This window comes from Capra hircus, chromosome 3, assembly GCF_001704415.2.
Source record: "Capra hircus breed San Clemente chromosome 3, ASM170441v1, whole genome shotgun sequence".
Taxonomy (NCBI): Eukaryota; Metazoa; Chordata; class Mammalia; order Artiodactyla; family Bovidae; genus Capra; species Capra hircus.
In genome coordinates, this window is record NC_030810.1 from 3,026,784 (window position 1) to 3,265,488 (window position 238,705).

General features: G+C 53.7%; 6 protein-coding genes, 1 long non-coding RNA gene and 1 pseudogene across 14 annotated transcripts; 4 read left to right on the forward strand and 4 right to left on the reverse strand.

Moving 5' to 3' along the window:
* Positions 452-61,540, reverse strand: TRAF3IP1 (TRAF3 interacting protein 1). 3 transcript variants are annotated; one of them, XM_018040186.1, is made up of 17 exons: positions 61,309-61,540; positions 57,434-57,502; positions 56,900-57,061; positions 55,135-55,278; positions 54,645-55,043; positions 52,300-52,371; positions 51,196-51,271; positions 46,141-46,236; positions 42,244-42,345; positions 39,738-39,758; positions 38,622-38,706; positions 38,133-38,216; positions 36,191-36,314; positions 35,944-35,980; positions 32,850-32,926; positions 3,137-3,360; positions 452-2,292 (listed from the first exon to the last, which is right to left on the reverse strand). In XM_018040186.1, the coding sequence occupies exons 1-17, from the start codon at positions 61,429-61,431 to the stop codon at positions 2,127-2,129; spliced, it is 2,061 nt and encodes a 686-aa protein (XP_017895675.1). In that variant the 5' UTR covers positions 61,432-61,540; the 3' UTR covers positions 452-2,126. The 3 variants fall into 3 exon arrangements, with proteins under 3 accessions (XP_017895675.1, XP_017895661.1, XP_017895665.1); XM_018040172.1 differs by lacking the exon at positions 46,141-46,236 and having other exon boundaries at positions 42,244-42,306; XM_018040176.1 differs by lacking the exons at positions 42,244-42,345; positions 46,141-46,236.
* Positions 106,120-146,381, forward strand: PER2 (period circadian clock 2). Of its 4 annotated transcripts, XM_018040197.1 has the most exons (23): positions 106,120-106,266; positions 115,250-115,497; positions 116,143-116,205; positions 117,143-117,297; positions 119,216-119,337; positions 120,329-120,530; positions 124,387-124,438; positions 125,757-125,899; positions 126,207-126,285; positions 128,467-128,573; positions 129,142-129,295; positions 129,487-129,595; positions 130,138-130,263; positions 130,864-130,948; positions 131,653-131,815; positions 131,902-132,026; positions 132,758-132,922; positions 133,882-134,139; positions 137,289-138,103; positions 139,392-139,578; positions 140,374-140,566; positions 141,674-141,824; positions 144,210-144,401. In XM_018040197.1, exons 2-23 carry the CDS (start codon positions 115,268-115,270, stop codon positions 144,399-144,401), a joined length of 3,876 nt encoding a protein of 1,291 aa, XP_017895686.1. In that variant the 5' UTR covers positions 106,120-106,266; positions 115,250-115,267. The 4 variants fall into 4 exon arrangements, 2 of the variants coding, with proteins under 2 accessions (XP_017895686.1, XP_017895696.1); XR_001917237.1 differs by lacking the exon at positions 144,210-144,401 and having other exon boundaries at positions 140,374-140,787; positions 141,674-141,762; XR_001917236.1 differs by lacking the exon at positions 144,210-144,401 and having other exon boundaries at positions 140,374-140,845; positions 141,674-141,745.
* On the forward strand, positions 150,679-153,567 carry HES6 (hes family bHLH transcription factor 6). Of its 2 annotated transcripts, none has more exons than XM_018040229.1 (4): positions 150,679-151,616; positions 151,704-151,790; positions 151,881-151,962; positions 152,184-153,567. In XM_018040229.1, exons 1-4 carry the CDS (start codon positions 151,536-151,538, stop codon positions 152,609-152,611), a joined length of 678 nt encoding a protein of 225 aa, XP_017895718.1. In that variant the 5' UTR covers positions 150,679-151,535; the 3' UTR covers positions 152,612-153,567. The 2 variants fall into 2 exon arrangements, with proteins under 2 accessions (XP_017895718.1, XP_017895729.1); XM_018040240.1 differs by having other exon boundaries at positions 151,336-151,616; positions 151,881-151,922; positions 152,184-152,312.
* LOC106501994 lies at positions 167,392-168,655 on the forward strand (annotated as a pseudogene).
* Positions 169,183-179,012, reverse strand: LOC106501995. The gene is made up of 3 exons (XR_001295555.2): positions 178,504-179,012; positions 176,983-177,327; positions 169,183-169,459 (listed from the first exon to the last, which is right to left on the reverse strand). It is a non-coding gene; the product is annotated as an uncharacterized LOC106501995 (long non-coding RNA).
* On the forward strand, positions 179,210-203,024 carry ILKAP (ILK associated serine/threonine phosphatase). Of its 2 annotated transcripts, XM_018040276.1 has the most exons (12): positions 179,210-179,355; positions 186,339-186,404; positions 186,851-186,907; positions 189,803-189,922; positions 191,181-191,307; positions 192,366-192,472; positions 192,810-192,903; positions 193,187-193,274; positions 194,651-194,772; positions 200,800-200,919; positions 202,383-202,464; positions 202,777-203,024. In XM_018040276.1, exons 1-12 carry the CDS (start codon positions 179,301-179,303, stop codon positions 202,915-202,917), a joined length of 1,179 nt encoding a protein of 392 aa, XP_017895765.1. In that variant the 5' UTR covers positions 179,210-179,300; the 3' UTR covers positions 202,918-203,024. The 2 variants fall into 2 exon arrangements, with proteins under 2 accessions (XP_017895765.1, XP_017895756.1); XM_018040267.1 differs by lacking the exon at positions 186,339-186,404.
* On the reverse strand, positions 204,340-214,190 carry ERFE (erythroferrone). Its single transcript, XM_018040288.1, is given in 9 exon segments — positions 204,340-206,028; positions 207,181-207,259; positions 208,247-208,337; positions 208,435-208,543; positions 208,622-208,762; positions 208,765-208,868; positions 210,368-210,470; positions 211,514-211,639; positions 214,020-214,190. Coding segments are annotated over 9 exon segments (1,023 nt in total). The 3' UTR covers positions 204,340-205,929.
* KLHL30 (kelch like family member 30) lies at positions 220,054-232,123 on the reverse strand. The gene is made up of 8 exons (XM_018040298.1): positions 232,030-232,123; positions 229,443-230,257; positions 227,980-228,115; positions 226,101-226,187; positions 225,455-225,610; positions 223,506-223,694; positions 222,399-222,544; positions 220,054-221,188 (listed from the first exon to the last, which is right to left on the reverse strand). Exons 2-8 carry the CDS (start codon positions 230,214-230,216, stop codon positions 220,937-220,939), a joined length of 1,740 nt encoding a protein of 579 aa, XP_017895787.1. The 5' UTR covers positions 230,217-230,257; positions 232,030-232,123; the 3' UTR covers positions 220,054-220,936.

Genomic DNA, 238,705 nt, shown 5'->3' on the forward strand with positions numbered 1-238,705 from the left:
TCTCCAAGTTATTTTTTCAACGGTTGATGTATTTCCTTTAAATATAAATGTGTCAGTCCAATCAGCTCAATTGTCTTTAATTAAAATGTCTAAAGTATGACTCCAGTACCTCCTGAAAACTTACATGCCAAAGCAGAGGAAAACATTTAATAATCCTATTTGCATATTTTATCAAAATCATAAATAACAAGATTTATTCATCTGTGTTGAATACAGTCATAACCACATGCAGTGACTTCCTAGGACTTCATGAATGATCATAAAATTCCTGAAAAGTGTTTACCTGCCTTATGTAAGACTCCAATTTAAACAGAAAAGGGGTATCATGAGTGAAAATATAAATTTCCCTGAACTGTCTTCACAGAAAAATAAACTGCATACATGCTGAAGTTTTAAAAATCCATACGCTTTTTTCCAGGCGTGAACTGAACTGCACAACCCCATACACTGATAGAAAAAAACAGGTGATTATTTTTAATGATTTATGTATAAGATAAAAATAAATTTTATGATACAATTTGAGAGACTATTCCATACAAAATTTGACTCACATACAATGTATGCGATTTTTTTGCAACACAAAAACTCTTAGTCTTACATACAAATTCATAAATGGCAGACTTCTTAACCTGATGCAAAACAGGGTCCCTTTGGGGTGGTGGCTGTCACTTGAGTCAGTGGAAAAGAGACTGTGGACATAGGAAGGCCTGGGTAACTGGCACACCTCCCCTCCTCCAATGACGTGTTAATATCTAGTGTCATTTCAGCAAACAGAATTTTATGGTTAACTACAGAAAGGAGAAAAAGACCAGTGTTTCACAATGGCACATCTTAATAATCCAATCTTGAACTTAGCTTCAAAAATCATAGAACGACCTTTGTAACAGATTTATTTTGGAAATTACACTAAAGAAAAACTTAACTGTGCCATCTGTGCTAATCTTTTAAAGAAACAAAACTTTCTCAGGAAATTCTAACATTTAAAATGACACTGCTTGGGTTACATCATAAATAACAGTATCTAGAATACAAGTGTCAGGACCCAGATTTTAAGACCCGTAAGCATGTCTCCAAACAGTGAAATCCTTTATACACAAATATAAGACTTTAGTATTTACAATATTATGTGTAGTGAAAAACCAAATATAAACCATGTTTAAAAAAAAAAACTTTCGCTTTAAAAAAACATTTCTAAAAAATGGTAACATCAAAAAATTCTGCAAATCTGTGCATCCTTTAAAGTTTTCCTTCCGCGGGTTTTTCCTAAGCCATCTGTCTCTGAGGTGCCCAGGTGCTTACACCTGGGCAAAGGGACAGGCCGGGGCCATTGGCCTGAAGAGCAAGCTTTGCTTCTAGAGAGGATGAGGGATCCCGCAGCTGCACTGATGTGCTCGTGGGGAAGCCCAGGGGCTCGATATTGAAAAAAGTGAGGATCCGGCCTATGATACTCTCAGGTCAGAAGAAGCCCGCAAAGGCCACAATCAAATCTCCTTTTTAAATATACGAACTTTTAAGGGCTGGAAAAATAAGCAAACCGTAATAGGGAGCAATAAGAAAATTGCGTTAAGGTACACGCAATGACAGAGAGGTTAAAAACTAGAGTTCATGGGTACCTTATAAAGACACGGGCTGAAATGAACCCTTTGCAAGTGGAAGTAAGCTAAAAATTTAAGTCTCTGCTTTTTGGGCCTCATTGCATTTATAAGGCTCCTGTCAAAACGTGCAGCCAGCCTCACTCGGGGCTTGAGCAGTCCTGTCAGCAGGCTCGGAGTCTGCCGTCTCGAACTCCCACATCCCGGGTGGTCCCAGCACCGCTCGCCCGCTGGACAGACCGGCCCAGGACCGAACAGCTGACGGGAGAGACCAGGCTTGCAGAGAAACATCTCACATCAGCGGCATCTGCAAGAGCCGTTTGTAACTAGCGAGTGTTCCAGCAGAGGAAGGCAGGGAAACACGGTCTCTCCTCTCGAATGTGCCTAAGGTGGTAAAGCTCTGAAAACCAGGAGGATGATGCTGTGAGCTGCTCACCGCCGCCTTTAGACTGAAACCTCACACCGGAAGCGAAATGCCAGCCTCCTCCTTACGCGCAGGCTGAGGGACCCGCTGGAGTCTGCAGCTTTGAGCTCTCACCTCCTGGAACTCAGGTTGATGCTGTACACCATCTTCTGGATCTTCTCCTCGTTCTTCAGGATGTTGGCCTTCACAGCACAGATCTTGTCCTGCTGGTCCCTGACCAGCTGCTCCAGCTCTGCCAGCTCTGCCTTCAGGGGCTCCACGGTGCCGTCCGTGATGCTGCCAGGACACAAGCCGGGGCCCGTGAGGACCTCCCTCCTTTCCCATCTGATGCTTTTCTTTTTGGCCACATCGTCGTCGTGCGGCACGTGGGGATCTTAGCTCCCCGACTGGGGACTGAACCCAGGGCCCCTGTGTTGGGAGTGCAGCGTCTTAACCACTGGGTCACCAGGGAAGTCCCTACACTGGCTTCTTGATTAAAACAGTGGAAGGCAACACAAGCAAATTACTCACTGTATCCAAAGGCAGGGAGGGAAGGATAAAAATACAGATGTGCTTTTTCCAAGAAAAAAATTTAAAAGACTTTCAAGTTACAGTCACAAAACTGTGGGGATTTCGATAAGACACATGATAAACATGGTATCCAAACTGCAAAGTTTCCTGCCTTTTGTATGTCTAAATCTCGGGATTCCACACTGAATGTAGATTTTTCCTAGCTGCTACAGAGAAATGCATGTTAGGTTGCGAATGAAGAAGCAATGTACTTTCCTTGGGGGGGGGAGGTAAGAAAGAGGATTGAGAGGGGAGGTCTCCCCCCTTCCAGTCCCCCACCCCCTTACCCACCCTCCCCCGCCCCCCTCCACCGACCTCCCCGCCAGCCTCTGCTCCTGCTGCAGGGCCTCCACTTGCTGCCTAGGACTGTTTGCCCCTGTCTACCCCCCCCCGAACCCCCGTCCGACCCCCCCCCACCCTCCCCCCACCTCTGCTCCTGCTGCAGGGCCTGGCGTGCTGCCCTGGGCTGTGTCTCCCCTTCCCTCCCGCCCCTTCCCCACCCCCCCACCTCTGCTCCTGCTGCTGTGCCTCCACTTGCTGCCCTGGGCTATGTCTCCCCCTCCCTCCCCACCTCTGTTCCTGCTGCAGGGCCTCGGCGTGCTGCTGGCTCTCAGCGCGCCACAGCTGCAGCTCATTCTGCATGGCGTCCACGTCCTCCTGGATGTAGTCCATGATCTTGCCCAGGGGAAGGGCGCTCCGGCACAGGGTCTGGATGGACACCCGGAGCTTCTCTATCTCCTTGGAGACGATGTCCTTCTCCTTCTTCCAGGCCGACTCGAAGACGAGCAGCTTCTCCTGCGAGGAGTGTGAAGGGAGAGGAGCACCCTCACTCCTGAGGGCGGAGGGGCGCGGGCGCAGGGTCGGCGCAGGCGTGGACCCGCTGGACTGCAGACAGGGCTTCACGCCCGTGACCCCAAGGCTCAATCAGCAGCGCCCCGCGAGGGCCTGTACAGTAAGATCTTATCTCCCAGGGGACCGGAGACCTATAGCTGTTCTCGTTACAAGAGCTCAGGCAGGGGCATAGAGGACAGTCCCCAAAGGAAAGGGTACCTGGGGTGCATGTCACTCCCTGAGGGCCCCACCTCCCCACTTCACAGGGCTGCAGCCCCGCCTGCCCGAGCGCCTGCCCGAGCGAAAGATAACCTGCCCAGCAGAGGAGGGGAGGGGAGGGGAGGACCACCACAGAGGGAGGAGCCAGAGTGTGTGGACGGAGGGCGTGGCCGGGGCACCATGGGGCAGCAGGGGAGGCTGGGGCCGTGGGGCCTGGGGCCTGGGGCCGTGGAGCAGGGTCAGTGGCAGAGGGGCTCACACGGCCGCTGCTGAAGGAGGAGAGGAGGGAGGCAACCGGAGACCTTCACTCGGTTTTGGCCAGGGGTTCTTGGGCTCTTTGACACAAGCAATACCTAGAATTCCCTTTGTATGAGACTTTACCACTGACATCTCTGAATCTCAAGAACCAACAGGCATCTTGGCTTGGAGACCTTTCCTGGGGAAATTAACACTTCAGGAACCCCCCTGCCCCGGTGCTCCCACTCCACACAGGCTGACTACATGCCCCTGCTTTTCCCACGGACAGCAGGAGTCAGATGCATTGAGTCATGACTGACCAGCTCCTTTTATTTCTAGACTAGTTCAACGAACCGACACATAATCGCTCCTGTCACTTCTAACCTGGTTTTAGACCGAGAGCCCAGAGGGCAGGAACCTGCGTCTGGTCCACGTCAGTGCTCCTTAAATACCTGCCACATGAACAGACGAAGTGAGTAAGAGACTCACGTGTCAAGATTTGAGCCCCACTGTGTTCTGGCCTCTAGCAAACGCGTGGGAAGCCTTAACACAATGCCTGGCACACTGGAGCATTTAACAAATAGGACTGCAAACAGAAGGCAGAGCTCACGGAACTAGTAAGTGAGCTCTGCAAGGTTGCGGGACACCAGATGAACATACAGAAATGAACTGTTCCCATTTGCTGGCAATGAACACACGGCTACCAAAGTTAAAAATACATCACCATCTATGCTGCTGCTGCTGCTAAGTCACTTCAGTCATGTTCGACTCTGTGCGACCCAATAGACGGCAGCCCACCAGGCTCCCCCGTCCCTGGGATTCTCCAGGCAAGAACACTGGAATGGGTTGCCATCTCCTTCTCCAATGCATGAAAGTGAAAAGTCAAAGTGAAGTCGCTCAGTCGTGTCTGACTCGTAGCGACCCCATGGACTGCAGCCCACCAGGCTCCTCCGTCCATGGGATTTTCCAGGCAAGAGTACTGGAGTGGGGTGCCATTGCCTTCTCCTCTCACCATCTATAACTGCTCAGAAAAGAGAAGTACTATTCGTAAATCTAACAAAATATGTATAGAACTTGTGTACTGAAAACTACACAACGTGGATAAAACAAATCACAGGAGGTCTAAAGAGAGAGCCACACCCTGTCCGTCAACGGCAAGATTCACACAGTGCAGATGTCAGCTCTCCCCAGATTGACATACAGGTTCAATACAATTCCTATCACAGTCCCAAACGGTTTGTAGATGTGGACCAGATTGTCCTAAGACTTAAACAGAAAGGCACGGGGCCTAGCGTGGCTGAAACATTTTGAAAAAGAAGAAAGACGCGGGAAGCATCAGGCTCCTGATCTCAGGACGTAACAGCAACAGCGCTCAGGACAGTGTGGCCAGGGCAGGGGGGGACACCCAGACCCAGGGGACAGAGCAGGGAGCCCAGGTCCTCCTCACAGACACACCCGCCTGACTTCTGACAAAGGTGCTCTGTCCAGAAGGCTTTCACCACGTGGCACCGCCGCTACTGGGCACGCAGGTAGGACGGGAGCCTGACCGGAGTCTCACACCTTACACAGCGCCTACGCTGGAACGGGCCACGGACCGAGATGCAAAACACAAAACTACACAACCTCTGGGGGAAAACCTAGAGGAAAGTCCTCGGGGTGTGGGGCCAGGTAAATGAACGGTTCTGACTTGACCCCAAAACATGATCAGCTGAAGGAAAAACTGGTGCATGGGCGCTGTCACCACGGAACACGGTCCATGGGCCACAAGCCTGACAGCGTGGGAGGCACACTAGACGGTGAGGGCGTGTGCTCAGCTCACAGGCCCAGCAAGGGGCAGGGCCCAGGGCGCACAGACTCCTGGACAGCAGCAGCAAGCAAGCAATCGAGCTGGAAAACGGACGAAAGAACAGACACTTCACCAAAGACGACACACAGATGCCGAAGCGCACGTGCAAAGACAGGCAAAGCCATTCCCTGCCAAGGAAACGCGGTTCGCAGCACGAGATGGGACCCACACCTATCAGAAACACAGAGACCACGGCAGACGCTGGGAAGGATACAGAGCCTGGACCCCTCATTCCCGGCTGGTGGGAATGCAAAACGCTATAGCTGCTCTGGAAACAGCTTCACCAGGTCTTTAAAACTAACCGTGCAACCGCCATACAAGCCAGCAACTGTTCTCCTGGGCACTGAGCCCGGAGCAGTGAAGTCGTGTGGACGCAAGAGCCTGTGTAGGGTGTTTATGGTAGAAGCTTTGCTCAGAGCAGCCAGACACTGGACACAGCCCAGATGCCCTTCAGGGAACCAAGAGATAAACCGTGCCACACCCACATCACGGAATACTACTTGGCAAGAAAAAGGGAATGAGCTGCTGATTCACACAACAACCTGGATGGACCCGCTGAGAGTTGTGCTGAGTGAAAAAAAGCCAGTCTCAAAATTTACACGCTGCACGATTCCATTTCCGTAACAGTCTCAACAGGATAACACTGTAAAATGGAGACCAGATCAGCAGTCGCCAGGGGTTTGGGACAGGGTGGGGTGGAAGGCAGAGGGTGGGTGTGGTTACAACAGGGCGACAAAGCGGGATCCTCGGGATGCTGGAGATGTCCCGTATCCTGACGGCATCGAGGTCTGCATCCCGGGTGCAACACTGCACTCAGCTTCGTCAGATGTCATCAGCAGGGAGGGCTGAGTAAGCGGTCCCCAGGGTCTCTGTTACCTCTTACAACTACATTTGAATCTACCGTTGTCTCAAAATGACCTCAATTTTTTTAAGAAAACGTAGTGGCTATAAAAGTGCTTTTGAATTAAAATGCTAAGTGACTAAAATTAATCAATACAATGATAAATTACTTCCCAGGAAAAAAATCTGCTGTCCTTATTATACTGACTACTTTATTATGAACTATACAAAAAAGATCTTCATGACCCAGATAACCACGATGGTGTCATCACTCACCTAGAGCCAGATACCCTGAAGTCCGAAGTCAAGTGGGCCTTAGGAACCATCACTATGAACAAAGTGAGTGGAGGTGATGGAATTTCAGCTGAGCTATTTCAAATCCTAAAAATGATGCTATGAAAGTGCTATACTCAATATGCCAGTAAATCTGGGAAACTCAGCAGTGGCCACAGGACTGGAAAAGGTCAGTTTTCATTCCAATCCCAAAGAAAGGCAATGTCAAAGAATGCTCAAACTACCACACAATTACACTCATCTCACATGCTAGTAAAGTAATGCTCAAAATTCTCCAAGCCAGGCTTCAGCAGTACATGAACCATGAACTTCCAGATGTTCAAGCTGGATTTAGAAAAGGCACAGAAAACAGAGATCAAACTGCCAACATCTGTTGAATTATCTAAAAAGCAAGAGAGTTCCAGAAAAACATCTACTTCAGCTTCATTGACTACACTAAAGCCTTTGACTGTGTGGATGACAACAAACTGCGGAAAATTCTTCAAGAGATGGGAATACCAGAGCACCTGACCTGCCTCTTGAGAAATCTGTATGCAGGTCAGGAAGCAACAGTTAGAACTGGACATGGAACAACAGATTGGTTCCAAATAGGAAAAGGTGTACATCAAGGCTCTATATTGTCACCCTGCTTATTTAATTTATATGCAGAATACATCACGTGAAGTGCCGGGCTAGATGAAGCACAAGCTGGAATCAAGGTTGCCAGGAGAAATATCAATAACCTCAGATATGCAGATGACACCACCCTTATGGCAGAAAGCAAAGAAGAACTAAAGAGCCTCTTGATGAAAGTGAAAGAGGAGAGTGAAGAAGTTGGCTTAAACTCAACATTCAAAACACCAAGATCATGGCTTCCAGTCCCATCACTTTATGGCAAATAGATGGGGAAACAATGGAAACAGTAGCTGAGTTTATTTTCTTGGTCTCCAAAATCACTGCAGATGGTGACTGCACCGATGAAATTAAAAGACGCTCGCTCCTTGGAAGAAAAGCTATGACCAACTTAGCATATTAAAAAGCAGAGACATTACTTTGCCAACAAAGGTCCATCTAATCAAGGCTATGGTTTTTCCAGTGGTCATGTATGGATGTTAGAGCTGGACCATAAAGAAGCCTGAGTGCCAAAGAACTGATGCCTTTGAACTGTGGTGTTGGAGAAGACTCTTGAGAATCCCTTGGACTGCAAGGAGATCCAACCAGTTCATCCTAAAGGAATTCAGTCCTGAATATTCATTGGAAGGACTGATGCTGAAACTGAAACTCCAATCGTTTGGCCACCTGATGTGAAGAGCTGACTCATCTGAAAAGACCCTGATGCTGGGAAAGACTGAAGGCAGGAGGAGAAGGGGACGACAGAGGATGAGATGGTTGGATGGCATCCCCGTCTCGATGGACATGAGTTTGAGCAAGCTCTGGGAGTTGGTGATGGACAGGGAGGCCTGGTGTGCTGCAGCCCGTGGGGTCGCAAAGAGTCAGGCATGACTAAGCAACTGAACTGAACTTTATTATAGGGATGATATTGACGACTGACTTAATTGAGACATTTAAAATTCTACTTAAAACCACTCCTGATGATACGAAGTAATTCCTATGTATCTGGCATCGTGCAGGACAGAGAACTCAGGACCGGGACAAACGCGCACAGTAGCTGCTAAGCTCAGCGAGCCCCGCCTGGGACAGCGCACCCGGGGCGGAGGTGGGGGGGAGGTGGGCTGCCAGCCTCCACCAGGATTCTGTGTTGGCACCAACTGCCACCGGGGACGCACATTGTGAAGGTCACAGTCGTACTGTTGAGAGGTTAAGGACTTTTAACACAAGATTGGGTAGGATTATGATAGCTGGGAGAGGCTTTTCCTATTGCTGCAAAATATCAAGATTCTGGCATTTTTCAAGCTCTCACGTAAGGCGGCGGCGGCAGGTAGAGCGGGTAAGTCAAGGCTGACTCTGTGCTTTTAAAAGCGCCCCCACTGACGACAGGCTCTGAGTTACACGCAGTTTGTTCTGCTGTATCAGCAACTTTCCAAACAAGCAACCATTATAGACCCCGGTTTTATAGACTTTTAATATGTACAGTAAAATCTGAGAATCCACCACTGTACTCACCACATAGGAATTAGTCATGTGAAATATGCTTAATTTTTGAAAATGGAAGAGAAAAAAAAACCAAGAGAAACTGTATCATTAGCCCAAATAGTGCCTAAAAGCCGCTGGAACGTGGGCGGAATCGGGGGCGGGAGGTGGGCCCGTGAGCGCAGGGGACCCAGCCGGCCTCCCTGCCTCCAAGCTTTACGGCCTCCGCAGCGCGGCCTGACCTCGCCCTGCCTCGGTCTCCTCACAATAAAATGGAAATGCTAATATTTACCCTGCAGGAAAGGATTCGATGGGATAACAAAGCAAGCAGCTCAGTGCCTCGCACACAGTAAACCCTGGGCTAACGGTCGCCGCTGTCATAAAAGTCTCTGGCGCGAAGGACGGGCGCCCGGCCTTGGGGGAGGCTGCAGGTGGTGCTCCTGCAGGCGACACTCGCCTGCTGTGTGGTCAGCGCCAACCCACGTGGCGTCACCTTCCTCCCTGACACGCCGCTTCCTGTCATCACTTTCTAAAACACACACAGCCCACCCCACGAGCCGCGCTCTGGAAGCTCTTCACGGAAAGGCTGAGGCTCTGGGCTCGGAGCTGAGCTGAGACCCGCGGGCGGCACCCCGGCCGTGGCGGGGGCGCTGCAGGTGACGCGGGGACACTCGCCCGCCCCCGGCGCCCTCCTGCCTGCTGCCGGGCGGCTCCCTCCTCGCATGGGCTGCAGACTGTTGACTCAGCTGGTGTCGGGCAGCGGGGACCTCTGGCAAAGCGTTTCCTCGTTTGGCTGGCCACTTCACACACACTTTGGAAGAAGTGACTTTCCAGGATCTTTCAGGGGAACAGGTGCCTCTGGGACTGAGTACTAATTGCATTCGCCACACACATACTTGTCCCCAGAACTGTGGGCATTTAATTGTGTTTATAGTCACTTTTTAAGTTTATAATTATTTATTATAGTAAGTCATACACGTAAAAAGCACTAACCTTAGAGGTTTGTTTCTTTACATTTCAACACAAGGCTTCAGGAGAAGGTACTGTCGTTAAAATAATGCTGCAAACCCTGACCTGCAGGTCTCGCCAGAATCTCTCAGGAGCGGGGTCAGGCACAGCACTGCCCTCTACTCGGTCGCTGATCTGAGGGGTCCTGGGCCCTCCTGGAAGAGCTCTGCCCCACGTTAAGCAAACCAAATAAACAATGGCCTGATGAATCTAGGAGGGGACAATAAATCAGAGCGTGCGGGCATCTACTTTAAATAGTATGCTCCCCCATGACCTCAGGAAGTGATTCATATACAGCCTGTCAGAAGCTCCTCTTCTTCCTAAACCGAGGAATGCTTGCACCCAACCAACCGAGGAAAGCAGAGACCCCCCAGGAGGACTATTCTGAGGGTCCTGTCCACCCGGAGACACGTTCGTCATCAGACTTCTCTGCAAAGCACATGTTCATGTCTGGTGTGGGTCAAACGGAACACATGGGAAAACGGTCTGGAACCAAACACTTCAACGTTTAACATACAGGAAACCACCAAAGACAGAACTGCACAGTTTGAGAGAACAACACGGTGCCACCTGCAGCCAGCGGCTGCGTCAGGAGAGCAAACCCTGCCAGGGCCCCCAGAGCCCGAGGTGCCGCTGCCGGCTCGAGTCCCGGGTCTGCGTGACCAGCTCTGCTGTTCGCATATCCGCCTGCCTGTTCCACGTGCGCAGGACGGATGGAAGGAATCTCTCTCACACACACACACACACACACACACACACACACACACACACACACACACACTCTCTCTCTCACGTTTCCACGTGTGTCGGCCTCTGTCCCTCAGCACGGCTGAGTGGCAACGTGACCGTATGAATACACGACGCACCCATCCACTGCTGTGCTGGTGGACACGCGGTGGTTCTTGGCCTGGGGCACGACAGACCACACGGCTCTGAGCCGTCTCACAGGTGTATCCCAGCACACACGCACACAGGACCCTCCAGCACACGGCGAGAAGCGGCACTGCTGGGTCAGCGGTCTTCAGCCGGGTGACGTCCCGGCACAGAGCTTTATGACGTGGTTGCACCAACGTACATCAAGTAGTTTTCACCAGCCAGGACTGTATTTCTGTGCTCTGATGCCAGAACTGGTACCCGTGGGCCCAGATGCCCTGTTTCTTTGGCATGGCGCCCTAGCAAGGTGCTGTGACTATTCTAACTCACCCACATGTGGCACTGAAAAGCTGAAATCTGTAATTAATCTGTCAAGGAATAAAGAGAATAACAGGAAAAACAGCAACAACAACACTGATTCCAACGGTGCTACCACAACCTGACCGCTACAGGTAATGACCGCTGAGCACCAGCAGCAGAGAGAAAGCCACTGCTCCAAGTCAGGGGCATGCTGTTAAAAAACCTTCCAGGTGATTAAAAATCTGCTCACAGGGACTTCCCTTGTGGCCTTGTGGTCCAGTGGTTAAGAATCCGCCTGCCAATGCAAGGGACAGGGGTTCAATCCCTGGTATAGAAGATCCCACACACTGCAGAGCGCCTAAGCCCACTCGCCACAGAACTGCGGAGCCCACACTCTGCAGCTGCTGAAGCCCACATAAACCTGTGGTCGGCAGCAAGAGAACTCACAGCAGTGAGCGGCCCCTGCACCAAACACGAAGAACAGCCCCCGCTCGCCCCATCTAGAGAAAGCCCGGGTGCGGCAACAAAGCCCCGGGCAGCCGAAAAAAAAAAAAAAATCCTGCTCATTGCGGCCACTACCGATAAATAAAACACAAGCATGAAGCCTTTGGAATGCACAGGCGGGAAGCTGTATAGCACGAGGCTAACTCCCAGACTGGATACAGGCAGACCTGGGGTGACATCCTCCCTTTGAGACCGTCTATGTAACCTCAGACACGCTAACTTTTGTGCCTGTTTCCAAACTTAGCAAATGGGGATGACACCTATCTCGCAAGTTCCCGTGAGGATTAAAGGAAGTGACGGATGAAACTCCTTAGGGACAGTAACTGCTGTACTGACGTCAGCTGTTGTTAGAATGATTGTATCGGCTACAGCTGAGAACAACTAATGGGTAAACTTCGACAGCAGAAGAAATGCATATATGGAACCACCCAGCACCTGGTGCAGAGAGAAATCAAAAGATCATTAAGCGTCAGCTACTTCCACAGACATTACTGTCCATGGAAAGGAACAAGGAATGCTCTCGGAAGGCTGTGTGAGTTCACTGCACCTGAAGCCCGAGGTTACTGCACAGAATAGAGAAGACGCAACTTCAGGCAGGTCTTTCTGACTGACCCCAAAATGGAAATAATTTACAGATCATCTTGTCACATGGAAAACAGATCAAAACGACACCAACAGAGCAGGCAACAGGGAAACGTGGAGCTCAGACTCCCAGCTAAAGAGATTCCTTCTCTACTTAAAGGAATGAAAATAAAGAATACATTACTGGCCTAAAACTGGTCCTTTCGAGCATTTTTATGAAAGGCTGCTGCTGCTGCTGCTGCTAAGTTGCTTCAGTCGTGTCCGACTCTGTGCGACCCCATAGACGGCAGCCCACCAGGCTCCCCCATCCCTGGGATTCTCCAGGCAAGAACACTGGAGTGGGTTGTCGTTTCCTTCTCCAGTGCATGAAAGTGAAAAGTGAAAGTGAAGTCGCTCAGTCGTGTCCGACTCTTAGCGACCCCATGGACCGTAGCCTACCAGGCTCCTCCGTCCATGGGACTTTCCAGGCAAGAGTACTGGCATGGGGTGCCATTGCCTTCTCCTTATGAAAGGCTATGACTGCATTTATTCTTTTAGATAAAGCTTTCTCATTTTGGCCGCCCTGCACAGCAAGTGGGACCTCAGTTCCCCAGTCAGGGATCGAGCTGGCGCCCCCTGCACTGGAAGACAGAATCCTGACCAGTGGGCCACCAGGGGAGCTCCTCACAGAGACTTCAGAACGCCCTTCGCCAAATTCCAAAACATCCACTGAACATTTACTGGGTCGGCATTACACTCTTAAGTTAATTTGAGAGAAGTGCCATCTCTATAATATTGAGTTTCCGTGCAGAACACAACGTCTCTCATGACTTCTTCCAAGCCTTTTATATTTCTTAGTAGAATTCTGTGGCTTCTCGATACAGTTACTATAAGCTCTTACTAAACGCACCCATGCTGCGGAAATTTACGTTTTTGCTTCCAGTTCTGGAGGAAGAGCTTGATCCACATTGTTTCCAGCTGGCTATTGCTGACACAGAGGAAAAATACTGACTTTTGTGTATTTATTTTGTCCCTGGCCACCTTACAAATTTTTTAAACATATTTAAAGTTTAAGGGGTTGACTGACTTGGTAGACTGCTATCATCTTCAAACGATGACGACCCCGTCTCCTTTCCAGAACTCAGCCACATTTCTCTTTGCAGCGGCTGGCCCTCCAGAGGGCCTCAGCCAGGTCTCACGTCACATCCTTGCTCCTGAATTCCATGGAGACACCCACAGCCCCGTCCCGCTGTGTAGGATGCTGACTGCTCCATGCAGGACCTCTCCCTCTTGCGGCCAGAAGTACTTTCCTACCCCAGCTCACTGCGAGCTTCCAGTAACAGTGGACACGAATTTTACAGCGCCATTTGTTCTCTCTCTTTCCTTTGTTGCTCTGGGTCTTTGTTGCTGCATGAGAGCGTTCTCTAGTTGCTCCCCGTGAGCGATCCCTACGGTGGTGACCATGAGCTTTGAGGGACGGCTAGGGAACTCGAGCAGAAAGCCATCCTGAGTCTGCAAAGGGAGAGACCACACCTTTGGCGCTGGCTCCACTCCTGGGAAGGCGGAGGGAGGCTGTGAGTACCCGGCGTGGAGCTGCAGCACACAGAGCCGGCAGCGAAGCGGAGGAGTTCTGCAAGGGGCGAGCAGGAAGCAGGAGAGAGTGCACCCAAAGGAGGTGAGCAAGCCTCGGGCCCCCCAGCAGTGCTGGTGGAGTATGCATCTCCCAACTCGGTTAGTAAAGGCGGGAGGGGCTGCTGCTACTTCTGATGGGAGGACAGCAACATAAGGCGCAAGGAACGCGAAAAATCAAGGAAATGCAGCACCACCAGTGTGCTTCCAGTGTGACTGACTCCACAGACACGGGGCTCCGCAAGACAGCCGACAGAGAACCCAAAACAGCTGTTTTAAGGAAGCTTGACGAGCTGCATAAAAAGACAATTCAACAAGTCAGGAAAACAACGCAGGGAAAAATAAGTTTCTCAAGGAGAAACAGAAACTCTGGAGCTGAATAACATAGTGACTGCAATGAAAAATGTGACCAGAGCGTCAACAAAAAAACAGCTCAAGTGGAAGAAGAATGTGAGAAGAGGAAGACAGGACCTTCAAAATTATCCAGTCCAGGCTGGAAAGAGTGAAGAAGCCTATGCAAGCAATGGAGGGAGAAAGGCAGAAAGCTTCCTTAAAGAGAGAGTGGCTGAGAACTTCCTAACTCTGGAAGACATGTGGGCATCCAAGCTCATGAAGCTCACAGGTCATCAGACAAACTTCACTTCAGGAGATCTTGGGCTTCCCAGGTGGCACTCGCGCTGAAGAACCTGCCTACAGGCTCTTTGCAGGAAACATGAGAGATGTGGGTTGGATCCCTGGGTCAGGAAGATCCCATGGAGGAAGGCATGGCAACCCACTCCAGTATTCTTGCCTGGAGAATCCCCATGGATAGAGGAGCCTGGCGGGCTACAGTTCATAGGGTCTCAAAGAGTCACACACAACTGAAGCAACTTATCACACAAGTAAGGAGATCTTCTCTAAGATGTATTATAACTGTCAAAAATCAAAAACAAGGGAGACTCTTAAAAGAGCTGGTAACTTCCTGCTATAAAGCAATCAGAAGATTTGTCAGGAGAAACTTTACAGGCCAGAAAAGAGTAGGGCAAAATATTCAGAGATGAAGGGGAAGAAAAGACCCATCAAGAATACTCTATCCAACAAAGCTATCCTTCAGAAATAAAGGAGAGGTGAGACTTTCCCAGACAAACAAAAGTTGAGGGAGTTCATCACTACCAGACCTGCTTTAGGAGAAACACTGAAAGGAGGGCTTCAGGCTGAAACAAAAAGCTACTAATTAGTAACAAGAAAACATACAACATAATGGTGAAGATATGTATACAGTGAAATTCAAAATACTCTAATGCTATAATATGATGGAGGTATTAATCACTTAACTCTAGCATGAAGGTTTTAGATAAAGTATTAAAAATAACTAAAGTCACAATAATTTTGCTAATAAAGAATATAAAAAGAGGTAGACCATAACATCAAAAACATATGAAGGGGGGGTGGTAAAAGCATAGAGTTTTTGTATACAATTGATGTTAAGTTGCTATCAGTGTAAAATAGACTGTTATATCTGCAAGATGTTTTAGGTAAGTTTCAAAATAATCACAGAGCAAAAACCTACAGTAGATACACAAAGGATAAAGAGAAGAGAACCAAGGCATACCACTATGGAAAGACATGCATTCACAGAGGCAGGCAAAAAAAGATAAGAAAAAGGAACACAGGAACTACAAAAAGTCAGAACAGCAACAGGGCGGCATTAGTAAGAACTTCGTTGTTGCTCAGTCGCTCAGTCGTGTCCGACTCTTTCAGACCCCACGGACCGCAGCACACCAGGCTTCCCTGTCCTTCACCATCTCCCTGAGCTTGCTCAAGCTCACGTCCATTGAATCCGTGATATCATCCAACCATCTCATCCTCTGTCGCCCCCTTCTCCTCCTGCCTTCAATCTTTCCCAGCAGCAGGGTCTTTTCCAATGAGTCAGCTCTTCGCATCAGGTGGCCAAAGTACTAGAGCTTCAGCATCAGTCCTTCCAAAGAATATCTAGGACTCATCTCCTTTAGGATTGACTGGTTGGATCTCCTTGCAGTCCAAGGCACTCTCAGGAGTCTTCTCCAGCACCACAGTTTGAAAGCACAATTCTTTGGCACTCAGCCTTCTTTATGGCCCAACTCTCACATCCGTACATGACTACTGGAAAAACCACAGTTTTGACTACACACATATTTGTTGGCCAAGTGATGTCTCTGCTTTTTAATATGCTTTCTAGGCTGGTCATAGCTTTTCTTCCAAGGAGCAAGCGTCTTTTAATTTAGTAACTGTGGTCTGCATCCACAGTGATTTTGGAGCCCAAGAAAATAAAGCCTGTCACTGTTTCCCTTGTTTCCCCTTCAATTTGTCATGAAGGGATGGGACCAGATGCCATGATCTTAGTTTTCTGAATTCTGAGTTTTAAGCCAGCTTTTTCACTCTCCTCTTAGCTTCATCAAGAGGCTCTTTAGTTCCTCTTCACTTTCTGCCATAAGGGTGGTGTCGTCTGCATGTCTGAGGTTATTGATATTTCTCCTGGCAATCTTGATTCCAGCTTGTGCTTCATTCAGCCCAGCATTTGGCATGATGTACACTGCATATAAGTTAAATAAGCAGGATGACGATATACACCCTTGATGAACTCCTTTCTCAATTTGGAACCAGTCCATTGTTCCATGTCTGGTTCTAACTATTGCCTTCTTGACCTGCATACAGGTTTCTCAGGAGGCAGGTAAGGTGGGCTGCTGGTATTCCCATCTCTTGAAGAATTTTCCACAGTTTGTTGTGATCCACACAAAGGCTTTGGCATAATCAATAGATTCTCTTGCTTTCTGTATGATCCAACAGATGTTGGTAATTTGATCCCTGGTTCCTGTGTCTTTTCTGAACCCAGCCTGTACATCTGCAAGTTCTCGGTTCATGTTCTGTTGAAGCCTGGCCTGAAGGGTTTTAAGCATTACCTGGCCAGTACGTAAAATGAGCACAATTGTGCAGTAGCTTGAACTTTCTTTGGCATTGCCCTTCTTTGGGAATGACTTCCCCCGTGGCTCAGATGGTAAACATCTGCCTACAATGAGGGAGATCTGGGTTCGACCCCTGGTTCAGGAAGATACTCTGGAGAAGGAAATGGCAACCCACTCCAGTACTCTTGCCTGGAAAATCCCATGGATGGAGGAGCCTGGTAGGCTACAGTCCATGGGGTCACAAAGAGTTGGACACGACTGAGCGACTTCACTTTCTTTCTTTCTTTTCTTTGGGACTGGAATGAAAACTGATATTTTCCAGTCCTGTGGCCACTGCTGAGTTTTCCAAATTTGCTGGCATATTGAGAGCTGTATTTTAACAGCATCATCTTTTAGGAGTTGAAATAGCACAATTATTCTACACGTAAATGGATTAAACTCCCCAATCTAAAAGACAAGAGAAAGACAAGCCCTGTATGGTAGAGGGTGAGGGGAGAGGGAACTGGAGGCACCAAATTCCAGCTATTAGACCAATAAATACTGGGAACGTGCTGCTCAGTGATGACTACAGTGAACAGTGTACATCATATATGACAGCTGTTATGAGAGTAGACCCTAGGAGTTCTCAACAACAAGGAAGAGATTTCCTTCTTTTTTTTCTATCTATATGAGATGATGGGTGTTAGCTAACCTGTTCTGGCAATTATTTCGCCATATATTTAAGTCAAGTCATTATGCTGTATACCTTAAAAGTACACAGTGCTATATGTCAATTATATCTCAGTAAAACTGGGGGGCGGGGAAAGGCAGAGAGTGGGTGGGAGAGATAAAGCAAGACTCAAGTATCTGCTGCCTACAGGAGATTCATTTCATCTGTAAAGACATACAGAGGCTCAAGGTGAAGGGACAGGAAAAGATATTCCACAAAAACAGAAACCAAAGGAGAGCAGGGCTATCCATACTTTTGGCAGACCCAATAGACTTTAGGCCAATAACTGCAACAAGTGACCAAAATGGCCAGTATATAATGACATACTGTATATAAGTGGTCAGTTCATCAAGGGATTACAGCAACCACATACATATGCTCCCAACACTGGAGCACCTAGATAGAGTAAGTGCCGGGAGCCAGCATGAGGAATCCCGCCCGTGGCAAAGGTCATGAGGAAGGAAGCCTGACGTTCGCAAAGGCGTGATCTGGCTTCAGGGGTTCCCCCTGGATTTTCCTGAGCATCTACCCCCAAAACCAGAGTCTGCCTGCTTTACTGTGCTGTGCTTTCCACTCTTCTGACATTAACAGGGGCTGTCCCCCACCACCTTTCTCTGGAAAAAGTTAACAGAGCTCCAATTAGTCTCCTGCTTATGAAAAGAATGTCTCCGCTTAAAACCCTCTGATAGCTTTCTAACTTACCTGACTGGTCTGTCTGGACTTTTACAACTTGTGATTGTTTACAGCCCCCAAGTGCGAGAGGCACGAAGCTTAAAACATCTTAAAGATACAGAGCCTTTTTCTTAAAGAATTATATTGGTAGAGGGTTTTCACTATTGAGTCAATGACTGCTGCCAGGCCTCCATATCCTTTTTTTTTTTTTTCATATTCTTTATCTTTTAGGCACCTGAAGGATATTAATCAATCTAATTGGGATATAGAAAAAGGAATATAGTAGTTTTTGATGTTAGCAACACTAGACTTTTGAGTTAATGAACTTTCTCTTTGTTATAAATCACTGTACTCTTCTTTGTTATAAATTGTTGTGTCCTTGCTATGTAAGAATGTAACTTTATTTAGTGCTTTCTGAGAGTGGCACCAGACTTTGGGAAGAACAACACTATTACCCTTATCAGAAAAGGGCTGTAAAATGTTAATTGGCCTTCTGGCCAGAAGATGATGTAAATCACCTAAGACTTGTGTATACAGCTGGGTATGCAGAGAGAGAGCCTGGTCTCAGTAAGAGTCAGGGCTGCTGACACTGCATAATTTTGTATTATCCGTTGACCTCTACATACAACCAAAAGTATAAAAAGCCTTTCCGGACAATAAAGGATGGGCCAGTCACTGGAAAGACTGGTTTCCCCCATGTCGAATCTCTTTCTCTCTCTCTTTCTCCTTCTCCCTCCCTCTCCTTTTCAGCCTGAATTCCCATCTGGAGTGGGGAGGCTCACCACGTCTACTTACTTGTCCTGGCTTCTAAGACCCACGCGAGAGGGAGCCCAAGGCGGGGCACCCTCCGCTATTCAAGTGGGCACCGGTGGCCTAACGTAGATGGTGCAAACCTCTTGTCTCGAGGTTTTATTAGTTTTCCGCGTAAACCAAGTTATTCAGCCTCTTTTCTCCACTCATTTTCCTACTATTCTTTCCTAATCTCTCTTATATTTCTAAATAAGTAAGTTTTTCCTCGCCAACTCCATCTCCCCTTCGAATTACCCTGGATCCACCGGGGCTGGACCCCAGCAAGTAAGAAATCACTAATAGGAGGGGGGAAGGCAAACTCCTGGGCTCCAAGCTGTGTATCTGTCCTAGAAGTTCCATGGAGACAGAATTCTGGAAAACTGCCAAGCATCCTACTGAGTCCTGCCATCGAGGCAAGAAAACCCGTGGCCCAAAATTTTATAAAGAGGACAGATGACTCCAGGAGTACCCTCAGAAAACCAGACCAGAGGTGCCAGGTGGAGAAAACTGGAATCGAGCACACAGAGGAATTTGAATCTAGAGAAGACATTCCCAGGAGGACCGTGCTTTCCATCCATGACATCTCCACGGCCACAGTGCCCACAGTTAAAGAGGCAACTGATAAATCCTCAAGGACAAAGTTACTAACATCCTTTTGCGCCATTTTCATTATATCTTATGTTCCCTTGGCCTCTTTAAATCCTGTATTTGCTATTTAGATTTCTCAGGAGCTCAGAGATTAAAAAAGGTATGTGCAGGCATTTCTTATTAAAAAAAATCCTGTTAGGATGCTGTCACCTTGGGCAAGCGGGGAGAACCCTGGGGTAAGCGTAGAAGGATGGAGGGGCTGGGCTCATGCAAGCCACGGCCCACAGGACACAGCCCTTTCCCCCCCTGCCCCCGCAACACAGCAAGCTGGGCAGACACACCCCCTGCATGTCAGCAGGAGGAAGGTGCCGTGCCTGGGACACACAGCGCAGGCGGGGGGTGCGCACTGTTGGTTAGGATGATGCTTTTAGGTCTGCCTCAAGCACATAGCTCCCCAGCTCCCCACCCAAATGAGCCAGGTCCAGGAGGATGGGGGAGAGGACGGGCTCCTTCCTCCCCAGGCATGAAGGCCCCGGGCCTTCTGAGAGTTTAACGTGGCCAGCCCTTGTGCGCAGGTACCAGGAGCACAGGTCAAGCAGCTCCCACCGCACGCCCCCAGGGATGAGTGGCCACCTGAAGCAGAAGCTCAAAGGTATCCTTGCGTTCCTGGCTGTGCCTCTGAATCAGCTGAGAATGTTTCAAACGCATCCACCCCGGCATCCTGCCCAAAGATGGACCCGTGGGTCCAATATCCAACAAACTCTCTCTGGATGGGTCTCATAGACTGCTCTGAGCAGATGTACCTTAAGTAAATTTCAAAGGATACAAGGTTCTAAAGTTCACTTGCTTTGTTTTACAGTTACCTCCCATGATATAGGCAGTAGCAGCGAATGAACCTAAGTTTTAAAATAAACTTTAAAAGTATTTTTCTCTCTCCCCAATCATAGCTGGCAACGCCTATTAGGATTATTAAATTATTTTGCGTTTCCTTTCCATCCCTCTCTTAACTAGCAGAATCTGCCATTTTAAATTCTTCTAAAATATTTATCATTTTTCTATTGAGCCTATTGCTCCAATCTTTCCTTACAAGTTTGGCTCCAGTTTCATTTTTATATATTTGGACTTCTAAATTCAGACCACAGCTCCAAAGATATCAGATAAAACAATCACAGCCAAATTAACCATTAACCCCTGAAAGGCCGTTACTGGGCGACGGGAACCCCAGTGGATTTCCTGGTTGGCGCGTGAGCTGGAGAAGAATTAAGACCTGTAACTGGAAGTAGCCAGAATGTCAGAGATCTCAGCAGTAAATGAACTTCGCAGAATTAACAATGAACATGAGGAGTGTGCCCAAGGACAGGAAGGGCAAAGGACATTCAAATACAGGAAGTGGGGTCCCACAAACCCTTGAGGCAGGAGCGTGGATGCAGACGCCACCGTGAGGCTGGGCTCAAGCTGGGCCTCACCCAAAGATGAGTCAACCCAAAGATACACCCGAGAATCCGACAAATTTCACCCTACAGTTCCTGCGTTCTTCACGGCGACTGACATCAGGACGAGAACAGTCGGGCCGGAGACTGGCGGGAGATGGCTGCATGGAGGACCAGCGTAGCCAGCAGACAGGCAACGCCCCTCTGAAGAGGGGACCTGTGGGCAGGGACCCAATTGGGGGTTTTCTGTTGACAGGTCCTGATATGGCCCACCAGGCCCGAGAGGCTTGGATCGCCTTCAGATACCCGCAGCCAAGGCCACCTGCACAAATCCGGGGAGGAGGAGGCCCGTACAGTATACTCCAGACAGCCGCCCCTCCCTGCCTCCCATGGACAAAACTTGAGCAAGCACAGAGGGACAGACCTCAGCTCTGGGACACCGCTGAGACCCCTGGAGCAGCTGTCCCAGAGTTCCTCCTGGGGCCTCCCGGGGTGGGGGTGGCGAACTGAGCCCCTGGTACGGGAGGAGCATAGACACTCCAGGTTAATTTCACCAGAACACAGATACAAACTTCCATTTGAAAATATCAGTAAAGTGAATATAGTTTTGCAGGGAACAAACAATTATCTATGAGCAAGCAAAGACATGACTGAACAACAAAGCAAAGATCATTTTAGGAATGTAAGAACTGCTCAACATCAGGAACTCTATTAATATGTGATCATCTCAACAGCTGCCAAAAGATATCTGATAACAGTTAGTATCCATTTCTGATGAGACACCTAGAGCAGTGGCCAGGATATGGCACCGGATGAATTAAGCGGCTGATGAATGAATGAACACTGACTTTTAAAACCAGATAACTTATCATCATAAAACAAGTTAACATTAAGGTTAAAAAGAGGCTAAGTAAAAACCCAGTAACTGTGGGAATCAAGGTCAAGGTCAAGAAGCTACAGTTAGAACCAGACATGGAACAACGGACTGATTCCAAATTGGGAAAGGAGTACGTCAAGGCTATATAGTGTCAGCCTGCTATTTAACTTAGATGCAGAGTACATCACGTGAAATGCCAGGCTGGGTGAAACACAAGCTGGAATCAAGATTGTGGGGAGAAATATCAATAACGTCAGATATGCAAATGACACCACTTTTATGGCAGAAAGCAAAGAGGAATTAAAGAGCCTCTTGATGAAGGTGAAAGAGGAGAGTGAAAAAGCTGGCTTAAAACTCAACATTCAAAAAACTAAGATCAAGGCATCCAGTTTCATCACTTCATGCCAAAGAGATGGGGAAACAATGGAAACAGGGACAGACTTTATTTTCTTGGGCTCCAAAATCACTGTGTACAGAGACTGCAGTCATGAAATTAAAAGATGTCTGCTCCTTGGATGTCAAACCTAGACAGTGTATTAAAAAGCAGAGGCATCACTTTGCCTACAAAGGTCCGTATAGACAAAGCTATGGTTTTCCCAGTAGTCATGTGTGAATGTGAGAGCTGGACAATAAAAAAAGGCTGAGCAGCGAAGAACTGATCCCTTCAAACTGTGGTGCTGGTGAAGACTCTTGAGAGTCCCTTGGAATGCAAGGAGATCAAACCAGTCAATCCTAAAAGAAATCAACCCTGAATATTCTTTGGAAGGAATACTTTGTCAACCTGATGTGAAGAGCCAACACATTGGAAAAGACCCTGATACTGGGAAAAATTGAAGGCAGGAGGAGAAGGGGACGACAGAGGATGAGATGGTTGGATGACATCACCGACTCGATGGACATGAGTCTAGCAAGCTCCGGGAGTTGGTGATGGACAGGGAGGCCTGGTGTGCTGCAGTCCATGGGGTCACAAAGAGTCAGACACGACTGAGCAACTGAACAACAACAAAAACAAGGGTAACAAGGGTCCAACTTAATTTAAAACAACAACAGAATAAACCCAAAGAACAGAAGGCAGGAAATAAAACTGGAGAGCTCAGTGAAAAGGAGAACAAAGAAGCAAGCTGGCGTTTTAAGAGACTGACAGACAAGCTTCTGGAAAAACAGAAAAGCACAAGCAAGTAGTATTATTAATTTTAAAAAGAGAACAAAACTAAACTGCAAATAAAGCAGACATTTAAACGGATTCTACCGAAAGCTTCTTTGAAATAAGCTTGCTAATTTAAAAGAAATTAATAACCAGAACTGACTGTGCCGAGAAGGCACCCACGCAGGGAGACGGTCTAATCCAGGAGTGACCGGGAGCTCATCTGCAGGGAAGCGGCCACCCTGGTGCTCCAGTGACGGTCACTGGAGCCCAAGGTGGGTGAAGCCACATAGCCCAGGGGTAACAGCAGCAGTGGGAGATGGGTTACATACAAGGGGGATTCATGTAACAGGTTCATCCATGAAGGACGATGAGAGCCACGTTCACATCGTTGGAGAGGGAAATTAAAATACAGAAGGGAAAAACTGGTGTGCACGCACGCACACACGCACGAGGAATCAGCCCTGCTGTGTGTGCACACATTAGCACTCACACACACTTCTCATCTGTAGCTCTGATCAACAAGAGGGCCTAAGAGAAGAAACACTTGAGAAGTAGTGAGCACCCCTAGGGAACAGACCATGGTTTCTAAACACCATCCTCCACTGAAAGGAACCAGGAGGAAACGGCTCACGCCAGGGCTGGGACAGCCCAGGAAAAGCCTAGGGCGTCCTGGTGGGCCAGAGAGCAGGGAAGGGCTCCAGGAACAACACGGGCAGAACAAAGGGGCACAGGAGCCTGTCTGAAGGAGCCCCAAATCAGAGGCAGTTTGAGTGTAAAAATAATGATAGAATAAAGTTGGAAACCGTGGTAAGCCCACAGTGACATAAAGAATCAAACTGAAAATTAGTGAAGAACGGGGTACCTACAGGGTTTGGAAGTACTTCCTCACATGCAGCATTAATTACAGAGAGTAACGGGACAGTGAAGAGACCCACAGGCGCAGCAGCCGTAACGGGACAGATGAGAACACGTGCCTCGCAACGGGACGCGGCGAGAAGAGCAGGCCTCCCTTCTGGGCGGTCCCCACCCAGGATGGCCACGATGCTGAGGAGGTGCCCGCGCTCACTTCCTGGGCGGGGTGGGGTGGTCCTGCCACAGGGATGGAGAACGGCCCTGTTCAGAGAAACTGTTCAGGAACGTATCTGGGGGGGATACCTGCAACCTGTTCTGAGTACAGAATTTCTTTGTCCCTTACATGTAACTTCTCTCCAAGTGCAAGAGTCCTGTGACACTCACTGTGGCCCCACACAGGCACGTGTTCGGGGCCTGGCACATTAGCAGAAGCCCACCAGCTCTGGGACCTGGTGATCACGGCCACCAGTTCCAGGACGGGCTTCCCAGAAGGCCTTCCTTCCCTGGAACCTGAGCCAGCTTCACTTCTCTGGGGGCTAAAGGTGAAGCCAAGACTCACCAGAGGATGAGTGCGGGGGTGGGGCAGGGGTCCTGAGTGGGAGGACCACGACACACGCTCCTTTCTCACATGACACTCCCCGTCGGTCTCTGAAGCATCTGAAAGCTCTCAAAAGCGCCCCTCACAACCTTAAACGGTTGACCTGCTTCTAAATCTGCTTTTCTTCACAAGTAGCTTTTGAAATTGTTTAAAAGCATTTGCTTTGCTTTGCTCAGCTGTTACTATTACAATATAATCATCCATCATTTTTCACTGCAAATGACCCTACTTGTAGCACAGTCAAGCTTTTTAAAGCTACCGAGAAACCCAACCAGTTCCCAAACTATTAATATGTGGAAATTACTCCTGAGTACCAAAACCTAACAAATAAACCTTTTATAACACGTATGGACTATACTTGAAAGAGTATTAAGGCACAGTGTCTTTCATTTGTAAGCAATTTATAAATAGCAACGTCTAAGATAAACACATTGCTGCTCTAACATCTTTTCTCTCTGTAAGGGATTTAAGAATATTCTCTGAAATTTATAGCTGATGTGGAGTGAAACCCTGACAAAACACAAGCCCTGCACTAAGTGGTCATCCGTCCTGGCCTCTGTAACGACAGGAAGACGGAAAGGCTTTATTGGTCATCAGAGAGTTCCAACTGGTGGGGGGGTCTTCGGCCAGAAGGAATGCGCTGGAGACTGATCACAGAACCTTGACAATGCTGCAATATGAAAACCCGTACGCGCACCGCTGCTATGAAGTGAGAAATCAGAGTATTTCAATGCCAAGCCTTTTCAGTTTTCCTTGACTGTAAGAGATCCCTGTGACCTGGACCCCGAGACAGAGACAGAGCCCTGCCCTTGGGCCATTCTCTATCTCAGTCCCTCCCAGACAGCCATTCCACCGGATTACATTAAACACTCAAAAGAACCTCACTCCTGCAGCCAGGTCTGGTTCCTCCAGCCAACAGTGCTTCCCCGGGAGCTGCTTTGTTTTCAAGTCAGAAGGAACGATAAAGAGATGGGACCAGAAAAACAAAAGTGTTTCTCACCTAAAACAGTAAGCACATGTTTTAGGGGGGACAAAAATAACTAAGAATAAGAATAGCTGCCAGGAAATACACCTCTTTGTTTCAAGGGAAGATGAGTAATTACAGGACCTCGGGATTCAAACGGCTCTAGAGGGAACGAGCAGCTCCGCTTCATGCACACAGCACGGGCCCTGCCCCTGCAGGGCGGGCGGCTTCTGGTGAACCCGGGACGGGTCCCCAGGCCGCACAAGCTCTGCCGCCTCCGAACCCTCCGCCCAGGACGGGAGGGAGAGCTGGCACCCGGGCCTGGGGCAGGAGACCTCGGCCGAGGACGCAGTCGCCCAGACCCCAAGTCCCTCAGCAGTGTGGACTCCCCGGGCATTTAGGGGTGGGTTCAGGGCCCCCGTGCACACCTCAAAGTCTTCGGACGTCTAGCACATCCCCTCATATACCTTAAATCACCTCTAGATTATTTATAATACCAAATTATACATACAGTATTTATAATATCAAATACAGGCTATTCCCATGGTCCAGGCTTATCCTGTATTATATTATTTACTCCTAAATCCCATTCAGAGGAATAAAGGACTTAAATTTTACTGACCCAGGTCATTTATTTTCTTCAAAAAGCATGTCATGGTTTTGGCAGGAAGAGACATCATATTTCAGATGACCTTAGAAAGAAGGAAAGTGAAGTTGCTCGTTTGTGCCCGACTCTTTGCAACCCCATGGACTGTAGCCCACCAGCCTCCTGCATCCATGGGATTCCCCAGGCAAGACTACTGGAGTGGGTTGCCATTCCCTCCTCCAGGGGATCTTCCCGACCCGGGGATGGAACCCAGGTCTCCCCGATTGCAGGCAGACGCTTTACCATCTGAGCCAACAGGGAAGCCCAAGAAGGCAGTGTAAATACGACATAAACAGCTGCCAGCGCTGCAAATTTAAGTTTCGCTTTTTGGAACTTTCTGGAATCACTTTTCCCTCCAGATATCTTCTGTCTGAGGCTGGTTGGATCCCTGGGCTCGGAACCCACGGGGGCTGAGGGCCCAATGTACATTGTCAGTGGTACTGGGCGGGGCTCTGAGCGCAGTGCCGAGATTACAGGACATGCTGGCGGGACCACGGCTCTCTGCCTCTGTCAGCCCTGGACCCGCAGAGACTCCCGCCCGCAAGGCTGCCCTGTGCTGTGCCGCAGGGCCCAGCGGGCCGGCCAACGGAGGAGGAAAACTCCAGGGGATGGTGCAGGACGGGGAAGCCTGGCGTGCTGCAGCTCACAGGCTCATAAAGAGTCAGACACGACTTAGCCACTGAACAGCAACAAATCATTTTTGTGGTCTATAATATAACCAGGGCATATATCTGTAAATATTCTGAAGCAATACTGCTGATGATTTTGTGGTGACAATTCAATTTTATATCCAGAACCCACAATCTCCAGCCTGCGTATTAGAAAACATAAAACTATCAGCTTATTTCTAAACAAATAAATACAAAAACCCTATAACTCTTCGTGATTAAAATTAATTTCAGTGGTTTCCCAGTTCAGCTATTAAAAGTCTCATCAGTCTAGACAGACTGCAGCACATGTCCCTTTTATTTCCATCACAGCCGTTTAAACGGGAACAATATTCCTAGTATAAGAACATCCAACAAGACTAGGACCATAAACTTTCAAACGAAAAACACGTTCATCAGGTGCAGAACTTCAGTTAAGCGAGGATGCAGAAGAGCATTTTTCTAACAGGGGTTATGGAATTTGTAATGAAATTGCACCATCTAGCCACCAAAATAAGAAATAACTATTTCAGATCTATTCAGATCACCAAAGTAAAAGAGAATATGACCCAAACCCCTGACTTTTGTATAAGAGTTTAGGTAATTACTGTTAGCTATATTCTGTTTATTAACGTTAAAATATAACATGTTTGTGATACGGTCATTTTATCCATCAAGAGCCATTTCGTGATACAAGAGGCTCTCAAATTCCCAGACAAGGGCGTCTTCAAGACAGGCACCCACGGTCTCTACTGACGTGCGGGTGTCGCCCGGGCCCTTCTGACTGCGCTCCTTCAGAAGGGCAGCAAAACGGAGTCCGGGGGTCCGATCCGGCACACACTCAGGTTCCAGTCTGCGGAGACGGACGGCTTCTAGCAGCCCCCGCTCAACACGCAGTTCATGCGACCAAGAAGAGGAGGAGAGCAAACCCATCAAAACTCTGAATAGATGGAGAGAAGGAAATCTACAAAGAGGAGACTCTGAGCCTATTTCACAGGAAAGAATTTACATGGAAAGAAAAAGCAGCTCAAGTGTACAGTCACAGAACAGACATAAAACGGAAAAAAAGATAAAATAGCACCCGAGAGAAGATTGTATAAAAGGAGGCTGAGACATCAGGAACGAGAAGTCTTTAAGCAGCGCTTTAAAGTGAGTGAGCCGTCTTTGACACCGCTGTTATTACTCCAAAGCATCTTCATTTATAAAGCCTGAGAAGCAAGCATTTTCAAAGCATAAGAAACACTGTAGTAAAACTGCTTTTCTGGTTGTTTTTTCAAAAACTTCATAAATCTAAAGGAAAAAAAATGCTTGGCATGAGCCAATATCTTCCTATTAACAAAGTTTATATTTCCTCTTGAAAAGAGAGCAAGTAAGTCCGGATGAGGAGAAAAATGCTCAAAGCAATCCGACTCACATATTTATTCCATAATGTATTCCTCAAGTCCATTAGCACAATAAGAAAGGGCTTTTCTTCCAACACAACTTCAAAGACAGGCTGGAGAGATGCCCAGATTACAAATATGTATTTCCTTAGCATTGGAAAAAAGTGCTCCCTCCAGAAAAGTACAAAGTACCAAAACTCAGGGCACACTACAAGCTGTGTGAGAGCAGAGAAAACACTTTTCAAATTTCTGAATGAGCTAGAGAAGATAAACAATTAATATTGTGATTAATGCATATAAATCAAGAGTGACCACAGGTAGATACGGCCTACAAATAGAGTCTTCCAGTCACCTCTCCATGAAATCCAGCGTACACTGAAGTGTGGACCGACCCCAGAGAGAAAAAGAAGACACACTCTGCAGCCACGAAAGCAACATTTATAATAATTGACCACAAACTAGGCCACAAAGAAAGTCTCCACTCCAAACAATCAACATCACAGAGACCACATTCTCTGAACATACGATCATACTAGATATTGGGGGGGGGGGGAATTAAAAAAACCTATGTTTAAAAGCTAAAAACCAAACTCCCAAACAGCTCATGTGCTAAAGAAGAAATAACAACAACTACTTCATTCTAAAATTCAAGGAATTTTTAGTTTTTAAAAATTTTAAATTTAAGGATAAAACACGCTTAAAGGGAGATGTATAGTCTTAAATATATTTGTTGAAAATGATGAAGACTAAAAACAAATGAGTTAAGTGTCTTTTACTCAAGAGGCTAGAAAAAGTAAACACCCGAAGAAATTAAGAGGAAGAATAGAGCAGAAATCAATGAAAGGAAAACAGAAGTCGGTACCTACAGAACCAAAAGCTGATGCTTTGCTACACGGTGTCTCTTTCATTAGTTTTTTCAAAGTCTTATCAAAGGGAAAAAAATACAGAATTTTTGGGAAGAAAGAGAACTGTAACTATAGACCTATTTTTTAAATCACAAAGTATCCTGAAGCATCTTTTTGCCATGACTTTGTAAAATGGGCATGAAATGAGCGATTTCCTAGAGAGACACTGTGGAAGGGTCGGCTGGTGGCTCCTGTGCCTGCTCGCCCTTCTTTTCTTTCTTTTTCTTTTTAGTGGGGTTTTTGGTTTACTTGTTGTTAATTGAGGTAGAGTTGTACTGATCTCTCTTCTTAACAGCAAAGCTTCCTGCCCTGTGAGCAGCCCACATGTGGTAGACGTGCCAGTTCCAAAACCCTCAGCCCTTAGCCAGGCAGGCGGCCTCCACCACTTAATCCAAGCGCCTTGCAAAACCGTCATTTTCTGCCCGTCCCAGGCAGTGAGAAAATCTGGCAAGTTTTGGTCTGTATGACAGAACCTCTGTATAACAGAACCTCTCATTGCTAGCTAAGCACATGGATGCGTGGAAGTAAGATGTCACTTCACAGACCCCTTAGCAACGAAGACCTGACCAATATAATGAAAGCTGAAGTGGTATGCGTTATTCCATTAAATAGTCTAATGGATTAGTTTGAGAGAACAGAAAAGCTAGCGACTCAGTGGCTCCGATACCAAGAAAACAGCGAGGAGAGAAGGAACTGGCAATGGAGTGACTGAACCAGCATCAGAGGGTTGCTGTGAGGACCACAGCAAGGAACGCAGAGTGCCCCTGGCACAGAGGAAGCAGCGGGAACGAGAATCCATGTTAATACCAAAGAAGCAAAAAGGTGCAACTGCACATCCCTCTGGTCAGCCAAGAAAAATTGCTAAGTATGACAATGTAACAAACGATGCTGGAACATCTGGTTACCATATGCAAAATAAATACGCTTCAGTCCATTCCTTGCATCCTATACAAAAATCAACTCAGAATATAAAGTCTAAACTATAAAATCTCCAGAAAATGTAAGAAGAAACCTCTGTGACCGAGGGTTTGGCAAGACTTCTTGCATACAACACCAACATTCGACTGCTTTAAACCTTTAAACTTCTGCTGTTTGAAAGACACTTTTAAGGGAAGGAAAAGACAAGCCCTGGACTAGAAGAAAACATTTATGCTCTGTATCTGATAAGAGTCTTATGTCCAGAATATATGAAGGATTCTCAGGACTCAACAGTAAGAATACAACCAGCCTAGGTTTCAAAGGGGCAAAAAAAAAAAAAATGTGGACACTTTACGAAAGAAGATATAAGAATAGAAAATAAGCAAAGAAAAGATATTTAATATTGTTAGCAACTAAGAAAATGCAAATCAAAACCACAAGACATTTTAAAAAACTGACCGTATCAAGTGTTGATGAGGACGTGGAGGAACTGGAACTCAACTGGCGGTCAGAAGGTAAGTGGTCCAACCACTCTGGAAAACAGCCTGGCAGTTTTTTTAAAAAGCTGAACATATGACCCAGCAGTCCCCTCCTAAGTGTTTACCCAGATGGACAAAAGTACTTGTCCACACAGACTTGTTCACAGCAGCTTTATCTGGAATCATCCCGAACTAGAAGCAACCCAAATGCTCCCCAGTTGATAAAAGGGTAAACACGCTGTGGTACATCCCTACGGCGTAAAAGAAGTGAACTGTGGACACACACTGCGACGTGGATATGCTGCGAGATAATTATGGCCAGTAAAGAGCATATACCAGATGAGTCCATTCAAGTACAATTCTGGAAATCAGACTAAATTACAGCCACAGAAGGAAGGTGAACGGTTGCTGGGGACGGCGGGGTGTAGGGAGGAAAGGGGTGACGGAGGCCACAGGCCACCTCTGAGGGCCGTGGGCACGTTCATTATCGGCTCTGGCTGCAGAGGTGTGTGAAAACAGGGACTCTCGTCCCGCGGAGAGAACAAGTCAGCACAGCCTCGACGGAGCCTGGTGAAACTGAAGCCCTGCCCGTGTTATGGCACCGCCTCGAGAGTGGGGGCGGGGGGCGCAAACCACAGGCCGAGGCCAGGTCCTGCTGTTGTGAGAAAGCTTTATCGGGACGCAGACACGCCTCCCTGTACCCGTGTCTACGCAACAGCTGCTTGTGGAGGCATCAGCAGAGTTGAGACGCTGCGGCAGACACCATGTGGCTCTCAAGCCTCAAGTATTTACTGTCTGGCCTTTTACAGAAAACATCTGCTGATCACTGCTGGAGACCGACACTGGCTCTTGTGTGCCAGGACACACGCAAAGGAGCCCACGGAAGCGCCCTGCACGACAGCGAAAGGCTGGAGAACCCAAAGTGCCCACCAGTGAAGGGACCGACTACTAACAAACACTGGAATACCATTCATCAATTAAAATGAATAAACTAGACGTACAGGCATGGAAACAGGCAGGGTCTCGGAAACTCCATGCTGTCTGAGGAAAGCTGCGAACAACAACAGGATGAGGCTACAAACCCACAGGAAGGAGGCATCACACAGAATCCATCTTGGTGGCTGCCCTAGTGAGAACAGGACTGAAGCAAGCCCAGAAAGGACTTCAACTTTTCCTACACATTTTCGTTTATTTTTATAAAATCTAATTAAGATATTTTAGAAGACCCACAAGTTAGATAAATTTAGATGTGACGTCTATAACACACCAAAGAAGAAAAATCAGAGAAACTTGCTGGGTTTTCCACCCGACTATAATACACATCACCCCCAACTTTAAAAACACTAACTATACTTTTCACAGCAGCGAATGTTCACCGAACAAGGGAATTTTTCCCCTTTTATCTTCTGAAGGCAAGAGATCTACCCATCTGAAATTTACTTTCAGAGGAAACTGAAACACAGGCCTAGTGTGCTTTGCATAAAAACAGAGTTATAAAATTTAAACCGACTGAAGCTTCAAAGGTTACCTACAGTAACAGCCTGAGGCACACACACTGGAGGTTTCCGACAGGTCTGCACAAACACTGCCAGGGACCGCGGAGAGCTCTCCAGGCTCCCGAGCAGGACGATGACACAGTGAAATTCCACAGCGACAGACCACAGAGGGCAGAGAGGGCTCTTTCCCTCTGAGAAGAGCGGGCGGCCGCGCTCTCCTCCTGCTGCTGGTTGCGAGGGGCTCCCTCTAACGGGGGGTTTCAGCCCTACGGGTCTCCTTGCAGCTGCTTCAGGCCATATCTTCGTGACAAACCAGGACATATTAAGCAGAATTATCTAAAATAAATAACGGTTAATCCAACTAGAAGGAAAGAGAAGCGGCCGCGTGAGTGTCTGCATATAAACTTACTGGATTATTGGCTCCTGACAAAGCTAAGAAACCCAGAAACTTATCTTAAAAACCAAGAAGTGAAGATTTATTCTTATTTTTTTAAGGCGCTAAGACAGAAAGCTCTTGGTGGCATCTGAGGTGCACCACCTGGCCTGCAGGTATTCACCCCGCGTCACGCGCCCCAGGGCAGGGGCTGGTGGGAGGGAGGTGGGGGTGCTAACAGAGCCAAGCCACACACCTGGAAGGGAGACAGCTGGGAGACCAGCCACAGACGGCACGCGCGCTCAAGTCAGATCTGAAAACTCCCCAGACTTCCACTCTGTCACCAGCTGGGGTCTCGCGGATGGACAGCCTGCCCGCCCCCACGGCGCAGGGAGAAGGGGCAGGCCGGGCAGGAAGGGGTCGGCACGGGCTCAGCGCAGGCTGAGGGAGGCCTCCACGCCACCCAGGACGGGACTAGACGTGGGTGCAGAGGAGCAACATCAGCCCCCAGAGCCCCGCGCCACCTATCCTGCCAACTGGGGGGCAGTGGGGGAAGGCTTGTAAGCACGTCCGGTGCCGTCGCTGATAATCACAGGATCTGAAGGCTGCACCTAGTCTCTGAAAGCAAACGTGTGAAACAGAGGTTAAATGCCAGCGCTTACAGAAGTCATTTCGTTACCTTCTCCCCAGGTCTGGCCGACGGCTGCAACTTCTCATAGTCTTTCTTAGTCTCCAGAATTTTTTTGACAAGTCCTCCTGTTGGAAATCAGTGGTTTAATGTTAAAGCAGTTCTCTGCCCTAAGGAGCCAGCTTACTCTAAGTGCAGGTGGGGTGAGGAGGAATGCTAAGATTCTTTCTCTTTCTATACTGAAACAGCTTCAAATACTCTTTACAAGATAAAAGAGCAAAGCAACTCTTTCAGCCTGTTGTAGACTAAGTACTAATATCTCTATGTGGCGGAAAGAGTCGTCAACTCCTTTTTTATTATTATTTTAAAACAGGATTACTCATGAGATAAACACCATATGAAAAATCATTTGAATATACCTTGTTTGGCACGTTTGACCTTGGAAACATGTGACTATTTTACATTAATAAAACTAAATTAAATCAAAAATTTTAAAGCCTAAAGATCGAAAGCAAAAGAAAACTATAAACGCAGCAGTATCATATCAGCATGCATAACCTAACAGAGAAGAGTTATTTTACCACTGAAAAACAGAGCCATTGGCTGTGTGTCCCTAAGTGGGCGGCTACTAAGACCCAGAAGGCACTCAGCTCTGCCAGGAGCGCCCTGACGTGCCCTCAGTAGACACATGGGTGGTAACCACTGTGCGTCCCTGAGGGGGCGGCTACTAAGGCCCAGAAGGCGCTCAGCTCTGCCAGGAGTGCGCTGACGTGCCCTCAGTGGGCACACGGGTGATAACCACTGTGCGTCCCTCAGGGGGTGGCTACTAAGGCCCAGAAGGCGCTCAGCTCTGCCAGGAGCGCCCTGATGTGCCCTCAGCGGGCACATGGGTGGTAACCACCGTGCGTCCCTGAGGGGGCGGCTACTAAGGCCCAGAAGGCGCTCAGCTCTGCCAGGAGCGCCCTGACGTGCCTTCAGTGGGCACACGGGTGATAACCACTGTGCGTCCCTCAGGGGGTGGCTACTAAGGCCCAGAAGGTGCTCAGCTCTGCCAGGAGCGCCCTGACGTGCCCTCAGCGGGCACACGGGTGGTAACCACCGTGCATCCCTAAGGGGGCGGCTACTAAGGCCCAGAAGGCACTCAGCTCTGCCAGGAGCGCCCTGACGTGCCCTCAGTGGGCACACGGGTGGTAACCACCGTGCGTCCCTGAGGGGGCGGCTACTAAGACCCAGAAGGCGCTCAGCTCTGCCAGGAGCGCCCTGACGTGCCCTCAGTGGGCACATGGGTGGCAACCACGGCTGCTGTGCTGCTCTTGGTCGCTCAGCCGTGTCCGGCTCTCAGCGGCCCCAGGGACTCTAGCCCGCCAGGCTCCTCTGTTCATGGGATCCTCCAGGCAAGGACACTGGAGGGGTTGCCGTGCCCTACTCCAGTTCACCACTGGTAGTGCTGTTTTAAGTTGCTGAGTGTGCGAAATGCAGGATAAAGAAACACGGCTCAAAGTGTTGGGAGCCAGAATTGCTGGCACGAGCAGAGATGTCCATGGACAAATCAAAGAACTTGGGGAAAACATAAATCATGAATCTAAAGTAAAAATACCAACATGAGCTCAGGATTGAACTTTCTTACGAAAAAGTTAGAAAACCCCTAGGTACGATGACCAACCCAGAAGCGACGTGCGACCAGGCTCCTTGGAGATACGGGGCGGGAAGAAGTGCACAAAGGAGCCTAAAACCTTTGTCCCACCAGAAACCAGGAAGCCACAGAGTCTACTGGGCAAACGTGGGCAGAAGGACATGGAGAAAACTCAGGTGGACTGAGACAGAACACATCAAGCGTGTTAAGGCCGTGACTTCAGAACGACATCAAAACCACCATCACCACCAGCACAGCCCTCAACAGTCACCCCTCAAGGTGCCAGGACACAAATGCCCTGTGAGGAACACCCATCAATAAAGGGGGAGCACGGAGCAGCAAACGCCTGGGGAGGGAAAGCCCGACAACGTGGAGTCGCCAACCAAAATGTGCTGGGGGGTGGGGACGAGAAGGCCACCCCCCACGACCCCCACGGAGTAACAGAGCGCGACCCACGTCCGGGCACAGAGACAGCAGGCGTGACCAGGAGCCAACACCACCACCACCGCCTGCTCTCGCCCAAACAAACCGAATCTGACCAGGTCCCTAGAACCAACTCACAGGAACAGAAGAGCATGAGAAAAACCGCACGACATCGGTGGGTAAGCAGCAGCACCCAACTGTGAGGAACCCTAGAGGACAAGCAACCAGCCTCTTCAACAAATAAATCACAAGTGGGATGGGGTGGGAGGGGGATTCTACAGAGAGAATTAAGAGTTAGATTAGTCAGCTGCAAACACAGGGGCCTTACCTGGACTCTGACTCAAAAGAACTAGGAAAGAAACACAAAACAACTGGGATAAAAAACAAGCATAGACGATATAAAAAGCAGGGGTGACTGCTTTTTATAGGCAATAATGGAAATATGGATATTATTCTTTAAAAAAAAAGAACATGTTTACAACAGAAATGATGCTCTCCAGGACCTGAAAAATGTGGGGCGTGAGGGGTCACCTTGGGTGGAGACGGAGGGAAGACAAGACGACCGCTCACCGCAAAAGCTGCATGATAGCCCAGCGTTCGCCAGACTACTCTCTCGGCCTTTACACATGTTTGAACTAAGAGAAGACATTGTGGGGACCTCCCTCGTGGTTCAGGGGCGAAGACACCACATTCCCAACACAGGGAGCAGGGGTTCAATCCCCGATGGGGGCACTAAGATCCCATATGCCTCACGCTGTGGCCGGAAAAACAAAAAGACACTTCCTGGAAAGAAAACAGTATTACAGAACTGTCGACCTGGAGGGGACCTCAGGAGTCCTCCAATCCCATGGTCTAACCGTGTGGGTAAGAAGGGACGTCATCTCCACAGCTGCCCACCGCTGACCTCCGGGTCCTGCCCCCATCCCCAATGGCTTCCATTGTCCCCAGGATGAACCACACACCGAGGAGGCATCCTCTCTACTGCTACTCAGACCCCTGGGCAAACCACGGCAGACCAAGCTCACTTCACCAGGCCCTTTCAGAGCACAGACGGCACACCCGGGGCACGCGCACCAGCCCACGACTCACCGTGCTTCTCGTCTTCCTCCAGGTCCGCCGCCTGGGCCTGAGCGGGAGAGGAAGCAGAGAAAACAGAGGCTCAGGCTTGCTGAGATCCCAAGCCCACACCCGCATGGATCTCATCAGGGTAGGGACCAGGTTAAAGAGGGCGGAAAACGAACTGGAACTTCCGAGGAGAGCTCTGTGCACACAGATCTCAGAGCAGGAGGACTCAGCCCGGCGTGTGACGACCCAACGTGCGCCACGCTTCACCCACCATTTCGAGCTCCGACATCTCGGGGAGCTGTGGGGTGGCCTCCACCACAAACTGGTCGTCTTCCTCGTTGTCAGAGTTCTGCGACTCGGTGATCACGTTGGACACGGTTTTACCACTCCCCGTCCTAAACGAAGAGAAACTGGGTTCCATTGGAAAGTTTCCCCTGGCCATGCACCCCCATCAACCCCAGGCGCCTGGAACTGCGTGCTCAGTCCTGCCCAAGTCTCCCCGCCCGCCGCCCCTTCACCCCGTGCCCTGGGGAGGCCAGGCCTCCCGGAGCACTCAAGCGGCTGCTGACCCCCTCCCAGGCCTCCACTCTCCAGGTGCAGGGGAGGGAATGGTTTCCCTGTGCTTACAGTAGCTTCTAGACTACGCTCCCTAAAATCTGCCAACTCCGAATTTCATGCTGTCTGAGCTGCTCTGACAACAGATGAACATTGTCTGCCATTTGACAGAGAATGAGATGGCTGGATGGCATCACCGATTCGATGGACATGAGTTTGAACAAGCTCCAGGAGTTGGTGACGGACAGGGAAGCCTAGCGTGCTGCAGTCCATGGGACAGAACTGAGTGACTGAATGGAACTGACTGGGCTTCTCCGAGAACCAGCGCCCTCGCCCTCGACCCCAGCCCTGATCGCCCTCACCGGCCAGCCCTGGGGCCCACGCTGCACCCCCAGTGCTGGAGAGGCCCCACCCAGTCGCTGGGCTCGGGGGCCCCCAAATGCTCCCACACCCCTCTCTCAGCCACAGGCCTATGGCAGAGCCTGGTCACCACCACAGACAGCAGACACTCAGCCCCAAATCCAAGCCCCTGCTCCGTGACCACCCCACCCCACCCCAGAGTCTTCCCATCTCTGGCTGGAGAAAAGTCCAGGTGATGCTGACTGGACCCTTCACCTCGTGCCCTGGGGGCGCCCGTGAGCACACCCTGCCTCTCCACGCTCTGCGGGCCTCTGGGATGGGCGGCCTGTCCTCTGCAGGAGGCTCAGCAGCACCCTGGCCCCGAGCCCAGCTCGACGCAGGGCGCCTTGTCTCCACGTCCTCCCCAGTCCCGATGCCACAAAATGTCCCCAGGGGCGGCCCCGAACGAGGACCTCGGCCCTGGTCCAGTCTGGGCACCAGGCCCTCCTCTCTTTCCTCTGAGCCCCAAGCCTCCACCCCCAGACTCACCGTCAGCTCAGGAGAAAGACAAAGAGCCAGGAGTTCACCGCCCAGGACCTCGCCCACCCACCAGCCCCCTCTCCGTGAGGCCAGTCCCCCAACACGCCTGCTGTTTCCCACCAGCCTGCCCCCAACCCACACCACCCGTGCCTCCCGTCTCCCCTCCCGACTGGACCATCCCCACCACTTTAAAAACAGGAACTCTCTAACTTCTCTCAGGCCTTCCCACCACCACCTGCTGCCTCATTCCTTCGCTCCCCTGGGCAACAAGGCTTAAAAGACACACCAGCGCTGCCTTGGCCCTGCCTCCCTCCCAGCTGAAGCCCGCTCCAACCAGCCCGCTCTCCTCCTCCTGTTCCTCACTCTGACACTTTGCAGCGTGTCCACACTGGATCCTCAGGGAGATCCGTAACATTCATGAAGCCCTGCGTGTGGCCTGTCTATACTGCTCACGACTTTCTGTCTTTTGTCTCTAATCTTTGTGCGATTAAGCCTTTACATTCTTTTATCCCATTTTCCCCGGACTGTCTTTATGTTCAGAAAATCCTCTTCTCTAGAGATGGAAGGCATACACTTTCCCCATAGTGGCAAAGATGTGATTGCAGAGCACGAACCCCTGGGTGGAGGGGGTCTGGCCTGTGCTTAGAGGTCGGGGCCTCCCCCAGGTGCTGCGCTCCCACCTCAGCCTGTGCGCCACCCCTGCCAGTCCCACCTGCGCTGTGGAAGCCCCACCCCCGCTCCCAGTGGCCAGACACCGATGTGGCTGCCCGGGGCCCCACCTGTCTGTGGTCAGCGCCTCCACACTCTCCTGCCGTCGAACCCGGGGAGGCGCGGGCCGTGCGCTCCCAGGCCGAGGTATCCTCCTGAAAAGAGACACAGGACACTTGTGCGTTTCCCAGTGGACAGAAGAACACCCAGGCTAGTGCTAACTTCCAGGCCACCTCCAACCTTCCAGTTAGGACACGGTCTGCAGAGTATTAGGGACGCCCCACTAAACTGACAAGTCCAAAAGCACCCACCTCTTAATCTCGTTAAGGTAAAAAGAGCGGTAAACATAACGACCAGGAATCAAACCCGTGACAAAATTTAGCCGAGAGGACAAATCTCCCTTAACCTCTGAAACACTCACAGGAGTCAGGTGCACCTCAGGTACGAGAAGATTAAGTGGGCTTTGCCTTCTCTGAACAAACACTTGCTCATGGCTGAGCTCAAGCAGCGCATGAGCTGGGGCAGTACGGAGAGGCGGGGGCGGGACCGGGCGCACAGACCTGACGGCCGCCGGGAGCTCGCCGGGCGGCTCGGGGCTCTCGGGCGCCTCGCTCTTCTCCTGGCCGGGAGCTCCGACGTCTCCTTCTGGACGGGCGGCCGGTCCACCAGCAAGTTCGAAAAGGAAAAAAGAACAAAACAAGTAAACATGTGAAGGGACAGCCATCAAAACAATGACAAATATGAATGACCATTTTCTCATCATTTGGATGAAATTAAAACAGACTCTTGGTATCTAAATTTGGGGGAGGTGTGGGGACATGGGCAGACTCAAAGAACAAACTGGGTCAACTTCTCAAGAAAACTGAATTCAACAGGTAGGTCTGTCAGGCCAGCAATTCAACTGAAAGGAAAATACAGCCCAAGGACAGAAGCGGACACACACGTGTAAACACGGGTGTGTCGAGGGGCTCAGCCGCCGCTCACCACAGGGACAGACACCAGCAAACTCGGGGAGCTGCGGTTTGGCCCCGTGTCACACGCTCGTGTGATACAGTCATCGTGTTAACACACTTATAATCAACAGCGTGCTGTCCTCGGTCGTGTCGGCTCCCTGTGACCCCATGGACGGTCGCCCGCCAGGCTCCTCTGTCCACGGGCTTCTCCAGGCAAGGACAGTGGAGTGGGTAACGTATCTAACAATTCCATAGCGTAGGTGGGGGTCTAAAAGGACACTCATCCAAGTTATGGGCACGGGATTACCAATGCTTTTTGTTTTCTTCATATTTAAAGTTTTTTTATTTTGGCTCTGTACCATATTATTTTTATAATCTGAATAAAGTTTTGTTCATTTTGATAAAGATTTAATCAATAAACAATAAACCCAAACTATTAAGACAATTAAATTTACTCTACTATTTAAACTGAAAGTGCTTTATATGTTAGAAAATAGTAAAACCATAATTTGATTATTGGAAATATAATTTATACTCAAGAAAAAAATTCCTGAAATGCATTCTTTTAAAACATAAAAAGTTAAATCTTAAATTGGTGGCTATGTTTCCTTAAGCTACTTTCACTAACACAATGTATAAAACATAAATCTGAGAGTGCATGTCAGTATCTGTACACATGGACACAATTTATACCAAACAGATTTATTTAAGGCCATTACTTACCTGCATCACTAGGACAGTCGCCTAAAAAAAAAAAAAAAATGCATCAAAGAATCAGTTTCTGTCAGGAAACTTCAGTATATTTAATGATCAGAAAGGGATTTGAGAAAAATATATTAGTAATAACTTTGGATGTCCATTAGGGGAAAAATGGTCATTTCCTCATGGTCTTTTTTCCGGCTTCCTAATGCCACTGTTTTATTTTTAGAGAGAGAGAGACAAACAAAACCATGAACCATAATACGTCATTACTTGAAAACAGGAGACAGGAATGAGGAGACAGCGCGTCGGTCACAGAGCTGAGTGGCAGGCACAGAGGCAGGAGGTAGCAGAGCCAGGCGCAGGCAGGCGGGCCGTGCCACGCGAGTGGGCCGCGAGGGTCTGCTCGTCGGCTCCCAGGCGGGAGGGCGTCTGCCCTCAGCAGCCCGCCTCGGCACTCGCCACCCCGGGCTTTGCCTCCAAGTGCCACGTGATAGGGACAAGCATGACGGCCGAGGCCACGACCAAGGAGGGAAGCGCCGAGGGCCGGACGGACCCAGGGCGGTCTGTGCTGGTCTCTTAAAGCGCACGAACACGTGCGCACAAGAGCCAAAGTCCCTGGATGCAGGACGAGAACAGACGCCCCCAGGGACGGCCTAGTGACCCGGAGGACACACGCTTAAACGTGGGGAGGGCCAGACTGCAAAAGCGGCCTGTGGACACCAAGGTCAGGGCCACAGACAGGCCGCCCCAAAGGGGCCGGCTCTGGGGGTGCAGGGGGCCAGCCTTGGGCCTGACACCTGCCTCCTAGAGGTCCGGCCGTGCAGAGGGCAGTCTGGAAGATGGGGCGGCCTGGGAGGACGCGCAGGGGTGCGAAGGGACCGGTACGAGAGCTGCCTTGCCCCCGAGGCCCCGACACCATGGCCCCAGGCCTTCTTCAGAGCCAGGAGGGGCCGTGGGCCACGAGGGGCTCCGAGGGCGGCCGAGTCCTGAGCTGACCCCAGGCGCTGCACACACTCGGCGGCCTGCCCCCAGCCCAGCACGGCACCCCACCTCACAGACGCCCCCGCCCTGGGCTCTGCCTGCACCACCCAGCCTCCACCCGCAACGCCCGGGCCGAGGCCCCCTCGGCCCTCCTCCCCCGTCCCTGGCCGGCGCCCCACCGCCAGGCTCCCAGCCCCTGTCAAGGCCACCAGCGGCCCCCCTGCCTTCGGGTGCATCCGCCCTCAGGTGTCCACACGCTTCCAGGCAACCCCACTGCTCCGTCCCTCCCCATCACCCCACAGCCCGGGCCAGTCTGGACTCTGGACTACGCGCTACACTTCCCACAGGATCTGAGCATCATGAAGCCACTCACCCCTCAAACAGCCTCAGCGTCCTATCTCCAAGCTCGCAATACAGCCACTGGCCCCAACTTCCGCCCCTGCCCTGCCCCCAGGGCCTCCCTGACCCCAGTGTGAAGTCTCCCCGCAGATCACCCCCACACCATCTGCTGCAGTGCCTGCAGCTTCAGCTCACCCAGGCGCTCTCTGCCCGAAGGCTGAGCGCACCGCATGCCTCCAACTGGCACTTTCTGCTGAACAGGCTGGCAAACACCAGCCCTCACCTGCCCACACCCCTGCAGCCTGGACACCTGTGCCGGGCCTGGCGCTGGGGCACGATATGGGAGCAGCGGGTAGGGCACCCCTCCATGCCCGGCAGGACCTCCAGGGCCTGAAGAAGCGCATGCTGGTCCAGAAAACGGGGGATGTGTGTGCACGTACGCTGGTTCACTGTGCCGTACAGCAGAAACTAACACACCACTGCAAAGCAACTGTACTCCAATCAGAAACCTTTTTTTAAAAAAAAGCAAATACTGAATGTATAACTTTACTAAATTATTTTTTTTTTAATGCTGATGAAAAACATTCACGCTTGAAAGCAGAACCCTGGTGAGGGGGGCTTGAGACAGAGAACAGTGAATAGTGGGGTTGCTCAGTCCTGTCCGACCCCGTGGGCTGCAGCCGACCGGGCCCCTCTGTCCACGGGATTGTCCAGGCAATAGTCCTGGAGTGGCTTGCCATTTCCTTCTCCAGGGGATCTTCCCAACCCAGGGATCGAATCCAGGTCTCCCGCATTGTAGACAGGCGCTTTCCCGTCTGAGCCACCAGGGAGAACGTCACAGAGAGGTCAAAGTGGAGACGGCCTCTGAGCTGCTGGGAAGGCCTCTTTGGACGGGAAACCTGGGGCTGCGGCCCGGCCTCCGGGAGCCCCAGTAGCAACTGAGGCTTGTCCCTGGGTCACCCCGACACTTCTGGGCTCAGGAGAACTCGGGACTCGGGAAGGTCTGCTGCCCTTGGGCTGGGACTAGGACGCTCTCCTCTAGTTTATTGAACAGGCAAGAGCGAGTCACCAGCCACGTTAGGTCCTGAGTGTGGACGACAAGGGGCTGGGCCTCGGCGGGGGTCAGAGGCCTGGGAGCCTGTGGCTGAGGCCATGACCCCGGGACACCCCGTGTGGGGGACATGCGGGTGGCCACCCTCCCTCTTACCTTTCTGCTTCGTGGCTGGCTCTGACTCAGCGCTGCCTCTCCACGGACTGGCCGCACTGTCATCTGAAACACTAGCTGAGTTAGTATTGGCTTCTTTCGCTCCTGACGTCAGATAGTTACGGCGGGTGATTAAGAGGGGGACGAGCAGCGGGGTCACGGGCGGCACCTGACGCCTCTGCCTCCCCACCGCCAGTTCCCCAGGGATGACCCAGGGCGGCTTTCTAGAGGATGCACCTGGACCGCTCCCCCCAAGCCTGGCTCTGGGGTCAGGAGTGGGGAAGGGGCGCCCGGGAAGTGGGCAGGCCCCACCCACTCAGTCGAGGCAGAGGCCGGGGGCCTCCCCCCCACCGTTTTCCAGGACGGCCTCACACCACCAGTCCCCCCTGGAGGCTGCAGCTTCAGGACGGCAGGAGCAAAGCACTCCTGCCTCCACACAGCCCTACACACGTCGGAAGCTCCAGCACACCTGCCTACTGTTTACTGACTGACAGATGTTGACCAAAATAGAAAAAAATATCAAGTACCCAAGAAATAAAATATTTCTATTGAAAACGAAAGCAGGGGGGCTGAGGGGACACACTGAACTGTGGCAAGAACCAGGGAGGAAACCTGATCCATTACCCAAGCACCGCCCCCCACATCTAAGAGGGATCCGGAGACAAGCATGAAGCCGGGAAGATGTCCCCTTTCCTGGAGCACAGTCTCATGATCACTCACAGGTGCTCAGAGAAGGAGCTCATGTCAGAATTACGCTGTCATTGTGAACCAAAGAACCTTTGTTCTTGTCGAATAAAGAGTGGCTTCATTTTATGTAGTAGAACTACATAGGATAGACAGCATACAGTTTTCTGAGGAAATTTTTTTTGATCTGTTAAGAATGATGTGGACCTAAACAGCCTGATTCAAGTAGTTAATTGTTTATGATATCTCACAGACAGACAGCAACCAAAGAACCAACATGAAGTACTATCAAGTTCTAAAACAAATCTAAAAATCAGGGTAAGTTGGGCAATAGATGGCCAATTTTAGAAGAAAAAACACCCCAATCACTTTAAGTTGTCACATGCTATTCAGAAGCGTCAAATACTTTCTATACTGCGGCAAACGCCACCAACACAGTAAGTGAATTACAGACGCGTTCTGTCCGTAGCTCGAGGAGACCAAGGACACTTTGCACAATTTCATCTCCTCAAAGTTCTTTCTCTATTTTTTGAGAGGCTGACGACGGTTGTTTTAACATTTCTACAAGTAGTCTTACAGTGAGGTTTATTAAACCCCAAATTCACAGAAATAGAAAGTACATAAAAAAACAGACTATACCTTCACTAATACTACTACAACCAATCCTTATTCAGAGAGCGGAGGTTAGCCAGCTTGGCAAACAACAGCTTTAGAAAAATTAAAATCACTATGAATTGGCACAGAGAAAAACCGCAGCGCATGAGCACCACCTGCTGATTGAAGTACTGGTAATTACCGAGTCCCGCAGGTGAGGACGAGGGCCAAACGCCGCTCCTGGAGGGGGCTCTCACCCCAGTGAGAGCACGTGCGCAAAGCTGGGGCGCCTGGTGGGCCCACCCCAGTTACTCCCCGGAAGCGCCTCAGCCAGCACTGGCCCGCAGCACAGCACAAGCCCGCGCTCTGCCAGGGCTCTGCGCAGCGTCTAGCCACACAGGGCTGCTGACCATGTCCCAGCGCAAACGCAAACATCCAGGCTTTACACCAGGGGAGCTGCCTGGCACAGGGACCAGCCCCAGCCTCACATCCTAGGGTGCAGAGACGCTGAGTGCATCCTGACGGGACGTAAAGCAAAGGGCACAGCGGCACGATGCAGGGTGAGGGCGAGCAGGCTCTTCAGCCCAAGTCTGATCAGGTCTTTATATCCAAGGGAAATATGGGAGGTGGGAGGGGGGCGGGGGCTCTAAGCTAAAGGACACCACGAGGAACAAGCAGACAGACATGCTGCACCCGACCAGCAACCACAGCACTCTGGAAAGCCAACGATCTGGGACAGAAGTCGGGGCGCGGGGATATCCAGGTTCAAAGCGGCTGAAGAGACAAAAAGAACAGGCTCGAGGGAGGGAGGGCCTGTGGGGAGGGGCCCCCAAGCCGAGGTGGCCAGGACCACACCCAGGCACAGAGAGCGCTTGGGACTCAGCGCGTGGCCACCAGGTGGCACCAGGCTCCCCCTCATCTCCACAAAGCCCTGGTCGGAGGCCCCAGTCAGGGCTCTGTGCTCCTTCGAGGCACAGCTCCCATTATTTTCACAGCTGCAGATAAAGGTCTACAAAGATCCACACAGTGCGAAACAACTCTCGGACCTGACTTTAAACCCATCACGCCCTCTCCGCACAGCGCTGGCTCACCCCAACTGGGGGCTCTGCCAGCTGCGTAAGTGACCAGCCCTGGAGCCGTCGTGCACAGCACGCCTGCGACTCGGCAGCCACTGCAGGGACCCTCCAGGCGGGCCTTCTCACACCCGGCATCCACGAGGAGACGCCGGCTCAGCGAGCACACCCCACAGCTCGCTCCAGGCCAGCAGGGACGCAGTCTGGCTCTGGAGGCGAGGTGCGTCCACGTGGGCCGCCCAGCTGCCCGTGCGCGGCAACCTCTCACTTCAGCTTCACCCCCAGCCCACTCCCCTTTCCCACAGCTCAGGGACCCCCTAGAGGCTGAGAAAAGCTCCCGCAGAAGTGAAACAAACCATCACAAGATGTGGCTGAATGGCACAACCCGTGTGGTCACTGAGAATGGAGTGTCCATCCGTAAGAAAGCGCTCTGCCCCGATGTAGGTCATTCGTCCCCCACACTGCTCAAGACCCAGATAAACCACACAGGGCTGACCTACTTGGAACAGGAAAACCACGGATCGTCACTGCTGAGCCGACAATGGAGCAGAAGGCCTGCACATACGTCTCTTAGAAACGCAAAAAATAAATGAGGAAAGGCAGAAGGCAAGCACAGAAAGGTGGGCCTGCTGCTGTTCTAGCTGCAATTACTGATGGTTTACAAACCAGCTAGATCCGAGGCAAGCTCAGCCCAGAAAAACGGTTACCTTTCCCTGAAGTCAAGATTTACACTATTTCCCCCTTAAATGTCACTCAAGAATGGCCACACTTCTGAAGAACTGAGCTAAACATCACAGAAGACGACACACAGCTATCATCTCGGATGATCCCACTGAAATTCCGAATCCGCACATCTAACCTCACTGTACCAGCAGGGCGAGGACGTGTGCACACGTCACACTGCCAGCCTCAAATGTAAAGGGTGCGCCATGGGGGCACTGCCCCCAGGAGCTCCGAGCACCTTAAAATATTTCCTGTGGCAAGGCCATGCTCTCGCTCAGTCGCATCCGACTCTGCAACCCCACGAGGCTCCTCTGTCCAAGGGGGTTTCCAGGCAACAAGACTGGAGCCTGCCACCATTTCTGCCTCCAGAGGATCTCCCCAACCCAGGGATGGAACCTGCATTGCAGGCAGATTCTTTACCGCTGAGCATGGGGGAAGCCCACTTATGGTGGAGCATTTTCTTAATAGAACACAGCAGAGTCGTCTGGAGAAATGAGATAACTCTCTATCTATCCACACCACTTCATAAAATCCTAGCAGCCAAGATAAAAGAAAGCACTTTCACTTAGATTCAGAAATGTCACACATAAAAAGGCAAGAAAAGGTTAACGTCAAGCTCAGTTACTCTTTTTCATTATAAAACTTAGCGGATTAAAGCAAACAGAATATCAAATCATTTTGGGTCTTCAATACATTGTGAAAAGAATCGGATGAACATTAAAGTGGTGGGAATAATAATAATAATAAAAAAGAAAACCAAACTGAGATGTAAATATTTCTTATCAAAGCAGTGAGGAATCTAAACTAAAGAATATATTTTTCTCACCTATTTCTGAACTTGTAGTTTCCTGATCTGGTTCATTATTTAATCCAGGCACTATGGGGTCTAAAATTTTAGCTGAAACAATATTCTCCTTTCTTCCTGACATGAATAGTTAACGACAGATTAAAATATTGCGAAGGCTTTGTATCCGGTTGCTTTGGTTTGTTGGGATTTACAGGGGTTTCTGCCAAGGTCGCCAACTGGCTGTCCCGCCTACTCAGCGGCCAGTTCTCCAGTCTCCACGGGACACTGGTAAGACACCCCCTTCCTGGCTTCAGGATGCCCCTCTCCAAGCTTGCCTCCACCGTGCTGGCCTGTGTCTCCTCCGCCAGAGCCGCCCCTCTTCTCCGACCCTCGAATCCTGGGCGCCCCGCTCCTCGAGATGGGTCACTGCATGAAGGACCTGCGCTACCTGGGAATTCCCGGCTTCTTTCACATCACGCGGCTTCTCCAGGTCTCTCCCTGAACCCCAGGCCACACGCCCGCCCGCGGTCCCAACACCTCTACCCGGCTGTCTTACGGGTGCCTTGAACGTAATGCCTCCAAAACAGAAATCCTGGCCCAGCCACCCTATCCACCAACCAGCTTCTCCCAAAGCTTTCCCCGTGGCCATAAACGACACCACCCAGGGTCAGGCTCTGGCCCCCAGGACTGACCCTCCCTCCAACTCCTCTCCTCGGGAATAGGTGCCACCCACTGCATCAGCATGCCCATCACCCGACCCCGATCTTCTCGGCAGGAACCTTTGAGCCCCGTGGTCACGGCCTGTCACTGGCACACAGCCTCAGCCCCTGGCGGCTCTCCGCCTCACTCCTGCCCCCTGCAGTTTTAATGGGGGCGCTTCTCAAGCCTGGGCTGGTCTCCATTCTGCTGGACACCCCCAGGGGCTGTGTTCACACTTAAACAGCACCCCCGGCAGACACAGCCCCCGACGAACCCAGCCTACCACTCAGGAGCCCGGTCTCCGGTCGCTTGACCTCTCTCTGCTCCAGCCTCTCCACCTGGCTCCCAGGCTCACAAACAGGCAAGGTTGTCTCAGCGATGGGCCTCTGGCCAGTCCTGGACACCCACAGCTCATGCGCTCAGTGATCCGAGCTGACTGTGCAGATACCCTGGGCCCGGACCCCCACCCCTCTAGGCGTCCTTTCCCTTCAAACGGCTCTTTGCTAAACTAATAGCAAAGTGTACACCCGGACCTCTCCTTATTATCTAATAGAGGGTATATCCCCTGACCTCAGCTTATTGTCTAATAGAGGGTATATCCCCTGACCTCTGCTTATTATCTAATAGAAGGTGTACAGCCTGACCTCTCCTTATTATCTGATAGAAGGGGTACACTCTGATCTCTCCTTATTATCTAACAGAAGGTGTACACCCTGACCTCTCCTTATTATACAATAGAGGGTATACACCCTGACCTCTGCTTGTTATCTGATAGAAGGTGTACACCCTGACCTCTCCTTATTATCTGATAGAGGGTGTGTACCCTGACCTCTCCTTATTATACAATAGAGGGTATATATGCTGACCTCTCCTTATTATCTAATAGAGGGTATATACCCTGACCTCTCCTTATCTCACAGAATGTATACACCCTGAACTCTCCTTATTATAAAATAGAGGATATATACCATGACCTTTCCTTATTATAAAATAGAGGGTATATACCCTCACCTCTCCTTATTATCTAATAGAGGGTATACACCCTGACCTCTCCTTATTATCTAATAGAAGCTGCATACCCTGACCTCTCATTATCTAACAGAAGGTATACACCCTGACCTCTTCTTATTATCTCACAGAATGTATATACCCTGACCTCTCCTTATTATAAAATAGAGGGTATATACCCTGACCTCTCCTTATTATCTGATAGAAGGTATACATCCTGACCTCTCCTTATAATCTAACAGAAGGTGTACACCCTGACCTCTCCTTATTATTTGATAGGTGTATACCCTGACCTCTCCTTATTATCTAATAGAAACTGTACACCCTGACCTCTTCTTATTATCTAATACAGGGTATATACCCTGACCTCTCCTTATTATCTCACAGAAAAGGTATACTCCCTGACCTCTCCTTCTTGCCTGTCTTCTCCCTCTAGAGCAAACTCTGCCTGAGGGCAGGGGCCCCACAGACATCTGCAGAACAATGGGAGCCTCCTGTGGACCACAGGCCAGGGCCTGATCTGTGGCAGGGAACCTTCGCTTGGGGGTGGGGCGCCCTGTGGCTCAGACCCTGGGTCGGCGGCCCCGCTGCCCTGCCCCACCCCGGCCGCCCGAGGGCAGTGCTGCAGCGCCAGGGCCCCCTCCCAGAGCCGAGCAGGCGCATCTCCAGGGCAGCAGCTCGGTGGCCAAGCAGAGGACCCGGCAGCTAAAGGTTTCGACTCGCCGGCGCGCGCTCTCCGCCTCCCCTGGGGCTCACTCAGTCTTACCGAACTGTTTCACGGCATGCTCCTTCTTAGCTTTACTGGAGGAAGAGTTACGCTCTTTTTCAGGGGAGAGACTATTTTCACTGGTTCTAGAGTCCCTTCTTCCTGACGTGAAATTGCACAATGAAAATATGTATTAATTGGTAATGCTGCATATTATTGAATGAATGAAATTAAAATGCATTCCCTAGCTGAAAGCGCTTCACTTTGCTACAATTCACTAGTTAAGAATAAGCAAAAAAAAAAAAGACTCTCATATTCTTAAGCAGAATGCTTTTTCGATCCTCTAGAGATTCTGGAATGGCTTTCAGATTCTCAGTATGTTCAACAAACGTGATACTCCCCCCACCCCCACCCTTCTAGTAAACTCAAGGCTTCTCTTCTCAGCAGGAACACAGAGCACCTGTGTCTCACACACCTCCTGGACGCCGGACACTTGCCCAAACGCTACCCATTACAAGAGGGGGCAGTGCCAGCTGTGCCAGTTGAGGACCTGGGGTTATTAGGTCCGCGCTCGGCAAGTGGGCAGGGAAGAAAAAAGAGTTCACCTATTTGTCAGTAGCTTAGTAGAGCTTAATGTCATAAAGCCAGCAAATCTCTGATAACCAAATCTCTTAAAGACCATATAAAAGGAACCTTATGGTACAAGCTCACCAGTCAACTCAGATGCAAACAACCTGAGTTATTAGACGAGAAAAGCAGATGACATGACCGTCAGCTTAGAAAATGAAAAGAACCAGCGCAACAGCTCTGTGTTGAGATTTGATCCAGGCTAGACTGAAGACACAGCCACGCAAATCAGTAACGCTTCTGTGTATATTCCAACAACGACCACCAAAAAATTAATGAGGCAAAGAAAGATACCATTAAACAACTGAGCGATCCCTGACTGGCGGACACACCCAAGAACCACACACACGTCTCCAGAGAGGGAACCCCCTGTCTAACTTGAAAGCTGCAGGATCCAGGCGTCCCAGGAACAAAGCCTAGGCTTCACCCAAGTGCAGGCACCTCCTGACAAGTCTGTTTCGTGGGAGGTGGGACTCTCTGACTCATGGAACTCAAGTGACTGGAAAACGTCTCTGCAATAATAAGCAAATAAAACGGCTTTGCTTTTTTTTTTTTTTAAAGAAAAATGCCAGGGAACTGACAATGAAACGGAAGAGAAAAACAGCAACAGAAACAGCAGACCCCAGACTCCAGACCCCAGTAGGCCAGCAAGGAGAGTGCAGAGTAGGCAAGAAGGCACTGCCAGCCAGGGCCGACCCTGGGGCACCCGGAGAGCAACCATGGGGACGCAGGTCTTCATCTCTCAAACCTCTGGGCAGACCACACAAACAGACTGGTGCTGCATAGAAATTCTACACCGAGGCAGTTAAGAAGCCAAACATAATCAGAATTAAAAACCTGGAAAGATACAAGAAACAGATACTTATTTAAAAATTGGCGACTACGCGGTTCATGGAATTCTCCAGGCCAGAATACTGGAGTGGGTAGCTTATCCCTTCTCCAGGGGATCCTCCCGACCCAGGAATCAAACCGGGCTCTCCAACACTGCAGGCGGATTCTTTACCAACTGAGCTATCAGGGAAGCCAAAAAACATTGGCAGATGTCCCTAATGTTAAAGGAGTTCACGCAAATTGAGAGCACTCAGACTCTGAGCGCTTTCTGTCTCTGAAAGTCAGCAAAGGCTCAAAACAAATCCTGGAAGAAAGTATAAGGGAGAGGACTGGGACAGTGCCCACCGCAGATGAAACCTCCAGATGTCCGTACCAGCGTCTGTGCCAGGAATCACACCTGGGAACCTGTCCCACAGAGATGGCCTGAGAGACAGAAGAAGTTTCTGGCACAAAAACGTTCACTAACTCATTTATCAACGTCAAAGATCGAAACGTGCCATCTACGCTTAATGTCCCAGTGAAGAATCTCAACCTCTACATCCTGGCTACATTTACTTTAAGGTTTACACAACTTAGGGAAAAGATGACTCTCAGGAACAGCTACTGCTCATTCAGTTACTCCATGCTTCCACTGAAACCTCCAGCACTGCTGGGCACCATCTGTCCCTCCCACCCCTGGACAGACTGACACTCTTTCCCTGGTCTGTCATAACAAGGCACCACCCTCGGGCAAACCCAGACCAGGCTCATCTGCTTCAGCTCCAGCTTTCAGCATGACCCCCAGGGACAATTTCTGCTCTTGTTTTAAACACTGGTTTAGACAGCCCGTAAAATAAACACCACCAGTCTAAGGGCAGGAGGCTCTCCATGTCCACCTTGTATCAGGAGGAAACTAGCCTGCCCATTCAGAAGCGTCAGAGACACGGAAGACTAACGAACACCTCCAGAAAAATAACACTGAATTACATCAGATCAGAACACAGATCTCCAGCAAAGAGGTGTTCTCTGTCCCTGGTGTCGTAGGCTCACACACGTGTGCAGGTGCACACATGTGCGTGTGGGTGTGAAAGCCACATGTCTGCATCATTTCTGCACAGTCTCTGTTCACCCCTTCGAAAGGCAAACCTGCTTTCTAGCCAAAGAAGCTTTTCCCTAGTGGATGCTGTGGTTAAGGCCAAGAGTCTAATACTTTCAGATACATTATGTGATAAACTGTGCAGTACCTTCCACTGAATTCTTAGATCGCCGCTTTGACGTCTTTGTTGTCACTGACCTGGATGCTCTGGTGGAAATTTCAGTCTTTAAAAAAAGAAAGAAAGAAAAAAAAAAATTAACTGATGCCCCACATAGCAACATCATGCATCATGAGCAGATTTATTATCCAAGTGTAAGGAAAGAGCCAATAGGAAACAGGACAACACCCAGATGCTCCAAGAGGGGAGCTGAAGGCAATCAGGGCAGCAGGGCCTGAGCGTGGGGTCAGGAGGAAGCTGAAACCTCCTTCACCCTCACACAGAATTCCACATTTTTGATACAGCCCTAAAAAGGTCAGCCACCTACTGACCATCCCTTGAGAATCACTGTCTTAGCTGAGTTTATGAGGACTCGAGCTCTGTCGATACAAGCTTGAGTACTTCAGTGCTTGTGAACAACTCTGAGAGTGCAAACCTACTCAATGTTGTCTAAACAGAGCAATAAACCACAGGAGACACCACAGGCCGACCCTCTGGCCTCTTGTGCAGTTCCCCGCCCAACCCCTCTCTCAAGCCGCCATGTGGAGCCCTAACCAGCCCCGCAGCGTCCACTCCACGCCTGTCCATTTTCCCTGTGGCTGCCCAGATACTTTTCAAGCTGCAGTTTGGATGATGAAGTAAGGGGGAGTCTAAACACCCCCAGGAGGGCACGGCCTGGACAGTACCCCATCCAGGGGGAGCACGGTGCAGGGTGCCCCCAGGCCAAGCGCAACAGGACGGGCCCCTCCAGCCAGCCCTCCGTCCCCATCTGCCTGGTGACTTAATCCCCCCACACTGACCCAAAGAGCCACCCCACCCGCTCCCACACCATGACCCGGCCCCTCTACACGCCACCTGTCACAACCGTCAAACAAAGGTACAAGGGGTCCCCGGAGTCTGCCCCAGAAACCCAGAGGATGCACACGCCCCATCTACTTCACAGGCAGGAAACCACCGACACCATTCCTCTTACAACTGAACAAACGTGGGCTCCCACGCCTGAGGCCCCGGGCACCGGGAAGGACCACGGCACAGCACGTCCTGTCTCAGCACAGCTATGGGTTTACATCTCTTAAAGTTATTTTCAAATTTTACCTCTGTTTCGGCTTTGGGGTCTTTAAAAGATCCATCGGATAACTTTTTAGACATCTCTCCTGAGCTTGATGACTGTAAAAAAAAAAAAATTCAAACTGTAGAATTACTCAAGTCTGTAACATCTAAAAAAGCATCGAGACACTTTCTCTAAGGCTGACGGACAGCAAGACAAACCACTCACACAGGAGCGCCAAGTAGTGCCCCAGCACCAGCAGCGTCGGGTCAGCCAGGACCCCCCCAGCGGCGGCCAGAAGGCCACAGGTGTCAGAGGCAGGGCCCGGGTGGGGGGGTTGGGGGGTTGGAGGGGTTGGGGGGGCTGGGCAGGGGGCGGGGTGGAAACAACAGGGAGCAGCGTCTCCCCCACGGTCCCTCCGCCAGGCCAAGCTTCCCACAAACGTTCCAGGGACACACAGGGGATCTGGAGCAGAAAGGAGCTCTGACACCCAGGGCAACTTTGCCCTGGTCCCAGGTTCCGAGAGGAAACCACTCTCACTTCCCGACGGAGCCAAGGCTTCAGACTATGCGATACGAATGCACTCTCAAGACAAACATGACATGCAAACTGTAAGAGGTGAAATCAACACCCTTGGAAGCCTCGCGCTTAAGTCAGCTCTCAGACACGTGTCAACATCGGGAGAAGGGACACAGCTGCTGAGACTTTCCTCCATGAAAAGCGATGGGTGCCTGCTCAATATTTCAACAATTCAGTGTCTTCACGGCTTCATTACGAAGTGGCAGACTGCATCTGAAGCAGTTCCTGTGTGGGCTGGGCTCCGTGCCCGGGTCCCCCGCCCACAGCACTCAGCTGCCCACAGACACGCAAGGAGGGAGCGCCCCGACGTGGCCACTCTGACCTCACACCCCCACCGCCACACAGGGACACACTCGGGGTTTCACAGGCTAAGAACATCTCACCAGCGTCTCTTCTACGTCAAGAGATCGGATCAGACCACCTGGCAGGACACGGGTGAGAGCCGTCTCCTCCTCCCAGAGCTGCCCTCACAGAAGCCTTGGAGCTCAGGCCTCTGGGGGGCTCCCAGGAGAAAGTGCAGCATGCCCCCCAAAACCATGCTCCACAGAGGAGCCCCAGACGGACACAGAGGAGCCGGGCCAGCAGGATCACCACGACAGGTCTGTGCACACCCACTCGGGCCAAGCATGACCAGCTGGGAGCAGGATCAGTCCCATCACGCCGTCTCAGAGGCTCACTCAGTGCAGCACAGCCCAGGTGTCCACCCATAGCAGCAGGCACACCACCAGGAACCCCGGGACACAGCACAGGGGGAACCCTGGGTCTGAAGGCCTGGACAACGGAGAAGGTGCCCAGGCAGGGCACAGCAAAATGCACGAGAATGTCTGAGCGCCACAAAAAGCCAGGTCAGAGGAAAAGACTTTCCTTAGACCCCATTTAAACAGAGGCAAAAATGGGTGGGGGGGCGCGGAGGGTGTCTCGGTTTTTATGACACATACCGCATGGTGGGCTACCTGACTCCTGGATGCTCCTGGGGGACCCCAAGGTTCCAGGCGGCACGCTAACATTACCAACAGAACCACCAAAAAGACCAGCTTCCAGGCCTGGCGCTGGGCAGGTCCCAGAGGCCCTGCTCACCTCCCGGAGCCACACCCCTGGGATGCCAAGCCACAAAACCAGATGGCCATCGCAACAGGACAGAAGGGGGCTCAGCCTGGCCCCTCGCCACCTGCCACCCCCTCGCGTGGACCTTGAACTGGTCCAGACCTCAGCTTCCTCCTTCCAAGTGGCTGGAGAATTTCCAGGGCCTTCCCAGGACACTTTAAGGTTACGCGACGTCCCCCAAGAACCAGAGTCTGCACCCCAACCCTGACAGGAGGCTTACCCTATCTACAGAGACTCCAAGATAACCTGAACATCTGGGGAAACAACAAAAGTAAACACTGCCTAAAACCAAACAAATTTTCCGGAAAATCCTAAATTTACCTGAGAACTTGAATTGAGCAGGAATTCAGTAAGCTGGGGTCTCACTGTATTGACCTGGCTAATGCCTCAGAGGCTTAGAAAGTGGCCCTCACCCTGAATGCAGGCGGCCAGGCCCACTGCCCGGGGGGAGCCCCCCACACAGAGGGCGCCCAAGGAACCGCTCACAAGGTGGCGGGGTCCGCCGCTCCCCAGGAAAACCCCCCGACACGCGTGCACGCGGCAGACAGCACCCTGGGGTTCTGCGAGGACTCCGGGCTGGCCGTGATTTTAGGGCGGGTGACATAAACGCGGTCTCCCCATCACAATGCAGCGAAACGCGGTCTGAATCTTAGCGAGGAGCCCGCGCCCTCTGCGGGCGGGCGGCGGAGCGGCCCCGGGGCGCGCGCACCTTCTTCTCCGGCCGGTCGCGCTCGCGGCTCCACTCGGGCTCGGGGTCCCTGCAGAGCTCCCCGTTGCGCAGCCGCCGCCGCTCCCGCTCCCGCTCCCGCTCCTTGCCGCGCTCCTTCTCCTTCCCGCCCTCGCTCCGGCGCTCCGCGTCCTTGTCGCGCTCCCGGGGGCCGCGGTCCCGGTCCCTCTCCCTGTCCGGCCGCGCCCGGTTCTTGGCGCGCTCGCGGTCCCCTTCGCGGTGCTTGTCTCGCTCCGGCTCTTTGTGTCTGTCCCGCTCATTCTCCTTGGCCTTGTCCTTGTCCCTTTCCTTCTCTCGGGGTTTGCCTTCTTCCTTTAAGTCCTCTCTCTGTTTCTGATCTCTGCCTGTGCTTCTCTCGTTTGGTTCAGAATTTCCTTTATCCTGGAAAATAAAAAGCCAAGTATCACTTACAAATTATCCACCTGAACCACAAAAGGCCCCGCTATTTTAGACACAGGGAACCTGCATTCACCTCTTTGTCTTTCTGGACCCTGGGCTCGTCTTCCTTCACGTTCTTATTATCCAGTTCCTGCGGTCTGGACGTCAGTGAGGGCCGTCCTTTCGTGTCCCCCTTCTCTCCGGCCAACACCCTCTTCACCGCGTCGTCACTGGAGAGCTGGTCCCAAAGGGAGGAGAGAAAACGCAAGGTTGCAATGAAATCAGTACACTTAATACACAAGCGTCAGCAAAGACTGTTCATTAAACAGACTCTTCGTCTCCTAAAGGAAATGAATTTTATCACAGACAACGTACAGCATCGCCTAGACCTGTCCCTTCCAGCATTTCCAGTCCTTAACACCAGAGTCCACTCAAGCTAAGTGAACCCCGCTTCCCTCCACCCAAGCTGCCAAGCGAGGCTGCCTAGGCTAGCTGCCCCGCACCTCTCACAGGGCCACAGAGGCCGGCCTAAGGAACGATCTCACTGGAGCCCCATCAGATGCTAAAACCCCCTGGGCAGCGTCCCTGACTGCCCCCGGAGTCCCGGACACCTTGGTCAGAAGTCCCCCTTGCCCACACTTCCTCTTTCCGCAAGCCTGTGCCGACTGCCCGTCGCACGCCGGGCACTAGACCAAGGGCCAAGGCCACGCTGCACACCAGCACGACGGCCAAACACAACCACCAAGTCGGTGCAGTGCGCCAGGGGAGCATGAGGGGGACCCCGGGAGGAGCAGCCGACCCCACGGGCTGCAGGGGAGGCAGCTCGGCCCTGAGAAACCCGCAGCGTGAGCGAGGCAGCGGGCAGGGCAGGAGACCTGGGGCAGGCACCAGGGGGCGCTGAGAGCCGAGGGGCGGGGCTTCGCGAGGCGCCCGGGGCGGGGGCAGAGGATTCAGCAGCAATCACTCGCCAGATCCGCTTCTGGAAAGGGGGCACCGAGCAGGATCTGGGGCAGCTGAGTCCCAAGCCTTGGACCCACCGGGCGGGGGTCTCCTGCGGCCCCAGGAGCCAGTCTCACCCCACTCCCCACTCCCTACCTGCCGTGTGGGCTGGAGCCCGCCTCTCCCACCTCAGCAGCTCGGAAGGCGAGCCCCCGGCCTCCAGCCCATCACTTCCATCAAGGGCTGTATGCCCCACGCTCCTGGCAAAGGTCCAGCTCTGCTCCGCTGGAGGGGAGAAGGACCCAAGGGAAGACCTCCTCCAACGGCCCCAGAGGGACGGCAGGCCAGAGAGGCCCAGATTCCAGCCAGTGGTGAGGACCCCAGGAAATCCGGCCCCCGCACAAGCGCATGGGGTGTGTCTTGGAAGGCAGCAGAGCTCCGCACACACTCCTCGGGGAGAGGGAGGAGGGGACGGGAAGCGGGAGGGGGACTGGAAAGGCCGGCAGAGAACAGGGACAGACGGAGAGAAATAGCTCCTCCGGCCACTCCGGCCACCCCGGCCACCCCGGCCACCCGAGCTGGAAACAGTCACGGGCTCTGAAAGGGGGCCCAAGAGGAGGAGCAGCACAGGGCTTCAGAGGCTGGGCGCGCGGCCTTCAGCCATGTGCCCCCGGCAGGGCCCCCAAGGCGCCCCTAATTCACACCGACAGCTCAGGAAACCTGCGCCCGGCACTCGCTCGTCTGTTCACTGCAGAGCTTTAAACCATGGCGGTTAACTCCCAGGCTCCAGGAGAGGGGGGATCGGACTGCGGGGACAGGGCTAAACCCCACTCCTCCAATGCTGCCCACTGCCCAGGGTGGCCCGCCTGGTTGCCCTCCCAGGTGTGCACAGCTCCCAGCTCTGGGGCGGGTGGCGCTACCTTGCTGAGACAGCACTTTCCAATTCTCTGCAGCAGCTCGTTGGTCCTCTCAGGCTCGTGCCCTGCCACGATCCTAGCTGGTTTTGCCGACAGTGGCTCTCCGGAGACAATGACTACCACGTCTATGGCCTTCTGCAGGAAGCTAATTTTTGCATCTTTATCCTGAAAGATATTCATTTGACACAGATATTAAAATATTTGAAAAAGAGCTTGCACTATCCTCAGGATGTTCAACAGGCTCAGTTTCCTGTTTGGACAAAAAGCTATTTTTAGGTGTGTGTCGGATTTAGAACCCCTGACTTAATAACCACTACCACCAAATAAAAGTTCGGTAAAGCTTTTCCTTTCGGGCGATGGGCTGGCACCCACCTCTGGAACACTAGCTGCGCTTCCGAAGGCTGACGTAGCGTGCCATGCAGCTGCTGGAGGAAGCTGAGGTGAGGAGGCCGCTGGGCACTCCCAGAGCCACCAGCCTCATGCTCCAGCCCCAAAGCACAGCTTCTGAAGTCCCCCGGGAGAGCACCTCCCACCTACCTTGACGTTGTCGGACTTCATCTCGATGTCCGTGTAGAGGCCCTTCATGAAGCCCGTCATCCTGATCACCTTCAAAAGAAAAGGCAAGGCCACAGTCGGCACCCCAGGACAGCCTGGGACTCAGCCATGCCCACCGCCCCACGCTGAGAGCACTGGGCTCTGTCCACACCCAGACGTCCTCCATCCGCTGACATGACATGCATTCCAGCGTCTGCCATGGGTGGGGGCCTCGTCCCAGGCAGAGTCCGGCTGATCCTCACGGAAGTCACTGTGGCTGCCAGGACAGGTAAGCACGACGGACCTGCAGGGTGCTAAGTGAGGGACAGGATCTCCCCTGATCCAAGTGCAGGAGGGCCCAGGGTGTCTGGGAACACTTCCTGGAACAAAGCCTATCCAAGCTGAGACCAGAGAAGATCTGGGGGAGCACGTGCCAGGCCAGAGAAACAGTCCCACAAGGTCCAGGGCTAAGCGGGTCCGTTCAAGGGGCAGATGGCCTTAGACAGGAGGGGCCTGAGGCCAGGGAGCCAGCACAGGCCTGACCCAGGTGGCCTTCAAAGCCATTAGGAAATACAGACTCAGCCTCAGGACGACAAGGAGGCCCCGAGAGGTCCACAAGCAGAAACAGGCATCTTTTGAGGGTCGCTCAGAGCAGTGGAGAGCAAGGATCTGGGGAAGAGAGGGGACTTGCCGGCCTGGGTTTCTCCGCACCACTCGGTCAATCTCAATTGCTTCCTGGGGCCCTGTGGGGGGCCAGGCGGGAGGGGGTGGTCTGTTGCCGCATCACTTTCTTTTTGGTCCCCTCACCACTCCCTCTCCCCAGCCAACCTGGACCTCCCAGCTACCGCTCAGTCAGGCTTGGTGGCGCTTTCTGCCCCTCCCCACCCCTGGACACACCAGGGCCCTGGGTCCTCTCAGACCATTGGTTCTCCTGTGGCAGGTCACTATAAAGTCAATGCAATGGGTAGCAGTAAGCCTATTTTTAAAAAATAAAACCGATCAGAAAATATCAGCCTGCACTCGTATGTGGTAAGGACGAATATGCCTACAAGTGTGTGTCCTGGCGGATATAGAGAGTACTTATTACCATAAGACATGCTTTAAAAAAAAGAAAAGAAAGTGCCACACTAACACCAAGCTCCTTCTTTAAGACCAAGCTACAACTAGCTAGCTGACAGCTTCCAAACCGCTCAACAGCTGTGCTGCTATTTCCCCTGATAAGACAGGCAGAACATTAAGAGCTGTTGTTCGGTCTTTAAGTTGTACCCGACTCTGCAACCCCACGACTGCAGCACGCCAGGCTTTCCTGTATGAAGCAGAATATTAAGAGCATCTAATATTCCTAGAACTTCTTCATTTTGCTCCTTTTGAGGTTTTTCTAGTGTGTTGACAGTGTGAGCAATCATTTCCAGCAACAAGAGGCATTAATTTCACAGGATTAATGCTTCAAGTTATGAAAGATACGGAGTTAGCTTAGCAGTAACTAAAACTCTAGAATATGGCGATCTGAACACAATACTCAGGGGTAGTAAAGAATTTTGCTCAGAGAATCGCCATGTATTATTTGAAAACACTTTCCATATGTCAGTTGTTCTAACATCTTTATCAAATAAGTGACAATTAACATACTTATCTTTATACAGGTAGAGAGATTACTTTTGACCTTCAGTTCAGTTCAGTCGCTCAGTCGTGTCCGACTCTTTGCGACCCCATGAATTGCAGCATGCCAGGCCTCCCTGTCCATCACCAACTCCTGGAGTTCACTCAAACTCACATCCATCGAGTCGGTGGTGCCATCCAGCCATCTCATCCTCTGTCGTCCCCTTCTCCTGCCCCCAATCCCTCCCAGCATCAGAGTCTTTTCCAGTGAGTCAACTCTTCGCATGAGGTGGCCAAAGTACTGGAGCTTCAGCTTTAGCATCATTCCTTCCAAAGAAATCCCAGGACTGATCTCCTCTAGAATGGACTGGTTGGATCTCCTTGCAGTCCAAGGGACTCTAAAGAGTCTTCTCCAACACCACAGTTCAAAAGCATCAATTCTTCAGCACTCAGCTTTCTTTACAGTCCAACTTTTGATCTTAGATTAGCAAAAAGGCAGACCAGTGCATCCCAATGGGGAACACGGAACTCCTTCCCCACAGTCTGGCTACCTGGTAATGGAGTCGATTCCTGCCTGAACTCCCCCCTCCAACCTTGCAGGAGGTGTGGACAGCAGCCACGATGATAAGCCACCATGATAAGCCCACACCAGGATCCACAGAAAGATGCAGGCCCCCCCCCACCAGCCTCTTTCCTGGCTTTCTGATTTCAGTGAGAAAACAGGACAAATACAGAAAATCAAAGTGTCTGGCTGGGGCAGCAACCAGTGCTGTCAGCCACTTACCTCCTGGCTAAGTGACTGGATCCCTCCTGGGTCAGAGGACACCACCCACCCATTTCACAGGAAGAGGTGATGCCACTCAAGGCCTGGCTCCCCCTAGAGGCTCCCTACACAGCCCTGTCCCACCAGGCTCTCCACACAGCCTCGTCCCTTCCCCAGACACTGTCCAGGGCGGTCTAGGTGCTGCACTAGCTTAGGAGGAGAACAAGGAGGCCAGTCAAGACAGCCCTGGGGATGTGGGTCAGTTTTGAGAGTTTTAAGCACAGCTTATAAGCACAGAGAGGTCCACATCATAAGCTAAGTCAAGAGAGCAAAGACAAGAAAGGCACAGTTTGTGGAAGAGTAAGATGCCGAACCTGTTGGAAGGATTGAAAAGTGAAGTTTAAGGACCAACATGGGCAAGAGTAGGAGGCCGGGACACCTGCAAATTGAACCTGATTCCTGAAGCCCAGAGAGCATGCCTGGGTTCCCAAGGGCAACACCACACTCGGGCGCACCATGGAAATGGGCGCTGACACTGGAGTCACGGAGCCGTGACTGACTCCATTCAGCAGTGAGTGTTTGCTGTGCACCTTCTGTGTACCGTGCCCGGGATGTGCCAACAAACAAGTCTCCGTCACTCAGGAACCCGCCAGCCAGCGGGCAAGAGGGTGAGACAACTAATATCAAGGCATGCTCTGCCATCGATCAGCAAATACAGCCCTGCTTTTTATAGTTATTATCCTTCCAGGTCCCCTAACAACCACCTTCAGTAAGTCCACCCAAAGGCATTGATTAAACATCTAACATGGGCAAGAGCAGACTCGAAAAGGCTCTGATGCTGGGAAAGACTGAAGGTGGGAGGAGAAGGGGACAACAGACGGTAAGATGGTTGGACAGCATCACCGACTCAATGGACATGAGTTTGAGCAAGCTCCGGGAGGTGGTGAAGGACAGGGAGGCCTGGCGTGCTGCATGGAGTCCATGGGGTTGGGAAGAGTCGGACAGGACTTAGCGACGGAACAACAATGGGGTGACCACAGCAGGAGCAGGTGGTGGGAAACTTGGGTGGGGCACTAACAACAAAATAATGTCCTTCTCCTGGGATTTGTAAACACTCTCCATCTGCCAGACGCTGCAAGGGAAAAAAAGTCTCAGAAACAAGAGTGGGGCAGGACGGAAAACATAAGAATGCTCCCCAAGAGCCGGGACACTCCCGGGAAAGGTGGCCCAGGGGTCATCTGTCCCGCCGAGGCCGGGCTCCTCGGGCAGGGGCAGCGCTCCGAGACGCGAGGTCCGATCCCGACGCCAGCTTTGGTCCGAACCCCCCAACCCCCGTCTTCCGACTCCCACCCCAACACCGACCGCCGATCTGCATCCCGGGCTCCGGCCCGCACCCCGACATCCCACATGGGCCCCGACTCCCGGACCTGCACCCTAGCCCGCACCCCGGGCCGCACCCGGGCCGCGCACGGGGACCCGGCCCAGACCGCAGTTCCGATCCCGGCCCGGCGCTCACCTCCGTGATGATGTCGTGCAGGTAGCGGAACGGGGGCTTGTTCAGCAGCTTCTCGGTCAGCGGCGGCCTCCGGATCACCTTGCCCAGAGCCTCCTGCGTCCGCTTCACCACCGCCGCGTTCATGGCCGCGCCCCGCCGGCCACAGAGCCTAAGCCCGGCTCCCGGGCCGCCGCCGGCCCCGCCGCCGTCTCGGCTGCCCGCTCCGGCCTCGATGCGCCGCTCGGGTTCCCATCCCACAGTGCACCGGAGTCCGCCCAGGCGCGTGCGCCGGGCCGCGGCCCTCGGTCGCCAGGGGTGGCGCGGCCTTAGCAACGGACGCGCCGCGGGGCCCCGCCCCCTGCCCGGCTGCGGGCGCACGCGACGACGCCGAAGTGGGTGGGGCTGCGTGCCCGCGGAGTGACAGCGCCCAGGCCCCGCCCCTCTCAGCCGCCGCTCGAGGAAGGTGCTTCTCCACTCGCCACTGAGAAGACCGCCGGAGGACTGGCCGGCGGCCACAGCGTTTCCAGGATTCCCGGTGCCTTTCTCTCAGGTTTAAGGCGAACTGGACTGAGTGCTCTCGAAATACGCATGCCCTTTCCTGCTTGCTACTTAATACGGCTTCCTGAGCGAGTATTAATGTCTCTGCTTGCCAACAAAGATCCGTCGACTCAAAGCTATGGTTTTTCCAGTATTCATGTATGGATGTGAGAGTTGGACTCTAAAGAAAGCTGAGCGCGGAAGAATCGATGCTTGTGAACTCTGGTGTTGGAGAAGACTCTTAAGAGTCCTATGAACTGCAAGGAGATCAAACCAGTCCATTCTGAAGGAAATCAGTCCTGAATATTCATTGGAAGGACTGATTCTGAAGCTGAAACTCCAATATTTTGGCCACCTGATATGAAGAACTGGCCCATTTGAAAAGATCCTGATGCTGGGAAAAATTGAAGGCAGGAGGAGAAGGGGATGACAGGGTGAGATGGTTGGATGGCATCACTGACTCAATGGACATGAGTTTGAGTAAGGTCTGGGAGTTGGTGATGGACAGGGAGGCTTGGCGTGCTGCAGTCCATGGGGTCGCAAAGAGTTGGACACAACTGAGCGACTGTAATGAACTGAGTGAGTAACTCCTTTTCTCTGAGTCTCTGTTTCTATAAAGCAGGAGAATCTGTGCCAGCCTACCTAACTCCCAGGGAGGTGAGGACCAAAGGATGTGCCAGGGCTCTGTAACCAGCACAAAGCCACGCCCTTGTTCTACTGGGTGTTTATGGTTGTGTCCCATCTGTCTTTCATCCACCACGCACAGGCTCACAGTAGATCCTTTCCACGCTTTGTGGTCTCTTTTTACTTCTTCTCATGGATGCCTTTGGGCTTCCCTGGTGGCTCAGATGGTAAAGAACGCCTGCAATGCGGGAGACCTGGGTTCGATCCCTGGGTTTGGAAGATCCCTCAAAGAGGACATGGCAACCCACTCCAGTATTCTGGCCTGGAGCATCCACGTGGACAGGGAAGCCTGGCAGGCTGCAGTCCATGAGGTCGCAAAGAGTCCCACACGACTGAGTGATTAAGCATGATGAATACCTTTATAGTTTTTATTTGCACTCATTTTTGCCATTTTCAAAGTGCTCCATGCTTTATGTGTTCTTTGCTTATGATGTGGAATTTTTAACTTAAATTTTATATCTGATTATTATTGACATTCAATAAAATTCACTCATTTTAATTGTAGAGCCTGATGCATTTTGGTAATTATATAATTATGCTACCACCACCACCACCACAATCAAGATATAGAACGTTTCCAGCACCCTAAAACTTGTGGAGTTTTTAACTTAAAATTTATATCTGATTATTATTGACATTCAATAAAATTCACCCATGTTAAGTGTAGAGCCTGATGCATTTTGGTAATTATATACATTATGCTACCACCACCACAATCAAGATACAGAACATTTCCAGCACCCTAAAACATTTTCTCCTGCTCATTTGCAGTTCATCCTCCCCCACGAGCCCTAGGCAACTGCAATTGTCATTATAACCATGCCCATCAAAAGATGAATGGATAAAGATGTGGTACGTATACCCAACGTAATATTCAGTTCAGTCACTCAGTCATGTCCGACTCTTTGCGAACCCGTGAATCGCAGCACACCAGGCCTCCCTGTCCATCACCAACTCCCGGAGTTCACTCAAACTCATGTCCATCAAGTCGGTGATGCCATCCAGCCATCTCATCCTCTGTCGTCCCCTTCTCCTCCTGCCCCCAATCCCTCCCAGCATCAGAGACTTTACTCAGCCATAAAAGGGAACATATTTGAATCCGTTCTAATGAGGTGGATGAACCTAGAACCTATTAAACAGAGTGAAGTAAGTCAGAAAGAGAAAGATAAATATTATATTCTGGAACTAACACCCAGAAAAGATGTTTTTCATTATAGGGGACTGGACTGCAAAGTAGGAAGTCAAGAAACACCTAGAGTAACAGGCAAATTTGGCCTTGGAATGCAGAATGAAGCAGGGCAAAGGCTAACAGAGTTTTGTGAAGACAACGCACTGGTCATAGCAAACACCCTCTTCCAACAACACAAGAGAAGACTCTACACATGGACATCACCAGATGGTCAACACCAAAATCAGATTGGTTATATTCTTTGCAGCCAAAGATGGAGAAGCTCTATACAGTCAGCAAAAATGAGACTAGGAGCTGACTGTGGCTCAGATCATGAACTCCTTATTGCCAAATTCAGAATTAAATTGAGGAAAGTAGGGAAAACCACTAGACCATTCAGGTATGACCTAAATCACATCCCTTACAATTATACAGTGGAAGTGAGAAATAAATTTAAGGGACTGGATCTAATAGAGTGCCTGATGAACTATGAAATGAGGTTCGTGACATTGTACTGGAGACAGGGATTAAGACCATCCCCATGGAAAAGAAATGCAAAAAGGCAAAATGGCTGTCTGGGGAGGCCTTACAAATAGCTGTGAAAACAAGAGACATGAAAGGCAAAGGAGAAAAGGAAAGATACACCCATGTGAATGCAGAGTTCCAAAGAATAGCAAGAAGAGATAAGAAAGCCTTCCTCAGTGATCAGTGCAAAGAAATAGAGGAAAACGATAGAATGGGAAAGACCAGAGATCTCTTCAAGAAAATTAGAGATACCAAGGCAATATTTCATGCAAAGATGGGCTCGATAAAGGACAGAAATTTTATGGACCTAACAGAAGCAGAAGATATTAAGAAGAGGTGGCAAGAATACACAGAAGAACTGTACAAAAAAGATCTTCACGACCCAGATAATCATGATAGTATGATCACTCACTTAGAGCTAGGCATCCTGGAATGCAAAGTCAAGTGGGCCTTAGGAAGGATCACTACAAACAAAGCTAGTGGAGGTGATGGAATTCCAGTTGAGCTATTTCAAATCCTAGAAGGTAAGGCTGTGAAAGTGCTGCACTCAATATGTCAGCAAATTTGGAAAACTGAGCAGTGGCCACAGGACTGGAAAAGGTCAGTTTTCATTCCAATCCCAAAGAAAGGCAATGCCAAAGAATGCTTAAACTACCGCACAATTGCACTCATCTCACATGCTAGTAAAGTAATGCTCAAAATTCCTCAAGCCAGGCTTCAACAGTACGTAAATCATTAACTTCCAGATGTTCAAGCTGGTTTAAGAAAAGGCAGAGGAACCAGAGATCAAATTGCCAACATCCACTGGATCATGGAAAAAGCAAGAGAGTTCCAGAAAAACATGTATTTCTGCTTTATTGACTATGCCAAAGCCTTTGACAGTATGGATCACCACAAAGTATGGAAAATTCTTCAAGAGATGAGAATACCAGACCACCTGACCCACCTCTTGAGAAATCTGTATGCAGGTCAGGAAGCAACAGTTAGAACTGGACATGGAACAGCAGACTGGTTCTAATAGGAAAAGGAGTACATCAAGACTGTATATTGTGACCCTGCTTATTTAACTTATATACAGAGTACATCATGAGAAACGCTGGGCTGGATGAAGCACAAGTTGGAATCAAGAATGCCGGGACAAATATCAATAACCTCAGATATGCAGATGATACCACCCTTATGGCAGAAAGTGAAGAAAAACTAAAGAGCCTCTGATGAAAGTGAAAAAGGAGAGTGAAAAAGTTGGTTTAAAGCTCAGCATTCAGAAAACAAAGATCATGGCATCTGCTCCCATTACTTCATGGCAAATAGATAGGGAAACAGTGGCAAACTTTATTTTGGGGGGCTCCAAAATCACTGTAGATGGTGACTGCAACCATGAAATTAAAAGACCCTTGCTCCTTGGAAGAAAAGCTATGACCACCCTAGACAGCATATTAAAAAGCAGAGACAATACTTTGCCAACAAAGGTCTGTCTAGTCAAGGCTATGATTTTTCCAGTAGTCATGTATGGATGTGAGAGTTGGACTATAAAGAAAGCTGAGCGCCAAAGAATTGATGGTTTTGAACTGTGGTGTTGGAGAAAACTCTTGAAGGTCCCTTGGACTGCAGCCAGTCCATCCTAAAGGAGATCAGTCCTGAATATTCATTGGAAGGACTGGTGTTGAATTGAAACTCCAATACTTTGGCCACCTGATGAGAAGAAGTGACTCATTTGAAAAGACCCTGATGCTGGAAAAGATTGAAGGCAGGAGAAGGGGACGACAGAGGATGAGATGGTTGGATGGCATCACCAACTCAATGGACATGAGTTTGAGTAAACTCGAAGAGTTGTTGATGGACAGGGTGGTCTGGCATGCAGTGTGTGTGGTCGCAAAGAGTCGGACATGACTGAACGACTGAACTCAGCTGAATGCATATATATGGAATCTAGAAAAATGGTACCCAAGAATTTATTTACAGGGCAGCAATGGAGGAAACAGACACAGAGAACAGACTTTCGGACATGGGGAGAGGGGAGGAGAGGGTGAGATGTATGGAAAGAATAACATGGAAACTTACATTACTGTATGTAAAGTAGATAGCCAACGGAAATTTGCTGTATGGCTCCGGAAACTCAAACAGCGGCTCTGCATCAACCTAGATGGGTGGGATGGGAAGGGAGATGGGGAGGTTCAAAAGAGAGGGGATATATGTATACCTATGGCTGATTCATGTTGAGGTTTGACAGCAAAAAAAAAAAAAAAGAAAATTCTGTAAAGCAATTATCCTTCAAGAAAAAATAATTTTTTAAAAATTATTTTAAAAATAATTAAAATTTAAATTTAAATAAATTTAATAAATAATTAAAATTTAAAATTATTTTTTAAAAGCCCATGCCTTTTCTAGTGTGCTGAGTCATCTCTGACTCTTTGACTACCTGGACTGTAGCCCTCCCACCACCCCACCACCCACCAGCTCTTCTGTCCATGGAATTTTCCGGGCAAGGATGCAGCAGGTTGCCATTTCCTGGTCCAGGTGATCTTCCCTAGTTATGGATGGAACCCTAGTCTCCTGCATATCCTGCATTGGCAGGCAGATTCTTTACCACTGTGCCACGTGGAAAGCCCTGCTTTTTCTAGAGTTTCATATCCATAGAATCATGCAGTACACAGTCTTTTGTGTTTAATTCTTTCTCTTATAGTGTTTTGAGATTCATTCGTATGTCATTCCTTTTGGCAGCTGAGTAGAATTCCATAGTACAATTTAGTTATCTGTTCACCAGTTGATGGACATTTGAGTTGCCTGCAGCTTTTTATTTTTGTGAGTAATACTACTAAGACCATTCACATACAAGTCTTCACATAAACATAGTTTTCATTTCTCTTGGATAAACACCTAGGAATAAGACTGCTGGCCTGTATGGGGTGGGAGTGTGCACGTGTGAAGAATATGCTTAACCTTATAAAATCCTACCATACTGTTTTTGAAGGGGCTGCACCAGTTTTCATTCCCGCCAGCAACAGATGGGCTTCCCAAGTAGCGCCAGTGGTCAAGAGTCTGCATGACAGGGCAGGAGACACCAGAGGTGTGGGTTTGATCCCTGGGTCAGGAAGGCTCCCGAGAGTAGGAAATGGCAGCCCACTCCAGTGTCCTGCCTAGAAGATTCCACGGTCAGAGGAGCCTGGCGGGCTCCAGTCCATGGGGTCGCAGGGAGTCTGACACGACTGAGTACGCATGAACACACACTCACCAGCACATGGGCTTTCAGCTGCCCCTCGCCCCTAGCAACACCTGTGCCAGTCTAATTCTAGTGATTCTAGACCGTATGTAATGGCATCTTATTATGGTTTTAATTTGCATTTATAAGAGTCGGACACAACTGAGCGACTGAACTGAACTGAGTGATTACTGATTCTGAGCACTTTTCATGGACTTATTGGACATTGATGTATATCTGGTGAAGAGAGCCCAGCAAATGTCATTTAGGCACTTATTAAATAACTGCTGTGTGCTGAGTGCTGTCTAGATGCTGGAGATTTTTCAAGTGGGCTGGCTGTTAGAGACTTTCCTGAGAGTCTGAGAGAAGCCTAAGAGTTCACAGCCCACGAGGGAAGGCAAGCAATAACCCTGCCCGTGTAGAACTGCTCCACAGTCCATGGGGAAGAAAATTCCCGGGGAACCACACTCTCATATTTCCTCCTGGGTGGCCCTCGGTTAACCCTGCTCCCCAACTTCCAGTTCCACCCCTTGGCCAGAACGCTTCCATCCTCTGAAACCTGCTTTATCAAATCTCCCTGTCTCCCAGGAAACCCCACTCTCTACCCATGGAGGCTGTTGTCTTCCCTTCCATTCCCTCTCTCCCAGCGGTACATTTCCTGGATTCTGGGTTCTTCCAGCCAAACTTTAATCTCAAAGCCTCGGCAGAGCAGTCCCCTGTGGCGTTCGGCACTTTTGGTACCTTGGGTGATGGTGTTCACTCTGAACTGGGCTTCGTCCAGGGCTCCCAGATTCCAGCTGTTCGGATTGTCCACACACTCGTCTTTCTCACAGACACATCCTCCTTCCCCAAAACAAACCTTCCTTCTTAAACAGTCCATCAAGCCCTGTATGTTATGCCCAGAGTCCGAGTCCCCAAAACTGAGAGAATAAGACGTCCACAGCAATGCAAAAGCATGAAGGGGTTTTATTTCTAGCTCGAGCTAGGGCTCCCACCACATCCAATGCGGTGGAGTGGAGCAAGGAGCCCCGAGCCCAGATTTACAGCAGCATTTATAGGTTTTAGAACAGAGAGTTGGCAAGGGCTGACTGGCTGCAGGAGTTTCCTAGTCTTTACTAATTGGCTAATCTTTATTGGCTGCAGGGGTTTCCTGGTATTTATTAATTGGCTATTGGCTGCAGGGGGGGATGTCTTTTATGTCCTGATAAACTCAAACCAGGTTACGGGGAGTATGCTGATTAGACAAGTCCTGGCATCCGCGGGGATGACCTCACTGGGCAATGACTCAGCCTTTCCCATGAGTCCTACCTTAGTCCCTGAAGCCTATCATGGCATTTGTTAGGTCCCAACATTCCCCCCCGTCCTTTGATCATGGAGAGGAATCCTCCTCTTCATTCTGAGACACTGCCTGATATTGTTGTCTCAGCATCATCACTTGAACTGTACTGATATGTTCTTTTTACAAAGGTCCAAGGTCGAAGAATAAATCTGGCCACCAAGTATTGAGGGGGTTCCAGTAGTTGAATTGAGTACCTCATGGGTTAGTCCATTATGAAGCGTCCAGGTGGTCTTAGCAGGTTGATGTGGGTTAGCACCAGCAGTTCCGGAGTGGAGAAGGAGGGCCACCAACAGGAGAGTCCGGGGGATTTGTCTGGGGCCAGCTGGCGGACGAGCTTCATTTTTAAGGGGTTGGTGGGATGCGGCATCACCTTCCATTCTTTTGGGGCCTTTTCTTGTTCCTCTGGGGTGGCACCTCACACGTGGTTGCAGTGCACCCGGGGTCTAATTCCGTCCACCTTTAGGGCAGTGGGGGTGGTAAGGAGAGCACCATAGGGGCCCTTCCATCTTGGCTCTAAGGTGTTTGACTGGTGTCTCTTAACCCAGACCCAGTCTCCTGGGCCCATATCGTGGGACAGGCTTGTTCCTTTACTCTGGCCCTCATGAACTCCTCGTATCAGTGACCAGATAAGTTTATGCACTTTACTTAGAGCCAGCATCTCTTGTTGGAATGTGCGTAGCGAGAGAGATGGTTTAGTCTTTCCCTCAAACACTGAACAAATGGGGGGGTGGACTTCCATATACAATTTCAGAGGGAATCAAACCTAGTTTATAGGGGGTATTGCATGCCCGAAAAAGCACAAAGGGAAGGAGGGTTACCCAGTCCCCGCCAGTCTCTATTGCCAGCTTTGTTAAAGTTTCTTTTAGGGTCCGATTCATTCTTTCTACTTGTCCTGAGCTCTGGGGACTGTACTCGCAATGTAGCTTCCATTTGGTCCCCAGGGCTGAGACCAGTCCTTTAACAATTTTGCTCACAAATGCAGGTCCATTATCAGAGCCAATAGATGCCGGCAGCCCAAACCTAGGTATTATTATCTCTTCTAGGAGCTTCTTAGCCACTATTATTGCTGTCTCCTTTTTAGTGGGGTAAGCTTCTACCCATCCAGAAAATGTATCAACCAAAACTAACAGGTAATGATAGCCATACTTGCCTGGCCTGACCTCTGTAAAATCTATCTCCCAGGGCTGTCCCGGCCTTTCCCCCCGGTATCTTATATCCGCGTGCTGTCCTTTTCCCGGTCTCATCATCTGACAGGCCTTGCAGGTGTGGACTATGTCCTGTATGGTTTTCTTTTGTCGGGGAAACCGCAGCTGCGCTGCTTGTAGAAGCGTCAAAGTCTTTTTCTCTCCCAAATGGGTGGTTTGATGTAAATGGGTACAGAGATGTCTGCCCAGGCCGGCAGGAAGCAACAGGTTGTCATCCTGGTCCCAATACCATCCGTCCTTGCCCGCAGGGCGGTTGGTTTTATCCTGCATCCAGCTTAAATTGGAGGGGGCGTATATGGGGCTTGGGGGGAGAGTCCCCATCCCCAGTGGTGGTAATCCTACAGCCAGCACATGAGCTTGGCAGTATCCAGCGGCCACCTCGCGGGCTGCTGCATCGGCAGCATGGTTGCCTCGGGCCCTGGCATCTTCTCCTTTCTGGTGTCCTGGGACATGTACTATGGATACCACCCGGGGCAAGTAGACCGCTGCCAAGAGTGCGTATTTCAGGTAGGTTCTTAATCTTTATTCCCTCTGCCATCAAGAACCCCCGTTCTTTATATATAGGGTCTTGAATACTCACGGTGCCGAATGCACACCGGCTGTCAGTGTAAATGGTGATCTTTTCTCCTTTTGCCCTCTCTAGTGCTTGTGGCACAGCTATCAGTTCTGCTTTTTGGGCGGATGTTCCAGGGGGCAAAGCCTCGTTGAACAACCTCGGCGAGTTTTTAAATCCCTGTGGAAGGCAAGTCCAGGTCAGCTGTCCTACAGTTTGACTGTCTTCGTCAGTCCATTAGAATGCGAAGGTCTCTTGGCTCTGGGGTGCCAGAGGCAAACTGAAAAAGGTATCTTTTAAGTCCAAGATTGTATACCAGATGTAGTCTGGTGGCAAGCCGCTCAGGAGGGTGTATGGGTTAGGGACAGTGGGATGAATGTCACTCACCCGTTTGTTGACGTCACGAAGATCTTGGACGGGTCTAAAGTCCATTCCCCCGGGCTTTTTCACAGGCAGCAGGGGAGTATTCCATGGGCACCAGCACTTTTTAAGAATCCCTACCTTCAGGAGGCGCTGTTTGTGTGGTGTGATTCCTTGCTGGGCCTCCTGGCTCATGGGGTACTGCTTCACCTTCACAAGGGTAGCATTTGCTTTTAATTCAACGATGATGGGAGGTCTTTGTTTTGCCGGTCCTACTCCTGCCTTCTCAGCCCAGGCCAGAGGGTATTTTTGGATCCATTGTAGCATAGCTGGGTCCACAGCTGCAGGGGGTTTTGGTGAATATAGTCTGTATTCATCTCTCAGTGCCAGGGATAAAACATGAATTGGTTGTCCAAGCCCGTCTGTGACTGATATCCCTCCAGAGTCAAAGTGAATTTGTGCATTGACTTTGGACGATAGGTCTCTTCCTAATAAACGGGCCGGACATTCCAGGATCACCAGAAATGAGTGAGACACCCGTTGGGCTCCCAAGTCCACTTTTTGTTTAGTAGTCCAGTAATATCTTTTTGTCCCAGTGGCTCCCTGGACCAAGCTAGTCTTCTTGGACATCAGCCCGAATTTTTGATTGAGGACCGAGTATTGGGCTCCCGTATCCACCATGAAGCCAACCGGTTTCCCCTCCACATTAATAGTTACCCAGGACTCGGGGAGGGGTGCCGGGCCCTGACCCCCCTAATCACTATCTCCTCCTGCATATAAAATGTGGGTACCTGAGGGAGACTCTTCTTTTCTTACAGTCCTTTTTTTCAGGTTTCTCTTGGGGCACTCATTTTTCCAGTGCCCTTGCTCTTTGCAATAGGCGCATTGGTCTCTCTTTAGGGTCGGTCTGGCTGGTTTCTCCCTTCCTTTCGGCTGGGTGTCTCGAGTCTTCCAGGAATCAGGTCCCAGTCTCGTCCCCGGAAAGAAAATGTGAGCCAGCTCTTTCTGATTTCTTCGGTTTTCCTGAGCTCTAGATTCCCTTTCCTCCCGTCTAATTCGTTCCTCCCTCTCCTCAGGGGTCTCTCTGTTATTAAACACTTTCTCAGCTGCCCTCACAAGATCCTGTATTGACTGTTCTCCCAGCCTCTCTATCCTCTGGAACTTCTGATATCCGGAGCTGCCTGATTAACAAAGGCTAGCAAGACTGCTGCGCGTGACTCATCAGCCTGAGGGTCCATGGGCGTATACTGCCTGAAAGCCTCCATTAACCTCTCTAAAAAGGCTGCCAGGCTCTCATTTGGCTCCTGCCTTATCAAATTTACCTTAGACAGATTCGTTGGTTTCCTGGTAGCTGCCCGGAGGCCAGCCATCAGAGTCTGGCAGTACACTCAGAGATACTCCCTACCTTCAGCGCGTTCAAAATCCCAGTTCGGTCGCATCAAAGGAAACCCCTCCTCGATTAGGTGGGGCTGCGTGGTGGGTCTTCCATCCACTCCTGGAACATGTTTTCATGCTTCCGATAGAATTCGCTCCCGTTCCTCTGTGGTGAAGAGCACCTGCAACAGCTGCTGACAATCATCCCAAGTAGGATTGTGAGTAAACAGGATAGAATCTAAGAGATCAATAAGACCTTGGGGTTTTTTGCAAAAAGAAGGGGTTTGAGTTTCCCAGTTATATAAATCACTCGTAGAAAACGGCCAGTACTGGTATGTTCACTCCCCACCAGGATTTTCTGGCCCCACCCAGACAGGGAATGCCCGAGCGGTGGATGAAGGAGCCTCCTGGCTTCCGTCCTCAGACAAGTCTCCACCCCTTCGAGGCCTTCCACAAGTTCCTTGGGCCGGCCCCCCTTCCCATGGCGGAGCCGAGGGTTCTGGGTCCCTCCTTTGTTCTGTGGACGACACCTGCGGTACCTGCAGGGGCAAGGGTGGCTGCATATATGGGGGAGGTGAGATCTCAGTGTCTAAGTCAATCAGGCTAGGATATAAAGAGGATTCCTGGAGTATCGGCTGCTTCTTCTGACTCTCCCGATCTTCATGGTCAGTCGTTACAGACAAAGGGGTGGAAGAGCTTTGACCCATAATGACGGAGCTCACAATGAACACACAAAAAAACAAAAATGGCGCCGGCACACAAAGAAAGGCGACAGACAGAAGACAGACAAATATCAGCCGAAAACACAGAACTAGGTCTATTCCAGGTTACTGCTGTCTTGCTTCCCAATGTAATCTCACCGAAGGGCGTCCACTGCCCACCAGATTTGGGGTCGGGAGAGAGGTTCCTTCCCACTCCCTCACAGAACCAGCTGCTTCCAGCGCGAATGCTGGGCCCCGGTCTTATGCTGGCTGCCAGTTGCCTTCCAGCCCGCTCACTGGGCCTCGGTCTTACACTGGCTAGGATGACTAATTCACCTCTGATTAGGCCTAACAAGAGCCAGCTGCCTTCCAGCGCGAATGCTGGGCCCCGGCCTTACGCTGGACTTAACCAGACTTAACACCGGTGTTCAGATATCTTTCCTCCTAGTGAGGAAACCCCTTCTACCGGGAAAGTGTTATTCTTCCCAGTTAAAGGGATCCCGGACGAGCCCCCAAATGTTATGCCCAGAGCCCGAGTCCCCAAAACTGAGAGAATAAGACGTCCACAGCAACGCAAAAGCATGGAGGGGGTTTATTTCTAGCTCGAGCTAGGGCTCCTTGCTCCAATCCACTGCGTTGGATGTGGTGGGAGCCCTAGCTTGAGCTAGAAATAAAACCCCTTCATGCTTTTGCATTGCTGTGGACGTCTTATTCTCTCAGTTTTGGGGACTCAGACTCTGGGCATAACACCGTAAAGAAGAATAAAATAGTTTCTCGAACCACCTCTTTGCCGGCGGCCAGCGTGAGGAATTCCGCCCATGGCAAAGGTCATGAGGAAGGAGGCTTGGCATACACAAAGGTGTGATCAAGCCTCAGGAAACCCCCTGTTCCCGAGCATCTACCCCAAAACCAGAGTCTGTTTTATGCTCTCACCCACACCTCTGACTTTACGGGAGGCTCTCCCCCATAATCGTTTCTCTCGGAGAAGGAGCTAACTTGCAGCTCCAAGTCAATAAAAATTCCTGGGCGTGACAAGAGTGTTTCAGCTTACGGACTCTGAAGATTATCTAGCCCACCTGTATAGGTTTGTCTGGCCACATGTGATTGTTTACAGCCCCCCAGTCTGAGAGGCACGAGATGTTTTAGACTTACTAAAGGCAAATTCTTTTGGGGAGTTGGGAATTATTAGTATAGTGGGTTGGTTAGGAATTATATTGGTGAAGGGTTTTTCATTTGTTGTGCCAATAATTGCTGCTAATTCCCTGCCCTGGGTGGGACAAGGATGTTTCAGGTCAAACCTCTCTGCTGACAAACTAGCTTGTGTGACAGGATTATCCATACTCCTGCCATTAGGCACATGATTGTTTACTACCTCTTAACCACAAACAGCACAGAGGGTTTTGGAGTATTTTGAGAGTCTTAATTAGCATAGGGCTTTTTCTTCTTGTTGAGTCAATGATTGCTGCCAGGCCTCCATATCCTTAGGCACCTGGGAATATATTAATCAATGTATTTGGAATATAGAAAAGGAAATATAGTCATTTTTAAGGTTAGCAATACTAGACTTTTTGAGTTAATGAATTTTCTCTTTTGTAATAGATCACTATACTTTGTTATAAACCACTGTGTCCTTGCTATGTAAGAATGTAACTTTATCACTATCTTAAGACTAAATAGATCTTAAGGGGAACATTGGTGAAAGGATTTTCATTTGTTGGGTTGATGTTTGCTGCTAAATCTCCATGTTCCCTGCCCTTATAATGAATATAATTAGCATATAGGAGAAATAAGTATTAACCTTTAAGCATATAGGAGAAATAAGCATTAACCTTTAAGATTAATCATGTTAACCTTGGGTTAAATAAATTCCTTTCTTGATTGTGACTCACTACACCCTCACCCTATAGAAATGTAACTTTATTTGGATGGTGGTGCCTGGTTTAAGAAAAAACACCCTTGGAAGAAACAAGTTTTTTGGTTATCAGAAAGAAAGGATCATAAAATGTCAGCAGGTCTCATGGCCAGAAGATGATGTAATATCCCTAAGACCTTTTTTTTTTTTTATACACTTATGTGAAGCACCTGATTTTGATAAAGGTCAGGACTGCTGACTCCCCATGTGACTCTGTATCCATCCCTATATGTAACAAAAGGTATATAAGCAAACCCCAAAATTAATAAATCGGATCAGTTTCCAGAAAGACTGATTCCCCCATGTCGTTTCTTTCTTGCTCCCCATTTTTCTGGCTGAATTCCCATCTGGAGCATGGATGCTATTCCACGTAAACCAAGTTATTCAGCCTCTTTTTCTCCACTAATTTTCCTACTACACTATCCGTTTCTAATCTCTCTATATATCTGTAATTAAATATGTATTTTTCCAAGGACCCCGACTCCGTCCCCACCTTCGAATCATCCTGGATCCACTGGGGCTGGACCCCGGCACCTCTTCATTTCTGAGCATCCTCACCCACAGTGATACTAATAATTCACACGACAGTGAAGAATGGTATTCACCCCCTTCCTTCCCCTTCCCGGCCCACCTCCTGCCCCATCTCGGGGGTCACCCCTGAAAGTCTGTTATTCAAAGGGAAGCCATTGTGAGACTGTGCGCTTCTCCTTGGCTGGGCCCTTAGTCCATGAAGATTGGCCCAATGCTCTGAGGTGATTAGGTCCTTGGACAAGGATGCACCTGCTCCCTGCCCTCCAGGTGTTAGGGAGAGAGGGAAGGGGCATCCCTGGCACAGGAGGGCAGGTGGAGCTCCTCTGGCGCCACTCTGGAAGCAAAGGGCGTTGTGGGGTCTGAGAGCTGGAGCGTCCCACCCAGGCCTCTCCCGCTGTGTGCTCCCTGTGCCCAAGCTGGGAGCCCCCTCCTCTGAGCTTTGGACCCTGGCTGTGGTTGTCCTGAGCAGGGGGGTGCAAAGGGGGCACTCAGGGAGACCTCTGACCCCAAGCACCCAGCCTTCTCAACAGACACTCCCCAGCCTCATGCCCAGAAAATCCGCGCCAGGCAGAATCCTCCGCTGGGCCCCGAAGCAGGCAGGGCCGCTGTGGCCAGTTACCGACTGGACTGAGGAGTGGGGGGCGGGCGTGGCTGTGGAGAGCCCTCTGGCCCTCAGGGCCCACCAAGGAGCCCAGCCAGTGCCACCCAAGGGGAGTCCTGGCTCCAGTTTCTCCCACAGCCTGGGGACAGCAAGTGGCCTTCCAGGCTGAGGAGGCCTCACAGGGGCCTGAGCTCACAGGTCCTGCTGCTTCCTATGAGGCCACAAGAGAGGGTGTGAGATCTGAGAAGGTCTGGGACCAGGAAGCAGGCTCGCCTCACTCCACTGAGGGCCTGTCCCCGGGAGCTGGCGGTGGAGTCCCTGCGGGCCGTGTCCTTAATGCTGTCCCTAGGCAAGTCCACACCTCCACCCCAAAGGCAAGCCGGCTCTGGGGAAGCAGGGCTAGCGATGCAGCCAAGGACTCCTGAACAACAAGAGACCTGGAACCAGGGCCTCGGGAACAGGGGAGGGAGGAGGAAGGGGTGGGAGGCCAGCCTGGAGCCCCCAGTTCTGGGAGCTGGCTGCGGGGGTGGGAGGGGAGATGTCTGTAACCTGAATTCCCTCTAAGCTCCTCAGAGTCATGAAAGGATTAGAGAAAAAGTCAGGGAACATTTTTTTTTGAAGTGTCATTCATAACAAAAGATAATTGATTAAATATCAATAACTCGAGAAAATAACAGCCGAGAAAGTGTTTGAAACATAAAAGCCTGGCAGGAGATGCCTCTGAAATCAGTAGCGTCTGAAAGAATGAATGAGATAGCCGTGGCCATGACTCACCCCGGGAGAGAAAGGCCACAAAGCAAGGTGGCTTCCAGCCCCACCTCCCCTTGCCCGAGAGGCGAGCATTCCTAGAGACAAAGGCCCACAGAGGTAGGGAGGCATGACCCCTGAGCTGCACATCCGAGAAGAGCCCGGAATGTAGGCCAACCAGAGGGACGGGCCGGGAGGCAGGTACCAGGACAGAAGTGTCTGTCCAGCCTCCCCAGGCCTGGGGTCCCAACAGGCTCAGAAGAGCGGGAACCAGTCTGTATGGCCAGCCAGGCACCTCGCTGTGTACTCCAGCATCGAAACCTCAAGGTAACTGACATCATTCTGTGAAACCCGAGGGGCCTGCCTAGAAGGCTTTGTCCCCTCCTCTCCAAGTGAACCTGGAGACAAAACCTTTTATCTGTTCCTAAACTTGCTAGGATCATTTCTGCCCCGGGACATTTGTAACTTAGGTCCTTTCAGCTGAATAACACTGATGCCCCAGATCTTCAAATGGCGACATCCTTGCCATTGTCTGGGTCTCAGAGATGGTGAAAGTAAACCCCATCTGGAGCTTCCCTGGCGATCCAGTGGTTAAGACTGTGCAATTCCAGTGCAGGAGCACGAGTTCCATCCTTGGTTGGGGAGTTCAGATCCCACAGGCCATGTGGCATGGCCAAAAAAACAAACCAAAAAAAGTAAACCACCTGTGAACTCTCCAGCCTGTTATCTTGATTTTCTTCAAAGCATTCATCACTCTCTGGAAGTAATGTTTTATTCACATCTGCCTTTTTGTTTTTTGTCTTCTCTCCCACACAATCACCCCCAGAAAGTGAGTTCCTTGATACAGGTTGATTTGCTCAGCCCTGAATCCCTGCACTTACTTCCACACTGTCAGACATACATAATACTCAATGCTGCTGCTAAGTCGTTTCAGTTGTGTCCCACTCTGTGCGACCCCAGGGACGGCAGCCCACCAGGCCCCCCCGTCCCTGGGATTCTCCAGGCAAGAACACTGGAGTGGGTTGCCATTTCCTTCTCCAATGCATGAAAGTGAAAAGTGAAAGCGAAGTCGCTCAGTCGTGTCCGACTCCCAGCGACCTCATGGACTGCAGCCCACCAGGCTCCTCCGTCCATGGGATTTGCCAGGCAAGAGTATTTGTCAAATGCTGAATAGATTATGCTGTTAGTAAAATGGCTTTTTCCTAAGGGCTCTTAATAATATGGTTTCATTATACCACAAGTTTAAATGAAAAAACCAAAGTAAGGTGTTATGCAGACAGTATGATCTTAGTTATGTTGAGTGTCTCCTGTGCGAGCGTGTGAATGAGTCCACCAGTTTCAAGGTTTCAGACGTGATCTCGGAGGTGGGATCATGGGACATTTCCTCTGCTTCTTTGTACTTCATTGTGATTTAGATGTATTTCTCAATAAATAATAGTTTTTCAATCAAAAAAAGTTAGAAGTTGTTGGAGGAGGCGCCCTCCTGGGGGAAGCACAGTGTTGATGCCTTGTTGGTAAATGCCCTGTATGGCCACCTATACCTCATTCACGGGGAACTGCGTCCATCAGGGTCACAATGAGACTGACGTTTACCTGGTCCTGGGGTGAGCTCCCCAAGTCAGCAGTGACCAGCTGTCACTTTACCTGTAACCAGCCCTGTGACTTTCATCCATTCTGGCTTTAATCCTTGTCTATTTCACCAGGAAAGTGAGGGATTGGAATCAATTGAGCTCAAATACGGGCTTCCCTTGTGGTTCAGCTGGTAAAGAATCTGCCTGCAATGCAGGAGACCTACTTTCATCCCTGGGTCAGGAAGATCCCCTGGAGAAGGGAAAGGCTACCCGCTCCAGTATTCTGGCCTGGAGAATTCCATGGACTGTTGGTCCATGGGGTCACAAAGAGTCGGACACGACTGAGCAGCTTTCACATTCAGGTTCAAACACCGGTTCCAATAATTATCCCTAAAGACAAACCCTTTTAGAAACGCCCCACGGAAGAGTCGAGGCAGAGCCAGGATTCCACCAATATTCCCACAAAGGAGGGTCTCCCAGGACCTGGGGACCTGACGGAGACCTTGAATCCATGAAGACACATACAGAGTAACTGGGGCACCTTCCTGGAGCGGGGGTTCATAGCTTCCATCTTGTTTGCACAGGGGAGGGCTGGTTCTCAAAGGGCAAGATTCAGCTGCTGTCAGAGTCCCCAGCAAGCCCTTTCCAGAAAAGTCTGGTTAACTAGTGTCCAAAGTCAGCCTCTGTGTGCCCGAAAGCGCGAGGATGGCACACATGTGACTCGCAGCTTCCTGCCAGGGTAGGTGTCACAAGGAGGGCAGGCTGGCGGGTGCCAAGCTCCAGGGGGGCCCCACCTCCTCCCCATGCCCAGCCCTCCACAGAGCTTACCAACCACACCTGACAGAGGAGTTGAAGCGCACAGCTTCTGTCTGAACAATATAAAGCCTGAGCTTTCTCCCAGAACTATGCCAGCCTACCACTCCCGCATGACCTGTGGTCTCCCACTGGCTTGTGGGTCCCTTCTTGGGGAGCCTCCTCTGATCTGTATTTCACGGTGCCTCGCCAGGGGGCATGCGGATACCCACCAGCTTCCTCCAGGCGGCCTTAAGTGAGAATTGTGTAGCTTGGGTGAGCAGCGTCTCTTCCCCACCACAACACAAGCTCCAGGCAGGCAGGAGTCACTTCCACCGTCTCCTCCACACGCACGGTGAATCTCGGCTGAACTGAGCCTAAGTCCAGAAGCACGGATGTGGACGCTGGGGACGGCCACCCGAAGCCTGCTCCGCAGGACTGTTGGTCCTTGCTGGCTCCTGGCTAAGCTCCTCTCTGGGGAGACTTAACCAAAGGGGCTTACCTCACTCCTTGGGAGGACTCCAGGGAGTCCACGTGTGAGTTGGGGATACAGACCCACTTTCCCAGGGGCCGCCGCCTAATATAGTTGCTGTCAGGAGGGGCCTGAGGAAGTGGGTGGTAACCTGAGAGTTTGAAGCTGAGTCAAACTGGCCAGCTGAACTGAAATGGTCAGTTTTCATAGGAGGGAGAGCCGAGCGCCTGATGCCCTGTGAGAAATCACCCCAGCGCTGGAGGGATGGGAGTCCAGCAGGGGGCGCTATCTGCAGTACTTGAAAGGCCCCCTTATCCCTTGGTAGTTGTGGGGTTGCCGGGACAGTGGATAAAGACCGTGAAGCCCGGGGCTGAGAGTCAGACGACCTCCTCGGCAGGCTGTAAAGAAACTAAAACTCTGTCTCTTGAAGCCAAAGGTCAGAAATAGCCGAGGCTCCGGTTCAAATATCATTTTAAGGGCTCCAGAGAAGGTTTGTTTCTCAACTCCAGGAAATCTGGTGTGCCAAGAGGAAGTATCCGATTCGGGATGGAATGGGACTGAGATACTGAAGACGAAGACATCTGGATTGATGTGGTCAAATATCGAAAATCCTGGATCCCCCCGGAATCTTCTGGTCTTACAGAAGTGGCACTCCTCCCTGCCAAGGGCTAGCATTTCCCCTTTTCTCGAAGACGACACAGAGGTCACTGCATGAAACACAACACACACCTTTCTCAGGGTCTTCCCCATTGGTCCCCTGCTGGCCCCAGACCACTCGCTAGGGTCAAGTCACAACATCTCCGGTCTGGGCCCGCTAAGGGAGGAAGGGGCTAGACCCCACAGGAACGGCAGGACCCAGCAGAGCCTGGAGACCGCACGTGGGACTCATCCCCGCATGCCCTCCGCAGGGGACGGGATGCAGAGCTGGATGAGCGTGAGTTGGTCAAGACAGGAGGACTTTCCCAACATAGGATTTATGACCCTGGCAAGGGCCCTGGGAGATGGAACTAACCATGTTAGCTCTTTGTATGGTTCTTGAAAGCCTACACAAAGCCGTGGCCTTCACCAACTGAAGGAAAGCCCCCAGCCCTGCGGCGGGAGATGGTGGAGGAAAGGGCTGAAGGGCTCAGAGAAGCAGGCCTGCTAGAGTCGATAGAGCAAGGCCAGCAAACCCACCAGCTGGCTTGCTTCCTTGGAAGGTCCTGGAGGAGCTCTTTTTTTTTGTTAATTAACTTGTTTGTTTACTTATGTATTTTGGTTGTACTGGGTCCTAGTTGAGGCATGCGAGATCTCTTAGCTGCAGTATGCAAACTCTTTGCTGTGCCATGTGGCCTCTAGTTCCCTGTTGTTGTTCAGTTGCTCAGTTGTGTCTGACTCTTTGCAACCCCATGGACTGCAGCATGCCAGGCTTCCCTGCCCTTCACTATCTTCCAGAATTTGGTCAAAATCATGTCCATTGAGCCGGTGATACCATCCAACCATCTCATCCTCTGTCATCCCCTTCTTCTCCTGCCCTCAATCTTTCCCAGCATCAGGGTCTTTTCTAGTGAGTCAGCTCTTCGCAACAGGTGGCCAAAGTATTGGAGCTTCAGCTTTAGCATCAGTCCTTCCAATGAATATTCAGGGCTTATTTCCTTTTAGGGTGGACTGGTTGGATCTCCCTGTAGTTCAAAGGACTCTCAAAAGTCTTCTCTAGCACCACAGTTTTAAAGCATCAATTCCTGGCACTCAGCCTTCTTTATGGCCCAACTCTCCCATCTGTACATGACTACCAGAAAAACCACAGCTTTGACTGGACGTATATTTGTTAGCAAAATGATGTCTCTGCTTTTTAGTATGCTGTTTAGGTTTGCCATAGCTTTGTCTGACCAGGGATCAAACCTGGGTCCCTTGCATTGGGAGCGTGGGGTCTTAGCCACTGGACCAGCAGGGAAGTGCCCAGGATCACTTCTTTTACCCCAGCAATGGCTGGTGAGGCATGTACTCAGCTGTGGCAGGAGATGCTGTTGTAAGTCTGGGCTCCCTGCTAACAAAGGGGATGCTGGGTTCTCAGAACAATAGACGCCAGGTAGCGATGCTGAAAGATCAGAAACAAGGCAGATATGCTGGGGTGGCAGCCAGGAGGGGCTGACATGCAGACAGCTATGAAAATGCCTAACAGAGCACAGCGTCCTGGGGGCCAGACGGACGGGCAGTCAATGAGGTTTAAGCAACCAAAGAGAGGCAGCCCAGAGGTTTAGAGTATCTGCCTCCAACAATGCCTCAGTCCCTTGCTTTTCAGACTTGGACCCCACTGACTGATGGAAAGCCCCGATTCCCATCACTGCCACTGTGTACAGTTGCAGTCCTGAGCGGTCTTTCTCCAGCGGACCTAAGTTCCCTCATCCAGGTAATGTTACACTGGGGGAGGATATACATACAGGGCCAGGGGACCTGAAGCACCATCTTGACCCCTATTAGAATGAGGGCATTCAGGGTCGGTGATAAACAGAGTCTGGACCAAGGTTTGCTTAGGTTAGGTTTAGGTTTGTTCAGATTTTGTGAGGTCCTCTTTATCTATTGACCCAGCTGGTCATCATTTCCCAAGCTCTTAAATGCACAGTCGAAATGGACATATCACCAGGTGGGATAAGCCCCGTGTTGGCCAGGTCCTTAGACTGTGGAATAAGAGCCACAGCAATGAGGAAGGCTGTGTGGGAGCCCCCGATATGGCCCCTCCCCAAACTGAGCCACAGGGGTGAACCCAAAGGATACTGTATGCTGGCGTGAGTGGACGGTTATGTGAATGGGTCCTACCCCAGTCTTAAAATGGATCATCCTCCCCATCACATACCCATTTATCAGTCTAGCTCCTATAAAATTCAGATGGATCCCGGACAATGACAGTGGGCGACTGCAAACCCAAGCGAGCAGTGGCCCCAGCCGTGGCGTCTTTGCTAGAGCAGGTCAGCACGTTCTCAGATCCACGGTCCACACGTTTCCATCCCTACTAAGAAGGACCAGTTCACATTCATTTAGAAAGGACAGGAGGACACACTGATGGTCTTGCCCTGGGGTTATGTTAACTCTTTTCCCCCTGCTGGACACGGTCTGGACCGTCTGAGCACTCAGCATGACATCATAGTGGTCCAGCTTATTGATGATATTATATTAATTAAGCTGGATGAGCAAGAGGAAAATACATCAGAGACTTTGGTAAGATCTGCCTGCTGCAGAGGGTGTGGGAGAAATCATGGGATGATTCAGGATATTGAAATGCCAGCATTTAAGAGTCCAGTGTTTTAGAGCATAGCAAACGTCTGCTCCAAAAGAAAGGACAGATACTAACCTCGTACTCTGCACCACTAACAAGGACCCGCAATGCCTGGTAGCCTCTTTGGATTCTGGAGCCAGCACGAGCCGCACACAGGAATAATGCCTGAATACGCTGGCCGACAAAGGTCCATCTAGTCAAAGCTATGGTTTTTCCTGTAGTCATGGATGGAAATGAGACTTGGACCATAAAGAAGACTGATTGCTGAAGATTCGATGCTTTTGAATTGTGGTGCTCGAGAAGAACTCTTCAGAGTCTCCTGACAGCAAGGAGATCAAACTAGTCAATACTAAAGGAAATCAACCCTGAGTATTCATTGGGAGGACTGACGCCAAAACTCCAATACTTTGGCCACCTGATGCAAAGGGCCGACTCATTGAAAAAGACCCTGATGCTGGGAAAGATTGAAGGCAGGAGGAGAATAGGGCGACAGAGGATGAGACGATTGGAAGGCATCACCGACTCAATGGACATGAACTTGGACAAACTGGGAGTTAGTGAAGGACAGGGGAAGCTGCAGTCCTTGGGGTCACAAAGAGCTGGACATGACTAAGCAACCACGACAACAGAAACAGCGTTTACCCAGTGGCTCTGGGAAGTCCCAGCACAGCTCTGAGTGGGTCCCAGAACCAGAAAATTCTACCAGATGCAGGCTGTGGTACAACCATCCCTACCACTTACACCATGCAATCTGGAAGGTGCTATGGTTATAGAGGTATGCTAGGAAAAGAAGCCGCGTTCCTTTAAAGCACTCAGTTCAGTTCAGTCTCTCAGTTGTGTCCGACTCTTTGCGACCCCATGGACTGCAGCATGCCAGGCTTCCTGGTCCTTCAGCAACTCCTGGAGTTCACTCAAAGCCATGTCCATCGCATTGGTGATGCCATCCAACCATCTCATCCTCTGTTGTCCCCTTCTCCTCCCACCTTCAATCTTTCCCAGCATCAGACTCTTTTCCAATGAGTCAGCTCTTGGCCTCAAGTGGCCAAAGTATTGGAGCTTCAGCTTCAGCATCAGTCCTTCCAATGAATATTCAGGACTGGTTTCCTTTAGGATGGACTAAGTCTGTGGTAATATTATGACAAGCCCCTGAAGGAGAACCACAGAAGCCTAGGGTCCTGGAGCATGGCCACAGGCTACCCGCAGCCAAAACCAACGGCTGCCGGCGTGCCTCTGTGCCCCAGCAGAGATGGAGCACCTGACCTCGAAATGCCAAGCGGTCACCATGCCACCAGACCCTGCGAGTCAGATGGTCAGGCACAGCCAACAGCAACCCCTGGAAGAAGAAAGTGGTACCTCAGGAGAGGGCACAAGCAAGGCCAGAGGACAGAAGTAAACCACATAAAGGACTTCCCTGGCCATCCAGTTGTTAAGAATCTGCCTTGCAATACAGGGACTTGGGTTCAATCCCTGATCAGGGAGCAAAGCTGCAGGGCAAGTGAGCTTGTGTGATGCAACTACTGAGCCCGCATTCCACAACTGAAAGTCCCTGTGCCCCCAAAATCATCCTCCATGATGCAACTAAGACATGACACAGATAAACAAACAAAAAATATTTTTTTAAAAGTAAACCACCTAAACCCAGACCCTCACATCACCCACCGCCTTTGTCCCCATTGCCCTACCTCAACTCTGCTTATTGCCGTGTTGGGTTGGGGTGGCTCCGTCCACAGAGGAGGATGGGAGCTGCGTTTCCCACAGGAGCGGGTTGGCAGAAGGTGCCTGAGAACAGCAGCTGCCACACTCCAGCCTCTCTCAGCCGTCTCTGAAAGGCAGAGGTGAAAGGAAGTCATCCCAGTCTCCCAGATAGGATACACCTGATGCATGTGCTCACTGTTGCTGCCGTGACAAATTTCCACAAACGTTAAAACAATGTAAGTTTAGCATCATACAATCCTGGAGGTTAGAAATCCCAAACGGGTCTCGCTGGGCTAAAATCCAGGTGCTGTGAGGGCTGTGTTCTTTCTGGAGACTTGACGAGAATCCACTTCCCTGACTTTTCCAGCTCCTAGAAGCCACCTGGGCTTGTTGGCTAGTGACCCCTTTCCAGCCGCCACGTCATTCAGCCTCTGCTTCCGTCGTCACACCTTCTCTGACTTTGACTCTCCTGTCTCCGCGTCTAACTTTTAAGGACACTTGTGATTAAGTTGGTGCTTCCCAGGTGGCTTGGTGGTAAAGACTCTGCCTGCCAATGCAAGCGATGCTGCATTGATCCCTGGTTCGATCCCTAGGTCGGGAAGATCCTCTGGAGGAGGGCATGGCAACCCACTCCAGTATTCTTGCATGGAGAATCCCATGCAGAGAGGAGCCTGGTGGGCTAGAGACACGAGGAGTTGGACGTGACTGAAGTGATTTAGCGTGCACACACATGATTCAGTTGAGCCTGCCCAGGTAACTCGAGATCTCCTTCTCATCTCAAAATCCTCAACTGATATGTGCCAGCCTGGATGGGAGGGGCATTTTGGGGAGAATGGATACATATATATGTATGGCTGAGTCCCTTCACTGTTCACCTGAAGCTATCACAACACTGTTAATCAGCTATGCTCCAATATAAAATAAAAAGTTTAAAATAATAAATAAAATAAAATTCATGCTTGGGAAAAAATCCTCAACTTAAGACAGCTGCACAGTCCCTTTGGCCATGAACATATTCAAAGGTTCTAGGGATTGGGACGTGAAAATCTTTAAAGGTCATGATTCTGCTCACCACCCTTGGGGAGCATAATTAGCCATTCATTGTGTGTAGAGAGGGAAGTGACCTGACTTTATTCAAACCCATGGACACTGACTAAAGGCTTGGCTGCCACTAGTCTGGGCCTGGAAGGATGCAAAGATTGAGGGCAAGGAGTTTCGTGGAGGGGCATGTGTGTCGATCGCCCCTGGTGAGTGTCATGACTTGAAGATCTTTGTCTCCCACACTGACACCCACCAGGAACACCCACCAGGAATAGGCAATGACCAACCAGGCACACAAGTGGTTTGACCAGTTGAAGTCAACATGCCCCTGCCATTGGCCATTCAGAAGTCAGCCGCAGTGGCGGGAAATAGGATGGCCTGGGCCCAGCGGCACGAGCTCCTGCCCCTCGAGGCTGGACCAGTCAGCCTCTGCTGAAGCTCAGCCGACAACACCAGGAGCCAGAGCTGGCTCCCACCCTCTCACCATCCCTTGAGGAATCTCACAGGCCACTCGGTGGAAAGTTGGTCACTCCGGACTTTTTGGCCATGTGAATTATGAAACCCAAGCCACCATTCTGCATAGTATACACCACACACATTTGCAGGATAAGAAAAAAAATAAAAACAAACCAAAGCTGCTCAGGGTTGCATCTCCTGAGAGATCTTCAACTCCCACATCTGCTGGTCCCCACAGCCCACTTATCCAACCCCTTTCTCGGGCCACATTCTGGGGCTCCTTTTTTTATGGCTGAGCCCTATGGCATGTGGGATCGTCATTGCTCAACCAGGGATCAAACCCATGCTCCCTGCATTGGAAGCGTGGAATCCTAACCACTGGACCGCCAGGAAGCCCCCCTGGGGATCATTTTGATGATCAAACATCAGAGGCCCTGACCCCCTCCCCACCAACCTCAGTCTCTCTCCTTGACTTTGTCCATCACGCTGGTCTCTGATTCCCCCAAACAAGCCTGTTTATCACCTTCTAAACAAGGTTTGATATGCCCTTCATTCTGATGTGCTCGCCTACAGATCAGATCAACACTGTAAGAACAAAAACAGCCAGAGAAACAGGAAAATAACTTTCATATTAATTCCCACAATACTCACTGCATGGCCAAGAAAAAGCTGAGACCGAGATCCAAGGATGAGGTTTTCCTTCAGAAAGGCAGTATACAGCTAACGGTTTAAATGTTAGTCTTGTCCTTTCGCTTTGTTCAATGCAAATGGATGAATTTTATATGTGCCCAATAGCTGCTAGAGATTTAAGACAGGTAAGAGGGGCATAATGCCAGCTGCTGAAAGAAAGCGAGGCTGGTCCGGCTGAGACTCCTGGTGGGTCCACGTGCATGGAATAGTTCAAGAGTTAAAGCAACAGTTTTTATTGTAAGTGCAATGAAATTTTACAAATGGACTAAAACAAATTCCATTTCTGGGACTTAGTAGGCTCTCGGCAAATGCTGAGTGCACTGGGCTTGTCTTTCCTTGAGGCTCTCTGCCATGTGCAAGAGCTGAGCCTGGTGCCTGCGAGGCGTCCACCACCACCAAGAATGGGGGCATTCACAGGCCTGAATCACAGGTATCAGCAAGGAGTGATGTTTTCAGGGTATTTCCATTGTGCCCGTCAACTTTATGTCTAAAGAGAGGGCTTACATTATCACTGAGAAAGAGGAAACCAGAGTCTTACCAATTTTCCAGAAAGAAAGGAAGTGAGGTTTACAGGAGAGCCATGGGCAAGCTTCCTTCCCACCTGCTAAGCCCCCAGCACTTTGAAAAACAACTCGGCCTGCTGGAGATGCATTTCAGGTCTCCCACACAAACAGAACAAAGGCTTCATCAGCTGCAAGAAGGTGGTTGTGGAAAATGGGTCAGTCTTTTGATGCTGGTGAGTCTTTTGATGCTGGTGAAAAATGCTAGTCCCTGGTGATAGGCATACACACATCCACGCGTGCGTGTGTATAGACACACACACTAGGCCATGCAGCTAGAGGCCCAGAGCCACCAGGGATGGACATGTTTCTTCCAGGAATCACTTGGCTTAGCCTGAGAACCCTCCAAGGACCTGGAAGGACAATTCCCAGTAACAGGAGCTCCATGTACAAGCCTTCAGGGAGCTCCTTTATTGGCCAGCTAAGGGCGCGTAGAGGAGAGTTCATCTCTGGACTGGCGCAGATGTGGCCTGAAATCTTGGTGATCTGAATATCGAGTGGAGGGAGGGGAATACTGAGGGGAAGATTGGAGACAAAAGAGTTCAACAGAAACAAATCAAGAAGCTTTGGTAGGACGAAATGGAGCTCATCCTTCGAAAAACAGGGAGTGAGTTTCAGACAGATTTGAGAACAGGGCTTCCCTTGTGGCTCAGCTAGTAAAGAATCTGCCTGCAATGTGGGAGACCTGGGTTCGATCCCTGGCTTGGGAAGATCCCCTGGAGCAGGGAAAGGCTACCCACTCCAGTATTCTGGCCTGGAGAATTCCTTGGACTATATAGTCCATGGGGTCGCAAAGAGTCGGGCACAACTGAGCGACTTTCACTTCCCTTCACTTAGACCTACAGACCAAGCGGGCGCAAACTTTGTCCCTCGGAATAAAAAAGCCCCCATGGTCCCAGGCAGGGATGTCATCCAGTTTTTCCCGAACGGGGCGGTTGGGCCATAAGTTCTGAGTGTGAGAAGAACCCTGGGTCCTGAGAAGTGAGGATGGAGAGGAGGACAGGAGAGGAAACTGGGGACAGGTGGTGGGCGTGGGCACAGTGTCCCCGAAAGAGGACAGGCAGAGGTGAGGACTGGGGATGGTGGAGACTTCCTGCATGAGGCGATGTCCAGGATTCAAGTCAGCACACACCCAGCTCCGACCATGTCTTTTCTGGGCTTGATGTCCCCACCCAGAGGACACTCAGGGCCGTCTTCACCGATCAAAGAACACGAGCAGACAGCACATGCTCAAATACGGCGCCTGTGGGTGTCAGAGGAGGAAGAGGCTGCAGACCGACCCAGAGGCACGCTGAAGCCTCGGGGGTCTAGCTGTGAGCAGGCGGTTCACGGGGGCAGGGGTGAGAGAGCTCGCCACTGCCCTGACTCTGCTCCAGGAGGAGCCTCTTGCCGGATCTCTGCCTTCGCTCCCCAAAATCTCACTCATGACAGATGCATGGTCTTTTTTTAATTGAAGTAGAGTTGATTTATCAACTCTATCAGTAACCTCAGATACGCAGGTGACACCACCGTTATGGCAGAAAGCGAAGAAGAACTAAAGAGCCTCTTGATGAAAGTGAAAGAGGAGAGTGAAAAAGTGGGCCTAAGACTCAACATTCAGGAAAGTAAGACCATGGCATCTGGTCCCAGCACTTCATGGCAAAGAGAAGGGGAAACCATGGAAACAGTGACAGACTTTATTTTGCAGGGGGCTCCAGAATCACTGCAGATGGTGACTGCAGCCATGGAATTAAAAAATGCTTGCTCCTTGGAGGAAAAACTATGACCAGCCTAGACAACATATTAAAAAGCAGAGACATTACTTTGCCAACATAGGTCCGTCTAGTCAAAGCTATGGTTTTTCCAGTAGTCATATATTGATGTGAGTCCATATATGAACTCTAAAGGAAGCTGAGCGCCAAAGAATCGATGTTTTTGAACTGTGGTGCTGGAGAAGACTCTTGAGAGTCCCTTGGACTGCAAGGAGACCCAACCAGTCCCTCCTAAGGGAAATCAGTTCTGACTATTCATTGGAGGGATTGATGCTGAAGCTGAAACTCCAGTACTCTGGCCACCTGATGTGAAGAAGTGACTCATTGGAAAAGACCCTGATGCTGGGAAAGATTGAGGGCAGGAGGAGAAGGAGACAACAGAGGATGAGATGGTTGGATGGCATCACCTATTCAATGGACATGGGTTTGAGTAAGGTCTGGGAGTTGGTGATGGACAGGTAGGCCTGGCGTGCTGCAGTTCGTGGGGTCGCAAAGACTTGGACACGACTGAGCGACTGAACTGAGCTGCACTGAGAGTTGATTTCCCATGGCGTGTTAGTTTCAGGGGTACAGTAAAGTGAAGTATATATGTATACATATGCCCATGTATATATATAATTGCATATATATTCTTTTTCAGATTCTTTTCCATTATAGGTTGTTATAAGATATTGAGTAGAGCTCTGTGTGCTATACAGTAGGTCCTGGTTGTTTATCTCTTTTATATATAGTAATGTGTGTATCTGATCATTCCAAACTCCTAATTTATCCCTCCCTCTGTTACCCGTCTGGTAACCATAAGTTTCTTTTCTACATCTGTTTCTGTTCTGTTAATCTGTTCTTTTGCGTCATTTTTTCCGATTCCACATGGAAGTGACGTCATATGACATTGGCCTTTCTCTGTCTGACTTACGTCGTGTAGTGCGATCATCTCTAGGTCCATGTTGCCTCAGATGGTTTTATTTCATTCTCTCTTGCGGTTGAGGAGTATTCCATTATATACATTCATGTATGTATCACAACTTTATCCATTCATCTGCTGATAGACACTTAAGTTGCTTCCATGTCTTGTCTGTTATACACGATGGTCTTTAAGCAAACATGCTTAGAAGCTTGGTTTTTATTTTCTCAACCCAGATGAGAAAGACAGCACAGGAATTAGCATCCCCAGTTTGTCTGTATGAGCAAAACAAAAGCTGGGAGACCGGTGAGGAAGCCACTCTCTAAGCACCAGAGAGAAATTCGTGCCTTCCGTGCGTTCCCTCCCTGTGCTCCCCGCTGGCAGGTATGCGTCGCATGGTTGCACATATTCCATATGAGACACCTGCCCCCAGACGCCCAAATCCTGCTTTGTCTTCTTGCAATATTGCCACTCCTACTTTCCTTGGTTTTCCGGAGAGAGCCTCGCTCGCCGTTTTGCCTTAGTCTTTTTCCATCCCATGGCATTTGTGTCTGCGCCTGACTCTCGAGAGCCCGCAGGTGTTGGGTGTGCTCAGCCCCTCGAGAGCCCACGGCCCCTGCTCCTGTGTCTCTGTGTTGCACGCATGGCTGCACCTGATTTACGCCTGTCGGATTGTTTTCTGAGGTTTGTTTATTGTTCTATCATCTGACTTTGCCTCTGTAGACTATTTATGATTTCTGCAAAGGTTTGGACAAGGTAACTCTGCAGCGGTTGCTCAAAATTGCATGAAACTCATGCTTGTGTAATTATTGAAGGCGAAAACTGGGGAAAGAAGTCAAATAAAAGTAGCAACTTCACAATATGAAGAATTCAGTCTCTTGACTTTTTACTGATCTGGTCCCAATTCTCTACTGGAGTTACAAAGCAAGCCATTTAAAAGTGACACTATATATATAAATGTAGATTACTTATAATTTATAATTTGCACATACAAATATATGTAACATGGAATGAATGCTTACTTTAGCACATATGAAGGACACTGAGAAGTATAAAAAAGAAAACTATTGCCCATATTCCGCAACCCAGAGAAAAATCACTGTAAAGCCTGGATGTTCCTTTTTGGTGTTCTCCTGTGTACACATTCACACAAACACAGTCACAGGCTGTTAACTTGTGCAGCTCACCTGGAAGGTAAGTCCATATTCTTTCAATAAAGTGCAGAGCTCAATGTCACAGGCCAATAGCTGTGTGTGTGAATGTGTATATAGAAGAAAACCAAAAAGGAACATCCAGATTTCTAAGTGACTTTTCTCTGGGCTGCGGAATGTGGGCAATACTAGTTTCCTTTTGTAGACTTTTCAGTGTCCTTCATATATCCTGTAATAGGCATCCACTGCACTCCATGACACATATATTTGTATACATAAATGTTAAATTCCAGATAATCAACATTTATATATAAGAAGAATTTTTACAATGAGAACAAAATATAGATCTAACTGAGGAAAAAATCTTGTCACAGACACTGGGACTTTCTGGCGACCTCCTCCTGACCTTTGACCCTGAGGGCTGGAATCCATGTGGGGCGGGAACAGAAAGCTCAGCCCAGACTTCTAGCTCTCCAGGCTCCGCTGTGAGAGGCAGAGGGCAGGGGTCATTCCCAGGGGGTGAGACAGGGGTGCTGGCAGCCGTCCCTCCTTCACTGGAGCCCTAAAGATATGCCCGACCCCCTGGGCCCTCAGTCAGGGACAGACACACGAGCGGCCTCCTCTGCTGACAGTGGAGTTCGTGGCTGTGACGAGCAGGAGCGCCATGACTGAGGTCTGGCCTGTCCCGGCCCCAAGCAGCATCTCAAGAGCCACGATGTCAAGTCCCGCGTGAGCGGACTCAGGACACACTCCTCCTCCAAGAAGCCAGCGGCCTCGACAGCCCTGGGAAGTGTTTCCATGCTGCACACTTTATTGGGATTATTGGACAACAATGGCCTCTCTTTCACAGTCTTTTCAGTGAGCTTTCTGTTTCATCTTGGGGTGTAGCCAATTACCAATGCTGTGATCGTCTCAGGGGGGCAGCAGAGGGACTCGGCTAACACCCACAGGCATCCGTTCTCCCCAGACCCCCTCCCGCCCCGGCTGCCACACGACATGGAGTAGAGCTCCCTGCTCTCAAACTGTCCCTAACCGTCGCCTCTTTTTCAAGTCTTCTAAATAAAGAGTCTGAAAACAAGCCTTTCAGGTGTTAAGCTTTGGAAGACCCATTTCTACTGGCGACCGAGCGAATTCACTCCATTTTCTAAAACACTTCTGCGAGCCATACCAGACGGATCCGCGGTGGGCCTTTTCCCTCCGAGGGTTGGCAGGGTGGGCTTTGCCCCTGTGTTAACAGATCCCTGTTAGCAGCTGGAAGTTGGCCACAGTGGAGACATTTGCACCAGGACAAACTTTTCCCTCCAGGGACCTGGTCGTTAACCTTTTACCAGCACACCACTGGAGTCATCCCAAGAAATGATTAGAGCCAGCTCCTGGTGTTCTTGACAAAACATTAAGTTCTAAACCGCAGAAGGCTGCCCCACGCCAGTGAATTCTTCTCCAGCCACTAACCTAGCCTTGTATTCCTCCCCTTGCAACACTCTGAAGACCCACCGTCAGGCGCGGCCTTCGGTCCTGTGGGTGGGTGGGTGTCAGCCAGGCCTGCTGAATTCTTTCAGCATGTGGGCTGGCTCAGCAGGGCAGGGCATATCTCCCCTGTGCAGCATCAGTGCTGACATCCGAGCCTCCCCAAAGGCCTGGAATCACAGAGCAGGTCTTGAGGAGAACAAGCATCATTTGCAGGGCACCTGCTCCAGGTGAGGCGTCCGTCAAGGGCAGTCTGTTCTCTGCAAGGGGGAAGGGATTGTTTCTGCCAGTGAGGAGGCTCCCTGGTGGTCCGGTGGTTGGGAATCTGCCTTACAATGCAGGAGACGTATGTTCAATCCCTGGTCAGGGAACTAAGATCCCACATGCCAGTACTGCAACTACTGAGCCCACGCGATCCGGAGCCCATCACAGTTAGTCTGTGCGCTGAAACAAAAGACCCCCATGGGGCAACAAAGATTCTGCGTGCCACGGCTAAGAATGGCTCAGCCAAATGCAAGTCAAGTTCAAAAGAGAGAAAGAAAGAAATCCCAGCTCATCTACCTAGTTGCACCCACCCATGACCCAGGATCATTCCCTATGTAACTCCTGACCTTGACAGAGGGGACCTGTCCAGGCTGTGACTCATGATCTCCTTTGTAGCTCTGTTCTTGTTATCATTCAATTGCTAAGTCGTGTCTGACTCCTTGCGACCTCATAGACTGCAGCACACCAGGCTTCTCTGTCCTTCGCTATCTACTGGAGTTTGCTCAAACTCTTGTCCATTGAGCCGGTGAGGAAATACAACCATCTCATCCTCTGCTGTCCCCTTCTCTTCCCGCCCTCAATCTTTCCCAGCATCAGGGTCTTTTCAGATGAGTCAGCTCTTCTCATCAGGTGGCCAAAGTATTGGAGCTTCATCTCCAGCATCAGTCCTCACAGTGAATATTCAGAGTTGATTTCCTTACTGGTTTGATCTCTTTGCAGGCCAAGGAAGGGAACCTCATAACCAACGTCTAGGCATAATTTCTACCAGTCCGCCCCACGGCTCTGGGAGGCACGAACCTGCTGGACTACAAAGGAGCCGTTAGCTTCACAGAGCTTGTCAAGTTGGCAGTGAACTTTTTCTTTTTCCAGGGTCTCCAGCACCAACATAATGGGCCTGCCTTCTCCATAATAAATAGGATCACCTTGTCCCCCACTGAGAAAGCACCACCTCTGCCTGACCTCTGAATGCCTTGCTCTCTGCCTACGTCCATTAAAACTGACCACAGGTAAAAACCTGAGGAATTGCAATGCTCTTGCCTGGTAGGTTTGACCACTTCCAATTTGCCTTGATTCATGGACCTGACATTCCAGGTTCCTATGCAATATTGCTCTTTACAGCATCGGACCTTGCTTCTATCACCAGTCACATCCACAACTGGGTATTGTTTTTGTTTTGGCTCCATCCCTTCTTTCTTTCTAGAGTTATTTCTCCACTGATCTCCAGTAGCATATTGGGTACCTAATGACCTGGGAAGTTCCTCTTTCACTATCCTATCATTTTGCCTTTTCATACTGTTCATGGGGTTCTCAAGGCAAGAAAACTGAAGTGGTTTGCCATTGCCTTCTCCAGTGGACCACATTCTGTCAGACCTCTCCACCATGACCCACCCGTCTTGGGTTGCCCCACAGGCATGGCTTGGTTTCATTGAGTTAGACAAGGCTGTGGTCCTAGTGTGATTAGATTGACTAGTTTTTTGTGAGTATGGTTTCACTGTGTCTGCCCTCTGATGCCCTCTTGCAACACCTACCATCTTACAAGAGATGGCAAGGGTAAACGTCGACATTCTAGGAATCAGCGAACTAAAATGGACTGGAATGGGTGAATTTAACTCAGTTTAGTTCAGTCACTCAGTGTGTCCGACTCTTTGCAATCCCATGAATCGCAGCACACCAGGCCTCCCTGTCCATCACCATCTCCCGGAGTTCACTCAGACTCACGTCCATCGAGTCAGTGATGCCATCCAGCCATCTCATCCTCGGTCGTCCTCTTCTCCTCCTGCCCCCAATCTCTCCCAGCATCAGAGTCTTTTCCAATGAGTCAGCTCTTCGCATGAGGTGTCCAAAGTACTGGATGACCATTATATCTACTACTGTGGGCAGGAATCCCTCAGAAGAAATGGAGTAGCCATCATGGTCAACAAAAGAGTCCAAAATGCAGTACTTGGATGCAACCTCAAAAACGGCAGAATGATCTCTGTTCGTCTCCAAGGCAAACCATTCAATATCACAGTTATCCAAGTCTATGCCCAACCAGTAACGCTGAAGAAGCTGAAGTTGAATGGTTTTATGAAGACCTACAAGACCTTTTAGAACTAACACCCAAAAAAGATGTCCTTTTCATTATAGGGGACTGGAATGCAAAAGCAGGAAGTTAAGAAACACCTGGAGTAACAGGCAAATTTGGCCTTGGAATGCGGAATGAAGCAGGGCAAAGACTAATAGAGTTTTGCCAAGAAAATGCACTGGTCATAGCAAACACCCTCTTCCAACAACACAAGAGAAGATTCTACACATGGACATCACCAGATGGTCAACACCAAAATCAGACAGATTATATTCTTTGCAGCCAAAGATGGAGAAGCTCTATACAGTCAACAAAAACAAGACCAGGAGCTGACTGTGGCTCAGATCATGAACTCCTTATTACCAAATTCAGACTTAAACTGAAGAAAGTAGGGAAAATTGCTAGACCATTCAGGTATGACCTAAATCAAATCCCTTATGATTATACAGTGGAAGTGAGAAATAGATTTAAGGGCCTAGATCTGAAAGATAGAGTGCCTGATGAACTATGGAATGAAGTTCATGACATTGTACAGGAGACAGGGATCAAGACCATCCCCATGGAAAAGAAACGCAAAAAAGCAAAATGGCTGTCTGGGGAGGCCTTACAAATAGCTGTGAAAAGAAGAGAGGCGAAAAGCAAAGGAGAAAAGGAAAGATATAAGCATCTGAATGCAGAGTTCCAAAGAATAGCAAGAAGAGATAAGAAAGCCTTCTTCAGCGATCAATGCAAAGAAATAGAGGAAAACAACAGAATGGAAAAGACTAGAGATCTCTTTAAGAGAGATCTCTTTAATTAGAGATAGCAAGGGAATATTTCATGCAAAGATGGGCTCAAAAAAGGACAGAAATTTTATGGACCTAACAGAACCAGAAGATATTAAGAAGAGGTGGCAAGAATACACGGAAGAACTGTACAAAAAAGGTCTTTAAGACCCAGATAATCATGATGATGTGATCACTAATCTAGAGCCAGACATCTTGGAATGTGAAGTCAAGTGGGCCTTAGAAAGCATCACTATGAACAAAGCTAGTGGAGGTGATGGAATTCCAGTTGAGCTGTTTCAAATCCTGGAAGATGACGCTGTGAAAGTGCTGCACTTAATACGCCAGCAAATTTGGAAAACTCAGCAGTGGTCACAGGACTGGAAAAGGTCAGTTTTCATTCCAATTCCAAAGAAGGGCAATGCCAAAGAATGCTTAAACTACCGCACAGTTGCACTCATCTCACATGCTAGTAAAGTAATGCTCAAAATTCTCCAAGCCCGGCTTCAGCAATATGTGAACCGTGAACTCCCTGATGTTCAAGCTGGTTTTAGAAAAGGCAGAGGAACCAGAAATCAAATTGCCAACATCCTCTGGATCATGGAAAAAGCAAGAGAGTTCCAGAAAAACATCGATTTCTGCTTTATTGACTATGCCAAAGCCTTTGACTATGTGGATCACAATAAACTGTGGAAAATTCTGAAAGAGATGGGAATACCAGACCACCTGACCTGCCTCTTGAGAAATCTGTATGCAGGTCAGGAAGCAACAGTTAGAACTGGACGTGGAACAACAGACTGGTTCCAAATAGGAAAAGGAGTACGTCAAGGCTGTATATTGTCACCCTGCTTATTTAACTTCTATGCAGAGTACATCATGAGAAATGCTGGGCTGGAAGAAACACAAGCTGGAACCAAGATTGCCGGGAGAAATATCAATAACCTCAGATATGCAGATGACACCACCCTTATGGCAGAAAGTGAAGAGGAGCTAAAAAGCCTCTTGATGAAAGCGAAAGAGGAGAGCGGAAAAGTTGGCTTGAAGCTCAACATTCAGAAAACGAAGATCATGGCATCTGGTCCCATCATTTCATGGGAAATAGATGGGGAAACAGTGGAAACAGTGTCAGACTTTATTTTTTTGGGCTCCAGAATCACTGCAGATGGTGACTGCAGCCTTGAAATTAAAACACGCTTACTCCTTGGAAGAAAAATTATCACCAACCTAGATAGTATAGTCAAAAGCAGAGACATTACTTTGCCGACTAAGGTCCATCTAGTCAAGGCTATGGTTTTTCCTGTGGTCATGTATGGATGTGAGAGTTGGACTGTGAAGAAAGCTGAGCACAGAAGAATTGATGCTTTTGAACTGTGGTGTTGGAGAAGACTCTTGAGAGTCCCTTGGACTGCAAGGAGATCCAACCAGTCCATTCTGAAGGAGATCAGCCCTGGGATTTCTTTGGAAGGAATGATGCTAAAGCTGAAACTCCAGTACTTTGGCCACCTCATGCGAAGAGTTGATTCATTGGAAAAGACTCTGATGCTGGGAGGGATTGGGGGCAGGAGGAGAAGGGGACAACCGAGGATGAGATGGCTGGATGGCATCACGGACTTGATGGACGTGAGTCTGAGTGAACTCTGGGAGATGGTGATGGACAGGGAGGCCTGGCGTGCTGTGATTCATGGGTTCGCAAAGAGTTGGACACGACTGAGCGACTGAACTGGACTGCCTGGTAGGTTATTACCAGCCGTCAGCAAACTTCCTGTAAATAGTCAGAGAGTAAATGATCCAGGCTCATGTGTTCGCTGTAGCATTGTCTTTGATTTTTTTTTTCCCTTCCCTTTTCTCTTTAAAAAATGAAAACCATTCTTAGCTCAAAACTAAAAAACTCATTCTTGGGCATACAAAATGAGCCATGGCTGAACCCTGTTGCAATTCCACTTAACCCTAGGAATAGGGCTTCTGTGACTTGGAGACAGATGGGCAGTCTGACTCAGAATGAAACTCTGAGGGTCTGCTCTCTAGAACCATTATCAGCCTCCTGGGGCTTAGTTTCGAGTCTCTAATGTGTCTCTTCACACATCTAGTGTCAAGAACTAACACTTTATCAGGAGGCGCGATCCCAGGGAGTGAGTGTGGGAAAAGAGGGAGGAGAATACAAGGGGAGGCGTTTCCATGGCGACCTCCACTTCCCACTGAGCCACGTGGGACACACCAACGGGTCAGCAGGTTCATGCGCTCAGCCCGTGAACCCCTCTGGGTGGCTGAGTGAAAAATCACACCTGGGATTTCTGCCCATCGGAGGGTGAGAAGTGAGGAACTGGCGAGCTGGCCCTCTCCTGTCCCTTGCCTCCTGCTGTCCACTGGACAAGTGCAAGGCCAGCTCAGCAGTCCCACCAGGATAGCAGATACCACAGTGACCTTTCTCGGGCACCATCTGGGCGCCCCGGGCCTGGGATCCCCACCCTTTACAGTGTAGATAACAAGCAGTCCACATTCCCTCCTAAAGGGAGAAGAGGGCCAGGGCCTCGGTCCTCATCTTCTGGTTTGAAGGACTCAGACAGGGTGCAGACAGGCCAGGCTGGGACTAGTCTGGCAGGGTGGACCCTACGGCCACCAGCATTCCCATCAGGAATGGCTTTCCGTGTAGCTGGCACATGGCATGCCAGCCCTTAGCTTCACTCTCGAGGCCTTCAGCGGGGCAAGAAGCTTTGCTGGGTGGGCCACAGAGGTGAGGGTTACAGGCTCAGCTCTTTGGGGGACTTCCTGGCCCCCCGTCTTCCACCCGTCCCCTTTCTCCTAGTCTTTGCGTTCATCTCCCTTCACCGTCTCCCCGTCCCCATCCACACGCTCTCTTTCCAAGAGTCCTTCCCTACTCCTGCCATGGGCACCTCCATCATTCTTTTTGATCTACAGCCTTCCACGGGTAGGGTTGGCCGGCCGTCACTTCCCTACTTAGCACCTTTTGCTCCGAAGCCACAGCCACGTGGTTTGGGAGGTGGCAGGGCCTCACTCTCTCCCCTCCCCTTCCCAGTCTCAGGCAGAGGTCTGGGATGACTATCCCACCCCGGCACTGCCTCTGGCCTGGAGGACCAACGCCAAGGACATCCGCCCACTTGGAGGTCACATCACATCAAATCACTTAGCATTTTCTGACTCCAGAAGGCATAGTCAGGGGTCCTTTCTGGATTCCCGCAAGTTCCCTCAGGGAGCCCACAGCCTCGATGGGGTGTCCTAGTTGATCTCAAGGTCTCAGGAGCTCCCTCAAGTGGAGGGGGGCCTGTGCCAGACTTCCTTGAGCTCCTGCTCCAAGACACAGGTGGGAAGGCGTGTCTGTGAAGACCACCGACTCCGGGGCAGGGGTCCTGGATTGGCCCCCTGCCCTCTGCTTTGCTCTGCAGCACCAGTGTTGGTTCTCATCGTGCAGACGAGCCCTTCCAGCTTCCTGAGAATCTGGGGTGCTGCTGACAGCCCGGCCAAGGGGACCCCATCTCTTTACTGAGCATCCACATAGATTCCCCCGATGGGTGGTCTTCGCGGGGCCCCAGAAGCCTCAGTAGTGCCATGGGGTGGGTGTCTCCTATTTCCCCTTCCTCCTTCCTTGTAGCCCTTGATCTGTTGAAGAGGAGCTGGGAGTTGGGCCCACAGCAGCCCTCTCTCCCTGAGGATCTCTTTCACAATGGGACCACTGTGTGCCCTAAGGCTGCTGCTGTCCACAGCTAAGACTGCAGGACTCCTGCCTTGTCAACTCAGCCAGGCGACCCATCCCCATCGCCAGAAGGGATGTTGGCCATCCCGAGAGAGCAGTCCAGCCAGACCCCTTTGTTGCTTCCACAGAGGTTTAGTCTGGGCACTAGTGGAGTGTTTTCTACCCTGAGCACCAAGGAGAAGCAGGTGAGCAAAGACCAACATGGCAGGTAATGCAGGGTGAGTCGTGGCCCCAGTTTACAGATGAAAAACTTACAGGCAGAGGCTCAGCAGAAGGCAGGGTTCCTGCCATCCAGGAGGGGCACTGTGGGTGGCATGGCTGTGTGGACCAGTGGTGGACGGGCGTCCACAGGTGAGACGCGCACTCCAGCCATCTGCACCCCCGACGCCCCCACCACTGCGAGCCTCCCAGTATTTAAAGGCGGGTTAGGAGGGTGTGAAGAACAGACTCATTGGAAAAGACCCTGATGCTGGGAAAGATTGAAGGCGGGAGGAGAAGAGAACGAGATGGTTGGATGGCATCACCAACTCGATGGGCATGAGTTTGAGTAAGCTTCGGGAGTTGGTGATGGACAGGGAGGAATGGCGTGCTGCAGTCCTTGGGGTCACAGAGTCAGACACAACTGAGTGACTGAACTGACCTGAGCTAGGCGGGTTCAGGGGCCTGGCCAGCTGCAGCGTAGAGAGAGATTTGGGGCGGGGAAAACGTCCAGGGGACAAGAGGAACACTGGAGTTCGGACTTTGGCCGCCTGGTTCCCAGGCTCCACAGGTGCAGGCACGGAGGGGGTGGGATCGTTTTGCAAAGGCCGTCTCCTGTCTCTCCTTCGGGACACGAGACACAGCTCTGTGCGATTCCTTAGTGTGTCCTGATGTTGAGGGTGTCTTTGTAAAGGGACCATGTGGCTCTGGACACACGCTCGTCAGAGATGAGAATGAAAGAGGGTGCGCCCGGAGCATTGCAAGCGGCGAGCACGTGCTGGGTCACAGCTCGTCTGCGGGGCGGGAGACCTCCTGCGGTCCAGGCCCGCCATGGATGTGGACCCACCTCAGCCTCCTGGAGGACCACACACCCCGCAGGGAGGGCCCTTCTTGGCCCCCAAAGCGCACAGGGCTCCCATTCCTGGGATAGGCATGTTTGGGATAGGCATGTTTGGGATAGGCATGTTTGGGGGGCGGGGTGCCAGCTTCAGCACCAACCCTGGCAGTGCTGGCTGAGCCCGCCTTGGGACGCATACCTGGCAGAGTGTGTTAAGGCAAGAGACTCTGTCCCAGGGTTCCTGGTCCAGTCCACAGCCCCGAACACCAGCTGGAGGGCATGCCAACCAAGGAGAGATGCTCTGTCCTCCAAAGAAAGGGGCACCTTGGATATGCGAGGGTCACCACAGCCAAGGGGGCCTTGTGGGCAAGCTGTCTTTCTAGGGCCTTTCCAGGAGAGTGAGGGGTACCAGTGGTCCAGAAACTCTGTGAAGGGGCCTCAAGCTCCCAGACACCAGAAAACGTGACCCATACATCAGCCCTCAAAGTCTCGAGGCAAAAGTCTGACAGGCAAACTCAACCTACCCACTGCCAGCTCCCCCACCTCACCTAGAGCACAACTTTCATCTCAGTTAAACCCTCAGTTACCTTTAACAGCCTCATGACCAGGAAGTTGAAAGTTTTAATCCTTTCTCACATGACACGATAGCAAACAGTTTTTTGGCTTCTGTTAAGAGCATGCCTTTTATTTGTGAAACAGATAGCAAGAGAATTCAGTGAGGTACACATTTAATCATTGGGTTCCTCTAGCAAAAAGAAGAAACTGACAACATGAAAAGGTGGAGTCTTGGGTACTAATTTTTTTTTTTATTCATTTAGGTTTTTTGTTTTAAGATACAATAATGAACCAAGCAGGTCTATACAGAGTGCTATATGGTACAGACAAAGTTATGGTGGTTTAAATTATCTGCAGATCTGCAAAAATAGATTAATTTGGGGAGACATTTTTAAGCAATAACAATTGCCATGGGCTGAACGTCATTGTGTCAGTGTATGATTTTAAAACACTCTCAGAGGAAATCCCCTGGTGGCCCATGGTTACGACTCCAGCTTTCTACTGCTGGGGGCTGTGGTTCAAGTCCTAGTCGGGGAACTAAGATCCCTCAAGCTGCGTAGCATAGCTAACAAGGGAAAAGAAAGCTCTCAGCAGACTATTAATATAATAACATTTACTTTAATGTAGAATAGTATTAATCAATACTAATTTTAGTCATGTCCAACTCTTTGAGACCCTATGGACTGTAGCCCACCAGGCCCCTCTGTCCTTGGGACTCTCCAGGCAAGAACACTGGAGTGGGTAGCCATTCCTTTCCCCAGGGGATCTTCACAACCCAGGGATCAAACCCAGGTCTCCTGCATTACTGGCAGATTCTTTACTGTCTGAGTCACTAGGGAAGCCCAATAATTATATTAAGAGTAATACAATAGAAAGACACTTTCTCTATATGACAAAAGACATCTACAGAGAACTAAACAACTGAGGCTCCCATCATAGTTCATGCAGAAACACTGAGCACTTTTTGTCCAGCTGGGAACTGGGCCAGGATGCCCACCATCACCACTTCTATCCGACTTTGTATGGAGGCCCTACCCTGTGCCGTCAGAACTGTGACAGTGAGGATGTCACTTGCAAGGGGACAATGCAGATGCGGAGGCCAGCTCTCCAGGCCAGGCAGCGCTGTGCGGCCACGCTCAGTCCTTTTCAGAGTCTCTTCTTGGGGCGAGGTGAAGGAAGATGGAGGCTGCACACTCGTTGCGATAACTCAGTCTACGACTTTCAGGGAGGACTATGGACACTCACACACACACAGACGTATGTCATGCACACGCAGCATAAACACGTGTCCCCAAAGGAAAGAAAACCTTCCCTGCATCTGTATTTAGTTTAAAACCCAAAAGCCCTTCTCAGTAGGTGGCCAGCACAATATAGACACCTTCTCTCCGCTGGCTCCCAGACCATCTTGCAGCCAGAGAGAAGTGTCAGCCCGCTGGTCACTGCTCGGTTCAGGAACCTTCCCAACCACAGGGGCATGTGGGCCTTGCCTCACTCGTGTCTTCGGACCCTGGACAGAGCTGCCCACGAGCTTGGGTCCCACTTTGGGAGCTGGCTAAGGGTCTCCCAGACAGGAACTGCCTCAGTGCCCAGTGCCTGGCATGAGGGAGGCTGGAGAGGGAGGTTCAGGGTCAGAGTTCTCATCTCCAGGGTCCCTAAACCCAGGAAGGGGCTCTGCAAAGCCAGACAGGCCGACAGGGTCCCCTCCATCTGCCTAGAGAGGACATGAGAGCCACCCTCCCACACACACTCACAGACCTCATCCTTCTCTTCCCAGCTCATCCCTCAGCTCACCGGCTCACAAAGCACAGGATCCAGGACCAGAGAAGCGGTGCCCAGCGCGGTGCTCGGCCGCAGTAAACAGCTGGCTGACCGAGTGCAGCAGCGAGTGAGTGAGCCAGCAAGTGTCCTGGTAGGGACATGGAGGCCCGGAGGCCCGGCGCGGAGGGCCCCTCCAGGCAGGGCCCAGGCTGAGTGGGTGGGGGTGCAGGACCGAGCAGCTGGGAGGTAGGGAGAAGGCTGAGACGAGGCCATCTCTTTCCACGGACAGCATTCCTCAGGCAGCTGGGACCCGGCTGCCACCCCCACACCCAGGTTCCTTCTTGTTCGCCTGCCCTCCCCCGGGGCCAAGAGTCCTGTGCGAGAGGTGACAGCTGATCCAAGCACATTTCCGGGTCAGGATAGACTGACCAGGAGAGGATATCTTCTCCCCTCCTCCTCCAACCTGAAAGCACTAATGTGTGTACCTCAATGCACACACATGCATTCACACGCACACACACATATGCTCACCCATCACCTTGGCTCTGGAAGTTACCACCCCGCAGCTGGCACTGGGGTGGCTGCTTCCACAAGATCTATGCCATTCTCCTGGGACTCACAACCCATCTTATTTGAAATTGTCCCCAGACCTCCCTCATCTCCCCTCCTACGTTGCAAACTCCTTATAAGCAGAGGCTCCAATGAGATGCATCTTCGCACACCCACAATACTCAGGTGTCACCAAGTATTAGTGGAGTGAATGAACATTTCCAACAGCAAGAATGAAGACAGGAGCCATGAGACACTGAACACAGATTCAGTTCCAAAGAGCTGTCAAGGTTCATAGTGTTTCCTAAAATAATGGATTACACTTTTTACCAGATTTGTGGCTGGAAACGAAGATTATGGCATCCAGTCCCATCACTTCATGGCAAATAGATGGGGAAACAATGGAAACAGTGACAGACTTTATATTCTTGGGCCCCAAAATCACTGCAGATGGTGACTGACGTGATGAAATTAAAAGACACTTGCTGCTTGGAAGAAAAGCTATAGACAACCTAGACCGCATATTAACAAAGCAGAGATGTTACTTTGCAGACAAAGGTCAGTCTAGTCAAAGCTAATGGTTTTTCCAGTAGTCATTTGTGAGAGATGGACTGTGAAGAAATCTGAGGGCCAAAGAATTGATGCTTTTGAACTGTGGTATTGGAGAAGAATCTTGAGAGTCCCTTGGACTGCAAGGAGATCCAACCAGTCCATCCTAAAGGAAATCAGTCCTGGGTGTTCACTGGAAGGACTGATGTTGAAGCTGAAACTCCAATACTTTGGCCACCTGAAGTGAAGAACTGACTCATTTTTTAAAAGACCCTGATGCTGGGAAAGATTGAAGGCAGGAGAAGAAAGGGACAACAGAGGATGAGATGGTTGGATGGCATCATTGACTCAATGGACATGAGTTTGAGCAAGCTCCAGGAGTTGGTGATGGACAGGGAAGCCTGGTGTGCTGCAGTCCATGGGGTCGCAAAGACTTGGACACGACTGAGCGACTGAACTGATGGGTGGAAATAGAAAAGGCTAAATTTAGATAGGAAATGACATTAGGCTGAAGCCTGGATATGGAGCAAGACACAAGAAAAGTTGAGCAGGAGGAGAATCTCTGTGTAGTGTGAATGAGCTATCTGTTTTCTCTCACTTCCAGAACAAAGGAGCTTATCCTTGACGTCAATGTAGGTGAAGAAACAAAAGGCTCTGGGTGTGTGCAAGGTGCAGCTGGGCCTGGATTTGCTTGGCATTTGCGTAGGTTTATTCAGGAGGGGGCAGGGAGTCGTAGTTGAGGTGTCAATATCAGACAGAAGCTGGCTGCCGCAGCTGGCCTGCCAGGACTTTTGTGGGAAGGACTGTCCTGATGAACTTGGCGTTGCCCGGCTTTGCATCTGTGTCCGAGGAAGTTGCACACACACTTTGCCGAGGGCAGGGGAAATCCTCAATGTGTGTTTGGCTTCCGGAACTAGCAGCTTAGTCTGCTTCAGGCCACCAGATCATGACTCTTCCTTCCTTCCCATCCTTGATCTACCAGTAGCACCCAGGAAGACGAATGTACAAGCGGAGGGAGATTCCACAGGCCCCCTCTGCACATCCAAGTCCAAACAACCTTGCTTCCCACGTCGGACCATGCAATTTCAGAGCAGGGTACAGCTGAGCTGCCTTGGAGCCTGCCTGTTTTCCGGGTCCCACCAGAAAGCCTTGGCCCTCTATCTTGTCTGAGAGGAAGTTCTGCTCTCCTGACACTTAAAAAAATTTTTTTGGCTATGCCATAAAGCATGTGGGATCTTAGTCCCCGACCAGGCATAGAACTTGAGCCCCATGCATTGGAAGCCGGGAGTCCTAACCACCGGATCACCAGGTAAGTCCCTCTCCTGACATTTTATAGACAGAAGGCTTATTGAAGAGCAAATGGCCGCAGCCAAGGTGCTCAGAGTACAGAGCTCTCTCCCAGAGCCTGCTATACCGGGCTCATGTCTTTGTGGCTTCCGCCTTTGGAAAATCCTCCTTTTCCAAAAGCCACTCTTCAAGCGCTGCCTCCTCCACGGAACCTCTGCGCACAACTCTTGCCCCGGTTAATTTCTGATCCACACCTCCCAGTTTAGTATTTGATTAAGTTCCCTTTTCATGAGATGGTCCTTTCTCCCGAATGACGCGATTTGGGGGCAGGGACAGCATCATTTATTTCTTTCTTGTACATCCCCTTAGTAACAAGGACCCTATTTGCTGAACCAAAACTTGCGACGCATAATCTGAAAAGTAAGAAAAGGCCACCTGGAAGCTACGTATCCTGACAGATCTGGGCTGGTGTTGGCCTCGGTTGCCTGGGTGGGCGTGCACCCGAAGCTCCAGCAGAGCCGCCCAGTCTGCAGCTAGCGATGAATGGATATGGAGTGAATGAAATGAATGAAAGGGAGTGAATGAAGAGGCTTGCGGTGGGGGGGGGGGGCGGCGGGGAACGTCTCTGGCCATGGTTCAAGGTGACGGTCTCTCGAGGTGGGCTTCAGCGAGGATTCGGCTCCCGGGGAGGGCCTGGCAGGGGTGCCCTGGAGCCCCACCCCGACCCGCGCCCAGCCCGCCCCTCGCCCCGCAGTGGTACGCGCCACTCCGAGCTCCCCGGGCCCTCGGATGCCCTTCGTCTTGAATGGAAGGCGCTGAGGCCGGAAGTGGAAGGGACCACTCCAGAGGACGAGGCGGGGGGGGCCACGGGCCCTCCGCGTCTTCATTGAGGAACCGAATGGGGGAACATGGAGTTCCATGTGCGTCTTATGTAAAGAGAGCGACGGACGCTGCGGCCAATGGACGCACAGGGCTCTCAGGCCCCGCCCCCCAGTATGCAGATGAGGCGGCATCGCGGCCAATGGCGGGCGCCGGGGGCGGGCACGGAGAGCGGTCACGTTTTCCACTATGTGACAGCGGCGAGTCCGCGGCGGCGGCGGCGGCAGCGAACGACCCTGAGGGATACACGCTGCTTTCCGCGGCGGCGGCGGCGGGGTCGGCGGACCGCGCACGGATCGTCCGGCCGACTGGTTAGGACGCGGCTCCGGTGAGTGCGCGCGGCGCGGCGGGCGTGGCGGGCCGGCCTGGGCGCAGACCGGCGTCTGGCCGCCTGGCTCTCTGGTTACGTAACCGCCGGCGGGACAGCCCTGGCCCCTGCCTCGGGGGGCGGGTGGTGGCCTGGGGTCTCCGCGGGCCGGCTCCGGGCGACGGCAGAGGATTCTCTAGTCCACAGAGATGCAATCTGAGGGTTTGCCGGGCTATTTCACTCATCCTGAAACCGGCCTGGGGCGGGGGAGGGGGGGGTGCGTTATTCCCATTTTGCAGATCGAGAAACTGAGACCCAGAGAGGTCAGGCCCGTGTCTGAGGTCACAGAGCTACTGAGGGGCTGTACAGTGAGCTGTCCTTCTTAGACGATTTTCCTTTAGGAACCCTTCCTCTTCTCCCCTTCTTTCCCCCATCCCCCAAGGAGGGAAGCTGAGGAAGGCCAAGGCGACCAAGGGTCAGTGCCACAGCCTCTGGGAAGATGGAGGGCCCCTTGGGGAGCTGGCTTCCTGCTCTTGAAGACACAGAGCCAAGTCTCCAGATCGGGAAAGGCCACTGGTGGGCACTGGTCTAGGAGCCCTAGCTGGACAGCCCATGGCTCCCCTCGAGTGGATGAGCAGGACAAGACAGATGCTGGACCTGAGCACAGATGCTCATCCCCTTTGCCCACCCTGGACCCTATGTGTTTATTCCCTCTCCTAGGTCTGGTAGAAGAAGGGGGAGGGTCCTGGTTTGTGATAGCGCCATCACATTATCCTTCTGGGCTGGACTTTGGCTGCCAAGTCCTGGACAGGAACCAGTGTGTGGGTGGTGGGGAGGGAGGGCCCTGCTTACCCCTCCAGGAAGGCCAGGGTAAGGGATGACAACTCGGTTTCCAGGGCTTCTGTAACCTACACAGAAGAAACCGGTTGGGAAAGCTGATTCATACTCACAGAAAAACAGAGCCAGAAGGTACCCTGGAAATCATCCAGGATAACCCCTTAGCTTGACAGATGAGGAAACTGAGGCCCAGCTGTCTGCGGGGCGCAAAGCATGGCAGGGCCAAGCCCAGGCTCAGGGTGCCTGCAGGGCCTTTCCATCATCCTGAGGGTCTTCATCTGGGTCAGGATGAACTTCAGAAGTTCTTTGAAGGCCTGGGATGGGGTGTTGCTGAATCTTGAGTGAGCTGGAGTTTGGAGCTGAGGGCCCTCAGGTCCCCCAAACATTAAGAAGCCCAGCTCCATGGCAGAAGCCCCTCCACGCATACCTTTCATCACCCACATCCAATACAGCCGGGCCACTGACCTCCTGTCTTGCTGCAAATGGGAGTCACCCAGCCCCTCCCACAGCCGGGGTTTGTGGTCCTGGGCTGGTGTGGCTAAGGAGGGAGCAGAGCTCTACCTGAAGGCTTTCCTTCGAAACTGAGTTTTAAATTCAAGGCTAATCACTTTTTGTCACGAATAAAGTGATTTTTTTTTTTCCTCAGAAAAAGTGATTAGTGGGTTGGGAAGATCCCTGGAGAACGAAAAAGCAACCCCCTCCAGTTTTCTTGCCTGGGAAATCCCACGGACAAAGGAGCCTGGAAGGCTACAGTCCATCAGGTCGCAAAAGAGTCTGCCACGACTCAGCGGCTAAATGACAAGCAATCACTTTTTGTAAAGCCTCTGAGTAAAAGGAGGAAAGGGACTCCTGTTTCTTCAGTGGAAGCAACGTGATATGCCAACAGGGATGGCGCCGTGGGTGTTGGCAGTTATCTGTCGCTGTTGTCTCGCTGCGATTCACTGGGCTTGCAGTGGGGGCTGGGCGCTGGAGGGAGCGGGGGGCTGTCGCCTGCCCAGCCCTGGGCTGCTGCTCGGTGACCCAGCGCCCCCCACACCCCCGCCTCCAGGGCTCATCTATGAGGCCGGGCTCAGGGTAGGTGATCTCTGAGGTCTGCTTTTCCATCTCTAGCTTTTTTTTGTTTTGTTTTGTTTCCGTTCTTATTGGAGTATGGTTGCTTGGCAGTGTGTTCATGTCTGCCCTACAGCAAAGTGGATCAGCTGCTGTCGTGTACTCACTGAGTCATGTCTGACTCTGCATACACACATATCCCCTTCCTGAGACCTCTGTCCCCTCTCAGTCACCACAGAACACTCTGGTGGCTTTCCCTCTGTTGCACAGTAGGTTCTGTTTGGTGGTCTAGAGACAGCCGTACGGAGTGGCATATATACGTCGGCCCCTCATCCCTAGCCTTTGGGGTTCTGTTCCTCTGCAGACGATTCCCACAGGAGGTCTCCTGACTTGAGGGCACATAGTGTTACTCTGTGAGGCTTAGAAGGAAGCAGGGAAAAGTTCCTCTCATTTGTACTATTTCTCACCCACACTGAACTTTCAGAAAAATAACTGGTGGGCACGCCTCTGTTTTTAAATGATGATGTAATAACCTCACAGGGCCTCAACAAATCACAGGCTCTGGCAGGTCCCTGAGTTGCTGGCGGGACCGCTCAGCGTTCTGTCCAGAGAAAGCGTGCCGCTGAGAACTACCGTATTCGGCAAAAACTAACTAGAAACGCACCCCGCCGACAGCTCTGCAGACGCTCAGCGCCCTGCGGAAGGCGGGCCGCCTGCCGACTGCGGAGAACCCCAGAACGGGCCCGGCCCTGACCTCTGAGCTCTCCGTAGGCACCTCTGCAACAAGCTGGTTACTGCAGTTCCAAGTCTAGTGCGGATCAGAAGCAGTCAGTGAGCAGGCGAGCAGTGCAGGTTACGGACAGGCCAAGGCCACTGTGCTGTCAGAGGCGGGCAGGTCACGGACAGGCCAAGGCCACTGTGCTGTCAGAGGCGGACAGTTCGGAAGACGGAGGGGCCTCCGGCCGAGTGCTGCTCCCCAGCTCCTGAAGGCCTTGAGAGTCCTCGCCCCCTTCCTGAGAAGAATCGGAACAGCTGGGCTGGTCCCAGGCCCCTAGACGCTGAAGCCAGCCTTAAGCAAAAGCAAGAGGCTTTTGCGTTGTTTTAAATCCTGTGCTTGTTAAAAGTGGTGGAGCTAAGAGTGCCTGAGGGGTCTTAGGGAGGGGAACACGCCTCTCCCCAGCCACCTTCTCTTCCTTATTTGGACGGCTGCAGTCACATTTTCCTCAGTTACCAGCGGTTTCCATGGAGAGTGCCAGTGTTTATTCAGCAGGACAAACATTTTCTCCAGATTACAGTAGCCTGGCCTCGGGGAATTGGCTCCTGCCAGGAAGTAGCAACTGGGTTATAATATTTGGGGTTGTAAAATACGAGGGCTTGCAGAAACAAAGTACAGGCTGTGAGGTCCCTGTTACATAAAGTTCAGAAACGGGGGGAATGAACCAGGCTGTGAGAACTCAGGCTCGTGGGGACCTGGGGTGGAAGTGGGGAGCAGGGGTGGGGATGGGGACCACCAAGGGCCCCTGGGGGCCAGCAGCGTCCTGCCTCTGGGGCCGGGGGCTCAGTTTGTAGACACACAGCAAGGCGTCCCCATCAGCAGGTGTCTCATCTTCCATTTCAGCTGGTCTTCAGTGACTGAGCCTGCCCTGATTTCTGGTCTCTGCTTTCCACAGAGAAGGGCACGTCCCCCTCAGACCAGGGGTAGTGAGCTCAGGAAGCGTTTACCGTGCTGGCGGTGCTGGTAGAGGGCGGCGCTGGGGCTCAGGCTATGTTTTCTGTCCCGTTTCTTTCTACTGATTATTGTGGAAACTGTGAGTGTGTGCACGAAGGGAGGACGGGGAATGAAGGCCCTGGCCAGTGTCGGCAGGCTTCTGCTCCCTCCCACCTCCCTGCCAGCTTCCTCCTTGTCCCAAGTGCCGCGAAGCCAGCCCAGACGGTGATCTCACCATGGACGGCACTTTCTGAGTGTTCCTCTGTCCGGGCCCAGCAGCCCCGGCTACTGAAGACACGGTCAGGGACCCGGGTCAAGGGTGTGAGCACAGCAACTTTCCTTCCGTCTGGCTGTTCCCCAGAGCAGCTCCCACGTGTGGATGTCTCAGAAGTGGCTGTGGCGGGTCTCTCGCAGCAGGTACCCGCCTGCCTTCTCCTTAGCCCCTCTGCAGCCAGGCGGTCCCTTCCTCCCCCGGGCCCCTGGGCTCATGAGGAACGCCCCCGTCCCCCCGCTGCCCTGGTGGAAACACAGGCTTCCTGGGGCTTCCGTGGAGCCCTGGCACTCTGGCGAGGACGGGCGCTCAGTGGACGTTTGTGGAAGCGGGAGGCAAAGTCTGCTTTGACAGGCACATTGGTTTTGCCAACTTGGCAAAATGAGGTCAGTCGGTTAGAGCTGTCAGTGCTGAGCGACGCGTTTTCTGGAATAATGAGGCTCGGACGGTTGCTCTGTTGTTTCCCGTTTCTGCCATGCTTGTCCTACGCTCTCAGGGGCTGGGACCCTAAAAACCAGGGCTTCTCCGAGGAGCTGGGTGACAAGCCCCGGGCGTGTGGAAGCATGGTGTGCCGCGCCTCCTCCACGGGCGGCCAGAGACAGCACTCTTAACAATGAACTATCTCCTTTTTAAAAAAAAAACAAACTTTTTTCTTACCCTGTCTCTCTAACTCTAGTCATTGGCTGTGCTGTGCTGTGCCCAGTCACTCAGTCCTGTCCGACTCTTCGCAACCCCAGGGACTGCAGCCCGCCAGGCTCCTCTGTCCATGGGATTCTCTGGGGAAGAATACTGGAGCGGGTTGCCTTGCCCTCCTCCAGGGGATCGTCCCAACCCAGGGATCAAACCCCAGTCTCCTGCATTGCAGGCAGACTCTTTACCATCTGAGCCACCAGGGAAGCTCCTAGGGACCGTAAAAGCCAGTCCTTGCTGGAGGCTCGCTGCATCCCATACACAGAACCCCTGTCCTTCAAGCCTCTAAGCAGCCAGTGGGTGGTGGGTGCTGCTGTGGCCCACCTTACAGATGGGGAAGCAGGGCCCCAGGACGTGCAGAAACTTGCCCAGGACCGCAGTCAGGAAGTGGAGGAGCCTGCCAGAGGTCCCACTCTCCAGGGTCTTCTCACTTAGCCCTCCACTGCCACCCCCTCCCCTTCAGAACTGACTCAGCAGAAAGGCCCCGCCTCGCTGCTTATCTGCGGAGGGCTGTGGGGGAGACCGGTAGTATCCAGGGAACCCTGGGAAGCAAGCAAAGCACGGAGGAGCCCCTAACAGGTGTCCCAGCCCCCACCTTGCTCTGCCCTGTAACCCTGCTGACATGTGAGTCAGGCCTTGGTGCACTTTCCCTCTCACGCAGAAAGCAGCCACGGCCTGGCTCTGACCGCGTGTCAGCCACCTGCCTTGCACCTGGCCCTCTGCCCCGACTCATCTGTCCTCCTCAGACCCGCCGGCCTCAGGACCCCTGCACTCGCCGTCCCCCCGGCCCATCCTCTCAGCCGCTTCAGTCTGTCTTGGTTTGGGTTCTCTTAAAAGGAGCGTGCAGGCTAAGCTTAAATGCTGGTCCTGTACTGGGAGGTGTCATCCCAGGGCAGCTGAGGTGAGGGAGTGGGGAGTGCAGAAGAGACGACTGACACAGAGGCACACACACGTGCACACACACACACATGATGACACCCTGCTTCACAGACACCCAGCTGGCCACTCAGCCCCTTGGGTCTCATTGGAAAAACCATCCGAAAGAAGATGAAGGAAGGATGCAGAGAAAAGGACGGTCTGTTCGAGGGAGGGATGCAGAGGCAGCACCGCCCCGGGGGCCGTGGTCCCAGCTCACCCAGGGGCGCACGGCCCCTCGGATCCAGCTGCCTCACCCAGCCCTTTGGCTGCAGCAGCGGGGGAAGCCGGGGCCCACCCCATGGTGACCTTGGCACTTCATCCAAGGTCACACGTGTCCGGCAGAGACTCCTCGAGTGTGGGCCCCGCAGTGACCAGGCAGAAGCGAGGCCTGCAGGCTTGGGGGAGTGTGGCCGCGGGGTTCTGAGTGAGCACGGTCTGTTTTCCGCACTTGAAGGTGAGCTCCACGAGGGCAAGAAGGCCGTCCGTTCTCTGCGCTCGCCGGCCCCAGCACTGTAGGCAGAGACGGGCCGGGGTCAGCCCCGCAGAGCGCCCCCTGTCCTCCTTACGGCGGGTCCCGCTGCTCTGCGGCCGTCCGTTTGTGCCCGGGGTCTTCCCGCAGCAGTGAGCCTGGCTCCCATCCTTTCACTGGGTGCAGTCTCCCCTTGGCTCGTGCCCTCACACCGTGCACCAGGCCCTGGGCTACCGCTGGGAGGGACTCAGAGCTCCCACGCCCCAGCCATCTCGGTGACCCCGGGAGGCAAGGCCAGACAGGGGACGCCACGCCCACAGGGCCGGGAGAAGGCGGAGCTGCTGGTGCGGCCGTCAGGCCAGCTGCCGGGCTGTGTGCTACAGCAGGCGCCAGGCCTCCGAGGTCGGAGCCCAGCCTGGGCCCGGGGGGTGGCTGCAGGGAGGTCCCGGGCCCCACCGCGCTGGCGACCCCCATGCAGAGCACAGCCGTGCTCTGTGCCCTGGGCAGAGAGGAGCTCAGCTGCCCCGCGTGGACCGCAGTAGGGCCAGCTGAGGCTGGGCCCAGCCACGTGGGCCGGGTGGACACGATGCCAGTGGCTTCCTTGCCGGTGGTCCTTTCCGGGTCTTTCTTCCTACATACCCCACACTCACACGTCTCTGTGTGGACGGAGCAGCTTTCCAGGCGTGAGGAGGGGCCAGGCTGTAAGCGTGGCTGGACGCGCCCAGAGCCCCCGCTCCCCCTTGGAAGCCTCATCCTTTGCATGTTTCCTCGTGTCTTAACGAGGTGGAGCATCTTCCCAGGTCAATAGCTCTTACCTGGGGCTTCTCTGTGTGGAAACAGCCTGTCCTTAGTCTTCAGTCTCTCTCTTCCCAGCCGTCAGCACCGTGCATTCTTTGTCACATTAGCTAGAACCTCCATGAATGTTGAAGCCCGACTGGTGGATGTGCCTGTTTGCTCCTGACTTTCGCAGCAGAGAGCTGGCATTTGAGGTTCTCGTGATTCGGGACCGGTAAACAGCAGCTGTCTAAAACCACAGTCAGATGCTCTGACAGCCTTCCTCTGTGGCCCTGGCGGTCTCCTTTCGGCATGCAGACTTTCTCTTCTGAAGATCTGACATCACAGCAGAGACATCCAAGAGTAGCGTGACTTAGCGTCCTTCGCAGGAAAACTGTTTGCTTTTTCCACGGGTAGAATTTTCTTTTTCCTTGGAAGCATCGTTTCATCAGGATGCAGCCGGGCTTCGACCCTTCTCACGTGATTTTGCCGGGCGCTCAGGGAGTCAGGCACATGCAGATCTGTCTTCAGGATGCTTTCCTTGCCCGTGTGTCTTTCTCTGTAGTTTCTATCTCATTGTTATGGTGTCTTTTGCAGAAACAGCTGTTATCTGCAGGTAAAAAAATGTGACTTTAATATCAGCCCTTTCCCGGGGCATGTTTAAAACGTTTCGCACTCTCATCCTTTCCACTGCTGAGTCTAAACTTTATCTTTCTAATTCTCTGTTCTGATGTGACCCTTCACCTCAGTCTGCAGCTTTAGCTCGTCTGTCATCACGTGTTTCATTGAATCCCTCGTTTCTTGATTTTGTTTGTGATACAGAACTGGTGATGCTGTCCTAAACGTGCTTGTTTCCTTGTGCCCTGGAGGTTGTATTTCTCGTCTCCATTGCACTCCTTTTCCAAAGCCGCATGTTGGCTCCTTTCTGCTCACTGGTTCGGAACCAGACAGGGTCTGATCAGACCTACTGTTTTTGTTTTGCAAAGAGCGCTGTGGTTGGATTCTGCACAGGCCCCCTCCTTGGGGAGGAGGGGGCCCTGAATCCAGCGCTGTCTCTTGTTGTGTGTGTGGCCTGGGCAAGTCACCGCCTGTTTTCCCGAGAATGGGATCCTGGTGCACTGTGGACAGCGACCACGGGGGTTACCCGAGCCAGCGCGCGCCACGCCCCCCGCCCTGTCTGCAGAGCCACGTCCGCCAGAGTCCTCTCCCTGCGGCCTCTCGTCCAGGCCCCCGAGCGCGGGAAAGCTGCAGGGGCACATTCTGCCTTCTGGGTGGGGGGGGGGTCCACTGCCTGGGCCCGCCAGCTCTCCCACCACTGCTCAGGGCCGAGGCTGGCCTCTGGGGACTGCATCTGTGTGTCCCCCCACCTTCTGGCTTCCTGACCGCCAAGGCCGGGAGGAGAGGGGAGCGGGGTTTGTGCCGCCACCCCCAGGCCACAGGTGGCCTGGCGCCGCTGCTGCGGTGGCCCCGCTGGCCCCTCCTGCCCCTCCAGGCCCAGGGGAGAGAAAGCCCCCCCACCCCACCCCTGGTCGCCCCAGAGCTGCGCATCGTTTGCAGTTTCCTCAACCCTGACCACATCCACTCGTGCGGGGCCTCCATCCAACTCTCTTGGGTCTGCAGGAGGGTCTGCGTCCTGCTGGGACCCTGGGGAGGCGCCCTCCAGGGTCCTGCTTTCGCCCCGTGACCTCTCAGTCCCCCGTCCCTAGGCTTCTCGTGCAGCCCTCCGGCCCTGGGTCCTCACCGTCTTTACTCACCTGAACCTACGACCGGCCAGTCTCTCTCCAGCCCCCCTCCACCCACCTACCCCCCAAAGCCCCGAAGTGAAACTTTCTGTCCAAATAAACGAAGTTCCCAGAGTCTGTGCTTCCGACCCATCCGGGCTCTGCATGGACCCCACAAAGTGTGGGCCCCACGCTGGCCTCATATGGACCCCCCGCCGCTATGAGGGCTCCCACCGCCCTGCCCTCTCCACGCAGTAACCCCCCTCCCGCAGCCTCATTTCCCCCTGAAGCCTCCCCGCCCGCAGCCTGGCTCTGGGTCTCCTGTAACTTGTGATGGCTGAGATATCTGAACCCCGCTGCACCCCCGTCCCCGGGAGGGCCATCAGCAAGGGGGTGTCCGGGACTGTGGCGGCCCTCCCAGTTCAGGGCAGCTGGGGACCCAGGGCGCAGAAGCCACACCGCTGACCCTGTGTCCCCGAGCGAACCTGGAGGAGGGCACCGGCAGAGCGTCCCTCCTGGCAGGCCGCCTGGCCCCGCGCGCCTGACCGCAGTCTCTGTTCTGCCAGCTCTGCCCCAGAGCCAGCATGGACGGCTGCGCCGACCACACGCCCAGCCCCAGCGGCCCCTCCGAGGAGCCCACGGAGCCCCGGGCCAGCCAAGCCACCCTCCTGGAGGACGTGGACATGAGCAGTGGCTCAAGCGGGAACGAGACCAGTGAGAACGGCTCGACGGGGCGGGACTCGCGGCACAGCGGCTGTGGAGACAGCGGCCGGGAGCCGGGGCTGCTGCTGGGGCCGCCGAGCGCCCGCCAGGGGTAGGTGCGGCCGAGGCCCCGGAGGCGAGGCCGGGCCTTTGTTTTCTCAGTGTCTCATTCCGAGCTAGCGTGGGTGCTTTTGCAGTCTTTAAGTCATGATGATCAAGTGTCTCAGGACTTTTGAAAATCTCATTAACTCAGTTCTGTTGCTTAATCGTGTCCAACACTTTGCAACCCCATGGACTGCAGCACGCCAGGCCTCCCTGTCCATCACCAGCTCCTGGAGCTTGCTGAAACTCATGTCCATTGAGTCAGTGATACCATCCAACCATCTCATCCTCTGTCTTACTAACTTATTAACAACTGAACTCTCCTGAGGTCTGTCCTTCCTCATAATGGTGATACGGGTGTAGGACTGTGATAGATTCATGATGAGATGACAAGATCGTGGGAGGCAGAAGAGTCAGGAAACCCTGAACGATGCTGAGTGGCTTACAGAGCATGAACTTGCCACTCTAGCCTCGGATGTGTATCGCCCAGCACTTCCTTATCTGGCATCCAGAGGTTTCTGTTCGTTTTCTCTTAACCTCGTGTTTTTCCTGATTGCCTTGCTGCGGTGTGGTCCGGCCTGTCATCCCTGGGTGGATGGGGAGGGCAGGGATGGACACACTCTTCTGAGTTTTGCATTTATTTTTGTTCTTTTAGTCCAGGAACCTTTGGCCTGATGATGGCGAAGTCTGAACACCACCTGTCCACCAGCGGCTGCAGGTAAGGCCAGTTACCACTCCCTCCATTCAGGGCCTTCAGAGAGATAGATTTGTCATGAGACGAGGTTGTGGGGTGATGTGACTATTTTCGAGCTTCTGTTGGAGCCCATCTGTCTGAGCAGCTGTGCCCTCTGTGAGTCCGGCCTTGTCCTTTCAGACGACTGGCCCCTCAGGCTGCTCCAAGCCGCTGATGGTGCCGCAGGCCTGCAGCTCCTCTGGCTCTGACTTGGCAGGCCTTGTCTGCATCTCAGACACGTACCTGGAGTGTTCCTGACCTCTCTATTTAGGTGTTTGTGACAAACATGTCCTTAATTTCATATTGACAGACGCTTTCCCATCACCACTGGGGCAAAATTCAGACCTCAGTCTCGGGCTTGGGGGCGCTATGCCATCACCCCCGAGGCCCAATCCCATCACTCTCTGGATCCTCTGTCTAAACAGCCTGTCCCCCTCTGCAAGTGCCCACATCCCTGTATCCTTGGATTTGAAGATCCTCCTTAAACACTTGGTCTCCTCTCCTCTCTTCTCACTGTTCACATCTTTGTCCCAGGACGCCACCATGCTGTCCCCTGGGGTCTCCGTCACTCACTCCTTCTCTGTCTGAGACCGGAAGAAAGGCAGGGCTCAGCAGTGGGGCAGGTTGGTCAGGTGGTGGGTGGACCAGTAGGCCTTGCTGGTAGAGAAGAGCCAGCAGGAAGGACGCTCTCCGCGTTCACCTGGGTAGAATCCTGCTGCTCCCAGCACGGTTCCTCTCCCTACGAGGGACACAAGGCATGTCTGCAAGTTTTGGTTTCACAGCTGGCAGGGGCACCCCTGCATCCTGCGTGCCCACCAAGAACACGCAGACCGCAGCGTCCTCGCACCCCAGTGGGGAAGCTGGGCCAGAGGCACAGTGAAGGCGGCACTTACGGTGACCGTGTCCTTCTTCAACTCCGCAGCAGCGAGCAGTCCACCAAAGCCGACGCCCACAGAGAGCTCATCAAAACCCTGAAGGAGCTGAAGGTCCACCTCCCCGCGGACAGGAAGCCCAAGGGGAAGGCCAGCACCTTGGCGACCCTTAAGTACGCCCTGAGGAGCGTGAAGCAAGTGAAAGGTAGGTGTTTGTTCCAACCTGTAGCAGTGAGTCTCAGATCTCCTCAGATCAGAGTTTAGACTCGGTTGATTTTCTGAAACGCAGTCCTGAAGCAGCAGAAGGAAATCATAGAAGTCTGCTGAAATCGCAGCGGGTTGAAAACCTCAGTTCATCAGAAGTTTTCTATTGTATGTGACTTTTAGAGGAAAGAAAAAAAAGCAGGTAGAAAACCAGCCAACAGAAGAAACCTGTTTATTAATACAAGATGGAGCTTTCGAGCCTTCTAGCGTGGGGTCCCGTCATGTTCCGGAGCGTCCAGTGCCTTCCTGGCCCTGGCCAGAGAGTGCTGACGTGCATGCAGGCTGGGGCCGTGAGTACCCCCCGCACCCAACCCAGCCTGTCGCTGAGGGCTTGCCTTGAAAAAATCAGGTGAGGGGATACAAGGAAGATATCGCCTCATTTTTCTAAGTGTTTCAGTTTCTGCTGTGGTTGTCTTTCCACCAGGAAGGCAGGCAGGTAGGCCCAGTGCCCATCTCCGCCCCAGGCAGTAGCGGCCCGCGTGACTTGCATGCCGCTTGCCTCTGGGGGTCTGTTCGGATTTTATCACTCGATGGAAGAACACAGAAGAGCTTTCAGAACAGCAGATTCGAAGGGTTTCCCTGGTGGCTCAGCAGTAGACAGTCCGCTTGCAACGCAGGAGACGCAGGGTCAATCCCTGGGTCGGGAAGATCCTCTGGAGGAGGGCATGGCAACCCACTCCAGTATTCTTGCCTGGAGAATCCCATGGACAGAGGAGCCTGGCGGGCTACAATCCTTAGGGTCGCAAAGAGTCTGGACTCAACTGAAGCGTCTGAGCATGCGCACAGCAAAATCAGCTGAGGCGTTTACCTGAGACCACGTGTGCTGGACTCTTCACAGAGGCGGTGCGGGAATCCGAGAACAAGCACTGCAGGCTCCCGAACGCTCAGGTGCCTTGCGTTTCAGGAAATCCCCCATCCCACGAATGACTCCCAGTAGAGCTTAGTCTTCCTTCAGCAGCTCTGCGACCTGGCCTTCCACCGAGCCGGTGCCCCTGCCTGGGTCTCAGGTGACCACAGGTGCCCCTGCCTCCGGGCAGGTAAGGAGAGCGTGACCCAGAAGAGGTGCCAGCGTTTCTAGGGCACTGTTCTGCCTGCAGCCCACCCCCGGGAGCCCAGGCCCCGGACGCTGCGCCTGGGGCCCCTCTGGACGGCTCAGCCGCGGAAGCCGGCCGCCTGGGGCCCCTCTGGACGGCTCAGCCGTGGAAGCCGGCCGCCTGGGGCCCCTCTGGACGGCTCAGCCGCGGAAGCCGGCCGCCTGGGGCCCCTCTGGACGGCTCAGCCGAGGAAGCCGGCCGCCTGGGGCCCCTCTGGACGGCTCAGCCGAGGAAGCCGGCCGCCTGGGGCCCCTCTGGACGGCTCAGCCACAGAAGCCGGTTGCCTGGGGCCCCTCTGGCAGAGTGGCTTTCTCACCCTGCGTGGTGTCCCAGGATGAGTGGCCGGCATCTTTCATCCTCTTGTGCACAGTTTGTTCCCTGGGCTGCCATGCCAGGTGTGTTTCTAAGAGTCGATTCTGTCCAGATGGGAGCGTCTGGCCACCGAGGGGGTGGGTACAAGGGGCTGTCCCACTGTCCTGCCTGGAAACAGCAATGTGTCATAGTATCTCAAAGACAGGCCTGTGGGGGACGCGAGCTCAGGTGGACTGTGTGGTCGTGTTCCTGAGAAGCCTGGGAATGTTCCTAAGAGGTTCCTGAGAATGATTTTAAAAGTTCTGTAATCAAAGGCCGTCTGACTTTTCAGGGGGAAAACACCTGGACTTCTGTTTGTTCAGCCTTCACACTTCTCTGGTTCTGTGCCCACTTTCTCATGAGAAAGGCATGAGTTAGGCACTGAGCTGAGCCCTCCCTGTGGTCTCTCTGCAGCCAGTGAGGAGTACTACCAGCTGCTGATGTCCAGTGAGAACCACCCTTGCAGCACCCACGTGCCCTCCTTCACCGTGCACGAGATCGAGGGCATCACCTCCGAGTTCATCATGAAGAATGTGGTGAGCACCTGACCCGACCCGGGTCTTTGCCCAGAAAGCTCATGTCCGCTGGCCAAGTCTCCCAGGGGGAGCTGGCCGAGCCCTGGCTTCATAGCAGCAGGGCCGGGAGTTTCAGGAAGTGGGTTCCTTCCTTAAGAAAACAGTGTAAGTCAGGGATTCAGAAGCAGCGGCCGTGTGCCAGTTTGTGCTGCTCTCTGAGGCTGACCCCTCGCAGCCCAAGCGACTCCACCCCACATCAAGGGCATGAGAGTGAGCCCCCAAGATGGGGGAATGGGAGGGACACAAGTAGCCCATAGGTGGGGCCCACCCTGAGGTCTGGGAAGGGGGGTGAGTTGCCCCCAGTTCTCAGTCACCAGAGCAGACTTAAGGGCAGGTGGGGACCCCGAGGTCCCAGAAGCACAGCGGTTCTAGCCTGGAGAAGGAAGGGGCTCCTGACCCTCCCAGGCCACTCCTCCAGTGCCCCCGCTGCAGCTTAACCCCAGGGGAGCCCCTTAACCCATGGGGAACCCCAGCCCCGAGCTCAGAGGGCCAGTTGGCCGGGAGAGCCTGGGTTTGGGCCAGGGCCCCAATGCCTCCAGCCCCCCAGGCAGCCCTGAGCCCGGGAGAGACATGCGCTGCAAAGGTTGACAGTCGGGGGGAGCAGGGGTGAGGCCCCTGCCAACTCCTGGGTCACCTGGGCTAGCCGCCAGCAGTGCCATGCCCAAAGACAGAGCAGGGGACAGCTGCAGAGGATTCCCGCAGCCGGGGTTCTGCTTGGCAGTGGAACCCCACGTGCTTTTCCAAACAGTATCCCACTGGGACCCCGTGTGTGTAAGAGAAGAAGTCCGGTCACTGTGGTCCGGGCTGGGGAAGAGGGGTCCACGACCCTTCACTTGTCCTGCTCCCTGCCCATGCCTTGGCCCGATTCTAGGGGGACCCCGATTCCGGGGAGGGTGATCTGTCCAGTCCACTCCTGCCCGGCCTCACCAGGGTCACATTCTCCACGTCCCAGGATATGTTTGTGGCCGCTGTGTCCCTGGTGACGGGGAAGATTCTGTACATCTCTGACCAAGTGGCCTCCATCTTTCGCTGTAAGAGGGATGCCTTCTACAACGCCAAGTTTGTGGAGTTCTTGGCGCCCCATGACGTGAGCGTGTTCCACAGCTCCACCACACCGTACAAGCTGCCGCCCTGGAGTGACCGCCGCCAAGCAGGTGAGGGCCCTTCTCCCAGGGCAGCATGGGGAGGACTCGGCCCAGCAGGCTGGGGGCCGGGCAGGGCGACCCCTGACGTGGGGCCGCTGCCCACCTCCCCTCCACGGAACTCCACTGCAGTCCCCCAGCGTGCCCTCCCAAAGGGGCTGAAGTGTCTGTGAAAGATTAAAGGTTGTTTGTTCAGAATAAATTTAGGACAGAAGTCTTTGAAGATTTCAGAAAGGGAAAACGGCTTTAGAAGATTTTAAGGGATGTCAGGTATCTTGGAAAGAAAGGTGATGGAAGCTGAAGTCTGGAGGCGAGGCTGCAGGGAGGGGAGAAAGACAGAGACACATCTGGAAGGCTTCCTGCAGGTGGTGTGGTGATGTTAGTGCATAGGGGAAGCTCAGCACCTCCGCGAGGCTGCTCCGTGAACACAGACCACGCCGTCCTCCCAGCTCAGACCCAGCTGGCTGTTGCAGGCTCTGCAGGCTCCGGGATGCACCACAGTGGCTGCGTCCCCAGGCCCCAGGGCTCCCAGCCCGCCCACTCTGCTCCTGGCCACGGGGCTCTCACGGTCAAGTGTCCTGCGTCCTTGTCCTGCAGTGTGTGTCCATCTGCGCCTAGACGGTCACTAGCCCCTCTGTGGGCTCTGAGTTCTCGAAGCTGAGATGGACCCGAAGAGGAGAAGCCCCAGGGAGTCGGGAGAGACGAGCAGGAAATGGACAGGACCAAGAGTGCTCCGGACAAGCTGGACCTTGGTCATGATCTCGACCAAGAGATCCCCCAAACTGGCTGCGTCCCCCAAAACTGACTCCTGTCCTTGGCTTCTAGATCAGGTCTCCGCTCCCATCAAAATGCTCCTCCGCCCACATCCACCTCCGCCTGGATCTCGGGTCCCTCCATGCCGTGGGGCTCCCCTCCCCTGCTTCCAGGCAGTGAGGCCCTTACCACCGCTGTCAGAGCCCCAGTTCAGCAGCTGTTCCTCCCCGAGCCCAGACAGCCGGGGCCAGGGCACAGTTTGCTCTAAGGCTGACTCGCAACGAGGGGGATATGTGCTTCACGTTTCCCGGGTCAAGCCGTCTGCTTTCACCTGAAGCCCCAGCCCAGGAACTGTGCAGCCAGATCGCTCAAGGCTGCAGCCAGCGTTAGGAGGACCACTCAGCTCTTGGTCATTGCAAGGAGGGAGCTCGCTCTGCGTGTGGGCTCACAGCGTGAACGGGCACCGCCCCCCTGGGATGCCTGGGACTGCATCTTTATCTGAAGAGAAAATAAGGCCTTTCCAGGCCAGTAATTTTATATAATTTTCCCTAACCAGTAATTCTCTACTTTTCCTTATGTTTTGTTGTTGGTGGTGGTTTCTTTGTTTTGAGTAGAGGAATCTTTATGAGAAAGACCAGAATCTAAGATATCTTTTCTTAAATCGTGTTTATTATGAAAACACTGTTCTTTCATCTCTAATGAGATCACCCAGTTGAACTCATGTTTTTACTAGACATTTAAATTTTAAAGTAAGGATTGATATAAGCTGTGAAATGCCCTGAGTTGCTTCTATTACAAAACAATAGGATGTGAAAGACTAGAGACCTCGTCAAGAAAAGGAGAGATACCAAGGGAACATTTCATGCGAAGATGGGCACAATAAAGGACAGAAATGGTCTGGACCTAACAGAAGCAGAGAATATTAAGAAGAGGCGGCAGAAATACACAGAAGAACTGTACAAAAAAGGTCTTAATGACGCAGATAACCACGATGGTGTGGTCACTCTCCTAGAGCCAGACATCCTGGAGTGTGAAGTCAAGTGGGCCTTAGGAAGCATCACTACGAACAAAGCTAGTGGAGGTGATGGAATTTCAGTTGAGCTATTTCAAATCCTGAAAAATGATGCTGTGAAAGTGCTGCACTCAATATGACAGCAAATTTGGAAAACTCAGCAGTGGCCACAGGACTGGAAAAGGTCAGTTTTCATTCCGATCCCAAAGAAAGGCAATGCCAAAGAATGCTCAGACTACTGCACAGTTGCACTCATTTCACATACTAGCAAGGTGATGTTCAAAATACTTCAAGTGAGGCTTCAAAAGTATGTGAACTGATGACTTGTAGATGTTCAAGCTGGATTTAGAAAAGACAGAGAAACCAGAGATCAAATTGCCAGCATCTGTTGGATCACAGAAAAAGCAAGAGAGTTCCAGAACTCTCTGGAACATCTGCTTTATTGACTACACTAAAGCCTTTGACTATGTGGATCACAACAAACTGTAGAAAATTCTTCAAGAGAAGGGAATTCCAGACCACCTTCCCTGCCTCGTGAGAAACATGTATGCAGGTCAAGAAGTGACAGAACCAGACACGGAACAACAGACTGGTTCCAAACTCGGAAAGGAGTACATCAAGGCTGTATATCGTCAACCTGCTTATTTAACTTTTAGGCAGAGTACATCTTGTGAAATGCCAGGCTGGATGAAGCACAAGCTGGAATTAAGATTGCTGGAGAAATATCAACAACCAAGAAGGCAATGGCACCCCACTCCAGTACTCTTGCCTGGAAAATCCCACGGGCGGAGGAGCCTGGTAGGCTGCAGTCAGTGGGGTCGCTAGGAGTCGGGCACGACTGAACGACTTCACTTTCACTTTTCACTTTCATGCATTGGAGAAGGAAATGGCAACCCACTCCAGTGTTCTTGCCTTGAGAATCCCATGGATGGAGGAGCCTGGTGGGCTACAGTCCATGGGGTCACTAAGAGTCGGACACGACTGAGCGACTTCACTTCACTTCACCTCAGATATGCAGATGACACCACCCTTATGGCAGAAAGTGAAGAGGAACTAAAGAGCCTCTTGATGCAAGGGAAAGAGGAGAGTGAAAAGCCGGGTTTAAAACTCAACATTCAGAAAACTAAGATCGTGGCATCCGGTCCCATCCCTTCATGGCAAATAGATGGGGAAACAATGGAAACAGTGACAGACTTATTTTCCTGAGCCTCAATATCACTGCAGATGGTGACTGCAGCCATGAAATCAAAAGACACTTGCTTCTTGGAAGAAAAGCTGTGACAAACCTAGACAGTGTGATAAAAAGCAGAGTCATCGCTTCGCCAACAAAGGTCCATATAGTCAAAGCTCTGGTTTTCCAGTAATCATGCACAGATGTGAGAGCTGGACCATAAAGAAAGCTGAGCGCTGAAGAACTGATGTTTTCGTAATGCTGTAGAAGACTCTTGAGAGTCCCTTGGACTGCATGGAGATCAAACCATCCATCCTAAAGGAAATCAGTCCTGAATATTCATTGGAAGGACTGATGCTGAAGCTGAAGCTCCAGTACTTTGGCCACCTGATGTGAGTAAGAGCTGACTCATTGGAAAAGACCCTGATGCTGGGAAGGACTGAAGGCGGGAGGGAAAGGGGATGACAGAGGATGAGATGGTTGGATGGCATCACCGACTCAATGGATGTGAGTTTGAGCAAGCTCCGGGAGATGGTGATGGACAGGGAAGCCTGGCGTGCTGCAGTTCGTGGGGTCGAAACTGGACTTAGCACCTGAAGAACAGCAGTTCCCCCAAAAATGCTTGGGTTGAGACACTCGGGTGTTTATATGCAAACACTCTGCCCACGAGTGAGCCCAGCTCCGAAAGTTAAATCTGTCCTTAGTTCGTGTGTTTGTGGCAGTGCTGTTGGCACGGCGTGGTTCCGTGAGTGCTCACTCGTGAACTAGCCCTCACCTCGGTCAGGACTGGAGTCAGAGCTCTGTACCCTGAGGGCTCCACTCGGTGGCAGGTAAACCTGTTTCGCACCCTGACTCTCGATTCTCCTGCCTCATCTGTAGGAAATAAAAGCACCTTCCGGGGTCAGCCATGTGACGGGGACTTTCTCTTTCAGACTCTTTTACTCAAGAATGTATGGAGGAGAAGTCTTTCTTCTGCCGAGTCAGGTGAGCCCAGTTCCTGAAGATGGGGAAGGTGCAGGAGTGCCCTGCCCCGCCGCCTGCCCAGGCCCCGTTCTCTGGGGTGGAGGCTCAGCAGGGGCACCTCTGCCACATGGCACGCGTGTCCTGAAAAGTCCGCGTGAAGACACGCTTCCATAGGCCAAGCCGTTCTGTTTTGTTTCATGTTTTGGTCTGCTGCTCAGCTTGTGCGACCTTAGTTCCCCGCCCAGGGATCGAACCGGGGCTCTGGCAGTGCCAGTACTAAGCCCTAATCACTGGCCTGCCAGGGAAGTCCCGAGCTGCATTTTAAATGTGCCTGGGGAGTTAGGAGAGACGGGCCAACCGTGGGGTGACTGACCGGCTCCTCGTGAAGAACGTCAGCCTGGGCAGCCCAGACTCATATCTGTCACCTGGGAAATTGGCCAGCTCCCCACCTCTTGGAAAGACATGACCCTAGGTTCTGTGAGGACTCCAGAAGCTTGTGTAGCCTTTGGTCTGGGTGTGTTTTCTCAGGGAGAGCCCATAGCTTTCCCCACAGGTTCTGTGAGGATCCCAGAAGCTCATGTAGCCTTTGGTCTGAGTGTGTTTTCTCAGGGAGAGCCCTTAGCTTTCCTCACAGCTCTGTGAAGACCCCTGAAGCTCATGAAACCCTTAGTCTAAATGTATTTTCTCGGGGAGAGCCCACAGCTTTCCCCACAGGTTCTGTGAGGACCCTGGAAGCTTGTGTAGCCTTTGGTCTGGGTGTGTTTTCTCAGGGAGAGCCCATAGCTTTCCCCACAGGTTCTGTGAGGACCCTAGAAGCTTGTGTAGCCTTTGGTCTGGGTGTGTTTTCTCAGGGAGAGCCCACAGGTCGGTGGTCCTGAATCAAGGGACCTGTTGAACGTCCGGCTACAGTGTCAGGAGTGACTCCAGCCAGAGTTGGATACCCTCAGGAGTTGGGGCTAGGACCCCCGCACTGGAGCAGCAGCCCTTCCCCCAGTTAAAGTGCAAACTGCCCCAGAGAAGGGCCCCGGAAGCTCTCCCATTGCTCAGGCCAGTGGCTGTCTGATGGTCGCCTCACTGTCCCCAGACGTCTGAGCACAAGGACAGAGGAGCAGGGTGGTGGGTCGCAGACCCGTTTGCAGGCTGGAGGCACAAATCAGAAAGCAAGGGAGCGTGCCTGACTCGGGCTGGGTGAGGGGCCCGGCTCGGCTCCGTGGACATCTGTGCAATAAGTAAAGGACTGCTGAGACACAGCAGCCGCTGTTGGGGGAGAGGTAACCAGCAACAGAGGACGGGTCCTTCTGCCCTAATCCCTGGCCTCTCCTCCCGCCCTCCTCTGCAGTGTCGGCAAAAACCATGAGAGCGAGATCCGCTACCATCCGTTCCGCATGACGCCCTACCTGGCCCAGGTGTGCGAGCATCAGGGCGCGGAGAGCCAGCTTTGCTGCGTGCTGCTGGCGGAGAGAGTGCACTCGGGCTATGAAGGTAACGGGCCAGCCTGCTCCCCGGCTTCCGTGCGAGGCTCAGATGTATGTCTGTAAGGCGAGCTCTCGGTGCCCGCCTCTCCCAGCCTCAGGCAGGGTCTCGCCCCCTCCAGACTCGGTCGCCACCCACCTGTGTCACTGTAGCCCCTCCACACCTCCCCCCTGTCGGCCAGAGGCTCTGGGCCCGCATCGCTCACCGGGTCCAGGCGTCACTGGACTGTGGCTGCCCTCCTCTTCTCCGGCCACAAACTTTGTTCTAATATAACCACATTCAAATCAGAAGTCTGTGCGAAATTCTTTTCTTTCAGCCCCTAGAATCCCTCCTGAAAAGAGAATTTTTACGACCACACATTCGCCAAATTGTCTGTTCCAGGACGTGGACCAAAGGTAAGCCAGGCAGCACGGGTCCCCACCCCACCCAGCCAGCTCTCCCCTGCCCTCCCGCTGGCCTTGGAGTTGGTGCCATGCCCTTCACAGCAGCAGGTTCCCCGCCCCAGATAGTTTCTGGCTCATCACTGTCTTGGCAGTTACTTAATAACCAAATAAAGCTCAATGAATTTTCATGATTTTGATGTTGAAGCTATTTAGCGAAAGCTCAGGCTGCGTGTTGTGTGTAATAATCAATGGAAACACTCCACTATACGTAGACAATGAAATAATTATGGAATCACACTAAAACGTCCTAAGATATGGACGCTACATAGATGAGACATGCTGGGGAGCTGGTCATCATTCTAGTTGAGCCTGTCTGCATACCCTGGTCTAAACCTGGTTCTGAAGTCGGGCGCACACATCAAAGCTGGTGCAGCCAGTGCTAGGACTGAAGCTGAAGGCACCCTGGCAGGGCCCCAGCAGAGGTGCGTCTCCAGCCTGCCTGCCACAGGCCGCTACAGGGAGGGGCCACCGCCATACCTCTGCCCAGAGCCCTCCCGTGCTCCCCGCCTGGGTCCTCCAGGGTCCTACAGCAGGGTGCTGTAGTCGGTGCCCATGGCCCTGCTAGGGTCGGGAGCACTGACCGTTCTGAGGGCTCTGGGTTCACAGGTGTGGCTCAGGGTCCCTGTGTGACTTCCTCAGCTCCTAGGTATGGGCATGAAGACACAAAGAATGCTGCTGCTATTTCTGCCAGCAAGGCTCTGGGAGAAGTCTCCTGGGAAGACCCACAGGGAGCTCGCTTGGCTTTCTGCAGGGTGTCTGTGCAGGGTCAGGCCCCCCCACCACCTGCACCAGGCCCAGGGACACTGGGTGCCCCCACCCCTGGCTGCAGGCGGCCTGCTCTCCGGCAGCCAGGCCCATCAGCCTCCCCAGCCCCAGGCTGCTCAGGTGTGTGTGACCAGCCACCTGCAGCTTTGAGGTGTAGGTTCCAGGCCCCACGCGGCCCTGGGGAGCAGGATCCTGGAGGTTGGGGCCTAGGAGCTGCATTCGCGAAGCAACCCCAGGATAGTTTTTATACCTCCAAAAGCCTAAGCATTCCTGCCTGCAGCTGCCCCAGGTGTCCACTCATTTGTGTGCAGGAGGCCTGGTGAGCTGGTCACTGTGGGCCAAGAGGCTGCAGAGCCTGGCTCAGTAAGCCCAGCAGACAGTCCAGCCCACGGAGCCCAGGCTGACCAGGGCTCCTTTCCCCTCCTCCTCTGCTTTCTCCTCCTACCTCTCTGGCCAGGCCTTGACCAGGATGTGCTGTACATCCTGTCCAAAGGAAAATACCAGGCTCAGAACGTGCCCCAGGCAAGAAAGAGGCAATCAAAGAACTCCCACGAGGAAGTTCTCCCCACACAGAACAGGGAGGCTTTGCTCTAAGGAAAGAAGGAGCTGCTCCACGTGAGCAGAAGTCAGCTTGAGAAACAGCTGCTGGGATGAAAGGGAGACCGGCCTGCTGAGAAGGGAGACTGAGATGCCACTCAGAACAGGAGCTGAGCCACCAGAGGGTGCTGGACTCACGAGGGGGCGGGACTCACGAGGGTCAGGACCCACAGCGGGGACAGGACTCACAGAGGCAGAAGGGGGGACTACAGAAGTCCAGTGTAAAACGTTGCCCAGAAAGCAAAACAGCTGCACCCAGGGAAGACCTGATGGGCACAGGGCAGGGTCCCAGTTGGCGATGGCAGCTCCTGGGGACCAGACACCGTAGCCGCAGGTAGGGCAGGAGGAGGATGCCTGGAGCTGGGGAGATGCCCACGGGCAGGGCTGCCCTGGTCCGGGCAAACTTGTTTCAGAAAGTCCGTGTCAGGCCGTGTCTGGCCAAACTCAGGACACCCTAAAAGGAAAAGCTCTTAGAAGAAAACAAAAACGTTGTCATGATGGGTTCTTTCAGAAGTCAGCCTCAGGTCTAAGCACTGAGCCTGTGACGGGCCTGGCTTCTGGTCGCAGACCCTCAGCGATGCTGCACCCTCGGTTTGCCAATTAAAGAAAAGCCTGACTGTTGCCTCGTCAGCACTGGTACCCAGATTTGGTCTTTAGGGAGTGGGGAGCCGGCCTCGTTCCTGGAGATGATGGGCTGGCCGCTGCTCCTGCAGGCCGTGTTCTGGCCGGCATCCTGAGCGCGGCCGTGACCCCGCGTCGCTTGCCTTGCAGGGCCGTCCCTCTTCTGGGCCACCTGCCCCAGGACCTGATCGAGACCCCCGTGCTCGTGCAGCTGCACCCCAGCGACAGGCCCCTGATGCTCGCCATCCACAAGAAGAGTAGGTCCCCTCCTCGCGGTTCTTCTGGGGGGTGCAGGCAAAGCTAGTTCAGTCTGGGGGTGTCTTCCCGAGGTCAGCACCCACCAGGACTGGTCCAGGGGGCTGCGGGCAAGGGCTGTCCCACCGCCTGCCTCGAGTCCTGGTGGTTGAGAGTAGCCCACCACCTGAGTCCTCTGTGTCCCGTTTTGATTGTTGGCTGCACCAGCAGGGAGGAAGAGAGGAGACGGGGTCAGCTGGCAGGGTTTGGGCGAGTAGGGTGGTTGGCCCAAGCCAGGGGTGTGGACAACCCCGGTCCTGCAAGCCCACAGACACAGCCGACACTGAGTATCCTGCTGGGAGAAGACCAGTGAGGCTCGCAGGGACGTGTCCTAAAATCTACGAGGACACTGCTGCAGGCAGCCCCATGTGCAGCCTAAAGGAAAACAAGATCCAGAGCAGCGGCTTTGAAGGGGTATTGGCGTCTCCGGAGTTTTCAAGTGACTCCAAGATTGAGTGCATCTCCGAGTGTCTTGTACTGCAAGCACCGCCGCATCTGCTCACACCCCGAACTCTGTCCTCCCTCCCCTAGTCGTGCAGTCTGGGGGGCAGCCCTTCGACTACTCCCCGCTCCGGTTCCGCGCCCGAAATGGGGAGTACGTCACACTGGACACCAGCTGGTCCAGCTTCATCAACCCCTGGAGCAGAAAGATCTCCTTCATCATTGGGAGACACAGAGTGAGGCTGTGAGTGCCCCCAGGGCCGGGGCGCGGGGAGCTGGGAGGGGCCCGACCCAGGCCACCTCCCACCACGCACCCACCCCCTGGGGGGCGGGGCCTCCCCCAGGTGGACGGGGAGTGGGCAGGTGGCAGCCCAGGGGGTCTGCAGGGAGGAGGAGGCAGGGGCCCGACTCACGGAGACAATGGAAACCCGGCAGGGGGCCTCTGAACGAGGACGTGTTCTCTGCCCCGCCCGGCCTGGAGGAAAAGGCCCCACAGCCCGGCGTCCAGGAGCTCACGGAGCAGATCCACCGGCTGCTGCTGCAGGTGGGTGCGCTGCCCCCTGCCCCCTAGACAGCCCAGAGCCGCCCCCAGACCAGGCTCCGCCCCCCTTCCCAGGCCCATCTCCCGTTTCCAGTGCCACCCTGCACCCTCGCACTGGTGTCCGAAACTCGCAGCCCTGGGCCAGTGGGTGGGGGCATCCCTCCAACTCTGGAAGCCGAGCTGGCCCCAGGGGACTGGAGAAGCCCCCTCCCGTCCTTAGGGACACAGCCCTCAGGAAGAATTCCTGTGAGCACCTGGGCCCCGGGAACGACTTCCTGCTTCTCGGTGCCCAGGGGCTGGGGGTACTGTCAGGCACCTTGTTTTGTCTCTCAACCCCGTGGCCATGGATTCCCTGGGGACTGGGATCCAGGCCCGGCCCCATGGCTGGAAGCAGGGAGCCCACCACCACCCGACCCTGGGCCCAAGCCCAGCCCCACCTGGTGCCCACGGAGGGCCACCAGCCCCCAGCAGGTCATGGCCTCTCTGAGAGTCAGCAGGGGACCACGTGCCACCTGTCCAGACTCCTCCTGCCGCTGTCTCCACAGCCCGTGCCCCACAGCGGCTCCAGCGGCTACGGGAGCCTGGGCAGCAACGGGTCCCACGAGCATCTCATGAGCCAGACCTCCTCCAGCGACAGTGCCGGCCAGGAGGACCCCCGCCGGAAGAGAGCCGTACGTGCCCCGCGGCCCCCTCTGCCCAGCACCCGGGACACGGGTGACCGTGCACTCTGAGGCCAGTCCTTGCTGGGGCCAGGCCTGTCTGACCTCAGCTGCTTCTGGCTGCTCTAAACTCGGCTCACCTGAGACTCACTCCAGCCTTGAAAGGGTGGGAGCAGCTGCACGCTGTGGCTACAGGTGTGGGTGAGAACTGTTTAAAGCAGGCAAATCAGACAAAAGAGACGATCAAACTGAAGGATTAGGGTTAGAAAGAAGACAGTGTAGCCTAACGTTCACTTTATTTCTTATTCTTCAGAATCGTAAAATCTGCTTTGTTTGGGTCTCAGATCTCATACAGAGCTTGCTTCTCTGTTGCTGTGGAGAAGGAAATGGCAGCCCACTCCAGCTCTCTTGCCTGGAGAACCCCATGGAGAGAGGAGCCTGGTGGGCTGCAGTCCTTGGGGTCGCAAAGAGTCGGGCACGGCTGAGCGACTTCATTTCACTTTCTCTGCTGCTGGGGCTGGCTGGGCTTTTCTCTTTCTCAGTCTGTCGGGCACAGGTTGCAGGGTCTCCTGGGGTGAGTAATGTGTTCATTTGTTTTTGTTTTTCTTCAAGGAAATTTGTAAAAATGGTAACAAGGCCAAAAGCAAAAGTCATTACCCTGATGAATCTGGAGAACAAAAGAGCAAGCCAGCTTCAGGTACCAAATGATCCAGCATTTCCTTAGCGAGGCTTCAGTGTGGCGAGACGGGGAGGCGGGTATGACTCAAACTCTGGACGCAGGGAATTTCCCCTTCGAGTTGGACTGTTCGCTTCCGTGCTGACACAGGGCTCAGCCTGGGGTCCACACCACAGCCCCTGTCCAGGTGGCCCTGTTCCCGGAGGCCCACGAGGTGTGGCCAGGTGTGCGCCTCTGCCCCACGACCCCCTGGTCCCACTCTGCAGAGTGGCCCTGGGTCACGTGAGCAGACACTCGCCAGGGGGCTGCCAGCTGTCTGAGGTGGGGGTGCCAACTCTGCTCCGGGCTCCCCCGCTTCACCCCAGGCTGGATCCCACTCACTGTGTGACAAGTCACATTGGAAGAGACCAACCCTTCCAAGGCCAGGAATATTGATGGACCACAAAGCTCCTGTGATCTTCAGGGGTTCATGTAGGAACTGGCCTTTCCCACTGTGGAGTCCCTGAACCTGAGGACAGCCCAAACTGAGTGGGGACAAGAGAGCTCCCTCCGCTGGCCTGGCGGGGTTGCCTGACTCCCAGGCTGGCCCCGGGGTCTCTGCGTCGGTGCGGCACATGCTGAGCCCCGGCCTTACCTTTCAGTAGAACTGAAATGCTCTGTAACCTTACAGTGGGCACTGGGGGAAACAGGTATTAACGGAAAGAACAATGTTGTCGTTGCTCCAGAAATGCAGAGCGGTTCCCCGACTCCGATGAAAGCTGCTGCGGCTGCGGAGAAGGACAGCTCCGGGGCCAGCCTGCCCGAGGCCAGCCCTCCCGAGGGGCTGGCCTGCAGGGACCCGCCGGCCGCTTCCTACCAGCAGATCAGCTGCCTGGACGGCGTCATCAGGTGCGGCCCTTCTGGCCTCCCTCCCCGCCAGCGGCGCCCACGGTTGGGCTCTCGGTTACATGAAGCCCTTTCCGACCCGCCCGCAGGTACCTGGAGAGCTGCAGCGAGGCGGCCACCCTGAAGAGGAAGTGCGAGTTCCCTGCGAGCCTTCCCACACCCCAGGCCAGCGACAAGCGCCTGGCCCTCGCGGGCCCCGGGCCACACGCCGCAGGTACCGCGTCTGCTTGAGCTGTGACCGCCTGGCCACTTATCCCCTCTCTCGGGATCAGGCCTTATCTGAGAGCCCGGGGCCCCTTCTCCCTCCCCCTGTGGGTTCAAGGACATGTGTGGGGGTGTTAGCTGTTGACATAAATAACCAAAATGGCTCAGAACCTCCTTACCAGCTAGAGGTAGAGGTGGTTCTGGACTTAGAGGACAGGATCCCCGGGGCTGCCAGAAGCCAGGGTGTTATCGGGTGGGCCCATTTCTGTGTCTCAGAGGAGGACTGGCCTCTGAGTGTCAGCGGCCACAGGAGTCAGAGGAGATTGGATGTGCGGTTATCACCAGTGGTCCTCACCAGGACCACAAGCAGGGTCTCCACGGTTGATGGAAGCCCGGGCGACTGGTGGAGCTTGCCCCAGCCCATAGAGGGAGCCCAGCTGCTTGCCTGCCCTCAGTAGAGCGGCCCGGGCCACAGGGGGGAGCTCCCCACAGGCCTCAGCAGAGGCCCCGAGCCCAGGTGCCTGCCTCCTCCCAGAGGACGCGGGGTGTCAGGGTGCTGCCGTCCCCATTCGGAGTCCCCTGTCTCTGCTGTCCCCCCAAGGGCACGGTGTCCCCTGGCAGGGCGAGTGCAGACTTGAGCCCCCGGGTCCTGGAGTGCCCCCAGCCGGCCTCTGTGCTGCGTCTCCGGGCAGCTCACCTTTATCGCGGTTTTGCGTCTGCTTCCCTTTTTCTCCTGTAAAGAGGCAGCAGCGCCCTCCCCAGTGAAGAGCCGCACGGACGTGGGCGCACGGCTGACGTCGCTGACGCTGCCCGGCAAGGCGGAGAGCATGGCGTCCCTCAGCAGCCAGTGCAGCTACAGCAGCACCATCGTCCACGTGGGCGACAAGAAGCCGCTGCCAGAGCTCGGTACGCCCGCGTCCTGGGCGATGGCAGGAGCGGTCGGACTCTGACAGTAGAGAGCGGGAGCTTTGCCGTGCGTCCCCAGATCCTCTCTAAGTGTATCTGAGTGCAGAGCGCCCACGTAGCCCAGTAAGGGGGTGTCCAGGGAGTCCAGGCACGTGCCGTGCAGGGTGGGGATGGCGACCCTTGCCTCCGCCCCCGCCACACTCCGGCTCCTCCTGGGACAGGCGTCCACTCAGGTGTCCACATGGAGGGGCTTCCTGGGAGCGAGCAGGGATGCCAGGACTCCCCCTTGCTTGGTGCCGAGAGAACCCCAAGGATGAGGCCCCCTGACCTCCCGACTGCCGCGGGTGGGGTGGCGAGCTGGGCCTCCCCTGTTGGAGGACAGGAGCCAGGACAGGACAGCCAAGGGCGGCACGCTGAGCTGTCCTTCCGACACCTAGAGGAGAACCAGCCTGAACTTGTTCTTTGCTTGGAAGAAGGGCGTGATGAGGGGGAGAGTGCAAGTCAGAGGGTCCGTGGCCAGCCCCCTCAGGATGGCCCATAGTCCCATGGCCCCATGCTGCCTGCCCCCGCGGTTCTGCTGACCACACTGCTGGGCCCGTGCTCCTAAGCCAGGACAGGGCCGGGCACCTCCTGTGCTCTGAAAGCCCAAGACAGCCTGGAGTGTCTTCAGCATCAGAGGCTGAAACCCCAGGTGCCCCCAGGTTAGAGGACGGATCAGTTAGAGGGCAGATTCCCGAGCCCCCACGTGACGCAGCTTCGTGTCCCCGCTTGTTGCCTTTGCTTGGTAGCTTTCTCAGAAAGCTGAGCAGACGCGTCTCGAACATGAGCCCCATGCTGTGGGCGTCGTGCGGGAGTCTTCTGTGGGAGACTCTGTCCTTTGTGGGAGCGGTGTGCATTTTCTCAGCCATTCTCGGGCAGAAGGGCCCCTGTGGATGAGAGCTCCACGTCCGCTGTTCCAGAGCTGCTGGGAGATGCTGCTGCGAGCGGGCCCGAGTCTCTGGAGTGCCTGGCAGGCCCTGCGCTGCCCTGCGGCCTCAGCCAGGACCAGGAGGCCTTCTGGAAGCTGGGCCTCACCAAGGAGGTGCTGGCCGCCCACACCCAGAAGGAGGAGCAGAGCTTCCTGCTGCGGTTCCGGGAAATCAGGAAACTCCACGTTTTCCAGTCTCGCTGCCATCATTATCTGCAAGAAAGGCCCAAGGGGCACTTGAGCAACAGGAGTAAGTGATGACGTCTGAACTAAAAGTGGGTTTTGTTGTTGTTCTTTTTTTAAACTTTGTTCTTAACGCTACTGCGTCCCATGAGGCTTTCAGATGGTGAGTGCCCCCTGTTTAGGACACCTGCGTTTGTAAGATGCTGTTGGAGCTTGAGCAGTGACACTCTTGGGGATGTCACCTGCGTTCCCAAGGCGACCGTGCTATAAACAGTGGTGACAGGCCCACCTCCCCCACTGTGGAGCACAGGGCCAGGCGACTGTCCTCCTGCCTTGCCAGGCATTCTCTGCCTGGGTGACCCCACCCCTCTCCCTCCCTCAGAGAACCAAGGGGGCGAATTCACCACCCAGGGAGGGAGCATTTGACGTCAGGCTCCTAAGGAAGCAGGGATCCCAGATGATGCTGCAGGAAGAAAGGGCGCCCTTTCTCCCCAGAACGCACACCCTCCTAGCGGGTTGGCCTTGCCACTGGGGCGCAGACTCCAGGGCCAGACAGAGCGTGGGAGGTGTGAAGAGCCAACATGGGGCTGCAGTGGAGCAGGCTGGCTTCCTTGCCCCTCGTCTGGTCCAGGAGCCGGGCTCCCAACCCCCAACTGCCTTCCTGGGCCCTGCGGTTAGGGCCAAGCTGGTTGGAGATGCCAGCTCTCTCCTGGGCTCCAGGCCCCGAAACAAGGATCAGATCTACGAGCCCAAGGCACCCACACTGCGAGGGCCCAGCTCCCCTGGCCTCTGGGCAGATGTGCCGGGACGGGTGTCCCAGGAGTGACAAGCTGGCCCTGCTCTTGAAGATTATGCCATTCCCGCTCTTCTTTCTTCCTTCCTACCTGGGCCCAGGGTTACTGAAGGCACGCAGGGAACCTCTGGAAATCAGAAGCCAGGGCCCCACCTCCCCAGCCCCAGCTTGGTGCAGAGTCCCAGCGCCAGCCAGCCCCAGCTTGGTGCAGAGTCCCAGCGCCCGCCAGCCCCAGCTTGGTGCAGAGTCCCAGCTCCCCCCAGCCCCAGCTTGGTGCAGAGTCCCAGCGCCCCCCAGCCCCAGCTTGGTGCAGAGTCCCAGCGCCCCTCAGCCCCAGCTTGGTGCAGAGTCCCAGCGCCCCTCAGCCCCAGCTTGGTGCAGAGTTCCAGCACCCCCCAGCCCCAGCTTGGTGCAGAGTCCCAGCGCCCGCCAGCCCCGTTGGCCCAGCAGCTTGTGCAATGCCCCTGCCGCCCAGCTGTCCCCAGCAGCCCCGCCCAGACCCGGAGCCCAGCACTGCGACTCCCAGTCACAGTGGGAGACGGACTCTCGCAGGAAGAGCACTAGGCAGACAGGCTGGCGGCAGAGCCCCCACCCGCATGGCCGTTCGCGCCAGGCCGGCCCATCTGCCCTGGTATGTGGCACAGCTGGCAGGGGACGGCCCCACACGCCCGCTGCCAGAGCCCCCGAGTTACCCTCTGTGACATTAGAAGAAAACGTGAGGTTCCCGGGGCCCCTCCCACTGCCTGTGCCACACCCACCAGGCTCAGTGTGACCCCCTGGCCCACAGCACCCCCAGTCCCGGCCAGTGCCCAGGGGAGGAGGCGGGACATGCCCTGTGTCCCCCACACCACAGGTTGAGTCCCTACAGCCTCCTAAGGACGGCCCCTCTCAGCAGGTCTTGTGTCAGAGGAAGACCTGTGTGCCTTCAGCCCTTTGACTCCACAGGCATGGACCCAGTCTCCTTTGGCAGATGAACCAGGAAACATCTCTTCTTAAAAATGATGTCTTAAAAACATCTCTTTTTAAAAGCTTGTAAAGTTGAGATATGAGGTTAGATGAGATCAGTGGTTCTGCCTTTCAGTTCATTTCAGTCCCTCACTCATGTCCGATTCTTTGTGACTCCATGAACCGCAGTATGCTAGGCCTCCCTGTCCATCACCAATTCCCGGAGTTCACCCAAACCCATGTTCATCAAGTTGGTGATGCCATCCAACCATCTCATCCTCTGTCGTCCCCTTCTCCTCCTGCCTTCAATCTTCCCCAGCATCAGGATCTTTTCAAATGGTCAGCTCTTCGCATCAGGTGGCCAAAGTATTGGAGTTTCAGCTTCAACATCCATCCTTCCAATGAACACTCAGGACTGATCTCCTTTAGGATGGACTGGTTGGATCTCCTTGCAATCCAAGGGACTCTCAAGAGTCTTCTCCAACACCACAGTTCAAAAGTGTCAATTTTTTGGCACTCGGCTTTCTTTATAATCCAACTTTCACATCCATACATGACTACTGGAAAAACCATAGCTTTGACTAGTCTGACCTTTGTTGGCCAAGTGATGTCTCTGCTTTTTAATATGCTGTCTAGGTTGGTCATAGCTTTTCTTCCAGGAAGCAAGCATCTTTTAATTTCATGGCTGCAGTCAGCATCTGCAGTGATTTTGGAGCCCAAAAAAATAAAGTCTCTCACTGTTTCCATTGTTTCCCCATCTATTTGCCATGAAGTGATGGGACCTTATGCCATGATCTTAGATTTCTATTTTTTTTAATTTAATTTAATTTTTTTACTTTACAATACTGTATTAGTTTTGCCATACATTGACAGGAATCCACCACAGGTGTACATGAGTTCCCAATCCTAAGCCCACTTTTTCACTCTCCTCTTTCACTTTCATCAAGAGGCTCTTTAGTTCCTCTTCACTTTCTGCCATAAGGGTGGTGTCATCTGCATATCTGAGGTTATTGATAATTCTCCCGGCAGTCTCGATTCCAGCTTCTGCGTCTTCCAGCCCAGCGTTTCTCATGGTGTGCTCTGCATGTAAGTTAAGTAAGCAGGGGGACAATATGCAGCCTGACGTCCTCCTTCCCAGTTTGGAACCAGCCTGTTGTCCATGTCCTGTTCTAACTGTTGCTTCTTCACCTGCATACAGGTTTCTCAGGAGGCAGATCAGGTGGTCTGGTATTCCAAAGTCTTTAAGAATTTTCCAGTTTGTTGTGATTCACACAGTCAAAGTTTTAGTAAAGTCAGTGAAGCGGATGTTTTTCTGGAATTTCCTTGCCTTCTCTATGATCCAGCGAATGTTGACAATTTGGTTTCTGGTTCCTCTGCCTTTTCTAAACCCAGCTTTTATATTTGGAAATTCTTGGTTCACATACTGCTGAATCCTAGCTTGAAGGATTTTAACTCTCATTGTGTCGCTATTATTTTAGCTGCTCCCAGACTAAGAAATACCTCTGGAATAGACTCCTCTTGGAAAAAAAACGGGAAAAACCGAAAACTGAAGTCCAAACGTGTCAAGCCTCGCGACTCCTCGGGCAGCACTGGGTCTGGGGGGCTGGCGCCCCAGCGGCCCCCACTGGTCGGCCTGAACACCACGGCCTGGTCCCTGTCGGACACGTCACAGTCCAGCTGCCCAGCGGTCCCCTTCCCTGACCCAGTGCCAGCGTACTCCCTGCCCTTGTTTCCAGCCCCAGGAACAGTGCCCGCACCAGGGACCGTGGCCACAGGATCCGGGGCTGCCCACACCAACCTTGCGGTGCCCATGGATGCCCACCAGGCGCTCAGGGCCCATCCCCCGCCGTTCGCCAGCCCCGTGGCCCCAGTCGTGGCATTGGTCTTGCCTGGCTACTCCTTCTCCCCGGTGACCCCAACCCTGCCCGCAGCCTTCTTCCCCGACCAGCGGAACTTTGCATCTGAGATGCCTCCTGCCTCACAGCCCGACTTCTTCCCTGATCGGACCTCAGCCCCCAAACAGCCGTGCACATATGCCCCAGCAGAGCGAGGGCAGTCCGCGTCGCGGGTGGCCACCCCGGGAACCCCGCCCTTGGCCGCCGGGCTCCCAGACAGGACCTCCCCGGCACTCTTCCAGTCCCGCGGAAGCTCACCACTGCAGCTCAACCTGATGCAGCTGGAGGAGGCCCCTGAGGGCACCGCGGCAGCCACAGGGGCTGTGGGAACCATGGGTGCAGCCGCCAACTGCAAACCTGGCTCGTCCTGGGACTGGCAGCCCCAGTCACCTCCAACCGTAAGCACCTCCTAATGCCCTTTGTCTAAAGCAGGTGGCAGACTCGGGTGCCGGGGCAGGCTCTGCACCCCCTCATGCCTGACACGCTTCAGTCTGGACACAGATTCGTGTGCCAGACATGAGCATGTTCCCAAGGCCCCATCACAGTAGACCTGTGACTCTAACCGTCCTGGAACCTGAAGAGAGAGAGATGGCCGGCAGATGCGGTGTCCAGACAGCCGCAGGGACTTCATAACGCATCATCAGGGGCCTCCGGGTGTTAGGTGGATACTTCGAGGATGGAGCCATCAGGTTAAATGCCAGAGCAGAGGCTCCTCGGAGGGGGACTGGCAGCAGAGGGCCTCTGGTGAAGGACCGGAGCCTGAAGGAGCTGGGAATCAGTGCTCTCAGTCTCCGTCCTCCCAGGTCTTGAGGACACAGGCGTGTGCGCTTACTTGGTTCATGAAACGGCCGTGTGATTCCCAGCTAACGCGTCTGTGTTCTGAGAGCCGAGCCAGGGCAGTCCGTGAGCCGTCCCCCAACACCCGTCCTGTGTCCAAGGCAGGGCCACCTGAGTTCCCACCCCCGACCTGTGTCCAAGGCAGGGCAGTCCATGAGCCCCCCAAAGTGGGGCCGCATGGGCCCCCCCAACACCTGTGTCCAAGGCAGGGCCACCTGGGTTCCCACCCCCCACCTGTGTCCAAGGCAGGGCAGTCCATGAGCCCCCCAAAGTGGGGCCGCATGGGCCCCCCCAACACCTGTGTCCAAGGCAGGGCCACCTGGGTTCCCACCCCCCGCCTGTGTCCAAGGAGGGGCCACGTGGGCCTCCCCCTGCCGGTGCTCTGGGAGAGGAGGTGAAGACGGGGCCCCCAGCACCTCTGCTGCCTGCCTGGCCTACAGGCTGGTTCTGAGGACTGGCAGGCTGGCCCTCCCAGGCTGGGCCCGTGGTGCCCCCGGCTGGCCCTGCTCTCGGGGTGCAGGAGGCAGAGCCCGCTGCTGGGAGGGGCGCCTTTGGGTGCTGTCGAGGTGCGGTCCTGCCTCTGTGTCCACTCTGTGGAGAAATAAGCATAAGGCTTGGATTCCCACCGGGGCTCCTGGAGCCACCGTCTCTCAAGGGACTCTCCCAAAATGGAACCCAATCAAACGTCATCCTTTCCACTTCCGAGAAGCGAGCTGGGTTCCGGGAACCCGAGGGTCTGTGCCCATGGCCCATGGAGGAGGGGCCAGCGGTCTGAGGAGCCTCCGTCCCCTCCCCCACCCCCACTTTGCACGGAGACCTGACTAGGTGTCCCGTCCCTGTTCCCCCAAGCGTGCGGAGCCGGCGGATGCCCCGAACAGCGACGCCCTGTCCTCGTCCAGCGGCTTCCTCCACCTGCTGCTACACGGGGACCTCTGCTCGGCCACAGGCTCTGCACTGTCCGGGAGTCAGGCCTCCGCCACCTCCTGCTCCCTGGGCTCGGGCTCCCTGGGCTGCGATGCGTCCAGAAGCGGGCCAGGTATGTGGGGGGTGCCGGGAGCCCTGAGTGGGGTGGAGGGTGCAGTTGACTGTGTTTGGAAGACCCCCACATGACGCACCCGGGTATCCTTGGCTCTCTGAATCCGAGGGCACCAGTCGCCCCAGAGCCTCAGGCTGCCGTGTTGCTGGGCCCAGCGTCAGGGTCCTTCCTGACTGCGCGGCTTCCGGCTGCACCCCGAGCGGCTCCTCGGAGCCTCACATGGGCCACAGGCCCCCTCCTGCCTCGTGGCCAGGCCCGGCTCCCTCTGTCACCTGTCACTCCCCGCACCGGTGGGCACAGCAGGCCCCACACCCCTGTCCCTGGCTGGACCGTCCCTGGGGCTCCCCGCGTGTGCCGGGAGGGCAGGCAGTGCCGCACCGTCCCGAGCGGCTCCCCTGGTGGGCGCTGCTGTGTGGCCTCGGGCGGTACCGGCCAGGGTGGTGCAGTGTGGCCCGGAGCTGCCCGGCGAGAGCAGCGCACACGCATGTCCCCAGGCTGTAAGCGCCCCGCTTCCCTCACCTGGGCAGAGCCCCCTTCCCCCGGGAGGCCAGGGAGGGGAGAGCACAGCCTCTTAGATGGGGCCCTGCCTGGACGTCCCCCGCCTCGCCAGCAGAGAGTCACCTCCGTGGTTCCTGCTGACACTCGCTCTTTAAATGATTTTTAAATTATCATCCAGAGAATTGGACCGTTGGAAAAAGAGAAGGGACAGTCCCCCAACACGCACGGTAGCTGCCCTCCCCTTACAGGGCCGACTTGAGCTCGAGGTCGTGACCTGCGGCGCTCTGTGTTTTAAAGGCAGCAGCGACGCGAGCCACACCAGCAGGTATTTCGGAAGCGTCGACTCTTCGGAGAAAAACCATGGCGCAGCGGCGAAGGCAGAGGTGGGCGGGACTGAGCGCCTGCTCAGGGGTGTCCTCCAGGACCCCGTCTGGCTGCTGATGGCCGACACGGACGACAGCGTCAGGATGACCTACCAGATGCCTGCACGGTAGCTGCTCGCCCCTCCTGGGACGGTGTGGGGCTGGGCTCAGGATCCCCCCAAACTGTGAGGCCAGAGGACTTCCCCAAGCCTTATCTCAGATGGAGCGGAGGGCACCGCTAGAAGGGGCCCCTCCAGATGGCTGGCCGGCCGCACGGAGCCCTGCGGAGGCCCTGCTCCCAGCCTCCAGGACCGCTGCTCCAGGGACCCTCCAGGCTGTCACTTGCTGTGTACGAAGCATTTGTGCCAATGTCGTCTCTTTTGCTCTGCTGCCAGTAACCCTGTGTGGTCAGTGGTGTGTGTGTGTGTCTGTCTGTCTGTCTCAGAGATGCAGAAACCAAGAGTCAAGGTGGGTGACCATCCCAGGCCACCAGCTACTCTTCAGGCAGCCTGGTCTGTGCCTCAGCCCAGGCCACCAGCTACTCTTCAGGGAGCCTGGTCTGTGCCTCAGTTCTGACCACTCCAAGGAACCTGGAACCCATTAGGGTCCCTGACCCTGTGCAGTGCCCCCTTGGTGGGGGTGATTTACCCCCAGGCTCAGAACAACCAGGGCTCTGGGCCAGGCCAGCCTGGGGCTCCGTCTCCAGGGCTGCTGCGAGGCAGGCCAGGGTAGCAGGTGGCAGGGAGGGCTTATCTACTCTCCACCTCGCTGGTGATCACCACCTCACTGGTGAGAAGCTCCCAGGTGCAGAAACAAGTGTCTGCAGGTACTCAGCTCCTGTGGCTGATCTAAACTAAAATTAAAACCAGAAGTTGGTGTATCATTTTCATAGAAAAACTACAGATTATTTACTAGAGAGATTGTTACCTCAAATAGGGTAATTTAAGTGGAAAGGAAAGTTAAACAAAATCATCTAAAATTGCATGAGTAGGACTTCCCTGGGGTCCAGTGGTGAAGACCCCACACTTCCCCTGGAGGGGCCACAGGTTCCGTCCCTGGTCAGGGAAGATCCTCTATGCTGAGGAGTGTGGCCAAAAAAAAAAGGATAAATTAATCAATTAAAATAAAATTACGTGAATAATACTGGAAGGACTGGTAGAAAATGAGCATATACTTTAAAAAAGAGAACACTTGAGGCATTCTAAAGCGTCCGTGTTTCTCGCTATTTCGTGAAGAAACCTGGAGACGGTCCTGCAGGAGGACAGGGAGAAGCTGAAGGCACTGCAGAGGTTCCAGCCCAGGTTCACGGACGGGCAGAAGCAGGAACTGCAGGACGTCCACCCGTGGATGCGGTTGGGCGGCGTGCCCGCGGCCATCGACGTGGCGGTAAGCTCTGGGACTGGGCGCTTCCTGACATGGCGTTCCAAAGCGCTGTGATGAGAATGCCCGGCACTCTCTCTGCATCTGTTCTGTACATTTAAAACTTTGAAGGTTAAATAAGAGCATTGAAAAAGAAAGAAAAAGAAAAACAACCACGACACTGTTAGATGTCCTTCAAAGAACTTCCTTCCAGTGGCTTTTCAACACTGTTTCCAAAAAGGTCTCCAAAATGTCTAATGTCAATCACATGCTGACATTTGAAAATCTTTTGAGCTGTCGTCACAATTAAAACACAGACCACTTCTTCTATCCTAAGCCCTCAACATCCGTGTAGACCATAAGACGCAGGGGACAGCAAGCCCTCCTCCCACCCTAAGCGGCTGCCCCCAGGCTGTCTGTTCCTTCTCGAGGGCGTCTCTGTACCCCAGCTCCCTTCTCCTGCTCACTTCCCCAGAATGGACACAGCCAGGCTCCGGGGTGCCCGGCCTTCTCTGTGCAAACTGCCCCGGCACGGTCAGCTCCCGCCTCCGCACGGGAAGTGGCATCTACACGCCGAGCCCCACCAGCGTCCACCTCTGGGGAACTTCCCGGGTTTCCCCAGAGACAGCCTGCCCAGCCACTGTCTTCCCACCCACTCCAGGGCGACTCCGCGCCACTCCGCTTGCTCAGACCATGGGCCTGGACTCCCCTCCTCTCGTACCCTGATAAAGTCCATCGGCAGGGCACGCTGGCCTGACCTTCCAGGGGGGTGGAAAGCAGCCGCTTCCCATCGCCTCCAGCGTCACCACCCTGGTCCATGCCGCTGCTTCAGCGGGACTGCCAGCTGCCTTCTGCTCCCTGCGCAAGACCACGTCGCTCCCCACCCCAGCCCTGCGCCCCTCCCGGGTCTCCATCCCGTGATCACAGGCAGAGGAGAGTGCCATAAAGCCATTAAACCGTGTCACCCCCTCCCCACAACCCCCGTCCCCCTGCGTCCCCTCCTCTCTGGCTGTTCGCTGAAGACCATCACGAGGCTCCTGCCCCAGGGCCTTTGTGCCTGCCCTGCCCTCTGCTTAGGGCTCCCCTCTCCTCACACAGACACACGCTCACTCTGGCTTCCTTGTCTTTCCACATAGAGTTGTGTTATTGACCTACCGTCACTATGTGTGTATGTTGCTCAGTCGTGTCCGACTCTTCTGTGGCCCCACGGACTGTAGCCCTCCAGGCTCCCCTGTCCATGGGATTCTCCAGGCAAGAACACTGGCGTGGGTTGCCATGCCCTCCTCCAGGGGATCTTCCCGACCCAGGGATCGAACCTGGGTCTCCTGCACTGCAGGCGGGTCCTTTACCGTCTGAGGGGCCTGGGGAGCCCCGGGTGATTTACTGCGGCACAGCAGATAGCCCCAAACTTAGCAGCTTAGAGTAAGGGCCATTGATCCTCCCCACTGTTTCTCGGGTTGGAATTTAAGAGCCGCTTAGCTGGGTGGTTCTGGCTCCGGTCCTCTCCTAAGGGTGGAAGATAATGGCTGGGCTCCTGCCTCCGGGGGCAGGACCGGAGCTGGGGGATCTGCTTCCGAGGGGGGTCCCTCCCGCGATGCTTGTGGGGGCTGGCTGTTGGCAGGAGGCCTCTGCTCCTTGCCGCGTAGATCTGACCTTGGCGCTGCTTACATGTCCTCAGGACAAGATCCCAGCCTCCCCTGAGGGCATGGGGCCGGGAGGCTGGGGGTCTGTGACAACCTGCATCACCTCCGCTTTGTTAGAGGCACGTCAGAGTCCAGGCCTCCTCCTTTGGAGGAAGGAATATCAAAAAATGTGTGGGCGTATTTTAAAGCCACTACAGTCGCTCTTGGTGGCCTTTTCTGAACGTTGACTGTAAAATGACAGTCCTCACGTGCCTCATTCCACGTCAGCCCAGCACCTCCCGTCTCATAATACGCCTCGGAGCACCTCTCCTCCGGCTACTAGGAGATCTCTAATGGGGTATGGATTTTCCTCTCTGTTCACTGCTGAATCCCGGTTCCTAGAACGAGCCTAGAACACAACAGATGCTTAACAGATAGGTGTTCAACATGAGGAGGAACAAATAAGTCGGTGGCTTGTTGCTGTCCCATTCTACAGATTAGAAAACTGAGGTCAGAGAAGGTAAGTACCACTCCAGGTCACGCAGGCAGGAGGAGGAGCACTGGGACCAGGGCCTCTGGTTGATGCCCCCCGCCTCACTGTGCAAAGCTGCCTCTCAGATAAGGTTCCCAGGGGACTCAGATCGGGGACGAAGCAAGCCCCACAGCCCAGTGGCACCTCCTCACCTGCCAGCAGCCTCACGGTGGACACCTGGTCACCTGCGCCTCGTTCAGACTGAACTGTTGTACCAAAGATCTCATTTTCGTTACTGATTTACATTTTTCTTTCAAGGGATGTGTTTACTGTGAAAACGAGGGAGAAGATAACCTCTGTGTGTCATACGAGGAAGACATCTCTACGCCGGGGCTCAGCGAAGTGACAGAGACCAAGGAAGGGGAGAGTGGGCCCGCCCGCGGCCGGGAAACGAGCGGCAGGCACAGCGCCCCTCCCCAGGGCGGCCGCGCCGCCAGCGACGTCCGCTAGGCGGCGCTCTGGGGCGGGGCCGGGTTCGCGCGCGTCTCCGGAGAGACGCACGGATACACTTTTGTGGCTTTTTTTGTTTTAGAAAAAAACCCATAGTTTTCTGAAGGGGTGATTTAAAACCATGGAGGGCAGAAGACGTTTGCGAAGAAATGCTATTTTATATTTATGAATAAAATACAAATATAGGGTGTTAGGGGACAGGGGAAGGAGACCTTCACTGTTTAACTCGAGAGAGACTGCCTGCCTCTTTGGGTCGGGAAGGCGGCTGGGCGCCCCACGCGTCCTCAGACGGCCGTCCCGGGTCTGCTGGCTGCCGCGGGCTGTCCCCAGGCCGCGCCCAGGCTGCGCCCACCCGCCGGGGGTCCCAGGGGCGCCCCGCTGAGGAGCAGCGGTCCAGGGCTTGCCCCGCGTTTGTGTTTGTGTTTGGATCAGATCAAATTCTGTCCTCTCCGGGGGCAGCTTTTTCTCTAAATTATTTAGTCAGGCTGATGTCTTTGAGACCTACCAAGTGGAGATCACAGCCTCTGCTTATTTTCTTTCAAAAACCTCCTTTTCAAAACGTTTCGCATTAAACGGTGCGTAGTTTGAGAAACCCGCGGCTTCAGCCCCCAGTGCAGCCGCAGCGAACGGTTCATCTGACAGAGTGTACGTCCAGGGCGAGTCAGGTTGAACTGCGGGCTCCGGATGAAAGAAGCCGACAGGTTCCTGTGGCCAGCTCCAGCACGGAAGTCACACATCCTCGGAAACACGGCGCAGACCCTTCCGGGTGTTGCCGCAGCATCCGTGCATCCTGTTCAGACCAGGATGCCCGCGTGTCAGTGAAAGCGTGCTGCTGGCCGTCCCCGTCTCGGCACTTGGCCCTCCCAGCCAGGCTGTGACCGGCACGTTTGGGACTCGGCGCGTGTTGGTCCATCGTTGGCACTTGCCAGGCGTCAGCTCTGGCGCAGCCGAGCCAGCCACTCCTCCTGGCTGAGCTGGGCGCCCCGCACCCTTTTCATGAGCCTTCGCTCACTGATGCCGCTTCCGGTCTCTGCAGAGACGTCCCCTATTGTCGCTGGTACTTTTGGGAGGACACTTGGGGAAGAGTGAGACCAGACTGCTCACCTTTTTGCAAAACCTCACATCGCATCGTATATCCCAAAGATAGCTTAGAAAAAATGTTATACTGGTCCCCAGAGTGAATGAGAAGCTGCCCGTGATGAAACGATTGACTTACAGTTGCACTGAGTCCGTAGCAACTTCAAAGAAAGCAGCTTCCCCCCGGCCGCCCCGGCCCATCCTTTGATGGAGAAGCAGCTACTAGAACAGGTGAAGCCTCCTTGTAATCCAGTTGGTTTTCATAGAAAAATTATTTTATGCCTGAATATCAACCTTACTTTTCATAAATGCAAAAATTTTAATTATTTTTTTAAACGTAAAAGCATCTTCAGATCCCCAAGGCAAGGTGTAGTCTGTGAGTTTGTGTGGAGATCAGATGCTACAAACGGCTTCTTGCCTGAGTCAGATCATCGAGGGATAGTCAAGGTTGCATTGACTTTACCTGAACTGCCAAAAGGTTCTCTCCTGTTACTGAATGTTTACCATCAGCATTATCTTACTATTTATGTCTGTCTGTTGATTAGGTGCCATGTAGCTTCGACGCGTGCTGAGCAGTGGACCGTAGGAGCAGCTTGTGAAACTGTTTCCACGGTGCCGACACGCATCCAGTCTTGTTCTCTCTAGTGTGTGTGCTTACCTGGGCGTTACGAGGCTTCCTCTCTATTTTAAACTGAGCCTTCTTTTTAATATATTCCCGAAAAGGTATGTAAATAAGCTCTCAGAGTCTGTGTAACAACACGTCAAGCCTTGCCGGACAAGTGGTTTGTTTATGCTCAAGCCAGACTTTCTTCACCCAGTGCAATATGTTTGTTGGGCTGCTTGTGTCTTTTTATGACTTTTTTGCCTTTTAGAAAATTGGTAAATAAAGCAAGTATATTTTTATTTTGTATATTTTTAATATAGCCCAGAGAAATAGGAGCCTGAGTGCTGCTCGTTTCTTTTCTGCACGGTGTGTGAGATCTTACTTAGTTCCTGGACCAGGGATCAAACCTGTGCCTCCTGCAATAGAAGCACAGATTCTCAACCACTGGATCACCAGGGAAGTCCCTATTTTTATTTCTGTAGTTTTAATATAGCACAGAGGAATAGGAACCTGAATAGAGACCAAGATTATCAAGTGATTTTTCTAAGATGAACCCTAGAAATTCTGCTTTAGGAACTGTTCTGTCTCCAAGGCGCTCCTCACCTCTTCCCACGCACAGTGTGCCTCTTGCTGGCCCTCCTGCCGTGTGTGTGTGTGTGTGTGTGTGTGTGTGTGTGTGTGTGTGACACGCAGCCCCCACCCCAGTGATCTCCCTGTAATGCAGTGTTAGTCACTCACTCGTGTCTGACTCGTTGTGCCCCGTGGACTGTAGCCCGCCAGGCTCCTCTGTCCTTGGGATTCTCCAGGCAAGAATCCTGGAGTGGGTTGCCATGCCCTCCAGGGGATCTTCCCGACGCAGGGCTTAAGCCTGGGTCTCCTGCGTTGCAGGCAGACTCTACCACCTGAGCTACAGGGGACTCCCTGCTGTAGATCTCATCCTGGAGTCCAGCCCCTCCGCGGTTTCTCACTCACAGATGGGGAGAGGGGCCGCTCAGCTCGGCCCCTGGTACTCGCACCCGCTCTGCGGCGAGCCCAGGCACCTGCTCCTCTCTCCCCGCCCACTCTAGGACGTCTGTCCCACCGGGGCTGGCTGTCTGTGCACTGGCCCAGGGCTGAAGGCAGCGAGGTCAGAAGGGTCTGAGGCCAGAACGGCCTCGTGTCTCCACCAGAGGTGATACAGGCAGCGCGGCACAGCCTCCTCCTGCCCCACCCCCATGCTTCCTCCCACAGCAGCGAGACCTTGCAGGGCCTGGCCAAAACAGCGGGGGGCTGCTTCTTGCTACCTCCCACTTCATACCAGACCGTGTCATGGGTCCCAGACTTGGTGCCTAGCCTTCCCAAATCTCCCTGAACAGGAGGAGGAAGGCTTGGCTCTCACCTCCCATCCTGGCCGCCTGGAGCCAGGTGGTGGTTGGGGGTGGGGAAGCTAAGTCCTCCCAGTGGACCTAGAGGCCTCTGCAGACCCCTTCAGTGGCCAGATGTGGAGATCCGCCTGCTTCACTGAAATTCTGGGAGACCTCAGGGTGTTTAGCTGCGTTTTTATCTACTGTTTAACCCCAAGGGCACCCCTCCCCTTTATTTCCAAACCAAAAGGAGCTTCTCCAAGCCGCTGGGCTGATTGCCCACCAGGGGCCTGGACATCCATAGGCTGGCCACCGCCTTTGTTCCCTGCGGATTTTATGGCTTGCCACCCCTGCCGCTAACTGGTCTCCCTGAGGCCACTGCTGCGCTGCCCGGCCTCTGTTGGGCTCTGTCTTTGGATATGGGGATCAAAGAGCCCAAATGCTCAGGAAGTCTGCGCTCAGGCAACCTTTGAAGATGGGCTCAGTCCAAGCGACAAATGGCAGGAAGTGGGTCTGCTAGGGGAGGCCATGTACAAGGAGAGAGAAAGGGCATGCTGGTCCTGAGACGGAGCAGCCGGGTTTCTGGGAGGGAGAGGCCAGGCCTGCCAGCCAGTGGGCCCACTAAAGGAAACAGGCTGGCTTCAAAGATGAGGCCTTGGGCAACTTCCGATCTAGCTGGAAGGATTTTGCTGGAGGAGGATTTTGCTGACTCACACACCCTACACTATGGTGGTGATTTAGTCGCTCAGTCGTGTCCAGCTCTTTGCAACCCCATGGACTGTAGCCTGCCAGGCTCCTCTGTCCAGAGGATTCTCCAGGCAAGAATCCTGCAGTGGGCTGTCATTTCTTTCTCCAACCTTACTCTATACTTGTGGGTTTTGTCCCAAGGCTACTTAGACTGAGGCATTTCCCAGCACTGAATCCTCTTTCCTTCAATTCTAGACAGCATTCCTCAAGGCCCCCCGACCCCATGTAAGATCAGGCTTTGGAGATCCTTAGCCCTTGCTCAGCCATCTTCTCGTGACAACTGTCACCTGTCTTGTTTTCACAAAGTTAGCTCTATATCCTACGACCACCATTAAGCCTTTTCTATCAATCTACAGAAAGACACAATGACGTAGTGACTTTCGCTCACTCGTAGACTGACTCTAAATCTTGAAACGCTATGAGCCATATTACCCTGTTGTGACTGTGAAAGAATTGGCTACTGAGCCAAGTAAGTACTAAGGTTACATTTCTCTCCTTGGGCAGCTTTTTGTTTTTCCCGGGGTTCTGAGTTGCCTTTCATTTCTTGTTTGCACCGTTGGCCTTTATCACTCTTCCTGCACTTCCAGTTCCCCATCGGCCTTCCCCAGAACCCCGATCATCCTGTTCCAATATAAAGTGCTTATCCTGGAGAGCATTCTAAAATTCTCGTTTGATCTTATTCAAACAATACAGTCAATAATGGGAGGGCTAAGAGTCAAGAGTGTAACAAACATCACCCAGTTGGTTTTCCCATATCTGAGTTCCTCAAAGTAGGGCAACTTAACTGCCGTTCCTGGGCGTGGGGGTGGGATCTTGCTCCCTGGGGTGCTGTCTAAATGGTGAAGAAAAGTGAAGTTCCAGGCCAGCTATGGGGTCTCTCCGGTTCCACTACTCAAGCCCCTCTCGCACTCCGTCCAGCCCTCCACTATAGGAGGGGGAAGGGCCGTCAAGCTTCTGATCAGGCAGGGGAGGATGGGAGAACAGGAGCTAAGCTTTCTCCCCCATGGCTTATGAGGGAGACCAGGAAGCACACAGGGCATTTGAAGGAGAGGAGCAGGTTCCTTCCCTGGGTGAGCAATGCAGGGCGGGGAGTGCATCAGCACCCTGCTCAGAAAAGCAGAGACAGCCAAGTGAGGACCAGCAGAAGGGCTGCCCAGGGAGGCCCTGAGTCCCAGAGCCCCTACCCACCCAGGGCTCACAGAGGTGAGCTGGCCTTGCTTGTGCTTAGTCGCTCAGTGGCGTCCAGCTCCTTGTACAGAGCCCCCAGACTGTAGCCCACCAGGCTCCTCTGTCCATGGAATTCTCCAGGCAAGAGTACTGGAGTGGGTTGCCATTCCCTTCCCCAGGGGATCTTCCAGAGCAGGGGATCAAACCTGAGTCTCTTGTGTCTCCTGCATTGGCAGGAGGGTTCTTTACCTGCCGAGCCACCTTTGGGAACCATCAGAACTCTCAAGCTTGTCCTATTGTGGTCTGGTGGGGAACCTGAAGTAAAGTAGACACCAGAGGGCTGCCAGAGCCATCTTCAGATAGTGGGGGGCCCAGGTGGGCGTCTGTAGCCCAGTCCTGCCACCCGGCCACCCTGCTGTCCCTGGATGCTTCTTTCTTCTGCTTCCTTTAGCTAGGCTCCAGACGCTCCATCTTCCCTCCCAGCCCAGGGCTTCTGCTTCACCAGGCTCTGTGCTGGGGTCCTGGTTAGAGCACCCCTAGCCAAGGATGCTTATAACCTGGAGGGGCGCAGAAGTAGACCCTGACGGTCCCAGTCCCGGGAGGGAAGCAGCAGGCCCTTCCACCGGGAAGATGGAAAGGGAGCTGCGGCCTGAACCGCAGGGAAGGAGCCCTTTAAGGGAGATCCCAGGCGCTCGAGGTATAAGGCTCTCTGTGTGCGGGGTACAAGCCCTGGCCGCCTGAAGGCAAATTGGTATCCCGGCTTTGCCAGGAGAGCGCGTGGACCTAGGCCTTCGGCGCTGGGGCCAGGCTGGGGTCCCCAGGGTGCCGCCCCACCGCCCACGCACCCCACCCTCAAAGAGGCCGGGCCGGCAGATGGGCGGCCGGCCCTGGGGGTGGCGGTCGTCTGGCGGACACAGGCGCACCCACCCCCGCGCCCGCCCTGGTGACAAAGCGGCCGAGACAAAGGCGCGGCCAACACCTGTCGCTCTTGGCTGGGCTGCCGCTTTTCTCTGCCGTAGCGGCTGCAGCTGCCAACTGTCACGGGCATCAAGTTACGGGGACCAGACGGCGGCCTCCGCCAGCCCGGCGAGGGGCGGAGGAGGGAGGGGGAGGGCTGGGGGGAGAGGGAGCCCAGGGGCTGGGGAGGGGGGCCGGGCCGAACGGAAAGGGGTGTGGGACCAGGGAGGGCAGGATGCGGCAGGGCGAGCTTGGGTTGCGGACGGGGGGTGGAAGGGGGTGGGGGGTGAGAACCAGATAATGTCGGGGGTGGGCGGGGGAGGGAAGGCCGGGCGGCGGTGGGTATACTGAGGGAGGAGAGGGAGGGGGAAAGGAAGGTGAAAGGGGGTCGGGGAGCGGAGGGGCCGAGAAGGAGATGGGAGGGCGACGAGGACCAGGAAAGGACCAATGACTAGAGAAAGAGGTCCGAGAGTTGGAGCCGTTGAGGGCGGGCCTGCGGACCCCGCCCCACTAGCATCCCCGAGGAGGCTGCAGGCGGCGTTGAGACCCTGGTATCAGGGCCCACAAGTCCGCTAGAAACGCGAGGGGGCAGGGGCTCGCTCCCACCCCTGCTGCCCTTAGGGCCCTCACCTCCCTGGGACTCTGCAGCCTCCCCAGACCGGACCTGTGGCTCCCTCCAGCTTCGGAGACCGCGGTCTTTGCTGCGGCTCTAGCCTCCGGGACCCCAGCACGCGCGCTGAAGGGCCCCTCCTGTGGCGTCTTAGGTGAAGGGAGCCAGGCGCGAACGGGTGGATGAAGGGGTGGGCGCCCTCCTGCTCGCGCGCGCAGCAGACCTGGGCGACCGGTTCAGGGTCGGAAGGGAAACCAGCGCACCCGGGGCCATAGCCCTCGGGGTCATCGCCCCCTCGGGTGCCCACTCCCCCTCGCCAACGCGGCGGTTGCTCGGAGGCCGGGCTGGGCTTTCTCCCCCCACCCACCAAGTCCCCGGCTGCAGGCCACGCCCCACCAGCTGCCGGCCGACCCCGGCGGCGGGGCCGGACAAAGCGGGCCTCTGCCATTGGCCCGCACAAGCAATTGGCATATTGAGATGCAAATAAGGTGCTATAAAAGGAGCGGGATCGGGTGCTGGTGCGAGGACTCCGCGGAAGACGCAAAGGGGCGAGGGCAGTGGCTTCGGGCTTTGCGCGGCGAGGGGCGCGCTCGCTTGTAGCGCTCGCCGGGCTCCCGGCGGTGCGCGTCATGGCTCCGCTCCTGGCGCCGGGCCGGGACCGCGCGGGCCGGGAGGATGAGGACGGCTGCGAGGCGCGCGGGGACCGCAAGGTGCTGGCTGTATCCGCGGATCGGCGAGGGAGCGGGCGGGCTCGGGGGGCCACGCAGGGCCGGGACTCAATTTCTCGCTTCCCGCAGGCCCGGAAGCCCCTGGTGGAGAAGAAGCGGCGCGCGCGGATCAACGAGAGCCTGCAGGAGCTGCGGCTGCTGCTGGCGGGCGCCGAGGTGAGGCCAGCGGGGTCGAGGGTGGGAGGTGTCCAGGGTCTGCGGGCCCGCGGGCCGGCCTCGCCTCACCTCCCCTCCCCGGCGGCGCAGGTGCAGGCCAAGCTGGAGAACGCCGAGGTGCTCGAGCTCACGGTGCGGCGCGTGCAGGGCGCGCTGCGGGGCCGGGCGCGCGGTGAGTGGCGGCCGGGAGCGCGGCGGGCGGGGGTCGTGGTGGGGCGCGTTCGCCCGGCCTGTCGCGGCGCGGCTCCACTGAGGACTTCCCTGGCCCGGGGCAGGGGGCGCCCCCCGCGTCTCCTGGGTGAGCTTCGTTCCCGCGGGCCGGGCGGGCCGGGCCACAGCGGTCGCGGCTCACGGGACCCGGCGCGGCTCTCTTCCCCCCATCTCCGAGCGCAGAGCGCGAGCAGCTGCAAGCGGAAGCCAGCGAGCGCTTCGCCGCCGGCTATATCCAGTGCATGCACGAAGTGCACACGTTCGTGTCCACGTGCCAGGCCATCGACGCTACCGTCGCCGCCGAGCTCCTGAACCACCTGCTCGAGTCCATGCCGCTGCGCGAGGGCAGCAGCTTCCGCGATCTGCTGGGGGACGCCCTGTCCGCGCCGCCCGCAGCCCCGGAGCGGAGCAACTGGCTCGTAGGAGGCGCCCTGGAGTCCCCCCTGCCTAGCCCCCGGGTCTCCGGGGAGGACCAGTCCTCAGACCTAGAGGAGGTCCCCGAGGTGGAACTGAGCCGGGCCCCGCCTGCCGAGGGGACGGACTCGGTGCCCGCAGCCCAGGGCAGCCTAACCGCTGCCCGCTTGGCCCAGAGTGTCTGGAGGCCTTGGTGACCAACGCCAACCTGGGGCCTGCGGGGTGGGCCCTGCCTTCCCAGGTTCCGTTCCCTCCTCCCTGGGGTCCAGATGTGGCGGGCAGGGTTCTGGATATTTCCCGGTCCTGCTGTTCAGTCCCGCATAACCAGTCCAGCCAGGCCCCTTTTTACTAGCGGGAAGAATGTTTATGCATTCCCCCGCCCCAGCCCTCTGGTGGGTGGAGGGAGGGAGCTACAGGCGGGAGGAGAAATCTTGCAGGGCTCCCAGGGTTCTCTGGGATTGGCCTGCCCCAGACTTCTCAGGCGCCCTGTGGGTCTGGGGGCAGAGGTGATGAAAAGGAGCTGAGCCTCTCCTGGGTGCTGGGCACTAGTGTCCTGGCAGGAGACCTCAGGCCCTGGCAGCCCTGGCCATTCAGCCAGGACACGGGGGAGGCATTCTGCAGGACTGCCCAGAGATGCCACAGAGAAGCAGGGTTCTCGGTGTGTCTTGCATTTAGCACACTTGATTTTGTGTATTAGGTTGCCATCGATGGTTACAATTGTGTTAAATAAAGCATTCTGGAGACGTAGTTACCCTTCTGAAGTATTGCTGAATGCTGTGGTGTCATTAAGGTGTCAGTCAAATGCAGAAATACAAAGCCAAGCACATTTTCCCCACATCTAATGCCATGAGTGGATTTAAAACTTCTCACTGTCAACAAACAAAGAAGGGTGGAGGCGATGGTGATGGACGCCCCATGGTGCATCTCGTGGTGGACAGTGCTTCCACTTCGCTATGACCAGGCCATTCCAGGTGGGTTTCCCCTGCAGGTCCTTGGACCTGGCTTGCTCTCCCCGGGAACTGTGTGTGTTCCTGGTGATGGAAACTCAAGCATGGAGTTTGTCTCGAGTCACTAAGGAGAAAGGAAACGGCTGGTTCCCAGACCATTCCCTTGTTTGTGAACTTCCGGGAATAAAACTGATACCTGACTGCTAGCCACATGGTGTGAAAGTTTCTTTCGGAAGCCTGTTGGGTCCATGAGTGTGGTGCAGACATCTGTCCACTTAGGTGATTACTTTTCTCTACTGAAGAGCGAGCTTCCCCATTGCCAGTGACCTCAGGGACACAGAGACCCACCCAGTTCATGGCCCAGGCAGTTTGGACTTCAGGCCAAATTGAGCCCAGGAGGTCAGCAACCCTGGAAAGAGGGATACAGGCAGCTGGGGTGTAGGGAGCCCACCCTCTTGGGCTGGGTCAGGGCCTGCAGGTCATGTGGTTGGCTGATCGCAGTCCCTGCCACAAGGAGCCCAGCTGCCACATCTCCTGCCCCAGAACCCCAAGCTTATTCTTGTTCTCTCTTAGGGTTGGCAGTGCCCAGGCCTAGTCAAGGGGTGACTAGGATTCACACCTAGGTCTCCTGTCCAGTGTATATCTTTGCTTTAAAACGTCTCTCCCTGGAGCTTCCCTGGTGATCCAGTGGTTAAGACTCTGTGCTTGCAACAATGGGGGCACAGGTTCAATTCTTGGTTGGGGAACTAAGATCCCACATGATGTGTGTGGTCAAAAATAATAATAAAAATCAGTTCACTTGCTTAGTCATGTCTGAGTTTGTGACGCCATGGACTGCAGCACGCCAGGCCTCCCTGACCATCACCAACTCCTGGAGTTTACCCAAAGTCGTGTCCATCGAGTCAGTGATGCCATCCAACCATCTCATCCTCTGTCGTCCCCTTCTCCTCCTGCCTTCAATCTTTCCCAGCATCAGGGTCTTTTCAAATGAGTCAGTTCTTTGCATCTGGTGGCCAAAGGATTGGAGTTTCAGCGTCAGTATCAGCCCTTCCAATGAATATTCAGGACTGATTTCCTTTAGGATAGACTGGTTGGATCTCCTTGCAGTTCGAGGGACTCTCAAGAGTCTTCACCACCACAGTTCAAAAGCATCAATTCTTCAGCTCCTAGCTTCCTTTATAGTCCAACTCTCACATCCATATATGACCACTGGAAAAACAATAGCTTTGACTAGACGGACCTTTGTTGGCAAAGTAATGTCTCTGCTTTTTAATATGCTGTCTAGGTTGGTCGTAACTTTTCTTCCAGGGAGCAAGCGTTTTTTAATTTCACGGCTGCAGTCACCATCTGCAGTGATTTTGAAGCCCCCCCCCAAAATAAAGTCTGTCACTGTTCCTATTGTTTCCCCATCCATTTGCCATGAAGTGATGGGACCAGATGCCATGATCTCAGTTTTCTGAATGTTGAGTTCAGAAATGTTCCCTGTCACTCCTGCCCAGTAAGCCCATCTGGTCCATTTGGTTACATCCAAGTGCCCTCGAGCTCAAGTCCATTTCCATCCCGTTGGTCTCCCTGCATTCTCTTCAATGTTGACACTTAGACGTGAGATAGGCATCACAAATCACCGCCGAAGAACTACTGATTTCCACCCCCCCCCCTCCCGAAAGGCGTTTGGAGGCGCCCTGCTGTAGGACGCTGGAGCTCAGGGATGTTCGAAGGCCCTGGAGGCGCCCGGAGGTATTCTGGAAGCACCCGGAGGTTCTCGGAGGCGCTCGGAGGTATTCGGGTAGCACCCGGAGCTCGGAGGCATTCGGGAAGCACCCGGAGGCGCTCGGATGTATTCGGGAAGCGCTCGTAGGAGCTCGGACGCTTTCGGAGCTTTTGGAGGCGACAGGCTCTTGGCCACGCCCCCGCCACGCCGTCACGCTCACGCGGTGAGTTCTGGAAAATGTAGTTCCAGCCCTTTAATCTTCCTTTCCCCGAGGATCCTGCAGGCAGTGTCAGAACTACGACTCCCAGGGGCCTCTGCGGCCTGGTGGCCCCTCCCCCCGCTGCCTCCAGGTCCGGGTTCGTCCCGCCCGAACCCAGCGAACCCAACGAACCCAACGGCGCCCAGGCGTCTCGCGCCGTCGGTTAAGCCGCTCTTTGGTCAGCAGAGGCTGCGCTGCGGTCCTTTCCGCCGCCCCGGGACCAGGAAAGGGAGCGATGAAGGCGCCGGCGCCCCGCCGCTCGGGCCTTCCACCCGCGACTCCAGCTCAGGGTCCCCGAACACTTCGGGCCACCAAGAGACCTGGCCGTCGGGAGTGTTAAAAGCGCCCGGGCCTCTCGGAAAATGCGACCAAAGCCGACAGCGACTGGTGTCGAGGAAGAAGGGGGTCGTTTCAGGCTGTGTCATGGAAGCAGTTTTCTCGAGTAGGAAAGACGAATCTTACGGACCGTTTCGTGACCGCACCTCCGCTCTGCCCAGCGTTCACTCTACAATTGCAGTGAGCACCTGTTATGTGCAACGATCACAGAGATGAGGCCGACCAGAGCCTTACTGTCGAGGAACTGGACAAACAAGAACCCACAGAGGCCCCAGGCTGCTAAAATACATCCCAGAGGTCGACAAAGGCGGTGCCTGGTTAAAAAGCAGCCAGAGGAATGCAGAGCTCATCAGGTTCTTAAAGACAGTTCCTGGGCTTAAGTGGGTCTGAAAGGAGGAGGCTTTTAGCTCCTCTTGGGAGCGCCCAGGCTTTTCTACTCTTCCATCCCGGTACAAAAAGTTGCCCGCCGGCCCCTCCCCATAAAGATGGTAACTCTGGCCGTATCTGTTCTGCGCCTGGTTGTCATTCTGCCCCTCTGTTGTCGGCAGATGACACTCAGGCACCATCTTCCTCTCCCCTGCAGATCCTGCCCCAGCTTAACCTGGGGAAATTGTGTATGTCTCCTAGACATCTCAGTCAATGGCCAGGCCATGCTGTCTGTCACCCCTGACAGCTCCATCCCAGGAAATTTGTTCAGACTTCGTCGGGTCTCTCCTAGTTAACTGTCTGCCTGTTTCTTCCTTCACAGGTTTCTTGAGAACAGTCTTCATTCTTAAACTTTTTTTCATTTCCTCACCTGCTTGCTGCTAACAAAATTTCACTGTTTTCCGCTTCCCACCATTCTACTGGAAGCTTCTGGCAGTCTCTGGAGAAGTCCTAAATGTTAGAGCATCCAACACTATCAAGAATGTCATTCTTAAGACACTGTTCTCTGTCTAGTTTTCTTGCTTCCTCTTCGCCCATTCCTTCTCAGGTTGTAGACAGGGCTGTTCTCTGCAGCCCACATCTTCCTTGGACTTGCTGCTCTGTGGCCTCCCTGACTTCTCCCAGTCCTTTCTGCAGCTCCAGTCACATGGGGTCACAGAGCCAGACACGACTGAGCGGCTAAGCACAGCGCACAGCATTCTAGTGGCTAAAGTTTCTTCTCAGGTTTATACTGTAATGAGGGAGACAGACAAATACGTGCTCTGGCAGGTGGTGTGTTTGTGCCAAGAAAAATTATAAATCAGGTCATGGGGACAGGGCGTTATGGTGTGGAAGCAGGGTGCAGATTTCGGTAAGTTGATTATAGAGGACTCCTCTCTCTGTAGGTTGTGTTTTGAGCGGAGAATGGATGATGTTCATGTATGGCAAAAGCCAGTGGCTCTCCTGGGAAGGAGTGGGTTAGGGTTCAAATGGCTTTAACTATAGCACTGGCCTTGCTTTGCGCATGAAGTGCGACCGTGGGAGCAAAGAAAGAAAGTGAAGTTGCTCTGTCATGTCTGACTCTTTGTGACCCCGTGGACTGTAACCTCCCAGCCTCCTCCGTCCATGGGATTTTCCAGGCAAGAGTACTAGAGTGGGTTGCCATTACCCTCTCCAGGGCATCTTCCCCACCCAGGGGTCCAACCCGAGTTTCCTGCACTGTAGGCAGACGCTTCACCGTCTGAGCCACCAGGGAAGCCTGGTGGGAGCAAATCCCTTCCAAACCCCCTTTCTGTCCCCACTCGCCCCTCTGCCCCTCCCTGTTTTGCCTCCTTCCTTCCTTCTTTTCCTGCCTCTTCCGTTCTCCTCTTCCCTCTTGTCCTCCCATTCTTTGGACTCTGGCGCCTCGCCTCTGCTCCAGCCTCTCCTCCAGCCTTCCTTCTCCCAGCGTTGGGGGGGCTTGGCTGGGGGCGGCTGTGCGCCTCCAGGCCGCGTGACACTCCCTCCCTGCCCCTCCGCCGCAGGCTCTGAGCGCCTGGCTTCCCGGGAAGGCGTCTGGGCTGCTGCAGTCCCCCTGCCGTGAGGGCTTCAGGGCCACCGAGGACACATGCCGATGGTACCCAGGTGAGCCCCGGGGAGGCAGGAGGAGAGCCGCAGGAGGCATGGGGGTCCACACCCCGTCTCTGACCCCCTACGCACAGACCGGCCTGCTGGTCCTGACTTGGATGGGTAAACAGGGGCCGCTGCCCCGTGGACACCGCTGAGGGGCAGGGGAGCCCCTGGTGCAGGAGCGCAGGGTCCGCCGGTTGTGCTTGGCCCAGGTCAGGAGGGAGAAGCACCCTTCTCCTGCGAGCTGGCACGTGGGCACAGCTGGGACCCTCACCGCTGCAAGTGGGCCACCAAGCTGGAAGCCCCGGCGGAGCCCAGCTCTGCGCGCTCTGTGCGTTTCCTCGCACTTCCCCGTGGACCCAGTCTGTAGCCAGGCCTCCCCACCAGGCCCCTCCGCAGGCCAAGGAGGGTCCAGGGTGGAGGAGCAGGAGGCACCCCCTGCTTTGGAGAAGCTGAAGACGAGTGTCAGGGCAGCCTGCACCCTGTAAGCAGGAAGAGGGCAGACGATTGTACCACATGCAGGGGAGTGGGGGCTTGCCCTTAAGGAAAATGTGATTTTAGAGGAGCAGACACTTCTTGAGCATTAGTGTCTGAGGAACAAACGCCATGGGAGAAGAACAGAAAAGCTAGGGGTTTGAGAAAAGGTGTGGTGGCCTCTGACAGCAGGCTCCTGAAGGAAGGATTCCTGGAGGAGGTGGCCTGGGAGCCCTGCAGGACGGGTGGAGGACTTTCCTGTGGGAATCTGGTCCCCACGGCTGGAGAACCAGGAGGGTCCGAGGAGGGGGGGCCGGAATAGAGCACAAGGGCCCCTCCCTTGGGGGGGTAGGCTTGGAGGCGCCCTCCTGGAGCCTCCTCACCTCCCTCCCGCCTCCTGTCGGCCCCCCTGCATTACCTCTCCTCCTCCAGCAGCTTCCTGGAGCAGCTCCCTGGCAGTTGGAAGGCTGGGCAGACTCCCACGCGGTCCAGTCCCTACGCGCCCCCTGCCTTCCCTGGGTCCTGGAGCAGGGAGCTCACAGCGCAGAGGATGAGACAGCGGTCTGTTGTCCCAGCGCATGGCAGCACCACGCAGCTCTGTTATCTCAGTTTCTGGGGGTCGGGGATGGAGCCAAGACCAGCAGGGGCTTCGGCCTCGAGGTCTCGCGAGGCTGCACCTGGGTGTCAGTGGGGACTGTGGCCTGTGCACAGGCTCCGCCTGGAGGGTCCAGGCACACTCAATGTTGGCAGGATTCGGTTCCTCACAAGCTACTGGGGGAGCGTCATCCTTTTCTGCATTTTGCTGGAGGGCTCACTCCGTTCTTGGCCACATGGGCCTCTTCAGAGCGCACCTCCCCGGGGGGACAGGGCCCCGTGACCCTCATCTGCAATGGCAGCTTGTCCCTCTGTGCTGTTAGATTCCACTTAACCTGGGGGCCCTTGCAGGGTGCTTGTCCAGTGGGGGCCCCTGGGGGCCACACCCCTGCCCCACTCTGCGCTCTTCCTACCGTCCCCCAGGCCTGGGTCTCCAGAGATGGTCATACTGTGTCCGGTGTGACAACTGTGTGTTTTTCTCTCGTTTTAGAAACTGTAGCCTGGGCTGTCGTGCCCTGAGATAGATGTACCCAGAGAGTTGTAGGGTGCGCTGTGGTCACTGTTCTGTCCACGCTGCCCCTGTGACAGCCCTCCCTGGGCCTCTGCTTACTAGGCTTTCCAACCTCCTCCGGGACATGGAGCCACTGTCCTTATGCTCAGGAGTTGTTTGCATTTTTATCAGAGCAGGATCAGCCCCACCCCCCCATCCCGTCTCCGTGGAGTGGAGGAGCAACGGGAAATCCGAGAAGGAAGTGTAGGGGCCCCCACAAGCCACACAGTGAAGGCTTGAACCACAGCTAAATCTCGGTATTGGTGAGAGCCTGGGAAGAGCCGCTGTGGAGGCCTGGGCGCCCCTGGTGCCCCAGGAGGCCGAGCCAGGGGGGCTGGGCGAGGTAGGGCGGCCCCAGGCCCATGGTGTCCCGACGCTGCAGCCACCCAGCCACTGTCTGGTGTCCCCTGGCTAGGGCCCGCTGGGAGCTGGCGCCTTGGGCTGCTCTTCTGTTTGTGGGCTGTGTAATAAACGGAAGTTAAAAAGGACTGGCTCATTCTTTACCGGCAAACCTGCCAACCTTGACTGCCCTGGCTTGACACGAGGGAAGGAAGAAGGGGAGGGGAGACGGGAAGAAGGGCCCCAGGCCCCGCCCCTCGCCACACCTCTCCTGGGCCGGCCCTGGGTCCTGCTTTCTGGTCCCGCTTATCCTCCCGGGCTCCATCCAGCTCTTGGGGTTTGACCACTCCACTCTGGGGACACTGTGCCCCAGCCCTGCCCCCCTGGAGACACTCGGGTAAGGGGATCCGGGCTCACTCCCAGACCGGAGCAGCCCTCAGGTGGGCCAGCACTGGGAGCAAGAGGGAGAGGACTCAGCCCCTTTTTCCTCGACATCTTATGGAAATTTGCAAGCACAAAGTGGGATTTTTCACTACACACCTGCACACCCACTGGCGATGATCCCACTCAGCGTTTTACTAGACTGTTAATATCTAGGCAACCATCCTTTAATTCATTTAATTTTTGGTGCATTCAAAATCAATTTCAGCCTTAAATGTGCTTGCCCCTACGTACATTAGCATGTACATCAGCTAGAGTTCATTACTGACAGTCTTTCAGTGTACAGCAGTGAAACGCCCAGCTTGAAGTGGACAATCACTCTTTTGACAAGTGTATGCATACTTGTAACTCAGACCCTTGTTGAGATACCGAGTGTTCCCATCACCCCAGAAATTTCCCTCATGCTCCTTGCTGGTTGACCCCCAGTCCACTCGGAGGCAACTGCTCAGTAACCTGCCTTATGATACTGGTACAAAGTACGAAGTGAAGTCGTTCAGTCCTGTTCTCCTCTTTGTGATCCCATGGACTGTAGCCCACCAGTCTCCTTGTCCATGGAGTTTTCCAGGCAAGAGTACTGGAGTGGGTTGCCATTTTCTTCTCCAGGGATCTTCCCAACCCAGGGATTGAACTCGGGTCTCCCCCCATTGCAGGCAGATGCTTTACCATCTGAGCAACCACAGATTTAATCCTGGAGCCTAAAGCAAAAGGGAATTATTTTTTTAATGGCTAATATTTTGTTCCCAGAACACCGAAGTAGTTAAAGACCTGTTGAAAAATGAAAAGTAGTTATATCAAAATAGTTTATTTATACAAAAAGCAACCGATAATCTTGCTTTCCTGGTTTTACTGGAAACGAACTCATCAATATTTCCAAAGTCTTCTACTTGTTTTTAAAGGAGAGAATTGCCATGCTAATTTCTTTTGATGAAGTGATCTTAATTTTTCATTTACTGCAGCTTACTGAAATGTTTTATAGGATGCCATGGTGACTGGGAATGCTAACAGCCTTCTCAAGGCCATGTCCAAATTGGAAAGTATTGCACTAAGCAAATTTGTGAATCAGCCTTAGAAGATGCAAACACTATTTAATAAATAACTGATACTGCATGCTGCTTAAAACTATATCAGATGGATATATAGGACTTAAGGATATTTGAGTCAAGTAAGCGGCTGCTTTGAGTCAAGTAAGTGGCTGCTTTGTGTAAGAGGTATCCATAGAAAACTTTTCTCCATTTAAAAATTCAAAATGTAAGACACTTTAATTTTTCATTTAATCATTTACAATGTGAAAATTAAGGCATCTATAATTTCTTTAATTTCTATTTGATATGCAGTTCTATAATTGACACTCATCTAGTGATTCATTTCCAATTTTTATACTTTAATTTTAAACTTCAAGTGCAGTATTGGTGACATAGAGGTGAGCATAGCTGCCTCCCATAAAGTGCCAGCAGTAGCCCATATCTTTTGCTAAGATTTCACATTAATCAAACATTGAAAGTTTGTTATTTCTAAGCAAAGGTACAGGCCTTCTGCTAAGCATACAACAATGTATAGTCTTTTTTTAAAAATTGTATAGACATTAACTTTTACACTGGTTTAGAATAACATCCTACACAGATTGTATAAAATAATGCATTTGTGCCAAGATGCTTTTGATGTACGCTTTTCATTTAATATATATTTCAGTATAAGTGCCTTTGTATGTGAAATACCTTGTTTACATTTAATCTTTATCTTCATGGGATATCTGGATGTGTTTTTAATGTAGGTTTTAGAACAGACATAAGAATATCCCATCTGCGCATCCATTTTTAAAACTTCACACACAAAATACATATGTATATTATATGTATCTGTATACATATATATAAATGCTAAAAGATGGTTAACATTTGATTTCCCAGGGGCAGCATTTTTGCTTATTTTTATGAGCTGAGGAAGCACAAATTTGGCATAATCATATTTGGGGGGAAAATGTCTTATAAACTTGTGTATAACATGCTATATTCTCTCCGTTAGACTATATCTGGCCACAGGCATTTAAAATTTTATTTCCAACCTCTAATTTCATAAGCTAGACTTAGAAAGTTTCATCTTTCATTACAATCAAGTCAGTACAACTTACTTTATTGTTATGACATTGATCTTAATGTGAGCAGAACTCCTGGTCAGACATGCTTGTTCACAATGGGCTACATCTTGTCTACAAGCAAAAAATAAAAAGTACTTGCTCCATTCTTGACAGTATTTCAGAACTCATGTGATTTGCTTGTAACATGATATACTTGTTTTGAATTTTATTAGACCAGGCACATGGATTTCCAATAATTTCCTGTGATTCTCTTTAAGATTTAAATTGTTTTCTTCAAAGTGTAATATCTAAAATGACTCAATATATTGTGATTTTTGTTTCTTTGATTTTGTCATCTTCTGCAAAACATCATCTATTAAACTGTCAGTTTGAATATTTTTCAAAAACACTTCCCATTTTAGCATCACAATGAGACATCAAATTTTCAAGGTCACAGCTTTTGTTTAAATTTTCCTAATATTTGAAAACTTTTTGATGGTTCCAAAAATTTGATTCTGTTGTATTATTGTGGGGAAACATTCACAAAAAATAAAGACACTTCTTGTGAATAAATGAACCAGTCACAGTGAATTTACTTGCCATTATAATAGAAAAAAAAAATTTGGAAGAATTGGCCATCATGTGAAATAGATTCTTTAAAATAGCTTCTCTAAAATATACCCTTTTCCTTTGTTGGGTCTGTGTTGTATTAAAACCATTTTTATTATCACAAAGTAGCAAGCATAATATAAAACTATTAAAAATATATTTCAAAATGGCATCTTCTTACTTTTGCTCACACTCACAAGTATCTGAAATTTCTAATATTCCTCTTTATTTCCCAAATAAGAATCTTTAACTCTGAATTTGATGGTAGTTCTGCTCTAATAATGTCAGTGTTAAGGAACCTTCATTTTTAGTTGCTGGAATACTGTTTTTCTAGTCCAATTTGTAATTGTCCCCTATTATTTTGATACATTTCTGCATATATTTTTCTTCTTTTCTGGAATATTACACTATTTGACTTGTAGATACTACAGATACCATGTTTGTCTAAAACAATTTAGTATACATTTAAAATATGTACTTAATGAATTATATAATTGTTACAAATATATTTATGTTAATATGAATTTTAATATTTCACAGGTAGGTATACATAAAGTTTTGTTTCAAAAATGGAGAAATCAATTGTTTTTTAGAACGTAAAATTCTACAGTCACTGTGGGAAACAGTTTGATAGTTTCCGGAAACTTACACTGAAACTACTTTATGGTCTAGCAAGTCCACTCCTAGGCAAAAACCCAAAAGAACTGAAAATAGGGACTCAAACCAATCCAGTTCAGTCGCTCAGTCATGTCCAACTCTTTGCAACCCCATGGACTGCAGCACACCAGGCCTCCCTGTCCATCACCAACTCCTGGAGCCAACTCAAACTCATGTCCATCGGGTCGGTAATGCCATCCAACCATCACATCCTCTGTCATCTCCTTCTCCCCCTGCCTTCAGTCTTTCCCAGCATCAGGGTGTTTTCAAAAATGAGTCAGTTCTTCCCATCAGGTGGCCAAAGTATTGGAGTTTCAGCTTCAATATCAGTCCTTCCAATGAATATTCAGAACTGATCTCCTTTAGGATGGACTGGTTGGATCTTCTTGCAGTCCAAGGGACTCTCAAGAGTCTTCTCCAACACCACAGTTCAAAAGCACCAATTCTTGGCACTCAGCTTTCTTCACAGTCCAACTCTCACATCCATACATGACCCCTGGAAAAAACCACAGCTTTGACTAGACGGACCTTTGTTGGCAAAGTAATGTCTCTGCTTTTTAATATGCTATCTAGGTTGGTCATAACTTTTCTTCCAAGGAGCAAGCGTCTTTTTATTTCATGGCTGCAGTCACCATCTGCTGTGATTTTGGAGCCCTAAAAATAGTCTCTCACTGTTTCCCCATCTATTTGCCATGAAGGGATGGGACCAAATGCCATGATCTTAGTTTTCTGAATGTTGTTTTAAGCCAACATCTTCACTCCACTTTCACTTTCATCAAGAGGCTCTTTAGTTCTTTTTTGCTTTCTGCCATAAAGGTGGTGTCATCTGCATATCCGAGGTTATTGATATTTTTCCCAGAAATCTTGATTCCAGCTTGTGCTTCATCCAGCCCAGCATTTCACATTATGTACTCTGCATATAAGTTAAATAAGCAGGGTGACAATATACAGCCCTGATGTACTTCTTTCCCGATTTGGAACCAGTCTGTTGTTCCATGTCCAGTTCTAACTGTTGCTTCTTGATCTGTATACAGATTTCTCAGGAGGCAGGTCAGGTGGTCTGGTATTCCCATCCCGTTAAGAATTTTCCAGTTTGTTGTGATCTACACAGTCAAGGCTATGGTTTTTCCAGTGGTCACGTTATGGATGTGAGAGTTGGACTATAAAGAAAGCTGAGTGCTAAAGAATTGATGCTTTTGAACTGTGGTGTTGGAGAAGAGTCTTGAGAGTCCCTTAGACTGCAAGGAGATCCAACCAGTCCATCCTAAAGGAGATCAGTCCTGGGTGTTCACTGGAGGGACTGTTGTTGAAGCTGAAACTCCAATACTTTGGCCACCTGATGCAAAGAGCTGACTCATTTGAAAAGACCCTGATGCTGGGAAAGATTGAGGGCAGGAGGAGAAGGGGAGAACAGAGAATGAGATGGTTGGATGGCATCACCAACTTGATGAACATGGGTTTGGGTGAACTCCGGGAATTGGTGATGGACAGAGGGGCCTGGCGTGCTGTGGTTCATGGGGTTGCAAAGAGTCGGACATGTCTGAGCAAATGAACTGAACTGAACTAACAGTCAAGGGCTTTGGCATAGTCAATAAAGCAGAAGTAGATGGTCTTCTGGAACTCTCTTGCTCTTTTGATGATCCAACAGAAGTTGGCAATTTGATCTCTGGTTCCTCTGCCTTTTCTAAATCCAGTTTGAACATCTGGTAGTTCTCGGTTCATGTACTGTTGAAGCCTGGCTTGGAGAATTTTGAGCATTACTTTGCTAGCATGTGAGATGAGTGCAGTTGTGCGGTCGTCTGAACATTCTTTGGCTCTGCCTTTCTTTGGGATTACACAATACACAATAGAGAAAAGGAAGAAACAATTCATGGGCCTCAATAGACGAATGGTAAACAAAATGTAGATTTATACAAGAGGATACTATTTAGCAGAAAAAAAAAAGTAATGAAGTTCTAATACATTCTACAACAAGGATGAATCTTAGAAACGTTTTGCTAGGTGAAATAAGCCAAACATAAAAGAACTAATGATTTATGATTCCACTTATATGAGTACCTAGAGCAGGCAAATCCACAGAAACAGAGTAGAATTGGGTTACCAGGGGTGGGGGGAAGGGAGGGATAAGGAGATGTCATTTATGGGTGCAGAGCTTCTGTTTGGGATAGTGGAAAGTTCTGGAAACAGATAATGATGGTGGCACAATATTGTGAATGCGCTGAACGCCACTGAATTGTACACTTAAAAATGGCTGAAATCACGCTTTCCTGGCAGCCAGTGGCTGGGACTCTGCACTCCCACTGCAGGGACCCGAGTTCAGTCCCACACGCCACATGATGTGGCAAGAAAGAAAGAAAGAAAGAAAGAAAGGAAATGGCTGAGATGGTAAATCTATGATGTATGGTGGTGGTTGGTGGTTTAGTGGCTCAGTCGTGTCCAACTCTTGCAATCCCATGGACTGTAGCCCACCAGGCTCCTCTGTCTATGGGATTCTCCAGGCGAGAATACTGAAGTGATTTGCCATTTCCTTCTCCAGGGGATATTTCTGACCCTGGGATCAAAACCCAGCTCTCCTGCATTACAGGCAGATTCTTTACTGACTGAGCTACAAGGGAAGCTCCTTAAGCTCTGTTATGTATCATTTCAGTTCAGTTCAGTTCAGTAGCTCAGTTCTGTCTGACTCTTTGAGACCCCATGGATGCCAGGCCTCCCTGTCCATCACCAACTTCTAGAGTTTATCCAAACTCATGTCCATTGAGTTGGTGATGCCATCAAATCCCCTGTCGTCCCCTTCTCCTCCTGCCCTCTATCTTTCCCAGCATCAGGGTCTTTTCAAATGAGTCAGCTCTTCGCATCAGGTGGCCAAAGTACTGGAGCTTCAGCTTCAGCATCCGTCCTTCCAATGAACACTCAGGACTGATCTCCTTTAGGATGGACTAGTTGGATCTCCTTGCAGTCCAGGGGACTCTCAACAATCTTCTCCAACACCACAGTTCAAAAGCATCAATTCTTCGATGCTCAGCTTTCTTTATAGTCCAACTCTCACATCCATACGTGACTACTGGGAAAACCATAGCCTTGATAAGACAGACAAAATCGACTGAAGAGAGTTATCGACAAAGATGAACATAAATATGCCCTGTGACCCAGTAATTCTATCTCCATGGGTATCGCGGCGGAAAGAAGTACCGTGTGCAGCAAAAGACGTGAAGAGCGGTGTTCAAAGCAGCACTCTCAGCGACAGCCCTAGACTGGCTAGAGCCCAGCTCTTCCTGAGCGTGAGGATGTGCCAGTGAGTGGTGGTGCCTCCAGACAAAGCAGTGCTGTACAGCGGTGAGCAGGACTGAGCTACAGCTAGTAAGAGTGCAGGCGAGTCTCATCAACCAGCGCTGAGCCTGAGAAGCCAGGGGTGGAGGAGCGTGGACTCTGTGATGCCGCTTACGTAACTCCAGGCCCAGGTGAGAGAAAACTGTGGTGCAGCCTGAATCTTGGCTGTGACTGGAAGTGGCTCTGGAGTAAGAGTACACGAAATGTTCTGGGTTTTGATCAGGGCCCGGGTTAATGGGCGTATTTATTTTGTGGCTCAGATGGTAAAGAATCTGCCTGCAATGTGGGAGACCTGGGTTTGATCCCTGGGTTGGGAGATCCCCTGGAGAAGGGAACTGCTACCCACTCCAGTATTCTGGCCTGGAGAATTCCATGGACAGAGGAGCCTGGCGGCCTACAGTCCATGGGGTCGCAGAGTCGGACGTGACTGAGCGACTTTCACTTTCACTTTACTTTGTGAAAATCCAGCAAGCTGTACACATATGATTTGTGTACTTGAAGTATGGTTTTACTTCAGTAAAAAGTCTCCTTAAAAAAACCCACACGGGCTCCCACCACCCCCGCCGCGGGGCCCAGCAGCTCGGGCGGGCGGGAGGAGGTCAGGCTACTCAGCTTTGCGAAGGCTCGGCGCGCCGCGGCCCTCAGGTACCCGGCTCTCGCCCGCCCCATCTCCACGATGCCCAAGAGGAAGGTCAGCTCCGCCGAGGGGGCGGCGAAGGAGGAGCCCAAGAGGAGATCGGCGAGGTTGTCAGCTAAACCAGCTCCTGCAAAAGTGGAAACGAAGCCAAAAAAAGGCGGCGGGAAAGGCTAAATCTTCAGACAAAAGGGAAAAGAGGAGCAAAGGGAAAACAGGCGGAAGTGGCCAACCAGGAGACTAAAGACTTACATGCAGAAAATGGAGAGACTAAAAACGGGGAGAGCCCAGCCTCTGACGAAGCAGGAGAGAGAGAAGCCAAGTCTGATCAATAACCACACACGAGTCCTGTCGGTGGTCCGTTTCCCTTCTTGTGCAATCCAGAGGAATATTTTTATCAACTATTTGCAAATGCAAGTTTTTTAGTAGCTCTAGAAACATTTTTTAAAAGGAGGGAATCCCGCTTCATCCCATTTTTTAAGTGTAAATGCTTTAAGAGGTGAAATCATTTGCTGGTTGTTTATTTTTTGGTACAACCAGAACATAGTGGGATACTGGATACGGGAGGCTTTGATTGTCTTGGGTGTCAGCTTAACATTCCATAGATGGGGGGTAGCTTTCATATCCTATAATACAAAAGCATACTAAATGGCAGTTTAGAGTCACTTGTGCGTTTAATGTCTTGAACACTTTAAATTACTTCTCTTCCCATATTGTTTTGGGAGAATTATTTCCTACAGCAAACCACTTTCTGATTGTGGCTCTCCTGGTCAGAATTTCATGCACTATACTGTAACTCCTTTGGTCGTGGTAGTCCCGTTTTCCTAGTAACTTGGTTAATGTGCTGTGAACGATTGACAGTTTGGGTATGTAGTGTATATGATACTGAACTGTGAATCAGTGGGACTGATGATGTAACACCATATCAACATTTGAAGATATTGGTACTTGATATCCTGTTAAGGAAAGTTTGCTCCAAATTCTAAGCTGGAAAGTCCCTGGAATAACTGTTAAGAACCACAGCTACATGACATTTTAGATTTCTGGTACGTATGTGAAGAATTGTGTACAGACTGAAATGTCTGTGTAGTGATCCTCCAAACAACCAATAAAATCTCAGTTATAAAAGAAAGAAAAACCCACACAATGTGCAAAATACTTAACTAATGAGGCCTACTCTTTAGCACAGGGACGGCTTCTCAGTACTCTGTAAAGACCTATCAGTCAGTTCGGTCACTCAGTCGTGTCCGACTCTTTACGACCCCATGAACTGTAGCACGACAGGCCTCCCCGTCCATCATCAACTCCCAGAGTTTGCTCAAACTTATGTCCATTGAATCAGTGATGCCATCCAACCATCTCATCCTCTGTCACCCGCTTCCCCCACCTTCAATCTTTCCCAGCATCAGGGTCTTTTCAAATGAGTCAGTTCTTTGCATCAGGTGGCCAAAGTATTGGAGTTTCAGCTTCAGCATCAGTTCTTCCAGTGAATACTCAGGACAGATTTCCTTTAGGATGGACTGGTTGGATCTCCTTGCAGTCCAAGGGACTATCAAGTCTTCCCCAACACCACAGTTCAAAAGCATCAGTTCTTTGGCATAATGACCTATATGGGAAAAGAATCTTAAAAAGTGGATGTATGTACATGTATGACTGATTCACTTTGCTAGACAGAAACTAATACAATACAGTAAATCAATTATACTCCAAAAAAATTGTTTAAACCCACAGAAATTTAATTACTCAAAATAGCAGAAAATTATGTACTCAATGGAGATAAAGTAGTAAAGACCTTTTTTATATAAGAAGTAAATAACGATGAGCTATTTCTTTTTTTTTCAGCTATTTCTCATAGTATTAAGTGAACAGAGGATGAAAGTTTCATGGTAAATCTATTTTTCTAGTTAAAAAATTTCAGAAAATGTTGATCAAGTCTCATTTATGGAAAGTCAAATTATATTCACAAATATAAAATTGCTATTGCTCACCTAAATGCCCACGATGAGGGTCTTGCAGTTGGAAGACTTAGAGCCAGGAGGGCAATGGACTGAGTCATGTTTTCAAAGATTTCTCTCCTTTTCTGGAAAATTAGGAGGGTAAGGAGTCTAAGAGAAAGAAGACAATCTCATTCATCTAGGAAAGAAATAGCAGGGCTTGGTGTGTGTGATCATGGTGGCAGAAATGGGATATCCAAGCTTTCCAAGGAGGACAGGCAAGGCCTTCCACTGAACTGGACACGGGGTGAAAGAAGGTAGGAATTGAGGGTGACACCTAGGTTTCCGTAGGGTCCTCTGGGTGGACGGTGAGGTGCAAAGATTGGAGAGGACAAGTTTCGGGGGAAAGAGCAGGAGTTGTATTTGGAAGGTGTTTAATCCGAGATGTCTGTTAGCCATCCAGGTGGGGATGGTGAGCAGACGGCTGGGGACGTATGTATGTATGCATGTGAGTCCCGAGAAGAGGTCCGGACTAGAGTCCTGCATGGACAGGGCATCAGAATATTGGGATCTTTAAAGCCGCAGAATAAATGAAGGTGACTTCAGAAGACAGGAAACGGAAGCGAAGAGAGGGCCAGGCCCTTGGGCACCCCAACATTCAGATCAAGAGAAGCCAATAAGTTGAATCTGAAAAAAGGAGGGGTCTCAGAGTGGGCCACATTTCCTGTCTAACGTGGAGTAGTGGGATTACAAGGCCTCCGGGGCTCCTTCTGCCCTGATAACAGGGGTTTATAGTTCTGAATGGCTACAGATTGAAGACGGCGCGGGGGTTGGGGAGAGCGGGTAGGTAGAGGCAGGAGAGGCTGCACCCACCCATCACCTTGTGGGAGGCTGAGATTTTGCTAATGGTAAAAATGTCTATAATTCCCCCATCGAGCTTCACTCACCCTCTTGGCATTCAGGACCCTTATGAAGTGATCCCAAGTTAACTGTCCCACCTGCCAACCCAAGTCCTCTCTACCCCTTGTGGAGGCCTAGATGCCCTACACCCATGCCTTCCAGCTTTGCCCTTTGCCCACAGGGAATTTATTTTGGCATCTTAACATCACAGCCAGTTTTCAAAGAAGACTTTCCACTCTGGCTAGTGGATGCAGGAACTACTCCTGGCCCTGTTTGAACTGCAGGAATGCAGCAAGAATCATTGCACAACTGTTATTCAGGCTGGCTTTGTGCACTGTGAGAAAGGACTGGAAGAGCAAACAACACAAGACAAATATCTGCTGTCTTCTGTGGCCGTGGGGAACGGTAATAGCAGCTTTTCCTTCCTGGTTGCTCCTTCTTCAGCCTTAGGTAGATTTCTCACACAACTGCTACTTGGCTCTCACCTGGACTCAAGGGACACCTTCTGTAGCCCCATCCATCGCCAATATGACTTTCCCCATGAAGCTGTGAGAGGCGGGCAGGCACGTGGTGTTCTCAGTTCTCTGCCCCTCTCCCACTTTGCTTTGTGCCAGCACATGGGACCTTAGTTCCTTGACCAGGGACCGAACCCACATCCTCTTTTTACTCAATGAATTAATTAACTTGGTTGCATCGGGTCTTAGGTCTCAGCGTACAAGATCTTCACCACACCGTCTTTCGTTGGGCACACGGCCACTCTAGTTGCCGTGTGTGGGCTTAGTCACCGCACAGCATGTGGGATCTTAGTTATCCAACCAGGGGTTGCAAGGTGGAATCTTATTAGGCACTGGATGACCAGGGAGGTCCCTCTCCCCCTTTCTTAAAGGACATGTTTCACAATAAAAATAGCACTGCCAATTAAATTCGCACAGTGTGAGAGATTTTCTGACACTTACACAAATTTCCCCAAACCAGAGTTGCTATAAAATTCCTTTCCACATTGCCACAGAAAACAGAACAGTTATTTGTCATTTTCTTCCTTTTCCAGTCCTTTCTCACAGTGCACAAAGCAAGGCTGAATAATAAGGTTGTTCAGTTATTGTTGTGACCTCCTGTGGACCCCAAACAGGGCAGTTTATGACAACCTCTTCATTTGTGCTTGGCCTGGTCCTGCTTGCTTCAGACCTGTCACTCAGGTGCAGTTGGAACTTCCAGTATTTTCCCTGGAAATCTCCTATGCCAGAGCCATCACGTTCACTGGGCACAGGTTTCTACTTCCTACATTATTGCAGGAAACAGTTTTGCTAAGCTTTCCATCAGTGTCTAGCAGTGATTTCCCTCCATCTTCCAGCATTTCGCTCACTCTGAGCATCATCCACAGCCTGTGGCCCATCAGGGTGCCACCAATAGTCTTCTCAGCTCCTTCCAGGTGCCTACTGCCCAGTCCCAGGACAGTACTGTGCATTTTGAGTTTTTGGTGTATTAACACCCCACTCTGGGTACGAAATTGCTCTTCATGCTACTACTGTTGTGTAACAAGTCACCCCCAAACTTAGCAGCTTAAAAAAACTTATTTTGCTGGAGAGGGTGTGGAGAAAAGGAACCTCCCTACACTGTTGCTGGAAATGTAAATCGGTGCAGCCACTATGGAAAACAGAATGGAAGTTCCTTTAAAAACTAAAGATCGAACTACCATATGATCCAGCATTCCCACTGCTGGGCATACATCTGGAAAATATGAAAACTCTATTTAAAAAAGATACATGCATCCCAGCATTCACAACAGCACTATTTATAACAGCTGAGATATGGAAACAACCCAAGGGCCCATCAATAGATGATCTGCTTAAAAAGATGTGGTTTATATACATGATGGAATATTACTCGGCCATAAAAAGAATGACATATCGCCATTTGCAGATGGACTCAGTATTATACTTGGTGCGTGCGTGTGCTTAGTCACTCAGTCCTGTCTGACTGTGACCCCAGGGACTGTAGCCCACCAGGCTCCTCTGTCCATGGGATTCTCCAGGCAAGAACACTGGAGTGGCTTGTCATGCCCTCCTCCAGGAGATCTTCCCAGCCCAGGGATCGAACTCGCATCTCCGGTGTCTCCTGCATGGGCAGGCGGGTTCTTTACCACTAGCGACACTTGGAAGACCCATTATACTTGGTGAATTAACTCAAATGACTTACTTTCTTAGTGAAGAAAGACAAATATTAAATGATATCACTTATATGTAGAGCATAAAAAATAATACATATGAATCTATATACAAAACAGAAACAGACTCACAGATGTAGAAAACAAACATGGTTACCAAAGAGGAAAGGAAGAGGGGAGGGATAAATTAGCAGTATGGGATTAGTTTGTATCTACAAACTACTATACATAAGATAGATAAGCAACATGGATTTACTGCATAACAGGGAGTTAACTGAGTGTCCTGTAATAACCCATAATGGAAAATAAACTGAAAACTCTATTTATATGTGTTCAAACTACCACACAACTGCATTCATTTCACATGCTAGCAAGGTAATGCTCAAAATTCTTGAAGCTAGGCTTCAACAATATGTGAACTGCGAACTTCCCCATGTACAAGCTGAATTTAGAAAAGGCAGAGGAACCAGAGATCAAACTGCCAACAGCTACTGGATCATAGAAAAAGCAAAGGCATTCCAGAAAAACATCTACTTCTGCGTCGACTACACTAAAGTCTTTGGCTGTGTGGATCACAACAAACTGGAAAATTCTTCATGAGATGAGAATACCAGACCACTTTACCTGCCTCCCGATAAACCTGTATGCAGGTGAAGAAGCAACAGAACAGGACATGGAAAAATGGATGGATTCCAAATTGGGAAAGGAGTACATCAAGGCTGTATATTGTCACCCTGCTTATTTAACTTATTTGCAAAGTACATCATGTGAAATGCCGGGCTGGATGAAGCTCAAGATGGAATCAACACTGCCGGGAGAAATGTCAATAACCTCGGATATGCAGATGACATCACCCTTATGGGAGAAAGCTAAGAGGAACTACACAGCTTCTTGATGACGGTGAAAGAGGAGAGTGAAAAAGCTGGCTTAAAACTCAACATTCAAAAAACTAAGATCATGGCATAAGGTCCCATCCCTTCATGGCAAATAGTTGGGGAAAAAATGGAAACAGTAACAGACTTTATTTTCTTGGGCTCCAAAATCACTGCAGATGGTGACTGCAGCCATGAAATTAAAAGATGCTTGCTCCTTGGAAGAAAAGGTATGACCAACCTAGACAGCATATTAAAAAGCAGAGACATCACTTGGCCAACAAAGTTCTGTAGTCAAAGCTATGGTTTTTCCAGTAGTCATGTACAGATGTGAGAGTTGGACCATAAAGAAAGCTGAGTGCCAAAGGATTGATGCTTTCGAATTGTGGTGCTGGAGAAGACTCTTGAGAGTCCCTTGGATTGCAAGGAGATCCAACCAGACAATCCTAAAGGAGATCAATCCTGAATACTCATTGGAAGGACTGATGTTGAAGCTGAAGCTCCAGTACTTTGGCCACCTGATGCAAAGAGCTGAATCATTTGAAAAGACCCTGATGCTGGGAAAGATGGACGGCAGGAGGAGAAAAGGGCAACAGAGGATGAGATGGTTGGATGGCATCATGGACTCCAACAGACATGAGTTTGAGCAAACTCTGGGAGATACTGAAGGGCAGGGAAGCCTGGCGTGCTATAGTCCATGGGGTCACAAAGAGACACAACTGAGTGAACAACAACAAATATATATATACATATATATATATGAAACTGAATCACTTAGTAAAGTGAAACTAATGCATTATTGTCAAATCAATAATACTTCACTTTAAAAAAAGAAACCTTATTTAGCTTGTGATTTTGTGGGTCAGAATTCATAAAGGGCTTAGCCAGGCAGTCCTTGCTCAGGGTCTCTCACAAGGTTGTAGTCAGATGTTGGCTGGGGCTCAGAATCCCAGTGTGAGGGTTCCCCTGGGATGGATGTCCAAGATGACTCGCTGAACTTGGCTGGCAGTCACTGATGGCTGTTGCCCATGCCAGCTCATCACGGGCGTCATTGAACGCAGTGCTTATGTGTGTGGCTTTTCCACCCAAGCAGCCTCAGAGTAGCTGGACCTCTTACTTGGTGTCTGACTTCCCCGAGAGCAAGCATTTCAGAGACGCAGGCAGAAGTTGTGTGGTCTTTTATGACCTGAACTTGGAAAACATGTAATGGTGCATCGTCCACTCTCTCTGTTGGTCAAAGTAGTCACAGCTCACCCAGGTTGGAGGGGAGGAGGCTCAGAGCCTACATCTTGATGGGAGCAGTGGCAGAATCCTATTTAGAGGAACACAGGGAACAGGCCACAGGACTGGAAAAGGACAGTTTTCATTCCAATCTCAAAGAAAGGCAATGCCAAAGAATGCTCAAACTACCGCACAATTGCACTCATCTCACGTTAGTAAAGTAATGCTCAAAATTCTCCAAGCCAGGCTTCAGCAATACATGAACCGTAAACTTCCTGATGCTCAACCTGGTTTTAGAAAAGGCAGAGGAACCAGAAATCAAATTGCCAACATCCTCTGGATCATGGAAAAAGCAAGAGAGTTCCAGAAAAACATCTATTTCTGCTTTACTGACTATGCCAAAGCCTCTGACTGTGTGGATCACAATGAACTGTGGAAAATTCTGAAAGAGATGGGAATACCAGACCACCTGACCTGCCTCTTGAGAAATCTGTATGCAGGTCAGGAAGCAACAGTTAGAACTGGACATGGAACAACAGACTGGTTCCAAATAGGAAAAGGAGTACATCAAGGCTGGATATTGTCACCCTGCCTATTTAACTTATATGCAGGGTACATCATGAGAAACGCTGGACTGGAGGAAACACAAGCTAGAATCAAGATTGCCGGGAGAAATATCAATAACCTCAGATATGCAGATGACACCACCCTTATGGCAGAAAGTGAAGAGGAACTGAAAAGCCTCTTGATGAAAGTGAAAGTGGAGAGTGAAAAAGTTGGCTTAAAGCTCAACATTCAGAAAATGAAGATCATGGCATCTGGTCCCATCACTTCATGGGAAATAGATGGGGAAACAGTGGAAACAGTGTCAGACTTTATTTTGGGGGGCTCCAAAATTACTGCAGGTGCTGACTGCAGCCATGAAATTAAAAGACGCTTACTCCTTGGAAGAAAAGTTATGACCAACCTAGATAGTATATTCAAAAGCAGAGATATTACTTTGCCGATTAAGGTCCGTCTAGTCAAGGCTATGGTTTTTCCTGTGGTCATGTATGGATGTGAGAGTTGGACTGTGAAGAAGGCTGAGCGCTGAAGAATTGATGCTTTTGAACTGTGGTGTTGGAGAAGACTCTTGAGAGTCCCTTGGACTGCAAGATCCAACCAGTCCATTCTGAAGGAGATCAGCCCTGGGATTTCTTTGGAAGGAATGATGCTAAAGCTGAAACTCCAGTACTTTGGCCACCTCATGCGAAGAGTTGAGTCACTGGAAAAGACTGATGCTGGGAGGGATTGGGGGCAGGAGGTGAAGCGGATGACAGAGGATGAGATGGCTGGATGGCATCACAGACTCGATGGGCGTGAGTCTGAGTGAACTCCAGGAGATGGTGATGGGCAGGGAGGCCTGGTGTGCTGTGATTCATGGGGTCGCAAAGAGTCGGACACGACTGAGCGACTGAAATGAACTGAACTGAACTGAACTGAGGGAACGGGAAAAGCTGCGACAAACTCTGGAAAATGGCATCTGCTGCTTAGGCAGCTGAACATGTCCAGGACATCAGGCACCTTTATTGCTAGGCAGTTTAAGGTCTCAAAATCAGAAATTAAGCATCTTTTTCTAAGAGCAAAACTGACCTTTGTTTGCGTCATCCTGAGTGAGTGCACAGGAGGCCGCACTTTTGGCTCCAAAATTCCCACCACTCTGGAGGTAGGAAGGCTTGTATCAGAAACCCTGAGCATCAGAAACAGACATATTGGACTTCCCTAGCTGGCCATTGGCTAAGACTCTGTCATCCCATCGGAGGGGACCTGGTTTTCACCCTTGGTCAGGGAACTAGATTCCAAGAGCTGCAACTAAAGCCACTGCATGCTGCGAAGGAAGATCGACGATCCCAGGTGCCACAGCTAAGACCCGGGGCAGCCAAATAAATAAGATGCTTCTTAAAAAATAAAATAAATAAATTACACTCCTTTAAAAAAACAGACACCTTAATCCATCCATTCATTTGTCCATGTGATCATACCTTCATCGAGCCAGTGTATCTACTGTTTGCCAGGTGCTGGGGGTACAGTAATGTGCAAAACTAAGCATAGTTCCTGGCCCCTACAGCTTACATTCTGATAGAAGATGCAGTCACTAAGGACAAAATGGCAGAAATAACTGCAAAACGGCAACCATGACAAAACCCACTGAGGAGAAGTGCCAAGTGGGGGTTGTACTTAGGACACTCAAGAAAGGTTTTCCTGAGTAACTGATGACCAAAGTTTGAGGAATAAATCAGATTTCCCAGAAGCAGGGGGAACAGAAGAAGATTCCAAGCCAAAGGACCCACATGAGAAAATGTGCTGGGACAAGACAGAGAAAGATGAGCTGAGGAAAGGCCTGAAGCGGAAGCCAGAAAGGAGGCTGTGATTTGGTGACACAGGCTTGGTGGGCATGGGGGTCAGGGGATAAAACTGGTAGGATTTGGTGATGGAGGATGTATTTGTTATCTACTGCTGTGTAACAAATTACCAAAGATTTAGTGGCTTAAAACCACATCCACTTGTTATTGCAGTTTTCATGGGTCAGGAGTCCTCTGCAAGGCTGCAACTGAGGTGTTGGCCTGGACTGGAGTTTCATCTGAGGCTTGACTAGGAAGGACCCACTTCCATGCTCATGTAGCCGTTTGCAGCACTCATTTCTTCACGTGCTCCTGAAGGCCTCCTTTTCTGCCAGCTGGAAGCCGCCCTCCATTCCTTGCTGTGGCCCTCTTCATACTGCAGCTCACAATTTCAGCTAGCACATATTGAGTTTGAGCAACTTTTGAGACTTCCCTGAGATATCACATGAAGGATATATGAACATGTGGATCTGGAGCTGGTGGGAAACACAAATGAACAAACCATGTTTAGATAACTGGAAATTCAAGCCATGTGTGGACGAGACTTGCTCAAGGAGGGAGTGTGGGGTGAGGAGGACCCAGGATCAAGTATTAAAGAGTTCCCTCAACGAATAACCAGGCAGAAGAAGTGGGCCTGCAAAGCAGACAGGGAACACTTTCAAACAAAAGAGAGTGACATGTCCCACAAACGAAACGGAAAGAGAGGCTAACGGCGATTGAGGACGAAAAAACTCAGTTCCCTTTAGCATCACAGTGGGAATGCACTGATGAGCTGGGCAGGAGGTGTTTGGAGAAGTGATGAAGTGAAGCAAGGTTGGGTTGGGTGGAAAGTGGAAGAGAGGTGAGGAGATGGGGCTTTGTTACTCCTTTAGAGCACACCTGCAGGGAGGAGGCGGTTCACCTGCTAAAGGGAGAGGAAAGGGCCGAGGGTTTCAAACAGTAGCGCAGACATGCAGCATGTAGGCTTGCTGGGCCAACAATGTCCTTAGCCAGGGATCACCAGAAATCAGTAATCTGTAATCCACGGAGCTGAGCTTGTGCTTCATCCCAGCGAGGGAGACCATCACCGTGGGAAACCGCAGTAAAGGGATGTGTAGGTATACCCTTGGACCGTAAAGGCAAAATGCCAAAGAATTGATGCCTTTGAACTGTGGTGCTGGAGAAGACTCCCTGGACAGCAAGGAGATCAAAACAGTCGATCTTAAGGGAGGTCAACCCTGAATATTCACTGGAAGGACTGATGCTGAAGCTCTAGTATTTTGGTCATCTGGTGTGAAAAGCCAACTCTTTGGAAAAGACCCTGATGCCGGCAAAGACTGAGGGCAGGAGGAGAAGAGGGCATCACAGGATGAGATGTCTGGAGGGCATCACCAATGCAAGGACCGTGAACTTGGGCAAACTCCAGGATATGGTGAGGGACAGGGAGGCCTGGTGTGCTGCAGCCCATGGGGTCACAGTCGGACACAACTGGGCGACTGCACAGCAACTACTGATATTTACATTTCAGTTGTGTTAGTTGATGTGGGGAAAATGTTTAAGGAAGCCAGTCCACTCTGGATTGGATGTCAGGAAAAGGAAGCAATTCCTTGAGCAGATGTCTTCATAGATTGCATCACAAAGACAAGAAGACTAGAGAAAAGTTAAACCTGTACCTGGTAAAGAATGAGCAGTCACTCTGACTGGCTGAGACAGTAGGAGGTTTGGTCATTTTCGTGGCTTGGACAATGTTCTTCTCCTGTCTGTGTTCAGACAAGTATGGAGGGGCCTCGTTTTTGCCGTGGATCTAACACCAGAGCTTGATGTCTACGTTTCATGGAACTCTGCATATTCAGTAGAACACAGAGGCCAGCTGTGTGTGCCAGGCCAGCTCCCCGATGTCACCGCCATGGTCGCTCGTTTTCCCCTCTTCCCCACGTGTCCGGCTGGGAGCGGACAAGTCCAGAGATGCCTCCTCTCCACTTTGCATCTCAAGGGTTCGCTCCAACAAGATTCTGCTTCTCAACCTCAAATTGACCAGGGATGGCGGGACGGAACCTGCCCTTGAGAGCAGACTTGTTTCTCTGGAAAGGGCCTTCTCGGAATCCACTGCCTATGCCCAGAGAAAACTGGAGGACCCCAGGCCAGGCGTGCGCGGAGAACATGGCGCCGTCAGCCTCACGTCAGCAAGCCGGGCGGGTTACCAGCTCCCTCTGGCGGCGGAAGCTGGACGCAGTGCGCTTGCGCGCCGTCGCCCCGCCCCCGCACAGACCCGCCCGCGCGCAGGTCTCTGGGGCGGCAGGGCCACGCCGTGCGCCGATTGGTGGCGTTCCGGGCCCGCCCTCGGGTGATTGACGGCTGCCGGGCCGCCGCCGCCGCCGCCGCCTCCGCCGCCCCGCAGCCGCCGCAGGGTGTGGAGCCCGCCGCCGGTCGCGGGCTGCGCGTGTGCCGCAGCCGCCGCCCAGCCTCCGTCATGGACCTGTTCGGGGACCTGCCGGAGCCCGAGCGCTCGCCGCGGCCGGCTGCTGGTAAGCGGACGGCCGCCTGGCCGGTGAGGGCCAGGAGGGCGGGCGGGCGCGCGGGAGGGCGAGCGCGGCCTGCACCGGCGCGGGGAGCCGGGCCTCCGCCATGTTCGCTGCGCAGGAGGAAAGGCCGCGCGCGCCCCGGCGCCCTTTGTGCGCGGCCGCTTTCGCTCACGGGAGCCCCGCGCCGCCGGCCTGCGTCCCGACCGGCCGCCTGGGGAGCTGGTAGTCCCGGGCGCGCTCCCGGTTCAGCGTTTTGCTGTGCTTTGTGTTCCGCGTGTACCCCGGCGACTGAAGTGGTCTCCGGCTCGGCTGCTCGTGATTCTGAGGCCCAGAAGAGAGGATTCGTTCCCTCTGCGTCCTCCGATCTTGTCTCATGACTCGGAGTAGTTTTTGTTGTTGTTGTTCTCTCTGGGCCCCAGGAAGTCCCCTCTCCCCAAAGGGAAGACCATTCACCCGGTCCGCTCCCCACCCCCGGCTGCCCCCTAACCTCGGCCGCCGTGCGTGTCCCGGAGGCCGGCGATCGGAGCTCCACGGGGTAGCCCTGCGGGGACCACCACGCCTGGTCCTCTGTCCGGCGGGTTACAGCCGCGCCCAGGCCGAATTTGGCAAGACTTATTCACGTTTTCAGGTGCAAGACATTCAGCTGAATGCTGTGGTTTAGGAATCCCCCCCGCCCCGCCCCCCGAGCCTAACTCGGTGGCAGAAAACGTGGAAACTCTTCAGAACACTTTTAAGATTCCAGGCCCAGCTCAGCCCCACTCAGCTTGCAAGCCCGGAAGGTGGGGCCCGGCCTCTGTGTTACGAAATCCGCAGCTGATATTGTTGGACAGCCCGGGAGCGGGTCTAGAGACCCTGGTTCGGCAACTGCTGTTGTCCTAGGGGCATACGAAGGTGACTGACACCCAGCGTTTGCTTGCTCTCAGAGAAGCCGAATTCTGAATGCGAGTGGTTGACATTGAATAGGGCCAAAGTTAATGACTGGGAAATGCTGAATGTCCCGGGAAAGGGATGTTTGTGGTCCGTGCACGGAGAGTTGGGTGGGAGGTGGTGCTGGACTCGGGCCTCCCAAGATGGATAGACTTGTAATTTGCAGAGATTCTAGGCGAGGGAACAGTTTGCCCCTTGGGGAACGTTTGGCTCTCGGGTTTGCCTGCGCATCCAACGTGGAGGAGTCGCGACTTGCGACTCGGATCCATGAAGACGGCTCCCAAGAAGGAGTTGTTCTGCCCTCCGTAGGGCCTGAATTCTGTCATGTCACATGTGGATGCCACGCCAGTCTTAGGAGGCCGTCAGTCACAGTAACGGCACTGTTTTGCCGGCAGAACATGTCATTTTGCAGATTGTTTCCTAGATTTCTTTTCTAGATTGTTCTCGTTGTGGGCGAAAACGCTGGCTTGTGTATGCAGGCTTTTTGACTCTGTTGGTGGAGGATAACTTCTGTCTGAATATATTCGGGGCAGAGTTTGCATTTGCAGATGCACCTGTAAGCCTGTCATTTTCTTTAATCGCCATCACTTTCTACCTGAAATTAATTTGGGTCCACTCAGGTGGAAGGGACCCCTGAAAGATACAGAACTTGAGGAGTCTTTAAGTTGGTCCCTGGAAGGACGTATCCAGCCCTGGCTGAGACGACAGGGTGGCAGAGGTGCTGCGTGCTGTTTAAACCCGGGTTCCCTGAAGAGGGGATCAGTGACCTGCCTCCTGCCTGTGAGGAGTGTGCTGGCCCTGCCACAGGTTCTCCTTGGCTGAGTGTGTTTTCTGTACTAGCGTTAAAAGCAAAGAAGGCATGCTTTCTGAGTTCGCTGATGACAGAATGCTGACAGGGATAAGTACTAAAGTGAGTACAAAGTCAGAACCCAAAGTTATCTTGACAGGCATTTAGTTAAAACCAGTAAGATCAAACTTAACAGGTTAAAAAACAATTCATTTGAACAAGAACAGAAACTGATTTCACAGTTTTGTAAAAGTACTTTGATTTTTGAAAATTTAACTCAAATGTCATACTTTTTGTTTCTGAAAAGTGGTTGATAACATTGAATCTAGAGTGAATGAGAGGAAAATAAAGTTGGCTTCTTGAAGTAGATGGAGAGAGGAGGCTAGATTGCCACCGTCATAGCCCTCAAAGGAGGTGCAGGTGTCACAGATTTCTGAGCTAACGCAGGAACGATAAAAGACCTAGTCATTTTCACAGACCCTAGAAGAGCTGTTTGGGGCATGTACTCAGACTGGTTTCAGATCCTAATTCTGCTCTTACTGTCTTCTGTGGCTGTTCCTGCATCTGAAAAATCGATGTTGCCGCCTACTGTTACCCACAGGTTAGAGAGAGTGCTGTGTGTGGGGAGCAGAGGCTCTGTGCTCAGTGCTGACAGATGCTGGTGCTCTGTAGCGGTTACTCTATGAGTTAACTGTCACAGCTGTTCCAAAGAGGGGGAAATGCCCTCTTAAATGGATTCTGTGAAAACGCCAAGTGTCCAAAGGGAAGAAGTATCCACTTCTCTGATCATGTCAAGTGTATTTTACTTAGTGTTTTGATTTTTGCTTTGAACATCATGTCTAATGTTCCTATACCAAACCTCTTACTTTTTGTGATCTGAAGAGAAATATGGAAAGAATACAGTAAATGTTTTCAGATTTTGTGCTGAATTAAAGGTTTTCATCCCAACCCTTAACAGGTTTTGCTTGCTGAGTGAAATCAAGTTTCTAAAGTACAGTATACATAGTTATTTAAAGAGGACGTGTATTTGTTCACATCAGATGGAAATGGAATTTCTTTGCTTGTTGTTCAGTCTCTAAGTCTTGTCGGACTCTTTGCAATATCATAGTCATTAAAGTGCTGATTGATGTCTTTGAAGATTGACAGCTTATATTTGGTAGTCTGAACAAGTTAAAGGTGTCTTGGTTAAAAGTCATTTGTGTAGTAATCTGGTTTCAGTTTTATAGGGTGGTTCTTTCACTACACCAGTACGCTTGAAAACTGATGGTTGACTAAAATACTTGATTTGCAAGGCATCCTCAAAATATTTCTTTTTATGAAATTGGAGAGCTAAATATAAAATAAAGGCTAAGGTATTAGAAAAAACTTGAACTAATTGTAAAACCTCAGGATTAGTAAGAAAACAGTCATTAAAAAATTAAAATGGATTTAGCTATGTAAAAATAAAAAGTTTTTGCAGTCAAAGTAGCACAAAGGCAAAAGACAAACTGAGAGAAAATAGTTGCGGTACCATTACTAAAGGTTACTACCCCTGGTAAGGGAAAAGCTCAGACAAATTAACAGGAAAAAGAGGTGACCCATTAGAAAAATGGTCAAAGGATGTATCCTGACAGTTTACAGAAGAAATGCAGGCGCCGATTGATGGGAAGTGGTGCTCAGCTTCCCCAGTCACTGGGAGGGAACAGCAGGCCACAGGTGTGCCATGTTTCTCACTCGGCAGATTTGAAAATTGGCGCGATAATGAGCATTTAGAGAAATGGACATTTTCATCAAGTGTGTTGAGAGTGAAAGTTACCCCGGCTTTTTTGGGAACACATTTTGGCATTTGTCAAATTTCTTTGTTTGCTTTCTGACCAGCAGTCTGGCAGATAAAATGAGGTTATAAGTCTTGGGCTGTTCATTGTGGCATTGTCATGTGATAAACCAGAATCACCCCGCAGGCCCATCAGTGAAGGACCCGGACAGTGAGTGGCAGTGCTCCCTGTATGCTGTAGGATAGGGGGCGACTGCGGGAAGGGATCCTTAGACCCAGCGTGCGTGAACAATGATGCATGTGGAGTGTCGTGTATAGTGGCGGCAGTGGCTCATGGTAAAGAATCTCCCGCAGTGCAGGAGCCGCAGGAAACACAGGTTCGATCCCTGGGTTGAGACGATCCCCTGGAGGAGGAAATGGCAACCCACTCTAATATTCTTGCCTGGAGAACCCCGTGGACAGAGGAGCCTGGCGGGCTACAGTCCATGGGGTCGCAAAGAGTCGGACACGACTAGTGACCTAGCAGCAGCATCATTGTACATAGTGTACTTCTCCCTTTTAAAAATTAAAATGAACATCTATGATTCAGTAAATGAGCATAAAGGGAAATGGAAAGTATACACTAAGGTGTTATTCTGGTGGGGATAGGTGGGGAAGTGGGCCTTTTTCTGATACATCCGTGGTATTTGGAAAACAGGCACAGCTGTCCGTCACTCTCTGCGGGGGATCGGGTCTGGAGTCCTCTTCAGATCCCAAGATCCGAGGATGCTTAAGTCACTTACATAAAATGGTGTGATATAGTTGGTTCTTTGTATCCACGGGTGGCCCCTTGTATCCACGGGTCAACTGTATCACATTTATAGTTAAAAAGAAAATTCAGGTACAAAAAGCAATTTAGGCAAAATATTTAAGCTTTCCGTTGCTATAAGTAGCAATTTTTTGCTAACCTGAATATGATCAGCCCAAGAGTATTTTTGTCAGCATGATATGTAACTTTCAGTAGACTTAGCTTCAGAATGTAAATAACTTAAAAAAAGAAATCTAGATGAGATTAACTCTCATGAAAAACCTGTTTTCTGTCCTGTGTGTTTCTTTATGAAAGTTCTTGTATTTAGAACTCAGGGACTACTTCTAAAGTTAAGGTCAAGGTCACACATGGCCCAATGATTGCAGCCCCAGATACTTTGAATTACTATTTATCCAACACAGAATGTAAGGTTCTGGCTAACCGGAAGTTCCCTTTATAGCATCTGTGATGTACAGATTGTTTTTAAAGATGCAAACTGTTCTAACTTTGATCCTTATGATGATGCGGAAAGGTACTCCAGAGATATTATAGCCTTAGGATTATCTTTGGGGCATTGTATAAAGGTTAAATGATCCTTGTGAAGTTCCAGTAACAGCGAGGAGGCAATATATAACATCTCACCGAGAGCATGTGCTGGGAAAGCAGGTTGCCTGCGTTTCAACCTCTGCTGCTCACTGGCTCTTCTCTTGGACAGTTACTTAAGCAAGTGCATCAGTTTCCTCATCAGTAAGTAACCATAATAATAGTACCCACTTCATAAGATTATTGTAAGTATTCAATCCATGAAAATATGTAGAGCACTAGAGTAGTTCTTGGCAGGCAGTGAATGTTTAGTATCATTTGCATAAGCCATTCTCAGTTGTGGCCAACAGAACTCTGAGATGATCTCACTGTGTTTAATTGAAGTACCACTCAGAATATTCTAGAGTGACAGAGAGCAGTTGAGGTTCACTCAGTTCAGCAGGGGAAGAGAGGCTGTTCTCTGGGGCTGGTAGTAGGTTTGAGGCACTCTACTAATTCAGCAAAGGAGAGCAGCCAGGCTAGTGCTGAGCTGGAAACCCTCTTATGAGGAATGCTTGCCAGGACCGAAAATGTATTACCTGGGTAAAAGAGGACTCCCCCCGCCTCCCTGCCGTGGACACTGGATTTGGAAAGACCTGATATAGAGAGGTAGTTTAATTCAGAAATTAAAACGTGGCCCTGCATAAGTGGAAGGGTTGGTTGCTCTTCAGGTCGGCCTCCTCCCTGCAATGTCCCTCTGTCCCAAGATGCCTGGTGCTCTGACCCCGCTGAATATAGTGCGACTGTTCTGGCTCATCCTGTTCAGTTTGGAGTCTGTTGGAATGGATACGTTGATGCCTAGACTAGTACGGTTTGAGTTCCCCTGGAAGCGGCCTGCTGAAGTGTCAGGGATTCTTGTGGGAGGGATAGCAGAGTGAGTGAGCGGTCATCCTAAATGCCTTCAATGTCCTGATGCTGGTTCTGGGTTACTCCTCATAGAGTGTGTCACTTGTGAGGAAAGTGAGACTGCTTGTAATTACTCAATGTCTTTATGATAATCCTAAGGGAGAAAACGGTAATTTAATGAACTAGCCATTCCCTATTTGTGTTACGGGTATAAAGCAAAAGAGTTACTTTTTGTTAGATTAGGAATTTATCAGGTATTTAATGTACTTCTGACCTAAAGACTCCTGAAGAAATTTCTTTCCTTGGAGTTTATAAATTTTACTTAAAATTTTTAGTTTGTAAAAAAGTAGAGTTGATACCCAGCTTGTTTCTAGGCAGAAAGACAAAATGGATGAAACTTTCGGGGCACACATGTTGAGTTGGTTTCAAATGGGTGCATCTCTGTGCTTGAGCTCTGAGGAATGAGATCAGTGTGTTCAATCTCAGAGGACGTGGACATCCACATCTTCATCTTTAGCCCGTTGTTTCCCCCACATTCCTGTGGGCTGGTTCCTGTATTTCATAACTTAAGTAGAAATTTTGAGGAAAGCTGGAGAAGGAATAATGATTAAATTTTATGTGGAAAGGGATAATTGAGTATAAAACATTAAGACAAGTACTTTTGTTAGGTAAATCTTTAGGTTTTTAAATAGAAAGATTTCTTAGCTTTTTCCTGAGTTTATCTTGGAGTATCTAAAATTCCTCATTTTCTTCATAGATATTGAATTGGGCTCTGTGCTGGAGACACCAGGTTAAGACAGATTCGGGCCTCTCACCATCTCTCTGCTTGTGTGTTTAAGATTCTACTTGGTAATTAGTTCAGAATGTGATTGAAATAGGATTTTTTAAGATCGGTAGATCTTTGAAGAGTCCCTTTATTGAGGTTCTGAGATAGAATTATTGTTTTGCTCTAGAATCAGTTTTTTCTTCTCAGGATTCACTCTTAAAGAAAGGTTTTTTAAAATGTGTTCCTTTCAATACTGAAATTAGCAAGAAAAATACTTGTTTTCCTCAAAACACTCAGTAGCCCCTAAAATTCCTGTTGGATTGTCCTTTATTGCTTGTATATTGACTGTAACTGTTGGAAACAAATGTCCATATTAAATGACTTTGAGAAAGTATTTTTGGAAACAGTTACTCAGTCCAGTAGAGAGGAGAAGATCTGAATTCACTAGCTGCCTTATCGCAGAAGACCCCCTGCCCCCCCGCCCAGCCCCGCCTGGCCGGTGTCCACGTGCTCTCTAAGCAGGTGTTCCGTGTTCTAGGGAAAGAAGCTCAGAAAGCACCTCTGCCCTTTGACCGTCTCCCTCCGGCCAGCAGTACTGACTCAGGCACAGTCTCCAGGCTCTCCCAGGTGTGTGTCGACGTGTCATCCTGGGATGGTAGTTGTCTCAGTCTTTCTCCCTTTCCCCCGGTTTTCAACACACAGATGTTTTAGGTGTTGGACGGTCTTAAGTTTTGAATCCATGGCTTCAGGTAAGGCAGAAAAATCCACTAGTTGCTAGCCCTGAGGACCTGCGTGAAGATGTTGAGCAGTGTTCTCTGGTTCATCGGAGCGTCTGTTTTACTAGTGGAATAAGACTGAGCTCTAAGGCAGGTTTTCCGTCTCCTTTGAAGTGGCGAGACTTAGAGGTTCGGGACGCTGTGTGCACAGCATGAGCTGCACTGGATTGGCGCGAGAGCTATGGCCTGTGTGGGCATCCTGGTGGGATGGACTCGGAAATGTGCGCCCCCACCCCGGCTTTGTGGGCTCACTCGGTGTTCTGCTATGTTTCAGGCTCTGGGGGACCTTTGCTTTTTGACGATCTCCCGCCAGCCAGCAGTGGCGATCCAGGTAAGTGGTAGGGAACCTAGTCCAGTGGCCGATGGAAATAATATACGATGTTTTACATAAGGTGTGTTTACTCATAGCTGTGAAAAGCCTTAGGATGACGAATCAGAATACTGCATAAAGTGTATCAAAACTAATAGATAGCAGGAATGCCCTGGCACCCCAATGGTTAGGACTCAGTGCATTCTCTGCCGGGGTCCAGGTTTGATCCCTGACCGGGGAACTAGGTTCCCGCCAAAATGAATAAACAAACAAACTAAACTCAATAGATACCCTCAGTTGGGAAGCAAAAATATATATAAATACTGCATCACTTTTTGGTGATTATTTTCTACTGCTTGGAATTTTAAGAATTCAGTCATTTACTTTGATCTTTGTTATTAATGTTCTTTAAAAAAAAAATCGCAGTCTGTCACTGTAGTTTTGCCTTGTTATGTTCCTGACAGATCCAGATATATCCAGCAGAAAAGTATCTGAATATGTGAAGTACTTTTCACATTTATATGTGAAGTACTTTTCACATTTCACACTGAAAAGATATTTTCAGTATCTCTGATAAATTAGTCGTCTGTTTTATGCCACTTACAAAGTGGAAAGAATTGTGATCTTTAAATGAAGTTGGAATGACGTTGCTTTACTGACTGGTATAGACGGTGTGCAGGAATTTGAATTCTTGAAGTTTAAGACCTTAGTTAATTAATTTCCAGTCAGTGCTTTTATGTTTGTCCTCAACATTCTTTTTGTTGATTTCATTTTTGTCAAGCCTATTAACCCTGGCTGTACTTGTTCCTGTAAATGTTTAACTTTTCCTTTTACGTCCCAATTGAACAGAAGGGGAAAACAGAGCAGATTCCTCTAGGTTGTCATACATGACGAGTCTGTTATTCCGTCTGAGGACTTCTCACATGGAACTCCCCCAGAGGGAGTGGGGCAGGGCGATAGTGGGGGGCAGGGAGGACGCAGGCTGTCCTTTCATATGTGAGTATCTTCTAGTGTGGAATGACCTTCCTTATGTTGTCAGATAGAACACTTGCTGCTTTTCAAGTATATTTTTCTGTCTTATTAATTAATTACTACAAAGTCATTGGAAAGTATGGATTAAGTTCGTGTCTTTCCTATACTTGGGCTTCCCAGGTGGCACTAATAAGTGGTAAAGAACCCTGCCAATACAGGAGATGTAGAAGACGCGGGTTCAATCCCGGGGTCGGGAAGATCCCCTGGAGGAGGGCACAGCAACCCACTCCAGTATTCTTGCCTGGAGAACCCCATGGACAGAGGAGCCTGGCCAGCTACAGTCCCTAGAATTGCAAAGAGTCAGACATGACTGAAGTGACTTAGCACACACACATTTCTGTATTTAGAAAAAGTATCACAGTCATCTTTCACAAGAATTCTCAGATTTTCAGGCTATGTGTCCATACAAAAATATTACAGCATTCTCATACAGTTTACCCTAAAACCTTCCTAATAAAGACAGTGCTCTCAGTTATAATGAAAGTTAAACGTGTGCAACTAGGGCTCTGAGCAGATTTAGTTAAAGGAGGGCTCAGGATAGTTATGTCTTCGTTATCCTTAGGGCAAAAGGCAATAAACTAATAGTAACTTAGAGGACTTCCAACACCATTATTAACAGCTTTTTTTTTTTTTTGGATGTAAAATCCAATCTTGTATCTAATATTTAGGATTTCTTGAGAAGACTTACTCTTCTCAAGCAGGCAGGAGCCATTTACAAAAGTTGACTACATTCTAGGCCATAAAGTAAGTCCTAGTACAGAATCAATATCATATGTAGACCACATTCTCTGATTACAGTGTAATTTACTTTGAAGGCAATAACAGTTTAAAAAATTTCTCTGTTTTCCAATTTAAAAGAAAGGAAGACTTTTTTTCACACACATTTGGAAAACTGGAACACTAACAGTAAGTGGCAGGAGGGTAATGGAGAGACCATTGAGAGATCCATGACATTGTCCCAGTTAATTTGGCTTACCCTGTAGGGTAGGATGTGTGTGTTACATTGTTCCAGAAATCTGTCCTTTGCAAGTAACTGATTATTCTTGAGGGCAAGAATGTTTCCTTTTTCCCCTCAGTACTCAGAAAGGTTTGGCAAAGAGTAGTTGAATGAATAATAAATGGTTGTATGCTTTTATACCTACATGGAGAGAATACTAGGGCCATTCGTGGGACACTTGATGGACCAGGGACTGTGATGAAAGCTTTCCATAAGTTTTCCCCATCAGTTTTAAACAGCCTTCTGAGAGGACAGTTTCCTCCCTGTTGTGGGTGAAGAAGCTGAGGCCTGCAGGTTGAGTGACTTGCCGTAAGGGCACACCCCTTGCAAATGGCAGAACTGAGGCTTAAAACTAGACTCTGTTCCGCAGTGTGCGCTCACTGCAGGTGCCCTGAGCTCAGCTTTGAATAGACACCCACCCCTTTGCAAGCGGGAATGGCTTTAGCAGTGCTGTTCTGCCTTTCAGGATACAGACGGTTCTTACAGCCTGATACTGGTCTCAGTTTAAACCTTTGTTAGTGTTTCTGGGCTGGTTCAGGACGTTTCACTTTGCAGGTTTTGGAAAACGTATACGTAAGAGCTTGTGGATATAAAATACCATATGATGTGTGTGCCATAGCCTCAAAGTGTGAATGTGTGTCTTTTCCCACTGAGAAGCCTCTCACATAATCTCTCGAGGCCATCTGAGCAGGGCCTGGATTTTATTTGTGGGCACCCAGGGCACTGCCCCACCCCTCAGTGGCATGGCTATGACCACTGAGCCTCCCTCTCTGCCAGGCCTCGCTCGAATGTCCTTTCGTCTCCGAGGGCTGGGAGGGAGCCAGGTCTGCTCGGGACTTTAACGTCTATAGCTGTGTTTCTGTCTGGTTTTTACTTTATATTTCCAGGCTCTCTTGACACTTCGATATCCCAGGAGGTAAAGAATGAAGGGAAAGGAGCAAAGAGAAAAGCCTCTGATGAAGAGAAGAATGGCAGTGAAGAGCTTGTGGAAAAGAAAGTTTGTAAAGGTTTTCAGACAGTTTGAAAACAAATGTATTAGACTTCATATTGTGAGACAACCCAGAGCAAAAACAAGCTTAGCTTTCCAATGATAACACTTCCTTTCTGTGTCTGTGTTTGAGAAGTGGATAGGGTTCCCTGTTTGCACGTGGATTTCCGAGTTCACGCGTGCTCCCTCACTCCTTGCCCTCCATGCTCTCCATCTCTTACTCACCTTCGGTCAGGTAGGAAACCTGCCCTGGTCCCTCAGGGGTTAGAGACAGGTCTACTCGGCCTCGGTTAGCGTGTGGGCCCCCAGGCTCTCTCTGACTACATGTCCTTGACCTCCGCCTGTTGATTAGCAGTTGGAATTCTGTGACGAGCTTGCAGGCAGCGCCCCAAGAGATGACCTGAGGCTGGAAAGAGCAATTGAAATTTGTTGTCCGCTTTGTAACGTGTCACAGTGCATGAGGAATAAGTGAGGAGTATCAGCTAGATAGAAAGCTGTGGGTTTTCACTGACTGCGGCTGTCAAGCACTTGGTTGCATGCGGTCAGTGGTCTCCAGCAGAAGCTGCAGGCTTCCGCGGAGGACATGAAGATGCAGGCTTCAGTGTGGTTGGCCACTGCCTGGAGCCTGCAGAGCGCTGTGCTTGCCCGCGGGCGCCCTTCAGGAAGGGCGTCTAGCACTGACGTGGCTCTCAGTGTCAGAAACTGAGCTCAGACCAGCCCTTAAAGAGAGATTCCTACACCTCCAGTGGGCTCCTTTTTCCTTCTCCTTCCTCAGTTAAAGCAAAAGCAGCTGATCTTTCCATTTGTTCAGTCTTCCAGCCTCAAGCCTGGAAACACATATTTCCAATGTATCAAACAGGGCACTTGGGGTAAACTACTTACTTACGTTTCTCTAAACTAGAGATTTTTCTGTCCTCATGAAGTTACTGACAGACGAGATTTGCAAAGAGCTCCTTGCCCTGGTCCCGTCTCACTTCTGTGGGGTGATGGTGCGCTCCTTGCTCTGGTACTTTGACCAGGCGCTCTCTTTGGAAGAGCCGTTCTGCTCTGACTTGCTGTCGCCTGCTGTCTCCTCTCCGCTGCTCAGCCTTGCAGAGGCCACCCGTTCAGCAGTGGTCTGCTTTCTGTAGCAGGCTTGCCACCTGGGAGATGCCTGGCAGGGCAGCTCTCGGACACTGCTGGGTAGAACAGCCGCAGCTCCCTCTCGCGTGCTCCGGGACTAGGGCGTCTGGAGAGGAGGGCGCAGGTTTGTATTGGCTTTTTGCTCTCTTCCGTAGCCTCTTCGGTGATCTTCGGCCTGAAAGGCTACGTGGCTGAGCGGAAGGGCGAGCGGGAGGAGATGCAGGACGCCCATGTCATCCTGAATGACATCACCGCGGAGTGCCAGCCCCCCTCCACCCTCATGTGAGTGTGCTGCTCTGGCAGCCCGGGGGGGCGCAGAAGTCCGCTCTGATGCTGGTGCGGTAGCGAGGGCCCAGAAGGAGACCAAAACAGCGGAAGGCAGACGTGGAGTTTTCCCTGCAGTGGCGTAAAGTGGAAGTGAAGGGAAAGGTCTGGAGGAAGAGCCCTTGTCCCCAAGAGCAGGAGTGTGCTTGGAGTTGCTTTTAGAGCCTGGAAAAGGGCTTTGGAGAAGCCTCAGGAGGCTTGTCTTTTGGGAACAGATTTAGTTGGGGGACACCAAGCCATAACTAGTAGATGCCACACTGTAAGATTCTGAGTTATAAACCACATATGAGAGGTGTATATATACATATATATCATTATGTATAATATTATATATTGAAATATATATATACACATATAGTAGAATACCAGTCAGCCATTGAAAAATAAACTTTGCTGTTTGCACCAACATGGATGGGCCTCAAGAGTACACTCAGCAAAATAAGTTCATTGTCTCATGGCTCATGATGTCCCACATTGAGAAGGGATTCTAGAAACACTGAGGAAAAGAGCAGCTCTGCAGAGTAAATGTCATTCCACACAAGCATACTTGTTCTTTCCTTCGTAAGCAGTGTTTTAATGCTGTTTACCTGTGTGTGTGAGTTTTCTGGCAAACTTGAAAGGGGACTAGGAATGGGCGTGGTAGGACAGGCTTTAAGAATTCGGTGTCAGTCAGAGTTTGAGCGGGCGTTCTGAAACTGCCTGTCCTCTTACAGGGGTCTTTGACTGTCAGTAATTTGTCTGTGTTTGTCTGTGTGTTAGTGTTTAAAACTAAATCTGCCGTAAGTAGAAACCTAAATCTGTTCTAAATAGAAAAGTGTTCTGAATATTAGTGAAAAATCAGAGTTAACAGGTCTTGATTTTTGAAGCAAGTGTGAGTTTTTAATTTTAAAATGTCATGGATGTTCCTTCAGTATTATCTTGGGTACTGTTACTGCTTGCTGCTCGAGTTAAAAGCTTTAATGGAGAGGAGTAGTCTTTGCCTGAGGATCTTGCTGACTCTCGGTTCATCATTCCAGCACCCGGGTTTCATACTTTGCTGTTTTTGATGGACATGGAGGAATTCGAGCCTCAAAATTCGCCGCACAGAATCTGCATCAGAACTTAATCAGGAAATTTCCTAAAGGTGAGGCTCAGAGCTCAATCGGTTGGCGTTCACCTCGGGGTTGGCTCTTTGTGCTGCTGAGGGAGACCTCACTGGCTTTAGCGAAGAATCCTTGATGACTGGAAGAGCCCGGCTTAGAGGAGGCTGTGCCGAGGGGAGCAGGGGCTGTGCGGCGGGCGTGGCGCTGGCGGTGTCTCTGGGCGACGGCGCCTCTTGCCTCTGCACTTGGGAGGGTACTCAGGCCCCCATGTACAGTGGAGGAAGGACTGCTTGTTCTTGGCCATAACCCAGAGTGGCGGTGCCGGGAGGGCCGTCTCCTTCCTTAAGGCCTCGCTTTCTTTCCTGCCTGCTGCCACAGGAGATGGGATCAGCGTAGAGAAGACCGTGAAAAGGTGCCTTCTGGACACCTTCAAGCACACCGATGAGGAGTTCCTTAGGCAAGCCTCGAGCCAGTAAGTGTGGCCGTGTGGAGGCCTATGAGTAGGGGGGAGGGTGTGGTGTCCTAGACGCATCTCAGGCCTTCCGATACAGTGTGATGCCAACGCTCATTGTCTGAAAAAATCCTAACGCCAAGTAAGCGCTTACAGCTTAATGAAATCTGAATTTAAAAAAACACGTATCAAAGAAACCGTCCATTTTAAAAGTATGACGCTTCCCTTTCAGCTCTGGAAATTCAGTCTCAGAGTGCTAGCATGTTGATGGTGACTGTGTCTCTGATGTGTTTCCTCCTTCCAGGAAACCTGCCTGGAAAGATGGGTCCACCGCCACGTGTGTCCTGGCCGTAGACAACACTCTGTACATCGCCAACCTTGGGGACAGTCGGGTATGTGGCTGTGGTGCCGCCCACTGAGACAGCAGTGCGTCCGAGGGGGACGAACTGTAGGCAGCACTGTTGAATACGGTTACAGCCACGATGGCGGGGTTGAAGCTTCATCCTTGTGGGGCTGCTCCAAGGGCTCTGTTGCAGAGTTAAAAGTTCTGGGTCAGGGAACGGCTGCTAAACTGGAGGCTGTTCTGGGAAGACTTACACCCTGTCTGTCCAACAGGTACAGAGCTGTGAGTTGGAATTTAATTGGCCCTCAAGTAAAACTACTTCTATTTAAACAACTCTTTGTCTTCATTTCTTTGACCTCAGTAGTAATGAATGAAAAGTAGTAACCCCTGCCTCTCCAAATTATGTAATTTCAAAATAACTCAAAAGCTGTGACTAGAAGAGTGCTCGGTGATGGGATGAATGTCCGCTGAGCCTAGGACTCAGGGCTGAGGGAGGAAACCCAGCTGCTTCCACTGATGACGGCCTGCATCGCATCCTGGATGTGGGGGCTGACAGATCTGGAGGGAGGGCTCCTTGGGGCCTCTGCAGTCCCTGCTGTCTCCTTGGCCAGGAGCGGACGGCCCCTCCCTGCCGCTCGCTTGCCAGCCAGCCTCCGTGCTTGTGCGGCAGCCTCTGGACAGAGTGACCTTCCCGGTCGTCAAGCATCTTCAGACCTGGACATCGCTGCTCCCCACCCTGGTGCTTTTAGGGTGACTTGGGATTCGGGGCACTGGGAGCCATGAGCGTCCCAGATGAAAGCCCTGCCCCAGTGGGGTCTGCGTTGGGGTGACCCTCTAGTGGATCTCTCTGGTGGGACTGCTTCTTGTACACGGGCGTTTAGACCAGAGGACTTAAAAATAGCATGTGTATGCATTAGCCAAAAGAGAGACTTTGGAGTCAGACCCAGTCTCAGTCCTGGCCCTGCTCTGTGACTCCAAGCATGATGCTTATCCTCTGGGCCTCAGGCTTCCCCCTCTGCAGAATAAGAGGTTTGTGCGGAAGTGCCACACAGTAAACACAGTGACGGGAGCACGCGGCCATGTACCTGATCAGCCACCAAATGGGCCCGTGTAGGCTCGGGGAACAGTAGCGCCTGAAGGGGCCTCGGTACTTTTTAGGGACCTCCCTGTCACATCACAGGTGGGAAGATGATGGCCTGGTGAGGGGAGCAGGGGGCTGTGGTCACCCAGCTCTTCTCTCCCTTAGTGTTTGTGTGTGTGTGACACCACTTTGCCACTTGATCCTTCTGACGCTGGACCCTCTGAACTCAAGTTTGTCAGCAGGAGGCTGAATCTGAAAGTCAGTTGTTAACCTTGCTCTTCCCCTGTCAGCGTTAGGCACTGGGCTTGTTCAGTTTCACACCTGTTGCACTCTCGTCTTCCCAGGCAATCCTTTGTCGTTACAACGAAGAGAGTCAAAAACACGCGGCCTTAAGCCTCAGCAAGGAGCATAATCCAACCCAGTATGAAGAGCGAATGAGAATACAGAAGGCCGGAGGGAACGTCAGGTAACCAGAGGGTGGCAGGGGCTCCAGGAGGGGGGCACCGTGGAGTGAGCCGAGAGGCCTCCGCGGGTAGGGCCTTCTGCCTTGCACAGTCTTCAGCATGATGAGACTGTTTGAGGTCTAACTTGGTGAACACGTGTCATAGGATTCACGTGTGTCCAAGTGGGAGCAAACAATGCGTGTGAGAAACGTGCTTCCCTACATCTCCAAAAGGACTCCTGTCTCAAATTCAGGCTTACCATTTCCAGCGTTTTCTGTGGTCCTAGGAACTTTCCTCAAGTCTATTATTTGTCACAACTGGATAAGCTACACTTTGCGCAGTTTCTCCAGAGAGAAAACCTGAAGTGTGAGACAGCAGCATGAGCTGGTCACCCCTGGGCTTCCGGGAGCAGCTTCTCAGGCCCAGGGCCGCTCTTGCCTGGCTCCGTCTGCCGTGGTTGTTTGATCTGTCTTTACATCTTTGAAGACGGTGCCAGCTCTAGTTAAGCAGGGCTAAGGACGCGGCACTAGGAATGTCACCAGAGGTGTTTTCTGGTTCATCTTAGGTTTGAGCCGTTTAAGATTTCGTTGCCTGTTGGAGATAAGGGAGAAGTGAGGTGCCAGTGTGAGACAGCAGCTACTCATCCTTGGAAGTGTCTTTCCTCTTCTGTTGTTTACTCGGGGCAGTTTTTGTTGTCGCTCCAGGCTGTTTCTGGCCGGTGGTGCAGGGAGGTCTCTGGAGAGGAGTCAGAATTCTTAGGGTTGGTTAAAAAAGTCCAGGATTAGTAAAAGATGATTTTGGTCTGGGTTGTGGCTGTGTGCGTGGGCCGAGAGAGAATTATAGACTGGGGTCTGACCTCGGCCAGTGCCGTGCCTGGGCCTCCGTGGCTGCTTGTGCGAGTTCATGCCCAAGAGTGTGACCCCAGCGTCAGAGTCAGTGGCATCGCCTTTTCCGTCCTTTCTTAGAACTTTAAAATTCTGCATTTGTCTGAGCTCCTTGAGAAGATTTGACAGTAGCATTTCTATGGCTGAAAGTGAGATCAGCTGTATTGCATTCACTTCCTGGTTCCCAGTCCCCGTTTATTAAGGACTGTGTGGACTTAGGGTGCACCCCTCGATTTGAAGAAGACAGTGGGGGTGCTCAGAGACAGGAGGGGTGGCTTGTTCCCGAGCTAAGGGCTGGGCTGTGGCCCGTCTCCTGCCTGGGGCTGGGGCTGGCGTGCGCTCCCTTTTCGTCCATGCCCTCTCACTTTCATTATTAAGATTTTCAAACATGCAGAAAAAATTTTTAAAATAGTAAGTGTTTAAACATCTACTACCTAGATTCAATAGCTATCACTTTGCTGTATTTGCTTTGTCTGTTTATATGTGTGTGTGCGTGGCTGAACTATTTAAAAGTTAGTTGCAGACATAACATCTAAGAAAATAACCATTCTTTAGTTTGTATTAGGTTATCTTAACATTCCGTCTGTGCCCTCATTTCCCCAGTTGTCCCCAGAGTGTCTGTGTTGGAAACCAGGGTCTTGTCAGCATTGGACTCGCGTATTTCCGTGAAGAATCATCTCTGCTTTGGCTTGGATCATGTCCCTAGTCCGCCCTTGTATAGGGTCACCAGCACCGTTTAGGTGCCTGTATGTTATGTCTTATAAAGCAGGATTTATGTCCACAGGCTGCTTTAGATCCAGGTTACACGTTTTCAGTAAAGGGATCTGATGGGGATGCCAGGCACTTCTGCCTGCCCCCACGTCAGTAGCCGAGTGCGATCACTGCTGGAGATGCGTGCTGCGTGCTGGCCACCATGCGGCAGCAGACGGCTCCAGGTTAGAGGACTTGTTTCTGTGTGTGGTCTGCTGGTAGTCTGGGGAGGTCCACTTGGGCACCTGTGACTGGATTTTAGCGCCCCTCAGTGACCTTGCATGAATCAGCTACTTCACAGGGCCGGCAAAGAGGACCATCGACTTCCGGCTCCCTCTGCACGTGGTAGCAGGCATTCGGTTAGGGAAGGCTTTCCTTCATCAACAGGGGGTGAACCAGTTTTTCCCTAAAAGCAAGGTATGTGTTGCATCTTCCGTCACTATTTGCAGAGTGGGGGCACCCACGGTTGTGGAAACTAGTAGCTCCCGTCTTCGCTCCAGGAGCCCCTGCAGGTGGGTTTCTGTATCCAGGGCACTGACTCTGGCCGTAGAGGCAGGGTGTTCTTGCTGCTCGCGTGCCCTCGGTGGCCAGCGGGAGGGAGCGCCTTCCGCACGTCTGCTGGGCTCTAAACAGCTCCACGTGCTGGGGCTGCTGGGGTCGCCTGCAGTGGCATCAGTTCACACCCGTTCCAGGACAGAACCAGGACACAGACACACCTCTGTAGCCTGTGAGTCTGGATTGCTCCTTCTCATTCAGACTGAGCATTCATCGGGCGTTATAGGGCTTTCTCTTAACTTCTTTGACTCAGTAGCTGTAGTGTCTCCTTTTATCCTGAAAATCTTGGTTCCTAATAACGTTGCATATTTATTTGCCAGAATAGCTTTTTGAAACTTGGAGCATCAGCAGCGTCACTGTTACTGAATGTGAGTTCCTCGCGGTGCTCTCGTCTGTAGTCTGTGTCTCACTGAGGATGTACTGAGTATTGTGTGTGAACGTGGAAGAATTGTTTTCACTGTGGTTTTGTGACACTCTGGTTATCATGATCACTAGTTTCATTTTGTTTCCAACTTCAGGGCTCTTTCACACTCTATTATGAAGCATTTACATGGTGAGATAGGAGCCCACTGTTGATGGCCATTGTGGAACACAGCATGGCAGTTCCTTATAAATTAAAGATAGATCTACCATCACAACATTGTAAACCAGTACTTTAACAAAGACTAAAAATAGAAACACATAGACCTGCCGTGTGAGCCAGCAGGCCCAGTCCTGGGTCGTGCGCCCCGGAGTCCAAAGCAGTGGGTCTGAACCGGTACGCGCGTGCCCGTGTGCCCAGCATCATTCGCCACGGTGGCCACAAGGCGGGAACAGCCCAAGCGTCTGTCGCTAGGTGAGGGGACAGACAAAACATGGGCCCTCCATGAAGCGCAAGCACTGTGCAGCCTCGAGAGGCAGGGAGTCCTGTCCCCTGGACCAGCCGTTAGGACAGCTTGCCAAGTGGAGTGAGCCAGACACAGAAGAGCAGGCACTGCTTGATTCCACTGCGTAAGTCCCCGAGCGGCCAGCGTCCTCGTCGGGACGGAAGGCAGGACGGGGTGAGGGGCCGGGTAGTCATCGCAGAGTCCTGGTATGCCACTCAGCCGTTTGCTTAAAAGTGGAAGTGAAGATGACCGATAGGATGTTACACATTTCACCATGATTTTAAAAGGGAAGAAGACCCACATTTACATGGTTAGCTATCTAAACCCCAGAGCAGAGACTTGCTTTCACGTCTTGTTCTCTTCCCCCTCATCTGCTGACCTTTCCAGCGTGTCTCCGTGTATGCGTTTTACTTTCCTCCTTCGTTACACTGAAGGTCGTGGACTGGGTGCAGTGCCTCACACTGCTTCAGGAGAATTCCTCGGAGAAGGTGAAGACAGCTTGATGTTTATTTTACGAGGAAGGGAAGCTTACACCTGTAGCGCCTCCTCGCTGCATGTCTGGTACGGTCTCCGATGACAGGGAGACAGTTCTAGAATCAGATGCAGTCCTGCCCTGTCGCACCCATCCTGCTGAAACTCCGGACCTTGGCATCTGCCATCCTGGGACGGTCAGAGGAAGATGGAGCTTCCACCTCCCAGCCTCAGCTTCGTGAGCCCGTTAAGACCACTGTGTCCCTGGGCCAGAGGAGCTGCAGGCAGAGCAGGGTTCCGCTTGTCCTGGTAGCCAGGGTGTTGGTCTCTGTGCCCCTCCCCCGCTGTGAAGGGAAAACCAGACCAAAACACCAGCAGAAGGCGCTGCGTTCAGGAGATTCTGGTGACAGACTCTGCACCAGTGGGACAGCCGATGTCTGACTGACGGGTGGATGGAAGGGAGGCGGGAAGGATGCTGCATGGAGCACAAGCCGCAAGTGCTGGAGGGTAGGAGGCCAGGCCTGTGGGCGGCAGGTCCCCGGGGAAGGCAGGCTAGCTCGGGGGCTGGGACTTCAAAACCCACTCCCTGCCCAGCACGGTGGGAGAAGTGGATTCTCGCGGATTGCCAGGGAGAGGCCGCGCAGAGCACGCAGCGTCCTGTGCTGTGTGGGGGAAGCTGGCTGTGTGTGGAGGGGCTGTTGAGGCTTTGGGTGGGCGCAGCCCGTGACCCATGTGGCTGGTTCTGGGCAGCCCTTGCCAGGAGCAGTCATATTGGACTCGCTGGGCACAGAGGGCAGGTGGCGTGGCTGTGCTCCCGTGACGCACAGCCTGCGTCGGCCCAGGCCTCTGCAGCCGGCTGGTGCCCGCACCACACACACCCCATGCAGCCTATTGCGCCAAGGGCATGCAGAGCGGCAGCAGCCCACTGGGTCGGCTTCCGAAGCGTGAGTGGACTCTGAGTTGTCCTGGTGGTACCTGGGTCTTCGGTCCTGCCTCTGCGCGCATGCAGTCTTGTTGAAACAAGCTGGGTCTGTGACTCAGGAGGAGGCCGCGCCAGGCGCCCCGGCCCTCGGTCCTGAAGACACACTCTGGTCCGCGGGCTCCGAGCTGCTGCCTCTGGCACGCTAAGGGCTGAGGGTCCCCCACGCATCTCTTCCCCCTCAGCTCGGCGCCGGCGCCCTGTGCTCCCTCTAGTTCTGCTGTTCGTACCTGAGAAGATTGTTCAGCTGCTCACAGATACCAGCACAAGTCTTTGCTGCTGGTGGTTTGGCTGTGACCACCGACCGGGAGGGTGACTGAGGGCCAGCGAAGGGCCAGGAGCCAGGCGGGATCCTGACTCAGAGAGCGGCCCCAGCCCTGGCAGGCGGGCGGCTCAGCTTCCAGGGCACGTTCCCCATTGGGATCCTGACTCCGAGAGCGGCCCCGGCCCCAGCCCTGGCGGGATCCTGACCCCGGCGGGCGGGCGGCTCAGCTTCCAGGGCGCGTTCCCCGTTGGGAGCCCCGTGGTGACACGGCACCTCCGCGCACAGCTCTGCAGTTGGCTGAGCTCTCTGCCCCCCTTGTCGAGTGTGGCGTCTCCTCTGGGCTCACACCTGAGAGCCTGGGTGCTCGGGCGTTGTAGCTGCCTGAGTGGCAGAGCAGGTGGCCACCAGCATTGTCCTTGGGAGCGGCAGGCGTGGGGCTGCTCTCCCTGCTGACAGGACCGGCTGTCTGAGGCCCTGCAGTCACCTTTCCCTCTCCTGATCTGTCCAGAGTCCTGTCTGTATTTGTCATTAGACGATGTTCATACCCAAGGTAAAGACACTTGCTTCTGAAGCAGAGGGTAGTCACTTTCAGGTATTTTCCAAATCCAGAGTGAAATGCAAAATATCCCCCTATCCCAGCTGTTTGTAACCCCGGTGGCTTGAAAGTGAGAGTCTCAGTCGTGTCCGACTCCTGGCACCCCCGTGGACTGTATAGACCATGGAACTCTCCAGGCCAGAACACCGGAGTGGGCAGCCTTTCCCTTCTCCAGGGGATCTTCCCAACCCAGGGATCGAACCCAGGTCTCCCATATTGCAGGCGGATTTTTCACCAGCTGAGCCACCAGGGAAGCCCGGGAATACTGGAGTAGGTAGCCTATCCCTTCTCAAATCAAACCGGGGTCTCCTGCATTGCAGGCGGATTCTTTCCCAACTGAGCTATCAGGGAAGCCCATGGTGGCTTTAGGGTAAAACAGATGAAGCCAGGTCTGCACCCAGTCGGGCTTGACTGGGCTGTGGGTTGACCAGTGAGTTAGACCCGGCGCGCCCACGAGCCAGCTTGAGGGGCGCGGGTGCCACCCGTGTGCGGGGCAGCGGGCGGGTAACGACCCGGGACAGGAAGGCTGCGCACAGTGCTGCAGCGCTGTGTCACGGGCGGCTGAGGGGCGTGGATGCCGCGGGTCGCCTCTTCACCCTGTCCCACTCCTCTGCTTCTGAGCTCAGAGTCTGGGCCCTGGGAGCCTGGTCTCAGGTGGAGTCTGATGTGCCTCCTCTCGCTGCAGGGACGGGCGTGTCCTGGGTGTGCTGGAGGTGTCCCGCTCCATCGGGGACGGGCAGTACAAGCGCTGCGGGGTCACTTCGGTGCCAGACATCAGACGCTGTCAGCTGACCCCCAACGACAGGTAGGCTCTCGCGGGGCACGGGGCGGCCGCCTCCCTGGTTTCTCTGTTGACTTCTTCCAGTTCGCGTACTGAACCTGGGGTGGCGAGCAGCCAGCCGTGTCTTAGGCACCGTGCTGGGCCCTCCGGGTGCAGGGATAAGTAAGATCCCATTCTGCTCTCGTGGGTCCAGCCTGACCACGCATGAACAAGTGTGTCCAGTCCCATATGTCTTAGGGGTGCGGGTGCCCCGGGAGCCTTTGGCCGTGGCGGGAGGGAGACATGCGTGTTGCAGAAAGCAGGGCTTTCCCGTGGGGGACAGACACCAGGGTGGTTCAGTAGGACAGGATGCAGGTGTGGCTGGCTGATGCCACGGGGCGGGGGCGGTGCGGGTGGGATCGGGAAACCGTGGCAGGCACTTGAGGGCAGGTTGCAGAGGCCTGGGTTCTCTGCTGAGCAGTCTGGGTTTTAGCTCATAATGGGAGAATCATGGGAGGTTTTTAAGCAGAGCCGAAGTAGTTTGAAGAAAGAGACCTCTTGTCCACCTCTGTTTCTGAGCTGCTTGAGAATAAGGCCCTGTGCCTGGCAGAAGGATGGGGTCCAGGCGCCTGCATCAGGGGCGTGGGCACGGAGGTGGAAGCGAGGCCCCGGGAGGCCAGTGCTGCTGGGGGTGCCTTTCCGCACCCTCCACGCCTGCCTCGGCCCCTCGGGGCATGTTTCCACCCGCTACTCCAGCTCCCTGGGTGACGCCTCGGGAGAGTCTTGTTGCCACATGAGACGAGGCCCTGCGTGGTCCCTGCTGGGCAGCAGAGCAGAGCCCCCTCCAGGGTCTGTCACCTCGGCAGAAGGGGCTGGCACTGCTCGGACTGGAGCCCTACTGGGCCCCAGGCACAAACCACGTGCCTGCTGATGCTTGCTGAGTGAGTGCCCAGCCAGAGGTGGAAAACCAGGACCTGGGTGTTGAAACGAGGAAAGAGACGAGCGGGAGAACCGGAACTGTCCCACCCCCTCCATCCCTGTCAGAGAGACTCCCCTGGGAAGCCTGGGGGACTTTGAAAGGGACGGAGGCCTCTTCAGCACTGAAAGCGGATGGCTGTCTTCCCTTCACGTGGGCAGAGAGCGCTTGGCGTTCCTGAAGTCCAAGCGTCCGTCCAGTTTGGGGCACGGATTGAGGCCTGTGGTGGCCAACACTTACCGTGTATTGCCTGTACCACCTGATAGATCTTCCTTGGCGATCTTCCTGGGGTTTGTCTAAGAAACTGGGATTGGGTTAATCCCTAACTTTGGTGAGCAGTGTAGTCTCCGTTTTGATGAATACCGTCTCACCCAAAATATTTTTAAGTAGCTTTAACCTTGATCTTGTAGATGTTAAATTGGTTTTAAAATGTTTAGCTTTTGAATAGTTGGCCAAATATATGTTACCTCCGTTGCCAGGCCATTTTGTAGTTTGCTGATAAAACCCATTTATGTTTCTCTCCATGTCGTAGGTTTATTTTGCTGGCCTGTGATGGCCTCTTCAAGGTCTTTACCCCAGAAGAAGCCGTGAACTTCATCTTGTCCTGCCTGGAGGTGAGTGCTCTCAGAAGGGGGTGGGTGCCCATCGTTCTGGCTGCCCTTGGGCTTCAGAGGAGAAGTCCTGGGCCCCGTTCCTCCTGTGTCCCCATGCAGCCCTGGGCCCCTTCCCGCCGTGTCCCCGTGCAGCCCTGGGCCCCTTCCTCCTGTGTCCCCAGGGGGGAGTGGGAGCTCCATCCAGGGCGCTCACCACTCAGTTTCTCCCCGCTCCCCCACGGGGACTGGGAGCAGTTGTCCCTCATGGGAGCCGTCTCAGGAATGGTGGGGCGTGGGATCCCTGTTCACCAGCACCCCTTTCCTACCCGGTAGGACGAGAAGATCCAAAGGCGGGAAGGGAAGCTCACCGTGGACGCCCGCTACGAAGCCGCCTGCAACAGGCTGGCCAACAAGGCGGTGCAGCGGGGCTCGGCGGACAATGTCACCGTGATGGTGGTGCGGATAGGGCTCTGAGCGGCGCGGCCTTGACTCCGAGGTTCGTTTTGTGTGTTGTGCACATTATGTGTTTCGTGTACTCCTGTGGGATGCCCATGGCTGTAAATAAAGGTGTTTTTTCTAGACTTTTGAGTTATTACGTCTTGAGCAACACCTTGACCTTTCAGGGGTCGTGTTTGCTTTGAATGTGTGTTGGGTCTTTCCTTGCTCAGTGTCACGGGCCTCTCGGATGGGCCAGTAGTCGTGGCCATGAGCTGCTCACCGCACAGGCTCTGTAGTTTAGGGCTCCTCTCCCGTGCTGCTGCCCCCGATAACTGGCTGGGGAAGTGGCATCTCACAGAGGGGAGTGTGAGGCGGTGACTGGCGTAGCCAGGCCAGCGCCAGAACCCAGGGCTGCTGGAGGAGCTGGCTGCTTTTAGCTCTACAGACAAACATGAGCTGGCAGAGCGTTAATGCGGCGTGAGCCCAGGCTCAGCCAGGAGGTCAGGCAGATAGCTGAGGCTGTCACCCTGCAGAGCAGTGCCCCACCGGGCCCTCCAGAACACCCGAGTGCCGTTCATTTCCGATCCTGTGATGGCAGGCGCCGTCTGGCTGCCGCTGGGTGCCCAGGTGTGGAACACGCGCATCTCCAGGTCTGGGCAGTCCCGCTGCAGCCCCCTGTGGCCTGAGGCCTGGCCTCCTGGCTCAGGGGCGCGTGCACTGGGCTCTGGGCTGAGCTGAAGTTGGGCTTCACAGCAACATCCTGTCCGAGACGCTAAAAATGCGTGATGAGCCTCCTCAGGAAAACAAAACTCGAAAATTCTTTTCATGCCCTTCTTCACACAGAGAGCAGGACAGTGGTATTGCTGGTAAAGCTCCTTAGTAAGACAGCTTTCAGGTCCTCATGTGTAAATGCCTGCCTCGGGATGATGCAAGACTCTGAACACCGGCTTTTGAAGCTGTTCTGTCATGCTTGCGGGCCTCGCCCAGCCTGCACACAGGCCTTATCACTTCGTCAGCTCCGTTAGAAGGACTGGCCTCCCTGCTGCAGGTACCTCGGGAACACTTCCAGCATATCCCTTCCCAGCACGGAGGGCCAGGCTCCCTTTCTGCGGAGGCAGTGTGCCATCATGGGAGGAAAGAGCCTCGGCATCTCAGAACTGGGAAACCACGCAAGTTACTCAGCCGGATGTTTTCTTACAGCCAACAAGGCACCAGTCTATGAGCACCTGTCCCTAATTCCCAGAGAGCCGCTTCCTGGAGCTGGGAGAGGCTTGTGGGGCTACCCTGGCCAAACCCATGCTCCCCCTCCGACCTCAGAGGGAACCTCCCCTCCTGGAGATCGCCTCTCGTCCTCAGGAGCCTGGCCTAAAGGACTCCGATTCTGTATTTTTAAGGTCGGCCCTTTGCTTCTGTAACTTTGTATAACCACATAAAAGAATACTTGAACAGGCAGTTTTTTACATAAATATATTTCACCTGACATTATATAATAAATACTTCAATTAATTGCTGTATAACACACTTATATTGAGAAAAAGGACCGTGGGTCTCCCCAGGGTGAAAGCTTTTCTAAAGTATCTGTACCCGCTGGGTACAGAGAAATGCAGGAGAGGGTGCGGCCATGCCACCCTTATCTAGGAGTGGGGGTGGGCAGGCAGGACGCCAGCCGGCTGGCGCTTCCTGGTAGGGTGGGGGCAAGTCCTACTGAGAACTGTGTCCAGCCCGCCGAAGGGCACCCAGCGGTCGGTTTGTGCACATGGTGCCTGGGACTCCCGTTAGTCAGACTGTGGGGTGGAAGCTCAGGGCTCCTGGGGACCAGTCACCTGCTCACCCCAGGCCAGCTAGAAGGTCAAGGAGCAGGGTGACTGCAGTCTTCGCCCCTGCCTCTCCCAGGCCTGGAGGCACCCGTGCCAGACCAGCTTGGCCCCCAGGAGCTCCTGCAGTACCAGTGTTCCTGTGGCCTGTTTTCCATGCAGGAAGTGGGGTGGGGGTAACTTCAGCAGGCCAGGGGGGCCCTACATCAAGAGATGGCAGGAACTCTCAGACACCCTGTCTCTCCACAGGAACAGCTGCCATCTGCCCCCCCCTCCAAATCCCATCATCGCTGCAGCAGGGTGGCACACTTGTTCCCCAGCCTGACCACAACGCCCATCTGAACTTGGGGCCGTGGTGCCACCCGAGTGGGGCAGATGCTCTGAAGAGCCCAGAGCTGGATGGACCCAGTGGGGCTAGACCGTGGTGGCTGGGCACCCAGAGCTGTCAGCCTGCGGGGGCCACGGCTTCACCCATCCAGATGAGGGCACAGGGCCTGGCCGCCCCCCATCTGCAGGGACGTTCCAGCTCTCTCATCTGGCAAGTGGGCCTGAGCAGCATGCCAGGGCCTCAGGGGAGAGGCAAGACTACCTCATCCGGGAGAGGGTTTGCAAAGGAGGGGACGGTGGGAAGGCCAGGTGAGCTCGCGAGTGGGCTCGCACGCGTGGGAACAGCTCTGGACTCACCGTCCCCGTCAGCCTCTTCCCGTGCCCCTGGTGCCCAGGCCGCTGTGCCCAGAGGCCGCAAGGACAGGCTCGGGCCCTGTGGTCCCTGCAGGCCAAGCAGTGCCCTGAGGTCCACGGCAGCCAAAGGCACAGCTGGGAGAGGGGCAGGTGGGCACCAGGCAGGCTGGGCGGCCTCTCCCCTCATCGGCACACCCAGCGGGCAGCCCATGAGAGCCGTAGGAAAGATGGAAAAGGTGCGGCCAGACCTCAGCCATGGAGCAAGCTGCCCAGGAGGGGCCCAGGTCTGCAGCCGGGGGCGGGGGGTGGGGTGGGCAGACAAAGCACGGGCACACCTGGGCATGCTGAAACCCCTCCCTGGAAAGGACGGCGTCCCGACATCACCCGGAGTTCCCGGACCGCCAGTGTGCGTGTCGCCTCCGCGGGCTGCCGTAGTGGCGTCTCTGGCTTCAGCTGCGGTGGCCAGGGTGGGCAGTCCAGCGGGCTCCCTCCTGCCCGTGGCCTCTGCCACTCCGACAGTGCCCCTGGGGTTGCTCACACTCGGGCGTGGCGCTCACACACCGAGGAGGACAGCGCTGAAGTGGGAGCCGCTGCGCACCGTGAGGGCGGAGCCGCTGGCGTTATCCAGGAAGACGGAGGTGTACTGTCCGGCCTGCAGGGGGGCTCCGCGGTCAGCTCGGACGCCGCGGCCCACAGGCCCACCAACTGCTCGCCCCGCCCTGCCAGCCCACACGCCTCACCCTCAAACCCGGCACCTCTGACCCCTGTTCTCGCGCTTTCTCCCCAGCTCCGTCAGCCTCTTGCGCTGGCGGGCTCCCTTAGCTTGTGCGTGTGGGGGCGAGCCTCCAGTCGGGGCCAGAGTCAAGCTTGCTTTGCAAAACCCAGGCGAGAGGGCGCCCCTTCCACCACAGGCCTGGCCACTGACCCCTCTGGTAAAGCCATCGTGAGGCCAGTAGCAGGGCCTGGCTACTCCAGATGTGGTCCGGGCACCACAGGGTCAAGTCCCCAGATGTGAAGCAGGAGCTCCCAGAAATGCAGAAGCCAGGCATTCCATCTCAGGACCCCAGGCCCACCATGCCGCCTGAGGTCATCATGCAGGGACCAGACCTTTCTGCAAACATACCCACAGTGCCTGCAGCCACAGCCTGGCCTCCAATCCCGGCGTTGCTGGGTGAGCCTGGGCAAGCTACTTAACCCTTCTGTGCCATAGTTCCCTGGCCCACTTCAAATCACTGTGGGTTAATGAGTAATTTATGTGAAGCGCTCAGAACAGGCCTGGCATGTAAGTTGTTATTCAACACATCTGCAACGACTTTTGTTTCCAGGAAATCCTTTTCATCCACTTCTCGACCACCGGCCACAAATCCCCAGTCTAGAGAGAGACTGCGGCTCGGGGTTTTGTGTGGAAATAACCTCGTCTGCTTCACGCAGTCTCAGTGGGCCAGGGGGTCATGAAGTCCTCCCTGGGAGAGCTGACCTCTGTCACTGTCCTCCATCACTCCCCTGCCCAATTGAGTTCTCTCTGAAGGGCCGGTTCAGGCCAGCCCTCGACATACGATGCTTGGGAGGTCAGAAAACAGATGGAGGAGCAGAGCAGAGGACAGGTGTCTGGGGGGCGGCCAGGTGTGGGGAAGGGAGGCCCAGTAACACAGCTTGGCTCTGCCGGGACTAGCGTGAGTGCTCCATGCTGCCCTGACCCTCGTCAGGGCTCGGAGGCGGGGGCACTGCACCCACAGCTCCCGAGCCCACCAGCACATCTCCCTGCCACCGGTGGTCCCCCCACGGTGGAGCCTGCCCCACACACCTGCAGATAGAGAACGCCATTGACCGAGATGGTAAAGAGCTCGCTGCTGCCCTCCAGCCCCATGACGGCCTCCAGGGAGCTATGGCCAAAGGAGACGGAGGGGGCACCTGAGACCCCGGCCCCAGGCTCCCCAACGCCGCCTGCAGTGTGCTCCCCAGCACCCAGCACCCGGCCAGGCACCCCGGAAACGGCAGCCTCGGCCAGGCTCCCGGGGAAGGTGGTATCTGGATGGGGTCCCCAACAGGAGTGAGCACAGGACTGAAGCGCACAGGACGGCACGTGTGCCGCCAGGGCCGCAAGCCCAGGCTCTGACAGGGCAGGTGGAGGTGCGGGGCGGGCTGCTGGGAGTCTGGGTTCAGGCCGAGCCCTGCACAGCTTTCCAAACTAGACTGAGATGCGAACTTCACTCCTGCACGCCTTCTGCCACTACTGTGGCACACCTGCTCTCCGCCTGGGCTATCTGGGCGCTGGGGTACAGAAAGGGCAGCCCAGCCCTTCTGAACCGACATCAACCAGAGGATGGAAGGGGCGGGAGAGTGCCTGGGGCAGGCCCTGCACAGACCAGGCAGGGGGCCCCTGAGGACGCAATGCTGGCATCTCAATCACGGGATGGTCTGCTGCTGCTGAGCTGCCTCAGTCCTGTCCGGCTCTGTGCGACCCTACAGACAGCAGCCCACCAGGCTCCCCCGTCCCTGGGATTCTCCAGGCAAGAACACTGGAGGGGGTTGCCATTTCCTTCTCCAATGCATGGAAATGAGAAGTGAAAGTGAAGTCGCTCAGTCGTGTCAGACTCTTCGAGACCCCTCGGACTGCAGCCCACCAGGCTCCTCCATCCATGGGATTTTCCAAGCAAGAGTACTGGAGTGGGGTGCCATTGCCTTCTCCGCGAGGGATGGTACAGTCAGCCCCTTTTGGGTGCAGGTGGGATGGGGAAGGTGGGAAGACCGGGGCTGGGGGTACGGGCTGCGGAGGGTCGGTTTGGGGCAGCGGGTGGGCGCCAGGAGGCTGGAGGAAACTTGCGAGCAGGCGGCGGAAGCCCCGAGGGAAGAGGCGGGTGCCCACTCACGCATGGTGCTGACACCGGGACTCCAGGCAGATGAGCAGACGCAGGCGGTCCCGGGGGCGCGGCGGCCCGCGCCTCGGCGGCTCGGCCAGCGCTGCGGGGGAGGCACGGGGGCAGTGATCACCAGACGGCAGGGCCCGAGGGCAGCGGGGCGACCCCCACCCCGCGCCCAGCCCGGGGCCGGGCCTCACCCACGTGCAGCGTGGCGGCGAGCGCGTAGAAGCCGGCGACGGGCGCCGTGTACTGGCCGCTGGTCAGGTTCAGGCCCGGGCCGCGGCGGAAGGCGCCCTCGGCGTCGGGCTGCAGGCGCACAGACGGTCACCCCGGGCCCGCCGCGCCGCGCCCGCCCCGGCCCTGCCCGGCCCGGCCCGGACTCACCACGTAGTAGAGGCCGAGCTCGTGCAGCGCGCGCCGCTCCACCGACGCGTCCCGGCGCAGGCGGCAGTGGAAGGCGGCCTCGACGCGCGGCGCCCGCGGGCCGGGGTCGAGGGGCGCGGCCAGCAGTGCCAGCACGCCCGCGCCCCCGCCGCCGCCTCCTTGTCGTCCTCAGGGCGCGCGGCCGGCACCGCAGCGGGAACGCGCGGGCCGGGCTCGGGCTCCGCGCACTCGCGCGTGCGCACCGCGCCTGGCACGGAGCAGGAGGTGGTCGCGCCGGGACCCCCACCGCCCCGCGGCCCGCCCTGCCGCGGCCCGCCCGGACACCTGCCCCAAACCCGGGCGCCGCTGAGATCGCTGTCACCGTTATCGATGACCCCTGGAACCGCGGGTCGGGCGCCCGAGCTCGGGAATCCACGGGAGACCCACTCTGGCCTGCATGGTCTTCGGAACCGGCTTCGCGATCCCGCGGCTGCTCCCGTTTCCTTTCACGCTTTGGCTACCGGGAAGCTCAGGGCTGGTGCACCCAGGACCCCTGTTCTCTCCTGCCTCACCTGTTTATCCTACTGCTTCTCACCCTGGGGCTGCTGCTGCTTTTTCTGTTTACATTTTTATTGAATCAGGAAATGCAGTAGGATAAGCCAGACCCTCATTTGGGGAAAGAAGCTGAGTGTAAAGAAATTATTATCGCAGAGAATGTGGAGGTTCTTCAGCCTCTGAAGCTGGTCTACTTAAATGAAGAGTAGCTGTTTGTCGCTCAGTCGTGTCCGACTCTTGGCGACCCCGTGGACTGCAGCCCACCAGGCTCCTCTGTCCATGGGATTCTCCAGGCGAGAATACTGGAGTGGGTTGCCAGGCCCTCCTCCAGGGGATCTTCATGACCCAGGGATCGAATCTGGGTCTCCTGCATCGCAGACAGATTCTTTACCATCTGAGCCAGCAAGGAAGCCCCAGTACGTTAGCTAGAAATGGGAAAAGACTCAAGAGCTCTTCACAGTGAAATGAACTCTAGTCGGTACCCAGAGCCATCGCCTGGCAGCTGGCCGCACGCAGTGCAGGGACACCGCCCTGGGTGCTAGAGCCCCTTCAGCTCTGCTCTCACCCTCTGGGGCCTGAGCCCCAGCCTGCTCCTCTCTGTGCTCCCGGGAGTGTCCTCCCTGCCCCGTGAGGGCAGCCTCCTGGGGCCCACCCGTTGGGCTCTGCAGCCAGCAGCAGAGATGTGTCAGGGGAAGAGGCGGGGTGCAGGTGAAGGGAAGAAAGAGGCCTGAGATCTCCCTGGTGTCCCTGCAGGGCTCAGTGGAGCAGTCTTCAAGCTTAAGGAGCTCTGACTTCTCCCTAACAGTCCCCACTTGGGGAACACGGGCTTGGATCTCTCAGCTTTTGCAAGCTCAGCGGCCTCCCAGGTGGGGTATGGAGGCTGGTCCCCAGGCACCTACTGAACACAGAGGCCAAGTCCATTCTCCTCTGTGAAGCTGCCTCCTCACCCACTCCTCCTCAACCTCCACGAGGCCCCGACCCACACAGAGCCCTGACCTGGGCCTGCACTAGAGCCGTGGCCTCCCGGATACAGGTTGACAAGACCAAGGTCCAGCCTTTTTCGGTTCCTCTGCCCCCCGCTCTCCTCTGTGGGGTGCGTATCCCCGCCCCGATCTCCCCAGTGTGGTGTGTACCCGCCTCCCTCGCTCTCCCCAGTGGGGTGTGTATCCCCTCCCCAGTGGGGTGTGTATCAGTGTGGTACCCACCCCCTACCTTTCAGCAGCAGCTGGAACTCCTTCAGTAGGACTTCAGGTGGGGTGATGGGGCCTGGGGGACCCTGGGGGCCAGGAGGCCCTGGAGGTCCTGGCAGACCAAGCTGAAAGAGAAGGCTGACAGTGAGGACTTCTGAACAGGCAGCGCGGGGGTGGGGGGGGGGTGGGGGACTGTGGGCACCCCCTCTGTGAGCTTTTGCCAGCAAGGCTGGTAATGCGGGAGCCAGGAGACTCCTGCTTTGACCCCTGAGGGGAAGGTCAGCCTCCAGTTCCCCTGAGGAGACAGTGAAAGCTGCAGGCATAGGGCTGGGGTTGGCGGGCTGCTGGGGGCCAGGCTGGGAAGAAGGAGGCCGCAGCCCAGCCCTGGGGCTGAGGGAGGCAGGGAGGGCGGGGGGTGTTCCAGGCCGCCTGTGAGTCTCAGGTCTATCACCGCCCCAGTCAGCAAGCCCCCCTGTGCCTGGCCATCCCAAGGGCGGCGGTCCTCAAGGAGCCCTCACCGGACCGGTCTGGGACTCTGCCGGGAGGCAGCCTGGGGAGCCCCCAGCTCAGCTTGGGGGTGATAGGTCAGGTCCCAGTGGCAGCACAGCCGGTGGGCTGCCCCAGGCTCAGAGCCCCGCACACCATCGCTGGGGTGGCCCTGAGGAGCAGGGAGGCCAGGGCTCAGCAGGGCGGCACAGCGCTACCTGGTGAGCCCCACCGCAAGGGACACAGCCCTCACTGGGGCCCAGGGCAGGGGTCAGCTGTCAGAAACAGGGGCCAGGCCCCACCCAGGCTAATAGAGGGTAGATACCAGTGGCTGCCCAGGCCCCTGGTGGCCCCCAGACTGTGTCACTCCGGCGCACCCGCAGTCCCCTCCTGCTCGGTCCCTGACTGCTCTGCAGCCCAGCCCAGGCCTCCCAGGATACAGAGAGGGAAGAGAATGCAGTGAGCCAGGGAGGCTGCCTGGCATTCTAGGGGTGCAGGTAAATGGCCGGAACAGGCACCCCAACCTCAGGGTCACACGGGCCCCGCTTGACACTTCTGTGCTCTCCAGCCTGAGGCGGAGGGTCTGTGCTCGTTGGGAGTGCTCCAGGTGGGGCCAGGGAAAGGCTCGTGGGTGGAGGCTCGCATGCACGCGCACACACACTGGCTGGGCTCCAGTGCTCACCTTCAGCTTCTTGGCCTTGCTCCTGCTGCCCCTCTTGCTGTTGACACCCTTGTCACTCTGCCTGACGAAGAGCATCCAGGCGTCCCGGGGATCGCTGAGGCCGTGCGCCCGCTCCACGGGGGACTCCTGGAACATAGCCGCCAGCAGATTGTTTTGCCTCCCAGACAGGGCTGCCGGCCAAGCAGACCGAACACTTGGCAAGAGGTCACTGTGCAGGACTGGCCTCCTCTGGCCCCCTGGGCCCCCGTCACTGTCAACCGTGCTGGCCCCCAAGCCAGCACAGCCCCAGCCCTTGGCCCCTTCCTCCCAGCCGTGGAGGGCAACCCCTGGGGAACAGCCACTCCTCAGCCTGGACCCTGCAGGGGAAGACCCTGGGCATAGGCGGAGGAAGTCGGGGTGCCAAGCTTCAGCGCAGGTGGAAGCTGGCACTGCCGGGCCCCTCCCAGCCTCTCTCCAGGGGAGCTGCAGCGTGTGCGCCTCCCTGAGGACCAGACCACCGGCCGCCCTTGGGGCTCAGGCAGAGCCACCAACGGCCAGCAGGCACCCCAACCAACGCCTGGGGTCTGGAGCTCTCAGGCCAATTTCCACCCTCAGGGCTGTGAGGCCTCCCTTCCTGGGCCGTTTCGGGCCCCACGGGTGGGGTGTCCCACACTGAGATATGGTGACCCAAGGCCCCTCCCTGTCCTTAGGGCTCCTAAGTCACGTGCCCCAAGCTGGGACAGTGACAGGTCCAGAAACTTCCACCCCGCCCTCGGCAGGCTGCATTCTGACCAGTCCTGACATGGTGGAGCTCCAGGAGGTAACTTCCAGGGAGAGGCCTCCAGCCCTGTGGGCGGCAGGCCCCAGACAGTCTGGGCTCCGGACAAGGCTGCCATCTGGGAAGGAAACTGGCTCAAGAGGGCTTGGATGAGGTCATGGGCACTGACTCGGGCGGCTGAAGGAAGGACCCTGGGATCTTGGAGCCAGCCAGGCTCACGGGTCTCGCGGCCACTCTGCAGGGACCCAGGGCCTTCTCTCAGGAGCCCGTGTGGTGTGATGGGGATGGGGCTTCTGTGACGGAGGGACGTGGGTCAGAGGGAGAGGCCTCAGAGTGCCCGGGGCATCCCCACACCTCCCTGGGTGCCGGGCACTGCGAGGCCTCCCCCAGTGGTTCCTCTGCATGAGTACTGGTGACCCCAGTCTACCGGCCCACACCGCCTTCAAGGGAACATCCGGGAGGAGGACTCTGTCCGGGGTGGACTGTGTGCTGGGACAGCCCTTCTGCTGGCCCAAGAGCCTGTGGAGGGACTCAGACCCCAGTTTGGCTTGAAACAGAAACAGGTGGAACCAGGTTGGTCTGGGGCCCTGGGAGACTGGCTGCGGCAGTGTGGGTGGACGTTGGGCCACTGCCCTGGCTGATGGAGGTCTCCAGCCTCCAGCGGCTCTCAAAAGGAGCCCTGCCTCCAAGGCCAGAACCCACCCCTGGAAGCACCTGAAGCCCCTCTGTTTCCTGACCATCACAGCCCAGCCTCTGGAAACCCTGTACCCCAGCGTCTCCCCGGGGGCTGAGGTAGGCTTTGCCTTCAGTCCATGGGAAATGGCAGGAGTCGATGGGAACAAGGGCTTTGGGGAGGCTCCTCCCGGGGAGTGATCAGGGCTGGCTGCCACTGTCACCTGTCTTCAGTGGGGGCGTCCCCAAGCGGGGGCGTCGTGGTTCCCAAAGTGACACTGAGAGCAGAGGTGCAGGCCTGAGCCTCCAGGCACCGCCCACAGGCATCTTCAGAGGAAAGAAACTCCAAGCAGCCTCCCCAGGGCCCTCCCCTCCCTGTCTGGAGGCCCCACCCACACTGAGGGCAGCTCTGAAGGGCCCGACCCCCTGGTCACCCCCAACCGGACCACCCACTTCTGCAGCCAGAAAGAAAGGAGCAGGGCAGAGCTAAGTGTCAGCCAGAAATCACAGATCGGAGGCCGGCACCCCATCCAGACGCTTTCTCCCTCCCTCCCCAGTTGGCAGGAAGGCAGTTGTTTATTTCCAGAGAACAGGCACCAAGGAGATAGGGGCAGGGGCGGGGTGGGTAGGGGTGGGGGTCAGGGACTTGCTCACACTTTTTACAGATACCCTCTTCCCAACTTCAGGAGGATGGAGTTATTTACACTTTACGAGCTTCCCAACCTGGAAGTCTCCAGAGAACAGGCATCTCCCCCCAGTCCAGTAGAACTTTGCTTTTCATGACAGCCCCAAAAGCCAAGGTCAGGGCTAGCCTTTAAGGCGCCGGGCTGTGCAGGGGGCCAGCGCCCAGACCTCCGGCGCCAAGCCCGCAAGCTAAGCGCTTTCCCGTCCCCTGTAGAGAGGGGGACACCCGGGTCAGCCCCGGTCCCCGCGGGCTCGCGACGCCCCGCTCCCCGCCGCTACGGAAGCGAGCGCGCTGCGCCCGCGGGGCGCCTGGGGACCCAGGGGCGCGCGCTGCGGGCGGGGCGGCTGAGGCCCGAGGTCTCCAGGGCCCGGGCAGGCCGGGTGGCCTCTTACCGGCGGGCGGGCGGCCGGTCCCGCAGGCAGTTCGTTCCCGGGCGGCGGCTCCTCGCGGGCGCGGCTCCCCGAGGGCGCACCGGGCTCCGGGGAGCCCAGGCCCACGGCGGCGGCCAGCAGGCTGGCGTAGGCGAGCAGCAAGGCCCGCGCGGGGCAGCGGGCGGGGGCCATGCGGGCGGGTGCCTCTGGCCTGCGACCGCAGCTGCTGGACTCCTCGGCCCTGGGCTCCGTGCTTTATAACGCGCTTGAATCCCCCGCCTAGCCCGGGGCGCGCCTTCCCGCCCGGCTCCGCCTCCCGGCTCCTGCGCGCGCTGCGGTCGTCGGCGGTGGCGGGGCGATGCGGGGAGGCGGGCCGCCCCACGGGGAGGGTCCCGGGAGGGGCTTGTACGCTGCCGGGGGGTGCGGGCGGGACGCGAGTGGACACCAGGGGCGTGGGGTCAACAAGGGGCTGCGAGGAGGGCCGCGCGCGGGAGGAAAGGGCTCGGGGAGCCGCGGCTGGCGGGGGCCGGAGCGCCCCCTCCTGTCGGGCGCGTTTCCTCTCGGCTCCGGTCCGTCCTGCGCGCTGTCCAGCCTCTGCTTCGCGGGCACCCGGACGCCCTTCTCGCGGCCACGGGGTATCCCGACTCTCCTCTCTGTCCCGTGCGCCTCCTGCGGGGACCCCGAGATGCCCGATGGATTACATCTGAGCCCGAAGACTGTCAGAGCCCCTCTTTGGCGCCCCTTTCCCAGGAGAGACCCCCTTCCTGCTTCCCACGGCCGCGGACCCCCTGAGCTCAGAGACGCGCTGTTCCTCCCCGCCAGGCGCACCTGCGGGAGCCTCGCCGGGGTAGGGGGGGCGCGAGGCGGGGGGCGCGGAGATCTACCGCCTGGGAGCGGGCGCCCGGAGGCCCAGACTGGGAGGACGGAGCCCTGCCTCGAACTCGCGGGGGGTTGGGGGCAGATCCGACCGGGGACCGGGGACCAGATACCCGCAGCTCCCCCGAGATCAGGGCAGCCCACTGGTGGACCCGAGTGGCCGGCCTGAGCTCCAGGCTCCTCCCGGTGCTGTTTGTTCTGTGACCCGCGGGTGGCCTCTCTACCTGACCCCCAACTCTCCTCAGACTCCCTCCACTCCCACTCCCCCGCTCACTGCCCCCCCCTCCCAGGCTGGCACTCCAGGCTCAGGCTTTCCTATGCCTCCCTGAGGTGCCTTCACCTGGGGGGATAAACTGTATCTTATCCAAGGGGCTCGGGGGAAGGGCACTTCTGAAGAGTGCACGTTACCAGGGCCTTCCGCCCTCACCAGTATGCCTTCCACCTCTTCTGGGAAGAGGGGAGACCCCCCCACCCCGTCCTGTCTCAGAGAGTGGCAGCCGGGGCCTGGGGGAGGAGCCCAGGGTCATCCCTGGCTGCTGCACCACCTGAGGGGGGGCCCCCCCCCGCCCCCAACCCCTGCCCCCCCATCCCTCCTACCCCTCACCCCCCCACCCCCGCCTCCCCACCAAGGACTGTTTCCAGGAGACAGGTAACTCTGCACTTTAGGAAAAGCCTGAAACTTGATGTTAATGCTCCCTCTGGTTCTGCCTCTTTCCTTGTAGGATGGTGGGGGGTGATGTTAGTTTTAGATTTCTTTTTAAAAAATGCTGTTCCCACCCTGAGAATGTGTCCCCCCCCTCCAGGGATCTATGTGTCTCACTCTATGACACTCACTCTATGAGACTTAGAGTCTGCAAATTAGAACTGCACGGGAATTCCATCTTTAGACATGTTTGGGGAGGGGAAGGTATCAATGGAATAAAAAAAATAGAAATTCCTATAGAAATTGCAGCTTTGCTGTGGTACATATACACAGTGGAAACTTATTCAGCTATTTAAAAGAATGCACTTGAATCAGTTCTAGTGAGGTGGATGAAACTGGAGCCTATTATACAGAGTGACGTAAGTCAGAAAGAAGACACCAATACAGTATAATACTGCATGTATGTGGAATTTAGAAAGATGGTTAACGATGACCTTATATGCAAGACAGCAAAAGAGACACAGATGTAAACAACAGGCTTTTGGACTCTGTGGGAGAAGGCGAGGGTGGGATGATCTGAGAGAGTAGCAGCAACACACGCATATTCTGCTGCTGCTGCTGCTGAGTCGCTTCAGGCGTGTCCGACTTAGCATGTGTGGAACAGATCGCCAGTCCAGGTTCCGTGCACGAGACGGGGCGCTCAGGGCTGGTGCACTGGGACGACCCTGAGGGATGGGCTGGGGAGGGAGGTGGGGTTCAGGATGGGGGACACATGTACACCCATGGCTGATTCATGTCAATATATGGTAAAATCCACTACAGTAATGTAATTAACCTCCAATTAAAATAAATAATTTACAAAAAGAAAAATCGCAGCTTTGCAAAAAGACATGTGAGAAATATTGTACGCGTTCAATAAAGTGTATGAACCTATTCCATTGACAACCATTCAGTAGTTTTGTTACAGACAAAGGCATTTGCTCCAATATTTGTAGATGGTGTTGCTGGAAGGCCCTCAGAGAATTCAGGGTTTCTTGGGTGGCCCCTGTCTTCTGGCCCCACAGGCACATCTGTTAGAAAGCCAGGCACTGGAACTTCGTGATGACATGCGTGTGTGCTTCAGCCTTAAGTATTAACATTTTTATTCTGTTTCACTTTGGGGGGGAGACTTTGAGACCATGAGATGCCGAGTGTGGGGTATTTTCATTGTTGAAACCCGCAGTCTGCTGGCAGAGAGGGGTGTCTGTTCTTGGCTTGCGCAGCTCTGTGAGAGATACCTTCTTAATTCTGAAAAGGCTTGTCCTTACCCAGCATCGCATTCACTTCCCATGGCCCAGCTGGTCAGCCTGCGCAGCTGGGGGCTCACCAGGCACGCACAGCCTGGGCCTGGGGCCGGGCTGGACCCCTTTCTCCCTGGGCATGGTGCCATCTCCACATGCTTGCATCAAGTCCTTCCTGTTTCTGATGATGAGCTGGAAGGGTACTGAGCCATGGCTCTCTTCTCCCCGAGACGGGCGCCCCTTAGGGATTTCCTGCGGGGGTCTGGCTGTGAGCGAAGCCCGGGGCAATGCGTGCAGCTGCCTCTCTTGAACCAGGGGCTCTTCACAGAGCTCTCCCTTCCCTGGATGGCGGCAGGGGGGATGCAAGGCCACAGAGCAGCCACCCGGTGTGGGGGGAAGGCAGCTCCTCCTGGGCCCTGCCCCTCCCCCGAAGGTGGCTGGCCTGTCCAGGAGCTTCTGGGAGTCTCAGCCTCCTTGCCTGAGAGCTGGGGTGAATGCATGTGTGTCCTCAGGGCCTGCTATGGGTGAGGTGCGGCCCCAGAGGGTGCTGCGTGGAGCCGTGAGCGAGGCCGGCCGGCCTGCCTTCCGGGTCATTATGTCATGTTGTCAGGGGGAGGGGGCCCTCAGACCTGCCTGAAGACAGAGGCCCTGCCCTGGCCAGACCCAGCCGCAGGTCTGCTCGGCAAAGCTGGTCCTCACACAGCTCTGTGTGGCTCTGGAGGAGGCCCATCTCGGGGCCTTTAGACACGCGGCCCTCAGAGCCTCAGTTTGCCACTCTGTACAATGGGCACAATGACAGCTGTCAGCCGCGAGCCCTCACCTGGGACCCCACTCTTTAGGGGCACGGTGGCTGGTAACAGCCACCCCCAGAGGGAGGCCTGCTGCCTGGGGACCCTACTTCTGGGTTGCTGGCCTGTGTTCTGGTCACGTGAGGCCGGCCTCTCCCGGGACCATATCTGCTGTTAGTCCTGTCCTGTGCCCTGGGAGGGTGAGCCTCAGGCTCTGTCACCTTTGGCGATGCCGGGGACACGGGGGGACAGAGGGGCCAGGTTTGGGTCACACGATCCTTCAGATAGTCTCTTGATATGGCTTCCGGCTCACAGTAGGGAGCCTTGGCCCTTGTGTGGTCAACAGTGAGGACGGGAGCCACTGCCACGTGAAAACAGCTATTTTCCCAGCAGCGAGCAATCCTCATGGTGTCACGGGCCCGCCAGGAGACCCAAATCGGATCTGTTCCGCTGCCGAGTGGCCTCTGGACGCTCTCTGGAGGTGACGACATGGCCCAGCCCCAGGGCGGGAGCGTGAAGAGAGCTGGGACCTCCATGTGGGGCTCCTTGTGTGTGCTGGGGGGTTCACAGCTCCACAAGAGCCCCCATGGACGGGAGGGGAGCTCAGCAAAGCATCACACAGGCCAAGGACCCGCCAACACGGCTCTGGGGGCCCTGTGTGCCCCTCCCCGGCAGCAGCGTTCTGTGGGTGCAGAAAGGGGAGTAGCGCCTGCGGGCAAGGTAACGGGTCCCAGGGCTGAGGCGCTGGAGTGGCCGCAGGTGGGGGCCGGACAGCGTGTGGGGTGGCCCCCCAATCCACCCTGTGCCTTCGGGCCTGGCGGAAATCCAAGACTCATTCCTAGGCCCTCAGGTCACGGCCTTGGCCCTGGCTTCCCGGCAGCCTGATGCAGCCAAGCTGTTCCCACTCACTTCTCTTCCAGCAGAGGAAGGACCTCTGCCGATGAAGTCATGGGAAGCCCAGCTCTCTCTGCCCTCAGGACCGCAGGAGCCTCAGCAGCCTGTGGAGTGGCCTCTTGCGGGGGAGGGGGCGGGTGGTGCTGTCAGCCTGCCTTTCCCATGTGCCCGACATCACCGGCTCTCAAATCACGTGGTTGCCCCCACTGTGCAGATGAGGAAACTGAGGCTAAGCCTTGGTGTTCGCCTGAGGTCACGGAGCCCCCAGGTGCCATCTCCCTCCCCAGCTCCCTTCCTGGGCTCTGCCTCTGCTCTGCTTGGCCCTGGAGGCAGAGAGGTGCTAACTCCCCCCTGTTGGTGGTCCTGGTAGCCCCTTGAGCCCCCCGTTGAATCGCCTCAGCCTGCCCACACTTCGGACGCAGCCCCCTGTCAAGTTCTTCCATCACTGAACTTGAGGGGCCAGATCCAGGTACCTTGAATAGTGGCAGCTCGGGCAGTCTGGCCCCCAAGTGGAGCCCCAGGCCCTGCAGGGGGGTGTGCTCCCCCACCCCAAGTACTGAGCCCCGCTGCCATGCAGGCGGGTGGAGCAGAAAGCAGGCCTTCACCTAGGACATTTTCAACTATGTGTATTTGATCAGAAAAAAATTCCAGCGTGACATGCTGAGTCTTTAAAATAGCACCTTTGATCAGCATCTAAAAAATATTCCACGTGATTTTCTTAGAGAAAGCGGCGAGGATCCCAGAGACCTCCGTCCTCAGTTTCACCCACCCCGTCCACCATCTGACCGACCAGGCGTCCTGAGGGCTGCGGCTCATGTTCCTTTGGGAGCAGACCCTCAGCATGCCCCGCTCTGTCTGAATCCTGGGACTCACTCAGGTCTCTCAGAAGAGATGGGCAGGAGTCAGTCTGGGAGCAAAGTGGCCCTGGGTCTACAGGAGCCGGAGGGACCTGGGACCCGATGCTCAGAACCAGCAATGTCAGGGGGCTCTGCAGTCCCGGAGGGACTCTTGGAGGAGCTCATAGGCTGGCCTCAGAGAGGAAACCCAGGTCTGGAGGGTGACGGGAGCTGCCCGAGGGCTCGGCAGGTCGGTGCCGGGGATAGAGCCAAGCTGGGGGCCCCCACCAAGCCTGTGTCGAGGCGGGAGGGGTGAGGGGCCTCCATCGTCCCAGTGGCCACAGACACGGTGCCTCATTCAGGACGGGTGCAGAGGGGCAGGGGGCTGAACCTGCCCTGCGAGGGCCCCCAGTACATCTTGGGGGACTCTGGGCAGTCCACGTGCTGGGTCTCCTCGCCCAGCTGGCCACCTGAGGGCAAGTCACCAGAGCACCCAGGAGCTAGCCCCAGAACACCAGGACACCACACCAGCCCTGCCCCAGAACACCAGGACAGCAGCCCCACCCGCTCCCCTCTGGGGACCTTCCTCCTGACGAAGCGCCTTCGTTTAGGCCCTGGTGGTAAAGAACCTGCCTGCCAACGCAGAAGACATAAGAGACAAGGGTTCGATCCCTGGGTCGGGAAGATCCCCCGGAGGAGGAGATGGCCACCCACTCCAGTATTCTCGCCTGGAGGGGCCTGTGGACAGTGGAACCTGGCAGGTATGGTCCGGGGGGTCGCAAAGAGTCTGACATGACTTAAGCAACTGAGCACACATCCCAAGAAGGGGGGCGCCCGGGCCCGTCTTGATCCCCACTCTGGGCAGCCTTGCCGCCCTCTCTGCCCCCAGCCCCCAGCAAGCGGAAGGACCGTCTCTCCCAGCCCCCACAGCTCGCCTCCTTCCTTCTTTGTTTCTGCGGGCGCTGCCCTCCCGAGGGCTGACCCAGAACGAGCTGGGCCTTCTATTTCCCCAGAAGCAGGTGCCTTTGGAAACCAGGTGCCAGTGTGAGCCTGAGGGCCGGGAGACCCCTCCCGAGCCAACCCTGTGTGCCTGAGACCGGGCAGGGGCGGCCGGGCGGGTCACACAGCTGTGAGATAGAAGCAGGCCCCCCACAGTGGGCGCTGACCCCACCTCAGGGCCCTCTGCTCGGTGCCACCCGCCCTCGGCAGCCCAGCTTCCAGGGCCCCAGTTGTCCCCCTCATCTGTGTGGCTCCCTCCGACCGCCGCCGGTGGGACACACGGCCCGGAGCAGCCGGTCCTCAGACAGATCACGAGTTCTCACGCTGCCACCTGGGGCCCGGCTCCCTGCTCTGAGGTCTCAGATGCCCCACGGCAGGAGCACAGCTTCCCCTCATCCTTACAAGCGTGCAGAGGCCCAGTCCTTGCCGCTTGTCAGCTCTGAGTTTGGAGTGGTGGCCGCGGAGACGAAGACTCTGTCCCCTGTCGTCCCCAGTGGCCCCAGCCCAGCCTGGACCCAGAGGGGCCGGTGACGCTGAGCCGTCAGACAAACCAGACTGAGAGGGGGCCGTGCCCCTGGGGTGGGGGCGCCGCCGGCCTGCTCCAGGGGTGCCGCGGGGCGGCTCAGGGCTCCGGGGCCGGCCCAAAGGGCTGGGTCCACTTGGAGACGTCCAGGAAGACGGCGGACGCGCCGTGGTAGAGCCAGAGGCGGGGCATGGCGCCGAGGCGGACCCAGGCGTCCCGGCCGCGGTCGTAGGCCTCCATCTCCACGCGGTAGTCCCCGGCCATGCCCTGCCAGCGGCCGCCCGTGGCGTAGAGTGCGTCCCCCAGCGGCACCAGCGCCCCGTTCTCGTGCAGGCTGTGCAGGGGCTGCACCTGCAGACGGTCTGCCCTCAGCGTCCCGGGCCTCAGGGTGGGGGCACCTCTCCCCACCCCCCCATCCAGGGTGCCCCACCTGCCTCCTGGGGCCTCAGCTCCGCCCCCGGCTGCCCCCGGGGGACCCCTGAGACTCTCCCTTTGTGGGGAGACCCCGCTGCTCCGGGGATAACGTTCCCAGCCGCCCCTTGCTCTCCGGGTTTGCCCGTATCTGAGCCTGGGGCGTTGAAGGCGGCCTGGGCCTCGCTCCCAGGGTGCTGGCTGGGCCTCTGACTCTCTGTCGGTCTTGAGGACACGGTGTGGCCTCCACCTGACGGACTCCCCGGGCGACTCATCGCTGTGCCCTCGACTCAGCCCGGGGCCTCGGGGGTGCCCTGGCCGGGGCTGCGGGCTGAGGGCTCATAGCTTTCCCCAGGCCAGGGGAAGGGAGGTGTGTGCCCTTCCGTAAGAGCCTGCGAGGGCAGGAAGGGGGAGGCCCCACCAGGTGGAGACAGGAACAGGCAGCAGACCTCCAGATCTGCGGAGGGCAACATCCAGCCCCGAGGCCGGGGCCCCGGGGACGGAGCCGGGCAGGGCGGGGCCCTGGGGACGGAGCCGGGCGGGCCGGCCCTACACCTGCTGCGCTGCTCTCATGGGGGGCCTCTGGTCAGCTGAGCACTGACGCCAAGGGACAGCTGCGGTCAGTGGATTACAGAGAACCCGCTGCGGCCCGGCTGGCCCAGCTAGCAGAGGCCGCCGCGGGCTCTGGGCAGTGTCCCTCCTCCTTCTCGGGAAGAAACAGGAGAGAGGCCGGGGCCTGGTGCCCCCGTGAGTCCCCGTCCCCTGCCCTGGGGTGAGGCAGGAGTGGGGGCGCGGCTGGGGGGCCAAGGGCTGGCTCCTTGTCCCTGAAACAGCTCAAGAACCTCCCTGGCTTGATCACCCCCAGGAGCAGGGGACTCACTCCCTCCCGGGCCTGGCCGCATCAGGGAGGAGGCGCTCTCTCTGAGTCCACCGGCCCCGGAGCGCCACTGGCCGAGCCTGGTTTTGCCCCCTTGAGGAGGAGGACAGGTTTCTCCATGTGCTGGGACAAAGCATCCGCAGGACCAGCGCCCCCGGGTCCTCGGGAGGGGGGCGCTCTGGGCCCTTGTGTCTGCAGGCCCCACCCCCTCTCTCCTGCCCCAGCGGGGCCCACGCCCCAGGCCTGCTCTCTCCAGGGGCAGGGGTGGCTCACCTTCTGCCACAGGTTGGCCCCCGGGTCGTACACATAGACTTTCTTGGTGTTGTCCCCCACCAGGTAGAGCGCCCCGTGCAGGGCAGCGCAGCGTGGAGAGGACAGGTACTTGGGGAGGAAGGGCGAGGCGATCACGCTCCAGGCATCTGCGGACACACGCCCACCCGCGTCACCAAAGAGGCCCTCTCTGAGCCTCCCTGCTCTGCCGTGCAGGTGGGGGCGCCCCGCTGAGCCCCACTCCTGCTCAGGGGGAAGGGTAGTGTCCCCAGGAGCCTCATCCTCGGGTCCTCAGGAGGGGCTACGAGGCATCCGGAGGCCTTGGCCTGAGAGGGCGCCCGGGGCCTCTGTTTCCATCCTGCTGGCCCCTCGGTCTGGTACCTGGGGCCCCCACCCGAACCTGGGCCTGGTCCGTCTTGTGGGATCCTCAGCCCCACCGTCCAGATGATGGACCAGAAGGGCTGCCCCGAGGGAGAGAGAGAGAGCTGGCTCCTTACCCCTGAAACAGCTCAAGAACCCCCCTCCCTGGCTTGATCACCCCCAGAGGCAGGGGACTCACTCCCTCTCGACTCGCGCCCTCTTGGGCCTGGCCCACGCCAGGAAGGAGGTGCCTTGTGCGAGCCCTGTATCCTCAGATCGGGGCCCAAACGCCGACCCCAACCCTAGAGCCTGAGCTGGTGCCCACCAGGCCTCGGGGGTCCAGGCCCACTGCTCCTTCCCACAAGGCCGGCTCCAGGCCGATCCAGCAGCCAGACAGGTTTAGGACCTGGGGCAGGGCTTCCTGGTCCCCCCAACCCTCCACCTGGCACTGTGCCTCCAGCCCCCACACCTCTAGACTGTGGGGGGCTATAGCTCTGTGCTGGTGACCCCTGTGGGCCCCTGCCTTCCTCCACCACCCCATCCATCTCTGGGGGGGTGCCATGGCCCTTTGTAAGAGGCCTGTGGCTGCCCGCTCCCTGACCACGTTGGCCACACCTATCCCCGGGGTCCCCCCACCCATCCAGCCGCTGAGACGGGGCCTTGCAGAGGGGCCCTGCGGCCACCTGTGCCCAACCCCTGGGCCCCGCGGGCCGCCCCCAGCCCCAGCCACGCCCCCGTCCCCCTCCATACCTGTGACCGGGTTGTAGCACTGCAGAGCCAGGGCGTTGTACTTGCAGGCACTGGAGCCCACCAGGTAGAGCCGGCCCCCGCAGCCGGCCACGGAGAAGTTGCTGACATACTTGAGGGCTGGGCGGATAGGCGTCCAGGTGTCTGTGAAGGGGTCATAGCTCTCCACCTCCACTACATCCAGAGTGGTGCCTGCTGGGCCAAGGGGTGGGGTTAGGGCTGCGGGGGGCTAGGACGAGGGAAGGTTCCTGAAAACACAGCATCTGAGGCTCTGTGGAGGCTGCAGGGGCTGCCCTGGGTGCCCAGGGGGACAAGGGCAGGGGGAGGTGGGCACAGCCTGGAGAGGCAGGTGCATGCATGCATGGTCTGTGGCTTCAGTCATGCCCGACTCTTTGAGACCCCACGGACTGCAGCACGCCAGGCTCCCCTATTCATGGGGTTTTCCAGGCAAGAATACTCAAGTGAGTTGTCATGCTGCCCTCTTCCAGGGGATCTTTCCAACCCGGGGATCAAACCTGCATCTCCTGCCTTGCAGGCAGATGCTTTGCCCACCGAGCCACCTGGGAAGCCCCGAGAGGCAGGTGACGTGCCCCGTTTTACAGAGAAGGGAGCAGAGCTCAGAGAAAGGAGGGTGTCTGTCCAAGGCCACTCGCCAAGAAGTGGCATGGGAGTGGGCTCCTGGACCAGGGATGCCCCACTTCGGAGCGGGTAATGGGGCCTCCCGGTGAGGCCCAGCTGCTCTGAGCCCTTCAGAGCCTGGGGTGACTGGAGAGGTGCCTGTGGGGTCCTGGGAGGCCGCCATCTCCAGGCCCTTCACATGGCGGAGGCCCTTCCTGGGATGGAGAAAGTTATTCTTGGGGGGACTTTTAGGCAGCCCCTCACCCATCCCCTCCCATATGGTGCTAGTGGAAAAGAACCCGCCTGCCAATGCAAGACGTGGGCTTAATCCCTGGGTCGGGAAGATCCCCTGGTGGAGGGCATGGCAACCCACTCCAGCGTTCTTGCTTGGAGAGTTCCATGGACAGAGGAGCCTGGTGGCCTGCAGTCCGTGGGGTCGCAGAGTCGGACACGACCAAGTGACTTAGCACACATACAGTTTCCCTGTCCTGGACTGCCTGGGTGTGACGGTGACGCAGACCAGCCGTGGATGGGCGCCCACCTCGGGCTCTGAGAGCCTGGGCCCCAAGCTGCCTTGTACCCCTGTGTGAGCCCTCTGTCCTCGGGTGGGGAACATGGAAGCCACTGAAACGGGGTCCCCGGGACAGATGGGGCTCTGGGGATGGCCCTAGGGCCAGCTGTCACCTCCGGAGGCCGTGGGACACTCTTGCTCAGCCTCCTGCTGGGTCTCTCACTATCCATCTGTTAGCGTCCCCAGGGCGACTCCTCGCCGCACCTCTGGGGTACAGGGGGGATACGGCAGGCCCTGAGATCAGGCTGGGGGTGTCTGGAGGCCAGGTGACAGTGAAAGGATGCCCCGTGGGTCCCCTCGCCCCAGGGACGTCACCAAGGAGGTGACCCCGAGCTGAGGGCCGAGCCCTGGGTCCTGGGATGAGCGTGGCCATCCCCGGCAGCTGAGGCCCCGGCTCCTCACGGGGTCGGGGAACTGACTCCTTGTCCTGCTCTCTGCGTCCCAGAAAACATGGAAGCTGCCTGGAGCTGGGCTCCGAGACTCCTGCCCGAGCTGCACCCCGGGATGCCCGGGCGGGGGGGGGGGGGGGGGGGCGGGGCCCGGGTCGGGGGGTGGGGGTGGGGGCGGGGGCCCGGGTCGGGGGGTGGGGGCGGGGCGGGGCCCGGGTCGGGGGGTGGGGGTGGGGGCGGGGCCCGGGGCGGGGGGTGGGGGTGGGGGCGGGGCCCGGGTCGGGGGGTGGGGGTGGGGGCGGGGGCCCGGGTCGGGGGGTGGGGGCGGGGCCCGGGTGGGGGGGTGGGGGCGGGGCGCGGGGAGAGGGTCTTACCCCCGACCACGTAGATCTCCCCGTTGAGCGCAGCGCTGGCGTGGTTGGTGCGGGCCTTCAGCATGGGCGCCACGGGCCTCCAGGCAGCCTCCTTCAGGGGGAAGCACCAGGCCTGCGTGGTGGACCACGCGTCCGTCCTGGAACCCCGAGAGCCCCCTGCGAGAGAGGCTCTGTCCACGCGGGCGCCCCCTGGGCTGGGGCCTCCGGGCGGGTGGGGGCTGAGCACCACGGCTCCTGCCCCTCCTTGGTGCCAGGCCTCCGTCCTGCGGGACCCTGGGCAGGGGGCACAGTCTAGCCCTGTGACCTGTAGAGACCCCTCCACACCGCATAAACAAGCGGGACAGCCTCTCAGACCTCCATCAGCGGAAGTTTTCTCAACCAAACCTCCCGAGGACCGCCCCTCCAACTTCCAAGATAGGAGAGCAGAGGGACACCCCGCCCTTCACACGCTTCCTCCTGGGTAGACCCTAGCTGCAGGACAGAGCCCGTGCCGCTCCCCTGTGCCCGCGTGTGGACCCGTGGACTTGACATTTCCTTGCTTCTGTAGGATGGAAAGGTCTGGAAGAGCCTTGACCAAACGGCCAGCGACCCGGGCATGGCAGTCAGGGCTCAGCGGCGGGCTCAGGACACGGCCTCGCCCACCCACCTGTCACGTAGACATCGTTGTTGAGCGCCGCCAGCGAGAAGCCCCACTTGTGGTGGTCGGGGAAGTCCGGGAGGGCCATCCACCTCTCTGGCAGAAGACACGGGGAGTGTCAGGGTGTCGGGGCTTACTGTGGGGGCCCCCCTTCCTGCTCTGCGCCTTTCCGCTTGAGGGGGGCAGAGGCTGGACTCAGCTGGGTGCAGAGGTGGGGAAGGACACCCAGTGGCGTGGGTTCAAAGTGGCCCCGGCTGCCCCAGGCTTGGCTCCAGGGGGTCCCCGGCTCCCCATGCCACCCTTGGGGCCTGGCACCCTGGGTGTGCCGAGAAGGGATCTAGGCTCCAGGGGCCGGCTCTCACCCTGACCCTGCCTCCGATCCCACCGACCCCGATGGACTTTTTGGCCCTGAGTCAGCTCCCACCCCAATCAGGTGGAGGAGGGGTTAAGGGGCCTGATCGCCAGCCACCGGTGGGTCATAACACAAGCATCTTTCATTCACTCGCTTCTCGTCTTTTCGCTTACCCCGAGCACCTTCTGGGCCCACGGGCAGCGGGGAGGGGACCAGACGCACGCAGCTGTGCAGCTGGCAGAGTGGGTTCCAATCCCCGCTCCCCTGCTCCAGTGCCGTGGCCTCAGACAAGCCCCAGCCTCAGTGTCCTCATCTGTAGAATGGGGCTAAACTTTCTCCTGGTTGGGGGGGGGTGACTGTGGGAGATGCGGCTGCCACCCAGCAGCTGCCCAGCAGACAGTGGCTGTAAGAATTGTTGTCCCTGAGGTGAGACACAGAGTAACGTGCCCGCATTACTGCATGAAGCTACAAAAGCAAGAGATTGCTTTTGAAAAAAACAAAATGAGCAGTAAAAATGGGAGTGTTTAGTCCTCTCTATGGACACATTCTGGGTGTTTGTGGAAGGCTGTGGGAGAGACCGGCCTCTGGGATGTCCCCAGGAGGATTCCTGTTTACAACGGTACGGTGGTTTTCAGGACAGGCGGAACCCCCGCTAGGCAGGGACTGCGTGTCCCCTTCACTCACGTCTGTGTCACCCCAGGGGGGGGACTGCCCAGCAGTCACCAGGCCTTTGCCTGCCAGCGGCCCTGCTGCCCCCCCTCGGGGTCTCAGGGACAGCTGCTCCCAGCTCATCTGCTGACGTCAGCCCCCAAATCGCCCCTGTCAGCCCCTGACCTGGGACAGCCGGCCCCGGCTTCCTGGAGCCCGCCAGCCGCTGACGCCATGGGGTGGTGGCCCCCTGCCCAGCAGCCCCAGGACGGCAGCCAGGAAACCGGTGCTTTCCGAAGAACTTCCCAGGGCTGGCGTGGCGCCCCCCCAGAGCCCTGCTGCCCTCTCACCCCTCCTTTCTGGTGGGGGAGACCTGTGAAGGGGCTCCTGGGCAGGAGAGGCAGGCCTGGCCCCCTTTCTTCCCACTGACTCCTCATTACAAAAGACATTTCACAGGTGAGGAAACTGAGGCTCAAGGAGGCGAAGTGACCTGCTCAAAGGCGGGAATCAGGACCCCACTGGGCGCACCCTGACCCTGAGCTGTCGCGCCCCAGGCTGTCTGCACCTCAGCTCCCTGTGCTCCTCAGGACTGAGGCCCCACTAGGCACACAGAGCGAGAGTGCCAAGGGGAAGCAGCTGCCAACTGGCCCTCCCACCTGGGCCAGGGGCCACTTTGCCACAGCGGGCAGTCTGGGCGGGGGCCGCTTTTCCCAGGCCCCAGTGCGTGGAATGCCAGAGTTAGGGCTGTGGCTGGACGCAGAGGGGTCTGCCGGGCCCCCCACAATCCACCTCCCTGCCCTGCTGGGGCCCGGGCTCCTCTGCACCCCCCCCAACCTCAAGGACGGAGGGCACGCTGTGTCGGGGCTGTGGGGCCCGCGGGGTACTCACTGGCCTTGGTGTGGTAGAAGGCGAAGTTCCCAGCCTGGGGGGCGAGCTCCTCAGCTCCCTCCTCCTCCTCCTCCAGCGCCCGCCCGCCCACCACCACCAGGACCTCCTCCAGCTTCTGCGGGAGGGCCAGCAGCGCCTGCAAGGCCAGGGGGCTGGGGTCAGGGGCAGGCCCTGTCCCTGGGCAGAGGGACCCGGGTGCAGAGGCTGGCCGTGGCCTGGGCGTTGGGAGCCGCTGTGGGTCCATAGTGTGGCCCTGAGTCAGTGCACACGCGTGTGGTGGGGCGAGCTGCAGCGTGTGCGTGCCTGCGTGGGCTTGTGTGTGAGTGTGTGTGCATATATGTCCACATGCCACGGCTGCCGTGGGCTGGCGATGGCAAGCGCTCAGAACCTGGACAGGTGGGAGCCAGGTCCTCGTGGGCCTGAGCACGAGGCCTGCTCCCTCCCAGCCGCTCTCCAGCCCCTGCCCCGCTGAGCAGAGGTGTTTCTGCACCACCTTTGGAACCAACCCCCAGACCCTGTCCCCAGTCCCTCAGGTAGGCTCCCCTCCCCCCGGGAGCCCAGCTCCCCTGTGCCAGCTGGGGTGGCCACCTAGGATGGCCCTGGGTGGCAGGAAGGGAAGTGCTGGAATGTTTCTTGCTGGGTGAGAGCTCCCTGGATCCCAGAGTCCCACTGCCTCTCTGACCCGCCCTCAAATGTCCAGACATCCCACCTCCAGCACCTACAGGGTGACCACCTCGTGGGCGGGTGGCTCCTGGTGCGGCTGCAGAGTGGCCAGTATTTGCCACCACACACCCCACCGCTGGCCTGAGCCACCGTCTTTGTCCCCAGAGTTGGCTCCTAACAGGTCCTTCTGAGCAAAGCCCTGAGCCAGCTGCCTGGGAGCAGACAGACTTCAGCTCCTTGCCTCAGTCACACCCTGGCCTTTCGCTTCATTAAGGACCTGCCCTCTCACCAGGCCCACTGCCAGCCCAGATGGGAAATTGCACCCCACAAACGCCTGAGCAGCTTCCGAAGGACAGGTGGTGGCCGGCTGCCACGCCTGTCTGCACTCCTCGCCTCTGTACAGGCTGTGCACTCTTCCTGGCTTACTTACCCCTGCTAGGCTCCTATCTTTCCTCTAAAGCCCCGCTCGGATGCTGCCTCCTCCAGGCAGCTCTCCCTGACTGCCTGCCCCTCTGAGGACACCCAACGTCCAGCATGGCCTTTCTCGTGCTGCCTTGGGTGTGTTTCCAGGGGGTTTCCCCACCAAGCTGTGGGCTGGGGATGACCACTTCTGGGTCCCCTGTCCTCACAGGCAGGAAGTGGCACACATAGATTGCGCAGTACGTACTTGGGAGGTGAACGGACCCCAGGGAGGCAGAGTTGCGGGCTGGGGACACCTCGGGGATGCCCACTTCATCCTGTCTGTCCCCGTGTGGGTTGGGTCTCGGGGCTCCTTTCCCTGCTCCCCGCCTGTCACTCACCCCCTCGTGGCCCTGGGCCAGGGCCTCCCGGCAGGCCTCCGACTCCCGGATCAGCGGCTCCGAGGCCAGCAGCTGCTGCACGTGGGGCCGGGGCACGGCGTCCAGGTGCACCAGGCCGAGCAGCTTGGGCAGGTGGGCAGCCCTGACCTGGGGGTCGTGGCGCACCCAGCGCAGCAGCGCCTCCAGCCGGCTCTGCTCCGGCTGCACCTGCAGCACGTCGCCGGCCAGGCAGGTGGCCAGCCGCTCCTGGGACAGCTGCAGGAACTCGTCCTCCTGGGCCACGGCCTCGAAGTTCTCTCGCAGGAAGGCCCAGGCCTTGGCAGCCACACCCAGCAGCCCCTGCTGTTCCCCAAACTCGCAGATGCCCAGGCAGTTGGAGGCGTCGAGCTGCTGCTGCAGGTAGCGGCCACAGACCTTCTGCACGGCGGGGAAGTGCAGGCGCGCGGCCGTGCGGGTCAGCGCCTCCACGTTGCCCTGGGTGACAGTCAGCCGGCCTGTGTACACGAAGTCCACCAGCTGCGCCACCACAGCGGGCTCCACGTCCCGCAGCTCCACACGCGCTGAGAAGCTCTCCGCGAAGTCGCCCGCGAACATGGCGTGGAAGTAGGGGCTGCTCAGCGCCAGGAGCCCGCGGTGGCAGGGCAGCTCCCGGCCACCCACCAGCAGGGTGACGTCCACCAGCTTGGGCTGGGAGCGCAGCCTCTGCAGGCCGTCCAGTACGTCCTGGGCATGCGAGGGCAGGTGGAAGTCCAGGTCGTCCACGTTCCGCACCATGACAGTGAGGTTCACCTACTCACGGGCGTCCGCGCGGGCTCCTGGGGAGAGGAGCCAGCAGGGTCAGCCAGGGGGACTGTCTCACCCGAGTCACCCGTCAGGCTGACCGCTGGTCTGAGCATCAACCACGTGTGAAGTGCTTCGCCCAGCCTCTCACCTAAACCAGCCCCGAGGCCCTGGGAGGCAGAGGCGTTGTCTTTCCCAGGTGAGGCGGTTGAGGCTCAGAGAGGCTAGGCAATCAGGGCAGGGTGGGCCAGCAAGAGAACCAAGCCTCAGCCCCTCTCTGCACCTCTGGACTGTGCGGAACAGACCCCCTGGGGCACGGGGGTCCCTGCCACCCCCAACACTCCTAGTGGCCTCTTCTACTCCCAGATCCCCCTTGCTGGGAAGGGCATCCGCAACTGAATATATTCAGCCCCGCAGGTCCTTACTGGCCTGTGGTTACAGGGAACCTCGCCTGCCATGACCTTGCTGGGTGACCTTGAGTGAGCCACGCCCCTCTGTGGTCCTAGCCTCATCATCTGCAGACTGAGAGGCTGGAGGTGAAAGGGCTGGGGGATCAGCCGTGCCCTCACGGTGCCCCCCATGGACCAGGCCATCCTGGATTTTGCACAAACACTCGCCATTCAGCCCTCATGAGAACTCCGCCAGCCGTCGGCTGCTGTTCCCGTCCCTTTAAAGCTGGGGAAGCAGAGGCAAAAAGAGGCTCAAGTCCCTTGTCCAAGACTACACATCTCGGGGGTCCCGGGCCCCCGGACCCCCCAGGTAACATGTCACTGGATGTAGGTTGGTAAAGACAAACAACCAAAAGAGAGCAATCTCAGCTCGAATCGCCTGATCCAGCAAACGCACTTCTGGGCTAATTTAATTATGCACATATTTCCTTACGATCTTCTGAAATTTTTGCCCTAAGAAAACCGCCCCGGAGAAAAGAAAGTTCTGTGCAGCTTGTCTTCCCCCGAGTGACCACACAGCAAGAAGCTGCACCCTGAGATGCCGTGAGTCCACCAGGGGGCGCCTTAGCAGCCAACAAAGCGAAGGCCAGTGCAAAATGCCGGGTCCACCCAGTGCCATCGAAACGACAAAGCCCAGAGCTCCCGTACGGAGACCTTGCACTGCGGACGCCCAGGTCCCGTGCCGGCGGCAGGAACGTGAGCAGGGAGGCACACAGAGAACCCACCCAGAGGCCCAAGAGCCTGCCTGGGCTCCGCTGGGTCAGGAGGGGTCCCGGGCCCTGGTGGGCGTGCAGCCTGCCTCACCCCTCCCCGTAAGGCCCTCTGGCTGGGGGGAAGGCAGCACGTCCCTCCCAGGGGAGCACAGGAGATTAGCCAGGCGGCTCCCGCCCCAGGCAGCCGGGGGCCAGCGGGCGGGAGCACCTGGCACCTTCCCGGAGAGCCTCAGATCATCTGCTGACACCTGCCGCCCTGCAGTCCTCGCTGGGGGCTGAGGCTTCCGGGGGGCTCAGAGCCCCCTGCCCAGTGCCTGCCAGGCCGGGAGTGAGGAGGGCAGAGTGGGCAGGACAGCAAAGGGCCTCAGTCCAGCCCTGGCTGGGGCTGGACGTCACGGCCCTGGCTGCAGGCGGAGGTGTGGTCCAGCATGCCCCTCACTTCTCCAGAAGGACCTGGAGGGAAGCAGGCCCGCTGAGCCCCCATCCCTGCCCCCGAGGGCTGGGTCTAGGCTGTGTGCAGGTCTCTCCCCAAGGCACCCAGGCTGGGGTCTCCAGGCCCACTGGGCTGTCCACTAAAACTCCCCCTCCCCTGCTGGTCCCAGCCCCGGTCCTCACCTCCCACTTCTGGCTGCCCCCCAATCCTACCTCTCAGTGGGTCTCTGAGACCTTGTCTCAGAACTCGGGCTGGAGAACACGACTGCCCAGCCGGCCAAGGGGCATGGAAGACCTGCTGGGATATGACAGGGCCGGGCTGGGCTGGGCTGGGCTGGGCTGGCAGCCACGTGGGGACAGAAGGGTATTTTTAGTCTCTGTCAGCATGGGCGGTGGGCGGTGGCCAGTAGGGGGAGGAGAGAGGTGACAGCTCCTCTCTGCCTGTCCTCTCTGAATGGCCATGCTGGCCGGGAGCCTCCTGTGACCTCTGGGCCAGGACAGACGGCAGGAAGCACCGGGGGAGCGGCGCGTCTGGGCTTACCCCTTACTCCCAGTGAGGCGTGCTGGCTCTCTCCCTTCTGTTTTTTCATTGGCAGGAGGGGCACAGTGAAGCCTGAGCCGGGGACTCAGGGGCCCCATGGAGCCCCCAGTTCAAGGCCAGGGTGTCATGGGGGCCCGGCACGTACCAGCTTTCCTGTGGTTGTTGACAGGAGCTCACATGGCCTCTTATTTTCTACCACGTGGGGAAAAGTGCCCATGGTGAGGAAATGGGGTTGCTCAGCAAAGACTTCCAAAACCTGGGGTCCCTGGTGCCGGGGAGTCTTGGTGGTAAAGGAAGGGCTCAGAGAGGCGCCTCCCAGGCTGGTGATGGGGGTGTGCAGTCCCGAGGCTCTGTCCGCTTGTATTGCGGCCTTGGCCTTGGGCCTACCCTGCTGTCTTTATTAGTAGTAATGCCCAGGAAGGCTAAGAAACGGGATGGCCTAAAAATACAGCCGCGGAGGCTCGTGGCCTCCTGGGAGGCCTGGGTTCACGGCAGTCTCAGGGGAACTCCTGACGCCTGAATCTCTGCAGCTTCTGGAGTCACAGGCCCTACCAAGTCTGGGGTGAGCTGGAGGGGCTGCAGGGCATCTCTCATGCCAGGGGACAGAGGGAGCATCTCTCATGCCAGGGGGCAGAGGGGGCATCTCTCATGCCAGGGGGCATAGGAGGGCATCTCTCATGTCAGGGGGATAGGAGGAATCTCTCATTCCAGGAGGCAGAGGGGGAGTCTCTCATGCCAGGGGGCAGAGGAGGTGTCTCTCATGCCAGGGGCAGAGGCGGCATCTCTCATGCCAGGGGACAGAGGAGCATCTCTCGTGCCAGGGGATAGAGGGGGCATCTCTCATGCCAGGGAGCAGAGGACCATCTCTCATGCCAGGGGCAGAGGGGGCATCTCTCATGCCAGGGGCAGAGGGAGGCATCTCTCATGCCAGGGAGCAGAGGACCATCTCTCATGCCAGGGGCAGAGGGGGCATCTCTCATGCCAGGGGCAGAGGGGGGCATCTCTCATGCAAGGGGCAGAGGGAGGCATCTCTCATGCCAGGGAGCAGAGGACCATCTCTCATGCCAGGGGCAGAGGGGGCATCTCTCATGCCAGGGGACAGAGGGGGCATCTCTCATGCCAGGGGCAGAGGGGGGCATCTCTCATGCCAGGGGGCAGAGGGGGCATCTCTCATGCCAGGGGCAGAGGGAGGCATCTCTCATGCCAGGGAGCAGAGGACCATCTCTCATGCCAGGGAGCAGAGGGGGCATCTCTCATGCCAGGGGACAGAGGGGGCATCTCTCATGCCAGGGGCAGAGGGGGGCATCTCTCATGCCAGGGGGCAGAGGGGGCATCTCTCATGCCAGGGGGCAGAGGGGGCATCTCGCATGCCAGGGGCAGAGGGGGCATCTCTCATGCCAGGGGGCAGAGGGGGCATCTCGCATGCCAGGGGCAGAGGGGGCATCTCTCATGCCAGGGGGCAGAGGGGGCATCTCTCATGCCAGGGGACAGAGGGGGCATCTCTCATGCCAGGGGGCAGAGGGGACATCTCTCATGCCAGGAGGCAGAGGGACGTTTCCAGCTCCAGGCCTTCAGGCACCAGGGAGGCCAGCTGGGGGGCTCTGCCTGTCAGCCCCTCCATCTTGTACCTGCTCGGGCCTCACCAGTACAACCAGTTTCTAGGTGTGCTGGGACGTGGAGGAGTCAGGTGGCCAAGGCTGACCGGCCTCCCAAAGCCCATTGGGGACTCGTTGGTGCTCTTACAGGGCAGAGGGGCCTGGAGGCACCAGGGTGATGGGCCCCTCTCCTGGCAAGGTAAGGGAATTTCCCCAGGGTGTCTGGGTGTCAGGACAGCACGTGTTTGGGACAGCTGTCTCCTCCCGGGCATGCGGGAGCTGGCCTGGCTTCCTGCTGGGGCGCTCGTTGTGAGCCAGCCCGCCTCTGCTCTCATGTGGGAGTGTGTTCATCACACAGAGACTGCAGGGATCGCCTGCCCGCCCACACGTTCGCGGGGCCTCCCACACGCTGCTCACTCACAGCTGTCCTGAGTCCGTACTTCCCTCCCCAGCCCAGTCCAGCCAGGTTAGTCATATCCTAGCCCAGCTCAGCCCAGTCACAGCCCAGCTCAGCCCAATCCAGTCATATCCCTGTTTAGCCCAGCACAGGCCAGCCCAGTCATAGCCTAGTTCAGTCCAGCTCAGTCATACCCCAGCCCAGCCCAGGCCAACTCAGTCATATCCCAGTTCAGTCCAGCCCAGTTCAGCCTAGCTCAGCCCAGTTCAGCCCAGCTCAGCCCAGTCCAGCCCAGTCATATCCCAGTTCAGTCCAGCCACATCACAGTTCAGCCCAGCCCAGTCATATCCCAATTCAGTCCAGCCCAGTTCAGCCCAGCCCAGCCCAGGCCAGACCAGTCATATCCCAGTTCAGTCCAGCCTAGCTCAGCCCAGTCCAGTCATATCCCAGTTTAGCCCAGCCCAGTCCAGCCCAATCATAGCCCAGCTCAGCCCAGTCATATCCCAGTTTAGCCCAGCTCAGCCCAGTCCAGGCCAGTCATATGCCAGTTCAGTCCAGCCCAATTCAGCCCAGCTCAGCCCAGTCCAGCCCAGTCATATCCCAGCCCAGCCCAGCTCAGCCCAGCCCAGCTCAGCCCAGTCCAGCCCAGTCATATCCCAGTTCAGCCCAGCCCAGCCCGGCCCATGGCCCTGCCCCTTCCCCAGAGCCCCAGGACTCCCCCAGGCTCCCTTAGCATCAGCCTCACTCCCGGGGCTTCATGAAGCCTCCAGCTCTCGCTGTGTCCAGGGCCATCCTGGAGAAGGTGCTGCAGGGGGAGCAGAGGCTTTGGTTTTGCCTCCCAACCCCAGCCCCTACTCTGTTTGCGGGCAGAGCACGAAGGGTTAATGCACCCCTGACTTGGGCCGTAGGAGGCAGGACAGGCGATGCTGACGACAGGCCAGGGTCATGGGCAGCTCCCCGCCCCCTGCCTGTGTACAGCACTGGGCACCAAGAACGGACGCCCTACGGGGACCCAGCGCCTCGGATGACAGGTCAGTTTGGGAAACTCGAAACCAGGGGCTCAACAGATCTTCATCGTCGGATTGCTCCCCAGTGGGGCAATTTTTAAAAATACGCTGCCTGTTCCTTTTCATGATGATAAAAATAACACATGTTCATGGCGGGAGATTTGGAAAACACAGAAAGCCATGAAGCAGACAACCAGCAGCAGACAATCCCGGTGAGCACGCGGGGGTCAGGACTGCGGCGCGGCCCGGGTTCTGTTTGATACTCTGTGGCGAGCATTTCTGATGTGATGAGCCATTTCTGATGCGATGAGTCTTTGGACCGCACGATTTTTAATTCCATCATAATGGGGACACATCACGCTTTAAGAAGGTGGAGGACGTGCAGGTTGGGAGCCATGTGGACTGTGATGACACAGGCGTCACCTCTGTGCCTTGCCCCGGAACAGATTGGGAGTGTGAGATGACCGCGGTAAAGCACACAATCATCTTTACAGCCTGATGCGTGGACAGAGGGTCGTCCAGCTCGGGTGATCGAGGCACTTACCAGCAGGAGGTAAGACCACCCCACCCCCTACGCTCAGCCTGGCCCCGTCCTGCTGTGAGGTCCTGCACAACCACACCCGCCCATCCCCTCAGAGGGTGTTTCACGGATTTACTTGCTCGCAGTATCTCTTATTCCATCTGGGATCTATCTGGGGCATGGGGTGCTGCAAGGTCATACATTTTCTTCCCCAAATCGTTCCCGACACTCTCAGCTCTGTTATTAACAATCCCTTCTTTCCCCGCTGGATTTGCTGCAGCATCTCTGTTGCAAAAGGGCAATGTTTTCTGTGTGAAGTGTCTCTTCTGCTGATTTGAATGACCATATTCTAGGGTCAGAACAACCCTATTCTATCAATGGACTCAGTTCAGTCATATCCGACTCTTTGCGACCCCATGAGCCACAGCACGCCAGGCCTCCTTGTCCATCACCAACTCCCAGGGAGTACCCAAACCCATGTCCATTGAGTCGGTGATGCCATCCAACCATCTCATCCTCTGTCGCCCCCTTCTCCTCCTGCCCTCAATCTTTCCCAGCATCAGGGTCTTTTCCAATGAGTCAGCTCTTTGCATGAGGTGGCCAAAGTATTGGAGTTTCAGCATCAACATCAGTTCTTCCAATGAACACCCAGGACTGATCTCCTTTAGGATGGACTGCTTGGATCTCCTTGCAGTCCAAGGGACTCTCCAGAGTCTTCTCCAACACCACAGTTCAAAAGCATCAATTCTTCGGTGCTCAGCTTTCTTTATAGTCTCACACCCATACATGACCACTGGAAAAATCATAACCTTGACTAGACAGACCTTTGTTGGCAAAGTAATGTCTCTGCTTTTTAATATGCTGTCTAGGTTGGTCATAACTTTCCTTCCAAGGAGTAAGCATCTTTTAATTTCATGGCTACAATCACCACCTGTGGTGATCTTAGAGCCCAGAAAAATAAAGTCAGCCACTGTTTCCCCATCTGTTTCCCATGAAGTGATGGGACCAGATGCCATGATCTTCGTTTTCTGAATGTTGACCTTAAGCCAACTTTTTTACTCTCCTCTTTCACTTTCATCAAGAGGCTCTTTAGTTCCTCTTCACTTTCTGCCATAAGGGTGGTGTCATCTGCATATCTGTGGTTATTGATATTTCTCCCAGCAATCTTGGTTCCAGCTTGTGCTTCCTCCAACCCAGCGTTTCTCATGATGTAATCTGCGTATAAGTTAAATAAGCAGGGTGACAATATACAGCCTTGACGTACTCCTTTTCCTATTTGGAACCAGTCTGTTGTTCCATGTCCAGTTCTAACTGTTGCTTCCTGACCTGCATACAGATTTCTCAAGAGGCAGGTCAGGTGGTCTGGTATTCCCATCTCTTTCAGAATTTTCCATAGTTTATTGTGATCCACAATCAGAGGCTTTGGCCTAGTCAATAAAGCAGAAATAGATGTTTTTCTGGAACTCTCTTGCTTTTTCGATGATCCAGCGGATGTTGGCCATTTGATCTCTGGTTCCTCTGCCTTTTCTAAAACTAGTTTGAACATCTGGAAGTTCACAGTTCACATATTGCTGAAGCCTGGCTTGGGGTATTTTGAGCATTATTTTACTAGCGTGTGAGATGAGTGCAATTGTGCGGTAGTTTGAGCATTCTTTGGCATTGCCTTTCTTTGGGATTGGAATGAAAACTGACCTTTTCCAGTCCTGTGGCCACTGCTGAGTTTTCCAAATTTGCTGGCATATTGAGTGCAGCATTTTCATAGCATCATCTTTCAGGATTTGAAATAGCTCAACTGGAATTCCATCACCTCCACTAGCTTTGTTTGTGATGATGCTTCCCAAGGCCCACTTGACTTCACACTCCAGGATGTCTGGCTCTAGGTGAGTGGTCACACCATCATGATTATCTGGGTCGTGAAGATCTTTTTTGTACAGTTCTTCTGTGTATTCTTGCCACCTCTTCTTAATATCTTCTGCTTCTGTTAGGTCCATACCATTTCTGTCCTTTATTGAGTCCATCTTTGCATGAAATGTTCCCTTGGTATCTCTAATGTTCTTGAAGAGATCTCTAATCCATCAATGGACTATTACTCTATAATTATGATCTCTTTGTACCTGAAATGTAAGCCTCTTCATCACTGTTCTATTTTAAATCTTCTCGTCTGTTGTATTGGCTAGCTATTGCTGCATAACAAATGACCCCAAAGTCTAGTGTTGTAAAACAATGAACATTTATTATCTCACACAGTTTCATGGCTCTGGAAATGCTTTAGTGGGTGGCTCTGCCTCAGGATTTGTCCATAGCTGGTGCCAAGCGGCCCACTGGACTGCAGTCATGGGACAGAGGCTGGCCTGGAACAGAGGTCCACACCAACCTCTCCGCAGCACCACTCCTAACACGGCGGCTGGCTTCCCCCAGAAATAAGACGGCAACAAAGATGGGAGTCTTTCATAGCCTGCTTGGAGGTGCAGTCTGTGGCTTCTGCCATACTCCAAGGTACAATGAGGGAGGGACTCCACCAGACGTGGTACCAGGAGGCAGGCTCACTGGAGGCCTTCTTGCAGGCCGGCCTCCACAGCTGGCTTTGTTCCTGCAGGTTCTTTACCACTAGCGCTACCTGGGAAACCAGCTTTGTTCATGGTTTCTTTCAAAAGAACTTTAGAGGCATTAAAAAAGTTTGACACTTCTAAATCCAAGCATTGATATTCAAAGAGCTTACACTGTTCCAATATTTATTCTCCTCCTGAGTAGAAGCTGATGTTCTCTCACCGCCTTGGGTACAGTGTCTTCTTTGTATCTGTCCTGCACACATTTACAATGGGCCAGGGA

Excerpts from the sequence above, each read along its gene's own strand:
- TRAF3IP1 (XM_018040186.1), bottom strand. The coding sequence starts at position 61,431 with ATGAACGCGGCGGTGGTGAAGCGGACGCAGGAGGCTCTGGGCAAGGTG. Across the intron at positions 42,346-46,140 it reads AACTACAAGTTCAGAAATAG|GAGCGAAAGAAGCCAATACT; the intron begins GTGAGAAAAATA and ends ATCTGACGTCAG. Across the intron at positions 39,759-42,243 it reads GCCAGCCACGAAGCAGAAAG|GCGACTGTCCTAGTGATGCA; the intron begins GTAAGAGGGAGG and ends TTTTTTTTTTAG.
- PER2 (XM_018040197.1), top strand. The coding sequence starts at position 115,268 with ATGGACGGCTGCGCCGACCACACGCCCAGCCCCAGCGGCCCCTCCGAG. Across the intron at positions 117,298-119,215 it reads GAGCGTGAAGCAAGTGAAAG|CCAGTGAGGAGTACTACCAG; the intron begins GTAGGTGTTTGT and ends GTCTCTCTGCAG. Across the intron at positions 130,264-130,863 it reads ACCCCCGCCGGAAGAGAGCC|GAAATTTGTAAAAATGGTAA; the intron begins GTACGTGCCCCG and ends TTTTTCTTCAAG.
- HES6 (XM_018040229.1), top strand. The coding sequence starts at position 151,536 with ATGGCTCCGCTCCTGGCGCCGGGCCGGGACCGCGCGGGCCGGGAGGAT. Across the intron at positions 151,617-151,703 it reads AGGCGCGCGGGGACCGCAAG|GCCCGGAAGCCCCTGGTGGA; the intron begins GTGCTGGCTGTA and ends CGCTTCCCGCAG. Across the intron at positions 151,963-152,183 it reads GCTGCGGGGCCGGGCGCGCG|AGCGCGAGCAGCTGCAAGCG; the intron begins GTGAGTGGCGGC and ends CTCCGAGCGCAG.
- ILKAP (XM_018040276.1), top strand. The coding sequence starts at position 179,301 with ATGGACCTGTTCGGGGACCTGCCGGAGCCCGAGCGCTCGCCGCGGCCG. Across the intron at positions 186,908-189,802 it reads AGCCAGCAGTGGCGATCCAG|GCTCTCTTGACACTTCGATA; the intron begins GTAAGTGGTAGG and ends TTATATTTCCAG. Across the intron at positions 202,465-202,776 it reads TCATCTTGTCCTGCCTGGAG|GACGAGAAGATCCAAAGGCG; the intron begins GTGAGTGCTCTC and ends CCTACCCGGTAG.
- KLHL30 (XM_018040298.1), bottom strand. The coding sequence starts at position 230,216 with ATGGTGCGGAACGTGGACGACCTGGACTTCCACCTGCCCTCGCATGCC. Across the intron at positions 226,188-227,979 it reads CTTCTACCACACCAAGGCCA|AGAGGTGGATGGCCCTCCCG; the intron begins GTGAGTACCCCG and ends GTCTTCTGCCAG. Across the intron at positions 223,695-225,454 it reads GGAGATCTACGTGGTCGGGG|GCACCACTCTGGATGTAGTG; the intron begins GTAAGACCCTCT and ends TTGGCCCAGCAG.